At 38.8% G+C, this 272,201-nt stretch overlaps 2 protein-coding genes and 3 long non-coding RNA genes across 6 annotated transcripts; 3 read left to right on the top strand and 2 right to left on the bottom strand.

The window, feature by feature from the left end:
• Positions 1-5,099: 5,099 nt before the first annotated feature.
• PTPRB (protein tyrosine phosphatase receptor type B) lies at positions 5,100-63,176 on the bottom strand. Of its 2 annotated transcripts, XM_068190204.1 has the most exons (34): positions 63,065-63,176; positions 61,400-61,789; positions 52,091-52,329; positions 46,713-46,989; positions 39,751-40,029; positions 39,127-39,384; positions 38,108-38,371; positions 35,377-35,646; positions 33,356-33,616; positions 30,932-31,198; positions 29,364-29,627; positions 28,115-28,378; positions 26,904-27,167; positions 25,992-26,255; positions 24,802-25,071; positions 23,909-24,172; positions 22,814-23,077; positions 22,161-22,442; positions 20,704-20,982; positions 18,661-18,810; positions 17,199-17,442; positions 15,917-16,023; positions 15,306-15,405; positions 13,755-13,838; positions 13,634-13,651; positions 13,448-13,529; positions 12,908-12,998; positions 11,679-11,755; positions 10,736-10,870; positions 9,546-9,668; positions 9,179-9,342; positions 8,661-8,796; positions 6,146-6,266; positions 5,100-5,418 (listed from the first exon to the last, which is right to left on the bottom strand). In XM_068190204.1, the coding sequence occupies exons 1-34, from the start codon at positions 63,117-63,119 to the stop codon at positions 5,396-5,398; spliced, it is 6,630 nt and encodes a 2,209-aa protein (XP_068046305.1). In that variant the 5' UTR covers positions 63,120-63,176; the 3' UTR covers positions 5,100-5,395. The 2 variants fall into 2 exon arrangements, with proteins under 2 accessions (XP_068046305.1, XP_068046304.1); XM_068190203.1 differs by lacking the exons at positions 5,100-5,418; positions 6,146-6,266; positions 8,661-8,796; ... (4 more) ...; positions 12,908-12,998; positions 25,992-26,255 and having other exon boundaries at positions 13,479-13,651.
• Positions 63,177-63,865: 689 nt separating this feature from the next.
• On the bottom strand, positions 63,866-201,803 carry PTPRR (protein tyrosine phosphatase receptor type R). The gene is made up of 14 exons (XM_068190205.1): positions 201,449-201,803; positions 187,123-187,424; positions 131,793-131,906; positions 128,482-128,637; positions 120,777-120,887; positions 116,461-116,723; positions 93,301-93,487; positions 87,833-87,917; positions 82,001-82,080; positions 79,762-79,899; positions 73,501-73,611; positions 72,219-72,376; positions 70,096-70,209; positions 63,866-65,081 (listed from the first exon to the last, which is right to left on the bottom strand). The coding sequence occupies exons 1-14, from the start codon at positions 201,510-201,512 to the stop codon at positions 64,988-64,990; spliced, it is 1,977 nt and encodes a 658-aa protein (XP_068046306.1). The 5' UTR covers positions 201,513-201,803; the 3' UTR covers positions 63,866-64,987.
• Positions 65,078-66,393, top strand: LOC137474006 (uncharacterized). Its single transcript, XR_010999098.1, has 2 exons — positions 65,078-65,608; positions 65,733-66,393. It is a non-coding gene; the product is annotated as an uncharacterized lncRNA (long non-coding RNA).
• A 297-nt stretch (positions 201,804-202,100) lies between the features above and the next one.
• On the top strand, positions 202,101-207,497 carry LOC137474007 (uncharacterized). The gene is made up of 2 exons (XR_010999099.1): positions 202,101-202,327; positions 206,089-207,497. It is a non-coding gene; the product is annotated as an uncharacterized lncRNA (long non-coding RNA).
• Positions 207,498-216,498: 9,001 nt separating this feature from the next.
• Positions 216,499-217,636, top strand: LOC137474990 (uncharacterized). The gene is made up of 3 exons (XR_010999611.1): positions 216,499-216,605; positions 217,175-217,293; positions 217,404-217,636. It is a non-coding gene; the product is annotated as an uncharacterized lncRNA (long non-coding RNA).
• The last annotated feature ends 54,565 nt before the right edge of the window (positions 217,637-272,201 follow it).

Here is a 272,201-nt window from a genome sequence, read left to right on the forward strand (position 1 = left end):
CTACATTGGTTTCAGGACAGAGCACAATTCAGAGATAAACTTTTATATCACAAAGAAAAAATCTCACAACTGCCTCTGCCTTCGCTGCACATCCCCTCAGCAAACAGTTCACAGTACAAGTCAATAAATCATCCCTTCTTTTAAGCAAACTTGTCTTAAACACTTCTGATGACCAATAAGGAGTAACTGAGAGAGAGCATTAGCAGTAAACACCAAGCACCCCTGCCAAGCACCCTGACCCCACAAGAATGGTTATGCTAATGGTTTTTAAGACCTGTGGAGAGCAGAAGGAGAAGAAACACATTTGTTAAAAAGCATGGCTCAGATCCTCGAGGGGCAGGCAGTGATGGAGGTGCAGTGTGGTACTAATTGGTACAACTGCCTGGAAAAATGTCTCTAAACAGGCACTCAAGTTCGAGACCCACTGGGGTTTCAAATATCCACTGTGTAACCAAGACAGTATCTGGCTTATTAAAGGAGGGCACGAAACCAGGGAGGAGAAGAGAACAACGGTACCTTTCCACATGGGCACTAATCGGGCCAGCGGGCAAAAAGAGGCCAGAGCCTCTTTTTTCCCCAGCAGGCTGAGGCTTCTGATGAATGTAATGTTCTCTGAAGACTGTCTCAAACTGACTTATGACCTTTTCTCTGAGCAGCAGGACAACAAAATCCATAATGAAAAGGCAGTCAAACAGAAGACAAGAATGTGATTTTTTTCAAATGAATATTTTATTAATGAAGTATTTATAAAAATGTGTAAAATACACTCAAATATATTTGATTTGTTGACTGTAGCTAAAAATATAAAAATATACTTAAATGCATAAATTAAATTGACAATAGTAGCACAGTTCTGTGTTCACCCAGTGTTTGTTAGGAAAACAATTATAAGTAATTATATTGCATATGAGCATGGAATAAGAACTGAAAATGTTTTTCAGACACTTTACTCCAGGCACTGGCAAAGAATTTATGGCTAGCCACATTTCAAAACTGTGGGGTTTTCACTATAGTGTACTGCCCTGCTCTAGAGCAATATATAACTTCCTAATGTTACTTCCTAATGCTACTTACAGTATTTCTCTAGCTTTCAAATAAACCAAGAAACAACTAAACTGTCATGGATATTAGACTACCAGCATTTCTGGCACTGTATATGTCCCAATTCCACAGTTTTTTCTCAATTAGCTAGTCCCTAGTCTCCAGTATTTCCTGCTAGCCTTTAAAAGAAAAAAATCCCAGTTTGAACCAGCCGTTGATCTGTGAGGTCACTGATAACAAACCAGTTTGCTTTGGCCATAGAGGTGCTACCAACAGGTCAAGAGTTTGATTTTGTCAGTGTGAGGGAGACAGTTGAGGGCACGGGGTCTACAGGAAGTTGCCCAAGTGCTCACCTGGGGTGAGCACGCATTTCAATTGAAAGTTCCGGCATCCTGGGATTATAGGTCCCAGAGCTCACAGCTCCAGAGCCCAGATATCTGTGACAGGGCCATGAAGGAGTGGTGGTCAGTCTATATTGCATTTTATTTACACAAACTGTACGTCTGAAGTACTGAAAGAAGTCCGAATAAATGTTAGGCACCTGCCAAGGTACTCCTTGGACATGAAGCTGTGGCTGTGGTAGGCTGTATCTCTGAGTGTCAGATGCATTTCTTGGAGAGAGATGCTGATAGAGTGATTTGATGGCTATTGTTCTCATCCCTCTAGTCCATATATTAAATCCCAGGCTGAGGAGCACAGCTAAGTGCTCATGTACTCCTATCTGTCTAGTGTTTAGCTTTGTGCTTTCAAAGTCAAAGTGTAAATAACCATATAAAATACATAATATAAACTTAAAGCTCACACATTTTCTTTTCTCTGTTCTACAACTGGAAGGAAATTCATAGCATATTATGGCACAAAATAATATTTCTGGCATTTTAGGCATTATTTATTGCTAAATAACTATAGCAGCAAAGAAAAATGTATAAAGTTGCACTTTTTGACATCTTCACAGTATGCCTATTTCTCTCACCCACTTTTGTGTTCCATTAGTAACAAAAAATATCATTTATTAACTCCAGCTATGTAAAATCTATTTTTCCCCTACAATCGCTAGTGGATCTTGTAATTTTATTGCACAGATTAAAAAATATTTATTACAATTTTTTCATTATTAAATAACTTTCAATACAAAAATTTGAATTAACCTAAAAGCCCAACCCTGCAAGTGCTTCAGAAGTGGAATGGTATTTTCTTCAGGCAAGCATTCCAGTTGACTTTCATGAAAATACTCAGGTAGCTTTGTGGACAATGCAGAAGATTCAAAGGATGGGCTCTAAATGTGCAAATCTTAGCTTATGGATCAGCAACAACACTAGCCTTGCTTTCTAACATTATTATTGGGAAACATCAAGAAGGGAATTCTGAATATCATCAAGGACATTCAAAAGATGTCTTTTTCCTTAAGAGCTTTGTTCAGCACACAAGCTCTCTCAAATGTATTGTTGTTACATTAACAATTTCCCATCAGCCCTGTCATTCAGCTTAGAGGCACAGTAAATATAACTACTTATACTGATAAGTAGGCGTTGTATATTAACAAAATGCTACACATATACTTTTTTTTACTTTTTCTCAGTGGATTTACACTGGTTTCATATGAGCAGAATTGGCTGGAGAGCAGAACCAGAGCAATAATGTGTGTATACAATCTCATGTGTGATCTACTTGGGCAGAAATGTAAAGCTGCTCAAGAGCATTGTGCCAGAGTGTTTAAGGTTATCTGTCATGTTATGAAGTGATGAGGAGGAAGAGGCTTATGAACTGTATCTATTATTAGCTGAGAGAAAAGATGAAACTAGCTGTCTCTTATAACATCACTTTGGGTACACCTGTATGAACTCTGTAGCTGCAGACAAGGGAGCTGAGAATGATAAAATAATCTGCAGAATGATGTGTGTCTTTCTGAAAATGATGAACAACACGCATACAGAGCATGCAATCAGACTTTTGCCCTCAGATCATATAGTATTGAGTGAGCTCCATTTCCCTCGGCATTAAAAATGACACGGTGATATAGAGTGTGAGGTAATTTATAGTGTACACTTGGTGTGTGTTAACAGTGTAATTGTACTGCTGGTAACTAACATGCTGATCTTCGTTCCTTGGCTACCCCTGCAAAAAAGAAAGGACCAAATGCAGTGCATGTAACACAACAGCAGTTTTCACAATGCCTTAAGTGCAGAAGTTATAAGCCTGATCAACAGTCGATCTAAAGCTGTCATTGTTTGTCCTTGCTTGCTAACCTAGCCATCTAGCAAAGGAAATAGAGAAAAGAAAGCATCTGCAGAAAATGTTCACATTTCTTTTTGGTTTTGCTTAGACTCTCCTTTGTGAAAATGTCTTCCACTCTAAAACTAGTTCCCTTCTTCTTTGGTTTCCATTAAGGGTGGTGAATTTTAAGGTTTGTGTGGTGCCAAAGAGCCTGTGCAGGAGGGAATGAGCAGTATTTTCATTCAGAAATACCTAAAAAGAATAACCAAATTTACATATTCTGAGCAGCTGTGAAAGCTGATTTGAAGGGTGGATTCTGAGGTATGTGAGGGTATTTGGTCAAGAAAGGATGAGATTTCAGATGGAGTAGGAAGAGTGATTATCAGGCTGTTACCTTCTCTAGGAAAACTAGAATAACATGGATATGCACAGTCCTGCTGTCGCACTGGAGTTCCTCAGTTAGGCACTCAGTCTGTCAGTTTGCTAGTTACTTATTCTCAGAAGACCTTCAGAAATATTTCTTTTTCTCCAAAACGGAAGTGGAATTCAGGCACTTGTCTTCAGCAATAAGCTGTTTTCTCTATGAAAAGTATGGGTAGATATATGAAAGAAGAACTATGAAGCCCTTCCTTCTTTTCATGGTGGAACTAAACTGTGTACTACCTCTTCACTGTTTGAGGAGCATTTTATAAAGATAAGTAATAGCTCAACAGAGTGTTTAGACCCTTGAATGAGATGCCTCTTTGCAGAGGAGAGAGAGGCTGTGCATAATCCGCTTGGCTCGGCAGGATACCCAGTAAGTGCTCTTTGCCTGTACTGCTTGCTGTCATTTTATTGATACAAAATTAAATTGATATGTTTTGAATTTTAAACATGTTTTCAGTAATGAGCCTCTGCCTGGGGGCATGGGGGTTGGAACTAGATGATCTTTAATGTCTCTTCCAACCCAAAACATTAGATGATTCAATGATCAGGACAGCCCTGCTAGCCTATATTCCTTGATGAGCCTTTGTCCATTCCAACTGCCCCTGTGGCAGTGACATCAGGTAACATTCCACTGGAGAATTCTTTCTATGTAGACATGCTGGGGCCAAGCTGTCCCTTTGTAAAAGCAAGTGGCATGTGAAGGATACCAACACTTGGGGCAAAGTGCAGCTTTACTCCAGGTGAGTATACTGTGGGATACATACCTTTATATGTCTTTGTTTCAATATGTTTGCAATCTCTCCACTTTTTTAAGAGAGTACAGCATGGTACATGCTGTCATGGTACAGCACTGTTTCTGATGAGCTATGAAGCTGCCAGACTTCACATCCTCACAGGTCTGTTAACACAAATGTCTGAGGAGTGTCTTTGAACACCTTTCTTAATTAAAATTTTACACATGTGAAAGTGCATAGACACAAGTTGTGTTCTGATTCTGCTCTCTTAAACCAGTGTAAAGAAATCAGGATGTGACCTGTCTCCCCTCAAAGTATTTGGTCAGAGAAAGGTCTGCTAGACTTCACTGCAGTGTATGTTGTTTGATATTTTTCTACTATGTCACACTAGACTGAAACAGTTGCTTCTAGTGAGGTGAACCCTGTTTTGCTCAGTTGTTTATGAGTTCTGTAAAAGGTACGCCACTGTGATATGGGTTACTCCCATTTTTGTCAGATGAAAAGCGGTAAGTTGAAAGTGTAGAATAGCATTGTAATTCCTATACAGGACTACTGTTCCCTTGCTTAATTGTAGCTTATTTCATCTCACAAACACTGAAATATTTTTTAGAAAGGAAGTTCTCTGTATAGGACATTTTCCGTGTCATGCCAATAGCGCCCCAAACGCAGCAGTCCTGTTAGCCATACAATTTAAAATAGTTTATGTAGAACAGTTTATAAAAACTGTGATAAGAAAAAATAATATTATCTGAAGCATAATATTAATATAAACAATATAGAAAAAATACATATTTACATAACGCCAAAATACAATTATATACATTAATATCTATTACATTTAAATTATATATCTTTAAAAAAATCACCAGACCAATAAATTATACACAGTGTCAACCAAAAGGTCTGGCACCTTTCTGGTGCATGAAATACATACATAAAAAAAACAAATGTGTTCACAAAAGCAGGTATCTCTAACATTCTTAGTGCCTTGAATAAACAGCATCTGAAAGCAAGGAAAAATGAGATTAGAAAAAGTAAATCAACACAGATTCAGCAGTGCTCTGAGAGGTAGCTGTGTGGCAGCAGCACTGGCTGGTGATAGATGTGACAGCTAAAGTTCAGATCCTACCTCTGCTTGGACTCTCAATGTGTGAAACCTGGATATTTCAGTTCATGGTGTCCTCCAAGCCTGTTCTACCTGTATATGACAACTCCAATTTCTACAGGCTAGATCAAGAAAATTATTTTGATTTCTTATGATATAATCCTAATTCCTAATGTCCAAAATTTGTGGAATTACTGAGATCCTTCTGTCTTGACCCTAAAAACTTCTACATCCCTTAAGAATCAGCACTACCAAGGCACAAGGTGACCACTGCTTACAGCTTCTCCATACTGGTCCTCTGGCCATGGGCCCAGGAAGTGAAGGGCAGTGCTAGTGCCAGGTTTGCTACTAATGCCACTCTCATCAGCAAGGGACTGGATGTAGGCTAGGAAAAGGAGCCTACAAGAATAGGGAGTCTGAGGAGAAAGAAAGAGCACAGCCTAGGGCACTGCTAAGGGAGAAAATAAAGACACAACTGCAAGAATGAGAAGAGCAGAGGGAACAAATGAAGGTCCAGAAAGTAAAGAAATATCAATAGTTCAAGACAGCAAAATTCCCCCTCAATTATACTGTCAGTGAGCTACTACATTTGACACATTTTACAATTTGATAAACTTGCAGTTACCTCTGTGATACTCTGGATTCACATTTTCATATATTGGAAATAAGGGATTTTCTTGTTCACTGCGAAGTTTTCTGGCTCTTAGCACGTCTCTCACACATTGATGCAGATACACATATTGACACTGCAAAAGATTTGTTTTTAAGACACTGAGGAATTTTGTAATTTAATTTTCTGTACTGCAAAAAATCGTTACAAGCCAACTCCCTCAAAAAATCAAGGGTGGTGTTAAAAATGAAAATATCATTCTAAAATTAATCTCCTTTTCACACTAGTAATATAGTAAACTTTTGTGATCACCTCTCTTTAGAAATAATATCAGTAAAACATAAATGAACACAGTATGTTTTGACAGATCATGCCATTAGTGAAAGCTGTAGCAACTGCAAAGTGCAATTTCACATGGTGCTGTGTTGGATAGATACTGCTTCTGAATGCTTTGGAATAAGGTATATGTAGAAGAATTAATATGCACAGGGAAGCATGTAGGAAAGACAAACAATTTCCTGATATTTCTTTTTGTTCTGAAAATAAATATTTTCCACAGAATTTTATAATAACATATAAATATTTCAGACAACTGTGAGAAACCTAAAGCTCTGAAAAAATCAGAAAAATCTCTGAAAAAACTATTTTTTTCAGATCCAGCATAAGTTCTAAGATTGTTTCTGATTATATAGCAAATGACAGCCTTTTCATAGAATGGAGCTAAGATGACATTCACAACCAAAGTAAGGAGGGTCAGCATGTTATTGACTGTTGATTACTCACCAAACTATCTTGACAGAACAGATTGTTCAACTTTCATGCTTTGCTACTCTTTGTGTTTTATGGCATAGGTCATAATAGTCTTTTGATTAGTGTAACATGGTACCCAAAAGTCAGGCCAAGCATCTTTATATATCAAGGTGTACCTTTTAATCATTATCTCAAATACATAATTTCTTCAATAAGTACATGTATTTTCTCCCCTCACATCTTTGGCCATTGCTCTGTGTCTTTCTCTCAGTGCTCTGGCTCTGGGAAAGTGAGGAGATCTGCCTTTATGCACATGCAACTGCTCTCTCTGCGGAGCAGAACCCTGCACCCCACCCACCAACATGATGGAAAGTTGGCCGAGCAGAGAGACTTTGTTTGGCAAAGACATTTTTCAGCTGGAATAGTTACAGCTGCTGTAGCATGCTGCCTTTTGAGCTGATGCACAGAGTTTTCCCTTGCCTGTCTCCACCTCCAGTCTCTTGATTTAAACAATGTTGAACCAAGTCTGAAGCAGAGGTATTGTTTTATTGCTACTGTTTTTCTGTGACTGAATATTGTCAAGTATGATGGTACTGTGGCTTTTTACTTTTGTGTGGATCTGGCTGCCTTTTGACTTAGATGTCATGTCAAGCTCATGCCAAAAGGCAGGTTTTGTTTCACACAACTTTAGTTGTTTGTAAGTCAAATTTAGGCTCTTGAGGTAGTTGCCTCTTTTTTCCAGCTAAGAAAAAAGAGCCATCCTCCTGAGATATCTGTCTGCCTTTGCAGACTATGGATGATGGGAATGTAGGAGGATCTGTCTTTGAAGATGCAGAGACTAGGCTGGGAACCTGTCTCCCCTCCAACAGAAGGTCTTCTGTAATTAAGATATTTCCAGGAGCCCCTTAGTTTTGTGCTCCCAGCTGGGCCTCTCTTTATACCCATATGAGACTTTTATATCTATCAGAAAACGCTGTCACTGACATATCGGTTTCCAAATTGCAGCAAAGAGGTCCATTAGTATCAAGCTACAGGCAGACGCATCAAACTTCTTCTCATTCTTCTATTAACGGTTCACAGGGAAAATGTACAGACTAACTCCACAAAACGCCTTTATTAAATCAGCTCCTAAATGTTTAGCTCCTATCAGTATAACATTATTTTCTTGCCATTTAAAAGCACAGAAAGAAATACAAAACTTTTATTTTACAAATGTACTTGCTTTTCCATAGTATGTTAGGAGAATGCCAATCAACTTTCCAAAATCATTGTAATGAATATGACAGAGCAGCTCAATAAAACATAAACTTCAAAGGCACAAGGTCACAGTGGCCAGAGTTTTAAAATTGCATATATCTAATTTTCTCTGTCCTGCATTCCTCTTTCCCATTATGTCAACCTATCTGTCTGGTTTAGGCTTGTCTTCCAAACCTATCCCTGAAGGACCTATCTTCACTTAAAGCTCATTTACTGGACTCCACAGCGAAGCAACTGTGAGCTGTTAAGTGCCTGATGCATAATGCTGCTAGGGTGATTATAGGCCAGGGCAAAAAAAAGGAGAAATCTACAGGAAGCATAACTGCAACTTTTTATGGCTTGGACCCTCTCTAAGAGAGCCAATGGAAAAAAACCTGGACTGGAAGTTCTCACAGAGCTAAAATACATCTAGCTCATATTTCACAGTGGAGAAAATGCAAAGTGCTTTGAGAGCCTTTAAGATGAGACTGATTATTACATACTGTAGCTGTTGTTGCTGCATAGCAGGCTATCCAAACCTTACCTCTGTCTGAACCATGTGAACGCGGTGAAGCCTTAGATCATGGACTGCTGCATAAATGTCAACAATGTCCTTTGAATCCAGCTGTTGCAGGATTCGGTCCAGTGCAATAAATGTGCCAGTCCTGCCAACACCAGCACTGGAAAAAAAAAAAACCAACCCAAGAGATTTAAAAGCAACAACAACAGCAGCACATGGGCAATTTAAGAATGCAAAAGCAAAGAATATAAAAGCTGATGAGTGGTGGCAGCTGCTGACACTTTCATTCTCTGCAGCAGCACCACAGAGACCACTGTGGTTAGTGGTTCCCTAAGGATAATTTTCAAGCCATCTCCAGGGTGAGGTTGTGGGTGAATACATGTGCCTTGGGAATACTGCTCTGATGTATCTGGAATCTTAAGACCATCACCTATCTCTCAGATTCTGCAGCTGCCCATAGTCTAACAGGGATGAAGATTTGGGATTTTCCCAAGGGTAGGCACAAGGGCTCTGTGCCACTGACCTTTTGCTGCTGCACATACCTGCAGTGTACAATACTTGGTCCTGTGTCTGGGGTCCTGTTGATATAATCTCTTACAGTTCTGACAAACTGAATCAGGGACTGGGTAGTCTCTGGCACACCATGATCTGGCCATACAGTGTAGTGGAAGTGACGAATGAGTCTTGTTGAGTCAAGCTGCTCTTCCTGTTGGGATTCAAAAGTGTGGGTTATCAGGACAAGAGAGAACGGGACACATAGAACAGGTACCTTCAGAGAAAATGCTATAGCTTCCACCAGAGGGGGGGTCAAGCATGATGCAATTGTGGTACAGCAAAATAAACCTTCCTAATTTAGCCTTGCAAGTGTTTTAAGCCAATTAATCAGGAAAGAAAAAAATGCAAACATACACTGCAGATTTTAAACTCTCGTATTGTCCACTCTGGGAGCACTGATTCAGACAACATCTCAACAATCAGGTCTCCATAGTACAAGGAATCCTGGTCATGGGGCCAGTATTGATCACACTTTACCTGCAGGGACACAAGGAAAGACAGATTTAGTGGTCAAAACAGCTACAAACAATGCCACCATCCTGCATTGGCAGAAGCAGATTTCAGACCTCTTGTGCCTGAGGATGAATGAAGAAAGGCAGCAGCGGAATTCAGAGAGAAATGCCACTCTGCCATATCAACAAACAGGGTCTGGCATGGGAATGGGTTAGCATAGGGATGGGAAGTGAAAGTTCCCATAATTCATTTGTGATGTGGGGAATTAGAAGTACTTCATTGATGCCTTCTTATAGGGCATTTTTTCTGTGCCAACTCTTCTCGAATCTCTGCTTGGATGAGAGCTATGCCTCCAGTGCCCCTTGCTCACCTCTTGCTGAGACATGGCAGTAGGGTCCCACTTGGAACCAGTGAGAGGCAGAAGGACACAGATCCTATTCTGTGTCAGCTTTCACCCCCTCGTCAGGAAAAAATGGTAAGCTGAGAGGAAGTGACCCTATATGTGCCACTTGAGGATCACTACTTCAAATTTGTTTAATCTTCTTACAGATCTAGTCACTGTCTTACAAAGGGACAGGACGTGGTCATACCTGGGGAGGTATGCTACACCTGCACTTAGGAAGAGTGTTAAGTGCATGAGTGGTCTCTTTGCTAACTACATCAGGGCTTAAATATCAGAGATAATGTGATGTATTTACTGATCAAAATTTGTTCACCAGAGCTTATATTTAAAGCAGAAGTTGATCAGAGTTGATGTGATAAACAGGCACTTTTTTTTTGGTGGGTGTTCTTCTGCATGCTGAAGAGAATTGTCTAGTGAACAAAGTCCTGGATTAGAGACCAGAATCACTCTGTTCCTTATCCTAGCCTTGACGTGCTGCATGAGGATACACAGTCTGTGTATCCTCACTTCACAGCCTTAATCTGTCTCCAGTCTTTATATTATACCTTTTCTTTCATGGTGTGTGTCTCCTTGACTGGGTTCTTTTTGGCTTTAGTGTGATGCAAGTAAGAAGCAAGTGAGTTTTAACAGATGTTAAAGCAGACATTTGACACACAATTAAAAGAGACAAAGAAGAGTCACTACTTACCCGGCCCTTCTCAACACACTGGGTTACCATGACAATATTGTGAACATTTTGCTCCCATGCCATCTTCCAGAAGTCATCTTTGGTTCCAGGTAAAGGGCCCTGAGTTGCTATGTATTCCCTGCGGAAATTATTGCCCTGCAAATAAAGAGAACTCCATTAGTTTCCAAAAAGGCAGAAAAAAAATCTTCTAACAAATGAACAAGCCTTGGGGTTGCAGACAGGGCTCTGCAGCAACCCTTGGTGGGACAATAGTTTTGAAAGCTAAATTGTTGCCTTGGACCTGAAAGCAAATGACTCATTGGAATAGAGAGAAGGAAGAGACTGTGGCAGTTTATCTAAATACTGTTCCTTTTGTGACAGTCAAAGCTTTCCATTGTTCTTTTACATTTGGCACACTCTCAAGCAATTTTAAAACTGCTAGAGGTTTTTGTTTTATTTATCATTTTTAATAAACTACCTGAGTTCTGGTTTGAAATCTGGATTGCTAAAGCCACTGCTATTATCAATCATAACTCTTTGGCAAAGAGCATTATTTTAATTTCAGCCAGTTTTATCACCCTGCAAGGAGCCAATGCTGTCAGGATGAGCTACAGCTCCACAGTGAGGATGCCACCTGCAGTGATAGCTACAGTTGTTGTGGACACTGTATAAAATCAGCAACCTATAAAAATATGTCCTTGGCCAATTAGACTTGCTATCTTATATAACTATAGCAATGCAAGAAAGTGTCCTTAAGTGCTGGGTAAATCACTCACAGTTAACTTAATGGTAGTCAGACACAGTCTTTCAGCACACCCACAAAATGAGTTCTTAGTTTTTTAGCTCAAGTGAATCAAGGAAGGGGGAGGGGAGCCTTAACCATCCAGCTTTATATTCAGTTTTAGATGAAGGAAAAATTACCACTGGAAGGAGGACTGTAAAACACCACCCATGAGTCACTTACTGGTATGTAGCTTGCATTAATGTAGTCTGAGCAAGGGTCATCATCCACATTGGAAAGCTTCACTCTTGATGTATCATCTAGCAAGAAATTGATTACAAGAGGCTTAGGGCTAGGTCTTGATTTTCAGTCCCTCTCAGCACTTACAGAAATGCGTTTCTGAAAGGACTGCCAGCACTATTACAAGATTTTATATGAAGAGTTAATTTATAAGGAATAACTGCTGGTTTTACTGCCTCTTTAATCTGTGAGTGCTGTGGAGTGTTCCAGAGACTAGGAGACAGATGGGTAAGAAGGATGCAGTAAATATACTGAATTCTCTCTGCTGAACTGTGTAGGATTTGTTACGACAACAAAAGGGCCAAAATAGCATCCTCTTTTGATCCTAGCAGAAGTATGCTGTACTGGAAAGCAGTGCCCATCTCTGCCCTTCAAAGAACAGTTGCACTTCAGTGATATTATGAACTAATGCTGAACAGGCCAAACATCTTCTGTAGGTGAAGGGCCCGCTGTACAGAAACACACAGTGCCTGAGCTGCCAGGACACTGCTTTGTGAGACAATGCCATGTTGGATCTCAGTCAGGTGTCATTGCTGGCATGAGTAGGCAGGACACAGAAGAGGCTGTGCTGCCAGCACACGCCACATCCATTAGTGGGGATGTGGAGCAGTGAGTTATGTGGTGTTCCTCCTCAATGTTCTACCTCCAAAATGACAGGCAGGAGATTAAAGGAGGAACCTCTCAATGACAGACAGGTCTTGCCTGAGAAGAACAGGGTTAACTTGACACATATGCCTTACCATGCAGAATCACACTAGCTCTACATTGTATATATAGTAGGTTTGCTGTGTACTCTGAAGAACAAAGATTTGGCAAGGTCGTCAAAGAGCACTGAGTGGATGATACCCCGTATGTAAAAAACTCTACTGTTATTTCTACTATCCTTGTTATCAGCAGTGACTGAATGCCCCTAATAGCTGGAGCTTTTTCTCCCTGGACTGAATGCTAGTCATTACACCTCTAGTGTGAAATTAAATTACTGGTCTCTGTGAAGCCATTCAGGGCCATGCATCATCTGCCTCCTAGCACAAGAACCTCAGCTGGCAGAGATATTTCATCTCGGACAGAAAGGAGGGAAGGGATTGGCTGCACTCTTTTCCACTAGGCTTGCTGAAAAAAAGTGAAAAATAGCTGGTGTGATGTAATATTACACAACCAAAGCCAAAACTCACAGGGCAATATATTATTGTATCGATTTTTCCCTCTGTTCTCTGGCAGAAGTGCTATGTCACATGTCTGGTTTCGACCCACATCTTTCAAGTCCTGCAAAAAAGGAATAGGAATAAAATGTGAGGTGAAAATAATTAAAGGACAAGACAACACAGAGGGAAATAGTGCCCATCAGCTCTCAAAGGCCATGGACAGAAAACAGGTGCTTTTTTATAAAAAAAACCCTGAAATTACATAGGTAATCATACTGTTTTAAAGCAAGTGCATGGCTGCCCTCCACACTTTATCACACAGATGTGCCATACAAACAAATGCTCCTAATCTCAGCCAAACAAGTACCAGGGAGAGGCTGCCAACCAGAAGATGCCAAATGAAGAGTTGGTTTCTGCACATAGACAAGTGGAGTTCAAATTAAATGCTCCACCTTTTTGGATTTGTGAGAATAAGACAAACAAATGCAGGCCTTTCTAATATATTAATCAGTTGATTCAGTCAGCCCACCCCTTCACAAGGCAAGTCCTTTGCCTAGGTTAGGATCCCACCTCATACTCCTTGGACAGAAGGTAGTTGGAGTCTGCTTGAAGTTTGGTGAAGTGTGCTTCAAAGTGGCTGACTTTGATCGGACTGAAATATTCAACAGGAGGAAGAAAATCACAGGATGAATCACGGTCATAATTTATCCAGTTGGTTACCAAGAAGTTTTTTAGGTATTAATTTTTTCTTTTTACCTGGAAGTTTTCCGGTACCTGGAAATTATTTCAAAAGAAAAAGAAACACTTCATCAGTAAGTGATCAGATGGGTCTGTTCAACCATAATGCTATGTTAAAAAACCAAACTTTTTACATTACCCTTTTTGCCCCAAGTTCAAATGGACTGACAGTGGCCTGTCTCTGCGAATGTTCAGCCTTGCTGTAGGTCTCTCATGGCCATTGCTGGAACAAAAAGGAAGGTATTCTGTTATATCATTAAGTTTTGAAACTGGTAAGAGTTGGCACTAAGTTATACTTTCTTAAATTTTTTTTTTCCAGTTTACTGTTTTCCAGTGGGTTTTGATTTTGGCTCTGATCCTGTGACATTGCTCTTAGCCGAGGCTCACAGTTTTGCTGTATTTTAGCTTGGCAATAGTGATGTGGAGTGTATGTATGGCACAGGTAGTAAGACATTTTTCTTGTTCTGAAACACAAGCAGCCCAATCCATCACTAAGGAGGGTGTCCTGTGCTAAGATGGACCCTAAATCTGTTGATTCTCTACATGTAGAGGAACACAGAGATAGATTTTCAGAGCTGTAAAACGTCTACGGCTTCCAGCACACCCACTCTGCAGACCAGGTCTGTAGCAGATGCCCACATTTGTGGCAGGAGTAAGTGGCATAACCACAGCAGGCTTTGGGAAAGCCACAGAAGTGGTACTTACTCCACACAGTTAGTGTTGCCTTTAATCTTTTTGCTGCCATCTCCTCCATCAAGACACCTCCCTTAGAGAACACTTTTTCTTTATGTCTGATGTGGGAAAACCATACCAGTATTACTGCCATCCTGCTGGGTAGATAACTTACAACAAGAAACCACATTCTATAATGAAGTTTATCTATTTTGGCTAAAACTATGACTAATCAGAAAACAGGGTTTTTCAATCTGAAATTCTGGCGTATGAAAAGCAAATTCAAAAACATATCAACTTAATTTTGTATCAGTAAAAGAACTGCATTTCAGACTTGCAGTGTTTCTCATGCACTGGAAATGTTGAGGGTTTTTTTCTAATTTCAGAAACTAAAAACAATTTCACATCTCTCAGTCATGCCAAATAGTTTAAGTGGATAAAGATTTTTTCTGTCGACATATACTATTTAATTTTTAAAAAAGATTCAAGTTCACCATTTAAGATTCATCTGTAATGTGAAATATACAACTATAACTGACAAAAGATGAGAAGCAAAGTTTGAGCTAATCTTTTGGACACTGAGCTAATGCTACATCTCAGTATTTTTGAAGTTAAATGATAAAGTCTAAATGAATGGCTTCCCATCTACAATGCAGATGCAATTAAGCTGAAACACTTCATTTTTTGACAAAAGATATTTTTCCCAGAAGATAAAAGTTTGAATGATAAAGCATTTGTTATTCAGAACTATTCAGACTCCTACTGCAAACTAAAAGTTACAAGGATCCTCTATGACATAATTCTGACACCATTTGAATTAAATATAAATAGATTTCTTAATAAGCAAGTCATTAATTGTATACTGTGTGTACAGAATTTGGGGGGACATAGATTTTATATGTTGAACAGTTCAGTGCATCCATCCAATTTTTAGCTATGCCTAATCAATTGTATTACTTAAATGAATATAATTTGACACAACTTCAATAACAGAGACTGACAAAAAGAGTCAGCTTACCCAACTTTTTGTCTGCAGACAAATAAAGCAGTAACAGCCATCAACATCACAATCAGAAACAAGCCAGCACTCACACCTTCAATGACTCCAAAGAGAGGCTCTAGAAAAAAAACCAGTGTATTTATATATCTTGAGGAAAGGACCAATGCATCCGAGAATCAATAACTTTCAGGCGTTCTGTTATTATCAGCTGAAGAAAATAGCTAAATACAAGGAAATGTAAGGCATTAAAACACTTAGCCAAAATGTGGCCTTGATTTTCTGTCCTCATTTTTTCAAAACATTAAAATTAAAATTTTTCCCTCCCAACCACAGTAAAAGAAAGCAAAAACTCCATCATATGGGAGTGGTTCTCTTGCTGTTAGAAGCTTTCTTGGTGATAGCCTCACTGAGCATTTTTCCTTTTCTCTACTTTCAGCAGGTCTGTCAAGCAGTCCTCTGAATTTTCCTTTAACGGTAGATAAGCCAAGTCAGGTTCCTCTCAGAGCAGCCCTCAAGACATGCACAACAAGCTTTGTTCCACTCCTTACAAATAGATCTAGATGCCAGAGTATTCTTAGGCACAATATATAATCACATGGCACAGTCACTGATAACAGCCTGAAACTAACCTGCCTCTGTAGTGATCGGTAAGGAGAAGAAGGTGTCTGCAAAGAGCGGTTTAGGGAGTTCCTTTGGGTCTTCATTGAAAAGCTGAGTAAAAGCTCGTATGCTGATTCTAAAAAACACAGTAAAAAAAGGCTCATCAGACGTTCAGAACCAACAGCAGAAAAGTAAAAACTCATTTGCCCCTTTGAGACAACTAAAACCTTTCTACTGACCACAGATAATTCTTAATACAGACACCTGAGTTAATCAGTCTTCTACTTAATTAATAATACTGATCCCTGAGTTAAATATGGGGGAGCCCAGCTAGTACAGGTGGAGGACTCTGAGGTACCCCTGGCAGAGGTAACAGATGGGGCTCTGGCTGCTGGCACACACAGCCTGACCATGTCTAAAGGCAGCACTAGCAGAAGCTGCAGAGGAGAGAGGACTCAGAAATGTTTCTCAGAGGGGACACTTTCCCTTCACTTGGCTGGGCACGAGTGTGCTAATGGATAAATGTTATAGTCCTCTTTGTTCTCCTGGTAACGTGGGTACTTCCCAGACTGATGTTTTGGAAAATGTGCCCTAATGAGAGCAGCCTATAGTAGGCTAGCATTGTTTTATTGATGATGAAGAAGCTGAGAGGCACAGTGGGCACTCCTTGGCATGTGCCTTCTGTCCATGTGGCTTTTCAGTGAGCAGCTTACAGATCTCTTAGGACAGTATTTGCCTGTGGGAGGGGTGTCACTGAACCACACTGGAGCTCATGTTTGGTCTCACAGCCAGTGTAACTGCTGAGGCTGGTCTTGGCAACCATCCTCTTCTCCACCCTATGGATAACCTGGACCTAGCTCTGGAGCCTGAGAATGGTGCTACAGGATAAAATGGCCTCCAGGTTTTTCTAGCTTGTTCCAAAAGAACAAGTGGGGTAGTTCTGCCAGACTGAGTGAAGCATGCTTCTCTTCTTCTGTTAAGTACTCTTCTAACTGAGCCAACCGTCTTCAGTCTTTCCAAAGAAATGTTGAGCAGCAATAGGAGAGCTTCCCATCAAGTTGGGGTAAATAAATAAACCTATTCACTACACAGAGTTTTGTTCATAATTAATCATATCATTCCCATGCTAGTGAATGACTGGCTCTTACCTATGGAACAGGGGCATGGATAAAGCTTTCATAAATTTCCAGTGAAACACAAAGAACATTATACAATGTAGTTACTAATCTACTGAAGCTCAAGTGGATCAGGCACGCAGATGACACCAAGCCTAATAATGCGACGGAGCACAACTACCAGTATAAGTCTAACCTATACGCAGTTCGAGGCTTTAGAGGTCCATCGCAGAATTTCTGGCGATCTGGATCACACTTTCCTCCCAGATTTTCCATTTCTCCTCCAAGCTTAATGTCAAAGCTTTTATAGTCACTGTCAGGGTTTTCAGCACAGCTACTGGCAAAATAATTTGTCTGGTAGATGCGTATAGAGTCATTGTGTTTGTACTCCAGGTAGGAAGGTAATGGGTGCTGCTCATCAGGCTTTGGTCCTTCACTACCTACATCATGTGCAGAGAAAGACAGATGGTTTAGATGCCACAGCCATTAATGTGATGAGGTTTATTGGCTCAAGCTCTTGACAGACATGTTCTTATCCAGTTTTCTATTTCCTGGAGGCTACCTCATGAATACAAAGCTACAATGGTTAGGGTGCCTTGTTTCTCGTACCAACCTTTCCATTATTTTTTAGGCAGATTTCCTCACAAGTCCTCAGTGCAACTTTTGCTGCAATAGGCATGCACACGTCAAATATGATGACATTTTTTCCTGTGCTGTTGGTGGGAGTTTTTGTGATCCAGATTCCTGGATCCTACTACTAGATATTTCAAAAAGCAAGTAAAAAACCCATAAACTGACAATTCTACTGTATAGAGAAAAAAAATTACAGTAGGGAAATAACAGGGGCCCCCTGAATGTAAATTCACAATACTGGAAGAGACTCAGATAGGCAAAGCTATGGTAATTAGTAGTCCCTTTCTCAAAGAGCTTTATAGTTTGCCCAAACATGGCCAAAGCAGACAGTGGAAATATTATCTGTTTTTTTTTTTTCTAAGGGCTGATGGACAGAGAGATTAACAAATTTTCATAAAGGTCACAAATTATGTCCTGGTATGCCAGTGAATGAAGCCACTTCTAAAAACAAGTAATAAATTGTTGAGACATGTATCTGATTTGCCAGACACACGTCTCAACAACAGGTCAGATGTAGAAAGGGAGCATGTCCACGCATGTCACAAGGACAATTTCTGTTCTGTTTTATAGTGCTGCATGCAAAGTCATTTTCTTCAGTTAGCAAACAGCACCTGGCAGACCTGCGGCTTCTCAGCATGGCTTACTGAGACTCTCCAAAGGGGTTGCATTTCAGTGTTTGCACCTAACATTTAAACTACCTTTTGAAATCTGTGCATAGCAAGGCACAGATCTCTGTTCACTGGCAATAGCAATCAACATAAGCCTTCAACTATAAAAATTGTCTGAACATACACGACAGTGTAATCTAGAGTACTGCTTCTGTCTGAGCTCTGTAGTTGCTACAGACTCTCTGAGAATAGGACTCCCTACATTCTCCAGCTAGGGAGGAAGTATAGATACAAAACCTGTGCGAGACTCAGCCATTAGAAGAGGAGAAACTCCTTTGCTGTGCAGTGATAGGGATGTACTTCCCCATGTAAATTTTATTGGCTATAGAGAGAATAGCATTAAATCATTACACTTACCATCAGCCTCCCTCACAACCACAGTAAAGTACTTCACAGCTCCATTAGTATCACTGAACCAGCTGCAATTAAAAGTAAAGTTGATGGAGGATTTGGTAATCAGCACCTCTTTTTTGTTCACTCGTACATCTGGAGGTGGCTGAGGAGGACCTGAGTAATTAAATAAATAGAAAATAAATACAAAATAGAGAAAAAGCATTACCTATGTACTTGCTGCGAGCTAGACCTAATAAGGAAAATGCAATTTGTAATAAATCTTGGTTGCCTGGACCCAAGTCTCTGATTCTATTCTCTTTGCAATCAAAAAAGTGTCTTCACCTCCCACAGTGAAACTGCCAGAAGATGAAACAAGCCAGCAGTGTGTTCACCATAATAAGAGTGACACCTCCTCAGTATGAATTCCTGCAGAAGCCCACATGGAAATGCATTAATGTCATGTCAAGCCTATGAAAACAGAAATTGTAGCTGCTGAAAACAACACAGGTTTAAGCCAAGTATGTGGAGGGCACTTAACACACTCACTACAGAAGTTACCTATCATAAGCATCTATATTTCTTCTTTCTTTTCCAGAGGAACAGCCAGGGTTAGCCAGACACAGCATTCAACTACAGAGTACCATTTTCTATACTGACTGCAAAATTTCCATAGGAAACGTTCTCTGTATGATACAAAACCATACCTTGAACAGTGACACAGTAGAAGTAAACTGGAAAGTGAAGTACATAGGGAAGAGAGTGCAGCAAAAGTGGGGATTTTAAGGATCTACAATGCAGATTCTTTTAAAAATCTGTAGTACTGAAACTATATTGCATATATGGGAAACATATAAAAACCATAAGCAGGTGGCTAAATTTCAAAAGTTTTTAGAATGCCAAAAGAACAAAAATTCATACATTTATATGCTTTTTAACTTGACCTCTTACATCTACAAAATCTAGCTGCAGTTTTTTGTGTTCCCTTGAGGTAGGGCCTCCAGTGTTAACCAGGGTCTGGGAGAGCAGCAGTGTTCAAAACAAGTAAGTCACAATAAACAAACATTAACATAAACCAAATAAGAATAAACATGATCAGCAAACCTTCAAACAGGACTCAGTCTCACTTCTTGTGACATGAATAACTAGGTCTGGATTTGTAATATCCTTTGTGATAGAGAAAGGAGATTAAAAGGCAACTGATGGGCAAAGGAGAAGGTAGTTTGGTGACTGAACTCTAGCTTAGCTCAATAGCTCCCAAAGGAAACATAATTTTTATGATCTAGCATTTCACACAAACATGACTTTTAATAAGCAGCTACAGGGGCATCCTGGAATATAGGACTCTTGGTCATTTTTCAGTTTAGCCCTGGAACAGTGCAGGTCTCTGCATTGTGCTGTGCCACTGAATCCTGAGGTAGTGCAAAATCTGAGGCACCTCTAGAGTCAGCAGTGGCAGGCTGTTGACTGCAGTGATGCCTGGCAGTGCAGAGGTACCAGCAGATGCTACTGATACACTCCAGTCAGCAGCCTATGGGTAGAGAAACTGAAGAATCTGTTTCAAAGCACATGCTATAGAAATCTGGATCCTCCCTCAGGTAAAAGTCCTACAGGTGATTTGGTCAGGTAGCACCTCAGAAGAGTCTATAGACACCAAAAGAGAATGCAGTACTATAATCCAATATCCTTATTGATGGATATTTGTGCTGAGGATGGCTACCATCAATGAAGGGAAAAAAGCCAGATACAGAAAGCCGAGCAGTGAGCATGAAGACAGCTGATGAAGACAAGGCGTCTGATGATAAGGACAAAGTATTTATGTTTCTCAGGCTATATTTCATGAATGAGCCAAATAATTGGGTCTGGCAATGTAATGAGAGGCAATATAGTTAAAATCCTGCATTGTCTGTCACAACATGGACCAAAGGATGGCTTCAAAGTCTGCTTCGGCCACCACTCCATACACTGGCAGTTGTGGAGTTCAGAACTCCTTTTATTGTCTAAGCAACATGAGCAATTGCTTACTGCTGCTCAATGCCTGTCTTCAGGGCAACTCTGAATTCCACTTACGATCAATCATTGTGATGGTGCTGTCTTCAACCACTTCACTCGTCATGTCTGCAGAATGCACCTTGATGGACACCAGATATCGCTTGTGGGGAACAAGGGTCATAATATTAAGTAGAGATTTGTCTTTTTCTATCCTTTTAGAAAATTCCACTTCACGGGTGTCCATCTTCTTGCACTCAACACTATACCCATCAAAGTCAGAATCGGGAGGAGTCCAGGAACACGCAATGGCAGTAGAGGTTTGGGGCCGACAGTGAAGGCTTTGTATCTTGTCTGGCTCTAGAGAAATATTGAGAAGTTGAAACTCAGTGGGAAAAGGAACAGGTGTCATACACTCTCTGCTCACACTACAGCTCCTAGATTCTACATCAACCATCAGATCAGAGCAGGAGGTTGGGAGTCAGAATTCCCAGTTGTCCTGCAAATGTGTTCTGCCTGATTATTATGTAAGGCTTTCTAACTCATTTTAGCCATCTGAAATCAGATCTAGTGACATCCGCCCCATTAGCATTGTGAAACTCCAGTAATTAATTGTGAAAAGAAGGAAAAAACTCCCACTTGATGAAGTCTTAACATGAACAGCAACACCACAAAGAAATGGATTTCTAGAACATTGTTACAACTTATTTGAGGGCTCCTTGTGGTCACCTATATCAGTCAATACTGATACTGTCATCTCATGATTGGTTTCCGGGGCAGCATGTGATGTGTCCATATTACTAAAATATAACATAGAAATATGCTTCATCCATGTAATATGGGAGCACCTTTTATATCATACAACATGTAACAAAGACAGGATTTCACTCTCAGATGCCAGGCATCTACAGTTAAGTGATTAAATACAGGTGAAATTTTAATTATTATGCTCTATTAAAGAGTACATAGCTTACTAAACATAGATGTCAATTTAGAGCTGAATGCCACCCCAAATGACATGAGGATTTGCCACAAATCAGTTATTTTTACAATTTCATGATTTCATGTTACTTTTTCAATTCACCCTGTTACTGAAGTTGCTAGAGACAGCTAGAGATGAAATAGATTCACAGATATGGGCAGAAATGCAGAGCAGTGAAACACTGATTCCAGTTTCAAATCTAGTACAGCACAGTTTCTTTCATCCTTCCTGTCTTATTCAGAAACATAATTATTTCAATATACTACCATCAGAGAAGTTTGGATATTCAGCCTTATTTTACCCCTGAAACTGATTGATTCAGGCTATGCAAGCAAACAGCTTGACTCTGGATGTAAAGATTATAAATGTATGTCCATTATCAGTCTTTAAACAGCTGACCTTGGACACAGAAAGGGCTTAGAATCTAGTTGAATTCATCATTGTCATTCATGGCTCTATTAATGGAAATGACTGATTGCATAAGGAATTGGTAATATTTTACAGTTTTGTATCTTCTTCAGCTGAGTGTTAGGGTGCAATGGAAATTTTTACTTACTTGTTCTCACACTTGCAGACTGTGACTGACTGTATGTCTTCCAGCTGTCGCCACTGACAGTTCTGACACTGAACTCATAGAGTCTCCCTGGTCTCAGGCCATAGATGATGCGTACTTTAGATTTGCTGCTGCTGTAGGGATTGAATACTGTGAGGGGATCCTTTGGAAGCCACTGCACCTCAAAATCATCATAGTCTGTCCAGTCTGGAGGACCCAGCCAAGTGATTGATAAAGAAGTGTTTGCAACATCAGTAAACGACACAGTGTTAGGAGGGCTGGGTGCTATGCAGAAAGGGGGGAAAAAGGAGAGAAAAAAGATTCTTAACAAATTTTTACACAAGACAAATAAAATGAAACATGGATTATTTTCTTCATGCATCACAAAGTAGCTTGTATTATCTTGTATACACAGTCAGCTACTGCACCTGTGCTGATGATGGTGACTTTCACAGTCGTAACATATTCCTGAGCCTTTGAAAGAAAAACAGTGCTGACTGCTTTTCTTTCACATTCCATTGTTCTAATGCACTTAAGGTTATCCTTCATCTTCATACCTTCAATGACTCTTATAATAAATCCTCCCTTAGAACAAGTCTGTTGCATAGTTGTGAACTAATGAATTCAAAGAGATGGGACTAAAAAAAATCCCATACCTGTTCTTCCTTCAGCATTTGCTGTGTTGGTCAGGTCACCACTGTGAGTCACCACAACTAAAGTATACTTTCTGCCAGGAATGAGGCCCTGGAAATGCCACTCTTCCAGGTCTTTCCTTTGCTCAGTTTCTTTCTGTGTCCCATTTGGGTTGTAAAGATTCAGCTCATAGAAGTCAACATCTCCTGCTGCTGGACCCCAAGTGAACCACAGACTGTCTGTCATGTTTCGGTTGGATGCCTTGAGACCAACAACTGGGGCTGGTACTGAAAAAAGGAGGAATGAATATTACTTTATGTAGAACATCCTTTGGGTGAGAAGAAGCAAAAAGGTCAAGCAGACCTACTTGTCCTGTAATGATAATAATTTCATAAATTAGACTCCCACCACAGCTGGCTGAAAAGCAGAAAGGTTATCTCAGTAGCTTCCTTTATTATTTTGAACTGCCACTCTTACCAAAAGAGGTTGCAATGTTTATAATGGATAGTTTTGCAGATGTTAAGCAGCTTTTTCTTAGTCAGTATTTGGAAACCCATTTCTAAGGTAGCTGAAAAAGTGCACCACTGTGCAGATGTAGTCCCACAGATGGGCTCCTATATGGCGCCACAGGGGAATAAAGAAAGGTTTCACAGAATGGCAGAGCTGCTAGAGCTGCTTAGAAAACTCTGCTTCCCACATGTGGCTGAACAAAGACAGAGCTGCAGCCAGAGCTTCCCATGGGAAACAAGTTTTATTTCATTGGCAGACTGCCTATCCCATTAACCCTACTTGCTTTGCCTTTTTCCTTTTTCCACTCAGGCCAATATTGCTTTTAGGATGGGAAACAGCTATTTTTCTGCTTAAGGAGCATACACTGGGATGTCTTTCTTCTGACATGAGCTCCTGGGAACTGTTGTAGGGTTCTTCATTTTTTCTGCTGTAACTACATCATTCAGAATTTATGTTTTTATATATTTAATGCTTTTTACATATTAGAGCCGATTTTGATACTTCTAGTAGTTGCTCTAATCTAGTATGAGCATCAGACTCAGACCAGCTCACTGGTGTCCCCCATGAGCACCACACTGGAGACAAATGGTTTTCTTAGGTGTTCTTGCCTGTTCTTCCATAGACAGTTGACTCGTTAGTGAGGTCTCCACTGTGTGTAACAATCACCATTCGATACATCCTGCCTTGACGTAGGTTCTGGAACGAACACTGCTGGAGATGCTGCTCTCCTGAAATCCTGTCATGAAGCGACTTGTCTGGATTGTATAGGAAGATGTTATACGAATCAAGCTCCCCTTGAGAGGTGGTCCAGCTGAAGGACAGTCGGTCAGTGGTCTTCTCTGTGACTTTCAGATTTGTAACAGCTGCTGGAACTGAAAAGAAGGATAAATGTAAGAGTAAATATCAGAGTCTAGGCACTAAGCTGAACCTTTAATAAACTCATGGCTGTAACACATTTCAATTAAGCCACAAATAGCTAAGTAATATCAATAGCATCTGTCAGAAACAAGAGGAAAGCATTTATGAAATGCCACTGAATCTCTCCAATACAATCTTTTTATTTCTCAGAATGCCTGATTCTTTAAACTGTGCTCAAATAGAGCTGCCCTCTAGCTTCTACATGAAACTATAAATCAGTAAAGACTGCAAGCAAAACTTGGCCTTGAGTTTAGAAGTGTGTATTCACATCAAATCCTGCACCAAGAACCTTGAGATGGTGAATTAAAAACTTGATGACAATAAAGCATTCAGATATTTCCACAAAAGACAGAGGGAAGCATTCAGCATTTTGGTTTAATTTCCTTATTATGAACCATGGCCACATTATTATGATAATAAATTTCAGATTCACATGCAAAGCATGTATCAAGAAAAATGATGCATAAACATCCAGAGTCTGTACCTTACTAGAATCTTTGTAGAATTAAAATATACAGATGGTTCATGTATTTAATGATATCGGACTGAGGGAAGTATAAGTAAGTCAAGATGTTCTAATTACCTGTTCGGCCAACAGTTTCTGCACGCTTACTGAAGAGTCCACCACTGACTGTCAAAACTTGTATTTTATACTTCTTGCCAGCTAGTAAATCTTCAAATTTGTGCTGTTTGGCAGTAGCCGGCTCTGATTTGTTACTCAGGAGGATTCCTTGCTCGTTCAAGAGCAGAATGTCATATCTTTCAGCTACACCAGGAGCTTTCTGCCAGGTTACTAACAAGGAATGACTGCTGTAAGCATGATGGGCTAATAATTCCTGGACAGAGGCTGGAACTGGAAGCAACAATTAAAGGCAGGATATTACCAGTTAAATACAGACCATTCAATACATAAATCTGAATAAAGTAATTAACAGAACAGAACTCTATATATTTTCAGGTTCACTTGTGGGAAAATAAATGTCTGTGCATATGTTTATGCAAACAACTAATTCCTAAACATAAATACAAACAGATGAAGTTACAGAGATCATGAATATCTGAACTAGGGATGGAGAAGCAATATATATATATATATATATATATATATATATATATATATATATATATATAGGCTACCATGAAAAGATGGAGAAGGAGAGTGAAATGAACTGACTGAAACAGTTAAAAAAGGAAAATGAAAAATAAAGGAGGGGTAAATTGGTGCAAAACAGTAGTCCAGAACAGAAAATGTTAGCCAGCAGCTGCTGTACAAAAGTCAAGGCCATAGATAACAAATGCAGGTGTTAAAGAGAGAGGATACATTAAAAACAAGGCATTGCATAGTTTGTATGTTCTGACACCCTGGATACTGGAGCAATATGCTGTCTAACAAGCCTTGACCATGCAATAGGCTCTGCTAGAACACAATACTTGCCTACATTCAGTGGATGTATGTGTCAGATGGGTACAGGAATAGGAAATGAGAGGGATGGAACTGCATTCATCCTATGAAGGAGGACACTGGGCTGGACTAGAATTCCACGCACATTCACCCAGGTAAAGCTACTGAAATGACACATCTCACTGGTATTAACAGAACCATGCCAACATCATGACTCATGCTTTGAAATAAAAACACCCCATGAGTGTGAATGTCCCCATGCCCTATGGTACATCCATAAACAATATGGTACATTATTAAACAATATTAAACAAGGATCAGTCTCTGGGAAGATAAAATGCAACTTTCTTGTTGTCTCAAGAAAAACATACTTGTTCTCCCAAAAGCTGCTAAGCTGTTGTGCAAGGTGCCACTGTTAGATTGCACCACCACCCGGTACTGCTCCCCAGCTTCCAACTTGTGAAACATGTGCTCAGAGATGTGTTTGGAGACACTCTGAGAATCAAGCTGATGGTTTTGTTGAAATATAGTCACTGTGTAGGAATCAACATCTCCACCTCCAGGGGTCCAGCTCACTTTCAGACTGTTTGTCATGCCATTAGGTGACACGTGAATGTTTCGGACCTTGCTTGGAACTGGAAAAAAACAGGGAACAAAAAGGCACCTGCTCACAAATTTCCTGTTTGACTCGGGCTTCCTAATTTCTACCTATTTTATGGCCACAGAAAAATGATTCAAAAGAGAAAGATCATTTACAGGTACAAGTAATGTCATTTGTGGGTAAACACAAGTAAAGTTGTAAACATTTGTGTGGGATTATTAGAAACACAATTCTATGTGTAACCTCCCTCTTGTCCATATGATGCCTTAAAAACACCTCAAAAAATGAAAGCTTTTTAGGTATCCTCAGTTAGTTAGCCATTTTTCCATTAATATCTCAATCGTTCACTTCAGGTAGGTAAACAGAGGTGTAAAATAGGTAAGTGACTTAACTAGAGACTCTAAGCAAACAACTGGCATACATGGGAATAACAGAAACCTAAATGCTGACATCTCAATACAATTCCCATGCAACAAACCAGATTCTCTGCCAACAATCAAGTATCAGTAAATGCTTTTATTAAGCATGGGTGTTGGCTAAGTACTAGCGTGATTTTCAATGAGATCTGCTGTCTCTGAGCCACTGTTACATGAGCTTGAATATAATCACGGCTCACTCTTGATTTTCAGTGGTTCATTCTAGAAAAGCCTAAACACATTTTAAATACCACATTATATCTTACTTGTCAGGCCTTCTATGAAAGTAGCCCGCTGTGCATCTCCACTGATGGTCAAAACAAGAATTTTGTATAGACGTCCTGGAGTCAGAGCTGTGAACCAATACTCCTCAATGGTGTTCCCAAGGAAAATGGGTGGGAAGATCTTCATATCATTGAAGAGGAGCTGAATCTCATACTTATCAACATCCCCCTCAGCCTTTGACCAAGTTACCTGCAGATCTTCTGTGCTCCTGTTACTAAGAGTCAGTTCCTTTACTGACTCTGGCACTGAAGAAGTGAGAAGAAAGATGGAAAACTTCTCAGTACTTGCTAACAGATCATAGCAAAAAGCTAGCAGCTTTTAAGTCATACTTCTGAGCTACAATTTTTCATTCAGTTCCCTTGAGAAAGCAGTAGATAGCACTGATTTGGGTAGTTTACACCCCATCTAACACTGGAAGGTCCTATTTCAGAACAGATGTTCACAATTTATCAGCATAAAAATAACAAATAAATAATAATGGAGCCTGCAGGGAGTTTATCTAGCCAACAAAAACTGAGTAAGATCTGCATGTACAACAAATACAGAGAAAAGAGGCCTGAGCTAGTGCCAAATCAAGGCAATCAATCTGTGTGATGCAGCACCACAATGCAGTTTCCAACTTGTGCCAGACAAAGGTGAGTTATTTTTGCCCCATGTTACATCTTTGTTAATAAACTGCTGAGTTTCTCAGCATGAGTCCTTAATTCACATACAGTGCTAGGTGAAATTTGCACCCAAATTCCTGCTGGCTCCCAACTAGCCACCTTTCCACTCTTGCCCCATGCTCTCCAATTCCAGTGCATGGGGTAGCTTGAATAGAGTGAGGTCTAATCTATTTTCTGTCCTATATATTTCCATGACCAAAAAAAACTGTTTAGTACATTCTGGCATAATTTAATGATAAATACTAAGCTCATGTGGAAAACTGCACAACTGTTTCTTTGGCTTTCAATGTTTCAAGATTTGCTTTCCAATTTAACAGCACAGGTTTCTCACTTTTTGCTTGTTTGTAACTTAAAACACTGGTCATAAACTAAATACTGCTTTCTGTATTTTAAATAATACACACTCAAAGAGTCAGAGTCAACATTCTATGTTAAAAATCATATGAGATTTTTGTTCCTGGGTATGATAAATAATAAAAAAAAAATACCCTGGGTTGTCTCAGAATGTTTCCAGGGTGCTTACTTACTTGTTCTGCCATAGACTCTTTCACTAGTTTCGTATTTCCCACTCCTTGTGCTGACCGTGACACTGTACTGCCTCCCTGGGACCAGACTGGTGAACACACATTCATTTTCATCCTTTGGGACACTTTTTGTTTGGATGAAATCATTATTGTTACTGATGATCACTTCATAATTATCAAAATATCCAGATGCATGTAACCAGGACACCTTCAAGTAGTCACTTCTGGCTGAATTGCTGACAGTAAGTCCCTGGACACTTGAAGGGACTGAAAGAAAAAAAAAAATGCAGAAACTTCCTGAAGTCACCAGAGTTGTGGCAGAGAGCTATATTTGTGGTAGTTACCAGAGTTTTGTGGGGAAGTTCAAAAAGACAACAATGTGGAGTTAAGCAATAAAGTAGTATCTACATTTTCCAGGCTGCTTTATATCTTATGAAAATAAAATGGCTTGCCTTTCTAATTTTTGGTCTTATGGAACTTGCTCCGTTATTGTAAGAGTAGTGAGTTCCACAGACAAACACTGATCCAAAATTTGGTTCTCGTTCTTTTGTGGCTTTTCCTTGGATTTTCACTTAGATAATGAGAAGACTAAAACTGAACTAACTTGATACTCTTTGTTATTTTAACACCCCTTACAATCTTTCTTTTGTTCTACTGGTTTACCAAGTGTAAAGTCTCAGTTTTTTCCATTTTTGAGAAAGTTTTAAAAGGTTCTCCACCATTATTGCCATCCTTTTCTGAGATTTCTCTATTCCTCTGATAATATCCCTGAAAATTGCATGACCAAAACCACAGACATGTGTGTTTCATTACCAAAACCAATTAACATGGGTGTTACTCATTATTGTGACACCTCACTAATATTTTACTAATTAGCCTATCTTTTTCTGTTCTTTCAGTGCCTGAGTAACTTTCTGAGGAGATGCTCTGCAGGATCTACTTGAAGGGCCACATAGAGGCATTAAGGGCAGGACAACACATTTGAGCCAAAACTGATACATGATTTCTGTTCACTCATAAGGACTGACATGACTTTTATTCATGCTAAAGTATTTTTGCATGAAATAAAGCAGCAACAGGGGCATAAGAATAAAACTAATAAAGCTGTAATTTTATGGTTTGACCCTCCAACCTCTACTCATTCATCCCAGTTTGGTCAGATATTGATAAATCATTGGTAATGGTTATACATTAGCCATTACCAACATAACAATGGTTATAGTGACTGTACTTGCCCAGAGCCTCTCTTTACCTGTTCGTTCCTGGCTGAGGGAATAGTTTTCATACTTTCCACTCTTTGTGGTTATCATCACATCGTAAAGCGTCCCAGGAGTAAGGCTGCTGAAGGAGCATTCACTGAATGATTTGGAAATGGTCAGAGTCTGAACAATCTTGTCATCATGAGAGAGTGTTACCAAATAACTGTCTACATCTCCAGAAGCTGGCAGCCAAGAAACACTGAGGTAGTCACTCCGACCAGAGTTATTTACTGTTACTCCAGTCACACTGGAAGGAACTGTGCAATAAAGAGGAAAAAACAAAAAAAAGCATTAATCAGCTAATTCTTATTGTTGTGAGTATCCCTATAATGCCATCCCCTGCAAAATAAGCAGTCTGGGACTCCTGAGAAGTTCTGCACTGACAGCCTCTCAGCAACATTCATCTCCTTTTTTAAATACAGTGAAGGAAATTGTCCTTGGTGGCCTGATCCCAGCACTTCTAAAATCCTAGAAGCTGAGTTATCCTCTCTACTTGCCATTCCTCAGTAACAGTAACAACTGGTGAGGCTGGTAAGAGACTGAGGCCCACAGCTGAATGTTTCATTTCCAGTGGGTTCTCTGACGCCTAGTGGACAAAACATGAATGCCACTTGTTTTTCAAGCCAGCAAGGTGAGCTCAAAGGCTCTGCATTGCCAGAACTATCATCACTCAGGTACAAAACTCAGTTGTTACAGGGGCAGAACTTAGGTATAATGAACTTCCAAATGTCCACTGGACTCTGCTGCACTGAACTTACTTATCTCAACAGAGAGGCTGGCCAACAGCTGCCAGAGTCAACCTCCCCCCCACCCAGATTTTATGAAATACACTTATATACTTTAAGCCTTTTAGTATTATTCTCCAATTTTTTCACAGGCTTGTTTTGCCTTTTCATCTGAAAATAGTGGTTTTCAAGGAGAACATTGCAGAAAATTGCAGAATGCCTGGCCTTTGCCAAATTCACATAACGGGTGAAATTGCACTATGTTGCCAAATTTTTCCTCTAAATATCTGCAGAACTAGTTATTACATTTCATGACTCTTTAAACCTAAAGAATGTGATGCAACAGTAAATCTTGTTCTGTGAAGTACAGAAGGACCTCATAATAACTAATTAGCCCTGGTGGACATTCTTTGATGCTGGATTAAAGAAAAATAATGGGTTGTGAGAAACTGAGACACAAATTCACCCCACCAACTTTAGGTAGGTTCTTGGCACACATAAGTAAGGAGCAATCATACTACACCACCACTACATAGCCAATGGAACAAGAAAGTCCCTTCCAAGGAGTGATTTGCCCAGACAGTTGTTCATTATTCTCAGGGCATATTTTTGTCTTCATTCCAGAGTGATCCTGCTGTAGAGTTCCCACTGTAGTTAGAGCAGTTAGCTCTCTAAAGCTATATTTACACAAATCTGGACAGACAGTGTGCACATATGGAGCTATATGGATGAAAATCTTGTTTTTTCTGAATTCTCTATGCAGTGGCTTAAACACAAGACCATTCTTTTAGATAAATTCAACTACCAAAAAGCATGCTGTAGTGTTTTCTTTTTACCTGTTCTTTCCTCTGCAATCGTTTGCCTTGAAGATATCCCTCCACTGACAGTGGTGACAACAACTGAATAGAGTCCTCCAGGTTTCAGGGGATAGAAGTGATATTTGTTAGTTTCACTGGGAACAGTTTCATTTTTAATGACAACATTCTCATGAATCAGTAGCACTTGGTATGAGTCTACATCTCCCAGTGCTCTTGTCCAGTTGGTGAACAAGCTGTTGGTTGATCCCTGACTTGACACAGTCAGACCTGTCACTTGGGCTGGCACTGAAAAGGAAATTGTCACTCTGTTACTGAGGGGAAACAAAATAAAACAAAACAGAATCCCCCAAAGAACACAAGTTTAGTCACACTGAGGAAGTGCATCAAAAGAACATTCCAGTTTGCAGCCAGACTCAACAGGACTAAAAATACTTTAACTGGGGACTGCTTCCTGTCTGGGATGTGGTCTATGGGAAACTAACTAAGGCACAGAAAGGTCTTTCAGCCTTTAGCACAACTTTTCTCAGTCAGATGAAAATGATTCAAGATCAGGGAACTGAAAGAGATGGCAATTTATAAATACCATTAAATAAAAGCCATCAATTTAGGAAATCATTCAGGGTTTTTGATGACTACTTCAAATACAGTCTGTGTCTTTAATTTTCCCTTTCCTCTCCCATTCCCTATCTTTCATTTCTAATAAATGGCAAACTTGTTTGAAGAATACCTCAGGCACAGTCATCTATACTCTGTCAGACCCTTTAATTTTGGGGATACCTGAGATGCATGGTTATGGTTTACCTTTTTATGTAAGAAGATCTGCAGGAAAGCAACTTTTATAGCATCAAAAGATGAATTGTTAAACATAACATTTATCTAAGCATAAGCTCATGAACTTAGCAAGACCAAGAAGGATAAAGAAATAACAAAGGAATGTAATATGTAGCGCAAATTTTACCCCAAATCCTCTTTTTAAATTAGCTTTGACAATATTTGGTCAAAGCAAGGAAATACAATTACTTCTAAAGATTTTTGTTTACATGACCAAGCACAACTGAAATAAAGAAGACTCTAACTTTATAAAATGTGAATGCACTCTTCTGCTCTTGTTTTTTTATCAGCCTTTTTGCACACATAGTACTGGTTTAGTAATCATTAACAAAAGCTAGAAAGTTAGGCACAAAGCTGAAGAAAACGCAAAGTTGACCAAAAACTCGATCAAAAATCCTTTCTGTTTTATAATGTTCTCATAACATAGTTAGCTCCAACAAGACACTAAAGTGCCACATTTCTGTGCTAAATGCTCATTTCAGTGCTCTTTGCAGGTTTCACTGGAAGCTGATCAGTCTGGGATGGAAGTAAGACCTATTTCTGTCATATTTACAGCAATATTTTTCAAGCCTAGTAAGCTGTCCTGGTGCATGGAAGATTCAGAGGTTTGGAATACTTATTAAAACCTATGTTCTAGTTAAATAATGCTTGTTCTTTATAACTCAATTTGAATGTAATATTGACACACAATCAGTGCCTGATGTGTTTTCAAGCATTGACTCATACTAGTGAAGTGGGACCTTTATGCCTGAATAGGTCCCCTAAAGGGGTATAAGTCAGATGGAAATGAAATTCCAGCTATCTAATAACATAACAGGGAAATCAAAGTATAAGCTAAACTTCTCAGGCCTTGGAAGGAGTTATAAAATTTAAATAAGGACCACCATCAGCCCTAGGCATGCTTTGATTCAGACACAAGCAACTTGTTTTTCCCTGTGCTGTGCAAGGCCAGAGCTACATTTTAAAACTTTGCTTGCACTGGAGAATGTTTAAGTCAGTGCTTAAACAGAGTAAAGCAACCTGTATGGTTTAAAACTTGCCCATGTGCACAAAATCAGCAGCCTGCAGGGGGTGAGAATGGGACCTTCCTTGTGACAGTCATCATCCTCAGTAACAAACACATATTCTGGAATCAGAAGAGCAAAAAGATTCAAAACACATATTCAAGGTCACATATGTGACCTTGTGTCTGTCAACCTTGGGATGTTCCCCCCACAGTAACATTTTCCTGTGGGGTGATGTTTCTCTTTTTCCCAGATGATGAATGCTTTGCATCAAGGAAGTGACCCTCCTGAAAATACACAATGAAAATGGTTCTTCTTATATGGAATCTTGTGCTAATGTAGATTGATTAGATATGACATAATATTTCAGAAAACTGTTTTGCCAGGAATTACACATCTATTTCCCAAAAATCTTAAATAAATACAGCAAGATAACTGACAGTCAGAAATGAGACTCAGACATGTAACTTTTTACTGAGGAAACAAACATAAGATCAAGACTTTTGAGATTAAGACACTGAGTTAATTAAGTTCACTACAAAGCAAAAAAAAAAAATTGTTAATGGTTGACAGAAGTAAAGATTAAAACAGTTTGACAAGATGATACCTGTTCTTCCTTCTACTGAAGTCCAGTTGCTTAAAGTCCCACTAATGGTAGTGATAGTAGCTGTATATTTCCTTCCAGGTATCAAGTCAGTGAAAGTGAATTCCTTAGCTTCTTTTGCAAGTCCCTTTTTTACAATAGGGAGCTCACTGACTTCCAGAGAAACCACATAGCTGTCCCACTCTGCAACAGGGGTCATCCACATGACGCTAAGTGAAGATTCATTAGCGTGCTTCACACGGAGCTGGAGAACAGGCTCTGGAGCTGGAAAAGTACACAGATATCACAACAAGAACAGGACTGTGTAGTGAGCACACATGCCCTATCTCAAGCTGTTGTAAGAAATGTGCTCTGTAAGACAGAAAAGTGTCAGCAAGAGCGTATCTGCAATCAAGAGGAGATTCTTTACCTTTCTCTAAGAAGCCATTCTTAGAAATCTAGTACTTGTGCCCCTCTTCCAGTAAAGGACTACTAGCAGCAGACTTTAGCAATGCACTATGGCTGTAATGCTTAGGTTTAAACTTACATCAGGATATATATTTTAGTGCAAATGGAAATGTAGGGAAGTCAGCGAACTTCCTCTTGAACTCTGGGTGCTGAACAGGGATATAAGACATTTGTACCATAAATCAGATCTACAACAATGTGTTTCTAACAAACAAGGATGCAAATTATAGGGTCAGAGTGACATTGATTTTGCATTGATTTATACCTAAGTCAAACTAAGAGACACTTCAAACTCACAGGGGCATAAAAGAAAGAATCCGATCAGTGACTCTCTTTGTGTGTTCGTGTGTGTGTGCGCCTGCATACCCAGCAAGCATGTCTTGCCTAATATAGTCCCTGATCTGATTTTGTCCCTGTCACATTGAAATACAACTCACTTTCCAAGTATGTGGGTTAATGTAAGAGAAAATTGAGTCACAACAGGGTCTAAAACCTATACTTCATAAGACATATTATGCACCTCACTGTGGGTCAAACACAGTCATGATACACCCACTGCTGAATATTATTAAATGGACCATGCTCTAATCACAGAATCATAGAATCACTTAGGTTGGAAAAGACCTCTAAAATCATTGGGTTCAACTATTAATCGCTTAGCTGAGGCAATTAAAAGTAACACCATAAAGTTAAATTACTTGCAACATATGTCAAAGTAAGGAAGATGAGAATGTATCTTGCTCTGATCAAGTTTGCTACAAGTCAGAGAAAGCTTCAAATTAACAAAATTAAGTCCTCAGGGAATGACAGAGATGGGTATAGTAGAAAAGGCAGGACCCAGGAAGGGTGAGGATATAGTAGAATGGCATTATCCTATCTCAAGTTAGACTTGAGTCTTGCTTGTTATTCCTACTCCAAGTCTTCCTTTCCTCTGAATTGTACTTATTCTGCATTCACTGAGCAGAAATTCTATATATAATTCTATTATATAAGAATTATTTTTTTAAATTTCAAGCAAATCAGATGTGGCTTTGACTAACACACTGCAAAAGAATTCCACTCATGTCCCTGCAGTGTATATGGATTTCCTCTGGAAACAAAGACTTGAACAGACTAACCCATTTTCTTTATGGAGCACAAAAACAAGAACTGGGATGTTAAAGGGCAGCCATAGTAAGACACACACCTTAGCCATACGGTAAATATTCTTTACACAGACTGGCAAGGAAACATATGATGAACAATACAGGAACATCTATAGTGCTTTCTTTAAGACCTTTATAGGGTGCCCTACAATCAGCTACAAAATATAGCAGTGAAATGAACATGTAACATAACACCTGTAATGAGTTGTGACAGAATTGTGATATAGTTCCCAAAGCTTTCACTAACAAAACATTTACTACTAAAGTAATCCTGAAAGCTCTCACAGAACTGCTAAAATTATTTCTGTAGTTTACAAAGGGAGCTCCTTTTTACTGTATTAATGGTGAAATTAATTTGTGGATTCCCAAGTACTCTTCCACTGTTCACAGAGCTGAACACTTTGCACTCTCATAGTACCTAGACAAGCATACCTGTTCTCCCTGTGCAACTTGTCTTGCTCTGCAAATCGCCGCTCTCCACAATGACTTCCACACTGTACTCCCTCCCTGGGATGAGGCCCGCATCACGGATGAGGTACTCGGTGGTGTCCTTCTCGAGGGTGGTGTTGAGCACCAGGGCTGAGCGGTTCCACAGGAGCAGGTGGTATCTCTCCCAGTCTCCCGCAGGGGGCACCCAGGTCACTCGCAGAGACCGCAGCCAGCCACTAGCACCTGCTTGCAGCTCCAAAACTTTCTGGGGGACTGGTGAAAGAGAAAGCGAGAAAGCAATTCTGAAGTGGGGTATTTCTGGTGAGATGTAAATGTACTGGTAAAACCTGTCTCGCAGCACACCTATTGTACATGTGCTTGGACCAGCTAGAGCAATGTGAGCTATCTTATTGCAAAGGCTGGCTTTCATTTTAAAGACAATTTTTACTCTTCCCCACACAAACCACTCACTTATTTTCCTGCTGGTTTCTGACATCAGAAATGGGCAACCCCTCTTAGGGCAGGCAAAATCTTCCCTGTACACTTCTTGGATGCATCTTGCAGTTTTCAGTCAGGTTCCCTGTTGTTTCCTGCACTTAAGCTCACTTAGAAACTGTCTATCAATTTTTCACTGCTAAGGTTGAAACTTCAATCTCTATTGGCCCAATCCTGGTATCAGCAGCAGAAATGCAAAGCCTAATGGTTTCTTTCACATAAAACAGCTTCTTCGACCTTGTATGCCCTAATTCCCCCCAGCTGTAAAAGGCACTGAGGTTAAGACAGTGGTCCATTAAAGCATCCACTCCATCCTGTCCTGTACTTCAAGGATCCTGAATTTACAAACCTAACCTTCTCCCGCCTAACCCTTTACTCCTTCAGGTCAAATTGGACCACTGAAGCTTTTCTGATTTTCATGGAATCATTACATATTAGCCAGACCAAGCAGAGACTAGAAGACAGATGCAGACCCTTAGGACAGGATACCTGTAAGCTTCATATTAAAGACATTTAGAGATCAGCATTGGAGCCCTGAGACCATCCACAAATATTAGCTGATAACTTCAAGGCTAGCATCATGTTCTTATGCTTTATCTAGCTTAATTAATATTTAATTGATCAGTATCTAGCAGAGGATTGAAACCTCTTTACCAGCATCACAAAATACTCACCAGTTTCACTTCCCAGCAGCATAGCTGGCTATCAGACCTAGAATTCCCATATGCCAGTGAATATGGGAAATGTGTTTCAATTTCTGAGTGGATAAAAGCACGCAGTGTATTGTTAAGAAGCACAGATGAACTTACATCATAGCAAATAAAGTTCAGCCTTGTCAGGCTGACTGGACATCATTACAACTTAATGGCATGAAGTTTCAGTCTCTGAGATGTCCACATTTCTTACCACAACATTTCTTGGCTGGTTCTGCCGCACCCTCTCAAAACACAGCAATGTGCATTATCTTCTTGGGCACCTGGCTCTCTCTGTGAGTTACAGAGGGACCCTAAGAGTCTAATCCCTTCAGCATCTGTAGACCTGACAGTCTGGATTTATGAATTTATCTTTACTTCACAGAGCTTCTGCTGAAGTGACTGTTTTCAAAGCTCTTGATGTCTGTGGTAAAGGAAGGAATTGCTTATGATCAGCATCCTTGGAAATAGGACTTGTAATCCCCAACTTTGAAAGCACTGGGTCTAGGTCACAAAGCTGGGGATCAGTGGTGTTGAGTGAGGGCCTGAAGTTCTCCCTTTAGATTGAAATGGTAATCTTAAAGGACTTTAATAGTAGGCTAACAAAACAAAACAGACATGCATATAAACCAGTCCAGCTTTGTACTTTCTGGACATGAAAGACGACTAGGGATCTTCCAGCCTGCACTGAGAATGGGGTATCAGCTAGGTATGTCAAGGATGTGACTTTCACATGAGATGTTTAATTGTAGACAATAAATATTTTTTAAAACAAATACTCTGCTCTCTTACACAAACATTTTCTACCCTTTGGCTCTGAGTCTACTAGAAATTTATGTATGCATTCTTCATTGAGTTAGAGATTATTTTACCAGCTAACTTTTGCTCAGGCTAGGCTGGTGCGGAAAAGATGGCACAGCCCTAGGGCCAGTAATGCTGTGGGAGAATTATGAAGGATTTTTCAGGTTTAGGACTCATACAAAAGATACCTGAAAGAAAATTATTACTTCTGAAAGAAGACAAAAAACTCATAACTCGGCTCTATCCCAGCTGCCACATGCCTTTGTTAATCCACGCTGTTTATAGTAAAGAAATCTGAGACGTAATCTTTTCCGGTTTGTAGATTTGTGTCTGGAAGAAGGAATAAGACTAGACCTTGCAAAATTACTTTAAAGACTGTTAATAATTTGACTACATGCACACTTCCCCATAATGTAACTCAGTTTATGTAGTATGCTGAGCTGAATTCAAGACAACAAAGTTGGTCAGAAGTGCAGTAGTATGCAACAGCTTTGTAACAGACTCACTCAACTATAAGGTCCAAGAAAAATTCATGACTGTTGCCTGATCACAAGATAAGCTGCAGCTGCTTTTGGCTGTCAGATTAACTGTTGCCAGAGAGTCAGCAGGGGGTACTCCTGAAACAGTATTGTGCTCTTTATCTCATTTTGCCTGGAATCCAAATAATTGTCTCTTACAATGATTTGCTACAAGGCCAGTGCCGGTAAAAATTAGTTACAATGTTCTTACTGAGGCAGAAGACTTACATGTCCTGCCAGTTGCCATCCGATCGGTGAACAGTTCACCACTGATGGTGCGGGCAGTAACCTGATAAAGACGTCCTGGAGTTAGCTTGTCAAACTGCGTCTCTGTGACTGGTGGATGCACAGTTTTGACTTCTTTAACTGATCCAAGATGAGACAGAGTGATATTATAGAAATTAAGGTTTCCTGAAGGTCTTCTCCACTTAACTTTTAAAGCATCTAAGCTGCCATCATTAGTTACCATCAAATCTAAGACTTCAGCTGGAGCTAAAAAAAGAAAATAAGAAAGAGAATAAAATACATCCATCACAAAACATGTAAGACCCACTGCCTCCCAAACTCCCATAGTTAAGTTTTGACTTTGAATAATTATATGAGATGGAGTATGAATGATTTTGCCTGAACAATGAAGTCTGGTCACAGAGCACATCACTTCCCTTCCCTAAATCACTTCCCTAAATGCCTCCCATGCAAAACCACCACATTTGATAAGATTTCTGTAGAAGAAATTGCATCTTACTCTTCCCAGAAATTAAGGAGAGCGAAGGCAGGACCCTTTTTTTCCCCTATGTAAGTGTTTTAACCATTGGACGCCATCTTATCATTATCTCTATGACCACAGAACTCCAGCCCAGAAAATGTTTCTGAAAAAAAAAAATTCTATAACTCTAGTTTTGTGAATCTTTCTTTGTGGAAAAAAAAAATTTAAAAAATCCCGACAATCCACAAAAACCCATACCAAACCAACCAACTAGGCAAAGAAAAACCGCAAACAACCCAAACAACCATTTAATTTTAAAATTCTTAACCTACTTTACACTTTTTTCCACTTCTCTTTCACACTTTTTCTACTTTCATTTTAGCCTCTAAGTTTGTTGCAGTGGTAACCTAGGGAATTAAATTAGCTTACGGTGTCTCTAACTTGAAACACAAATCACTTATTATTCTGAAATATGTCCTATAATACTATTACGTTATGGCCTTAGCTTCTTGTTTTGTTCTGATGAATTCTGAAATCATACCTGTCCTGATTGTTTGAAAACTGCTGCTCTCCAATCCTGCAGCCTGGGTTATGATAGAGAGGTTATACAGATGGCCTGCTGTAAGTCCTGAAAATGTGTAGGAGGTCAGGGAACCTTCTTGGTGAATCTCATGAACTGGTACATGATTATCCAGCAACAGCAGCCTGTAATGATCCACATGTCCAGAGCCAGAAGACCATGAAACGTGGATAGTGTCTTTCTTGACACTGACCTGAATATTTTCCACAGGAGATGGCACTGTTGGTATAAAAAGAACACTTGCTTAAGGTCTAATGGTTATCTCCTTCATTTCAGCAATTTTGAATAGATTTACTCTTGGAATATGTTGGGTTTCTTTAGGGTTACTGAAAACCCAACCCCAAATACACAATAAAAATGAGACTCTATTCTTAGCAAACAATTCCTTATGTCAGTAAGAGATTCATATTTTATTTCTACTTATAATCAATAGATACTTCATAAATATATATATATATATATTTTTATATATATATATATATAGTGATGCAGAAGAATTATACCAAATTGCTAATTTCAAAATGCAGAAGTACAGAATACTGTAAGTGGTTTTACTTAGATGAACTACAGGAAAAGAAGTCCTACCAGTGGATCCACTTATGTGAAGTTCTGGGGTAGTCTTATTTCCAGCAACGGCACTGAGGACAATGTTGTACTTATTCCCAGGAATGAGACTGGAAAATGTATTTTCTGTTTTTGAAATTCTTCCTGGTACAGAGACTTCTTGTATCTTTTTATTGTCACAATCAAGTAATACTAGGTTATACATGTCCACCTTTCCTGAGGAAGGATTCCATTGAACCTGTAAGCTTGTGAGTGTAGTTTTTTCCTTATTAATTTCCAAATGAGATGGTGGCGAGGGATCTGTAGTTAGGAAAAAAAAACCAGAAAACATAAACCATTTCTTGCTTTGGGGTTGTCTGAAATTTTATATAGCAGCACAAGAAATCTTCCAAAACTCTCCCTTTATCATCATCATGCTGCCAATACTTTTCGAAAAGTTTTTTCTTTCTATTTATAAACACAGTGCATTGAAGCCAGTCTACAAGAGAGTCTTGAAGAATTCAGAAATATTACTTTTATGTATTTGTACACACTCACAAGACATAGACATAGCAAAACACTTCCACTGTGGATGTATATTGCAAGCTTGGAAATTTGCTGGTAGTAAAACTGTAATAACTTTAACAAGAAACCGTAAACATGTAAACCCAGCAAATTATACTCAGTGTCTCAGTATAATGTAGCTTTACAGATGACAGCAACAGCTTTCATTTCCCAGCACTCACCCTAAACACTTTATCAGTTATGGCCATGAGCATTTATACAATTTTAAGGGTGATGATCTTTTGTTTTTAGTATTAGCTTCAATGACTTTAAACAGATTCTGATAGAATATGCTTCTGCTCTGTTGTAGTTCTGTTCATAAAAATTTAAAAAGACCCAAACAGTACATTGGATATACCTTAAGGAACGAATATTGGGATTACTTCTCTGAAACTCTCAACATTCATTATGTTGTTTATTAAGAAGCTCTCCAGTAAAATCACCTGTGAAATAAGATACACTCTAAAGGAAAGGCAAACTGACCAAACCTATAGAATTTGGTTGCTTTTATTCTCCAGGTGCATTTCATCACTCACAAGACTTCATGCAAACCACACAAAACGTATTACATGCTGATGTACTAAGGTATTGATATTTATGTCTTCCAATAAGGTTAAGCTAATGCTTATTAAGACGGTATCATGAAACAACCCAAAGCAGTGCAATCAAGCCTTCATCAGTTGGGACGTAAAGTTTCCCAACAATTTAGGAATAAATTTGCCTACCACAAGAGTACACTCTGTGCTACTCTTTCCTAGCATCAGACCAGGAGTGTAAGGTGCATCCAGGCTGAGAACTGTGGTCTCTATATGAACAGCACCTCAGCACACAGAAGAACAATACTATTTTTCCAATACAGTCATTGCTGCTTGGTTCCCTGAACAAAAAAGATGAAAAAGTGCCAATCACATAATTAAAAAATGCAATGTAAAGGCTAAAAGGATGAAGCTGAACCTACCCCCCACATAAAAATACGTAAGTAGGAGGGCCTTAAGAGCCCTTAAGCTGCTTTTTCTTCAAATTCTGGATGGTGTGGAAGGTTTACTCAATTCCTACAAACTCTGCTGAGAACAGAGTAGTGCTAAGTTTTGGTGGTATACTTTGTCAATCAAACCCATTAGGAATGTCAAGGAAGCATCTCCTTCCTTGGAAACATTCAAAAACTGACTGGAGATGGTCCTGGGCAACCAGATCCAAGTGGCCCTGCTTGAGCCAAGCGCTTGGACCAGATGACCTCCAGAGGTCCCCTCCAACCTCAACCTTTCAGTATTCTGAAAATACTGTGTCCCTTTGAACCTATGTCTCTGCTTAAATTCAAAGTCGTTCTTTGGACCACAGAGATGTTAGTGCTCTTCAGAAAAAGAGATGAAAATTAAACAAATTGATTTACAAAATCAGCCAATAAAACTAACTATCTTTTCTCGAACGCTTTCTTAAAGGCCAAACTAAGTCTGCTTAAATCTGAAAAAGAAGAAAGTAATATTAAAAATCAATTCAAAGACCAGGCACATCAAACTTCAGGCCAAATAGTTAAAACTTCACCCAGTTACAGCAACTGAAACATGAGGTTTTAATGAAAAGTGTCAGGAAATCTTAACAATAGGCTTGACTACCAGCTCCACCTATAATATATACTAAGCCACTAAAGACTATTATCTTGGCAAAAGTGAATAGTGGGGGTATAATCTTGTTCCTTGAAGGCAATTGTTCTAATCTGAAAGGTCAGACTTTGGAAGTCAGAAATAAATTCCAGCACTATATATGGTCAGACGCACAGCCAGCTGAAAAAGTTTTATTTGACTGACATTGAGAGAACAGTCATGATAACTATCAAGAAGTTTAACCCTCTTTCTGACTAAGTTAAAACAAAGTCGACTGTTCTTTAATCCTGCAAAAGTAATCACCATTGTCATCTGTATTATTTGCCAAATTTGACAAAAAAAGATAGCTGCATTTTTAGAAGCACTTTTACTGCACTGGGTAATCTGTCTTCTAAGGTGCACGAGCAAAGAAGAAAGTTGCGTGCCTAGAAGGTGAAGTTCAGAAATTCAGACTTTATCTAATCTATCTGCTCCAGAAAACAAAACACTCAGTGCTTTGTACATCCGCTAGAACAAAGGAACAATGAGACTGGGAAGTGCCTGGGCTGAAAGAGCCCTGGATGGAAACAAACACTTAAAAAACCATTTACATTGTTATACAAGTCTCTGTTGGCAATGATACAACACCGATATATCACAGAAATAAAATATTTTCATCAAGATATTTTTATACCATTTGACACTATACAAATTAATGTCCCCTGGTCTACAAAGGCATCTTCCAAAGACTTAATGGTCTTTGAATTCTATTGCAAGTCCATTTTCACTTTTGGGGAAGAGGACATGCTTTCTCAGCACAGCTGCTGCAGATCCAATTTATAGATATGGCCATGTCAACCTCCAGTGATATGACTCCCAGATACAGACTGTAAGCACAGAAACACACCTGCCTTATGCAGGAGAAAACAAAAACAACCGGGAGGTATGAGCCCAGGACTTAATAACAGGGAATTTCTGCCAGTCTGTTATCTTCCTACCATATTATCTATTTTTTTCCTAGCTTTCCCTCTTCCTAAAACAGTAACCTACTTCATAAGCACTTTTCTGAAGATTAAGTAAGAGGGCTGATTTCATTGTCTTTACTAAACACAAATACCCATTTCTTTGGGATGATACGCAACTTAGAGAATCTATAAAATATGGTTATTTTTTTTCTCCTTGTACTTTGTCTTTGAAATGATGATCATAACCATTACATGATTACAGATGATAGGTTTATACAGCCTACAGTTAGAGCCATGGCACGTGTTGCTCCTACAGATGGCTAATAAATCAAATGTGTCCCAAATAACTTGAAATTTACAGGAGTGAACATATGGCCTGGGTATGCTTCTGGCATTTAGAGAGTTACAAATTAGAATGAAAAAACACTCTAACAGTCTGTGTCTTGGAAGATGAAGTTCTATCTTCTTTTCATTCAAATATTTAATGGATTTTCTAACAAAAAATTATTTACCTGTAGTTCTCTCAGTACAGGAGGCTTGGATTGGGTAGTAACATAACATAGCACTGCGATATTTTTGCAGAGAAAGATTTTGAAAATGGCATTTATAAGTCTATTTTAGAAGACATAGTTGAAAGTGGGGTAATTGCCAAACTGTTTTCCATGGCTCTCTAGACCAGTATCTCTAATCTGCATTTCAATTCTGAATTGAAATCTTTAAATTTAATTGTATTTTAAGCTGTATTAATATACTACTGTTTTTAACAAGACCTAGTCATTCATTGAAATATAGTTATAGTGGTGCACAGACATTTGGAGATTTGAGAACTTAAAATGTATCTTACTTGTAACCGGGAATGACAAAAACCTACCATCTTTTGCCATACATCAGTTTTGCAATGGAAAATTTCTCTGTAGCTCAGAGCTGATAAATGGTGTTATCATCGTTTTCTCTGTTTCATATTCTACCAAAATAGCACAAATGTCCCCACTGTGTGTGTTTCCATGTCTATGTATACATGGCTTATGAAGTGCATATGTGACAGTGTTTTCCATCATTTTTGATGACCTATTTTAATTCTGCTCTACCAGATAAAATACTTGCTGTTATAAATTTACAATCTACAGATCAAAACTTCTTGAGTAAAGAGAGTCACTTTAGATAACTAGTGTGGATTCTTGTACCACTATTTCATACATCATTAGACTTTAGCTCTAGGTATCCACAAGTGAAGTAGAAGCTGCTTCTCCATGAAAAGATTCACAAGGGTGAATCTGGTGTTACTTGAGAGTTTATGGAATCTTCACAAGCTGCACAATTATTCTATCCGAATATCAAACTTGCAAACAATATAGACCATGATTTTAATGTGACATTATACAGTCAAAAGGCCAATACGGTCCTCTCCCATACTTTCACATTACCACTGCAGCTGTGGCATGCATTATTCATTGCTTTCACCGTGAGTTCCTAGTCAGAAAAGATCACACTCAAAATTTAACCAAACGTTTTGGATTTTAAGTGCTTAGCTACTCAAGTACTTTGTATAAGAAACCTGATGAAACCTAAAGTCAGAACTGGCACACAAAAATTTTTACAGGACTGAATATGAGCAAAAAGCTAGTTTCTGCACTCTAGGTATATAAACAAACCTGTAACTTTCTCACACTTTCTCATGTGTATTTATTGTATCAATATGATACAGATGTTCAAACATCGTTTTGCAAAAATAAAACACATGAGATGGGATTCCTTTCACTTCAGCCAACTACACTTCAGCTTCCTGGTCTAACCTAGCCTCCTTTGATAGCCAGTGGAGAAATCACCTTCAATGGACAGCTTAGCCCATCTTCCTTAGGAAGGGAACCTTACTGACCAAGGTCAGACTTCGTGGTTTGAGATAGCCCATGATAACTCAGTTCCACTACCATTGAACTTGGTGGAAATTTTGTTTACAATATGGCTGGAAAGACTGCTTACACTTCCATATTCACAGGACAATTTTGCAGGAATGCATGCCTATGGACATTCAGGCTTAGTAGACAGTAAGCTAAAACTACTGTCAACAAGTTACAAAGGAGCAGGTGAAAAAGAGCTTCCATGAAATTGGTTTAAAATGCTGCCCCTAGTGGAAACATAAAAGGAATAATCCTCCCTCATTCTACATTGAAAAGTTTAGTATGGACAATACAATACGTGTTGTTCACAGGCATAATTTAGAAAAATTATTTAAAAAAAAAATTTAGGGCTAATTGTGTATTTTGAACACCATGATGCAATTCATCTCAAGGAAAGCAAGGAACCACAGAATAATCTGAGTAGCTCTCTGCAGGAAACATTCATGGCTCCTCTATTCTTATTTCGTGCTTTTGACTGATCTCTGCTATCCAAAATCCAAATATAAAACTCACTTCAACTATGGCATACCAATTATCAGTATTTCAACTTAAACTTCAATCAGACTTTTCACTTCAATGTCAGCTACATAATATGACTCTAATGATCAGCTGCTTTCAATCACTTTCATCATATAGCCTTGAAAAATCTATTTAGTGATAAAAAAGTCATAAATGGCATGTACAAGCTTGTGTTAATGGTTATGCATTAATCAAAATACGCTTTAAAGTGGTTATCTTCTCACCTTCTATGCAAGTGTTCAATTATAGAACTTTACTATACAGAAATGATGGTGATTTATACCTGTCTCTCTGATAATGGTTATTTCAATTTTCACATTACAAGTCATCAATATTAAAAACAATCGGCATGATGCACAACAAATTTAAATCACTATCTGCATAGAAACTATTACTCATTTTTACTAACTGACAGGACTTGTGCTTAGTGTATAGCTATGACACCAGCAGACTTGTCAATGGATTTTTCTAAACTTGAGTTACCACAGCAAATGAATGGAGAGTATTTAGTGCATTAGTATGGCTAATGCAGGAAAATGGCTCTGACAGAAAGCAACACTTCTGAACAGGCAATTGTGAAGTACTTGGCTGCTGTAATCCTCAATACTAATATTAAGCACCTCTCTAAAAATAACACCTTAGGAGCAAATCAGAGAGGCATTTCATGATGGACTTTATTTAAGATATCTTTGTTTTGGGTCTTGAACTACTACCTCTAAGAGGCCGAACAGTATTATATTTTATCATCTTCAAAAAAGAACAAATACAGGTAGAAAGAGGCCAGTTGTGCCACTGCAGCTGTTGCCATTCAATGCTGTCCATTGCTTCACAGCTGGATTGTTCACATGCCCACACAAACACGAATGCAGAAAGGGGATTTCCTTGGCAGTCCTCTGTCAGGCTGCTGGACCATTCTTACAGCCAGTCATGGATGTGTCACCTGGAAGTGCTCTGTACACAACTGTATATCATAACACCTCACTGGTCATATCTAAGGAAAACATATATGAGGGAAGTTTCAGCCTCACTTTCTGACTTTCAGGCTCTGGTTAGACAGAATAAAAGTATGGAAATAGGCTGAAACATTAAGTTACCCTTAAAGAAGAATTACCTGCTATGAAATAGATCGTGTTTTAAACACAGTAAATAAACTGTCAGCTGAAGAACTATGAATACAATGCATTTACATGAGCACAAAGGATGTTTTGAGCTACTACTCGAAAAATCTTTTTTTTTTTTTATTTAATATCCTCACAGCACCTTCTTTTTTCAAGCCTGCTGGGTTAACTGTCGGCAGGAGTTACTTCTGGCAGTGGGCTAAAGAGAACTCAAGTGCAGGGCTGCTATGTTCAGCAAACACTGTCCACTTTCAGTAGCTGTAAATGCATCGCTCTCCTCCTCCTCTCGGAGCCGGCCGAAGCAAGGGGAGGAAAAGCCTGGCGTCCCTCCCCGCGCACCTGCCGCGCCCGCGCCCGTACCTGTCTGCAGGGAGATGTTGAGAGCCTCGCCGCCGGCCAGGGGCTCGATGCGCAGGTGGTACCAGGTCCCGGCCTCCAGGCCCCGCAGGGTGCAGCCGTAGGTGCCGTTGCCCTCGGGGGCGGGCTGGCAGCCGGCCGCCTGCCCGTCCTCCGAGCGCCCGCTCAGGCTGAAGTTGCAGGCGCGGCCCGCGGCGCCCCAGCGCAGCCGAACGCTCTGCCCGGCGACGCTCCGCTCCGTCAGGTTGGCGCTGCATCCCGCAGCCTGCCCCGGCGCGGCCTGCGGAGAGCGGGGAGAGCTCTGAGAGACCCGCCAGTACCCCCGGGCTCAGCTCCCAGTCCCGTCCCCGCGCTGTGCCGGTGCGGGGCGAACCTGCCCGTGTCCCCCAGGCTCGCCTGCGACCTGCGAGGGACGACCCTACACCGCCCCCCTCCTCCCGGCCGCTCACCTTGGTCAGGGCCAGCGCCGTCCACAGGGCGAATCCTGCTCCATAGCTCAGCATCGCCGACAGTTTTTAACGCAAAAAACCCTCGCGGGGAGGGGAAAAGAGGAAGGGACGGCGGGGTTGGGGTGGAGGGAATCCGAAGAAGTGAAGTGGCGGCGGCGGGCCCCGGGGGCCGCCGCTCCCCGCCGGGCTCCGAGCCCTGTGCCGGGCCGCCCGCCTGCTGCATGCGCTCGGGGCTGCCCCGGCCGCCGAGCCGCCTCCCTGACACCGGCGTGGGGTGGGGGGGCTGCCCGCCCGCGGCTGAGGAGGAGCGGAGGAGGCGGGGGAGGCGGCCGCCGCTTCCCACGCTGCCATTCTGACCCGGGCTGACTCTCCCGCAGCCCTTCCCGCCGACTTCCGCAATCAAGAGGCGATTTCCTCGCGTCTCGCTGCGGGGGGCGAAGCTCGGTGATTCGGGACCTGCCGCCCACCGAGCAGGCGACCGGCCCCGGGGTGCCGCCCCTCTCTCCTTAAGGATCCCACCTTCCTCTCGGCTCCTCTCCCACCCCACCTCCCTTCCTTCCTCGCTGCTTCTTCCTCATGTCGATATTCCCCTGTGTCTTGTCCTCCCCAGCGCTCCCCCCGGCGCACGGGTCCCTCCAGCGGTGCCGCTGTTGGGGGGCGGCACTCTTGTCTCACGCTGGCTGCACTTCACCTGGCGCTGCCTTGCCTTGTCTCATGGCTGCGTCGCCTCGCAATATCTTCTTGCCTCTGCCTCAACCTCGCAGCTGCCTTGTCTCATGCTGGTCTTGCCTCATTCCCACCTTGCCTGCCTTACCTCACGGCCACCTTGCCTCCTGTGGCTCTTTCTCCTCCTGCCCGCCGCTCCTCTTGGACACGTTGCCTCATGCTTTTTTCATTCCATGTCCTCCGTGCACCTCACACCTGCCACCCTTCACAGCCGTCCCACCTCCTGGCCCACCCTCCTCTTGGCCTCAGTTATCAGTAACCCACCAGTCCAGCTCCCATGCCTCAAACTGATGTTTTTAAACAACCAGACACCACCAAGGCCTCCATTCTCTCGCTGGCCATGTGGCACTGCAACCAGAGGCCTTGCATCCAGGAGAGTCCCGCAGAGCCCAGCTGAGCTCCTGCCTGGAGCAGCAGAGTCTGTGAGCAGCCAAGTCACCTCCGTTTTCTGTTTCGACTTGTGTCCTTGAAACTATTCCTTCCCACATCCTCTGAATAACTCCCAAGCTAAAATTACACATGCCATGGAAAGCAAGAAAGTCTCCCTGTTTTCAGACTGCACCAATAAAGCTGTGTGCACCTACAAGTTGGCTACTGGCAAAATGAAAACTTTCCATTTCTGTCATGCATACCCATTTCCTTCTTGCTTACATTTCAGCCTCTGAGAACTCACATGTCAGTGTGTACATGGGGAGACAGAGAAGAAGAGTAGACAGAAGCATTTTTGCACCTTCAGATATTCAAATACACAATAGCAGCCATGGAGTGGATTTCGGGGTGCATAAAAGATAAGGAAATGGACATTTACTTTCTTCAATGGGAATGATATTTTTCTGCATCTTTCTATGCTGCATTATGCATGTGGGATTTTAACTTTTTAAAGCAGTACATCAACCAAATTCAACACCATCTCTGTATCAATTTTGCCTTCTTTGAGGGAGGAAAAGGTTCTAGGTTCTACAAACATTAGTCTGCCTTTTAGGGGAGCTGCTGCTCTATGATTTTTCTGGGCACTAGCCTATCAAACAAGATACAAATATCTGAAAAACCTTAGCTGTCCTGTTCTGAAATCAAAAGTCTGAGCACTCAAGGGTGTTACCTGCACCTACAGAAAACTTCACCTGTCCCAATCGAGCTCCATGCTTGGTCCTAGGGACATGGTACTAAAAGTGTTGTGCTGTACTTTGCAAAGCTGAGGGTAGTTAATAACTTTATGATCATTACCTTAAGTGACAATAAAAATCTGTGTTGGTTATTATGCCACAGGAGAACAAAATCTCCTTTGGAAGAGATGTTTTACATACTTCAGACAGAAGGAGGAACCAAACCCCAAAGAGCTAGCACAGGGATAATCATACCATTGATAGGAAACACAAGGTGTGTTTCTTAGACTGGGACTAAAATGACATAGATGTCTTGTAATCATTTAAGGTAAGAGTTTTACAGTGTGATTTCTTCTTTAGGTGACAGTGATTTGAGCTTAACAGCATAAACCACACCAATACTTTTCCACCACTGGAGAAGTGCAAATCTGAAGGCTTATTGGGATGTTTGGATTACTTCAAAACCCTCTCTGAAAATTAAAACATTCAGGGTAACCTGCCTTTCTTGAAAAGTAGCTCATATTATTCTAAGGATTTTTGAAAACATCCATGACCGGAACTTCCAGGGAAGATATAATTTGGATATTTAGATGTAAGTTGTTTAAGTAGATGTAATAAGTAAAAGGAAAAAGAAGCATAATCAACACTGCAAACATAAAATTCAGGACAAAAAGTGGAACCTACCACAAGTAAAACTTTAAGATTTTTGGAAATAAATACCTGTTTGTCTCTTGTAGCTAGCATAAGAAAATTTATGGAGGAAAATTATATTACTGCTTCTCAGAAGTGCTCATAATTCAGAAGTTCCTACTTTATTACTCTTATTCTTGCTATCATAAAATCTTTACTTTTCTGTATTAGTAGGAAAGTACTGGTTTATTACAGGTTTTGAGACCTCCTTCTGTATGTTATCCAGCAAAAGTTGCTACATGGGTAAAGTCTGACACAGATGTCTATACCAACACTGGAATAAAACATGAGTGGTCCATCGTTCACTGGGGGCAATATATTAATATAGAATAGCCAACATAATGCAAGTAATTATTTCCAGACTGTTATTGAATAAATGGGCTTTTAGTAAATCAGCAGTAACACAGCCTTTAACACTTACTGACCTGTGTGGCAAGCCAAGAAACTAATTAAACTGAAAAAAGAACTGGAAGTAAGTTTTGGGAGTTGCCGGACGTGTCTCTAATAGCAGGCTCCAAAGTCCCTTTCAGACACTTTCCCAAGGTTTCCTGACTATTTTTTTTTTAACACCAACCTCTGTGTCTCTCTAATCAAGAGGAAATGGGCTTTGCATAGCTTTTGTCATGGATTCAAAGTGCAAGCTGCAGTTTTACTTGAAATCCATGGCAGCTCTAAACCAAACATTTTGTTCAATTGAAATGTCACTATTGTCCCCCCCCAAAATGGGTATGTGCACAGCCAAATAACAACATAGCTTTACTTCTGCAAACAAGAGGCCCTAGCCTGGGCAAATGCAGTTCATAGAAGTTATTGTCTTCCTCACAACAATATTCAGCACTTAGTCTATGTGTTTTCAAAGTATTGTGTTAAATCCAGTTAATACTTTAAACATCCCTGAAATTTGACAAAAAGTGTTTTTATTTGTGTGTCTAAATTGGTATATCTAGATTCAAATGTCCAGAGCCAGTTGGAAGCTACAAGAGAAAGCTATTACTGATTTTTTTTTCATAGATATGCTTAGACAGCTTATCATCAAAATTCTGGTTTGAAAGTTTTGACCTAAGCAGCTTGTTCAGTGCAAATGATGTGATTCAGGAGGTGAAGTGGGGTATAAACACAAGAGGCATTAGTTTCTGTGAAATGGTGCCATTTCTCTTGCTTTGGCAGGATTATGTAGTGGTGTTGGAGGCAGTTGGGGTAATACCTGTTTTTAAAAGACATTTCCATTTGGAAGGAACAAGTATTCTGCGTGGGGGGGGTATGCAAATGAACAGAGGGCATGAGCAAACAAGCTCAGCCTGCATGCACTGAGCCAGAAAGATCACATTTTAAAAGAGCTGCATCAATTGTGGAATGGGGTGCAGTGCTCCCGCTCAGTCCCTTACCCTCATCAGCATCAGAACACCGGTGTTGGGGTCCATAAACCATCAAGTTTGTGAACCCTGACACTCTGTCCACAGCCTTCCGAAACAAAATACATTTCTTAGTCTTATCTGCTTCAACACACAGTAGTAACTAAAGCATGTTTGCCTGCCCCAATACATTGAGTGTAGTGTGATCCCCTGCAAGATAAGCCACAGGGAATTTAGGGATTTTCAGTTCTAAACCACTATGTGATAACAGTGATACAGGGACCAATAATGTCCTGCATGCTTTAGTTCTAACTGCCTGTACACATTTTGCCAGTGGTGATTCCAGATTTGCTCTCACATTACTGAACTGAGTCTTGCAGAAAAGGAAGACTGGAAATTGATTTGGAGCAAATGGCTTGTCATGTGCTCCTTCTACAGCTGGGGCTGGTAGCCCTATTCACCTTCTCTGCCAGGGCAGTTTGTGGCAAGACAGAGCAGAGACCAAGTGTCTGTGTGTTTCCACTCTGCCTATCAGCTAGTAAATAAGATGCCCCTGGTCAAGGCTAGGGTTCCTTTTGAGACCAGTTAAAGCATTTGTATTTCTCTTGCTGTGATCTGTAAACAATGTATGTAATTATCTGTAAATAAGGTCATTGCATACTATAATTCTTAAGACCCTCACGTCATACAACCAACAATACCAGGGCCTGAGTCACTGAGATCAGATACCCAGGCTCCTGTGGGTCCTGCCACATCCAGGAGCTTTCCATTGCTTCTCACATATCCTGATAACTTCCCTTGTACTTCTCCCAGTGCAACATGCGCACCAGGATTGGGCTGTACAGAAGAGGCAGGATTTTTCTGCAGCTGTGCTTCTAGCAAAGGACACTGTCAGCATGAACATCAAAACAAAGCATCCCATCAGAAAAAGAACAAAGCTTAGTCTTTTAGCTAGTTTTTTCAGGTTTTGATTTGTTGTTTTTTTAAGCCCACTTGTAATAGCTATCAGGCTCCACAGAGTGGAGCAGGCTTTATAAAAATCAGTAATTCTTCTTTCTTACCTCTTCTGTAGTGCTAGAGTATTGAAGAGTGGTTGTTGGAATCCAGGCTTTCTCTGTTACTGCAGATTCCAATTCAAAGTAGAGGTTTTCAATGGGATTTTTACTGAAGTGTTCAGTCACATTTCTGATGAACATCTCTGTGCTACTTTTCAACACATTTTCAGGCCTAGAAGTTAGAGCGTTTGAAGAGGGGGATGTAGTTCTAGTACTCCACACAGAAGTGTCTGCATCTTGGAGATCTAAAACAAACAAAGGAAAATGATTAAAATCACCTCAACAATTTTATAAACAATTCATTAGCTTCAATAAACATGGGTGATACAACTTCCAAGTAGTTTAAGTGCACCTGTCAGTTCTATAAGTTTTTTGTTTTCAGTGCAAACATATTTTTGCATCAATACCAAAGCCTGCAAAACACAACCAGAAAAAAAAAAATAATGTCCCTGAACACTCATACCATTAATTTTAAATGTAGTCTGTCAGTGATTCTGAAGGGAAGAGAAAGGTTGTGTTTTGTCATTAATGGCATAAGTTTTTTCATTTGCAACTTTTTCACTTGCTTGTATCTATCAAATGGCACACAGTACCAGCTTTATATTGTCAACCCTCTCCCCTCCTTTCTAAGTGCATTGGCCAGATTCACATCTGCCTTTTGTTGGTGTAAGTTTAAAACATGGCTTTGTTCAGTATAGTTTTTCAAGAGAATTTTTTTTCTCAACATAAGTGCTCAAGTTAAGTTCCTTATGCCCACATGAGCATTTCTCTTGCTTTCTAAAATCAGTCCTATGCTGACCCCATGCTAGTCCCTGACTGCTGCCTTCCCAAGGCTCAGCTAATTATCTATAACTTAACTGAAGTATCTGTAAATATGGCAATGGGTTCGCTTTTTTAGTCACGTATACTTCAGAGAAAGCCAAAGTTGCAATTAGAGCTCAGGAAAGATTTTACTACACATTTTTCCTCCACATTTTCATGGCTCTTCCTCCCCATTGGTATGTATTTAATATCCTTTCTTTGTGGCAGTGAGGGCAGGGTTCAAGCTGTGGTGGCCTCTACATCTGGTAGCATCACATTTCAGCTAAACTATTGGAATTACTCACTGGCCCCATCTCACAAAAAGCTGCCCTGCCAGTGCTGTAACACAGCTAGTGTGTATTGGCCCGATGCCCAAGACACTTTGTCTGTCCTTGAACTGGGGTCTTCAGCATGACAGAACCTTGTTTGGCTGCTGAGCCACTGGGCTGGTTGCCATTTATAACAATTTTAGCCCACAAATCCTTTAAAAAAAAAGTAGTGACTGGGTTAAATTGCAGCAGAAGCTTTCAAATGCAATTACTTGGTGTGCAATTGTGATGTCTTAGCTGAACAATGTGTGATTACCTCTTACCCAAAGAAGCAGTGGGTGAGCTTCCACAAAATCAACATTATCAGGTTTTTCTGTATATGTGTAAATATATATGTTAACATGTTTATGTAAAAAAATTTGTAGCATTTTGATTTGCACAGAAAAGTGAGATTGTAAACCCTAGTAGGAGACATTTCCATGCAAGTGTTTACTGTGCTTGACAGCACAGTGAGTTCACCTGGTACATGGTTCTGGAACTTTTTGAAAAGTAGTGGTTTACTGGAATGGGTTGGTATCCAGAGTAGATATTTTCCTTCCTTTTATCTAATTGTGCTTCTCTGGAAATAAAAATAAAAATTCCAAGTCTCCATTAGATTTCAAAAAAAGTTGATTAAATATTTTTCCAAATCAAGGCAGTGAAAACAATACTACAGGTCTAATTCTTCTCTCACACTTGTGCAAACGGTTTCATTGAAACCTCAGGTTTTGTCCAACTCTGCACAATCATCTTCATGCTGCTGCCTCTGCATAACCCCCTCTAGAGAGCCTGAGGTGCAGAGTCTGCTGTGGTCCCATGTCACATACCTTCATGGTTCCCACCAGAAGGACAGGAACCTTGTGCTCAAGCTGTCATCAGCTGCTGCAACAAACCCATTAGCTGACAGAAGTCCAGACTTAGTCTAGATTCCATGACAGTCATTGTTTCTGGAGATCTCCTATTTATTGTGGATCTCTGAAAGTCTGTGGTAGGCAACTAGAAATCCTAGCCCTGAGGACTTGGAAAGAGGTCTATGCCTTTCGGATAGCTCTGTGATATCTCTGAGATATCTCTCTTCTACTTCAGCAGGAAGTAGAACTTACTGATAGAAAACAAAAAAAGGGTATATCTGCCATCAGCAATCTCTTAGGAAAAAAGGCCATACAGTTGGGTTTCTAAATATATATTTACACACCCAACATGTAAACACACTAAAAAAAAATTTAAAATCTTAGCTTAATTTACAGAAAAATAGCAGTGATTCCAACAGGAAAGCATTTGCATACCAGTGCAATTGTGCTTTAGGAAAGATGCTCCTCCATAAAAAGGAAGCTGGTGCTGCCAGTGACATTTATGGGACTCAGCAGTCAGGGAATAACTGGCATTCCTGGTGCAGGAGCTGAGTGGAGAGCTCAACAGTCCTGGAAGCAAAACACTTGGTCCACTTGGTCCTCAGAAAAGTTCCACCGTCCCACAAAGGTTCCATGAACAAGCATTTGGTCACTGCATCACCCAACCTTTCATGTTAATAAGCTTCAGGCTATTCTGGCTTTCCAGCTAAAGGATCTTTCCCAGAAAATACTGGTTACAGTCTGTTGCCTGTAACCTGTGGATAGAAGTGACTTGTGTACAGAACTATGCCATACCGGAACTTCAGACATATGTAGCAGTGTTTTCCATATATCCTACAGTGGACTGACTAATGGGTTTCATATCTGTTACCCATTTTAAGAAAGTCAGAATCCATGTTTATATTCTAAATAAAGCCACTGTTGTGATCCTAGCATAAGGACACTCATAGCCCTTCTTCAGCAGCAGGCACTTAAGAAAACTGGATATTATAAGGCCCATGTAGCAGGTTTCTATACAACTTCAGTTCCAAATTTTTTAACCAGAAAAAACTCACCTCCTTTCTGGACATTTGTGAAGTACACAGAAATCTCAACAGTGGTATTTTTCAGATGTGTTTAGCATTGTTCCAGCAGCCTCTTTGGAAATCAATCATAAAACTGTTCTTGGGAACAGAACAGCAGCACAGACACTGATGTTGATCACTAGTGGCTGCATGATACACAGTGTGTGAACATAATATTGCAATAATCAGTAGCACACCCAGGAGAAATGATGATGTTCTGACTAAGTGCATATTTCATCCACAGAGTGAACTGCAAACCACATCCATCTGCACAGCAGCAGGCAGCTTACAAGGAAGGGACTTCCAGACATTTGCATGTATGAATACCAAAAAGTGTTAGTTGTGCTGGTTAGTTGTCAAGTGCTGGTTAGTTGTGAAGAACTGAGAACCCTACAGTGGTGCTTTTAGCCTTAGCTGAGATGGCACAGTGCAGCTTTCTGAAATAGTTCACATTGTACTGATCTGCCTACGCTATTAGAGCACAGTTTCAGAAAACTAAGGCTGAACTGCTAGTGAAACACAATTGAATCAGATATTTAGTGTATAAGATACAAAATACTCCATAAAACTGCATCTAACTCTCTGCAAGACTTGAAACAAGAAGGGGTTGCTTTAAGATCTCTTTATGTGCAGGACAAAATGAATTATCTTTTTACCTGTCTAACTACTTGTAAATAAAAAAAAAACATAATTCAGATTCCTGTTGTATGTCGAAGTATGACAGAAAAACAAAATCCTCTGAATATCCCTTCTTTCCTATTCAATGTGACTTTTAAAACCTGAAAAATCTGTGCTGCTTGAAAATGTTTTCTTTCTTTATTTCATTGCTGTAGAAATTAGAATAATTTGTATCTTATGTCAGAGAAGTCGAATGTCTCCAAACTCCAGTCTAATCTTGAGCTGCTCTTTTACTTGCTTGTTTTTGAAATGCTGAAGTAGCCACTGAAAGGTTCTTTCAGCATCAGTGGTAGCAGAACATCCATATAACTATGATGATAACATCATTGCTGTAACAGCCCTATTTCTGACACCATGGGTAGTTCCAGCTCACCCTGAAGTGGATTTTTGGTCACTGTAAGGGGCATCTAGATTCCACTAACTCCATGGATTACACCTCTACTGAAGAGAGCTCAGATACTCAGGAATCACATAGACACAAGGAATATTTCTCTGTGTGCTCTGAGGGGTTCTGATCCCCAGAGAAACACTGCCTTTAACCTTTGCCCATGGAGAGGACTTCCCAAGACTTCGAGATAGACTAGAATCTAGAAAAGTGTGAAATTGGTAATAGAGAGTAGTATAGTATGTCACTTGTGTGAGAAATTTAGGTTTTGGGATTTTTAGTATGGTGTAGATGGGAAGCAAGATGGAGGAATTTGGGTGTAGTCCCTGTCTTCATCTACTCCATTTTCTGCAGTGTTGGTGGCACATGGTGATTGGTCAAGGAAATCACAGTGTAGAGGTAACGTGGACAGTCAAGGAATGAATTATTGGTAGATAAGGAATAATGTAAGTTTTAAGAGTTAATTAGATAAAACCACTTTAAAAGACCTTGACGCGGTACATTTCGGGGCCATTTTGTGGTGCTGTTCTAGCGCGCTGAGCCTGTAGTGGACAGTGTGCAAAACTTTAGATAACAATAAACAAGAAGCTGAAGACCAAAAAAAGTCCCGTGCGTCTCCTTCTTCCTGGCACAGAACTATTAGAGGAGGTTTTCCCCCCATTTGGGGAGCCCCCAGAAGGGCCCAACATAAATCAAACATCAATACCTAGGTCTTGGTTCAGTTGCCTAAACCTAGTGGAATCTGAACTGCCCTAGGGCATCTGAAGCATCTGCCCAGACTCTCATAACACTTATGGGAGACCTGTGTCTTTCTGGGCTGGCAGCCAGAGATCAGGTGGAATATTGTGGAGCATCTTAAATGACAAAAAGCACTTTGTTGAGATAAGTGAAATAATCCCTTCCTTCAGACACCTATATTTAAACACATGGAAGTTCAAACACACTCCAGCTTCTACATGAAGGTCCACACAAAATAAAGGGAGAGAATGTAATAATGAAAAACACCAGTATAATTGTTTGCAATTGGCATCTTTGTTAGCACTAGCAGAAGATGAAATCATAAAGCAGGACATGCCTGATTGCTCTGGGAAGCTGTGCCTATTGTTCCATTTTTTTCCCTATGAAAGTAGCTAAGCTGGTTTTGTTCGATATTCTCTGTGCTGTGGCTCATTAAGACTTTGAAAATTTACAAAATCCAAAGACCTAAGCTACCACTTCAGATTTCTCCCTTTCTTTTTAGAAAATCTAAACCCACATTTATCTTTGAGTTTCTATCAGTATGCTATTGGATTTTGTACAAGGTCTTGTAATTATGTCGAAGGATCTGACACTGATGCCTCTCTTCGTCCAGGTGGAGCTCAGCAAAAGTGGTCAGCCATGTATTTCTTCGACCAAAGAAAGAAAACTCAAGTAATTTTTGATATTTCATGGGTTCACATAGATGTTAGCAAACTCTTATACTTACAACACCCTATAAAATAACTTGGAGAGATTAAAATGAATTTCAGTGAATGCATTTTAGGAAAAATGTTTTGGGTCAACTTAAAGGTGGAAAGAAAATATTGTTTATCACTGTTCTAATTTATCCTGAAGAAATCAGTAAAAGTTATACTCACAAAAATTTACAACCAGTAGTGAACTTATGTATGGATTATTGCAGTATCTACAAACACTAAAGGTGTGGAAAGCTTAAAGCCTAAAGATATTTAATTTACATTATTTCAAAAATAGGTAAGAGTTGCTGCCTTTTCTGTGCTTCTGCCACCTTTCTTTGGTGCTTTTCCACCTTCCCAAGAGTCCCAAGAAGATGCACGTCTTCCCTCCTTATGTTCTGCAGTTGCTACTGCTGTTCCAGTGGTTCAGAGCATGCTTGGAGTGTGCACTGCTCTGGTCTCTTCTGCGCTCCATCTCAGCCACTGAAGCATCAGCAGTGGGATGTGAACTTAATTAGCAGAAGTTCTGATTATGAAGCAGCTAAACTGAAAGGGGGATAAGGGGAAGAGAGAAGCTTATGTGAGAGAAATGACCCCATACAAGAACCAAGGCTAGAAAAGGGGGAAGGAACAGCATAATCATCAGATGGCACATCAGACTTCAGCTCATACCTGGTATCTGATATTTTGTCTATTTCAGGCTGGAATCAAACAAGAGATAGAAAGATGTTCTAGTTGTTATTTGAATTCCTTGTTCAACATGTTTTATATCTTTGTAGATCCCACTATGGTTCTTCGGTGCTTGGCACACAACTGTAAGTAAACCCTCCACAAAATCAGCTACTCTTTTTGAATGTCTTGATATCCACAGCTCTAGGCTTGCCCCTACCATGTATGACATGATGGAAGAGAAATGCAATGAAGAGCATCATATTACAAAACAGTTAGTGTCACCTTCTGTATCCAGACTGCTCTACAGCCTGTGTGACAGTCTCTAGAGCTCAGTGCATAACTGCAGCATACAGCTTGGCCTTGTGCCTACTCATTTGAAGCAATTCCCAACTTAGTGAATAATCTTTGGCCAGCAGTGGTTTTGAGGTTTGCTGGTAATATTCAAGGTGCCACATAGCATTGCATCTGTTCTTAATTGGATATTTTATTGAAATTAATCTACCCAGAACAAATGAAGCTTGTAAGAATTGCTTATGCAGCTCAGGAGTGACATCAGTGATAGTCTGTCGGCATTAATGGTGGACATTTTTTCCACACGTGTTATTTACATGCAACATTCTTTGTTCTTTTCAGTCATCCTGCCTTCTACCTCTTCACCTGCCCCATCTTTTCCTCTTGCCTGTTTCCATTCCTGTTCTTTTTCCTGGTTTCTGAGCTTAGAGAAGCTCTGAACCTAACAGTGGGCTGGTGAAAAGAAGGCTTTAGCATTACAGAGATTTTTTTCTCTCTCTTCCCAGAATGTCCTCATGAATTTGGTGGGAAATGAAGTCTCACTTTCTCAAGGGATACTGATACTTTATGACCATTCTTCATGTCAGCTACTTCAGTTGGAGACTGATTCAAACATGAGTTTGTGTGAGAAGGACTGTTTACTGCTAGATTTGGAATTACCTCGGAGTGAGCAGAGATGGGTTACATTCCCAAATTGATCCTGGTTTCCACAAACAGTCATTTAGGTCAGGACTGTTACAAAACATGTAAATCCAAACACATCTCAGATGGCTGATTTGAAATCCAAATCCAAGCTCAGACTTTCCCCAGGCTCAGAAAAATCATGTTTGATATTTGAGTAAGGTCCAAAATAAAAGGTACTTGCAGTTATTGGGTTTGGAGCTTGTACTCTGTCTGGGGTGATGTTTGGGATGCAATTCAGTGAGCTAGTCCTATGCCAAAATAGAACTCTTTTTATGAGTACTGTGAAAATAGAGGGTAAATTATAGCAAAATGTGGTCTTAGTCAGGAGTAGAAAAAGTTACAGCCATTTCAGCTCCAAAGATTTTGCTCAGTTTTTACTATCTTAGATAAATATAGACCAAATATGTTATTTTAGGTGGATCCACTTCTGCTTGTACTGAAAACAGATAGATGTTCTTGTAAGACTAATTTTACACATTTAGCATTGAAGATTTTTACATGCATATGGATGCTATGACCAGAATTGGGGGCATTAGATATTGTTCTCATAGTACTTACTACTATTTGAAAAATTAATCTCTTTGCACTACTTCCACTTTATATTCTTATATTCCTAAAATTCTTAGTTAGGTATTGAGGATTATAATGTTTTATTGATTTTTCAACAGAACTTCCCAGAGCTGTCAAAAATAAGGTAAGTAACACTCTTAGAAAGGATTTACAGGCCTGTCTATGGAGAGAATTTCAGGAAAATCAAGGTAAATTCATTTAAGAACTGAGCACAGCAAACAGATGAGAGGGTGCTTTAATATCCCATGAAAATTGTCGTAGTGCTTATTGATCTTAAATTGCTTCTCCTCTTAGGATGATTAAGAAAAGTGTGTAAGGTTACTTTGTTAGGCCACACTCCATCCAGCTATTTAAAGGAAGTAACTTTACCTATGCACCTCATCTGAACTGTTCGTAGTGTCTTTGAATATGCAAGCCATACGTACCCCACAGGACTTCAAATGATTTTGCCATTTTAATTTCTAACATATATGGGAGGGCTGGGATGGCATCATGGCCACTTTTCCATTCCCTGATTCTGCAAGCTATCCTTTCATACATCCACTCAGATGAGTAGTCCTGGTCCTATGAGTAAAGTTCTGCAAGTGCAAATTTGCTGAAGAAATGATACCCTGCCTTCCAATAGCTAGGAGTTCAGAAAGAATGAGGATTTGGTTTAAACATTCTGAAAACTTGGACATATGCAACAGTTTTAAGTCATAAAAGTTATTTTTAACCCTGCAAAGGCAAGAATTAACAGTAAAAAGATGTCTGTAGGTTGTTCTTATTTACTATGAAGAATTGCTTAATAGTGCACAAGAACAATATTAACAAGTTTGCCAGGAAGGATTGACAGTGGGACATTGAAGAAAGCATTATCAAGCAGTATTCAAACCACCGTAACTTCCATTTTGCCATGGATATAGAAACGCACAACTACACAGATATACTGCTATATGTCTGTAGGTATGTGCACAGACCTTTGCATTTCAAGGTATTATTCCAAGAATTTCTGAGACTTTTGATTCAGTTCATTATTCTCAGGTTTTTGAGTGTTCTCATGTATATGGCATCTAAGAACAAAACTACACTGAGTAAACATGCAAATATGTAAGCCACGACTGTTCTAATTATGCATTTAGGTTAATCAGAGAAATAATTGTGCATGTGTTGGATTTTCAGTTGTCTTCTTGCTCTTGACAGATTGAATCTGGATTTGTATGATAAAATGAATGGGGAGGAGAACTTCTTTGCATCCACATTTTTGTAAAGTACTAGGAATCAGTATTCATAGTTTAGAAATGGAAAAAGGAAATGACACAACAATAGTGAACTGAGGTTACATATAAGCACATTGATCCAAAGATTGGGAGTAGAAAAAAGGAGAGACATCCTGAAAATATAAAGTGGATTAAAAACACCAGTTGTGAGAAAGACAGCACTCAACTCAGCTGTTCTTTAATAGTTCTCAAAATGCTTTTCAACTGTGAAAAACATTCTTCTGTATGAATAAAATATATTTTTCACATTTGAGTTAGCATAACAGAGACATTTTTATTACCAAAACTCCCAGGATATTTTCTTGAAGGAATAACTCACCTTGCTTTGAGCACAGATTTACATAAACAGGTTTTCCCGTCTCGCTGGCTTTTAGCTGCATCCATGTATGAAGGTATTTTTTACTCCGCTTGGCCATTACCTTCTGACCTTGTTTTGTGAGGAAAAGGGAGCTGTTGGCCACCTTCAGGAGCCCATCCTCGTGGCAATTCCACCTGACTGCCTGGGGACAATCGATGATGATGCTGCGAGACGACAGAGCAGAGCGTGTAGAGATGCTCAGGCACTGGGCAGACTTCACATGGAGGAGCCTGTCGTCTGCCATCCACTGCCACTTCTGGTTCAGGCTTGTCATATTGCACTTTTCCATAATGACTCCTCTCTTTTCTGAAAGACACTGCTGTTTCTGGACATGGATAATCAGAAACCCTTCTGGAAAAGGAAAATTCCAGAAAAATAAGATTGATTATACATTTACTTGACAAAAAGCAAATTCTCAATGATTTAAAATATATGAGCAAATAAATCTTTCTTCCCACTTTCTGTGCGTTGAACTTTTCATGAAACTTCCCATAAGTTGAACCTATTTAAAAAAAACCTCCAAACACAACACTCACGTGATGCATGTGCTGGTAACATAAATAATAAAAATGAAAAACCCCAAGCTATTGTGGCAAGGTTATCTTGACCTGCATTATATATAAAAATAAGAAAAAATTAAACTGGATATAAAAGAAATCCAAGAGCTATTAACTTCAAACACCAGTTCCTCATTTCCCCTGCTGGAAAGCAAACAGATCTACATGCGTTCTCAGTCTCTGTTTCAGTTTTACAACACAGATTTTAAAAATATAATTTACTGCCCAAAAGTTGCTTTAGTAAAATTCATAATGTTTCTGAGGGAAACATATAGAAGGATATTCACAAATCAATGTGTCTCTCAATGCCTGTGTTAGAGGAATGGAGGTTCTTTACTAATAGGAAGCACATCTGTTTTACTGGATTTATTCCAATATCTCTAGCTGTTAGCTTTGTGACCATTCCAATTCATTTAAGTTTAGCTCTCTGTGTCACCACACTTAAAGATCAACACCAGCTACCCAAATGAAGAAAATTACAGTGCATTAATCAAAACCCCACAAAGCTACCAATGCAAAACACATACTTGTTACAGAACGCAGAACTGGTTATTTCAAATGCAGCCTCATTGCCATATTGTGTTTAGGTTGTTCTTTGTTTTTAATCTCAGCTACTCAAACATTTCCAGCCCATCAGTTAAAAAGTGCTAAACCAAATGTGTATTTATTTCCCTCAATTGATGTTGTCATTCCCCTGTTTTTACAGACCTGGGAATTTTCTAACTAAGCATTACAGAAAGTTCTTGTCTCTGAAATTTCATAAAGTATGAATAAAAGATAGGAATCTCCTGTCTGAAGCATTTGTCCCAAAAACTGAGCTCCTGGATTGTTTATCAGGAGATCTTCTTAAGAAAAGAAGATGTATTTCTAGCAGAGAAGAATACAGTTTATTTTCCTTCAGAAAGGAATCTAAACAGAATGGGCTGTGTTGGCCCTGCCCCTCATTCCTCTGGTACGAAGCCCAGAGAAGAGATGACTTGGTTTTTGTAAGTCACCGGCTGTGCCAGAGGGCTCTGCTCAGTGGCAGAAAGAGCAATTCGGCAGAGGGGAAGTGGGGAGAGACACTTACCTGAAAATGTCAAGGCAAGACAGGTAGAAACCAGGACGTGAAATAAAGAATCCATTTTCCCTCTAGCAACTCCCCATGCTTCTCTTAAAAAAACCCACCTCAGATAAGTGAAGCGAAGGCTAGGAAGGAAATGTGCCTTCACGGGGGAAAAAGTCAGTGACGAGCACTTCCTTCTATTCAATTGTTTTGGGGGGTTTTACAGTACTTTGTCCTTTTAATATGATTCTTCAGTTTACTAGTTGGTTTATTTTGGAAAAATACAAGCAAAAGAGAAGTTTTCAAACACCTGGGAAATTAAAAGAGATTTTATTGAATCTCTTTAGACTAAAAGAAAGGGGATCATACTTTTGTGTAATTTGTTGCATGTGAACTATTACAAATCTACAGGTTATCTGGATGGTGATGACTAAGTATATTCTATATTATCCAGGGAAAAACAGTTATTTTTTGTAACTATACACAATCAAGCAACATCTCAATATATTTCTAACTCCACAAGTTCTAAAAGCGAAGTGGAGGGTGGGGAGGAAGGAGAAGAGGAGGAGGCAAAGCGCTGGCATCTGTACCAGGTCTTACAGAAACTCCCCCTGAGGAATCAAGTGATACTGGGTTTGCCTTCCCATCAGGCGGTGCACCTTGTTCCATGTCAGCTGGGGATTGCCTGTGCCCTCTGGATTGGTTCCCAATTGGTCAGAAGCCATGGTGCAGGCTGACCAAATTGTGTTGGGCTGAGCCTGTTTATAGGGGCACAAGAGTGTATGTGCATTAATTACTCTAGGCAAGAACAGACACTTCAGTTAATATTTTATATTAAGGGTAATTTATTCGTAGTATGAAGCAAAGTCAACATCACTGCATTAAAAACTCATTACACCCTGTAAACAGACCTCCCAGTGCTGTAAGCCATAATGCCAACTTCGCATATCTCTTAAAAACAAACTTTTACTGAGCAATAAAGGAAACAGTCATAGCAGCATTTTCTTTCTTGTATAACCTGTCATGGAAGAGTCCGTATCACTAAAGGCATCTATCTCTTACTGAAAGAAATAGAGCAGATAAACAACATATGCAAAAATTTCTGTATTAACAAAAGACAGACAAATATTTAAAATCCTTACCATTTAATATATGCTACAAAGTTTCTTTTAAAAGTAGAATGACTTACACAATTTACAAATACACTGGATTCAGGTCTGTAGCAGAAGCATGTTCTAAGACAACATGTTTAGGGTAAATACATATACACTGAATAACAGACATTGTGCTCTGCAACTGCTCTGTAAGACCTACAGTAAGTACACATTTAATAGTTAATAGGATGAAGAACATATATTTCCATATAAAATATTAACTGCTTTTGAATATTTTCAAAAACAAGATTTTAAAAATTTTTTATTATCTCCTTTTTTTTAATCCATAGTTGAACACTTGCAATTTTAGCAGCAAGAATATTATGTGGCCAAGGAACAAGCTCACCACATAATCAGTAATAGCACTTTACAGTACAGTTGACAGTCCATTCACAAGACAGTTTGCAAACGTCAAAGCTTTTATACACTTGTTAAATATTTCTTCTGTAGAAGTCCCAATGTCCATCTGACTGCAGCAGTAGCACATACATACATTCCATATGGCAGACATCAGCATTACAGAATTAAACCCACCTTTAGATACATACACAAAATCCATGGGTAGTTTCAGTACAGTACCTTCTTTATAAATCATTTTTGGGAAGCTCGCAATACATTCATACATAGTAAGGGTCCTGCAATCTCTGTACTTTTGCCAAACCGTCCACAATACTTTCAGAAGTTGGCCTCAAAGCCGTCTTTCCCACTGCAGTAAACTCCTTGAAGAAGCTGCTGGTAGGTAATGAAACAAATTACCTCAAGAGACTGACATTTAGTTTTACCCTCCTCGGCTTCACTGGACAGCTTCTGCAGAAAGTCTGCTTTCATACAGACTCAGTGCATGGTGCACAAATTCATACTGCTCGCTGGTCTGAACCATTCCACCTCTGGAAAGGAAAAAAAACTGCACTGAAATCTTATTTCTTAAGACTGCAACACCCTTCAGCTCCTGCCAGCCCCATGACCACCAGATGACACAAGCCCTTTCTCAGTTTTTGACTTGCAGTTTGCTTGAGTAAGTGGGAGATATCTGTCAGAGCAGAATTACTTTCTTCACAACTTATGCCATACAGCACAGGCCCAACATGAAGAATTCCCAGTTCCATCAGAGTAAGAATTAGAGAAGAAAGCATCTGGCATCTACAGCATTAAAACCTACATTTCAAATTCAGTATATTCAAAGAGAATTTTGCTCAATCCCTTGGGCAAGGAAGGCCAGATATATGGATGCCGCATTACCACTGATGGAGCAAGGAAGTATACAGAATCTGGCCTTTCATTTCTGTCCTTTACTAAAAATGTAACCTTCTGTGACCTGCAGATGGCCTGTGCAGAGAACAGCTCTTCCTGTCCTCTTTCTAACGCCTACAATGCATCCTGTCCGAACAGCCACCACCTACAAAATTTTACAGCGGTGAATCATTTCACCACCAACAATGCAAAAGAGTTTAACCAAACCATAAAAAGAACTAGTTGCAGCCAGCTTGGATTAAATGCCTACTTTTTATACATTCACCTGATAACAATAAATTTTTCAGGTCTAAGTATGAGGATCAAGTCTCACATCTCCAGTACCAGTTACAGTGTGGTAGGAAGGGGATGTCCTACAGGAGGTAGGTTTGATAGGAGTGTTATAATTTAGCTCTGAAATTAAACTAAGCCTTTCTGTCAATACTGAGGTACTTGAGGTCTCCCTTCTTATGGAGCAAGGTCTCAAGTTTACTTAATTCCACCCCTATCATCTCATTCGCCAGGGTATTCAAAGCTATCTACTCTGCTTCTAGAAACAAGCCATTGGTTCATCCTCAGTGTACCATGGAGCAGCTAGTTACCTTTGGGATAATGAAAGACTAAATGGCCTTAGTGAGAATGAAGACATTAAGATACATGTCACATCTGGCTTCAGTTAAATATTCATTGAAACATTTAAATTTGCAAGGTATTTGGATCCAGAGCACTCTTGGACCCAGATATCTTGCAGGAGCAGGTCTGAAAATCTCATGAGATCCCTAACAACGAATATAGTACTGACATACTAAGCTATTTGAAAAATGGTAAAACTTCCTCAACAAGTATTGTCCTTCAGTATTAGAGAAGGTTATCTACAACCACAAAGTCCTTTTATTTTCTTCAGTGTTTCTGGATGGCTAAATGGCTATGGCAGGAAAATCATAATTAAAATAGTATCTACTTCTTTAAGCAAGTGACCAGTGGTCTGTGTTCCTCCAATGAGCTCAGGCAAATATAGAACACCTTTTAGTGAGCCACATGCCTATTATGCTATTCCTAGGAATAAAATCACAGGACCTTTAATGGTCCCATCCAGCCCAAAATGAAGCACTCATAGCTTTGCCAACAAAGACATCCACAAATTTATAACTCTTGGCTGCCTTTTGCCTTCAGCTGCTTTCCTCTGTGCTTGTCCTCTGCCTGGAGATGCAGTGAGATACTAAAGGTGATGGGAGGGCTTTGCTCTGGTCCTCTGTGCTGCCTAGTCTCCTTCCTTCCTCCCTGCTGCTGCATCCTGCTCTGCCCACACAGCCCCTTCCCAAACAGCTTCCCTCCCTGCCTTCCTCATCAATGTTCCCCCAAGATGTTCTCTAAGGGAGTGCACTTCCCAGGTTAGATGTGCTGTGTAGAAGGGTGGGGGAAGGGAATATATCCAGGGAGAGGGACTTTGCAGAAATGGCGGGTTAAAACAATTTTGGCTGCATTAGACTGTAATGGTGATCCTTACTCCTTCCTCTTCAGTGCTGCAGCAACACACAAAACCCCCAGGAAAGTGTGTGTAAGACTGTGGGGGCTGAACCCAGCACCATGGCATCTGCCTTGTGTTTGGAATTCAGAGGTTATGATACTTCTGAACCTTGTATGGACTAACAGTCCATATCTCTGTCACCTTAAGGACATATGAGTCTTATTCAGAGGTTTAGACAACTTAGCCTTGTCTGTGCCATTATACATGGGATTTATTGAGCCATAGTACCACAAAATGGTTTGGATTGGTAGGGACCTTAAAGACCACCTAGTTCCAAACCCCTGCCATGGGCAGGGATACCTTCCCCTGTGACGAGGTTGCTCAGAGCCCCATCCAACCTGGCCTTAAACACTTCTAGGGTTGAGAAGGTAAAGAATTTCTTTCTAATATCTATTCTGAATTTACTCTTTCTAAGTTTAAAGTCATTATCTCTTGTCCAGTCATTACAGACCCTGGTAGAAAGGCTTACTCTGTATTTCCTATAAGCCCCCTTTCATACTGAAAGGCAGCAAAAACATGTCCCCATATCTTTCTCCAGGATGAACAGCCCCACCTCTCATATTTCCTTCATAGGAGAGATGTTCTGTCCCTCTGACCATTTTCATGTTCCTTCTCTGGATCCACTGTAGCAGGCCCATGCCTTTTTTGTCCTAGGGAGCCCAGAGCTGGATGTAGCTCTCCAGGTAGGGTGTCACCAGAGCAGAGCAGAGGGGCAGAATCCCCTCTGTGGACCTGCTGGCCATGCTGCTTTAGATGCAGCCCAAGATACACTTGGCTTTCTGGGCTGTAAGTGTACACTGCCAGATTATATCCAATTTTTCATCTACCAATACCCCAAGTCCTTCTTAACTTTGTTCTTATGCGAGGCTCACATTTCATACCAGGGAATTATCTGTGATCCCAAGACATTGGTTTGTGGAAATGTTTGTGTGGAAGAGCATTTCAGGAGGAAAGTTGCTTAAGGAGGGAGGTTTCCTCTCCTGTGTCCCTAGTGCCTAGAAGGGATATAGCCACAGCTACAGCACCTGTGGGTGTGCAGCCTTTGTCTGTTTTCTAGTCCGCACTGCCAGCTACTCTGTGAACTACTGGGCTCTCTGCTTCTTTGAGACTTTTTGGGCTGGTGCTTGGAAGAAACAGACCCTGGTATCCTGAGGGTTCAGGGACTGTGACCATCTTTGCTTGGGTAGCAGTGAGTGAATAAAAGGTCCTTTACCCTGCCCTCTGGCTTGCTACTAGTGCAGCGGCATGCAGTCTGCTCCAGAATGAATGTGATGCAGGGTTTGGGATTATTTTTTTTTAACCTGAGGCCATTAGTCAAAACACTTAAACAATGAATTGACGCACACTGGAAACTCTTTTCATCCTGTCTGAGGACCCAAGCGCAAAGTTATCGGATATCATTCCAAGAATGTGCCTTTAAGGTTAAGAATGTGCAAAGTTTCTCGATGTCACAGTAAGTCTTGAAGATGCCTCACACCAAATATTTCCTGTTTCTGTTGCAAAATATAAAAAATGAACTGGGAAAAAAAAGCAAGCTGAGCAGACCTGTGGGTCTGTTTTTTTACAAATTCATGCAGACCATGGCTGTATTTACATTCTGGGACAATATTTTGAGTAGATCATCAGATTTCCATTCTCTTTCCAAGTTTATCTAGGATATTAATACATAAAAGAAAGTTCATTAGGCAGATCCACTCAATAAAATTGTGTTGTCAGTCAATAATGCTAAAAATCTGGATTGTTTTTTTGTGTCTGAAATAGGGATATTAAGAGAGGCAGCTAAAACCAGAGTTTGCTTTCATTTCTCTATAATGGATTGCAAAAGTAATGATAAAAAGACTCTTTCATAATAGAAATACTAAAATGGGGAAGAACTCTTCAAACCTTTCTCAATAAGATAGGTATTCAGAAAAGAGGTTTGGAAATTTGCAGTTGGCAATTTAAAATGGAGTAAGTATTTTTCCCTCAGCTATTCCTACTTATTTTGTTGCTGAGATTTTTAGGTCAATAACTCCCCTTGGAGAATTTTACACTCCAAGTGGCTCGTGTCGCCCTGTAAAGATCATATTACAATGTCTAGTATGATGCAGCCATACGGGAGGGGAAGGCAGGGGAGATGATCCATAAACACAGTCAACTATATGGATTCTGGTCTTTCTGCACTTCACAGTTCCAGTACCTTTCAGAGGTCTTCACAACACAAAAAATTCTGTATTAAACCTCTGACCTAAGCTCCTTTTCAGCATTTGCACCCTATGTATTTTTTTCATTTAAAGAAGACATGCATGTCAGAAGAAGTTAAGATACTTGCAAGGAGATTATATGACCTATACCTACAGCAAAAGAGGAGACTCCTCTATTCTTGGTGCAATCCTGTTTATTTACATTTTACAAAATCCTGTTTTTCCAAGCAGAATAAGAAAGAAAAGTACTACCCAACCAACAGTTTCCATTGTGCACAATATCCACATCCTTTTAAAACACAAATCCCTCTTCAGCCATGGTTTCACAAAACAAAGCACTCTGCAACAATGCTGGCTTACACTGTTCCTGCTCCCAGGCTGTGAATTCAGTCAGGGAATTGATGTGACTTCAGAAAAGTCTGGAACAAATGCCTTGGTATTTTCTTAGGCTGGGTAAATTTGCCAACTCAATTCAAAAGGACCCCCAGCACAGCTGAGGAAATAACAACAGCACCAGATTTGTCTTTCTCCACTGCTCAAAGAAGCTACACACTCAGTGAGCCTGGATTTCTTCGTCAACTCAGGCTCAAAGAAAATCCCTTGTCTCCAGATTGCCTCACCTCTCTTGTGTCCCGATGGGATGATGCAGACAGCAAGCAAAAAAATTTTAGTGGGGGAAAAGAGAAGTGGCAAGTGCCCAGCAATTACATGGTTTTAGTTCCAGGGGAATTTCATTCAATGGAAGTTGCACCCAGAAAACAATATGATTCCTTATTCAGGACCTAAATACATATGTTGCCTTGATTATTCAGTTAATGTGGTCAAAAAAGTCATCAAAAGCACTGGCAGCCATTTCATGTAAAGTAACATTCAACTGTGGAAATGTTTTCAGAATCATTACAGAATCATTACAGATCATTACTAAATCATTGACCGATTTGTGGTTCTTCTGGAACTCACCGATCCACTCGTAGCTGGCAGACAATGCTCAATGCATCTACAACTCCCTCTTCCTTTAACTGCTGACAACCAATGGCTGTGGCAATAAAACATCCAGTTCTTCCTATACCAGCACTGAAAAGAAGGCAAAATTTAATAGGGAAATTAAGTTCACAGATCCAGGAATTACATGGAAAACACTAAATAGCTACAAAAATAGAAAAAAACAACGAAACTTGGAATTGCTAGAACCCACAGTTCCTGGATGCATGTCCAGCAAGGCTGACTTCTCAGCTCAGTTTCATAGAGAGAAATGAAAGTGTGCACTGTTCCAGCAGTCCAGTTGTGGGTAATTGTGAGGCTTACTTTTTTTCAGATTGCATACAAGTGCATGGTAAGAAAACCAAGCTTCATTAGCACTACAAACTGAGCATTCTCTGGCCCAGTCCAAGCAAATGATGGAGATATGTACTGAAAAGGAGGAGAAGCCAACCTAAAACCAAAATTCAGTAGGGCTTTCTGTTTAAAGTCCTCAAAGTATACAGGGGTTCTGCTAACCATACCTCTAACCTCATGAAGGCAAGGACCTAGACCTATGCTGATGAAGTTAACTCTCCTGTGATTCTGCAGGATGGTGAAGGACTTGGTGCTACAGCTCCCCAGGTTTTCTTGATGCCTGCTGGGAAACAGACAGTTTGGCTTTTTTTTTTCTTGTTTATTCTCAACAATTTTGAGAATCTCTGCCCCACTCTGTTTCTTGCTTAAGTAATGTGGAAAGCAGTGCACCTCATGGCTTTCTTGCTGAATGGCAGGAAAATTGGTGGAAAATGTTAACGCATGAATTTGGGGTCCAGGTCTTCATAGCCCTCTCATTCAGACAAAAAGGGAAGAAACTGTCTGACTGGAAAATGGAGTGTGAGATTTGTAGACTATAGTGTAGTGAACGTATAGATAGCTGAGTTGTGACTAAAGAACTATGAATTTTATCACTATGAATTTTAATCACAACTGGGATGATATCTTAATCACAATTGAGATGATATCTCTCTTAAATCATTAATAAATTCCTGCCCATGCTTACAGACCTTACTGTCATATCACTCATCTCAGAAAGACATCCCATTCTTCTGAAGAGCTTAATTACTGAAGATCTGTACTAGAAAAAGGACAATCTCAATAGCTATCCACAGATTTCTGCATTGTAGGGAAACTACAACCCCTGATAAATACAGCTGCATAAAATTGGGAAAGTTGCTTATTCATCACATTCTAGTTTTCATAAATTATGGATGGTTCAAATCTGTTTTCCATTTCTCTAAATCTCCTAAATATGGAACTGGAAAGAAGTTTTTCAAGATGAAAAGTTCTGATTTAATGTACTTCTAGGAAAAAAAAAAAAGAAGTATTATCCCAGCTGTAAGAGATGTATCATCACTGTTATGAGACAAACCAAGTAAGAAAACACTGATTTTATTTTTACTTTCTGTTTTGCTTCATCTATTTCTTTCCACCAATATAACAAATCCAGTGCTACTTCCTTTTATTTAAATTGCCACATGGGGTAATGAATCAATATAAAGCAATAAAATAGAATTAAACTAGAACTATTAGAAGGTCATTCTCTGGTACACTATAATTTGTGTGAGTAAAGCTCTATTCTTGAGTACTGAATAACACTTTGCTCTTGAATATCGAACTAACTGCTTTTGTGAAATTGTTCACAAATTCTAGTACTGATGTGTTTTGGTCTCCAAATTTGTACCTGATTCTTGCTCCTCAAAACTGACTTGCTTTGCAATATGCTTTGCCTACTGGTCACCAGGCACTGCATCTGAATTAGGTATGTAATCATGGAACAATACAAAAAACATAAGCAAATCATAAATAAGAAACAAAAGGAAAATTTTTCCAGCTGGTCTTTCAAAAGCAGAGTTCACTAGCAGAAATAAAGAACAGCTCAGAAGCGATCTGCTAACAACAAGGGAATTCTCTACAAAACTCATATCCTCAAACATGAAGTAAAAAAGTCAATTAACATGAAGAATTTTGCTTTTCCCCAAACACATACTTTAGGAGAACTATTTGATGCAATTTGCTGTAGCCTTGCTTTAGGCAGTCACTAGAGAGAAGGACTGGCTAATTACCTGCAGTGCACAATGACAGGCCCTCTGCCCAGTGATTCCACCCTGTCCTCTTCCACATCCAGCATGAGCTGCAGCAGAGGCTGAGCACTGTCGGGGGTTTTGTGGTCCGGCCAGGATGTGTACCAGTAGTGCTTCACACTGCGGGACTGACTCCCTTGCTGGAAATAACACCGAGATATTATATGAACAATTGGATTCTTTGTATTTCTTACAGTGTTATGGTAAAAAGACAGTAAAAATGCTAAGAGAGATTAAACATTTTTTTATATTAGACTTGGAGGAGGGAACTGATGTGCTTCCAGACACCCAATTATAAGAAGGGTTTGTGCACCTGAAAACTTGGCTGTTTCTCCAGCTGCTTAAGTTCTGTTCATCCGACTACTGACTTCATAAGTGTATTGTCAATTGGGAATTGTCAGATGCCTGTGTTATATCAGCAACATCTAGAGAGAATAGCTTGATGTGGGCTTCTGAATTTCTAAATTATCATGTATTTCTACCTTTTAAGGTCATTATAAGGGTCTGATACTAAAATTACAAGGGTATTGAAGTTAAAGATACATAAGAACTGCCCTTCTAAATTAACAAGATATCCCAGTTTGTTCAGTTATTCTCTCCAAAAGAGTCTGCTACCACTTACTTCAACAAGGGGCTAAATATGGGCTAGGGTAGTTTTTATTGGATGATATGATTCTGCTCACTTCTCAGTGCTGGGGCTGAAACACTAAACAAATTTTCCCAATACATTATTTATTGTAATGCTCTGTCAGGAGTAGCAGGTCAATCTGATAGCATGAGAGTGTAATATGGGGAGTTAACTCAGAAGAGGGGCATCTGTCTTATTTTGCACAATTAATGTTTAGTGAGAACCAGGAAAGCATGGAGATTTCTTTATATACTTCTTTTTAGCTTCTCAGATAGGTTATAGTTGCACTCAGCACACAACATAAGCAGCATATCTTTTTTTAGAACAATGCTATGCTAATGCTGTCATTAAGTAAAATCCCTTTACTTTGCCTTGGCAATGCTAAAAGGGCCCCAAAACAAATGCAATTCAAGAGAATGAAACTTGCACTCTTTTTTGAAGCCTTTTCTATTGCCAGAGTCATACAAAGTGTCAATACAATAAGTATTCCAGTACTTTGGTCTCAACCCTACCTTGCAGCTTCATAGCTCCTCCTGCATAAATTTAGACCCTTTAAAAAAGCCAACACTTTAACTTCATTTTACAATAAAGAAAAGAGAACATTGTGAATTATGCTTCTCAGACGCATATTATTACCTTTATTGTAAGCTGACGGACAGTGTAGTTTTTGCATTCTTGCACACTGTTAACAAGGACTTCAACCTTCCCATAGATTCCTCTTTTTTCTGGCCAATAAAGCACACATTTCTGGAAAGCAAGCATCAGTGTCATCAACAAACTGAATCCTGGAGCCATATTCATGTCTAATTTTTAGAAAGAAGGTATTTTTCTGCAAAATTCAGATGAGTTCAACTGAAGTGCTATTCATGTCAGAAGTATTCCTATTTAAGATTTTGCAGAGTTTTTATGGAATATCTTAGGCCTGGCTTTCAGGATCTGGGTTTTACAGTACAGAACAATTTGGAAAGCTGTTTTTATTCTTAAAAGCTTAGTGAAATTCAGTTATAGGAATTATTTTCCACGTTCAAAATTAAAGAGGTTTTTTTTTCTAGAAAACTCTAAAGTTCAACTTTTGAAGTTTTATCTTTCCAAATGGGATTTCCTTCTAAGCAAAAGATTCAGAATTTGTCCTCTGATCACAAGGCTTTTTATTCTATTTACTCTCCTGGGCCCTGATACAAGAAAGCATATAAATGTGTCCTTAGATTTTACTAAACTCAATTTGACTTAATGTGCATGTTAAAGTATTTTGAGGAACCTGAGTTGTTTTATTATATAACTTCCTGGAAATTAGCATTAAAAAATTCTTCAGTCTTGCTAGAGCTACACAAAATTGTATGCAAAATTCTCAATGAATCAATAGTTTTACACTATTTCAGCAATTTATCTGACAAACTTCTACTAAAAAGGAGATGAAGAAATAGTATTTACAAGGCAAATAATTTTATTTTTTCCTTGCAATAGTTTGCTTGTATTCAAGTCTTCAGTATTAGTTTCCATTAGAGTATCTCCATAGGCTATAGGAAAATTAGTATCTCTGTTGTATAAATATTCCTCTAGAAACGGATGCTTATTCCCTAAAGAATGTAAAGTGTTTGAAAGCCACATTTTCTGAAATAATGCTGCCCAACTCATTCATTAAATAAAAAGACTCCCCAACTTTTAAAGGAAACCTTCTATTTTAATATCCAATACACAGGAATAAAAACCCAACCAACCAACCAAATAAACAAACAAAAAACCCCAAACCCCAAGAGAACAGTTCTACAATAATAGGAATCCCAGAAAGACCTTGCTTGTATTTCCTCATAAACTCTTGCTGAAGCAACTGGTATACATGTAGATAGACAGTAGCCTACATTATGCAGCAAAATGAAACAATGCCTTTAATATAATTAATTTCCATAAAGCATAACTTCCAGTAAATACTGCTAAAAACGATCCAGAAAAACAGTGGAATGCAAGGCTTTACCACCAGATGTGATATTTAAGTTGCTACTCGATAACCCAATAGTGGATTGAACTGAATCACCTCAATTGTAAAAATGCTTTCCTAAAAATAGATGCTCATTACCTTAATAGTGTAAAGTGTGTGAAAGCCACATTTCCTGAAATAATGCTGGCCATTCTCACTGGTTTCGCTCAAATCCTGTCTTTTGCAGAACTACTCGAACATCCTAAATTTGCTGTCTCCCCGAAGAGATTGAGAATGGTAATAAAATACTCAGAAATTTGTATGAAAAGAGTGTTCACAAGTTCCACAGTCTACCCATGTGACACATATAGTTTCTATCATCTGCCAGATCTGCAGTTCATGCCCCTCCCTGGGAGTGTAGTTTTCAGTGCTAATATGGGAAAAAGAAAAGTCTAAATACACAATTGTGCCTCAACAATCAACAATAGTTGAGTAAACTCCTGAGACTTCTTGATAAATGTGAGCATGCAACACTCACTACAAACCCTTCAGGCACTCCAGAAGAGTGTTTTTCTTGACTCTTTCCCAGAACTGGAATTGGCAATTGTGCTGGGTGGACAATGAAATGTGGCTGTTCATTAAAATAACTTTCATTTAATAGTCAGTCTACTTTTAGTGAGATACAATGGATTATTTTTAACACTGTTGCTGTGCATCCTTTAAAAATACTGTTTGTTGCTACTTTAAAAATAGCCTTGAAAATACAGGTGGGATAAGCTGATGCAAGCACTTACAAGGAGTGGGGAATTAACATGTTTTTTAAAGTTAACTGAAAAAAGGGAAAAGATGATGGTAGGAGGGATAAAGTTATCAGATATACAGAAAATAATATACAAAATCTCAGGACCATAATAAAAAAAAAAAGTAAACTGCCTCAAGCTGTTACTTGTACATAAAAGAAAATTCTTCTCTGGTAGACACATTTTAAACCCATTCAAACATCTGATATAGCAGGTGAAGAGTCTGATGTCCAGCCTCAGGTGTGCAAGCAGTAAAAACTCACTGCACACAGTATTTATCAGAATCAACCTAACATGGCCCCTCCCTACCCCCAACTAAACATTCCCTGACAAACAGGAAGTTTATACAAGAAACACTCTCTCACATGACTTTTAATTGATTTCAGCCTTTGTCCTTCCCCCCTGCGACAGGGCTGCAGGCTTGGGCTTCCTTCCATTCCCGCTCCTGCCTCCTGGAATGCCCTATCTCATGCCATTGGATGCCAAGCTTCATGGGACAGCCCCAGAGGTAGATCTCCATAACTGAGTGCGATCTGGCCCTGCCGTGGTCTGGGGCTGGTGCCTGTGATTTATCACAGTCAATGTTTTCAACTTGCCAGAACTGTGCCTACTGCAGCCTGGTTCCCAGTTCTGCCAAATGGAGGAAGGTTGCCCCAGGTGACATGGTGTTTACTGCTTTACATTCTCTGGATTTGGACCCTGAACAAAATTAGTTTAAAAATTCTCAAATATTTGTGCAGTTGCTTTACTCCAACTCTGCATCTGGGATATTTCTCCATATAGCTAGGCCTATAAATTTACACATTAAAGGTCCCGATAACACAACAGTAAAGAATAATAACAGCAAAGCTTCAATTCCAGAATCCCTTTTTACTCCTGCCCTCTATTTACTGTCACTGCTAACTCAAGTATGAGAGGTACACTTTAAGAGGGCTTGCAGGATTTGCCTTCATATACTGAAATCCTCACAGCACCAAATCTTCCTAAGTTCTTCTAAAACCTATCTATGGTACCAATACTCAACTAATAAGTAATCTTCAAAGAGGCTTATGTGAAGTCTGTAAAAGGTAGGATTTCTGAATTCCAAAATCTACTTGGCTGTATATATATAAGGGTAGACCATATATAGACCAACCCGAAAAATGAGATATGACATGAGCTTTAAACAGTGAGTTAACAAGGTTGTTCTAGATAATTACTGACAACAGGATTTGCATTATCTGAGTAATCTGATGCATCAAGTAGCATTAGTGCTCTCTTCTTGCAGAATGCTGTACAAGATTCTTTACTTATGCTTCCCAAAATATGTTTCCTGTTTAATAGATAATGCTGCTAGTAAGTTTTGAAGGCAGAATAAATGCTTATTATTGATGTAGTACATATATCAATGATAAAAATCAGCTGATAAAAGAGAAGTCTATAGATTTCTCTATGAAATAATATATATACATGTCTGTGACGTTCTTACACCCCACGTATTTATCTAAATTCCACTGCTCAGTTGTTCTGACTAAACTCAGTAATATATGAAAATTGTATGTGCTTTGTGTGTAAAGGTTTGGAGGATTGTGTCCTAGAATATTAGTACAGAATTAGAGATTCTTAAGAGATCACCTTCAGTTAGTGATTTATCTCATTCTCTCAAAGTGGGATGGATCACCTTCTGGAGCTGACTACTGTTCTTCAGTGACCACAAAGGGTACCTAGATCACTAGATGAGATGTGGTTTTCCTCATACTAACCCCAAAATCATGGCCTAGTTTCCAAGTTTCTCACCAGTTATTCAGGCAGAAGCTCCTTTGCTGTGGACTCTCCTTGCACAGGTAGATTTTCAATTTGTTCAAACATTCTGCAGTTTTGTGGACAGTGTTTGACAAATTCTGCATGTTTCCTTTGTACAGATGAAATAAATATTTTTCTCAGCATTCTACACTCATATCTTCAGCTATCTTGTAAAAGCTCATACTTACCACAGCAAGTCTAAACCATTTTTTCATCTGATACATGGAAGTAACCCTGTAGTAACCTTTAAACATCATAATTCCACACAATTCCTATTGTTAATGCAAATTTGTTACATCAATATCTTGAACTAGGACACTAATGTCACAAATAATTTTTCTTTTGCAAAATAAAATGATTTATTGTTGAGATTAAAGTTTTTCATGTGTCTCTCATTTGAGAGCTCCTACATTATACATTAGTTCATACATTACATTACATCATAGTTCAAAAGAAGGCTGACTGGTGTTATACCAGCTGAGGAATACAGCCTATACACAAGAGTCAGGTATGGAGGTTTGTTTGTTCAGGGGTGAATGTGGATGAGTGGATAAATATGCTTGCAGATATGAAGGTACCTGTATGTCTGCATACTGCAGATATACCACCCTGAAAATGATGGAAATAAAGCAGACCACAGAAGGGAAAAAATACCAAGTGCTACTATGTTAAATAAAATCTGCTTTTGCCTTCTCTATAGAGAGCAAATATTTCAGCAGTGAAGATAATATGCTGAGCATGGCCACTAAGAGTTTGCTTTCTTTTCAATGGCAAGCCAGGTATCAGGAGGAACCTGCTGACAGTGGGAGAGCTCCTAAGGTTTCTAGACAGAACAGCTTGCACAAACAGTCTCTCTCTATATAGCCTGGGAACAACTTGAGATTCCTCACCCTTTCTGTATGGAGGAAATTACCATTGGCAGCCACAACAATGCCTATAAACACCAATGCCTAGAGCCTGCGTAACTCAGGTAAACACAGAGCTTCCTGACATGATGAAAACCACTGGGCACTTCTTTCAAGTCATTCTTCTTACACAGTGTCAGATGTGAGTGTTTAAACAGTCAGCATTTCCTCAGTGAAATACTTACTCTTTTGTTCTATTAGCCTGGTCGATTGCTATGCTTTCATGGTTAATCTTAAATGTAGGATTCTGAACACCTCTTTGAACAGTCTAGTGCAAAATGGCACCTAGTTTGGGAATAGGTCTTGGGACATTTTACAGAACCAACCTACTTTTTATATACAGTTTCCTAAAATCCCCTGGATTTTAAGTTCACGTTAGAAGTCCAAACTCATGCTGAGAAAGAGTGAAGCAACAGTCAAGGGCAGAAGAAAGAAGAGTATGTCTATTGAGTGCACATTTAAATGGACCAGTGAGTTTGAGCCCTGGGAATACACTCAGACTCTTGGTCCTTGATCACTCAGACAAGAAACTTTTCCTGAATAAACTCTATTGCTCTACCATCATGCATCTGAGTTTGAATAGCAGGGGTGTGAGTGTAGCAGGGGAAATACAGCCCTGGGCTTATGTGGCTTTGTGCTGAGATTTGATTGAGGCACCTAACTGGAGCTGGGAATCGTTACTAAGTCTGGACTCAAGAAAAAAGTCCATCTCCTTTATTTCCGACACTCTCTTGTCCACAAGCCCTGTAAAACACTTCTTTAACATTCAGACTTCCACAATAGGTTCTGTATTGGCCTTCTGCATAGGAGAATGAATTTTGTTCCTAATTTTTGGTAGTTAGAAATATGGGTGCTGGCGCTATCAAGGAAAGCCTGACAAAAATTTACATGATTACTATATAAAGATATTGAAGACATAGTTTGGAATTGATGCAAAAGCCATGAAATGCATAACAGGCTGTTAGTTGGCCATTAGGCACTAAAATACAATTGTCAAGTCTAATTGATAACAAGGTAAAGAGTATTATTTCCATTCAAAGTTCCTCTGTGGTGTTGGCATCTGGGAGCCCAAACTGTATTTCTGGGATGGTCCAGATTTGTAACATTGGGAATGTATTTAATCCCTGACATTATAGCAAAATGCAAACTTCAGCCATGTCAGGCTAATCATAACATTAACCATCTAGTCTTTATATACCAGAAAGTAAAAAGAAGTACAGAGGTGACCAACAGATAAATGAGGTGTTTCTTAAAATGTTAGGAACCCAGCAACACAGATCTAGAAAATGGAATTCTTTTTTGTAATACATAATGTCTTACAGTGGCCATGCTGTTGCACTTGATGTATTTGGATACCCCCTCATTATTTTTCACATCCCTTATTAACAGATCATTTAAGAACCAGTTATCTGCTAGCTTCCTTCTGTATCTTCTAAAGTCCCTTCTATAGTATGCAGCCATAGGAATAATTTCTCTGTTTTGCTAATTGTCATACCTCATTTTTTTCTTTCAGCTTTGTGATCATAACAATGACAGGGCTGTCTTCTTGCCAAACCATCTGCCAGAAATCATTCACGGTATTAATCATGGGCCCCTGAGTTGCAATGAAAGCCTTCTCTTTACCTCCATATCCCTAGTTCAGAAACAGACACAAAAGCATTTACTTTAAATTCATGTGCTCAATAAATACTGCAGATGAATAAAAGAGCAGAAGGGGCAAAAAAATTAATCTGAAATTAAAAAAAAATTTCAACTGAAAGAAGTTACAACTAAAAGTAGAGCAGATCAGAATTTTTTCAGTAGAACAGTTTTTTCTCTGGAAACTGATTTGATGAACTTAAATGGTTCTGTGAATACAACAATTCCTCTCAAATTTCTCTGCTTACTTGGTTTCTTTTAACTAACTCCATTCTTCAAGTTATTGGGACTTTCCTCATCCAGTGGTACTTTAATCTATAATTTAAATTGCAGCAGTGTTTTCAAACTAGTTTATATTCAATAAGCCACAGGAGAGAAAAGAAGAACTATAAAACTGATATCTACAAAGTTTCATGACAGGAAAATCTTTAAATACATGATTGCTTGTAGAGTCAAAGACTGCTATACATGTTTTCTGAGGGAGAAGTGCCTTTATGAGACTTTATAGGAAGGACAACATATATAGGGAGTATAGGGAGTTCCAAGACACATATGAGCATTCAGGAGGTCAAAGAAAGGTCAGGCAAACAGTGGAGAAGCAGAAGAGAGGGAAAGACAAGAAGAAATGGGGAAAAAAAAGATACACCTTCTTATTTTTTCTGTGAATAGGAGAAGTTATGATTTTGTGCAGTGACAGGGTGCCCAACAGTAATGCAGGAGAGAGCCTGGCTATGTCTGAAGGGAATGAGTGAATGGAAAACAGCATGAGGTGGTGTGGGAGCCTCTAGCCTTGGGTCTTCCTTTTGTGAGTTTTTCTCCATGACAGCTGCTACTCATTGCATGAACCAGTGGGATAATCCTGATCTGGCACAAACTGTCCTCCAGCCACTCACCAATCTGCCTGAACATACTTTGTCCAAGACAGGTCTGTCAGGATCCCAGCAAGCCCAATGATTTTGTATACATGGATGTGAAATTTCATTTCATTGCTGAGTTGCATTTTTTCTTCCACAGCTGCTGACAGTTTAACTGGTGTTAGTAGCAAGAGGAATCACCATATGTGAGAGTGAAGGGTGGTGGCATAGGGGAAAGAGAGACCTCAGAGGGCTCAACATATGGCCTGGCTCTTGGATATGATGTCACTGCTGTCCAAATAGAACCACTCTGCTTAGTTACGTGATAATGTCTTCATAAGAAATGCTGAAAGTACAGGATGATGCAAAGTAAGGCAGGGTAAGGGGCATGCTGCTGTGTACCTACATATTTTGTACTGTTAATTAAAGAAGCAGCATCACTGTAGAGCTCTGTGGCCAAATTTTCATTGCACTATTACCTTTATTCCAGCTGAGGGTTTGGATGATAATTCCAAAGAAAACATTTAATTTTGCAGGTAGAGGACTACACTCCTAAAATATGATTAAATTAGTTTCTTTGTAGTCTATTTAGCATATACTCTGTCATGAGTTCACGAAAGCTCTGTGTGCAGGTGCGTGTGTCTGTGTGTGTGATCAAGGACTACAGCATACCTGACACTTAGAAATACTGCTTTCCAGCAGGGTTCATGCTTGGTTATATCACTGTGTCATGTGACCAGTATAGGGAGTAAAATGTGAACGGCTGTGTTGTGGGCACTGTGAATATTTAACGTTTGTTTATGTTCCTTTTCACAAACTTGTTACAGTAGTTGTTTAATTACTTAACTGTTGATTTCAGAACTATCAACTGGATCTTTATAAAGTACTGGTATCTGTCACTGTTAAAAGGTAACCCTCTTTTATTTACTATAAGGGAGTAGGTCAATATGAAACAGTAAATACCAAACTAAACAGATAGTAATGCATGTGTTTCTTAATATTTTTTATAAATTATTCAATATTTTTTTTTATTACAACCATTTCTGTACATTCATGACTATGTGGTCTTTGTTAGAAATGGCTTATGAAACTATTTCTATCACACATACGTAGACAAAAGGATTTGGAATTATCAATGAAGATGGGTAACAATAAAATAAGTGGCACCTTGGCAAAACCAGCTATTCACACAGGAAATAAAATATTTTCTCAAAAGTACGTGAAGAGTGTGCATTTACTTACCCTAATGTAGTTAGCATTTATGTAGGTACTCAAGGAGTCAGATGGATTTTTTGGTTTCAAATACACTCTGCTTAGAGGATCTAAGAGCACAAGGAAGATGGAAATTAATAAGAAAACCCATAGTTAGAAGATTTCTAAAGAGAATCAAAGACTTTTTGAAGGAAAAAAACCCTATTGTTATTTGGGGCTGTCAAGCAGTAAAGAATTACACACCAAGTTCTTCCCTCTGCAAAGGATCATCACATGTAACTAAGGCACCCCTGTACTGCACAGTGCTGGGCTGTGCAGAACCATCTCAGTGAGCTGTGGGCACTGGAGCAACACTGTCAAACACAGGCAATGCTCAGTGAGGTCGAGTCTGCCCATGCTGCCTTCGAGCTGACCTGCTTAGACTGTCACTGAAACCTGTGTCCTGTCACTGGACAATGGCTCATAATTGCACCAAGCCCTTTGAACTTGACTGTGGTACTTTGGCCTGAAGCTGTAGTGTTCAGTGACTGCACTGGACAGTTGGATTTAAATTAAGAAAATATTCCTCTGCCTGGGATGAAATAAAATATATTATTTTATACCAATTCATGTTGACTGTAAGGGGCTAGACTAGGTTATCCATATTTTTCCCTTCAGTCCTGTTCAGTCTGACACAATTTGTGACCATTCATGTGTACTGGACTAGAGACATAATGCCAAAACAGAGGAACATTTTTCGTCACACTCTTCTTTCCTTCAGTCTTGGATGCTCTAGAATGGAGTGGGGGACAGTTCTATTGAGTAAAGAGTTGGGGGCTATTAAATCCCTCCTGGAAAGGAAGGTTTTGCTTCTTCATTTGTGATGATATGACCTCTCCCTCCCCCACCCCCCCTCCTCCATGCACTACCATTTTGGAATTAAAGCAGCATATTCTCAAGTATGCAATGAAACAGAAAGGGGGAAGCAGGCGGGGAGCAAGATGCCTATGTTTTGCCTTTCTAGCAACACACTTTGACTTCACACTTTTTCTGAAAAAAATATTCTGCTACTAACAAAATGATATAGAAATATTTGTATGCTGAAAAAATAATTTCTTCTGGCAATTTGCTTAAATACTTAGTTATAATCAGCAGGGTTTTTTGACAGTATACAGACACGTATCAGTTTGGAAATAGTCTCTGGATAGCTCCTTTGCAATCTAGGCAATGCATTTACAGATACATATATGGGCACTGAGCTAGAAAGAGATAAAAAACACTGCTTAGTGTGTAGCCCTGCTGTTTACACAAAAAATATAGAACTGATATATACACATATGCTGCAGCAAAACCTAGTATGTTCAGAGTTGCTTCTGGATTTCTTTTGTGACTTTTCATCTTCTTCCTAAGAACATGATAAAACCTTTGCAAATCAAAGGAAGAGACGGGATGATCCCAAACATACTTTATGTCCTTTTTCCACTGGAGGTCACAGGAGCACCTCAGACAGGAGCGGAGCCTTTGTAGAACCCAGGATAATGTTTTGAAAGCATGTTTCTTAAAATATGCAAATGACTGCATAAAAGTCTGCGCATGGAAGTCTTATCTTCTGTGGTTAATAGCAGTACGTGAACCCTAATTAACTTGTGTTAAAAAATCTTTGTACCAGCTTTCCTACCTTTTTTAAATTAGAGGGTTTTTTTTCCCTTAACAATATGAGGACAGGAAACCTCTCATTTCTTTTAGCACAGAGTGGTTATTAGCCATTTCCACAAATGCCTCAGGCTATATGGCCTTGAAAAAAACACCCGCTTCCTCTAGCTCACACAATGCCTCTGATTCTGGTGTTGCTTGACCCCTACCTTAAAAAACCTCTTCCAAGCAGACCCAACATCCAGTTTAGTTACCATGTCTTGAGATAAATCCCTCTGTTACTAGGAAGCAGCTAAATTGGCTTCACAATTTCTGAGACCTCCTTCCAACTCCACTCAATGAAACAAATGCTGCTTCTGAACAGGAATCTTTTATAAATTAACAGTCATGATCAGTTATGAAATAGGCAAGTGCTGTAAACTGAGCTCTGAGAAGAGGAAAACCTGAGCAATGCTAAAGATCCAGACCCACTAGGCAATCATCAGACACAAATGGAAGTCATTTGCTTCCTCTTGAATGACAAATACCTTGCACATAACAATTTTATCCTGAAGGATGGCATAGTCTTGGAGTCTGAAGCTATAGCAGGACAGATGTTGACTGCAAGGCTGAATTCATCGATGTCTATAAAACCTCTGAAAATGCACTGGTGCTGCTAAGCACTTATAATTACTAATAAAATACAATTTTAACTGAGGCAAAATGACTGCTGTTTTTTCCCAAGTATCTAGGAAGTCTGGAATAGTTCTCTCAGTAGAAGGTGCCTCTTCTAACTCCTGTTAAAGTTGTCCTGAATTTATGTTGGAGGAATAGGAGGGTGTTAAAGGGACTGTAACTTGCCTCCATGACAGTGCCTGGTGCAGGGAACAGCAGGGTTATATGGCAGCAGTGCTGGACAACCTCCTGCCATGCCATGGATACTGGAGGATCATTCACTCTGGGAACTCAATTGGAGATTTCATTACAGAGCAGAACTGGAGCAAATATGACTGTTTGTAGTCAGAACTGGGGAGTGAAAGGGAGCTCAAAAATTTCAGCATCAAGAGAATGGTTTTCCAGCATCTGTTTATATGCTTTCATAATAAAGTGCTTTGATCATATAATTTAACTTTCTCCTTGTCTTTAGTGGAATGTTAGAGCCAGTGTTAGCACAAGTTCTTCAAGCAGCAGATTGTGGACTTCTGGGTCTGACCCCCTAAGTAGTTTCTACCTTCATGTTAGTGTGAATCTGCTGTTCTGCCCGGGATGTTTTCATGCATACTTTTGAATTAAGGTTAGTCTTCAGAGAGGAATAGGGAATGGTAAACTAATGGATGTGTTGCACATACAAACATACCCACAGAATAGTGTTAAACTACTTGCTCATTTGTAAGCAAAAGTCTATGCATACTCTGAAATACCAGAGGAATTCTGCTTCTGGTTTGAGATGGAGAAGTGAGACAGGAAGTGGGAAAGATATAGGGCTGAAGAAGTAGTGGGAGATATAGGAGAACACAGTAGGAAGCTGAGGTCCTGCTGCAGGGATGTATAGTGGGGGGCTGCAGGAGACAAGGATGCAAAGGTGAAGATGTGGAGTAAGAGGATGAGGAATGAGCAGCAGGGCTGCTATTCTGCCACAGGAATGTGGCTGTGGTGAGAGACTGGGAAATTTATGTGCAGGATTGGAAACCTGCTCAGAGGTCATGAGAAATACTGTAGACTGGTGGCAGAGGGGATTCAGCTAAAAATACAGAGTAGGGTTTAACAGGAGCTATGGGTGGGGTCACAGTCAGAAGGAAGGATGGAGAAACACTGATCCTAAGGAACTGCTTAGCCACTCAACTCTGATCCCACACTGGCCCCTCAGTAGCTGGATTAGAATATTATTGTAATGCAAATAACACTTAGAGAACTTAAAGCGGCAGCCTGGTGTTTGCATAAGAGTGTTGGCTATGTTATACTGCAACTGAAACATCTGTCATAGAAATGTAACATCTCCTGTACTTTGTAGTTTTCCATACGGAATAATTTTCAATAGGCATTAGTTGTATTTCACATGCGTGTGTCTGGCTGGGTGGTATCTGCTAACATAAACCTGCCCTCATGCACCCTGTCATGGAATTATCTCTTAGAAAATGAGAATATCCACTGCAGCACAGAGGGTGGAGCTGGCAGGACTGGGCATTTTTAGGACGTGACTTGTCATCACAGGTGCCCCGATTCAGGAGACGCACCCAGTGCTGGGAATGGAAAAGATGATGCGGGTGTACAAAGCAGCGGGTGGATATCATCTGAGCAGGAAACCAGGAAAGCTGTTCTATTTAATCACTCAAATAATTTCCAAACCCTCTCAGACTGGGAGTGGGGCATGTGAATATTTATTATGAGCACGTGTCTCAATCTTCAAAATATCTTCTTTTTAAAAACCTGGTGCAAACACACAACAAACCTGCTGATTTCTGTCAAGGACGGTTACAAAGCTGCTGTGGTGCACACCAGCAGTGTGCTTGGATTGAAGATGTGCCGCGGAGCTAACGGCACATCCGGCTACCGGAGGTGAGGATACACAGGCACCCTGGTTCTCAAAGCTCAGCAGCATCGAGCATGGCCCAGCTGTTATGTCCCAATTCAAAACACATGCTACAGTGAAACTGGACTCATCGCATTTGCAAGGCATTGCTGGAGATGAACCTGATGGTGGCTGGAGCAGCCTGGACATGAGATGCTATGGAAAGAAGAACTCCTTCCAAAATTCTGCCAGTCAGGCAGAGGAGGGCTGGTGATATCTTGTCTCTGCTGCAGCTGACGGCAAAAGTCCTGCTGTCATCAAAAGGGTCAGGATTTCACCCTCTGTGTACATGCTGTTGACACGGGGCCAGACTCTTAGGGATGCTGAATTGTCAGATTGTTGGTATCTAACTTGCATTACAGTTACCTCCTGTCTTTAATTCCCTTCACTATTTCTTGACCAAACTCAGATTCACACAGCTATTGGTTACGATAGATAAACTAACTTTGAACACAGTGAAAATTTTACTGGAGACTAAAGAGAAGCAAGGACTCCACACAAGCTTCTTTCCCAGCTAAATATCACATTTCTGAGATTAATCTAGAGGCTGAAGGCCATCAGTTTTTATTAGTTTGACTGCAAGGCATTGGTGTGATAAGAACAAATTATAATGTTTTCAGGTTTGGTGAGAGAAACCTCATAATTGAAGATGTGTGAATTTGAATGACTAACATATAACATAGGCCTGCAAGGATTTTCTAGAGATGTTTAGAAAGCAAACTTCTAGTTGATAGGATAATTTTAAAAGTATTCTTCATTCCAAACCTAAGCAAGGGATTTACATTTTTCTGTGGGAACGTTCTGTAATATTTTGAATCACTAAACTTTTTCAATTTGGTGATGCCAAAAGTCATAAAAACTCAACTATTCATATCTATATTTAATGTAATGTTAAAACTTTTGCAACCTGTTTTGAAACAGAACACAAAACAAAATGTTTAATAAAAGAGAAATGGAATATCTCATTATCCACCAACAAATGTTATGAAAATAGCTGCATTTCAGAGAAACATGTATTTTGAAGGAAAACTATTCCACTGAAAAGTTTTCAATCACCTCCAATTATATCAAAGCAATTGCATATGAAAATATATACAATGAAAATACAGAACCAGTATAGCAAGGCAGTAACAAGTTAAGAGCAATGAAGAGGCAGCACTGCATCAGGAATGCAAACAGATTTCTGCAAAGACAGTTTAGTGCATGGAAAAAGAAAAAAGCAATCACCAGAGGACCTTTTAAGATAGAAGCCCACTACAAGACAAGATAGGTTACACTTGGTTTTTGTAGTCTGGGTGTTTTCAATCCCAAGTATCTTAACCCAACCAGAGGGAATTCAGTGACTGCAAGATGGTTTGGGCTATGATGAAGAGCTACTGCAAAGCAGACCTCACTGAACCCATCTGACTGAGCTGCCTTTCAGAGAAAATCAGTATAAGCCAGGTTTGCCCTTCAGCACATGGCTGGGATGCTGCCAACCTATGTACCTACTAAGGCATCCAGTGAGAGTTCTGCATTTGCCAGTCCTACAGCACTGGGCTTCTGTTATTTTTCTACATGGATTATAAACACAAGTATGAATGAGTACACAACAAGCAAATATAAAGACAGATTTTCACAGCAATACGTTCTCAAAGCAGGACTAAATGTCATAGTAGGAAACCATGGGCTAGCTCACTTACTTGGCAAAATTGTTTTATAGCGGTTTTTAGTTCCATGACTCGGGATGTCAATTTCTTTGGGATCCACAAAATTCATTGGTATTTCCTATAAAAAATAAATTAAATCAGACTGATTTTTCCAAAGGAGCCGTGCAGGAAATTATCACCAGAAGACCATCTGCTGTTACACAACTGTCTCTTAACATCAAAGTTATTAAGAAAAAAATGGTTCCCACCTCAAGCCTGTCAACACCCTTCCTTTAATAAACACAGGGAGTTGCATATTGAAGCGGTGACTTCCAAGAAACACTTCTGATGAATTATTAGAAAAAAAAGTTTTTATGGGATTAGGACCAAGGTTAAAATTCACTAAAATTCACTCCAGAAAAGTGGAGTTCAAAAGTAAAGTAATGTGGCAAAAAACCCCAATACTTTACATAATTGGGGCAGGAACTTTAAAAATAATGAAATATTAATATATGGCAAACCTTAAGAAAATTTTTTGCTAAGCCCTTATCAATGAAATTCAAAGACCTCACTTGCCTTTTATTTAAACTACTAGAATGAAACGCCTTAGTCTTTTGCATTCAGACTCAAAAGTAATAAAAATCTGAAGATATTTCTTTTGCTTCTCATTTTCATCTTTTAGTGACTGATTTACATTGCAGATGTGCAAGTAACTAATGTGACAGTTTCCTTTAAGTTTCAAAAATACGCAAATGATAAACTCCTCATAAACTTAAAATTACTGTTTTTGAAACTGTTTGTCATCATGAAAAGTAAAAATCAGCAAAATTTGCATTGAACAAAATACTTAACTTGGTTTAAGGGAGAGTAAGGACAATTTTGATTTTGAGGTCCTGAAACAATGTTTCTACAGTTGAATAAAACAGACCCTTTTAAAAAGGCAGGATGAAACAGGCAGGGGTTGGTGTGTTTTTTTTCATGATTGTGGGGGATGTTTTACCAACTAAAATAATCTGGCAAAATCACATTGAAAATGCTTCAGTTTACTCAAATCTTAATTTTTCTGATGATTTTTTTGTTTGGCCACCATTATTTAAATTGTCTTAGAGTAAGCTGGAATTCAATCTTCAGTAAATTAATACTTCTACTTAAAAGAACTAGAGACTTGGAAACATCATGCTAGCCTGGGACATTTAGCCGAAGAGACAGTGGCATATGATGTAATTGCCTCTTAGTGATACATAGGAGCATGAGGACGATCTGTTGGCTTGCATCACTGGAAAATTTACTTAAGGATTTTCCTCCAAAATTATTTGGTTTCTATTCTAGAGGTGCAGGCCTACCAAGTGCTTTGGTACAGCAGAGATGCATGGTCCCTGTCCTTCAGAGACAAGCTCTGGTCCTGCCCAGCATGACTGACCTCTGCAGGGATTTTTTTTAAAGATACAGGGATGAGGTTTCTAACAGCTTGTCAAGCAGGCACCCAACAGCAGACTTTACAGGGGTTCACCAAGCAGGGGAAGCTACACTTTCACTTTACTGCTTGAAGAGATGGCAAAGTTAAGTAAAATTTAGATGGTTCATATTGAAATGCTGTGATTCGTCTCCACTTCCCAACTTGGCTTCCGAACATCTTACTGTGTGAGGTTGCATCTGTGTTGATTTTTATTTTTCTACCTTCTCTGCCTTATGCCCATGCATTTCATGGACCTTCTTTATTCTTCCCCTCTCCCTCACTCAGTGTCTTCCTTGATCTCTTCTTGGTCTTCAGCTGGCTCCTCAAAAGAATGACTTGCTGTGTCAGGCCAGCCAAAGTGCTGCTGCTAAGACACACCTTCCTTGCAGGTACTTCATCCAATCCTTTTTCAGATCGCTGTACTGCCATCCATATGATGGCTGTCCTAAGTTCAGGATCTTCTCACTTCTAAGACTTCATTCTTACATAAACCGCATTCCCACTACCTCAGGTCAAACCATCTTACCTCTGTCCTGCGTCTAATGCTGCTTCCTCTCCAAATCTCCAATTCCTCATCCATAAAACTACAAAATGAGCTCCCATAGCCTCCTCATATTTACCTCTGACTTCCACTGCTTCCCAATGGTGACCTCTGTCTGAGATTTACCCTTGGCCCTTGGGCTCCAAATTGTTCCAACTGGCTGACCTAGAGCTTCCCTAGCTCAGTTCTGGCTTAGTACCACCAGTACATGGCCTCTGAAGGGTTTCCATGCTAAAACTATGCATCAAGTGAGAGAGAGCAAGACACTAGGCTTGTGCTTAATGGGATCTCTGTCTGTCATCTATAGAGACTGGAAAAAGATGCGTGAGGAAGAGTCCTCTGCCTGCCCAAGTGATGGTGGTCGGTGAGGGTCTTCCAGATGTGTGGCTGACTCCCTTACTAGGCCTGCTGAAATTTTTTAATAGCTCATCATTTGGCGAGTTACTGACAGATGCAAAAATGCCACCATGTTGAAAACAGAAACACATTTCTTTGGGCCAACCGGGACCATTAATAACATTAATCACTTACATCCTGTAAACACTTTCTAATCAGTGGTCTCCTCCCAGTAGTAAGTAGTTGTGAGTCCAAGGGCACAGACAGAAATCTGACAATACACCGTGGATCACAGCCACAGACAAGTCACTTATTCTGAAACTGGCTGTGAGAAAAAAGAGATTATTCCAGAAAAAAAAAAAAATCAGGATAATATGGTGATAACATTCCTGCTAACAGGGAAGCAAATAAGCCCAGCAGACTGCAAATAGCAGGAACATGTGCAAACTAGTATACAAACTCTGTAGATGTATAGGCAATATATATATATAACTATTTTATTAAACATATTTAATTAAATAATTGCAAATAATGCACAAACTGGACACATTCCCGTGCTCAGTCACTTGCATGCAATTATAGATGCATATGCATATTGTTCATGGGCTGGTTTCCCTCTCTGAGCAATACCTTCTAATATCAGCTATTCTGGCTCACATTAAGTTTTAAGTGCTATTCATACACTTGAAGAAATATGATTTGGATCTCTGAAAGCATTCAAGAAAATGTAGTAAAATTTAGGAAAATTCAGGCAGGTAGTCATTATACTCATCCCTCCTATTTTTGAGGGCCTAATTTTATAGATTTAATGATCAGGCACTTTCCCATGCAGGAATATTTTTTGACATTTGGGTGTTTTGGGAATGAATTTTATCTTCTATCACCAACTTCAGATATTCTATCCTTTGAAGAGTAGCAACCCAGGCTACTAAAGAAAACATATATGCTGGGCAAATTATGTTTCTTCCTCCTTGTAAAACAGGTATATTTTCCCAACTGAATATACCCTTTAATTAATATCTCTTTAATTGTTAATTAAAAAAAATGAAGAACTAAAAATAACCTGAAACTGTTCATGTTTTAATTTTCCACTGAAAACTTCGACCATTTCTCCACTTTTTTCACATGGAAATTTTTCATGGGAGCTAATAACTCTAGTCTCCAGAAGACTACCTTACTGTATTTCTTTAGCTAGTTAAAATGAGCTGTGTAAGCAGAATGGCTGAGGGTTATATACTGCGTTCTTTACATGCCTCAAGTTCCTACTTGAGCTGTTATCTGTAGCAAGGAACATAGCAAACAGATACTGTTCAACAGTTTCATCTTAAAACATATTTCTAAAAATGGTTTAAAAACAGAATAGACAAGTCATGACCTTTTCAATAAAATTCTGCAGAAACACTGAATGTCCAAAGCCATGTTGTGCCCCGCTGAGGGACAAATAAAATGTGACTCTGTCTCCCCAAAGCTGTGCACTACTGCTGTGTGCGATGATTCGGGTAAACAGGATTCTATGAGGTGCCAATTTGTCTGTACAAACTGTCTCTTAACATGAGGGGCTTAGGCATGATGAAGTTATTTCTTCTGACTTTCCTGCCTAAGCAGCAGAATGGCAGAGAAGCTATGGCATAACTGGTGATAAAAGTATGTTGGATGATTGTAATTTTTCTGTGTACACTCTCTGTCCACTTTATGGCAGAAGAATTGAGGGATTTACTTTTCTTAAGCAAATTACTTTTACTATAAACCTTGGATTTTAAAGTAATTGAAAGGGCTGCTCCATAGGATGCAATTATTCATAATGAAAAGCTATTTTTAGGGTAAGATGGCAAACATCATCGATTGATTCACATGCACAAATTGGAAACAAAAGGAAACCTAAGGAGTCACGTGCTCTGGCATGTTTAATTTTAATTTCTTCCAGTTTCACTGATTTAGACATCAGATTTCTAGATATACAGGTCTCTGGAGCAATTCTGGAACTCTTCTGAATAACTGCTACCTCTGGCCCTCTGTTTCCTCAGCTGCTGAAGCACAACTGCTACATCACACCTCTCCAGTTAATACATCAGTAAGTGCATCTATGGAGTCCTTTAGGATTCCTGGGTGACTACTAGCTTACTTTTATTAATTTTATTGATTTGTTATAGAATCCCTTCCACTAATGCTTCAATATCAGATAGAACTTCTAGTGATCTGCTTGAATCTATCCCTGCTATAGATGTAGGAAATTGCTTAAGTTCTTCTAGGGTCAATGCAGATGCAAATAATGAAGTCACTTCTCATCTAATGGTTCAATTTCCCCAAATCACTTTTCTACCATTTTGATCATCAAGTGATGGTGATTCTTTAGTAAGCTTCGTGCTTTTGATCTGTTTAAACATGAAGTTATGATTTTTTTTAATTCAAAACTTTTTTTGCCCTGCCTTACTTAACTTTCACATTCAAGTGGCATCAGTTTATGCTCTTTTCTATTTCCCTTGTAAAAAGTGTCTTCTTTTTTCTGACAGCTTCATTCATCTGTGTGTTTTGCAATACCAGACTTTTTCAGGTCTTCTTAATGTAATGTGTTGTAATGTGTTTTCCCTGAGTTTTTCTGCTCTTTTTTCCACCTGGCCACTTTCTTCATTTTAGATTCTTCCCTTTTTACTAATAAATACACTTGTAAAACACTTCAGAGTTCTTTGTCTTGAGTATATTAGGCTGCTGTATGGCATGCTTGTTAAAGGTATTTTGGACCTTGGGAAAAAAGTGTGGGTCCCTATCTGCTCCAAAAAATAATTTACAGTGACTAAATTTTAGTGCTGAAATTGCAAACATACATGGTGTTTACCTGGGAATAAACAAAATCTCCAATTATGACTGTTTTCATCACAGTATTTATGATCTCTTTGAAACTGTCACAGTGTTACAGTTCTGACTGTTTGCACTGTAGCTCTATTATAATACTTAGCCGATCTATGATGGGACTTCAAACCAAGGCGAATCTGTATTATCCATGGATATAACTGATTGACTTCTCTGTCTTTAGTGCACAAACATAAAACACCACCTTGAAACTCTCTAATCTGCCCTTTGGAAACAATTTGTACCTTGGCATTAAAGTGTCGCCCAACTATTTTTAACTCACAGTTTCTGTTGTGCCACTTATGTCAAAAATCCTCATTTCAAGCATGTTGTTAAACTCACCATGAATTCTGTTTGAAGTAAATGAGAACATGCAACTGTGTCTCGAAGCTGCTGCCGTGTCAGGACGCGACCAGCTGACTGCAGGTATTCCATTGCTACTTTTTCTCGTGGGGTTGGCACAGAGATGAAAGGTTCAACACTTCCCAAGCTGCTCATATCCAAAGTCAGAGAGACATTGGATCCTCGTCTGCATTAGAAAATAATTCAAATGGTTACATGAGACCTGTGTTACTGTAAATCCCATACTCATGAAGCTGATCCTGAGTTATTTATGCACCCTGACTTTCTCTATAGTTACTGATGGATTTGGGCATGCAAAGACTGCAAGACTAGTTTCACTGGAACCACTGAGCAGACGGAAAACCAAGTACATCCTACTTCTTCAATCTACGAACCAATGCTGCAAAAATGTGTGCTGGGGGCAACCATTTGAATTATTCTTAGAAGCAGAAACAGCTCCCTATATGCTACTTCATTGTTATGAATGTCAAATGCAAAAGTGGTATCTTGGTAAGGAAGAAATATTTCACAGAGAAAAGTACAGGGGATATATTTCTAACTGATACACATAACAGTGTGAAATAAATTCACAGTTATGTCAGGTGCATGTTGAAGAATTTACTGAAATTAAACATACATAATGGAGCAGGAAAATTTTATAAAAACAGCAGAAATAAGTGAAAGGCATAGTAAACATTGGGACTACCAACACAGTAGACAATGTCTCATGCTAGGTAGAAGGGGAGGGAGAGGAAATAAACCAATAAATTATCTGTGTCTGGAGAGAAGGAATGGTCACAGACTTAAAAGGAGCTATTTTGAAATGCCAGACATCTCTTGCAGGACTATAAAATTCAAAACATTTCAATTTCTACAGGAAAATAAGGTTGGATTCAGTAACAACTTTGAGCCATGAAAATACAAATAGACCACACTTGTACGGGGCTTGGTCTGAGCCCTATTCTTTTGGGGCTTTCTTAAAACAACACTTAAGACAACTGGCTTTTTTTGTATTTTCAACCCATCAATCAAATATTATCTACTTGACTCTTAACTTTAGGCATATTGATTGCAAAAAATCTATGGTCTGCAAACTGTGATGACTAAACACAAATTTATAGGCATTTATCAAAGCTTTTGTGTTTACTAAGCAGCAATTGGTCCTATAAGACTGACAGATTCAGCTCACTGAGCTGGACTACAGATGTCCAGCTCAGTTAGCATTTACCAAGCAGCTATGCACATATAGAGATATGGGAACACCAGTTTGATTCCTATTCCTGCACATTATTGGCTCTCCATTAAGGCGTGCTTACAAGGAAGTTCTTTGAACTCTTGGTTACTCTATCATGCTTGGATATACACAAACATAACATAAGATTGTCTCAAGTCTCTCCTAATAGTCATCCTGCCAGATCGGTATATAACTCTATACCTTACCCATTTGTAAAATCTCCTATGCCAATGATTAACTGTTTACTGTATGATCTCTTATCCAGCGATTCCAGTTTTTCTGCTGAAACTCTGCTTGGTTGCGTGCATTTCTCATCTGCAGGAAAACTGCTGGGAAAGTGTGACTACACACCTCTCTGAACACTGGATGTTAAGACACAACTGTCCCTTTCACAGTAATACCACATATTATTATAATACAGACATCATCTGATAGTATCTGTGAGGCAAATGCTACTAATGTTGGGGAAATGCTTTCCTCTGTAGAATCATGGAATCATTAGGGTTGGAAGAGACCTCCAAGACTGGTGAGTCCAACCTTTGAGCACCACCATGCCAATTAAACCACAGCATTAAGTGCCACGTCCAATTGTTTCTTGAACACTTACAGGGATGGTGACTCCACCACGTCCCTGGAAAGCCTGCTCCAATTCTTGACAACCCTTTCAGTGAAACAATTCTCCCTAACTTCCACCCTGAATCTCCCCTGGTGCAGCTTGAAGCCATTTCCCGCTGTCTGTTCCTAATGGCGTGGGAGAAGAGGTTGACACCCTCTCACGTTGTCGTAGAGAGCAATAAGGTCTCCTCTGAGTCTCCTTTTCTCCAGGCTTTAGATCCCTAGCTCCCTCATCAGCCTTTCAAAGGACTTGTGCTCCTTCCCCAGCACCATTGCCCGTCTCTGGACACGCTCCAGTACCTCAGTGTCCTTCTTGTAGTGCGGGGCCCAGAACTGCACAGAGGACTCAAGGTGTGGCCTTACCAGTGCTGAGTGAAGGGGGACAGTCACTGCCCTGATCCTGCTGACCACATTATTCCTGACACAGACCAGCATGCCATTGGCCTTCTTGGCCAGCTGGGCACATGCTGGATCATGTTCAGCTCAGGCTGACCAGCACCTCCATGTCCTTTTCCACTGGGCAGATTCCTAGCCACCCTAGCCTGTGGAGCTGCATGGGGTTTTTATGACCCAAGGGCAGGACCTGGCATTTCACCTTGTTGAACTTCATACATGTCAGCAGATCCTTCAGTAATTTTATTTTAAATTGAGCAATTTCTGTCATGTTAGGCTACATGAATAGAAATTACTCTAGTCACTCCCCTGTCACTTAGCAAAGCAATAATGTCCAAGAGACAAGACCACCTGGTAGAATAGGTGAATCTCACGTTGTGTCATTTTGTTCACCAGCCTATTTCAGCTTAGGTGATAGGTGGGCGGCAGCAAGAGCTTTGCTGCCCAGGCATGCAGATGCTAACAGTGAGTCAGCACCTCCAGGGATAGATGGGGACAATTTCTGTTGTCACAGGGATGTGGGTGGGGTATGATTCTGCTAATTGTGCTAGAAGGTGGGCAGAAGTGAGTAGCATCCTGAGCAAAAAATGATGGGAAAGTGGTACATGCACAGATTACCTGTAGTGCTCTGTGCCTCATGGCATAGCCTGCATGGTACTGGAGCCCCAGCCAGCAATACCAGCACTCACATCCAGATCCAGAGCTGTGATAGTCTGGGAAGTGGGCACACCAGAGTGGCTGCTCTCAGCTGGACCCTGCAGGAGGGTGCTGGCTCATATGCCTATGCCATTTCCCTGGGGACTGCGCCGGACTGTAGGGGAAAATCAGTTCTAAGCTCCACACCACTTCTCAAGGAAAACATCCTGTTAGACCTCTCTGTCACAAAACCCCTCCTCCGACCTCTTCTGACCATGACTAGCAATTTATTCCACAGAAAAAGGCCTAAAACAGGTGGCTCTGAGTACATATATTGCAAATCCAGTCTTTTGAAAACCATCCAGAAATCCACAGAAGAGCTGTGCAATGAATCCCTCCAAAGCTGCTTAGACTACTTTTGCTTGAGAAATGGGTAGCAATTTAGGTTCAGACATACTTCTGGGAGAGCCTACTGGGATTTCCTAATATAGAGGAAAAGTATTCCCATTGTCCAGTAACAAAGTACAGTGAAAATGTTAATATTTTCTTTGGCTTTTACATTGTTATAACTGACAGTCTTGGCAACAGGGCAATTTCCTTTTTAACAACAACAAAAAATATACCTGATCTAATTATAACTGTGAGTTTACAGCTTTTACCATTTATGGGGATTATTGATGAACACCCGTCTTGAGGATCTTACTTACTCTGGAAAGAACCAGTTCTTAAGTGCATATTTAATGCATTAAAAGGTACACATTTAATTAAAACTGAATATAAAGCAATCTTCTTAGAAGTTCATAGGAGGACAAACAATAGATCACAGTTCTAGAAGTAATTCTTCCATAAATATGGGTATCTCGAACCTTTTTGAAGAATTAGTCTTCAATTAATAAAATTCTTTAAATAATGTTTACATCATTAGAAATGCTGTAACCAATATTAGTATTGATCACACAGACTTCTTTACTGCCTTCTTTATGCTGAGGAACAGGGCTGAAAACAGAACATTTTGCATTGTTTTGAAAGATGAGGAAGGGCCTGAACCATCATGTGTTTGTATGTTCTAATAGAAGATGCTTATAGTCTTAGGTCCTACTCTAGACTCTTTGGATTCTCAATGCTCCTCTAATAGGTAAATTCCACATTCTCTGTTAAAGAATCGAAAGCAAGAATTCTCTTCTCTTTTACTACCTGGATGGAAAGAGGTTACCTATTGGGCTCACCTGTTTCCACCTTACTAGGAGGGACTGCACAAGGTTGGCAACAAGGAGGTACCACCTAAAACAAAACCCATTTTTGGTAATTAGCGCTTGCCTACATTAAGTTTTGAATAAGGAAATCACAATCTGACCAGTGACACTTCAAATCAGACAGTTCGTTTTACTTGGAGAAACTTTATATATATAGATATACTTATATATATGTATGTATGTATCTCCTGACTGGTATTTTTCCACTTCAAATTAGAGTAAGGGACCCATACACATGGGTTTTCCCTTATTTCTCCTGGCCAAGCTTTTTTCCCCCTTTTAAATAACTTTATATTCTTTACGTTCCCCATGTGAATAGTCTGGGCCAAATAAGGTTTTGTTATGATACACCTACCCCAACATCCTCTCGAGGTTTTGTCTTGATGGGGAAGAGTACCATGTGAGGAATCTGAGGAATTGTAAACATTTGTGACAACATTATATTAAAATTGTCAGGAGACTAATTCTTCTGAAGTTCCACCAGCTGGGACAGCCACCTCATCACTGGGTACATGAATAAGTGCAATCAGGAAACCACTTGTGTCTGTGTATTGTCTGGATTCCCAGAGTGGGGGGGGGGGGGGGGGGGGGGGGTCTTACTACATACCCACAGATCTCATTTCACTTGGATAATAGGAACAAGTCCTCTGATGAGAATTCACCAGAGTTTTTTATATAATACATTATAGAAATAGATTTTATTACAAGGCATGATAAAATAAAAATTTTAAAAAGCAATGTTTGTCTGAAAATTCTTGAAAGGAAGCTCCACCTGCCCACTTTGGAGGGCCATCAAGTTACTAAAGCCCTATTAAACATTAGTGAGGTCATTTCCACGTCTTCCCTGACCCTAAAATTAAGCCATAGATTTGATTACGAAAACCCAATTGCCCTACACGTTTTCCCAGTTGTTTATTTGAGCTGCATAATTTCTTTAAATACACATGTTTATTCAGCACTCGTGAAAAATGCAACACTCAGATTCCTGGGCCTCGGCCTCTCATTGTCTCTCTAGCAGTTTTGGAAGCAGTGGTGATGGCTGCTACCCTCTAGGAGTCATTGCCCTCTGACCCCAGAACTGAGGACACGAGGTGCTTCCTCCTGTGCCGTCACCCGGCTGAGCTGCTGTGCAGCCCAGGAGAGAGCTGGGTCAGGCGTGTGGGTGAAGAAAGCCATCAATTAGCATGAGGAACACAGCTGGATGCAGCTGCTGGGGAGAGTGTGCTTTGGGTCCTCAGATCCCGCCTGTACCGGGAACATTCCACAGGGCTACTCTCCCTGGGTTTTACTGAAGAGAAAAACACCACTATTCCCCGGTGCCTTTTGTTGCTCTGGTGCTCACAGATTAGACCTAGACATGGGTCCTGAGTCTCTCACCTTGCGGGTCCATCTGATCAGCAAATGCACTGCATGCAGGTGGGGTTTGCTCTGCTGCAATTGCACTGGGAGAGCACAACTAGGCACAGCCTTTCCAGCACTTATTCCCTTACTGCTGCCAGACTACACCTGCATATCTAGTTTTATGTTTCAGTAGAGCAATTCAAAGGGAAAAAAAGTATATTTGGAAAAAGGAATAATGGAAAAAATACAGTTCTTGGCTTTCTTTCTGCTTTTAGCAAAATAGCTAAGAGAAGACATGGTGATGTAGATGAACTAATGTAATATGTGAAACACCAGTGAAGTGTGAAAAGTACAGTAAATTAGAAAAGGATTTAGTATTGTTACTAATCCTCTATATCAATAGAAAATAAATAAAAATAGGAAACTCTGACTTCATCAAGAAAAATCAGCATTGAAAAAAGGAAAAGTAGAAAGCAGAAGTACAAAGAGGTTAAAATAATTTTTTCAAATCACTGAAGATATTGCTGTTTTCTTCCTGCCTTGGGCAAATGGTAATATGGATCATCTAATAAACAACTGGGACATTTCTTCACAAATGAAGATTTATAATATCCATTACAGACAGTCCTGAGAAGGTTAAGAGATGACTCTCATTTGAAGCAATAATTTGATAAGTTTTAAAGTAACATTCACAGTACTATTAAATAGTTGCTCCTAATGCATTAGGACAATTTATATATTTTTCCAAAATCCATATATATGATTCTTGCTCTGTACTTGCTAGCCTGAAATATATATCCACCATGTGCTGCTGATATTACTGAATATCTTGGGAAAGTAGGGGCGAATAAGAGCATGGTTACATTAAAGGGTGTGATAATCTCTTGATTTTCTTCTGAGCATCAGCGTACTATCTCAAACAAGTCTTATAAGAATACAATAAAAATCCATTATTGACCAATTTGAAATATGAAGATTAATTTTTCTTACATCTACATTCTTTCTTTGGAAATGTAGATGTCATAAATTTCAATTTTCTGTTGTACAACAGCATATATTAAAGAATATTCTGATACAAAACCCCATGAGTTCTGATAATATACAATACTCATTAATGTAATTATCCTCCCATTTACTCTTCCTTTCCACAAAGGTTAATCAGTATCATCAGTATTAGTATGAGAAAATAACGAATTAAAAATCTCTAGGTAAGTGTGTGTATGTCATCCTAACATGCAAATATTTGCACATAGTATTTATTACACATAGTATTTATTGAAGTTTCAATTTTTATACTCCCAGGTGCCCCATGAACCACTGATATACAGATGCTTGGCATACCCAAAATGAAAACTCAGCTTTCCAAATGCTTTCTGCTTTACCTGCTAACAATTCTGGGTTTCACTTGAACAAGAGCTGTGGCTTTTAGGAACCACTCTGACCTGAGGTTATTGACATTTTCAACAAATCAAACCTGTATAACACCCCAGACTGAAGTATTCAAAAATCAGAAGTTGAGATCAACCAATTAACAAGGCCAAACGAGAATTTAGTTTGCATTATGACCAGTCTAAATTGATAGAATCTGATACCTTGAAGGATCTATTCTGCTCAGTTCATGTCTGGTTATTTTTCCGCTATTTTATTATGCATAAAAGTAAAAAATTCAGGACCTTAGTTCCACCTTCAGCACTTGGGTGAGCAGTAGGTCAAAACTTGACATTCCCCACTCTCCTGCTATCCCCTGACATACCAATGCTATTTAAACCACCAGAAATTACCTACTGACTTCTTACCATGCACAGGAACAGTAAACCTCTCTTCTTCTATGGATTCCTGGCCTCACTTCCAAAACCTTATTCCTCTCACAGATAAACGTTCCTCTGGCTCGGATTTTTCCTCTCAAGAGGAGATCCTGGACAAGATAGGTATTAGCCCAATTTTCCACAAACATGCTTAACAATTAAATGGTTAGTATCACTGATATTTATATTATTTCTACGCTGCCTTGCAGATATCTGTGCCTGAGACAAATCCTGTAGCCATTGGTGTGAGCAGCCCCATCTCACCAAACCAAGGACCTAAATTACAGAGGCTAATTGGATATAACTGAAGTTACTACCTATCACCTGAAAGCCATAGATGGAATATATTTAAGCTCAGGACTCTAAGAAAGGCAACATGAAGAATGCATCTTCTTGAGAAGAATGTGTGCTACTTCTGTTCATGTTTGCTCCGTCACACAGCTCTCCTCACAGTATTCCAGTGTTGTATTCTTATTTTTCTCTATTTGTCACTCTTAACACTGATGTTTTCTGACTCTGAGGAAGGGGTCTGGAAATGATGATATTAAGACGTGTACCAACTGAAAGAAGAAGAGGGATATATGGCTGCTGTGAGGCAAGACTTCCAATTCTCTGTAGCATCCTAGCTATAAGCAATCTCCTGGCAGCATATTCCATCTCTCTCTCGGAGTCCACAGAAACAGATCTGGAGCCTCAGCTATGAAGTTTAAATAGTTTTTTCAGGACCTGGAGGCATTTTATGTTCTCTCCAAAGGGTCTGAACTTGTTCCCACAGCTATGAGTAAGAGGAGGCCAATACATCTAGCACTAAATTGCAAACAATTCTCAGGATCTACTCACAGCTCAGCAGGTCAAAATGAGCTGAGGAAACGGTTTTGACAAGTACTTCTGGATTAAGTTTGAAGCAATCAGTATCTAGTTAGGACAGGAATGGCTCAATATCCTGTAGAGGAAAACAGCTGACATGAGTATAGTTTCAACTTTCCCTCTTTTAATCAGGCTTTCTAATGTTCTGCCAATTCACTCCTGTTCTGCCCTCGATAAGGCAATGCTGCTCAGCTACGGGAACTGACTGTTCAAAAATGCAAAGCTTAAACAGCCTCCCATCTTTTCCTGTAGATTTTTTCTACAGTCAAATTGCATTTTGTCACGCAAACTTACATCTTCAATAAAATTTGAATGGCAACATAAAGCTCTGTTTCTTCATAGTCACATATATGTGTCTGTAGCATGAGTGAAAATTGAGTTAAATGTTCAGAAGTAAAAACAAATGAAGATGCTAATTTGTTGTGTTTATTTGAGCTGTTTATTCCAAGAGCTGAACAAATGTTTACCAATTAGTGGTTAATTTTGTTTACATGGTAGAGCTTTAATTGAATGAAGTCTTGTTTATTACTATTCTTATCTGCTTGCATTTAATTTCTATTTCATATGGGAGGCCTCATTGCACAAACTTACTGGATGACCTTTTCTCTCTCTGATTAATGCACATGCTAATTTAAACCAAGCTACAATAAGTATAAGCAAAAGGAGTTAAAAGAAGAGGAAAAAGGAAAAGAGAATGGGGAGTAAAAACAATTGACTGCTAGGGCTGCACATATTAAATAAATGCACAACTTAAGGAGCTCTGATAATGTGTTTATTTAGAGTAATCCAGCATGGACTGTTAAAATACCCCCACATATTTTGTCTGCTGTATATTTTGCTTAAAATTTGAGAAAAAAAGCAGTTTGCAAAGTATTTTTCTCATACTTGTATAGGTTTCCCCTCTATGCTTCTAGTTCATAAGTACCTCTGTGAGACCTTGGAGAAGCTGTAGCTATGTACCACCATTGCCAATTTAGATCTCTTATCCAAGTGCAAAGGCAGATTACTTTTCCCAGAACATGCAAGGCTCACTTCTTCACTGAGCACTACATCATCCCCAGAGGGTGCTTGTCTGCATTATGCAGAGAACAGCCTATCTAGGAAAACGGATCTAATCAGTGAGGATGGTGAGGTGCAACACTACAGCAATAGCTTCAAGGAAGTGGTTTTTTAAGACTACTTAACTGACATTTTCTGTTATTCAGTTGGTCTATAATTAAATAAATGAAAAATGGATCTTAGATTTTTCATCTTTTAGATGAAAAAAAAAAGTTGTTTTGTTTTTTTTATAGGAAGATCCTTAGGTAAGTCAATTTAGCTTCATGTATTCCATAATAATTAATCTCTTAAGCACAAATTTTACTTCCGTCCTACAACTGCTGCTCATTTAAGGAATATAATGTACAACCCTTACATCCAAACAAGTAAATATGTAATCTATTTGCACATTAATGTCCTTCAATACTGTTTTGAGACTTTGACCAAAACCAGCTGACCTGGAAAAAGACATGGGTGGTAATATTTGTAATGTAAATGGGCAGTATCTTCAGACAGTATCAGTAGGAGAAAATTATTTTTTATTGTGACTTGAAGGCTAATCAGTACAATGAGTTCTTTCCTGGTGAGTTCGCCATTTGGGAAAGACAGGAAGGAACATCTGGGAAAAGAGGCGTTTACTACACCCTGTCAACCTTAAGATAATAAAAAAGCACATTCCTTGTTTATTTGACTTGGTCCTCATTATCTTTAAACTACTGCAAGTGTCACACGGAAGACTTCTAAGCAGACAAATGAATTGTTAGTGCACTTTGAAGAAATTACTGAACAGCAGCAGTTTCTGAGGAATTCAAAACCTCCAGACCCACAACGTTGCTCAACAGAGCTGCGCCACCTATGGACGTTTCCAAAGGGAGCCGGCAGAACAGCTCCGCTTGGTCACACAGCAGAAAAAGCACCTAAGGCCACCTCTACAGAGCCCAAATCCTTGGAGCACATCCACTTTGGAACACAGTTCCATTTCCAGGGTGACTAATGAGCCTAAGCTGTACAATGAATTGACGGGATTTAAGCTCTTAGGGACAGGACCCATATATGTGCTCTTAGATCTGCCCTTTCTTTAGCTGCTTCTAAAGACTCCAGACCTGACACCTAAGCTTTGTATATAAACCTTTCTCTTTCCAGCTTTTTTTTTCTTGATCCACTGTCATAGTCTGGCTTTCCAGCCTTGCTTTCTATGGGAAGGCTTGCTCAAACAAGTATGTTAATGTGAAAAGTGCCTGCATTCCCTTTGAAAATAAAGTTTAGGAAATCCACTTATGCTTGCAATTTGAAACAGAGCAATGTTTAAATGCTTTTAAGAGAGCTGCAAATGTCTGCATGCCAAGGCGTACTTCATCTGGCACTTCAGAGGTTAGGTAGACCTTTAAAAGAGATATTGCCAAGCTGTGCAGTCCCATTTTGGGCTGAAAAGCTGAGGAGGAAATGACAGGTAAGTGATCTGGTGCTCTTTTCTACAGACCTCAGCAGATCCCTTGAAGTCCATGGCCTTGGACCGCCTGCCATCATCAGAGACATTCCTATAGGGGGCTGCATAGGCAGGACTCTAGAACAGGGAAATGCATCTGTATCTGTGCCCAGAGATGAAGGCCAGAAGCAAAGGTCTGAACAAACTAAAAATTTTGGAGTCACATAATAACAATTGCTTCAGATTCACAGTCCTCTATTAGCAAAGGATTCATGGCATTTAGAAACTTAAACAGCTTGATTTAAATTTACTTCTATGAATTTGAATAAAGGAGGGAAAAGTGAGGAACCTGACAAAAGTAGTATTCCTCTAAATGCACACTGCATTATGAAATAAAGAGAAAGGAGAGAAGTCATAACTGAAAGATAAACTGAAATCACTCCCAAGCTGACCTTCACTCCATCTATCTCAGCACAAACACTTCCAACACACAGGGCTTCATATAGCTAATGATGTAATATAGGTCAGGCTAACATACATTGAAGTAATGTAGAAATATGAACATAAATTTGGTGTACTCTGTAAAGCCAAAGGTTGACCAGTATCCTGTTTTCAATAGAAAGAGGAGGTTTAGGGAAAGAACACAAGAACAAAGCAAGCAAGAATTATTGATTACTTAATTAATACTGTTACTTATTTTCAGTATGTTCTCCATCTTCTGCCAATCTGTACTTTAGAATGTTCTGAACCAAAGGGTGCCTTCCCATCTTTTTGCCTGGTGTTTCCCTTCTGTAGTTTTTCCTTCAGACAACATTCTTAACCCACCTTATGATCTCTGCACTGACCCTGGATGATGAGCTCTGTAGCTGGGAGCCAGGCAATCATGAGCACTATACATGGGGACTAGAGGGTTATTTAAACCATCTACCTTTGTGAAAATCCTTGTGATGAAGGAGAAAAAAAATTATTTCATTATAATCTTATCAGTAAATTACAAATGTGCACTCTGTAGCTACAGGATTAACTTGAGGATTAATTACAATACCAGCTTTCTGCTTTTCACAATGCTGCCTTCTTTTGCAAACCTATTCAGTATTGTGCTCTGTGGGCCAAACTCTCTTCCCAGATACGTCTATAAATCCACTGAGACCAAACAAGCAAAACAGAGTCTGGAGTGATAACAAGCCCATGCAAATTGCATTTTTTAACCTTTGAGTACTTTTCTGCCATTGGGATTGTTTTCCTTCTCTTCTTGTAACACGGTGCTTTTAGATCCACTATCAAATCCAGGGAAAGGAACTGAAAGCCTCTGGACTATGCAGCAGTCTCCCAGGGGAATTTTTTATGACTCAGGAAGGATTTGAGACATCTCAAAAACAGGAGATGTCGCTGTCAGGGGATGGTGGGAAGCAGAAGAGTCAGCCCTGGCAGAGGGGAAAACCCAGCTGCCTCCTGCCCAGCACCAGCCCCATCTCTTGCTGGCAGCAGTTTTCCAGGGAGCTGCCATTGGTCATCCTGAAGCACTGGGACTGAATTCCCTAGAGAAACATTGTACTTAACGACATATTTTTGTGTGGGAATTATATACACTACTTCCCTTTCTGATGCCTATCGCATATTTGAGCGGTCATTTGAAGTTGCTGTGTTCTGTTTTGCTCCTGTTATCAAATCACAATATTAACATAACAAGGATAATTATAGATACCATAAATTAATAACAATACTCTCTGTTTGTTAAGCATCAAAGTACATTCTTTGACAGAGAACATAAGGAAAAGTCCTTGTCCCAAAAAGAAATATTTTTGTAGCTTCTTATAGACCCCCCTGGTTAGAGAAATAAATGGAGTGTTCAAAGGCAAGGTATTACACAAAGATAGGCACTGATTTGCAATACCATATTGGGTCACTTAACCAATTAATGGCCCACTCATCTTAGTAGGAAAATCACAAAAAGAGTTCCTGAAATGTCTTGGAAACTCAGCTAAGGTTCAAAGCCTAACCAAATGGATGCATCGGCTTGGATGTGATGGTATCAAAGCAGACAACTCTAGCAAGAGCCTGGCTGAAATGTCAGTGTTGCATGGAAGCAGCTCTGCCTCTGGGCACTATTTCTTTGGCTGAGCCATTCTCATGGTATACTTTGGGCATCCTTATCTCTGCCATGATGCTATTGCTTCTCTGTTTGCTGAGGCATGTCTGATTGCCCATATGCATTCACTACTTTGTCTGATGTCTAGAATGTAAGTCTCTTGGTGAGAGGAACATTGCATTTTTGTGTACATATGGAGTCTTGCACAGAGGGATCCTGATCTGTGACCAAGGCTCTCAGGTACTGAGAGAATGCTAAAGAGAATTTCCAGCAAGAGCTGAGAAATACTCTGTCCCATAGATTTATATGCAGTATTCCTTGAGCAAAGGTGTATGTGCACACAGGAGACATTTCTGCTAGCTAACAGTGTTAAGCTTTCTGTACATACTAGCTTTGACTATGCAAGAGATCTCTGCTGAATATCCAGAACTGGATTTTTCAAAAAAGAAGTAGTATAATTAGTCACTTCTCATAATTTTGAAGAGTTCTCCTAGCACTGCATAGAAGTAAAATTAATTATGATTGCACTCAAAGAAGAGATTCATGACCTGGACTGTTAACTGATGGCTACAAGATAAGCTGGATGTAAGCACTGCCCAGCACATGGCTTCTAACAATTCAAATAAATACTTGGATATCTTACATTGCAGTTTTGGAGGCACTTTGATTTTTTCTTTTCTTTCTTTAACTGTTTTCTTTGTCTGTTCCTCACATTTTAAATTAAAGGGAATTGAACTTTGTTCAGCTTTAGGCTGCCCTGTAAAATAAATATCATGTACAGAGATAAATGCATTCCAAAACAAGAGTAAAGGTGAATATTTTTGTTTTAACTTGAAGCATTCGTCTTTTTCAGACATTAAGGAAACCTTTCTATACAAACCTCAAATGTGAAAAATCAACCTTCCTTCTAAATATCAGAACTATGTATATCTGATATGGATGCTTCCTTCTACATTGTTTAGCAGAAACCAATACTTGTGGGTACTAGTCAAGGGCTCAGGAGATACTTCCTGCTTACAAACCAATCTCATAAAGAAGCTCATGCTTTTGTCCCTTAGCACAGCACTTCCAACCTACCATTGTGAAAAGGTGAAATATTAGGTTGCAAATGTCACAGATGGACACATCCTGCTAAGGGCTGAGACGAGATGCTCAGAGCATTCAAGTCCAGCTAATCTGCATCTCCTCACTTTCCCAGATGTCCCACTCTACTTGCACATTAGGACAGCTGGTGAAGCAGTCACAGAAACCATGCCTGGATGGTCAAGCACAGAAACAAATTAGAGGCAGAGAGGTGCTGAGGAAATCAGTCACTGGAAAGCTGCATCAGAGTTTAACTCTCTGATTTCCAAACAGCACTTAGACCCAAAGACCCAAAACTGCTGCTGAAAAATACAAGGGGATTACTCACACAACTCAAATTACTCATGTGCTCAGGGCAGCATTGGTCCCTGTAAATTCCTGGCTCAAGAAGCACTTAAATATTAACATAGATATTTTCTCTTGTGTGACTTTTCAAAAGATCAGCTGGACAAATCCCTGCAAACCCACCAAAACTGTCTACCAGATGGCAGCCACTGATTAATTTGTCTTAACTTAAGCCAAAAAGGAAGAAAATGTGATGGGTGGAGCTGTAAAGACAAGCACAATCAACATCCGACCAAATAGGGTTTCCTGTCACCTTGGGAACGACACTGATTGGCACTGTGGTTTCCTGTGTACAAGCTAAAACCAGTAGCAACTGGAGTAACAAGAATAAATGCCAGATGAGAGACCTGGGAATACAATAAAATTATTATAAAATTCCTGACTAAACCCCAGAGGACAGTAAAGGCAAAACCAAGGGTAAGCATAGACTGTATATGCTAAGCAGAGCATTCCCCTGTGTATGAGAGCAGGGGGACATGAAGCTGCATCAGAAGAATTTCTCTAAGCAAGGGTAGGTTAATTTGCCTGAATTAACCACTCCCAAAAGTGAGAGTCATGTGCTTTGGAAAGCTTATTTCTTTGCAAGGGAAGAAAAAAGGGATGTAGGACAATTGAAAACAGAGATGGAAATAGGAGTGGAAACCTACCATCCACCCACACTAATCTGAAGTAATTTCAAGATGTGCCACAGACACAGGGAAATGGACTGTGGGTGTAAGTTTGGGTACACAGTTATTTGCATTTATTTATTTAGATTACAACTCCCACTGCGATTTGCTTCAAAGAGCTCTAAACATAACCTAAACAGCTTCTCAATCAGCCAGGAGTCAAACAGTTAAAATATGGGTTTTAGAGGGTCTTTGTTAGGCTGGTGACTGAGTTCACTTCCTCTCCAGAGAAAGGGGACAATTCACATTCCTGCCCTCTTCCTACACTGCAGATAAGCAAAGACGTCTGTAATGGGTTGGACAGAACAGACATTCATGCAACTCAAAGATCTGGCACTTGCAGAAAGTTTTTAGAGTTACTGTGCACTCACAGAAATGTTCCACAAATGCAGGCTGGAGGCACAGCATTATTCTCTCTCTAGTGATGAATCCACATGCCAATACAGACCTCTACAGCATTGAGCAGGAGACTCTCAAAGCTGGATCCCATCGCATGCTCCCCATTACTTACAGTATTTTCTCCCACCTCAGTAGCCCAGGTAGCCCAAGGTCCTTGCCTTTACTCTTCATCCAGACTGCAGATGCCAGAAACCAGTGTGGCTTTCCAGCTAGTTGAGATGGCCTGAGAAGGAGGGAAGCCACAATGCAGGGCTTCAGGGAGACCCTGCACTAAAAAGACAATTACCTAAAAGGCAATAAGCAACTGCTTCAATCAGGATTGCTCCCCTTGTATCAGCTGCTACACCCACTGCACACTTCATGTGAAAGCTACATCTTGAAAAAAAAATCACAGTGCCAGGAAAACAATCCTAGGCACTGAATGACAGTGCTACATATCAATCATTGCAGCCCTGGTTTGTTTTTAGCTGTTGACAACAAGAGCACTCCAAAGCAATTTATGGTTTGGGAATGATTACAGGCACAAACCATTCCCAGGAGGAAGTCTGTATCCAGGCCCTGCTTCTCTGGAGGCAAAGAGAGCTTAGCAGTATGGACACAAACCAATCTCTGCTACACAGTCTTAGTGCTATAAGTGTATCTGGGTATATTGAATTTTTAAGTGGGTGCCCCACCCCTGGAGGTGCTCATGGTCAGGTTGGATGGGATTTTGAGCAACCTGACCAAGTGGAAGGTGACCCTGCTCTTGGCAGTGGGGCTGGAACTAGATCTCTTTTGAAGTCACTTCCAACCCAGCCCAATCCATGATTCTACGATCTTACAGACTAGAATGGAATATAGGTGCCAAATGAGAGAAATGTATTTTTAGGTCTTTCAGAAAGTATGTGTGTGGGGGTTGTAATTGTATTCTCTCATTCTTCTTAAATGTTGTGAACAAATAGTAGCAAGTAGGATTTTTACTGCACCTCAGGTTAAGGTTCTTGTCTTTGCTACATCTCTTCAGATGGACACAATATCCAGCCATCCTCAACCCAGTGTTTAGGAATATGTCTGGAGATTTATGTGCCGTGCCCAAAGTGCTCTAAGGAGTTGTTAGAAGAGAGAGATCAGAGCACAGAAACTCCTGCCTCCCACCTCAAACTCAGTTTACTGATCCCTGGTGCTTTGCAAATTCCTTCTGATAGGATATCACCATAAAACTATTCCACAGCTTGTACTTTCGTGTTGGCACATAGCTTTGCTTCAAACAATTAAACTGACATTTTCCTACAACAATCCCTACAATTTAAATTAAGAATGCAGAAAGCATATTCAGCACCACACAATAGGGAAAATTCATCCTCCAAATCTATGCAAAGCTACTTTATTTTAGCCAGGAAATCCAAGGCCCCTTCCTGTAAATATATTAAGTTCCCATGTTTGTGCAATAAACTATGAAATCTGGCATGTTTACAGTAGCCCAAGTGCAAGGTGCTACCCTCTGAGCATTACTTGAAATTATTACTCACAATGGATGGTTTTGTAAAATGATAATGGATCAGCAACACCATAACTGTATTTGCAGCAACTGTGCTCTGTGATCTGAAAATCAGAACAGAGGGAATTGTTGGAAATTGTTCTCATCTATTAGAGCAGAAATGTGGTTGAACAGTGATATCCTGAGGTGCAGCTGAGGTTATATTAATGAAGAAAAGAGCACATCAGGTTCTTTACCCTGGCTCCAATGTTTCTTATGAGGTTTTATTCAGTATACTGTATTGTTAAGATAATGATTCATTTTAATGGATACAGCCTTTCTAAAATAAGGAAAACAGGTATTAGAGTTAGTTTTTGTGGTATTTGTCATCCACAGCATTTGTCATCCAGATGGCAATTTACAGTGTACAGAAATTGCCTAAGAGGCTGAAGCTATAGTTTAATAATTTGTGTCTATGCAGAATGACTAATAAAAGAGAATATTTTTCAATATTAAGAACATTTTTTTTCCACCTCCAAACCTGAAGCCCAAATTATCAAGATTTTCTTTGTAAAGGTGTAAAATACAAGATGTTTCTGAGGAATGATGCTGAAGACAGAAAGCGAATAATAATTGCTCTTATTTGTGTGTGCAACTTTTGCTAATACATTCCCATTTAAAAATTTACCTTTTGGCACTGAATTCCATAGATTTCTATGGGTTATCTGAATCTTTTTTTTTAGATTATAAAGAAAAGACTGCCTTTCCCACTAGAATATCTCTCCTTCTCATGATACAAGGAAGTGGACAGAGATGAGCACTTAGCATTATAATGCACATTATATTAACTTTTGCTTCATTGTACTTACATGGAGCTATACTCACTGCATGTCTACTGAACAATTCTTAGAGCTGCAGAGAGACTTCTGCTGCCAGTTTACAGGGATCTTCAGGACGGTAAGAGAAATCTCACTGGGGAGAGTCTATCAACTATGGCATAAAATTTTTACAGTATGGCTCTGCTTTGTTGGGAAAAGTAGCATCACACAGAGTTCTCCCAGTCAGAGTTCATGCCAAATTTCACTCATCTGTTATGTTTGTAGAGAGCAATAATTGATTGATTCAGGTGATTGTCTCCATACTGTTCTCTATTCTGATGCCTGCTGATTTTCTGTAGAGGTTGCAGAATTGGTTGCACATTCTACTGAATGATGCATGTGAGCAGCCCTCTCCCCTCCAAGTTTTGCTCTTGCTGGCTCTTCCCTTTCACAGAGTATCTTCTATTTTCATGTGTCACAGCTGTGCCTCCATACCATTGCATAATTATTTTATTTCACATTTTAAAATGGTTTATTATTTCACTTATCTGACAGCTTTTTGCTTTATTTGTCAAACGGTTTTTCTATTATCATCTTCATTCTCTTGTGTATATTTGCAGAGAAAAAAAAATCAGCACAAGGTAAATACTATCTGTTCTGAATAAGAGTCCTGCAAATGCTTGGCATCCTGATAATGAACATGAGGAGCTCTTCCTTTTAGACAGAATAATTTTCTGATGAATATGTAATAGACTAAGAAAACACAGAGCTGTGATTTTTCCCTCTGATTATTAAAATATAATAGCCAGTGCTAGAGCTTTGTGGCTAGAATGGAATACAAATACTTGAGAATTTTTTCCAAAGCAGCTTGTTTTCAACACACAGTAGAGGAGACATTTTCCACATTTTCTTTTCTTCCATGTATCTTTGCATAGTAACTAATTTGAACAAAACATCATATTGTCGACTAGTTAGTTGAAATGCAGTTGTCTTAGTCACAAATAATACTGGAACAACACTTCACAGCTGCAGTGGCCACAGAAAATGTAAACCCCACTATAATACTGTGCTGGTGTGGCAACATTTACATTTATATCTACCATGATTGTGATTTAACAACTCACTGCTTATACTAAGAATTTTCAATGCTTGATATGTCAGAATGAAATTTAAAATAACACATTCCACTTCACCAGATTCTGCTTTTGGCTGGGACCATTCATATCAACATGAATTTTGGGCCAAGAAACAGAATAAAAGGAAACATTACTCTGCTGAAGGAAGAGTATATATTATTCATATAAACCTATAAAAACCTAAGTAGAAAAGTAAACACTGATGCAATATTCATAGATGTGCTCACAGAAGAGAAAGCAATTATTTACATCCAAAAGTCAGGCGTCGGCTCTGCGATATTGTGACAGCTCATCACAGAAGACACCCACAGGAGAACAGCAGCTCTCCTGCTCCTTTGGTCAGTAACAGAGCAACGTGGGTTGCCAGTGGAGAAGGTCTTGGCTGCAGAGGAGCAGCAGTTGTGAGCACACGAAAAGAGAGCAACTTCAAAGCATTCTGCACTGAATGATCCAGAGGATGCACAGAGGTTGTGAAGAAATAGCCTTTCACTGGCCTGCCTCAGTAATTGTAAGAAAAAGGGGCAAGTGCCTCTGCTCTGACAGCCCTGTCACCTCCACACTTTCAGTCCACCCTCTGCTCTTGACCCCACTGTTCCACCCCTTTCCAAACTACATGCTGCATGTGAGCACATATCCCTGAGCAGCATGTAGGAAAATCATAGAATCAGAGAATAGTTTCAGTTGGGAAAGACCCTTAAAAGTCATCTCGACCACTCAGTTTCCATGGATAAAGAAAGCTTCAATTAGAATAGGTTGTTTAGAGCCTCATTCAACCTGACCTCAAATGCTCAAAAACTACTTCCTCATATCTAATCTAAACCTAGCCTCCTTCAGTTTGAAGCCATTACCCCTTATCCCATAGAAACACGCCCTAAGAGAAAGTTTGCCCCCATCATTTTTATAGGCCTCCTTCCAGTATCAAAAGGCTGCAATAAGGTCTCCCCAGAGCCTTCTCTTCTCCAGCCTGAACAGCCCCAACTCTCTCAGCCTGTCCTCGCAGGAGAGGTGCTGCAGCCATCTGATAACTTCTGGCCTTCCTTGCTCCAACAGGTCAACATCCTTCTCATGCTGGGGGCCCTGAATGCAGTACTCCAGGTGGAGTCTCATGAGAGCGGACCACGGCAGAAGAATCGCCTCCTGCGGCGGCTGGGCCGGTTAATCCCGACTGTGCGAGCCCCTGCCCTGCTGCAAGAGCTGCAGGCGGGGTAAGAGTGCTGCCTGCCGGCTCTAGGTGTCACTGTCCCCGCACTCTGGCACAGCCGCATCCAGCGGGGCGCCGGGCACCGCCGCCTGTGCGTAGGCGGCACAAAAACTGCGGCATCCCACGCCTTTCATAGCGCAAATAATCTGCCGGGAAGCTGTGTCTTATAGAAATAGCTGAGTAAGAGCATTTCCAGATACACATAAAAATATGTTCATGGACTTGGCTCTAGTATTCAGAAGCACAATATGTTTTAAGAAGCTGGACAAACTCCCAGAAATAATTTTTATCCATGCACAGTAGTCCATTAACAATTTGTTTGCCTCTGCACTGGCCAATGCTATTCCAAATAAAAATGGAGAAGTTCAGAGAGCCATAGGCTGATGTGGTGCTTTGTGAGAACTCAGTTCCACTATATTTTTGCATTTAGATCATAGAATCGTAGAATAGTTTGGGATGGAAGGGACCTTTAAAGGTCACATAGTCCCATTCCTGTGCCATGGGCAGAGACAGCTTCAACTAGATCAGGTTGCTCAGAGCCCTCTCCAACCTGACCATGAATGTTTCCAGGGATGGGGCCCTAGAAACCATCAGCCACCTCCCTGGGTACACTGTGCCAGTGTTTCATTCTCATTGCAAAAAGAGGTCTTCCTTATATCTAAGCTAAATCTACGCTCCTTTAGTTTAAAATCATTATCCCTTGTCCTGTCAAGGGTATGTTTCTCAAAGCAGCACTTAGTGTGCAAAGCAAAGAGAACTTGAGAGGCAGGCACAGAATCATGGAATAGTTCTGTCTAGAAGGGATCTTTTAAGGTCATCTAATCACCCCCCCACCCCTGCAAAGAGCAGGAACATCTTCAACTGGATCAGGTTGCATTATTCAATTTTTCTGTCCCATCCTTCAGAGAGATTGTCATAAACTTCCCACCTAGATGGCTATGCACAGCTCACTATCTGCTCAAAGAGAAATCAATGAACCATGACCCAAACCAGGGACAGTTTGGTCTGGATCATTTTAGGCATTTCATGACTACGGATCACTCTTAAGGAATCAAACCAGGGAGTAGTCTGGATAGTTAGAAAATACTGCTCAGGAACCGCTGTCAAGCCATGTGACCAAAGGAATCTCCATGCTAAATTTGTCAAGGAGCCCCCATATCCGCTCTAGCCTGCCAAGAGCTTCTTCCCGTGGCAGAAACCAAAATCAGCACAGCAAAAATTATTGAAAGGGTGCCCCAAAGCTGTGCTATGAGCAGGACGGGACCTTCAGACTCGATTCACTCCAGAAGAAGGTCTGCAAGTAGACTGTTTTGAGCATGGTTTGCTGCTCCTTGCAGTGGGCAGATCCATGCTGTAAGGTCCACTTCTCCCACATGTAATGAGGATGGCGCGAAGCTGCCTAGTGCAAGGTTTTTTTGGGGCAGAAATGTGGAGAGGAGTTTTAAACTGACCACTTACCTAGTTACTAGATTATATCTGAGGCAGAATGTGTCAGTGCATTATTACTTTTTGCTTCCAACACTGCTGAATGTTAGAACACATACAAATTTGTTCATAGTAAAGATTATAGTAAATAAATAAGAAATTTGTCAGAAGACAAACTATTTCCTAAAGTTCTCTCCCTCATATCCCCAGACCTTTGTACGCTGAGTTTGAAATAAACTTAAACCACCATTTCTTAGGAGTACACTTGGACTGATAGAGTCTGTGTTAAACATGGCAAAAAAGAACTGCACAATGGGATGTTATCACAATGGATTTCACTTTTCACAACAGTCTATTACTGTTCTTTTACAGTAGAAACTGAAGTGCTCAATTCCTTCAGCTTCTTTTTCCTTAGTAATAACCTAAATGTCTGGTTTATTTGGTCAAACATCAGGTTTAGTTTTCTCTTTGTTTCTCAGCTGTCCATTTTGTCATATCTGACTCAGAACTTTGTCCTTCCCAAGGATGCAATTAGGTTTAGAAGAATTGAATGCAAAGTTCCTATCTGTGGTGGAAATTAATATCCTAAACCAATGGTTTTAACTTTCTTTGTTTGAGAAATGGAAAAGTTTCTTCTCCTTATGTACAAAAAGTTTCTTGTCCTTAGGTACAAAATCCTTCTACAAATTCCCTTCCCTCAATTCCTCTCAACTATTGCATATGCTATGTTAGGTACTAAGTATTATAAATTAGCTATGTGATTCCCATGCTTGTGGGCTTTATTTTTAGGGTCTTGTGGAATGACAGAAACTATCAAAATGTATTTACTTGCTTCCTCCATTCCTTTTTTTTTTTCTGCTGTGATATCACTACATATTTTATGACAGCTCTGCCTTTAAGCCTCTTTTACTCACAGAAGACTCAATCCCCCTCCCCGAGCTCTGTCTGTCATAAATCCATTGATAAAATCTCTGCCATTGAAATCCCCATGGCTGAAGCTGAATGAGGGTTACAGCTCAGCTGAGAGTCCTCACAGATGAGGCTCTGCTTGGTCTCCACATGGCATCTGTTCTTTCATTTATCATCTGTGCCAGGGCAGGAGAGTTCAGTTGCACAGCTGTATGCTATGTGAGCTATTCAGAGCACTGATGCTTTATGAAAGCAGCCTGCAGCCATCAGACAAGAAATTATACAGGTTTCTAACAGAGGAGAGACAGATGTCAGTGTGCATTCTCCTGTGGGAAGAATAACTAGTTTTATAAAAAGAGCACTGGCCCAGTTTTTGAAAGGTACAATGAGTGGCAGGGTTTGGTGCCCAAGTATTTCTGAGGAACTGCACACAAGAGTTGGTTTCATTACTCATCACTTCTTCCTTTTGGTAAAGCCTGTTGACTTTGCACTATATCCTGACCATCATGGAAAGCTGCATTTAAGAAAAAAATGTATCTAAAGGTGATAATGGAAACACTGTATGAGATTGCTAAATGCACTCAGTTGGTGCAAATATTTCTTCTAAGTTTTCCAGGTGCTAGGGACTCCCTGAGAAGGAGAATGTACTTTTTTAAGAATACATAACCAGCCCTTGAACTCTCTTCCACGATCTCCAGGATCAAAACAGGCAAAAATCAATGAAAAATGAAAAAAATATTTCTTTGGAGTATGGGAAAAATATAATAAGCAAAAAGAATGCTACTAATGCTGTAATCTCAGCCTAAACCTGAACATTTTCATATGACCTGAATCTTTGGTCATATGTAAAGAAAAGGAAAGGAGAGAATACCTGTGAGATAGATGTTAACACACCAAAATTCCACTTCTCAGATGTCCGTATGGCAAAGTCTCCCATTCATTGACAGAAAAGAAACATATGAAATCATGAAGCATAAACATAAAAAGCAGAATAAATCCTGAGCACACCAGGCACCATCCTACCTTTCCTGGAGTCCCACAGGTTTCATTCTGAAAGGAGATGGACTGGCACACAGGGGAGGTTTGAGCTCAGGAACACATTGACCTTGAGAGTCCACTACAACATTGATAACCTTTGGAGCCTGTTGAGGCTGGACCATGCTGTTGTTGGTCATATACTCAGTCTGAGATGTCTGCAGGGGAAGGGGTGAGAGGTGGATCTCCTGCTTCTTTTCCTTCTCTTGCCTTAGTGACAACTGGATCTTCTCCTTTAATCTGTACAGAACCTACAGAAAGAAAGAGGGCTGATCAATCTCAATTACCTGGTAAAAACGGCAAGGAAGGTATCACAAATGCTGGATAAGATTGTTATACGTGGCTTTCATTCCTAGAAGGTAAGTCACAAGTTGTGTTACACAGCATTTCCCACAACAAGATAAATATTTCCATTACATAAACTGCAGAGTGTACATGTGGGCAGTAGAGATTTTAACAGTTCTTACTGTGAGTCAGTACTTATTTGTAATACCTGCAGTAGTATTATAAAAAGAGCAAACAACACAGAATGGAAATTAGTTACAGAAGACATTGTGAGGAAAGAAATACTGATAGAGTAACTGTAGAAGAAATTTTAAGCATTTTAACACAAGAAAGACAATGGCACAAAATAAAATAGATGTTTATGACTTAGACAGATACAAGTCTCTAATTACAACACCCTCAGTTTGTTTTAGAGCAGATGTTCCTAAAAGCCCTTACTCATCTGGCATGGAGCTGATGGTTGAACAGACTAACTTTACTAGGTCACTTTGGTAACAGAAGGCTGCTATTACTCTGAAATACTACTCCAGGTAGTGATAGGCTCCAATATCCTCAGAGAAATATTAACTATTCTGAAATAAAGCTAAAGTGATGAGTGGCCAATGAAGTTACTTAACCATCTGTTCAGAAAAGTGTGCTTTATAATCACCAAGTAATTGACTTTTCAACACACTGTAATACCAGGATTATCTGTCCACATATTGCTCATTAATGTGGACATCCAGTATGTGCAACAAAAGCAGAAGTTGTACTGATCTTCCTCCATCAAACTCTACTGATGCTGCTGAACCCTGGCTTGGTGAGGGCAGGCAGGTAGCTTGTGCTCAGTAATGTCACTCCAAAGGTACCCATGTTACACCTGTTTAACACATCTTATTTCTTTGGAGGGCAATGCAAAAAACAATTTCTGAGCCATAGCTATTCAATTTTCAAAACATGCCTTACAAGCTATGAAATTTATGAGAATTTTAAATATTGTGTGTGGAGATGGAAGGCACTTACACAGTTTTTTGAAGGTGTCTGTAGATACCCTTGTACTTTCCACTTTGCTTTATCTGTTCCTGTAAAGCATTTGATTTAGATCCTTGAGTAAGACAAAACCTAGACCAGAGTATTTTTTTCTCTGCAAGTCAGAAGTTCTTTGACAGCTGTTGCCCCTGCTAGCACCACATAAAAATCTATCACTCCCTAGCTTTCCAGTGATGACTAGATTCATCTGATGGGTTTGTTTGTTCAAGGATTAGCAATAGAGGTTTAGCTAGGAACTGACCTAATGTCATTAGCAATACACATGTTAAACAAGACTTAGCTAGGTAAACCATCTGTTCATTCTGAAGGGTTTAGAATTACTAGGATAAGATCTCTTCCCCATAATTTTGCAGAAAAATAAGCCCTCTCGGGGGTACCTGTGAAGTAAGGGCACTGGTACCAGTAAAGATAAAAGAAGGACTTGAAATATTTTAACTGTCCTTTTTAACTGTGCTTTCAGCTAATTTGTTTCTGATAACCAGCAGATAAACAGCTCAGAGATTCATCGCCATGACAATGCTCACCATACCTTCTTGTATGTTTTGACATAGTTTCACTCCGTGGGGACCCAAGGAATTATGGTTTTGACTTCTAAAATGTGGACAAGTATTATTTAATATACTATTTAATAATCTATTATTAAGATCCTAGGAAAGAAAGATAGCTTGACCCTAGCAGAAACTGAAAAAAAAAAATCTAACCAACAACTTTTGATCTAAGCACTTATACTTTTCCTCAGAAAGTATTACAGGACTATAACAGTTTTAACGAAGGTAAAGTAAAAAAAACAGAAATGGCCAAAAATATAGTGACCAACCCAATCTGCCATTCTGACACACATTAAATGGGAAAAAAACCAACATGAGCTGTTTGTTAGCTTTACAGATTGCACATACCCATATATTATCAGATCCTGGCAAAATCTGAGACAGTGTCCATTTGCACAGTATAAACAGTAGCACATGCAAAGATACAGGTCGGACCTGGGAGGAACAGAAAGGGGAATGCCTGCAGAAAAGACAGCAGCATAATAGCAATTCCATCTGGAAGGAATTCAAGGAGTCTACTGGTATTGACCTCTGCCCTAACCAGATCAGCTACACCCAAACTATTTCTGACAGATGTTTGCCTAAAATCTTAATGGGTGAAAACTCCCAAGCTTCCTCAAGCAATGCAATCCAGGATCTAGTGACACATGATAGCAAAGATCTTTCTAATGAGTCAGCCAAATCACTGTGAATTTTTTTCTTCTTTTCCAGTCCCCAATGGAGAAAGTATTATCTTCTTACTTACAACAGCCTTTGAAATCTTTCCATGTTTGAGAACTATCATGTTTGTGCTTGCTCCTTTTCCCTGTCATAAATAAACCAATTTATTTCATGTCCTCTGTGTCTCTGATTACTCTTGCATCTCCTTTCTCCTATAATTTCCTGAAATTTTTCACAAATGTGGTAAAGAGACACAATAGAAAATGAGTAAGAAATGACAGCCAAATTACCATAGCAGAGCTGAATTCAGATCTTAGAGATCATATCCTCATTTATATATCCCAGGGTAAGAAGTGTATTTTTGCAACATTGACATTGCTTCTCTCCTTATCTACTTCTGTGATACTGCTGGAACCTTTCCTACAGAACTTTTGTTTTGCCGCATATTTCCTACATTGTATTGATGCAAATGATTGGAGCTCTTGTCCCTGCCAAGTAGCATTCTTGTTCTTTCCCATATTTTCTTTGGCACCTTAAGAATATTTGAAGTTCTGATACTGTCATACAGAATGCTTACAATTTCCAATATTGTTGATGCATTACAGATCATTAATGAAAATATTGTTTGGTACCAGGACAAGGACAGCCAGCATTTTTTATACTCTTCCAGTTAAATAGTCAGTTATGACCAAAATATCTCTTCTCCAAAACAGATGGTAGAGAAGAAGAGATTTCTAGAGTTATCCTCCTCTTTTTGAGTGAAATGGCATGGAGAGATGGAGACAACAAGAAAGAAATTAAATAAAGCAACAATTTCCTGTGATAAAACAAGTGCTTTTCAAATCTTAGGGAACCTTTAAAGATTAAATAACATTTTGTTATAAATTTTTGTGAACATTTGTATAGCTGAACATTTTTAATAACTTCAGATTAAACATGCTTTCCATCTTAAGCTTGTAAGTGGTTTAAGAAAATTAAATGTGTTTGAGAGCAGAATATCTTATAAGATCCCAAGATACTGTGTGTTCATAAATGCTGATAATTGTCAGAGAATTCAGTTAACACTTGTATTTGTGCACTACAGAAGTAACACACAATTTAAAGAAGGAAAACATATAAGATACAACATTGGACAAAAATGCAAAAATTACCCTACAAAAGTCAGTAGTGGTATAGTGATCTTCATCTTCTCTGTGACCATTGCACTTCTCATATTCAACATATTAGAATTGTGCCTAATGCTCAGAAACCTGGTCACTGAGCTCATACAATGTTAATGGCAAAGTTGCTCAAAATTATGATTATTCCTTCATGTACTTACTAGCTATTTCAGTTTAATATTTGTGTATTTGATACACAAATACCAACACACACTTTAACAACTGTACACTGACAACATTCTATCAGCGTGGTGTTGCTTTTACTATCGAAATAAAACTGAAATAAAGGCAGGTAAGAGGACTTCAGGGATCCTGGGACCTAAGAAGGTTGAGAAGTCATCACTCATGTTCCTACACAGTTACCCTGTAGATTTAAGAACCTGTTATTTATTTCTTCAGCTTCCTTCTAGTTACATTCTTCATTCAACTCAAAATACATCAAGAAATGTGACTCTTCAAACTTTGGTTTCCCAGCATTATGAGAATGACCAATTCTTACCTTGGACTTGAGTTTCTATTGGGCTTGAGAAAACACCCATCATGTAAAGAAGGTGTGACCCTATCCTTCAGACTAAGAAAAGCATGAAATAAAAACCAAAATAAAGGTAAAAGGGAAACTTACCATTAAACAAGTCACTAGAATGACAAAGATGCTGAGAAATATGACAACCGCATAAAATCCTTCTTTGCTCCAGATTTTGTCTGCTTCATGCTGGCCTTGCAAAACATTTTTCTTTTTAAAGCAATGAAACAGAAACAGAAAGAGAAAAAAAGTTATAGAGCGGCATGTGCAGATTAAATAGCTCTCGCTGGGCATTAATCACTCTCCTCAGCTTTGTCAGCGTTGAAATTCCAGAGCACGTGGCATGACTTTGAACGCTGCTATTGGCACCCCGTGCCCACGCCCAGTCCATGGAGCAGAGCCACCCTGCGCTCCCAGCGCTGCGTGGGGATCTACGGCCCTGCGTGGCTGCCCAGAGGATTCTCCACCAGCCATCACACACTGCCTGAAGGCAAAGCAAACAAGACCCAGCGCCTTTCCTGGAAACCACCTGTGGTCAGGTCCAAGGTCTGTGCTCCCACACGGCCTTTGGGAAGCACTGGCCTGGCCTCTTTCTTCCCAGTGCTTATCTCCAGCCCCAGCACCCACACGCCAGCCTTCCCAGTGTTTACACCTGACATGGAGCAAAGAGCAGGCGACTTGCTGGTTTGCCTTCATGAGCTGGGAAGCCCCCACACTGTCACCTCTAGATCACATGCACAAATAGGTAAAAAATATTGATTTTGCTGAAAATAATCTCATTATCTGTCTAGCTATAATTCTGATTATGCTTAATCTCATTATCTTTGGCTTCCTGCTGATAGAACATTTCTGAAACACACTAAAATTCTGTGTGTGTTTTCTGTGCACACTAAAATTTCCAGAACTCCTGCGGATTATGAAATAATAATGATTGTAAAAGCATTTATTTTTGTCTTTATTGCAGCACTGGGACTTGGTTGGACTATTAAATTAACAGAATTTTGTTATGTTTTTAAATAGAGATTTTGTAGCAGAAATAAAGTATATGTACCACTGGTCTAACTGCAATATATTATTTAGAATAAAGTATGTTGTCTGATGTTTCTGAGACCACAGTTCAGTAGACATTGCCCTTCCAATTTTCAGCTACTTGCATTTTTTTTCTTAATTGTGTCTTTTCAGTAGAGTTCTCAGACTGAGTAAAATCAACTTTCTAAAAATTCTGGTTTCCATTGTAAATGGTCAAGGTCTTTTTGTTTCTCTCTCACTGAAATTTTCTAATGGCTTTAAATAAACCACTAGTTTAAATACTGAGCTGTCTTCCCATCCCAATGTGGCCTTTTTTCCTCTCTGGGGATGTTGTGTTTATCACAGTTTATCACAGAGAAAAGAGTTCTTCCATGATGAGTGGCTGCTCAGTGGGCATGCATAACTGCAGGGATGCTCTAACACTTTTGCTTAGCCACCCATTAGCCTGCTTTTTTGCACAGTTGATGTATCAAGCCAACTTTGTCTTCCAAAAAGGCAAAGCCTCCCAAAATCAAGCCTCTTCAGCCTCGCACAAACAGAAAGGCTGGATGATGATGAATTCATGTGGGAAAGCTTCCTGAGGAGTGGGAGATCATGGCCTGAGGAAGGGAACAAGCTGACAAAAAATGCTGGGTGCTGGATCCCGATATAGTTTTCATGGTCCTCCTTTCAGCACAGGATAAGGCAATGCTTGTTTTGAAAAGAGTCAGGACAATGCAAGACAATTCAGAGATACAAATGCCACAAAATGCAAACATTTATAGATGGTAGCATGGCTAATTTACAGAGACTTGCTTGCTTGAAGAAATGCTTATGTTTAACTGGGAGTTGACAGCTTTAGAACGGATAATGAAATAAAGACGAGTTTTCTTTGGAAGTAATAGTCCTGGGGACCAGAATGGAAATCCTTCAGCAAAACTGCAGAAACCAATCTTGTAAAATTAGTATATTTGTCTCTGTGTGTGTAATTATGCATTGTTTCATGGTCTCAGCTTTAAAATGTTGCAGGTATTGACAGTTTAAAAAGGCTTATAAAGTGTCAGTTTGATGTTTAATGAGCAACTTAAAACCCAGGGATTTCAAAGAGAAGCTGTAAATCTTGCCTGCAAGATTTATATTTCTGCAAAAATTGTTCCTAGACATATTTAAACACTGCTGCTACTGTAGTGGGGTACAGCTCTCTATGCAATCTGCTACCTCAGCAAAGCAAGGTCACTCTGCTGTGCTCATGGCACAGGACTTGGGTCCCAATACTGGCTCAGAGCCCAAACCTGCAGCTGCTCCACATCCAAGACTGCTCCCATTGAGCTCCATGGGAATCCCATGGTGACAGCAGCAGCTGCAGCTGTGGCCTATTAGCTGTAAACTCAATGTTTGACCCTGAGTGGGTTACCTGATGGCTTTCCGGTGTTTCATATCTCTCTGGAGGAAATTTAGATAAAAAGCAGGAGCTAAAGGAGAATTGGCCTTGCTGACCTTCTGTAAGTGACTAAATGGGAAGGTTTAATACCTCTTTACTGAAGGGACAAATACACTAAAAAATAAATGAAGAGTTTGTAGGACTTTTAGTCACAGTGGATGAGAGACTTATATAAACTTTAATTCAATGATGTTACAAAACGTTAAAAATACTTTATAATAGACTTCATACATATAACAGACTGAAGAGAATAAAAGAAGAGAAGACTTTAAGAGAATTAATCTCTATGATGTCTGTCTAGTGCTATGTGTGTTCAGGACATGTCTGTGCCTAATTTGTCTTTCTAACAGTAATGTTCAAAGAATATTAACAAATGCTGTAAAAAGGGTAAAGAAGGGTAAACAACTTAAACTTACTTGACATACCATTTTGAAACACTTTAGTAGTACCTTCACCTACTCAAGAAAATCTCTGTCCTGTATTTAATTGGTGGAGAGCAAAATCATTGCTTAAGCTGCTCCCTAATGACAGAAGAAGCTGTGACCTGCAGCAACTGAGTCATCTCACACCCACGATAAGGAATTGCTTTTTGAAACGTCAATGCAGATCATTCAGAACTTTGTTCCTTTGTCTGGGAAAACTGATAAGAGGGAGAGCAATGGCCACGCTCACTACAAATCGCAGACGCCCAGGAAAAAAGCTAATAGGATGGCCAAATGCAAGGCAGAAACGAGAGGATTCTTGTCCTTCAGATAGTTTTTGAGGAATAGCCTTGAGGATATACTCAGACTAATTTGCAAAGATCTGCAGCTAATAAAAGTGGGGGAATATCAGAGCAGATGGAGTGGCAAGGGAATTTCAGTCGCTCAGGGAGCACCGGATCCTAGGGCAAACAGGGAGGAAGGCATAATTTCCTAGTATTTCCATTACCTAATGAGTCTCCAATAAGGCGAGTTTTTCAGGCAGAATGAGCCAGGTTAATTTAAACTGTTTCAATTCAGCATAATTCAATGTGTGGAAGAATCAAATGTATTCTTACAATGCCATTCAATCACTAACCTTACTGAAGACTGCCTGCACACAAGGGTATCTGCTGAACTGGAACAAATGTGTTTTTTCTAAACAATTTTTATAAACTTTTTTTTAAAGACATTAAAAATCCACTATGGCTTTTATGGTCTTATTTTGGGGAAAATCGTGGAGTATTTCTACAAGCAAGTAAAATAAGCAGCCAGCTTTTGATAATAACAAGAGAGACATTGACCTGAAGTCGTCAGTGTAAAATCTGTGACTGAAAGATTCTGCTCCAGTATCAGGACCTGCCAGAAAAGGTAAATTTTCAGTAGAAAACAGGTGAATTTGCAAATTGGGTCAGTTAACCTCAATTAGTCCCTTGGGCTGGAACACTAATGAGAGCATAACAAGCTAGAGTTCTGAGCTCAGAGGAAAGCTTACAGGGTGCTGGGGGTAGAACTCAAGATCAAAAAGGGTTCATGGAAGTTCACACTGAATAGCTTTGTTTTTTCTGCTATTTTAACTATGTTAGCTAAGGCACATTAGGAAAGGCTGCCAAGAAATCACTCCCACCCCCAATGGAAACATGTAGGAATGTGTGTGACCTCTCAGGCTCACAGGACACTGGATAATAGCCACTTAATCATGTCTCCCATGACAAAGTCACCCCAAAAGCTCTAGCTTAGGTACATGTGTGATGAAGTGCTGTGATTCACACTGGCAGACAGCAGGGCTCCTGTTTCTGTTGGGTGCTCTGGGTGCAGCCGTGCAGGTCTTACACTACAGCTGCCTTGCCTGATCACCAGAGCATGTCCTTGTGCTCTGCTTTGTTCCCAGGTACCTCTGTCAGTCCAGGCTGTTGTAATTTCTAAGATACTGGTTTTGATCACTTGTCCTTTACAGCAACTTATGGTTTCTGTATACTTTAAGTGCATGATTGCTTCCTTTGATTTCTTCTCTAGTATGTTATTATCCACATACTTCAAAGGCAACCTATTTGTTGAAGGAGGCTGTAATGCTACATTTTGGTATTGCATAATATTGGTATGAACTCTGGAAATTTCTCCTTCAGTGACACATTTCTAGCTGGCAGTTGGCTTAGCTCTCAAAACATAGTAACCCTTTATTTTATTTAGTGTATCTTCAGTTATTTTTGTCATTCAAAACCACTTCAATTTCTCTTCTAGTAAATTCTGAAATCCAGTAGTATTTTATTTTAATCCAAGCAATTTAAAGACATGAGGAAGCCAGGATTCCCACACCATAATAACACAGACTGCCTAAATCACTGAGTTTAGTCCTACCATCAAGAACCAATTTGGTGCTTTGTTCTGGAGAAGTCTGCTCCTGACTGTGGTACATCCCATGGAGCAGAACTCAGTCTGAAATCCCACTTCAGACACAAACTTTAGACCACAATAAAAGAGCAAATGCTACAACTACGATAAGCCACTGGAAAATCAAGGAGATATGAAAGGTATAGACATTGCCCTCAAATGGCAAGGACTCCTTTAAATTTACATGTTCCCACTGGTACACATCTCATTCTATACCAGGCAGTAAAGTACTCTCGTGGTTCCTACAGCAAAGACATATAGGGAAACTGGTCTTTCAGCAACTGCAGAATAAGAAATAATACAATTTTGAGACAGGCAATTTACTTGAAAATAGATCAAGCAGTGATCAATACATCAGTAGATGTGAAAAAGCAAATTATTCCTGTAATGAATGGAAATGTAGTTCCAGGTACTGATATCTACTGGGATTTTTGCTGTTTGTGCTACAGTATGGGCTGAGACTTTGAGCAGAGCAGTTTTCCATTTGGGTTTTCCTACATAATTTTGGTAAAATTTCTTTGGACAGGCTAATCTCCCGCAGCATTAAACCTCTGGGGATCTAGTTTACACTAAACCTTGTTAAAAAGGGTCAACCAAGCAATCTCAGGAGAGGTGTCCCACAGATGGGATGAACTGCCTGTCAAACATACCTCTTTTTGTTTACCATAGAGAGAAAGCCAGAAGATTTTCAAGCCTTAGGCAGCTCATACTGAAAATAGCTGAAAAAGGAGACAAATTCCAGCCCTAACACCTCTGTGTCCGCCTAGAAAGATGAGAGTAACGCTTCCTTTGTGCACAGATACACTGATAACGCACATACAACACTGGTTGTGAAGCATTCATACTTTGGTAGAAGAGTGTACAATTTTAGCTCATTATTTAATCAGGATTGATAGCTCAGGAGTACACACAGAGAGCATTTTACAATGGGTAAAATAATGCATCAAAGCTATGTAAGGCTTTGTATAACAATATCTTCCTTCAAAGGTTTGCCTGTTTTGTTTGGGTTCACTGTTACTTTGTTTGGAGCAATTTGTTCTTAGAGCAAGTTGAGGGAAAATAAGTAGTTGGCAGCTGACCAAGTAAAGATTGTATGTTGCTGTTTCTTAGATGTTGTTTTCTGTGTAGTCTTAAACATGTAAACTATTTATTAAGATCCATAAGGAATACCTATTAGTGTAAAGCTGCATTATTTTTCAGAATCAATGCCTTAGCTGTATAATCTGCTATAAATTAAAATATTAAAATAATATCTTGTGTTTCCAGCAGTATTAGGAGTTAGAGACTGCACAGCTTTCATTCTAATAACCCTGTTCTAAATTATTATCTACATTTTTTTCCAGGAAGAAAATTCAAATATCTGAACACTCCAGATTATTGAAATGTATCTAGCTCAAGATGAGCTCTTGAGTTCAAGGTTTGTTTTTTTTTCCAGCATCTCTTCACAGCTTGATGACATTTCTCTGTTCATATATTATTCAAATAAGTTCTTGCCCCATGTCTACCTGAAGTGTTATTTGTAACTGAAGTACTAGCAATAGATAAATGCCTCTATCCCAGCTGTCAGTCTCATGTGCTTCAGATAAAAATGAAATTCTGACCTAAAGGAAGCTTCACTCAGGTTGCTGATGGGTGATATAAAGACTTGATTTGACATTTGGAAACCACTTCTTTGCTATGTTTTGTATTAGAACAGCTAAAACTTGAGAATCTGAATTTTGATTGTGACAAGTTGCTGTAGTAGAACATGAACTGGCCTTGTTTTATATTTCTTTTTTTTTTTTTTTTTTTTTTTTTTTTTTTGTAACAAAGACATCTAGATTCTTAGAATACTTAAAGTGAGCAAAACAATTTCTAATCAGTAGAAATACAGGTAGGCATAACAGCCCAACGGCTCAAACACCAGTGTCTCAAACACAGATTTGGAAACAGGAACACAGGAACTTTTTTATCCATAGAGGGAAACATAGCTCATCAGAGTATTTAAATTTTTTCCCATTTTTTTGGACACAGACACCTCCTCTGCTAAATTGGGAGTTTCCACTGAAAATCTTGATTCTTGACAACACGACTGAAGGGGTCCGGCCCCAAACTGTATTCTGAGGGTCTTTATATGTACATAAGGGCTTCAGGTAAGACACTAAATAAAATGCAGTGTGATACGGTCATGTCCATGAGCTCATTGGTGTTTTGCCCTTAAGGCTTTTGCTTTCTTTCATTTTCTGGGCACAGTTTAAATGGTTGGCCCAGAATTAGATGTCCATCTCACTGATAATGTCTCAGACAAGCTGTGGAGATGACAATGTTATCTCTGCTTTGAAATGGATTTTTTTCTTCCAAAAAATGGAAATGGATGAAGTCATACAAATAATAACTACAAGTATTATTTTTACCCTCTTTTTGGAGCACATAAAGAAAATAAATCTCTTGCCAATGCTAAAAATAGAAAGAAGCATAGGTGTAATGTAGAGATTCAGTTTTTCAAAATCATGTCAGACAAAAGTTACATGGGTAGTAATGGTGACACTCAATATCTGCATTCCATTTATCTCTCAATTGAAATTTTTATATCTTCCTACCCTGGTTAATAGACTGCAATTCCTTATGTCCATTTCCTTTAAGGCAGTTAGTGCATGCTTAGGATCTAAACTCTGATTTCAATGGTAGCTTATCTGTGCGAGGAGGACACGGACGTTAAAGAGTAAATAGCCTAATAAAGCACTACTAAAGTAATTTAACAGAGGTAGTTGGATGGAGCTCTGAGCAATCTGGTCTAGTGAAAGGTACAACAGTCCATGGCAGAAGGATTGTAACTAGGTGATCTTTAAAATCCATTCCAAGCCAGACTATTTGAGGATTCTATGATAATTGCCTTACACTAGCAATGCTCTCTAAGCCCATACATTTTCTGCCTCATGCTTGAGAACCTCAGCTGGAATACTACCAAGGATGTAAGTGCCTAATCTGTATCAAAATAATACAGGTTAGAAAATTGATAACCAACCTCAGGGGAGACTTCTGTTATTCCAAACTGGGATAAACTCTGATGCAAAATGTTGATATTAAGGGAACGTAGTACTTCTTCAGATGGGAGCGCCTCAGAAATTCCTGGCTTCGTGTTCAGTGGGGACACAAACAGTTCCACACAGTTCTTCTTCCCCTAGGGAAAAAAATTTAAATACCAAAATCATAGGAGGGGTCTGGCATTAATCTCTGCTGTCTGTAGATTGCAACTATAATTCCAAAGACAAAAGCATGGAATATAAGGGTTCCAACCTCCTCTGTGAGCACAGCATACCTTTTGCCTGTCTCTGTAAATCCCAGCAGACTGTGGAAGAAAATGCAAATTCTATATGTGGGCATAAGTGCTTTGTCTCGAGCAATATTGACAAGGTAGACTTTTCCTGAGTCTAGTATCATTAAACAATCAATGTAACATAGTGATAGGAGGAGCCATGGGATGGGGTCAATGGCAATGTGCCAGCAGGGATTTTAGCAGATAGTTCATTTGAGCTGAGCCGAAATAGGAATGCTTAGCACAATGCTGTGATATTTGGAAATTACTTTCTAGTCCCTTTTCAACCCATGGCAGACATACCACAATAAAGTCCTCTTAGCTGACTGCAGTGCAACTGAATATGGTCCAATGATATTAAAGGACCAGGGAAGTTTTGTTAGCACTTAATGGGTAACCTGAGAATGTCCACTCCCTTATCTATTAATTCTTGCCCTGGTGTCTTTGATGCAGTCCTGGCAGCCTAAGACGTTCTTTATTAAAAATGTCAGTGATGCCCACTCAGTTTGAAGGTAGCAAAAGGAAAGAGAGTTTCTCTGTTGTGATAGACTTGAACTGCACATGAGACAGCTCTGATGTCCAAACAGGATGTGGGAACCCTGTCTCCCCAGGGCTATGACCAGCATAGCTGACACTTTGGAGTCCAGATCTGGGGGATTCCACACACATGAGGTAGGCATGGAGCTGCTCCCTGCATTGCTGCCTGGGCAGGCAAGAACCTCACCAATCTGGTTATTTGCTATTCATCATTATGAGATGGGAGGGATCAGCTCAAACTGGGATAATCCTGATTTCCCCCACCTCCTTCCCATCATGTTGAATGTGCATCATCTCTACTGAAGTGAAGAAAAGTATATCTTCTGCTATTCTTAAAATACCTTTGCATAAAATCCTCTTTGCATAAAATACTCCTTGCATTCAAAATAGAGCTGCACAGAAAGGGACTCTTTTGAACATGTTTGCTTTAAATCTGTCCTCTGTGCTCTCACATGTGCTGCTGGTCCATCTGCTCAGTAAGAATGGTAAGGACACTGGCTCCTGGTAGGAGCTGAAGAAACTAATGTGAGGCTGGGGTTGTACTCAGTCTCTGACGTGGGAAGGGGACTGCTGCTGTGTGCAGGTCACAGACATCAGGCAAGGCTTGGTGGGTATGCAGCATTCTCAGTGTTTTGTGCCTCCTCTGTTTATGAGTTTCTCTATCCCACTAAAGGACCTTTATGGGTGGAGGATGTACTGGAAGGGTTAAGGAGACACTGGAAATATAGGGTTAATATTTCCTGGCACACTGTGTGTTGTCACACATAAGAGTTTAGCAGGCTGTCTGCTCTCTCTGTGCCCATCCACATCCTGGCTTCCAGACTCCTGATCACTTCTGAGAGCCGCTCACTTGAGAGGGAGTCACCTCACCTCACTTCAGTCAGCACAGAGGGACTGGTATCTCTTAATCCATCCTAATATAATCAGGACAGGTCTCAATGCCTCTTCTACTGCAGTTTCCATCCTCTCTACTGCTTTTACAGGGAGCCTAGATCAGTAGTTTAGAAACAACACACTGAAACAAGGCAAAATGAATTTTAATGTTCTCTGCTTGCTTGCCAGCACTCTGTGTGAAAGGAACTGTCTCATGTTAGGAAGATGAAAAGTGGGAATAATGTCTCCTAAAGTGTATTTGTCTTAATTGTGAATTTTGACTGTGTGTGATTTTTAGAGCAAATAGGGGAAAAGTTTGCTTGCTTTCTTACATAGCTGAAATATTGACTCAGAGAACTTTTACAGGTATTGAAAAGACTAATTAAATAATAGTACTTACTGTATCCTGGGCTTTATGCAGGTGCAAAATGACATTATCTCTTCCCTTAAATCATAAGTGAGAGGAGAAAGAAAAAAGCAGTGGAGCCAGTGGGAAAATAAACAGCATATTTATTCTGTTTATTTACATAATATCTAAGGAGCATAGTAAGAAAGCTACTAGGTAATTCAGTATATTGAAATACACATCTCAGACTCCAAAATATTTCTCATTTAATTGTGCTTTTCTCTGCATATGTCTTTAAACCTTTCATTCTGGTCAATGCAGGGGACAAATGAAATTTAGCATCACTTGTCACGAATGAGTGAGATTCCTAAAGAACATGGAAAGGGCTGCAGTGCATTCCTATTGATCCTTCTCACTGCATTTTTTTTGTGAGATCTTTTCTGACAGAGACATTTCTTGAAGGAGTTTTATAATCCTTTTTGATGTATACAATCCTATCAAGTTTTCAAGGCGGAAAATACTTTAATGCTAAACCTGTCAGTTTTCTTCCCTAATATTCAACCTGCACGTAGAATAAAAAACCTCTTCTTCCCTCTGCAAAGTGAATCAAAGGCTAGCAATACACACATGATATTGGGTTTTCTTGCTTCATGGTACAATTGTCATAAAAAGACAAAAATGTTATTAAGTATGCATACACAAAAAATCCATACAATGGCAGTTGATTAAAAAAAGTCTTTTTTGATAGAAGCAAATTTATCACCATCTTTTGCCAGTAGGATACCGTAATCTACAAGATCATTTCTGAGGACAGATTATTATAGCAGAATAACACAGCATAAATATTAATATTGTAGATGACATTTAATTTACTAATGGAAAGTGTGGGGATAAATTGTGAAGATGCCTTTGAAAGGATGAATCACATGTATTTTTTGAGCAATATTCAACCTTTGAGAAAAAAAACCACGGATAAGGTGTGAACATGAAAAAGAACTGCATTGGAATGAAAACTAAGGGATAAGCAATCTGTTTATGAATAGGACAAAAAAGAGATTTATCTGGCTTAGCTGAGAATGGTGTATTTTCAAAGGAAAATTTAAATACTTTTGTAATGGGGATCTATTTTTCTAGTGCAGTTGAAGAAATTGAATAATAAGTACTTCTCTGTCCCATTTAATTGCACTCTTCCATGGTGACAGGAACATTAAGAGAATTTACATAAACAGGTACAGTTTAACACACACAGGCTTTTGGTACTTACAATGAGTCTGTTGATATGAACTTGCTGAGGTAACAGTCCCAGTGCTGCTGCCACTCCTTGGCGAAATATACGAAGCAATGTGATATTCAGCTTGTTTACATCCATTTGCAGTGTCTGAAAAACAAGATCAGTTCAAATGAACTCCTTGTCCAAGACATTTAATTCTAAAGATAACTGATCTCTGGGGCTTTTCACTAATTGTTGTTGGGTTTTTTTTTTTCCTGTAACAATAATCTGTATAATCTATGTGCATCACAATATAAAATAGGTCCAAAGGTACATTTCAGTACCTTAAATACTATTCATTCGCAAAGTGCCACCTTTGCCCAAGTACACTCGGAATGGGTTCTAGATGGCTTGGCTTAATTCCTTGGGCAAGTCACAGTGTTAAAGATAATACAATTACTACCTTAGAAATGAAATTTAAGCATTAAACATCAATGCATCCTTAAAGAATGAGATGTCGAGTTTGCACAAGGAAGATTCTTCTGGAATATTGTCGTAGCATATCTCGCTGAAGGTGAAGAATGAGTCAGACATAGTGAAATCATACAATTTTAATTTTGATTAGCAGTTTCTGAGATCAGAAATGAAACATTCTGAATACATTCCCCATGCTTGAATTTCCTAACGCTTCCTCATCCAAGTCAGGATGAGACAAACTGTAGAACTGAAGCATTTTCTTTCCCTTAGTTAGAATTATTGTGAAATGTAGAAGTTTCCTCAAGTTCAAATCATTTTTGTGAAGTCAGTGGAATTTTACCCAAGAAACAATTTAGGCTCAAATCTTCTGTGTCCAAGAAAACCCAGATATTGGGTCTTCACATGATGCCTGATAGACAGTACTTCCCTGTGGTACTTTGGGGTCTTCTTCTTTGCTTTCATATTCCTTCAGCAGACAATGTGTAGTGGAGAAGAGAGGAAAGATGACTATATCAGACATTCCAATGCTTCTGGCAACTTCTGACTTAGGAAGTTACTAAGTTCAGCCTGAGCCAGTTGACTCAAGATAAAAAAGATTTTTATTTTAAATTTCCTATTTAGAGCCATGGGCCAGCTTCCTGCTCTGAGGAACCAAGCAGGTATTCTTCCTTCCTAACCAGAGCTGCATAAAGAGAATTAAATACCCGTGGGTCAGATATCACACTGGGAGTATGGTTATGGTTCAGAAAGGAAGGAAACATTTATCTCAAAGAAAGCACATCACACATTTTGACTGTTGTTCTTTATCAGTATTTATAGGCTATAATGTAAAATCATAAAATATTTGCTTTCCTTTTTCACTATCAATTTGATTTTTCTGTCAGTACTAAGTGTTTTTCTTTCTTTTCCTCCCCTTTTCCCATTTTTTACACTACTGGGATTGTCAGGTCTTGATGCATGAGACCTGCTCTTACCACACACCTGAGCTTTAATTCAATTGGAAGTATTACAAGATTCTTCCACTTCAAATACCCTTTCTACCCTGGCATTTTCAAAATGTAAAATCTTCTTCTTTTTGCTTCTTCTTGAATTTGACAGACATCCTCAATGGTTACAAAACTGCTCCAACTTTATCACTGAAATAGAGAGATGTCTTGATAGGGGACATGTGGAGGTCTAATAGATGTGAGCACTTTTTCTTCTGTGCCCCAGACTGACTCATGGAACACCAGACAAGAATTGGTTTGGAGCTTTGAAGCTGTCACTACACTGAGACAGCCTGGTCTGAAGGTCTTGACTAAATGAGAAAGGGAGCTGCTCCTGAAATAGAAAGAATGTCATGAGGGTCCCTGGAGATACGTTAGGATGGCATAAAGAGTGTCCAAGCTGGTGACCCTGAGTTATGGGGCTAATAATAACTGTTGTTACTGAGCAAAATGAGCAGGCATAAAATCAAAATATATTCATTTAAACATACTTGAGCCAGGTATCATAACACATTAATAGAGATATTGTTAAATAGTGTGTTAAAACCTCACTGATAAAGACATGAAAATGAAACAGCCAGAAAAATATCTAGCTTCAGAGGAAATAGAAGACCTTAAAGAGCCTATAAAAAGGTAACAAATTCTCATAGATTTAGTATGCTGGGATTGTGGTTCATCATATCCAGGCACGGTAAAATGTGGTGAAACTCCATTATTTTCAGGAGAGTCACATTTCCGCCTGCCAGGTCTGAATTCAGTCCACTGTGCTCTTTAACAAATATTCATCCACAGCTGCAGTGTGTGTCTCTGTAACAGGTACATTGTCCTTCATGGCCCTGGGGGAAGCCTGAAGACCCCAGCTCTCTGTCAGTCTGGCATCAGCCTGCTTAAAAATCTCACCTGGACTTGCACAGAGATTTACAGGATCCTTTTAAAAAACTTCCTAAAAAATTTGCCCTTAAGCCTTATTTCAGGATCTATCTTCTGCAGCCATAAAGATTTTTTCTTTTCTTTTTTTTTGACTTTTCATCCCCAAAAAAGTCCAAGAAATATCTAAGAAAGAAGTATCTCACATTGATTATAAGAACCTTGCTTTGCTGCTTCTCCTTTTCTGCAGGGATCTGCTTCTCCTTTTCTGCTGTCAGTGTGAATCTTAGCTTCTTGGCAAATATAGCAAAAAATTAGGTAAAAGAATTACAGATCACCTCTTTCTACTTCAGACAGCGCAAGGGAGTTCATTTGACTCTTCCTGTCAAAAGGAAAGAAAGCAATCCATAATCTGTCACTTTAGGAATGGAATTTCTAACTCAATTAGTGAAAGGTAATTTACATAAATGTTTGCTGGAATCCCAAGAGCACCTACTTTAGAATGAGGAGAACATCACAAATATGCTCTGTGCTCTCTATTATCCCTTTTTTTTGGTATTGTATTCATAAAAGCATAAAGCAGAAGTGGACTAGATTGGATGTGTATCAATTCATTACACTGTGGAGAACTCTGGGCCCTTACAGCAAATGACAGGAACAGGGCAGGATTACAGTCTTTTCCCAGGTTCCTTCTGACAAGATCACAGCTAATTTATATTTATTCAGCACAGGCATTGGGTCTCCTCAATAACAACAACGTTATCAGACTGGTCTGGGATGAAGGCAACACTTGGGGGCATTATATGCTTGACTCTGGCATGTGCCTCCTGAAGGTGACTGAAATTTAAGTCTGACCTGAGGGTCTGGTGTAAAATTGCCTCTCTGCAAATTCTTAGGTACAACAATTTTTTGTTGAGAAAAGTTAGTCAGAGAAAAAAAAAATAAAAAGAAAGGAGAAAATACAGAAAAGAGAAAGGGAAAAAAAGTCTTAAATGCTACTATCAGAAAATTTTCAAAATGTTATTAATATTTAAATATTTTAATATTATTGTGCCATTCTGATGGCATGCCTAGATACCTTTTTGACTATAGTCCACAAAGGTAAGAGATTAGGATAGGAAACTGCTAATGGAGGAAGTACAAAAGCAATAATACCTGTACTTAGACAAACAGTATGATGAGTCATTATTAAGAGAATCACTCGTACAATGGAAACTTGGCAAGCTATTTACAGGTTATAATTACAAAAATGAAATCCTTGAGTTCTAATACCACCTGCAAAAAAAAAATTAAATTAACATCTGTAAAGTAATCCATCTAAATAAATAAAGCGTTAACACAGATACACAAGTTATGCCTTACTGTGTTCCTCTAGCTGCTCCTTTTGCTTTGGAAAAGAAAGGGCTGAAACATCCCAGTCAGACAGCACTAATCCTTTCCCTTTGCTCATCTGCAGTGTTTATCATGGGTGGCAACCACCTCCCCAAGGAGGTTATAATTTTGGATCAGCTGCCTCTGTTGGCAATAGCGACTTGTTGAGCCCAGAGGCGAACACCCTGGACGGCTCATTTTCCTCAGCAATTACCCACCTGGATATTGCAGCTGTGGTGACGGTTTCTAAGTTCCTCTGATCCAAGTAAAAAAGGTAGTTTGAAGTGAAGGAGTTTTCTGCTTGTAGTGGAAAAAACTTGGGAAGACAGAGTTCCAGAAAGGGAAACTCAGCACAGAAGTCCACCAAAGATCATTCACAACTGACAACCTACAGGGCCTTTTTAATAAAGATCTTCATGTTAAAGGGATAAAAAAATCTCTAACATGAAAGAGAATGTGTGACACAGAGTCTGAAACAATATTTTTAGGATATTACAATAAAAATTAATTTGCCAGGTCAGGTTCTGTTTCTCAAGAAAAATTCAGAGAAGCACCTCTTTCTTACATCTTCTTTATCATCAGTTATATCCTTTCTGCAATGAGCTTCAAATACATGATTTCATTTCTATGCATTGTTGCTCCCCACAAAAACTCCATCTGATCCTGCCACCACAGATGTTTTCTCAAACCTCCAGCTAAACTGATTATGCAGAACAAAAATAATCAAAGACAGAGAAGATTAAAGATGAAAGTATACATCTTAACAACACTTTTATGAAAAAAGATGAAAACTAAATCAACAAATTATTAATGCTAGGAATTTTACATACTTAAGGACCACTGGGTAGCGGTTCTATTTTGTGCTAAAACAAAAATAAAAATAAACACACTTATTTAGTTGAGCCAAGCAAGTGAGAGAGCCCAGAAGAGAGTTTTCTTACCTGCCTGTGCTCCAATTATTTATATATGGTTTTAAAAATTTAAAAAAAAAAGCTATAAAATGGGAGGGTTTTCTGCACTAAAGCAAATACTGCACTGTGGCCAAGCTGTGGGTCACTCTATCTGAGCACCCCAATGTGCTGCCTGCACAGCAAGTGTCTCCAGTTCATCAGTGCCACAGTGTTTCATCCTGTCACCCTCATCAGACAGCCTCAGCTGTACAACCAAAATAAGGATGAATTTATCAGGAGGGAAGTTGAAAGTGTTGCAGATTTATTTGTACAGCTTTGGTGCAGGACTACAACAATTGGCAAAAAAAGTGAAAATACATGCATTTCTTTCTTTTTCTCCCCCTAAACACATTAGATTTTTCTTCCTGTCACTGTTCAATATTTGAGATTGCAGCTGCACTGGGCATCAGGTGAGCCCCTTTGTCTGGTCCAGGTGCCTGATACACACCCACAGAAGATTTTGGCTTTCTAAAATTATGTGAGTCATGTGTCACATCAACTTCAGTGTCTCAGGCAGTCCATGAATCACATGGGAGGCAGTATATCCCTAGCCGCAATTATGCAGCTACAACAATGCATTTTGTCAAGTGCCACTCCAAAGGGACTTTGACCTAAGCCAAAGTGGCATCTGGGGTGCATTCACTCCTCTCCCATTTACCTCTCCCACTACCATATGCTTTTCTTCAAGAGGAAAGACCTGCCCTTTTATGAGGCCACATTAAACTTTGAATTATGTCTGTAAACTAAGATAAAATTCTCATGAGTATAATATCAATTATTCATAGTGATTAATTAAAGTAGCTTCATATTTCTGTGAATCAGCAGTTGTCTTCAGTGACCACTCAAACTTTCATACCTAATATATTTGTGCTAAAACACAATATGACTAGAAATATCAATCTTGGGACATTTAAATACTTCAATGTCAAGGAGCAATTATTGAATAAGGTGTAGTGAAAATCACCAGAAATAGTAGAAAAATTACAGGCATACTGTTGAGTTTATAAGAATCAGTGAAAAGCAATGAGAAACACTCTTGTCCTGGAACATGCTTCTGTTTAAGTCGTCCATTTTCTAATGAGGAGACACTGAGGCTGCAGAATATGCAAATCTCCCAAACAATCCCAAATATCATATGTAGACTGCAAAAATATAAGTACTAGTCCAAATAGTATTTGGGTGATAAGAAATGAGAGCTCTAAGTTGGTTCTGTATAAATATTAGGGGAAAAGTGATAGGAATAGGTTACTTTGATTGTTTCGAGTCCTGACCAGTCCAGGGAAATTTAGTATATTTGTATGTTGCTTTTCAAGATGTGACAATGTAAAATTTCACTCATATTTTTGCTAGGAAAAAAAACCCAACCCACATTTGTTAGGAAAAATCATTGTTTAAAGTAAGCATACTATTTCCTGGAATTATGCATTTCTCATATAGTATTAAATAGCAATTTTTGCTCTCAATCAATTTTTCATGAAAGCATATACATTTAAATATTTATGCATATTATGAACTCTGTGGAATAAATCAAAGACCAAAGTAACAAAGATGAGAAATATGGGATTAATCCAATTAGTCCAGATAGCTGTATGGCCTCCCCTCAAAGTGATTTTCAAGTGAATGTTAATTAAAATATGAGAAAGTGAAAATGTATGGATCAAAGCAGTCTATTCCACACTGCGATTAATCCACAGACTCCATCACAGGCAGTTGCAGAGGCCAAAGACTGAATATGAGGTAGGAATAGGGCTGAATGCTTGTACGGACGTTGAAAGTCACAAATGTCCCTGGAAACTGTACAGAAGACATACTACACGCCTTGTTGTACAGTTGACTATCATACTCCAACTATCAGAAACTAAGATGAACCCTAGTGCAACAACAGAAGAATGTTCTCAGTCTGCTGTTGCAAGGTTTGAGTGCTGCCCACCATCCTGGGCTAGAAACTGGGTTTCATTTGAGTTTGCATGGGTAGATACCAGCTGAAGATGATCCTATAGACTGCTGCATCACAGAGGTTGAAGACACCATACCAGCTGTTGAGGTGATGCCAGGGCACTCCACTGGCATCCACTGCTCCGACTGGCAAAACTTTCCTGGAGGTGGGTGCGTAATATGATTAAACTGGTTTGCCTCAGCTGTGTGACAGATTTACATTTCTTTTTCTAGAGAGAAGAACTAATTTCTCAAATGAGATCAGCTGATTTGGGGCTGATTTGATCAATTCTGTAGGAAGCATCAACATAAGAGTGAGAAACGTTCCATCTGTGAGGTCTGGCTCTTGGCCACAATTCCCTAAATTCCCTCACTGAGCCTACTTGCAATTGGGCAGTGAATCAGTCAGCTATAGGAAGACTTTATGACCTTCATTGATGATTGAAGTGTACAAGAACGAAATTCAGCCCATGAAGGATAAGGTTTGTTAATGCCTGTCTTCAAGAGGTGCACTTTGATCTATATCAGTACTATGTTTTGCATTAACCTCCGGGCTTGCAGTCTCTAAGAAAAGCTAAGAGCCAGCTCTTACAGTGTGGTGCCACAAGGTAATGTGGATTGACTGATCACATCTAATGAGAAGACCCAGAATAGTCTTCTTTGTTACAAAGGAAATCTCAGAAGGTATTTCATGATTTCATTCTCCTGGCTTCTGAGTTGTGTGGGTCATTCCTGTACCACAATGTGAGGTAGTCAGTGGGGCAAGTCTGAAACCATGTGTTACTATCCTCACAATGCTCATTGTACTCAGTTCCCTTTACCTCTTTCCTGTGGTGTCATTAATGCATCAATCATTGACCACATATTTGGAAATCAGAAAGAATGTACAGGTTACAAACACCAAATGCACTGCAGATTTTGAGAAACTACCATTCCATAGCCCTTACAACTCAGTAGGGGAGTAACCTTATTTAGAGCCCAGTAAAGTTAATAGGACCTGTCCTGAGTAAGAGTGTTGCAGAATCCCATTTCCTAAATGCCCATGGGATGCATGCTTGTCATTGTTGAGGGGCTGTAGGAGAGGATAAGGAAAAGTTATCTACTGTCCATGGGACACCAGTTTGATACAGTCTCACCATTAAATTATACCAATACCAGCAGGTCTCTGTATGCTGGGAGCCCTTTAGAGGGGGAAAGGAGAGGAGCAGGAAGCTGCAGTAGTTCTCTTGTTCATGGCTATTTTTAAAAAATTGACAACTATTTTAAAAAATATTAAACTGGGAGCACTTGCAATTACTGGCAATTGATTGCTAGTATGGATGAGAGGCTGAAATGTTGCTACACCTCTGGACTTAGCAAGTCCGCCTTAGTTATACTGCTTCAGTTCTAAGTCTCTAAGTGGGAATAAGAGATTTCGACTCTTCACAGGATTTTTTTATATTTTAGTAAGATGAAGGTCAGGTATGTAGAATACAACTTTTCAGCTTCTTTCACAGACAACTTTAATGTTGCCCCCAAAAGTTACTTCCTGTTTTTTTGGGGTTTTTTTTTGGTTTTTTTTGCTGCATATCTTCAAGGATTAGGATTTTCTTAATCACAAAGTATTTCAGTTTTCTTAAAATAACAATTGAAGTTCATTTCAAAGCTCTGATAGTTTTCTAGGCTTTTTCCTGCATCCATCCACCTCTCCCTGCCCTCCTCCCTTATGGCAGACAGTTGCAAAGGACAAGATGATGGAAAAGCACAAGACAATGCAGAGATTTGGAAACACAAAGAGAGCTGGGAGAGCTCAGCTGAACACTATTTCAACCTTTTTGTTCTTTGAGAAGCATGTATAATGAGCTCCATAAAATTGTCCTATCTGTCCTTATTCAATATTGGCAAAAAAATGTATTCCCTGCATTGCAAAAGAAATTCATGGTGCTATTATGTCCAGTACAACTTTTATGCACAGCATGATTGTACCAGTCCCATCCTATTTCATCATTCCAAAGCCAGCTGTAATCCTCAGAGCAAACAGATCCTTTTGAGCCTGTTCAGCACAGCACTTTAGAATATGTTTGTTTTTTTCTGTCTAGTTATTAAACTTCTACAATTATTAAATTTCTAGGTAGAGCCAGTGTAAAGTTCTAAGTGCCAGAAGGCCAGTATTGTTTCTTCTTGCTCTTTTTGTAGAACCATCATTTCAGCTATTTTTTTCTAAATAATTTTTAATTACTGAAGTCTGAATTCCCATTAAAATTTTGTATAATGGTCCTTAATACAAAAGACAATCAAAATGCCTTCTAGAAAAAAAAAATGTCAGACATAAAAGCCCACCCCAAAACCATCCTTTTCTTTTTATCTTCAGAATTTTAAATTTCATTTGTAGCAGACATGGATATAAACATATATATAAGCTTACAAACTAAAGAAGAACAAAAGTAGAAACATAAGAAAAACAGCAACTTTCACATCGTTCAGGAACTGATGTGGCCAAAAGACTCCCACTGACTTACTCTTCTTCATAACCTTTCTCTCTGCTTTGAAAATCAAAGTAAGATTTCAGTACTGCTGACATCCTGGCTTTCTCATGCATTTATTTTGAGAGACAATTTTTATTGCTAGTTTCAGATGAACACAATCTACCTGAACTCAGACATAATGAGAATATTATAAAAAGAGGCAGATGCGTTCTCTTTTTTCTCATAATCACAGTTCTCTGCAGGTCCTGGGCACAGATAGAAGAAAATTTGAAATATATCTGGAGGGAAAAAAAAAGAGAGAGTCTTAAAATACATTTGACTCAACTGGAATTGAGGTATTTACATAAATGGCTGTTCTTGTGAGATTCCTGAATAAGGCTCCTGTCTAGGGCAGGCTGGATTAATGGTCCAGCACAGCCAAGACTTTGAAAGTAAGAAGTGATTCTTAGTCATTAGCTCTTGAGAGATCAGAATCCCATTTTCAAGAAAGAAACATTCAATAACAAGGGCTGTTTGGCATGATGCAATTCATCGGTACGTTTTGGATCCGTATCAGCTTTCAGCCTTTTAGCCCAAAGAAGTCTGTTTAGACATTATCATCACCATAATCACAAATTATTGAAATAAAGCTTGTATTACTGATTTTACCCTTCCTACTTTAGCACTCCAAACCAACTTGAACCAAGGACAGACAATACAAGACAACCTTGTCATTCTGGACTTTTGTCCCTTTTACCATTTTGCACTTTAAAGTTAAGCAAAATGAAGCAAAAACACTTAAGGGACTGCATTTTTTTTTCTTAGATAAAACCTGAATTACTTTGGGTTTTATTCTGTCATGGAATCAGATGACTGATGGAATCATAACACTGAACATGTCACTTTGTCCCAAGTTTTAGCAAAACTATCACTGTAAATTCAGAAATAAGAAAACAGATGAAAAGACAATCTCATGATTTTGGCAACTGTCTCAGGAACTTTGACCTTCTGAAGATGCTAATACTGAATGTATTTAAGAAGCTTTTAGGTAAAAATTCCCTTTCCCATGATCAGCTGAGCAGACTCGATTTTCCTCTTCTGCCTAGTGCTAAAGAGAAGAGGTACAGGTGAAGGGAAAACATTAACACCAAATCTTCAAAGATTTAAGGAGAGTTTTACCTCAACAATTCCTATTAATGTTAATAACAATATTGTATTTTTGACTAGCAGGTTTCTGGCTTTGATAATACTATCCATTCACTATGAATACAGCCCTAATACAGGACAAGATTTCTGACTCAACTAGTAAAGAAAAAGTTTTCTAAAATTGCTTTCAGGCTAATTTGGGGGACTTTTCTTTAAAGGGGATTCCACTTGTGAGGTCAAAATGAGGAAATTAGGTCAAATATGAAGAAGCTGTGCTGCCCTGTACAATTGGATATTACATCTCTAAAATGACAGGGACACAGGGCCTAATTCATGGATCTTTAATCTCTCTCCTTTATACTCAGATCAGAAGACCATTCTGTGTTTTTTTTTTAAAAGCAACATATCTGTCAAAGCCAAACTCAGATGTCTAGAATAAGAAAAATGCATGTTTTTTTCCTTTTATTCCTAGAATTGATTACCCTTAAAAGAGAATATTGACAAGTATTTGCATATAGTCCTCTCATTCTCATACATACATAAAGCAAAACAATTCGTAATTCTTTCAGTGAGAAATATCAGTTAAAGATTTGGAGGTCTCTTTTTTCTCTTTCTTTTTTCTTCTCTTCTCTTCTCTTCTCTTCTCTTCTCTTCTCTTCTCTTCTCTTCTCTTCTCTTCCTTTCTCCTTTTTGCTTTTCTTTTCTATATTCTTCGTTTCTAATATTCTTCAAACATACAATAAGCAATCTCCCAAATTCCCCCAAGTGACCACAACCAATGACATTTGTGTTTGTGAGGTTCTGCTCCCCTGTATGAACGCCACAAGTGTTCCTTTATGTATACTTCCTGCCTCTTTCCTGCACCCTGGAAACCCAGGATGCTCCCAGTGGTTCTGTGGCTGCTGTTCTGCATGGGCAGGAAGAGATGCCTGTGAAGAAACACTCAACTTCTCAGATACTGAGTGTATGGCTCTGATCCAGAGCAATATCTGTTTTATACCTGTCATCTCAAAACAAAAGTCCTGCAAATGATGGCAAGAGGACTTCTATACTTCATTAAAAACCCAACAAACAGGACATCTATCTTATATCCAAGGAAAGAGACAACAATAGCATCTATGCTTGTTAGTAGAAGGCTGTATGGTTTCTTTCTTGGTTGTATACAGACAACATTTATGGCCTAACCTACCAGTGGAGTTGTGTTACTTCAACAAGTTCATAAGTTAATTGGTAAAACAAAATTAAACAAAAAGCTACAAAGCCTCAGGAAAAGTGGAAGAGCATTACTTAAATTTGTATATTCATGTTACTCTTTTTTTCACACTATCATGCAGACAAAGACAGAAATTTCATAGAAGACTATGGTTATTGTTGTCCATGTTTTATACATAATGTCTAACTGATCTTTAGCGTGTTTGGAAAAAATATCTCAATGATCTATCCTTTAAAGATCTTGTTCCCATTTGCTACGGTAAGACAGAAATCCATTTCATAAATGGTCCTAATTAGCAAAGGTTTCTGGGAAGAAAATCCACTGACATTATCCCACTGAAACTCAAGACTTCCAGACAGACACTGGCTGCACACAGCAGAACACAGATGGGCCAGGTCTGCACAGCCTTGGGTCAGTGCACAGGAGTAAACTCAATGGATCCAATCCATGTTAGATTAAACATGCACTGTATTTTCAAAGATGTAGATGTGAATTTACTGGAGATCTTTAAAGAGCTTTATTTCCTGTATTATCCTCACTTCCCACTTCCATGCTGTGTTTCTTCTTCTCACACCATGCTGGAAAATTATGTATTTTGGACAGTTTACGTGTCCCATCTTTTACTCCTTCAAAAGACAGAGATATCACAGTATTGTGCAGCAGTCTAAATGTATATATTATATCCATTCATCCCCTCTCTTGTCAGCCCTGCACAGCAGAGCCCTTATCATATAACTCAATATGTTGAGGGTGCAGTCCCACTTCACCACCCAACAGGATAGCAAGACAGAGTACCAGAGGTGTACATACAGCAATGGGCTCAGCCCCCTCTCTACCATAATTTTACTATCATGGCTTTGCATACAGCAAAGTGCCCTATATCCAGAAACCATCGTTACACTACAAAGCAGCAGAGTATCATGTTACCTCATGTGGTAACATGAAAAATGTGGTAGGTGACTGCACATGGAGTAACTGATTGCCAATGCCATTAGGGTTGGCAGGGCTCATCCTCAGCCTGCCAACTAATCCCTCTTTCACTCTTTCTTTGAGATAGAACTAAAACCAACAAACCTGCCTTACCAGTCTCATCATTATATTGTGTTTGCAGTAGTGGAGGAATGTTCATTTCACTACCGAAAACAATGTTGAAAAGAAATAATGGAGCATCAAAGGAATAACTCCATGTTGGGATGAACAAAGAAACAAGACTAACTAAACGGCTATTCCAGCTTTTCATTTCTACAATCTTTTCCCCATTAAATATAAAATTCCCAGAAAAACTTCCAGAAATTACCTGATTAAATGTGTGAAGGGGAAAGAGTAGGACCTGTGTTCAGCAAGAGCTCACTTAGCCCCACAAGGACTGATGAAATTTGTGAAGAATTCCTTGGAATGTATTTCTTCAGAGGTATTTTGGACAGTTGCTACACTGACATAACCAACCACATGGGTTTCTAATATACAGAATTTTTATTATTTGTAGAATCATCTGTTGACCATCCATATGGTGATTTTATTTCTTCCTTTACTACTGCATACATCATATTTCATGGGTTGGGTCTTTTTTGCCAAGCAGGTGCAACATAGTCCAGGATGCTGCTGTCCATCTGTTAATGGCAGAGCTGCTTCTATTTTTTCTAAACAATTTCAACAACACAGTGAAGGTTTATGTCATGCTGGGTGACAGAGAGAGCGAGAATGCATGGACAAGGAAAACTTTAGCCAAAAATAGTAATTCTCAGTTTACATTTGTAGCTCTATTCACATGGACATGTAGTTATTTTCATGGTTTTTCTAACAGGGGACTACAAATATTCATTAGGTCTGAATAACCAAAAATACACCAAGGCCAAGTGCTGCTTATCTTAGAAACGTGAAAAAGTATATAATGTCATTGCTGTAAGTAAAAAGATTTGGACACCCAACACAGAATTCTGGCCAACATGCCTCACTATCTCTTCTGGGTTTTTGGAGATACTCTTTATATTTTATGTCAGAAAATCTTAGTGTTCTAACCGTAACAATGTTTGTATTATCTAAGTTCTTTTTATGTAATACCTCCTGAGTTCATTGAGTCATAGAATATAGAATCTTAGAATAGCTTGAGTTGGAAGAGATCACAGAATCCATTAGTACAGAATCAATCCCCTGCCACAGGCAGGGACACTTCCCCCTAGGTTGCTCAGAGTCTCATCCAGCCTCTCCTTGAACATTTCCAAGGAGGGGGTATCCACAATTTCTCTGGGCAACCTGTTCCTGTGCCTCACAGAGAAGAGTTTTTATTTTGATATCTAATTTAAAGCTACTCTCTTTCAGCTTAAAGCCATTACCCTTTATCCTGTCACTACATGGCCTTGTAAAAAAAGTTTCTCTCCATCCTTTTTGTGAGCTCCCTTCAGGTACTAGAAGGTCACCCCAAAACCTTCTCTTTTCAGGCTGAACAATCCCAATTCTCTCAGCCTTCCCTCATAGGAGAGGTGCTCCATCCCTCTGATTAATTGGGTGGTTCTCTGCTAGAGTCATTCCAACAGGTTGGTGTCCTTCCTGTGCTGGGGACTCCAAAGCTGTTATTTTGTATTTAGCCATTGTGTTCTTTTCTGTCTGCAGCATGTATTGTATAAAGATTCTTCTGTTTTATTAAAAACTACTTTTACAGTTAGTTGACATAATAATATATTATATAGCTAATATGCAAAACACAAGACAAGCATTTAAATTATTTGCATAACCTGAATGAGATGGGAACTTCATCATGTCAGTTGAATGGTGTCTTTTTTTACCAAATATAATATGAAAACATATTTATGATTCATTAGTCTTTAAAATTAGACTGTAATTAGAGATTCTAAGATCTAACTTTGCACCTGTGAAGTTTTTAAATTCCATTTAAATTCTGTATTCTGTTTCTTTGTCTTCTGCACTAGCAATTCATATAGAGATTATATGGATCATAGACCAGCTCAAAATGAGAAAAAATACATTTTCAAAAATATTTTTCAAAATTCAATGAATAAATAATAATATCTTCCCATTTTGTCAGAATTCAAATACATTTAACCTTTAACTTGAACTGCCATTCTGCCATTTATGTAAGTAAAAATTCCAAATCTTCATTCAGTGACTCAATACTTTTAATTTGAATATTTTTAAGTTTATTATTAAATTTATTTTAAAGTTCAGTAAAAGAAAGTCTAATTGACAGCCACATAGGAAAACCAACAATTTTTGTTATTTAAAGACATTTTTTACAAATCTTTCATGCAAGAAAGAAGCTGCTAGTTGACAGTTTATGTCCTTAAGGAAGATGAATCTTTGGATATACGAGACTTTTAAGGTCATATCCTTAAGATATTTATGCACACCTGTTGTATTCAAACTTTAAGTACAATTGAACACATGTAGAGCTTTAATTGTTAGTACAGGATGTAGTTGTTTACTTTAGTCTGAAGAAGTATCACATCTGTTAGTAAAGAGAAGCTGCAGTGCCATTCTTGGTCCAAAGATGAAATATAGGTAAGTGATGAGAGCTGTTACTAATAGGCAATAGCAGACTGCCTTAGAAACTTGGAAAAGCAGAAAGAGAATTGGGAATACAGACTTATGTTATCAATCAGTTTCCACCCCCCACGGGAATTTTACACTCAAACATTCAAATTCCATTAGGAAAACTTGATGAAAGGCATCATTTCTCACTCATAGTGATATTTGTACTTCTGCCTTTGAGTTTTTTTTGGAACATGAGTTTGCTTGCATAAAAAGGTTGTAAATCACTGTTTCCTAAAGAGCCTTATGATGAATATGACCTTAAACTGGGGCTGCACATCTATTGCAGTGCAAATCCATTTGCAGCCTGCTTGTAATTCTGACAATAGTGACCATAGCAGTGGCAGTGCTCCCCCAGCCTAAGGCTCTTGTCTCACATATTCTGCAGAGCTGGAAAAGGCAGTCTGCCCATGACAGCTCCACCTTGTAAGAGGTTCTGCTGAGTATGGCCACAAATGAAAGAAAAAAAAAAACCTTTAGGAGAAACAGAGAAATACTTTGTGAGCTACAAAGGCTCAGGAAGCCTGTTGCCCTCCTTTCAAATCCAGAGACTGCTGACATCTGAACATTCCCCATTCATGAAAACCCAAAGTGCTTCCCCGTGCAGAAAACTGTGAAATTTGTGAAAAGACTAGAAACAGAATAATAGAAATTATGCTGCTGCAAAGAAGGATAATTCTTACTGCTTTAGATAGCCATATAAATACCATAAAGTCTACATTAAAAAAAGAAGGCTACATGAATGGTTGGTAATGCCTAAAGGAAGAAAAACTATCAATGGGTATCGAGGGCCAGCAGATTTAAGTATATATAAGGTATTTTTGTTTAATTATCAACAGGGATACACATTGAGATGGCAAAATTTTCATACTTGTAGAGAAAAGAAAGAAGGAGATTCTAGGTATCTTTTGAGGGGTAAGAAATTATGGGTGATAGTAATTTGATGTATATATTCTATCCCAGAAGTAATCATACTGGATGCTGGAAGAGCATATAGAAGGGTAAACCTACAAATATGCTGGAACAGATGATCTCTTTCAGAAAACTCTTTGTAGCAATTTTGTGCCAGTCAACATGCTTATTAGAAGTCTATTGAGTCACACAAAGTCATACAGAAATGTGATGATAACGCAGAAGCTTGGAGATAACTCAGAATCAGGGATCAGAGGGTAATTAGGTAGGTGAGACATATGGGGTAATTCAGGTGAAGTTCAGCTGAACATCATGTACTGAATATGACTAAACTCATGATAATAAAAATTTTGGGACAGCATATGTAGTTAACCTTCAAAGAAATGTATTTTTAAAAGGAGTGATTCATAAAGTGAGTCAGGGTTCATCTCCAATAAACAAATGAACAGATACTTCCAGGAAAACATGGAGGAGTTATGTGAATACAATCCCTATTTAACCTCTGAACTGACTGAATGATGTACAGCCACATCAGGGAGGTGGTAAAATTCAGTTATTGTACCTTTTATCCTGGTAATCAACAGAAAGAATTACATGCATGCTGTCATTTTCTACCACTTTTCAATTCATTAATGTCTTGCTCATGGTGGTGATCAGGAGCAGGACCATGACCATGACTGCACACATTCACAACACACAGCTTCTATGGGATGTAATGATTTTGTAATTCTCCAGCTGCTTCCAGTTCTGTAAACACTTATTGACTTTGTTTCTACTAATGAGCTGAGACTCACCCAGTGACACAAAACACCTGAGGGGCAACCTGCACAGACTGCAATTAACTCCTGGTTCCTGTTTCTGTTATTTAATTAGTAACATCAATTTTGAACACTACACATTCTGATCCCAGAACATACAGGCAATTACCAACAGCCATTAAACCCTATTTTCTAAATTATATGCCAAGGATAAATTATTTAAAAATATAAAAATAATGTAACCAAAACATTTTTTATGCTGTGTCTCTGCTAGATAAGCTTAATAGTTCCTCACATTATATGATTATTCCTACTTCTGTCTAGTATCAGTGGACCCAGGATACAATGATTTCATAAGAATTGCTCTGCTCTGCAGAAGTCGCAGAACATGTTTTCCTACACAACAATGTAAAGATGCAGAGTGTGCTCAGAAGTGAACTCAGTCCTGGAGTACCATGTACCTTTTGCTACTCTACATAGATATACACTGAAGAGAGTTCAGTGTTCAGTGGCTACTCAGGGTTTCAACGTCTCTGTTTTACTTTGGATCCTGTTTCACCCACCTGCAGCTAATGTGCTTAACCCTGAAGGGAGTATCTATGCCAGGAAAAGCTCTACTTTAAATCCTATGGTTATATAACATGGGAAGCTTGGGAACCAGGTCTATGCCTACAGGACTATACTGCCTTCTATGTCATCAAGATGAAGAAAACTAGGTTTCTCGGGTTAGCTCTAGCCATTATACCCTATAGAGGCTAGCCATTGTAAATCAGCAATTGCTCCAGGTTTCTGTTGAGCCTGAAATAAGCCATACCTGAGGAAGAAGTGGAGATGCCTTTGGCAGTGGCAGAGGCTTGATTTGGGCAAAAGCTTGAGGCTTCTGCTGAACTGAGAAGACCAGTGATGGTGAGTGAAAGGAATTGGCATTCCAAATGAACTTCAAATAGATGGAGACCTGTGATCACTGCTGCTCACACAAGCACCAAAGTGCACATCACCACTGTGATTACAACGTCTCCAAAGCAGTTGCTGGAACATGATGTAGGATTGCTTAGACTGGAGAAGAGAAGGTACAGGTGCATAAATATCTGATGGGAGGGAGCAGAGAAGAAAGACAGCTCCAAGCTCCTCTCAGTGCTGGCCAGTGACAGGACAGGGAGGCAATATGCAAATTGTGTGAGTTTGCAGATACTGACCTCAGTAGCAGAGCCCCCATCAGCTTCTGTAGTACAGGCTTCAACCCTAAACCTTGCTTCATTCTTTAGGAATAGCAGGAGAGCATATGGAAGATGCAGGAAGGCTACCTCTTTAGTTATTTTAAAAAAAAACCTTTTTTCCCCCCACAGAACTTGCTAGAGATCAAAGCACTCTTGCAGAACTGTCAGATTTAGATAAGTTTCTGAGTCTAAATATGGTTTAAACTTTACCCAGTGTTTCTGGGTGCCTTCTCACCTGCCTAGTGTTTCTTTATGGCAGGGCCATAAAGGTGCCATGCAAGTACACGGTTTCAGAGTTTTCCTGCTTGATTCTTTCAGACCAAGTCCTTTCCCTTTATAGTTCATGAAATATGAAACTGAGCCTAGACCCAGGATGCTAAAGACAATTGCCTATGCTGATGCTTGCTCTAATTCAATCATTACACTAAGTCTGCTTTGTTGCAGCAGAGTCACTATCATTTCAAGGCAGAACACAAACATTTTTTTTTCCTTCTGGAAAGGACACATTTAGGCACACAGAATTTTTAGACAAAGGATGAAGAATCATACAGGATATGGTTTGAAGAAAAGAATTCTGCACATATGATAAAAGCTATCCCCTTATTTTGGTAGCTTCATCTTACTCTTCCTTGCCCCCTCACCAGCTGTTATTTTTCTGTATGTGAAATGCATCCAAACAATTTCACACACAGAAAACCAAAAATACCTCCAAATCAAGTTAAGAATAGAGTAATTCAAACATATGACAACATGATATCAAAAAAAAAACAGTCACTTTAGTCATTCAACTGGTAAGTCACATACCACAAAGTTAGAATTTAATTAGCAGCCATTGCAGAGATTGACAAATGGCACAATGGAGTGGAAAATCTTGGCTGGGAGATGATAACAGAGCTGTAGTGTCTGATGCTGTCTATCCTCGCTCTCCACATCCACAATTTATTAGGGTAATGCTGATTACTGTGGGAAATCATGCTTTAAATGCATAGAAAATGATAAACAACTATAGGAACATCTTTGCAAAAATCATAAAATGGACTGGATAAGATGTGTATTATCTTACTCTATATAAGCTGAAGTAATGACAAAAAATATTTTTGGTTTGATGGTGGTTGATAACAGCACTCCATCATTAGAATGTATCTTTTTTATGGACTTACTATCACTTAACACCTACTGCTCAGCTGTCTTTCTGTATGAGGTACATGGAACACATACTAACAAATTAATGTCCATAACAAATGGCTTTTTTTCCTTCTGTCAGTATCATGGAGGGCAAAACACAAGGTTTGAGAGAGACAATCTTCAGAAATTAGTTTATTGAATCATAAAATATGAATTGAACAGGGAGAAGGGTTGAGACATTCTCTTTTTTAGCAGTGATACAGACCTTCCACCATTTAAATTAACATGACAGATGCAGGGTGAGGAAAAGAAAGACAAGGAAAATTATTAAGAGAGTGAGAGGTTTAATGATATAAAGTTTTGATTTAATGATATAGAAATTAAATAGAACTCCAGAGATGCCTTGTTTTTCTAAAAGTGCAAGGCGTGGGAGGAAAGTGATCTATGGCAAAAAGTTTCTGTCTCACTGTGACAGAAGCCTGTTATTCACAGAGATAACAGTGAGTACCTTTCATCTAAAAGGATGTTTAAGTACATTACAAACTGATTCACAAACTATACACAGCACTAATTATACAAAATTCTGCCATTTTACACAGAAATTCAGCTATCAGGGGTAGAAACAGAACAAATGAAGGCAGGAAATTCAAAGCACATGTTCTCTCACCTCTGTTGTCACAAACCCACCCTCTAGGTTTTCCAGTGAATTTCTCTATTTTTCTAATGGTCATGGTGAATAATGACCTGAAATAAAGGCAGGATGTTTAAGTTCTGCAAAACAGAGCTCTGCAGGCATAAAAGCTGCCCTCTTTTCTGACACATTACAAGTAAAAAATGACAAACTGTTTGCCACATCCCCCCAGTTTGCTTTCTGCCACCAAATAATGGATGCCTGCTGTTATTGATACCATGACAGCAGTTATCCTTTCTGCTCAGGTGGAAGAGACTTATATTTTGGAGGAGAGTATTTCTTTTCCAGCCCTTACTGACTGTAGGGCTGCAGAAATAGTCAGTGCTTTCATCTCTCTGACAAACTGCTTCTATGAAGCAAAGCTGTAAATTTTGACTTCCCATTGAAATGAAGATCTAAAAAAAAAAAAAAAACCAATTGATACTAACCAACATTTCCCACTTGGCATTTCACATTTGGGCACATACAGAAAAAAGTTAAGACAATGAAAATGTAGATTTGGTCAATGTTTCCACCTCTGCAGAAAGAGCATGGCAATCAGAAGTCTCCATGGGAATTACAGGATGTAATGTCTGCTACTCTGACACCCTTGTGGTTGGGGGAATCAATTGCCATCCCCAGGCCTGCAGGAGGAAGGGACCCCACAGGGTCAATTGGCACCCTTAGCAAAGGAAATCCTGATTTCTCTTTCAGAAACACTTCCATTTTCTATAAAGTACATTCAGTCAGTAAATGGTAGAGAAACATAATCTAGCCTAGTGGTTAGGATGCTACCCATGCTTGAATGCTACAGATGCTATTCTAGCAAATTGCCAATTAGCTCAGATTGGGTAAAAATTTGTCAAGGTAAGGCAATGAAAACATCCAATGCAGAAACCCAGAAAAACAGGCACTAACTTAAATATTCAATTCTAGAACACAAATCAGTTTCATATTAGAAGGACTGAACTTGTACAAAAAAAAAAAAAAAAAAAAAAAGGAAGATCTGCATTTTAAAAACTTGCTTTTGCTACAAAATTTCTACTTCATTTCAAGACAGTGATGCTAACTTGAATACTCCCTTCAGGTGAATTTAAAAGGTCTCTGAATAGGACCTGAATCTAGAATATATTGACTTCTCTGTTGTTACTTAACTCCTGCATTATTATCTCAGCAAGAAATGTCCCTTTACATTTGCATACTACTTTTATCAATTATCTTTAATTGCTTGGCTCATTTAAATTATTAGCCTGGGAAATTCTGGGGATATTGAAGAAGACTCTCTTAAAACAGTACCTGTGCTAAAAAACCCAAGGTTTCATTAGCTGTCAGTTCATTAAAACCACTTCCTGCAATTATTTAATCCCTTTTGACTTTGTTTTTAAAAATATACTTTGGACTTACAAGGTCAAGAACAATCCCCTTCAGACATGAATGAACTTCAAATCTTTCAGAATTGTCTTCTTGAGTCTTGCAAACACTACTATTTCTTTGGGAAACATGAACTGCCACATTTATCTTTTCTAGAACTGAACAGTCATTATCAATATCATTAAGTACTGCTAAAATTTTACTTTCTTGCTAATATATTGAAGTCGACATGCCCATGTTTCTGCATGTATTTTATATGCCAAAACCTATTCTTCTCTCTATCTGTTCAATAAATTCTGAGACAAGTCTACACAACATTCTTAAACTTCTCCATATAAAAAATGAGAATGACTTAAACAGAAAGAAATGGCAAATGAAAACAGAGATGATGTTGTGATGATCATTTTACCCCTACTGAAGAAAAATGAATCTTAAAAAATCTGAGGGTACAGTTCCAGAGTTATCTGCTTGCTTTCATAATGTGATGTCTAATCTGGCCTTGCCACTGGCTTTCCACACATTATCTGCCACCTGGGCTACACTAAGCTTGAAAAAAAAAAAAAAGATCCTTTCCTCCATGACTTATTAAATCTGCTCAGATCATTTGGCCCCATCTTTGGATAATAAAAATGGACAAGGAATCATTGATCAGAGCTTGCTGATATACACTGGGAAATTCTTTTTCTTCAGTCATGCTAAAGCACAGACCATCACAGTGCCCCACATGGCTTTTCTGCCTCATCTAGACTCCAAAAGCTAGTTCTAGGTCAGTGTGCAAATCACTTTCTTCCTTCATTCTAGACATCTCCATAATTAAATCCATCAGTGTTGATTTAATAAAAGGCATTAAAAGGGAGATCAGACAGTGTTCTGAAGGAAAATGTGAAAGATTTGTCAAGTATGGTAAGCTCAAACATGGGTCCCTGAGTAACTGGGTTCCTGACTCAGTTTTATTTACTTCAGTCAAAGTTCTTCACTGTGCATTTCCTCTCTGGTCCTACCCCATAGCTTTAGATATCCCTTCTTTTTCAGCTGCAAGTGCCTGTCTCAAGCTGCCACTTCTGTGGACTACTTCGTGGGCAATGTGTGGGGTTGTTTAGTGACAGCTCTAATTTAGCATTTAAATCACTTTTGCGTAGGCCTCCTGAAGTCTACTGTTTCATGAGCTAAGGAATAAGTAACAGGCTGTTGGTGAACGATGTTGTGCTACATGTCCTCATGTAGCCTAATGGGGCAGAATCAGTGCAGGGGTGATATATATAATGTAAAAAATAGTATCTAAATATAGATTTTAGAGGAATGGGGAAAGGCTTATCTTTAATACCCTTTAATAACAGTGACTTAATAAAAGCAGTGTCCCTGAGAATAAAGGGACAGTTTTACTTATAAGAGAGCAAGCAGAAACTCAGAACATCTTGCCAGATTCAATTAGAGCCCACAGAGGATGCTATTATGAAAGAGTTATATTCCAGACGAGCTCAATTTCTTCATAAACTGAGAGGTAAAAACAGAGGAGTGATTTTTCAATTAGTTTCAGAATCATTTTGGAAGCTCTCTAGAAGCAGAAAAGAACCCCTCAACTGCACTGATATAACAGTGAACCATGCTGAAATGATAAACAAGTACAAATAGGTGTCTGAAAATAGATGTACCTCTTCAGCCACTGGGCTTGTTTTGTTGCTAGTGCAATTTCTCTGAAGTCAGTGGTGCTGTACAGACATGTAATTCATTCATCATATTTTACCATCTACACTTCATTTTTCGGAAAGATCAGACATATTGTGCGTGGTGGGCATATGGTGTAGTTGCAAACCAGAAGATCTGCCCTGAAATTATTTTTGGTTATTTCCCTATTTCCTGTCACAAAATCAGAAATCTGTAACAACGAATACTTCACTGAAAGGCTATGTCTACTGCTGCAGCAATTATGCTGAAGTAGCCAGGAATATTAATTCAGTACACACACTAAAAATCCTGTTTAGCAGTTGTCATGACACTAGATGGTAGTGGCAATTCATAAAAAGTGGTTCTATCTATTGTCCTGAAATAGGAAAACACAAGACTGGCAAATGAGCAAGAACAGTCATCTAGCTCTTACTTACCACTGGAAAATAATAGAACAGTAGATTTTTTAACCCCTTCCTAGCATAAAGCAGTAAACTATCCCAACTAATTATTGAAATATGTCAGAAAAAAAAGCTTTCCATGAATCCTTCATGCATATTTTTTTAATTTTTGTATTTAAGAAGGATAATATAAAAATTCTATTAACATGACAATTAAATAAGCATACTATTGACAGCTATTCACTGGCAAAACCAGTTTCCAATAAACCAGATTGCATCATAGCACTGATCTTCTGCTTAAGTCAGGGTGTTTTAAATTTTGAGGTTGTCTTATAAACTATAAAACCCCATCCCTGTCAGAGAGAAATTTAACTATTTCCTCTCCTTATGTCCAGCTATGATGATCCCTACTCTTCCAGATTTATCCAATATTTTAACGACATCTTTGCCCTGTGCATTCCCTCTTCCATCTGCTGCTTAATTGTATTTTTCCCTTGAAACAGGGAGATAAAAGCACCTCTGTGCCAATTAGATTTGCACGCCTTTTTTGGTAAGAGAATCAGGGCTAATTGAAATACACTCTGACAGTTGGGCTGCAGCCAGTAATGTCAACACTAAGAAGGGGGTGAGGTAACAGATCACTTCTTACTGAATAGGCAGAGGCACTCTAATAATCACTCTAATAATCTAATAGTATCTCTTGCAGCATCTCATCACAGTTCTTCATAGTTTGATGAAGTAACTATTCTTTGCTAAAAATGGAAATGTATGTTAGAATGTTTATCCATATTCTTTATTTTAATAAAGAACCCTAGAAAATAAAGTATTTGCATACAAATAATCTTTCCACTGCTAGGAAAGGATCGCTCATAAAAGATCCTTGTCTTAAAAATGTTTCCTTACAACTCTTGACTTGTGCAAATTTGGAAAGTTCTTGGAAAGGCTTAAATCCCTTATAATCTCAGAAGAAACCAGGTTTAGAAATTGTTATAATATAAATCAAATAAGCTGTTGAAGGAGAGGCAGTTCAAGGCTACTGCCTCAGAGCTGGAAGATGTTGTGAAGGGTAATCAGAATCTCTGTTTCTCATCAACATGTCTTTTTGTGCTCAACATCATCATCTCAAACATGATATAATTACAGCTGAGTGCCTGATGTTTTCTTCTTCATGGGATCATCTTTCCGTTTACTGACAGCAGCCTAACCAGCAACTTCCAGAGACGTTCAGACTAGTTCATTTGTATTATCCTCTGATTTTTGAAGCTGTCAGTTCAGAAAGAGCCAGAAGGCCACAAGCAAGTCAGGAAATGGGCATCTGCCTTTAAAGGATTTTTTCTTTCTTTCTGTCGAACAACACTCTCAGGCACAGCATGAACTATGTGCCAAAGCAGAAAAGCTGATGACTTCTTCACATTCCATTTTATCCAGTATTATCAGAGATGTTCCTATTATTTATTGAAGCATCAAGTCTGCAAGAGGAGAATAACTGATCATTTGCTAACAAGTAGAGCTCATTTCATTTACTTTATTCTCTCATAGTACCTGTGCCCTTCTCATTACCACCCACATTGTCTGAAGGCTGGTGGGAGGATTGCACCAGTCAGATGGGAGATACTGACCTATATCTCATCATGAATAGACTTGCTCTGCCACAAGAGAAAAGAGAATTCATTCACTAATGCAGGAAGCATTTGCATGTGGCATTATATCATCTATAGAGAATGAACTTCATCAACACAACCAATACACAATCAAAAACCCAAGATGTTTAAAATGTTTTTAAACATCTGAGCTCCTTTTTTTAAATGAAACATTGTAATTGATTTAATTTCCCGGATATACCCTTTGTTAGAGTCTTATGGCCATCTTTAGTGTTTTACAGTAAGAAGAAAAAATTCAGAAGGTTTTATTTCTCAGAGGACTACATTTATTGGCACATTTTTTGACAGGATTTTTCATTTTTCTCCAATTATATCCAGCACATATAATAAAGACTAATATCTGTCCAATAATAATATATGTAATGTCTTATAACTTATAATGTCTTATAATAATAAGACATTATTCGGTTAACAATTAACTATTAATGGAAGTGAAGATTCAAAGTTTATTTACTCTTTTCATTTCTGCTTTTGTGCAGTCATGCTAAATTCTGTAACAAGTGAGAACAGCTCAGCTTGTGCTGGGAGGGTAAGACAACTTCTTACCAAATTTTTATGAAAAAAGTATTAAGAGAACACAGTGATAAGTGCACGACTACAATCTTCAATAGTATGACACACAACATTTGATGGAAACAACAGACAGTCTAATCATGACACAATCTGGAATGAAAACGGAAGCTTTTTTCACAGGGGTAAATAGGGAAGACTGAAGACTGGATTTCTCAAATATGTCCTCCTGTGATGTCAGCAAAGGAAGAAGTAAGCTTCCTCAGAAAAGGTCTTCTGTAGAGAAGAAAGAAGGGACAAAATGAATGACTTTTGGAAAAGGAGGATGTGGATGGACTGACTACCTCCACCCATTTACTCTCAGCTGTCAATCTGTGTGGCAGATGGAAGATCTAGAAATTTAGTATCAATCATTAGGGAAGCAGTATAAGTGAGTCACATGAATAAATCTAAAGTCAAGGAGAAATACTACTAGAAATAACCACTATTCCTTTTCCCCTCCCCCATGCCCTATGAAATGAGTAGAAAAGAGAAATGAGATGAGGCAGCAAAAAAACACATAAGATGTAATGTAACATGGAAGGGAGATGATAGAAAAGGACTAGAAAGTAGTGATCTTTAATCAACAATGAGTAACACAAAACCAACTAAACTTCTAGCACCTGATATTCAGTGAAGAAGCCAAACAAGAAATCTCACATTCCTGAAGTGACAGTTTTTTGGATGCTGTTTGTTGTGTTTGTTGGTGTTTTTTCCTTCTATTACTTCCTACCCAGCACTGCCACACACCTTCGTTCCTGCCCTACCTGCCTCACTACCAGTTCACACTTACACATAACTTCTCCTGCCTCCTCGGAACCCAGCTCTGAGACAATCCAATGAGGGTATGACCTCCTCAAACATCAGTGGAGCGATGAATTGCTAAATAAAATCCCAAAGGTGCAAGAGATCACCACACCTTGCAGGACACCTTGCAGTATTGTATGCCACTAACGCCATTAGGACATTTCCCACTGAATTCAGAGTAATGAAACAAATCCTATAAAAATGAGATTTGTAAATGCACTTTTTACAGAACTGTTTGGCCCATATCAGGGAGAAGCTACATCTCTGGCAGACTTACAGTAATTAAATTTTTCCATGACCTTTTACTCTGTCTCTTTACATTACAAATAAATGTTAACATCCAACTAATTTGGATCAGTCTGGCCTTCCTAGCCAATATTCTAGCCAATGTATTTAAAGTTTCTATGATGACACAAGCTGGTGGTTTTCTTTGTTCTGAAGCAGTCTATTTTCCAAATAATTATTCACTCTGATTCATCAGCCTGCCAATGAGATAAGCATTTACTACCTGTAACTGTTTATTTAGCTTTATTACAGGTAAAACAACCAGCAATAAGTAAACAAATATTTGCTGAGTCTCTTATGGTTACTGCATAAGAGTTCATGACCACAACCATGAAGACATATGAATTTTAAACACATAAAGGCATGTGAATGGAGATTATATATTAATAGAACTAAAATACCCATGAGGCTGTTAATTTCATTCAGAATATTCTAGGAAAGTTCTACACGTCTTCCATAAAGGTATTTGCAATACATATACAAATGGGTTTTTTTTTTAATTCAAAGAAATTATGTGTCTCCTAAGAAATATTTTCACTAGAATTTTCAGTTTTCTTTAAATTTTCTGCAAAGATTTTGTGGAAGAATAGTTTGACTCACCTTGGAGGATAGGAAGTGCATGCCAACAGTAGTAGATTTAGAGCTCGTTTAGCTACTGGCCAAAAGATTTTGCTACATTTTTGTCCTAGTTTTGGTCAAAAAGCAACCTAAAAATTTTGTCAAACTCTCTAACTTAATAAGTCATTATTATAAAAGGCTGTTTCTGGAAAATACATTGCTTTAGTAGATTCCCCTCCTATTCCCCTCTCCCCCCCCACCGCAATTACTTACAACTCTTAATATTATAGAGACATAATTCTTTATTCAGAGTGACAATTTCACGCTTCCACCAGCTTTAGGGTTGAAGAAGATTAATAATTTTATCTTCAATGACCTATTTGGAGATCTCAGTCATCAATACCTTTTATCTATGCCCAGATAAAAGGCCTTGTTTCCAGTTTTTCTGCAACTTACCAATTATATCTACAAGTGCAGAGCATTCTATTGTCCCTCACTGCCCTCAAGAAGGCTAGAAAATATCTGTATGCTTTTGAGAGGGGGTCTTTTTCTAGATCAGCTCTACTGCTTCCACTGCTGTCCTCTGAAATTATTGCAGCATGGATAACAGAGTTCAACAAGCCTAGATCAAAAGCATTCATATTTTCAGATTATTTTGTTTCGCTCCACATGATTTAATGCATGAAGGATAACATAAAGGCCTTGGGGAACACTCCTATCTCCTTGGTGCTTGTGTGATACTTGCTGTAATGGTAATGAGAGTTACATATCTGCACCCAGGGAAGAATACACCATGGTTTTTAATATGATAAACAAGAAGTAACCTAGAAATAATTCAGTTTTTACCTCAGTGCAATTCTGCAGTGCATATTTGAAGCACATACACAGCAACAGGTTTTAAAACAATCACTACTAATTGAGAATTGTGGCTGTAAAATTCTCTACCCCTAAATAATTAGGCAGTTTGAAATCAGATTTGACTGACTTGTTTTATGCAAATTAAATTTATTAATAATTTATTAATTTTTATTTTAAAGATTTGTACTGTAGCAACCATATCTAGCTATAAAAACATATACTTATGACATGGATTATACATATATCTATGTATGAATATATAATGTGCATAGCTATATATACATACATGTGTATATGGGGATGTACATGGGGCAGGACAATTAGGTGCTATTTTCTGCATGAAGACTTTGTGCTACTTTGAAGAAAACATGCTGTCAAACCATACATATGGGAAACTTCTTTGGAGAATGGTTTCAAAATGGGTGATACCACTGAATGATACCATGTTCATGTATGTATGCATACTAGAGACAGAACAAATTAAATATTGTCTGAATTGGTTTGAATGATGAAGTCTTTTCCCTAGACTGCTGGAAACTGTATTTTTATTATTCCAGCATGCCTGTTTTTCAGGCACACTGACGTTTTCTAATTATGCTCTTCCAACTTGAAGTGACTATTCTGTAAATCGGATACACTCACATGCACAGGTAAAACTAGAAAGCAACTGAATGCTTTGAAAGTATTAAATACATTGAATATAATTTATATGACAGAAAAACTCCAAAGTAGAAAATAAACTGTGGTGAGACTAGCTTTCATTCAAATTCTTTCATCCAGTTACCAAGGCAAGGTCAAGGGTTAAACAAGATAATGTGACTTCCTCTGTTTCTGAGAGAATTATTTTCTCTGAAAGATACAAGTACTTATAATTTAATCCACTTTTAAGTTCTTACCATTCTGTTAGAGAATTAGAAATAGGATCACAAGGCTAGTAACAACAAGAACAAAATCAAAAATATTAATGAGGTCTACTAATCTAAAACATAAATGTGTGCATTCTTTTAAAAAATCAAAACTGCCTTTTGACTACAAACGTTTTGCTCAAGAGACATTGACCTGAATCATTCCTGTGAAGATAACCTGCAGAGCAATACCCTAAGTACACAACCTGCCAGTGCATATTCCTCAGTGGCCACACACCAGTCTGTAACTTCACAATGCTGCCCTTTCACTTGTGAAACCTCACCCTTGCACTGCCCTTCTTCACCATCATATTGTTAGATGATGTAGAGTTGACAACACAGTTGGTAGATACAATTAATAGTTATTGGGAAAGGTAGAAACCTCCAGAGCTGCTGAGAGACTTAAAGCTTCACTGGTTTCTCCATAACAGACTCAGCAAGATAAGCTACACTTTAAAGTGTGTTTTCTTGTAGGATGCTTCTTTCTTTCATACAAGACAGCATACAAAGTCTAATATTTCTAAGTTTCATAAACATGAGAATATTTTCTTACCAATGGAGATTTAATTTTTAGTCCTGAACAATGCATCACCTACATCCAATATCATTATGTCAAACAGGAGGCAATGCACAACAATGTAAACCACATACAGAATCTCAAGGTTGGAAGACACCTTCAAGATCATCAAGCCTAACACAGCCCTAACGCCTTAAATAAACCATGGCACCAAGTGCCATATCCAGTCTTATTTTAAACACATTCAGGGATGGTGACTCCACCACCTCCCCAGGCAGATCATTCCAGTACTTTACCACTCTTTCCATACCAAACTTTTTCCTAATATCCAACCTATATTTCCCTTGGCACAGCTTAAGACTGTGTCCTCTCATGAAATGAAACCTGGAAATTCCTTTTGCCCAGCTGATTCAGCTGATAATCAATAGACTGTTGGCACTGGTGTTTGTAACCTCTCAGAACTGCAACTTGATCCTTGGCAGTTTGGGGGTGCTTCTGAGATCACTGCAAAGAGAACAGCTTGTAAACTTTTCCAAATCATGACTGTAATTCACAGGAGCAAAAGAGCTGTCAGCCCCAGAAGGACTGAATGACATATTCTGCCTGAAAGTTTAACCACTGGAAAATAACATAGTCTTATTTTTTATCACAGAAAGTAACATTTGAATGTTCTTAATATGAAATTTATAAGTAACACCCACCCAACAAACACATTGGCAAATTTGACATTATTCCAGGTGGAATTCCTACATCAATTCCATTTTGGAAAACAAAAAAGTATGTTACATCTTTTTTCCCCTCTAAGTCCTTTATCCCCAATCCAAGTTTTTTGCCATCTACTGGAATAGAATAAATTATTTCCAGCTTTGCTATTTATTTTCATTTCCTTTCCAGTTTTCCTATTTTTTGTGTGTGTGCTATTTTTTTGTCACTGCTTATTTAACTTATCCAACATCAAGTTTTTAAGAATTACAGAATGTAAAATGAAAAAAAAAAGATGAATAAAGAACAACCATGAAAAAAGCAAGGTACAATTAACTTAATGAAAAACAAAACAGTAAAAAAGAAAAATAAGAAGATACGTAAAACTGGAAGGGGTGTTGAAAACTAAGAAAAATTAATTTTGATCTTAATAATTTTTTAAATTTTCTATAGATTATGCAGTGTTGGAGAAAAATACAAGAAAGAATTTCCATTTAGTTTTCCTTTAATTAGGAAAAAAAATTGAAAAAGAAAAATGGAAATATGTACAGGAATTTAAAAATATGCCCCATTACCTTTAGAACTAATATCCTTTGCAAGAGAATTATTATAATTTACTACCACTATGGCTTACAGAGTTTCTACAGGTTAGGATGACTACCTGCAGTGTTAACCACCAACCTCTGCAAAATACTGAAAAACATGTAATAACACAAATAGAGCCTTACCAATCATCCATTTCTCACAGCCTTCTCTTTCCAAATAAAATGTATTGGATGATGCAAGTTTTCTGAAATCAAGGTACTAAGAATGAGGAGAAGGATTTCCCTGCTTGTGTAGGGCTACAAAAAATAAACTTTGATCTACCTGATCTGCCTTGTTTGCTGAAGTAGGATTCAGTGCTGAACAGTTTGTCATTTAACAGTTCACAATGAGCACCACACATTAATCCTGACTTTTAAGTTTTGATTTCAGAACTAAAAATTTGTTAAAATAGATGGAAACCTGTAATTTCTTGCACTGCTTTTGCCTTACCTGCCACATCTGCAAATTAGGCCTTTCACTCAAACAAACCCCAAAACATATTTATAGACTGATTCACAGTTTTACTGATAGTTTCACTAAAATGATTTTTTTGCATTGTCATAGAAGTAAATGTAGATTTGTTTCTACTAGATACATATCCCCCTATCACATCATGTCAGATTGTTTATGATTATATAAATGCCATGGGGGTTTTTGTAAGAGATGGATTAGTAAGAAATAAGTAATTTAGAAGATAAAGACAGATTGAAACAAGTGAATGTGTAACCTGTGACATAATACCAATAATCCTGTATTTTGATTTTTCGTGTTTTCATTATTACAGTTTTAAGGAGATATCCCATGTATAATGAATGTATATTTGCAGCCATCTTGGTATGTGTCAAAATCAAATAATACTCTACATTAAAGGAGGGGAAACCAAGGCATAGACATGCACAAAACCTGTGCTGGAGCTGATGACTAAACCAAGATCACTGTGGACAGTGATTGGTCTAAATCCTAGTCCAGAGGTCTGGGGCAGAACTCTGTTCACTTACACTTAGCCCACTTTCATACCCAAGACAATACAAGACTTATCATACCCTTTCCCCTCCTTCTAGTAATTTGGAGATTAGGGAGGTAATTCAAAGTTAAAAAGATATGGGTCAAATATTCTCCATTTTAAAAGGAGACTTCAAACCAGATTTCCCAGGAATGAGTGTTGTCTAAAAAGCCTGAGGTCATTCTAGGACTTCCAGCATTCTCCCTCTACCCTATTGAAGCCAGTTAAGTGTAGAGAAGTTCAGACTTTTGAGACAAGAGATAAAGAACAAAAGTGACCATGACTCTGGAATTTAGTGACTGCTTTAGGCACAGGAGGATGCATGTCCTATCTTCTGTTCTCTGATTTTTATCTAGCAAATATTTAATCATACCAGTATTTGGTAATTTTTACTTAGCTACCAACAAATAGTAATTATTTTAGAAAATTACAACCAAACACATTAAAAAGTACTCATTTTCATTTAAAAGCAAAAAAAAATCTCTCACTGAGTACCTCATTTCATTTTATGCTGAAGTTCCTAAAGAGAATTTCATTCCATCTTTTAATTTCAGAGAATTAAGAATTAATTTAACTCTTGCTCATGATATTAATAAACATATACCACTTAGCGTATATATAATGCACCAAATTTGACACACTGTTTATGACAGAGGCCTCATTTTGTCAACTATTTTATGATCTTGCATTTCAGAGGATATTTGCTGGGCACCATTCACACTTGGGCTAAGGAACCAGAATAAAAGTGTTTTATGACCACATGGTCCCTTCCTGTTCATCAAATGTCTACAGATGCCACCTCCTAAGTCATGGCATTTTGAGGTGCAGTGTAGAGAAATCCAAATACCTTCCTGAAGCTTACAAGTTGACCACGGTTATGGCTACTATGTGATGATGGCACACTGTTTCCAACACCTGATATGGCTCATTTACAGCCAGTTCTTCATTATATATATCGTATATCTATACATATATATATATATATATATATATATCTCCTTATTTGCATCTCTAGTTTCCAAGAGGGCTATGTGATCAACACAGAAATCAGATGCTCACGAGAATGCTCTTTATAGAGGCTGAAAATATGGAAATGTTATGGAAAAAGAGTGTGGGAAATGTCTAAGAGTGTGGTAGTTACTTAAAGATGAGTGCACCTTAGCATATTTGTGGCTGTGGTCAGAAAAAAAGTGTGTTGGGGAGCTGCCTTGCTCCAAAGGCAGAAGATTACAGCACAGAGCTTCGACCCTCTCCAAAGACCATTCTCCTCCCAGCCTACTCCCCAGGCTGAATCAAACAATCAGTTTGACATGGCCATGTTTATCCAGATAAACTACTATTCTTCCTCTCTTACCTGCCACCCTCTTTGGAAATACCTCTGTCACAGGTATTCCACCTCTACTATTCTAGCAAGAGAAGTACAATCAAAAGGAAAAGGTTAAAATTGAAGTACGTGGGAGTTAAGCTTGAATGAGTGTTACAAGATCAGACAGATGCACTTTTGTTGTATTTGACATTATTATGTGATATGGCAAGTCATAGAAAGAAAGCAATTAAAGAATCAGGAACATTTTGTTCATTTATGCTACTCTGCTGAAGGAAAGTTTTTTCCTGGATCTTTGCCTTTGTGAATATATTACATCTATCCTGGACTGCAATCCAAATGCTTAGAGAAATAACTAATATGCTAAGTTAGGAGAATTGCCTTTTTCCTTGTGTAAACAACCTTCAAGCACTGTTTTGTAGAACTTATGCACAAATGCTCTAAAATACCAGAGTACCATTTAATAGACTTAATATTGTTTGTCATTGATGGAGCCAAGCCAAATGTAAACAGATTAGTTCTCTGAAAATCTTTCAGGAGTTAGGTTTGTCCTCAAAAAAAAAAAAAAAAAAAAAAGGATATCATGAGTGCTATAAACCCTCATGGGAAGAAACAAAGGACAAGATGTGAAACAAAGTATAGTTGCATTCTGGGCCGCTCTAGTGGTCTGAGTCTCAGTCACAAAGGTCTCAGGCAGAGTCAGTGTCACACTGACTAACAGCAAGAACTTTAACTATCAGAAAAGTATTCTGGAACCACAGATGTAAACCTGACAGCTATTCAAAACAAAAAATGTAGCTGTCCATGCTCACTGAAATCTGAAAGCTTCAAGATGACATACTCATGGTCATATTAATAAGACTCAAGATGACAAGGTATAACCAGACAGGACTCATTCAGTCCCTTCTACATTCCCCATGCATTTGCTGTGCTGCAATAGTGCCCTGCTGGATGGTAGCTGTCATTCTCCTACATCCTGAGATCTCAGTCCTCTCCAGGCAGAAATCTTCACTGAACTTGACCCTTTTCTTATCAAAGTAGAAATGAACACAGTGTGATGTCCTGTGAAGCAATTTATCTAAGGCATGTTCAGTTTGAGAAAGTGACCATAGATTCCTTTGCCCATAGGGATCTTTGGTTCCCTTCTTTCAGTGAGACAGGCAAATAGATGCCAAACATTTCAACAGATCCCCACAGACACATAGATCTGGGTACAACCCAGAACAGAAACACTGCAAGCTCAAGGAGCACACAGGTATTTTTCACATACCTTCCAAGGAAATAGAAAAACATCATCCACACCAAGGGAATAGGAAAACATACAGTCATGGAAGTACACTAAGCATGAAAAAAAGAATTAATAGTTTAAATATTATCTAATATCTTTTTTCCATTTTACTAATATCTTACAGATAATACTTCAGAGCTGCTGAATTGTTTCACATTTCTTCTAGCCATGGTTTGACTTTAAAATAGTACACAAAATAGTATTGAGCAAATACATATATATGTACATACACACACACACACACACACACACACACACATATATATAGACAGGTGTTACTGTCAGTAAACACAATTCATAGAAGTCACAGTAGGAGGATTTTGACTTCTCTAAGAAGGAAATTTTTATTTAAAAAGGCCATCACTGATAAAACTTATCCATATTTGTATGAAATATACTTTATAGAAGTTCAGCACAAGTATTGTAATATTTAATGACTATCACTGTAGAAATAATCAGTGCTACATTGTCTGTAAACTGAAATTTATGTCATTAAAAGCACAAGATGTAATGAGCAGTCAGGAGTCATTCTATTGCAGCATTAACAACATATTTCTAAAACAGAGCTAAGTCACACCTTGGTTATTATACCTTTGCCTATTTTATACCATTCATTCTGGTTTCAAGCACAAAATCTATTTAATAATTACAAGTACTTATATAATCAGACTTCATTACTGCCTTTACAGTAGGGGGTGTGTATTCCTACATTCAAATTAATAAAGCTGTGCAAGAAATTGTCTCTATTTCTTTTTCAGCCAGTGCTTTCCTGAACACATGCAAGCAGTTTAGTAAGTACAATATTTCATGAGATTAAAGAGCTAGAGATAATCCAGGAAACTGCAAAAAAAAAAAAAAAAAAGATTAAGTTATAGTTAGCCCAGTGGAAGAGAATTTAGCTCACTCTGTTGGGCTGAAATGCATGTAAAAGCTTTTACTTTCACTAAATCTTATTCCTGAAACCTTCTTTAAATTAATATCATAGTATATCACAAACTGAAAATACGTTAATAAAAATAAATATATCTAGGATGGAAAAAATGCATTTAAACAATAAATTACATTTCGATTGGCCTATGGATATGGTAATCAGAGTAGCATTTTCTAATACTCAGATTTGGAATAATCTTTCATGCCTTGTTTACCAGGCTATTGCAGTAGACACTTTTTATTGTTCTTTTGTTTGACAGCAGTTCATCAGAGACAATAATGCCTCACAGAAACAGAAAACTTTGCAACCAGGAAATCAAAAGAAAATTCTTTAAATTCCATGCAATACACCATCTTGACATACATGTACACAAATATACATAAATATGAGATATATTTTCAATTAATAAATATGAAGTGTTAGTTGATGTCTTAATACAGGGAAGGCAAACTCTTGGCACATCCACCAAGACAAGGATGCATGCTTCTTTCAGAAGTGCCTTGTTTTCTCCAAATTCATTAGAATTTTGTTCTATGACACTCCCTTCCTGCCTCCTTGGTTCGTACTGATTTTGCTTTACTTTGTAAAGCTTACAGTGCTTAGGCACCAGACAGCAGACCTCTTCTTAAGACAGAATTCCTACTGATTAATCAGTCGTCAGAGCCTGACATGGTTGATGCTTTAAAGATTCTTATGAAGGAGTTTTGCCTGTTATAGCAAAAACTATAGCCCACCCCTCCTAAAGATGCCTTTGGACTGTGAGTTAAGCTGTCTAGATAAGATAAAGGAGACACTATCATTCAATCATCTCAGGTTTAGGGAGAACTCAACAAGGCTGAGGGAGAGAATGCATCCACAAGAAAGCCAAACCCAGCAGAAAGTCGTCCCTGGCTGGGTTTGGGGTGGGGAGGCCATAGCCCACAGAGGCCAGGTTTGCACAGGCTTTCCCCCAAGCCCCAACAAAGCAGGGAGGAGGAGAGTTTTGGCTGTGTGGTGTAACCTCTGCTCAGAGGCAGTGAACACCCATCCTTCCTTATACAAGCCCACCCAGCTGTGAAACCCCCAACCCTGGGAAGGCCACATCCATGGGACATTCATGTGAGAGGCAGCGGAGGGGTGTGAGAATCCATCAAAGATCCACTTGAGGGAGGTACCTGGGCATTCCCACCTGGCCTGGACATACCTTAATCCATTGGATTCTATGTTTTTCAAGGGGACCCTCATCACCAAGAAGAGCAGATGGAGAGGATCATCAGGATGCTGGTGGGATCCATGGAGAGGTGATATTTTCTTTTATCTGTCTCTGTCACTCTCTTTCTGTCCCCTGCACTTGTTTTCTCTTCCTTCCTCTCTCTCTCTCTGTGTCTCTGTCACATTTACTGTTAAATAAAACCCTTACTTGGCATATGGTCTCACACCTTAATTTGCGCAGAGCCATTTCTCGTAATTGTAAGAACTGGACCATAACATCAGTCTATGTATCTAGTATGACAGCTCACATAACTGCTCACTGATCAGGGAAGTCACATGCATATAATAAAAAAAGGAATCACAAACACATTGAAAAACAAAGAAATTGTATTATTTGCTCTATGATCATTATCAGAAGGTGCTATTAAGAGGCAATACAAATTTACACATTTTGATAAGGAAGTTTTAGGTACCATTTTTTTTAAAGAAATACCCACAAATACATTTATGCACATTCAACAGAAATCTTAAAGGCTATGCATCTTGTAAAACTTTCTAACTACAATTGAAAAGCACAAGATTAGTTATAGGACCATCAATAAAATTAAACATTCTAATCAAGTAATATGTTGCCAAACTCAGAAACATCTGGTGGGTCACAATTACAACTATAAAATAATAATTTTGTAAAATTAAATCTCTATAATTTGAGTTAACTTAAAACAGAGAAAACGAAAGGAAGACTTGGACACAGGTTCCACCAGCAATGTTTGATGCCTCTCTGTCCAAGCATTTCTCCCCATGTAGATCCGACAAAATGAATGTCTGGGGTGGGAACTCTCAGTCATGCCAGGGCCTTGCTCCCAGCATGGATTCAGATGCCCTTCTGGCAGTTTAGTTATGCCAGGGAGAAAGCAGACAAGTTGTCCTTACCATGCTGTGGCTTCACTAAAAATTCAAGTTGTGTCTTCAAATTGGCCACGATGCTTTAGTGCACACGCATTAGGAGACCTGCCCAGGCCCCACCGTGGGTATGGTCAGGTATATGGTTATTTACAAATTTGAGGGCAGCAGCCTAAGAGCCTAAGTCCCCACTAGTGAAGGGATGCCTCACAGTCCTGCTGTAGTCACTAAACATGCATGGACAGCTGGTATCCAAGCATTTGGCTGGAACATGCTGCACAGCAAGCCAAGGGAGCAGCTGACAGGAATGAAACACACTGCATGGATACAGGTGCCATGACCAAAGTCTGCTCCAATAGCTACCAAAGTTAAAAGAAATTTCTGCAAAAGCCACAACCCTTCAACTCACTAGTTCTTCAGTTCTAGTTACTTAAAGTCTTTTATTGATAGGCACATAGATGAAAGCATATTGCTTGGTAATATTTATATGACTAATGTATTTAAATGTATAAATGTATATAAATGACAAAAATAAAAGATCAATAGTTATTACTTTTACCATGCAATGAATGATAAAGTTAGACTGTTTTCCAAGAGAAGAAAAGCACACAAAACTGAGTGGCAAGTAGAAACTTCACTGTGAATTCCTGTAATTTATTTTCATAACTACAGCTCTCAAATACTGCAAATAAAATTTCCAGTTATTCATGGTCTTATTATACACGGTTAACAGAGACTTGGGAAATGCATACACTATGTGTAAATTGCCTTTAATAAAAGCAATTAAATAGCTGAATGAATATTAGGTCCATTACCACCAATGAGTACAGAGACATCTGGTGGACAGTATTGTTGCTTGATGTATTTTCACTAGACATTTTTCCTCCAAAACTCTACAGAGTATAAATTCAACCTATTCAATGCCTACATTTAAGAAATACTGCATACTTTTATGTTGCTAAGTGACCTTTGATGTGTACACCTTACAATAAATTAATCTTAAGCTAATATTTAGTTTAGCTGAGATAATTTTTTTTTGTCTTTGAGCAAACGTCATTTTAGCTTTGTTTAGCCACAATTCATGTGGCAAACATTACCCTTTTCAAAGTGAAAATATATTTTTTCTGTAACATTTTGTCAAAAGCAGGAAAATTTTATCTTGGACTTCAAGGTATATTTTGGTCATGTGTTTAAATAGGATTTTTTAGAAATCAGTTATACCATAATTTAATTCCAGGTCTGTAAGTACTTGACTGTAAGTGCTTCACAATAATCCCTACAGCAACTGGAATCCAGAAGTCCATGCAACACTGCAATAGCAAAGCAACACTATACCAAAAGCAGAAATCCTCTATAGTTGTTTTATTCCAGCTTAACACAAGCAAATAAGAAAACAGGTGCACTCACTGTGAACCAAGGCAGTTATTTGCCATAAACAAAATAAATTAAAACCCCCCAAAAAACTCAACTACAAAACCACAAACAAACCAACACGAAAACCAAAACAACACCAGACCAAAAAAACCTAATTAAAATCAAAGTTGAGAACACCTGCCATATTGTCTTAGTATAGGGTGAGAAAATGGACATTACAGTTCAAGAAAATTTCCAATACCCACAGCATTGTCAGAGATCTAGTAACAGAACATCTCTGGGCAAAAAGAAGCATTCAAGGTAAAGAGCAAGACAATCAAGGGAACTGTATTGGTTTAAGAAAAATTTAGGAGGAAATGTGTTGAAAGGGTGTTTTTTTAAACAAAGACTAAGTTTTAATAGAATCAATTTAAATAGGTTTTTTAAAATAATTTTTTGACATGTATTACTGGGAGAAGAGAGAGAAGTATGGGCTACAAAATATGTAAAAATTGAGAGGAAAACAGTAAAGTGGTTTTGAGGCTACAAGACTAAAGGAAGGACCAAAATACAAAAGCAAAAAGAAAGACAGAAGTAGAGGGTGATTAAGAAGCAAAGTCAAGCCAAAACCCTGGTAATAGCCTGAGGAAAGGGACCACACTTATGGAAGTTAAAAGAGTAGAGCATGAGAAGAATGAGAATGTGTGAGAAAAAGGGATGAGTTCACAGGCAGAAGTGTGCAGAAGGCAATAAGGCGTTCCAAGGAGGAAAGAAGAGCTAAACTTCCAATGGCTTTATGGGGGCATAACCAAGGAAGATGTGCTATGTAAAGCATTTTTCGAAGCTTGAATCTATTATGAAATATTTTGGATAAGATTAGATATTTGCCCTATCATAGCCTGAAACGCAAATGCATTAAAAAAAAAAGACAATAGAAGTGTTGGCTGAGGAAAGGATATGACTTGCACACAGCAGTGAGAGAGAGAGTAGATGAAGGAACAGAATAATTGGGGACTAGTTGAATGGATGGTGAGACAAATGTTTTAAGTAGGCACTACAGACTAGATAGTATGGGGACAAGAACTCCAGCAAACTTATTACAGGAATGAAAGAGAAGGGTAAAAAGGGATAGAGAATACTGCATGGGAAGCACCAAAGGGTCGGCTAAAACAGAAAAGAATTAAATAAAAAAGGATATATGAAAAATGCAGCAATGTTCTGAACCATTGCTTTTGAATACATTACATGCCTGATTAACTAGAAATATACAAGAAAAATACAAGTTTTATGCTGGGCAACACAATGCAGTTTCAAGCAGTTAGGACTCTTATTCTCCTAAGTTTCATATCAATTCACATCAAGAGTATTAAGTTGCAAGTCCCAGAAGAAAATATCATTCATGAAAGAATGAACGATGCAGAAGTAATGCAATGCAAGTTTGGCTGAAATGATTGTCTAGTTGACAATGAAATGACTCCTGAATATACATTCAATTTTTAAAAGACAGGGAATAACAGAGTGTACAAAATTCAAAACTGTAAAGTTTTATTCATTCCCTTCTGTTTATGTAATTTATCTGGTGTTGCCTCTGAAAAACAACTTCTGCCTTTCCACTTCACCAGAGAAAGCATATGGACTGCATGTGGTCTTGCCACCCTGTAACAAAAACACATGTCTGAATTTTTACTTTATAGTGTTTCCTTAATTTTGTTTTTTCTCTGGCAAGGGTGCAGAAACTCCTTACTATCAATATCTTGCATGAGCAACTCAGTATAAACTTATCAGGATAATCTGTGTTGAGACTCATGCTGATACACTGCCTCCTGATTTTGTACAGACTTAGCAAAAGGACAGCTAAGAATAGCTTCTTTCTCCTGTTTCTGTCCCCAGAATATCTTGTCAGATTTTTAGTTTTATACTGCGAGAGATAATATATTGCTGATAATCTCACTAAGGGACAACATACTGAAGACCTTAAGAAGACTGATTTACTTCAGAATAAGCAACAGATATGTGGTAGAGTTTTATATTGCATGTGGCAGACCCCAGCTCAGGCTCCTGATCTGTATATGCTTCAGGATGAAGAGTTAGTGCTTTGTCCTCATATGCCACATGATAAATGGAACGACTAGACTTCCAGACAAACCTTTTTCCAACAACACTACAGATTCCACTCAGCTGAACTAATTAAATAAAATCTAATCTGGAAAGAAGAGCAAAACATTTCAGTGTCTAAAAGAGACTTGACCTCGCAACTCCCATATATTGAAGGCAAGACCAATCTCAAATGCACTGAAAATACCCCTTCCATAAATCTATCTCATCTACATCCTACAATGTAAATAAAAGACACCAAATAACCTGACTTGGATGATTTAACCAATTTCCCCCATGACTCTCAGCTCCAACCAGGATGTGACAAAAGAGGTGCTGGAACCTGAGCACCCATTCTAGTCTTGGGCATTGGGATTTTTGTAATACGTGACTTTCATTTCCTCCTTACCTCCCAGTTAAAGGGTTTAAATAGCTTCATTTTATCCCAGTGAGGTTTTTTTTTTTTTAACCTCAAAATTCTCTAAAAAGGGAATTAATTCTCAACCTCTGCCTTAAGTTTTTTGATTCAGAAGACTTCATTCATTTCAGTGGTTCTTGATCAGCAGCTCATACAGCTCAATTGCTACAAGGAATGCGTTATCCACTCTATTACTAATGAGCTGTTAGAGACCTGTTTCACAGTTGATGTGATATGAAAGTGAAGGTATTTTTGTCTTGCAACACCATCAAAGTAATTTTGAAAAAAATTATAGAAAAGGGCAAGAAAAAGAAAGAGTCAGCCAGCATCCAGGCAGAATAAGATTTAGGAAAGCAAAGATGTAGTGTCTATGTTAAAGTAGACAAGCCAAGAAAATAAATTGCTATGTACTGGAGCCAAAGATTATAGCAAATTCCTTTCTATTACACTGAAGAAACTACAATAGTAGTAACGTGGCCAAAAGAGCAAAGATCAATAGCAGAAGACCATTGGATGGCAAGGGTTATAAAAACATTATGACAAAGAAAAGCTAGAAGCATTTGCCAAATTTTGCTTGACAAAGGCTAGGATCACTGGGACTGGCAACACATAAGACATTAATGAGGCCACAGTAATTTAACAGTCCTTTTAAGCATCAGAAATAACCTTCTGAAACACTTAATTTCTTCAGTGATTGATCAGAAAATAAGAATATGCACTGGATAGGGCTGTGTTCATAACAGAGGACTGGACAAGTGGCAGCCCATGAGTCAAACAGGGCATGCAAGGAAATTCTGACTAACCCCTGGAACATCCTGCTGCTTTATGCTAAACCAATTTTACAACCCACTAAAAGATAATGGTAGAAAGCAAAAGTGAATTTGATGTGGGCCAAGAAAAAGCATTGAGAAACATTGAACAAACTTGGCTGGCCCGCCAAATAAACTGGTGGCATTGCAGAAGAAGAAAGATCAGTTACATGAGAACGAGAAAGGGCTTGACTGTGTCATGGACAGTTGGGAACATTCAAGTCTGGCCCGGAAACACAGTCAGTGTTCAAGTTGTCCTTGGTCACCAGTTTAATAGCTCATGACTACGGAGACATCAAAGTTGCCCTTAGGTATTAGTAGCTCAGAGTCAGAGGGATACAATAACTCGGTATTGATACTGATGTTCCTCACGCTCTGCAATACATTCCTCAGCACTGGAACTCTAAGGGATTTTTTTGTTAGAGATGGCCTGCTCTGCATATTTGTGCTACACCTTAGATAGCAAGCCCTGAAGGATGTGAGCTAACTCTGTGCCCGGGACATCTGCTTCATGTGCCTCGCTCTCTACCCCCACCTGACAGGAGGCTGTAGCCAGGTGGGGGTCGGTCTCTTCTCCCAGGCAACCAGCAACAGGACAAGAGGACACAGTCTTAAGCTGCACCAGGGTAAGGTTAGGCTGGACATTAGGCAAAAGTTCACAGAAAGACTGACTGGGCACTGGAATGTGCTGTCCAGGGAGGTGGTGGACTCACTGTCCCTGGAGATTTTTAAGAAAAGACTGGACTCAGTGTCATGGGCTGGTTGACAAGGTGATGTCATAGGTTGGACTCGATGACCTCAGAGCTCCTTTCCAACCTAGTTAATTCGGTGATTCTGTGATCGTCTTAATATATTCTATCATAGTTTTACATGACATTAAAAGAGTTTTTTTCATTATCTACAACATTCTTTAGTCCTTTACTTTGAATAAAGAAAAACTGAATATAAAAACATCCTACTTGTAACACATGAACAGAAATAAATATGGCACTTGAAAATAAATTGCCTATTTCTACTTTTTCTTAGCATATTTATCACCACAACAAAGATGTACTATTCTAACTATATAATATTATTGTCAGACTGAGTCTTGTATATTTTTAGAACCAATAGTGTAAATTCATTTCCAGGTTAAAATTTTTCCTGAAGTATTTTATTAAAACAACCCTCATCATTTTGCCATAGGTGTACCTCTTTGGCAGAAAAAGTTTATAGCTCAAGTGTCACATTAATTTCAGCATTTATAAAATGCTCTCATTTTGTAATGCAAAACATTTATTATGGCTAACTTTGTAATGAAATTAGATCACTATTAAAGATTATAAAATGAGTTTAAATTATTATGTTTAAATACAAGAAGAGTGAAAAAAGCCCCACAAAAAGGTATTTTCTTAAGTATTCCCTTGTTCCTACTGACATGAAGGTCTGGGCATAGAATGAACTGCCTAAAAAAGGTCCTCAGAATCTCTGCCTTTGAAAGAGGAAACAGGCTCACTGACAGTCACTGTAAATAACAGACCACCTTACTTTTGTAACTGTACCATACAGCCATTTGAAGCATTTGGAATTTTCTGAGAAATTCAATAGTTAATTCTATAAACACAGTAGTATTCCATCATGCTTGCTGAGCAAGTTAAAGTAGAACACAACTTGCATTGACCAGAGGAAAAGAGTAATTAAAATAGAAAAAAAACCCCAAACATGACTAAAGTAGCACTGTTCTGCAAGTATTTTTAATGGATCAGGCCCTCAGCCTTCTAAAATTAATTAATGCTTTAATGAAAGTTGTCTGTTATCTGACTAGCAAATCTAGTTTTTCTAATATCCAGCTACCCTGTATTTCAATTAAGACTCAAAGAGCCAAGAACTGATGAAGAGGATATCATAAATGATTTATGGATGTCCTACTTTTGTGTATGGTACATTAATTATTCTGCTTAATGCATCCATATGGTTTTCTAATTCATTCATTACCAAAAACCTCACATTACAGTTATTTCATTAAAGTTTATATCTATTTTCAGGCAGATTCTTACAAAGTATATTTAAAAATTAAAGCCACAATCAGATTTTTTATTCAGTTTATGAATTTCAAATAATATATCTATTCAATCATTGCCGTATTTTCTATTTCTAGAGGAGTCAGTTGATGTTGTTTTGTTGGTTTTTTTAATTAATATATTGATCAGCATTCTAGAGATTTCTTGCTATTTCATTATTTGAGTGGTCTTTTACGCATGCAGTTTATCTTTCCCTCTTTGCCCAACTCCAGCCATTTGTGCCCAAACACAAATGAATACAGCATGCTAGAGGGGTGTTCCTACAGCTATTAGCCACCTTCCCTTCCCCCACAACAGCCCTCCTTTAACAGAGATTCTACCAAGGTCAGAAATTAAGCATATATCAGAGTAGGCAAGGGAGAAAGGGGAGAGGTCTTTAACTAATGTAGCTACAGTTTAAACAGAAAGGAGTGGTTTTAATTTTCAAGTTAATTCCTATTGCAGGTACACACTTTTATTGTAGCTAATGAGGCAGAGCCATAGCATCCTGTAACCCCATTTCAGAGAAAGTCTGTGAGAAAGGTTTTGGGGACAATGTCTGCTTATTTTTCATCATCAGCTTAAAACAAGGAATATAATTTCTACACTGTTGCAGTTTTACTTGGCCTAAAGAATAGAAAGGCTCTAAGAGTGCAGTATTTAAGGTCATTCTTCCACTCACTCAAAACATTTATGTTTTAAAGAACTGACAGCTCAGAAGACTGCACCACTATAAGACTGTGTTACAGTACCAGAAAAGAAACTGTTATAACATGAAATTACTTTTCTACATGAAATTGAAATATCATATACATTTGTAAAGAATAGCCTCCAGAGCTGCATTCTTAATTAGACAACATACCATGTGTTGCACTAAGAAAGCATACCAACAACAATTTGGCTAAACAAAGCAGAAAGCTGTAATTGGTGCCAGAACAACACAGGACCACAAAAGAAGTGACCCTTACTTCCCTGAGTGTGTTTTTGAAAAGAAAATAAGATTACTGGTACAATTAGTACCAGCAAAAAGATAACATTTATTCAAACACAGAATCACACACAGAATTATTAGGATGGAAGAGAACTTCAAGATCATCAAGTCCAACCCAGCCCTAACACCTCAACTAGATCATGGCACTGAGTGCTATACCCAGTCTTTTTTTAAACACATCCAGGGACGGTGATTCCACTACCTCCCCAGGCAGACAGTTCTAGTACTTTATCACCCTTTCTGTAAAAAACTTTTTCCCAATTCCAACCTATATTTCCCTTGGCACAGCTTGAGACTGTGTCCTCTCGCTCCGTCAGTTGCTGCCTGAAGAAAGAGACCAACCCCCACCTGACTACAGCCACTGCTCAGGAAGTTGTAGAGAGTGATAAGGTCACCCCTGAGTCTTTTTCTGCAGGCTAAACACCCCCAGCTCCTTCAGTTGTTCCCCATAGGGCTTGTGTTCCAAGCCACTCCCTACTCTCATTGCCCTCTGCTGGACACACTCAAGGTACTTCTGAAAGTACCAACAGAAAAATAGGCAAAAAAATGAAATTCAATTCAATCAGTGACATTGCAGAAATTTAGTTTAGCATATTTTAAATGTAAAAAAATCATTTACATTGTCATTGATTTCTAAGCTACAGTTTATTAACAATCACTATTCCCAAGGAGAACATGTGATCTCAGCCAAATTTGTATGAAGCAGACGTTCCATTATTATTCTCCAACAGCTAAAAAAGGTTGAAATGTAAATCTGTTACAATTCATGTTTAAATAAACATTGACATAACATATGCAGTCAACCACCTTTCTACGCTATTAAACACTATTGTTTTAGCAGTCTTGATATATAGCAGTCTTGATACATACCCCTGACACTCTTCATGATGCATCTATCCTATAACAATTTAAAGCACTGTATCCACTAAAGGTATTTTCCACCAGTTTATTGTGGTGCAGAGAAAAGTAAGAATTAGCTCCATTACAAAATTTTCAGTCATGGCTGACCTTCAAAGGAAGGATAGTGAAACACCACTTAAATGCTTTCAGCAACAAGACAAAAGACAGATGAGAATTTGTACCTCTCTGCTTACTTCCCTGGACTATTCCCCTTTCCATGAGCCAGATTGATATTGAGGTGACTGAAAAAACATCATTCACCCGAGAGCTATGCTATCACATTTAAACCCCAGTATCATCTGAACCTGTGGATTTAATTCCAGAATCCATTATTTATTCTTTTTGTAAAAAGATGCCAAAGTGCAGAAATACTAGATCTAGGAAGCATTTTAAAAAGTAAATTCAGATTATCATCTTCACCTCCAAAATATTGCTTGGCTGATTCAAATATTGTTTGGCTTATTCAAAAATTTAAAACTGTGTTTTAAAATATCACATATTAATGTCATGATGATAGAAAAATAATGTTTTTTTTTTTTATTTTTCATAAGCAGTTTTTAGAAGGCTTCATATTTAAGGGAATATAACAGGAATATATAACAGGAACACATTATGAAACATCTATTAAGGAACTTTATAGAAGCTGTCACTTTTTCTAACAACAAAGTCAGAAGTGAAGAACCAGAAGGATTATTCCAGAGGCTGAACTGCCAGATCCAAAAAAACATTGACTGATAAGGAAACATATGCTGTCTTGCTGTCTTTTATCAGAGTGCCCTTTATCTGCCTTTTAAATGTATCTGTAGGGGACTTGGTTTTCACAAAAACAGGTTCTCTGAGGGTGCTAAAAGAATTTTTAAGTGCTTCTGGATTCTTTATTCCTGAACATTATCAACACAATGCATAGATTTATTGTGGGAAGTAGTCACTGATTTTCTGTTCATGGGTCTCATGATCCCAATAGGGCCATCTAGCTTATTTATGATTTTGAACATAAAGCATGTGTGATTCTAGTGATGGCACCTGTAACTCTGCATGCCAGGAAACTTTCCCTTTCCTTAGTCCAATTTAGGCAGTAATAGGTTTCCACTCACTTGTAAGAGGAAAAGAGAACACTGCTAGAGGTAGAGCAACCTCCTGAACTTCTGAAGTACAAGCCTGTCTGTACTGTTCTAGGTAATGAAGTCAGTGCAATTCCAACCAGTGAGGAGTCCTCTGAACTCAAACGCCAAAACAACCAAAGTGCAGTTTGGACACTGTCTTAAAAAAGCCAAAGACTTTCCACTATTGTCTAAATCTCTGTGTCTTTTCTTCTGGAATTCAATACAGCATGGCACAGAAACAGTATAGAAGCCTTCCTCAATCAGAGGAATAAATGGGGCCATGTAAGAAACAAGGGGGCAGATGTCTTGGGGAGCTTTGTCGTTTGTTTGCAAGGGGTGGGGTCCATCTTTTGGAGACCAAATCAAAACATATACAAGACATTTGTACTGGATCAGCCCAAGAACAACACTTCTCTGAATTTTCAGTTACTTTAAACAATGTCATTTGGGTCAAACAAATAATTTCATCTGTGAGTATGAGGAAAGTGACGCCCTCTACCCCTTAGCTCTGTAACTAGATCATGTGAAATGAGAACAAGCTAAAATTCAGTTTTCTCCCCTACCTCCTTTAGAGCAAGGCTTTGAGCCAGGTCTCCCACACCTGGGTATGCAGCTTAAATAACACCAAAGATCTTTTGCAACTGTATCTGAATTTAATTTCATGGAAATGCTTAAAAAATTTTAAAATTATCAATTAATAAAGATTTTTCCTAGAGGACAAAATTCATATATCTGAAGAATGGGATAACATAAGCAGATTCTGTTCTGCTACACACAGGTATTTAATTTATAGTTGGGATTGGCCAGTAACGTGAATTCACAGTTGAAAGAAATATGGAACAGCTGGCACCTCCTTTAGAGATAAATGGCCCAAGGCTAACTGTCAATGAAACTTTAGGCTTTAGCTTAAAAACATAAAACGTGCCTGCTCCTGAAATCCTGTTTTTCCTGTTTTCATTTAAACAGTGCAGTTTATGAAAAAAAATTAATTACTTCAAGAAACATCTTCACTAAAAATGCAGGAAAAGGAACTTTGTGACTGAAGAGGATATGGACAATTTGTGAAAGATACGACCAGCTTTCGTGCAATTGTAACATCCCACTGAATGTTACAAAAGCAACCCCAAAGTTGTCATCAGTAAGTTAATCAATCAAAGCACTAGGTTGCTGAATATCCTACTACCATTCTTTTAACATTTTGCAAATCAGATGAAAAAAAGTGCCTTAAGGAGTTGCATGTTACAACCAACCTAATGCAATCATTCCTGTCTTCCACAAAGACTGACAGCAAACACAATACCATGCTAATGGTTCAGTATGCAATTATCCCTGCTGAAGTGCACAGAAAGAAGCAGTAAGCAAATGCGGCCAACTAATGCAGACTCTCTAGATTTCTTCATGCAAACAAAATCCAGAATGACAGAACTGCAGGCTACTAGGTCTATTTGCAGGGCTTGCTGCAGATATGTTATGTCGAGTATAATAACTTAAGGAGTAATGGGGAGCATCAATCTCTTACTAGAAGGTGGATTTGAGTCTAGAAGCCGAATACTGTGAAGACCTGATATTTGGGGTCACAATGTAAAATGTAAAAAGACACAACGGTGATTAGAACTATCACGCTAAGTGTATTGACTGATACTGCCTACTCTTGAAATGTGTGACTAACATTTAGAGCTTGTTAACAATTCAGCACTGTAATTATAATAAGATCTTAAAATTTCACTAACAGCATGGCACTCGTCCTCTGCTATTCCAAGCATTGCACAAATACATGACCTGGAAATGGAGATGGATACAGTTGATACTTGAATTGGTTCTAAGATCCTACCCCTCAGAAAGCTCCTTTGAGAAGTCACTGCAGAGACATAATTTTCTATTTATGCCTCCTTGTCCTGGGCTAGTGCCAACCCCTTTCTTAGGCCAGCAATAACAGATGTTCAGTGACAAAACATGACATTTGACTTTTCGTTATATTTCATAGATAGTTAGCTTGGATGTTTGCCCCAGCACTGTTTGATTGACCTGTCATTTATGGACTACTTATGTTCTCCTTGCTTGTATTTTTTGCCTTATTTTCAATCAATTTTTTAGCTTAATATACTTTCAAAAGTATTTTGACCATCTCTTCACAAGGTCTACAGAGGGAGTGAGCTTAGGGTACTCTTACCAGCCAGGAGGAGTAAAATATAAAGAGCCCTCTGAGTTGCAGCACCAAACTGTGTATGATCTTTCCACACACACAGGAAAATGGGTTTTTTTTTGAGTCAGAATTTGACAGACTTGAGGTTGAGACCCCAGGGTCAGGCACAGTATTCAAAAAAGCAGCTCCTTAGTCACTTCTATGATTGCAATATAGCATAATTACATCAAGAAATACATAGAACTACATATACATACATCCCAGCGAAAATCAGGGCATTGCTGTACAGGGTCTGATGGGATGATAAGCATACCATTTTGAATAACGTGTAAATTGACCGTAGTAAAATATATCATGCAACACATGATGCAAAGCATCAAATCACTTGCTTCAGAAACTGTGCCTCTTCTTTTTTAAGAACATCCCCAATCCTTTTCCCTTCTCTAGGTCCCAAAGAAAATGACTTTTATTCTGTGGTCTCCTGAAAGTAATCCTAAATTTCTGTCTAGTGGATCATGCTTAGCTATCGACACTTCTCACAGACTTCTATGCATATTTATCAGACCGAGACTATAAAATTTCAAGATACCTTTACTAATTGTTCAACATGGCCTTACTGGGCCACTTAACTGGGTGGATGCTGAGCCAACAGAGGCTGACACAAGGATTTGAGAGATGGAAGGGCTCCTAACAAAGAGAACTGAAGAAAGGAAGAGATTTCATCTTATATATTCAGCATCAGGAAAAAGAATAATAAGAGATTCTGGAAAAACAGTCAGTCAAGTGGACAGCTGGGGGAAAAGTGAAAAAAGCTATAAGTGAAAAAACATTATCAGAGCATTTTCTTGTCTTGCAAGGGATTCTCAGAAGGTCATTTACCTTCTGGCATGCAGAAAGATGGCACACAACTTGGTGCTGTGACTAAGACTCTCTCTATCCTACTCCTCTCATTCAGTAAGACTCAGTGACTTAGGCTTGAGAAAGAAGACATCTTGTATTTACCAAATTGGCAGTGAGAAGAAATATCTATTTTTAATTTAAAGAAAAGTAAAAAATAAATTCCACAAAACTGTGGAAATTCCATAGTGCTCTTCTTTCATCAAGGGAAATCTACATTAAATGTCTTCACAAAAGAGGCAGCTATAGGGAAAACATTTTTTGGACTGAAAATAATTGTAAACATTGGATGCCCCCACCTTTTTATCAGAATATTTTCATAGAGTTCTTCTTATGGTCCCCCAACAAAACCAGTCAGTGGTGAGAATTGGAATGCTCAGAAGAAAGGATATATGCTAGTTTGGCTCCCATCATTTTGCTGGTCTTTTCAAGGAAGAAGGAAGTGGATGTCTTGTGTGCTCCTTAAGGAACTTAGAGACAACAATTCACGTGGAAGCTATGACTTCATAAAGAGTACAAAGAATTATAAAAATAGACATTTCCAGCAGAAAAGAGGTGTGGGAAGATGAAATAAAATTTAGTAACAAATAATTTAGACGAATTCTGGGCTTTGATGCTAGAAATTAAACCTGACACATCAGGATATGGGGAATTAAAGGAGAAATAAACTTATACGTCTAAGGCCATGTCATCAAGTGAGCAAAAGATGCATCTTTTCTGAGTATGTAGTATGAAGCAAGTTATATAAGAGAATACAGCAGTACTTGTAGGATGAATCTGACATAAGTGTAAAAGCAGTTCTGCTGTGGTTTCACAGCCACATGGTTTTCAGCTACCCAAACCCACCCAGAAGAAGCCCACTTACTTGAACTGTGCCTAGATTTGGAAAGGATTTCCACATTATTTCAACATAAAATGTGTTGTTTAAGCTGGGATCAGCTCCAGATTAAGATGTCACTAAATGTACATGTCTGTGTGTGAGTATGAGTATATATAAATAGGTAGTCAGTGTGCAGTTGGTGCCTAAGCACCCACTATCATCAATATGAATCTTGTCACTACAGCCATTTGGAATTAGGGAACTCACCCTGAAGCAGATATCAAGGCTGTATTGTACTAGGAGATTAAATGCATCTGGTACTATTCTCTGGCTGTGAGAAAACTGATGTGGAAATGGTCCATGTCAGTAGAAATCTCCAGATCAGGAAGATCACATCTAGTCTGCCTATTGCATATGGTCTCTGATTACTATATTAACTCCCTAGTAATCCAGAAAGTGCTTAGAAACATGCTAAATATCTTAATGGAACCAGCTTGAATACCTACTGGTTCCCACATGAATACCTACTTATAGATATATATGTTGTTGTGCTTTATTCTTCCACTGAATCCTCTCTTAAAGTTGTAGCACCTGAAGTTCTTCCTTGTGCTCTTCAGCATGCTTGATAGTAAATAGTTCAAATATTGGAGACAAAATAGATGCGATGGTATGGGAAAGCTATAGCTCTGAGGGATACAGCCTTACACAAAATGCCATGGAAAAGGCAAAGAAAAGCTCTATGTGGCTGTCTGTGAATCATAAGTCCCATTGACATTAGCTGAAGGAAACTAATTAAATCAATTCAGTTATGTAACACTCACGTAAATCAAACAAAAATTAAGAGATGAGCTGAATTTTAGGCTACGAAACAGTGCTGTGGAATTTCTAAGCAACAGAAAAAGAAACAGATTTCATGTTTATATAAGAAGGTGTATAGTAAGAGTGAGGTGTGAAAGGGAAAATTTTGATATATTGAGCAAGTTTATTACCTTTACATTCCTGAAACACTTCATAGGATGCAAATGAAAAAAGCATCAGAGTACCTTGGTCCAATCTTGATAGAATACACTTGTGTACCTGAGGGAGGTTTTGCATAGACCAAACTACATCAGGTTACAAGGGATGATGCTTTAGTATATCCATGAGGTGATAATTTAGACCTAGTCTGACCTGTAACCTTTACTACAAGTCCTTCTGCTTTTCTCTCAAGTTCAGCCATAACTCTATACATGTTTGTATGTGTTTTGGGTTTTTTTAAGCCTATTAGACAATATTTTCTATCATAAGTGATTATCCACATTCTGTTCCCACTTTCCATGCACTGTCTTGACCTTTGTGGTTCTTACATTCAGAATTGGAAAGACTTGGAAAAAACACAAATAAACATTGTGAGAACCTGTTCACTGCACTACTAATTCTCTAATACCTTCAAAGAGTATATGGTTTCTGAAAAGCAAAATAAAAGCTTACAAATAGAAAACTCAAGTATTACAAAAAATTATGTAACTCTGTATGTTATCCAAGCAATTTTCAGATGACTTAGTCTCACATCATCTAGAGAGACAGCTAAACAAAACATATGGGTAAGCACTAAGGCATTTATAGAACAGTCAAAATGTCTCTAAGAGCTCTGAATTGTCCTCACTTCCTTCAATAAACAAGGTGAACTGAACACACACACCCACCTACCCACACTCACACCCCCACACACCCCCCAACAACAGGAACTTAATATCAGGTAATGTGATTGCCTTTAATTATATAAATATTCCTCCCAGAAAATAAATACCTTCTCTTCCTCACTTAGGCAAACAAGCACTACACTATCCCCAGTTTCAGTAAAATTATTTCTTAACGTGTTCTTTATTGTTAGAGTCACAAAACATCACTATTTGACGCAATACCTGCAGAATTCTTGGCTTCATAGCACTCTGCTGTGCATTGGCAACATTTTCCTTGTCAGATGGTTTAGTCCTTAGGACAAAATGTAATCTTGTAATAGTTCTGCATTAGGCATCCATTCACCCTACCTTTCCACCTTAATCATGAAGAAAATGGACCTTAAGTCACTGAAATTAGCTTGAATTCAGTTTCCTCTCTTCTGCAGAGTCAACACAGCATAGATTTATTTAAAAAAAAAAAGTTGCTGGCGTTCATACTAAATCACAATGTGCACCAGTCATGTAACTGGATTACAGGAAGCACTAACAGTAGCAACTGCTCTTTCAAGTTGAGCAACGAATAACATTGCTAAAGGCTGGAACAAAAAGGGTCAGCCAGGGCAAAACAACAAACATTGACACTTGCTCTATATATTAAAAACCAGAAAGCAGCAACAGGCAGTAAGTGCTAATTCGAAACAAAGAGGGAGGGATACACATGCAATTCAAAACAAACCATCTTCCCTCGGTAATTACATTAACACTACAATCTACTTGTGGTGACATTCAAGAGGGAGAAACGGTATGTTGAAATACAGAAACCTGGAAAGAGCAGAGCTGTGCTTGGATGATGGCAACCACCCTGCTGAGGGACAGCTGCCCTTTTAAAGAAGGCATCTTCAAAATTCTGATGGTAAGATTAGTCCAATGCACTGTCTGACTCACAGCACTTTGGCTTCAAACATACACTTCCCCAAAGGCTTTTTCTGAAAGGATGACATTAGAAACAAACCAAAACCACTGTCCTTCAGCACATTCAGAGACAGCTGAAGAACCTAAGCAATGAACAGCTTACATGTCATGATTAGCTCATGCTGTTATATCTCCCTTAAAGCACATATGGTTCTTAGCCAGAACAGAAGGCTTCAGAGCAGCAGCTCCATCCTAGAAATGCAGTAGCAAAGCCTCAGACCAAAGTCACTTAATGAGAACTTAATATAGATTTAATGGACCTTTTTTTAATGTGAATTTATCTGCCAATTGAAAATCTGCCTCATTTAGCTTTTCATGCAGGCACAGAGCCATCAGCTAAAATCAGGGTAGCCCTAGAATATTTTGCAGGATTCTTCCATTACTAGATACTTCCATTCCATTTTGCACAAAACTGTGCAAAACCCTACTAAAATAACAATTCATAGGTAACAGTGTCATCTAATGAAAAAAAGCAAGGCCATGCCTATTCTGAGTTCCTTGTACTAACAGAAAGGTTTCAGCTTAAGCAGAAGTGAAATAATGCTTGCACTGGAAAGAAGAGAGCAGGTACCTTCACTACAGAGTTGGCCCTGCTGGCTTAGGCTAGCTTTGAGGATAGATATATCCAGCTAGCTTGGCATCTCCTTCCCTTGATCAATAGCATTCAGTATTGGGACTCTGCAGCTGGCCTGTCCCCAGTAAAGCAAGACTGACAGTCCCTTATTTTGCTCTGATATGAATACTTCCACATAGCTAGTTCACTAACAATGCTAGCCATCTAAACTCAGATGAGGAGGTCTTGTTTGTATGGGATGCAACAAGTCCAGAGCACAGCTTTTTGAGCCTAGTTCCCTGACAGTACTTTTTATCTGCTAAAACTAATAATGGGCAAACAAAACTACTACTGTCTTTTTTTTTTTTTTTTACCCTGATTATTCTTTTCATTGTCACTACTCTATTGCATTTGGTGCATATATGAGGGCAGATCTCTAGAGTACCATACAGGGAACTCGTATGGGATTCTGAAACACTTGGTGTGCTAACATGCTCTTATGGTCTGTGCTCTTTTTTCCTTGTTTGTAAAGTCCAGTCTCGTTTAATCTCTCATTTTCCTCTGAAATGAGCAATTTACAGATTTCACTTTAATCTTTATTAGTTCACTCTGATGAGTGCACAAGCCATTATAAATGGCTCTTCTTCCCTCCAGAATCAGGAGGATTTGGAGGGATCAGGATCTTCCCCTCCAAAATCCAGGAATCAAGGAGAGCTGCCTATGCATGGGGGTGAGGAAAGCAGTGTCTGTGCAGAACACATACAGACTGTACTGTACACCCCACCAAGGACAGCTCTCCTGCCAGCAGGCTGCTCCACTGGCACGAAAGGTGAGGATGCAGAAGAGCAGCATCAGTATATGGTTAAAATGACATGCCCTTCGCTGCAGGAGCACTGCCATCACCATCTTCAGAATGGGAAAGGTCACACACAGAGTTAACTGACAGTGGAGGGTCCCCAATCCATATGTCCCAGAAGACATGCATACACCAACAAAAACAAAGTTCTTATTCTTTGCAAGAAACAGGATTTTTTCAAACAGCTAAGTAAGCATAATGGTGGATTTACCAGAGGAACAGAAGTGAATGAAACCTTTATGTCACCCTTCAAAATCTCACTGCCTCTGTAGAACAGTTCCCTGAAGTACACTTTCTTGTGACCTGTGCAGAATAAGTTTAAAGCCTACCCAGTAAAAACTGTGCAAACATCAGTCAAGACAAAAGGATCAACAGCATCTGAGGCAAAGGTAAGGTCTTTACCTAGAGAGGCTACATTCTGCACTGGTTCACCAGATTGTTAATCGAAGTGTGATTATATGAATGGAAAATCCACCAAAGTGAAGAAATTCAAGACACATGGTCATTATTTAGATTTAGATAATCAGTCAGGCTACCCAAAGTTGCAATCCATCTTTATTTAAATACAGGCATATTTATTCTAAAAAATAAAAATTTATTCTAAAAATTTCTTCTAAAAAAAAACCCCTCCAAAACCCAGAAAAAGTCACTTACCACAATAATCACATTTGTTGTAGGAATGGGAAGATTCTCCACTTCCAAATCTTGACCAGTCATTGCTAAGAGATTGAGGGATGGGTCATAAACAGACCTGGGGAAGGCTGATTTAACAATTATTGCAGGGTGCAATTTGCTGATTTTTGTGTGGGAAGAACGGAAATTTTGTTTGGAATCCTTATAGCTGTCTGTATCCAAACTTTTCTCCACACTCTCCACATGGTGATAAATAAACACAGGTTTTCCACTCTTTCGCTGATGAATTGCCAAAAAGTGATCACTGTCTCCGGAAAAGCAGCCTGTAGAAAGAGAAGAGTAAGTTTAGAATGTCTCTCTTGGCTATTCTGTAGATGGCACTGGAAATTCAAAGAGATCCTTGCGTTCTGAGAAATTTGGAAAAATATTTTTGGAATACAAGAATTCACTTAAAATCTTACAATATGTTTTCTATAGCAATAGATTAACAGGACTACAGAGTCTATTAAGTATGTGAAATGTATCACATTCTTAAGCTCATTTTCACAAGGGCTTTAAAAATGTTATTTATATTTCCAGCCATGGCTACATTAAAAAAAAATATATATATAAAAGCAGAACACATGCTGAGCCAAGTTGATATCAACTTCAACTGGAAAACTTATGCAGCCAACTTACTGATGCATTTTATCACCCAGTAATATCAAAGACAACAAAAGCAGTGATCATCTGTTATAAATGGGCACATGAGGAGAAAAGGTAAAGAACCTGATCAAAAATCAGATTTAAACATGTGAGAAAATTCGGATGAGTCCATAACCCCAATTCTGCATTCCTTGTTTAGCTGCTGGTATCAGGAGACCTTTTAGCCCCTTATGCCAACTGTTGTTATGACCCAAATTTCGCTCAAGGATTGCCTGGCTAGACAGTGGAGCATCTGGCTCTCTGCAGAGGAGATACTGGTGAGTGGCCATACCTTGCATACCTTGGTGCTGGGCACAAAGAACTCTCTTAGATCAGGGAACTGGAGACAGGGGACTCGAGCACTGCTAATGAGGAGTTAGAGAAAGTTGGGCTTGTTCAGCCTCAAGAAGAGATGGCTGAGAGGGGACCTCATCAATGTCTATCAGTATCTGAAGGTAGGGTGTAAGGAGGGTGAATCCAGGCTCTTTTCAGTGATGCCCAGCAATAGGAGAAGAGGCAGTGGGCAGAAACTGAAGCCCTGGAAGTTCCACCTGAATATGAGGAAGAACATCTTTACTGTGTGAGTGACTGAGCACTTGAACAAATTGCCCAGAGAGGTTGTGGAGTGTCCCTCACTGGAGACACTCAAGATCAATCTGGATGAAATCTGAAAGTGTTTTCAGATGACTCTGCTTAAGCAGGGAGGTTGGACCATATGGGAAGGGACCCACTGTCCCTTCCAACCATACCCATTCTGTGATTCTGTAATTACATGGGTTTAACTAATTATGTGTTAGTAAAAAAAAATTATCTTTTGAAAGACAAAATACTTCCTGATGATGTCTTTATAAGAGGAACTAAGACTAAATTTGTATTTGGTTTTCTGTTTTGTTTCTTTCTTTTTTTTTTTTTTTCAGGGATGAAAAATAGTGAATCTTCAGTGCCTTTATGCTGAACAGAATAGCTACAGTTCAACTCCCAGTCTGGAAGGCAGTCTATCTGACCAGAAAAATAGGCAAGGATCAGCTGCCTCACAGATAAAAAGTAACTGAAGTTGCATTAGTCACCTCCAGAAAAAAACTCTAAGAAACCCAGTGTGGTAGAAAAGGGACTTTGTGTTCTGAGAGAAGTGAACCCAGAGAGCTCACACTGATCAGCCTGGAATTTCTTCTTCAGATGCTGCTGGAGTTAATGACAATGTTAAATTTGAGAGCTGATTTTTAGTTAAAAAAATATAAAATCAATCTTATTTTAATTCCCATAATGAGCTATTAAGACCAGCTTAGTACCAAGAACATTTTAATTCATGGTGAACAAGAAATCAATTCAATTCTATTCAAACTGAATTTTTCCTCTGATTTTTTTTTTTTTTTGCTCCTGTAAGCAAATCAAAATAATCAGCCATTTGCACAGCTCTACCCAGTGCCCTTAGGAAGTTTCAGTGTAGGTAATTACATTCTGTTGACCTAATTTCCTCATGAAATTTCAGGCAGGGAAATCAAGGACAATACCTTATCTGTGCTATAGTATTGCTTTGCATCATTGAGTAATGCATTCTCTGGAATAAGTGCGTCCCTGTCAGTAGGCAGTGAAGCAATTTATAACATACATTAACAGAAAATCAATAAAAAAAAGACAGAACACAGATCCTCTATTATAAAATAAAATGCTAAATCTAAGACTACTACGCTTTCAAATGGCTGAAACAAACACAACCTCCTAGATGACCACTGAGGTCACATGTTTTCAGCTCTTGTCAGGTTTTGACTGGGAAGATGTCTGAAAGCAGGAAGATAAAAAAAGAGAAACTGCAGATTATAGTCTTAAAGACAGCTGAATTTCAAAACTTGTTAAACTTGCTGGGTTCTCATTAAGCATTGTGGGTGTTGGCTTCATTGATAAAATCCTGAGGGCTGGTCTTAACTAGCAATTTAAAGAGCTGTGTCAGTGACAGAATAAAAATAAGGAGGCATCAGCACTTCTCATTGTCACCTACTTCTGACAGTCATCTCTTTGTGGTATTTATTTTCATGTCTCCACAGAAAACTAATATTTCAATACTGATCATAAATAAGACAAAAGAATGTATCCACCAACACATTTGGTGAGTCTTCTTTGCTTCCTTCATTCCTGCTCCTTTGTTTCTGAGGGTATCAAACCAACTGTGATTCTCCTTGAATTCTTCGTATTGCATTTTCTACCCACTTCAATATTCCAACTTTCCCTCTTATTTCAATATTTTCACTGAATGAAGCAGAAAAAATTACAATTAATTACCAGCTTAAATTCTTCCCTGAATATTTTTGATTGAAAAAACAGTTAAAGGAACTACAGAAAAAGATCATTTGTCCTTGAATCTCAATACTTTTTAATGGCAGAATCACCATTTGCTTCTAAATGCCAGACTTGCTTCCATGAGAATGCTAAATATCACATCAGTAACACCAGTCCCTGCATTGGTCCAAACAAGGTCCATTGCAGTAGATTTTCAAGATGGACAATAAAATATACTGTTTAACCTGTAGTAATCAGAAATTAAAAGTGTAATTACATAACATTACACTTTATACTCACACATTTTTTTCATCAGATAAGCACTCATATGTTCAAATATGTTCCAAGAAAATTAGTACACTGAATTTGTTTATCTGAGAAGCCCACATAGCCGCAGTATCTTAAGTAGGTTACAAACAACCACAGTGCCCCATGTGAAAAATTTCACTAAACTTAGATGGCTGTGTATAAAGCCCTAACTACTAGCAGACTTTGGTTCCCAGACTGCCATGGATGCCTCAGGTGACCCTCACAAACGGGCCACCTTTGATACTACCGGGGAACCTAAACTTCCTCTCAATCTGATGAAGTGATAATTTATTCCTTCTTGACCCTCCAGACTTCAGCTCCAAACACAAGCAGTTAGGCACTAACCAGACATTTGGAGAATTAAGTGGTTAAAAATACCAGCACTTCTGCTACATAACACCTTCAAATATTTCCACTCTCCAACCCTCAAGGGAGAGAAGACTGTGATTCCTATATCAAACTCTCTACTTCTATAAAAAAAGAATATGCTTTTCTGCAGACACCAGGGAAACTGTCAGAAGCTATGAAGAACTGATTTTGGTACCTTTTAAACTTCAGATATTCCAATATACACAGAAAATCAGTAAATATGGTTTAGGAAAAGGCTCTAAAAATATAATTTGTAGATGTTTCTCTTCAATAAGCTTAGCAAATTTTATCCACAATTATGTTCTGATATTCTCTTCACACTACCCTGTTTGAACTCTACTTCAGGATGTAGAGTTATTTATGACTCATTTGAAATATTCCCTCACTTGAAATATAGTGCCGTTATTATCCATTAACAATAATAATTTTATTCCTTCTCCTAAAATTGTCTCCCCTCAAGTGTATTTACAAAGAATTATGGTTAATTCTGCCTCAGCACGGAGAACAGACTAGATGCTAAATTGTGATTCCATGCTATTTCTTCTATTCAAAAAAATGCTGAGTCCTCACCTATCTCTCAGTTAAATGTAGCTATCTCCATGTCAAGGGAAATTTTATTTGTTCCAAAGTGAACAATAATCAATGGTTAATTTCAAACCCACATCAGAACTTCTCTGAGCAGCAGGTTTGTTTTGCTCCTAGAAAAACAACCAGTCCTTTCTTCATGCAGATCACCTCAAGTAATAACCATTCCATCTTCCCTTAGTTACAGAAGCTGCACTGTGATTCTCTACTGATCTGAACTGTTCATTCCACCCTCCAGTTCTTCTGTCTGTACAATGTAGTGACTGGTCACTACTCTTTAAGAGATTTCAGCTCCTGATGAATATTGCTCTTTCTTCCTCTGCTCTTTACCTATAGGTTAACTTTTCCTTCCTTGAAACTCCTCGGTGTTGCTGCTTTTCCTTAGATTTTTTTTTTTAACATGCTTCCATGTTTATCCACTGTAAGACCCTTCTTTAATTTGGCAACTCCTGTACAACAGTATTCTCTTTCCAGATATTCTCAGATTTAGTTGCATTTCCAGTTCCTGGAGCTGTGCTTCTAGAACCTCTACCAAGTGTAACACTACATCTATTAAAGTGCAACAAGAAGCTCCAGGGTGATGTAGAATGCATACTTTCTAAATCTGAACATCTTCACTACTTGTACTAGTTTCAGTATTTCTATCATTGCCACCATTTGCCATCATCCTGAAAGGAAAATTGTACATGAAATCTCCTGTTCTGCAGAATCCAGCTGTTCTGCTTAATAGTTCAACATATGAGTTCACATGATCTTCTTAGTTGTCTGCATAAACATACAAGATAAAACTATTTGTGTCATAAACTAAAAAGAGAAAAAATAATCTAATCTACAGAAGACTGATGGAGAATGGGACAGTAGAATTCCATATCAAATACACACACCATCCCAGTATATGGGAAGCACAAAATTTCCTCATGAAAACAGATGGGTAAATCACAAGAATGCTAGATAGCACATGCTTCTGAGCCTGTCTCACACTACAAAGTTGCATTATATATGCAGAAATGAAAGCCTATAATAAATAGTAAATCTGATGTGCTGGATGTTGTGGGCACTTTTGACTGTTCCAGTTGGCCTCTGCTTGATAGAGGAAAACCTAAGATTTCTTGACTCTCTAAATAGTTTCAAACAATTGACATATTATCTCAAAGCAACCTGTCAGAAAATTATTAGACTCCTAATTCCCAAATATCTTCACTTTTGCTAGAACAGACAGATACAAAACTTAAGATAGTCAAGATCCATTAATCAGTCAGTAACACAGCAGTATGGTTTTTATCTTCTTAAAACATAAAAATATCAGAGCTTTACAGATATTTTATCTTGCATCCTTGTTAAGGAAATGATTACTTGACTCCCTACTCACCCCATTCTCAGTCAGACAAGTTTTCCTTGCCAGCTTGGCCCCAAGCTTCCCATAGCAGAGTCTCAGACCTCTGGTTCCTTTAATTAATTTTACCATGATACAAGAACACAAAAGCCACTCAAACTGGGTGCCTCCCCTTAACATCCTCTACAGCCGGAAACTAGAAATTTATCTGATTGGGAAAGGAAAAGTCCCAGTAGGACATAGCATAAACCTGACAGGGCCACAATAAAGGTGTCTAAAGTAATAATGTGTGTCTGGAAAAACAACTTGAGGTAATTTCGTAAGTCTTGTTATTTATCTTAATCTGAACAAATTTGGTAACAAGTTATGCTCCTGAACAGTCACATTTTTCTATGAGATACATACTGCATATTTGCTACTTGTAAGCAGTGCAGCCACCCCAAATCCACTGACAAAAGTGTTATGCTGTATCTGACTAGTAAGCAAAATGCACAAATGAATATAGACACCTAGTGCATTTATTTTAAACACACAAGAGTACTTAATACTCTAGCACTATAATAACACTGAAGTCTTTTTATAGTTAAAAAACTCGGTATATTACACAGCTTGAGGTTTTTTTGCTAAAAGCTGGAAATTGAAGGGGAAAAAAAATAAAATGCAGACTCATTTCATAAGGGAACAACATGCTGAAACCTGATGGATTACTTTCAAAGATAAATTTAATTTGTATGCAATTTGAGTTACAGTACTTAATGCTGTTGCCAATTTCTCATTTTCAGTAACAAAAATACTTACCAAATTTTGGTAATTAAATTTTGTACCCTGAGCTCCCCATGCTTTTTTCCTTTCTGTTTGGCTCACCACTCTGAAAGAAGCTCTTTGTCCAATACAAACTTCCTTCAAACCTATAAATCAGCCCCAGACTGGACAGGCTTGGCTTTATCATATCTTGCACTGTGGTTTATTATCTTTTGAGCAGCTACCCTAGTCACTGTAAGTTGCAGGTCAATGTACTTATGCAGACCAATGATCAGTCCTCTCCAATAACACCAAAGTTCTTACAGCTGGGAGATTTATTCCCTGCCTCTTTTTAGAACATCGAGATAGAAACAGACTCCCGTTCAGAGCAGAGTTTGTAGCTCTCTCTTGTCTATACAAGGGCCAAGGAGGTGTTGGCCCACAGAAAGGAGAAAAAAAAAATGCTTAAATGCCAAAATGCTTATTATCATGCTGGTCATTTATGAGCATGGTGCTAACTCTCAGGAGTTACACCAGCAATGATACTAAGGGGAATGCTAACTGTTAGTAATTCTAGACATAGGCACCAACACTGCTGTAGGTTTAGAAGACTTCTGTCTGTTCTGGACAGAACAGAAAGTTCTGAAAGTTGTCTCTTTTAGTGCATGCAACAAGACCTTCCTTTGGCTTTGCCTTCAAAAGACACAAAATCTCTTGCTTTATCCATATTTCATCTACATTACCAAGGGAAAAGAAAAAAAAAAAAGCTAAGAAAATACCCAAGCAAACCAACAAACATATTAAAAGGAGTCAACATATCTAGTGGAAAATATAAAGGTTTTAAAAGATGTTGAAAACAAAAATGAAAACAAAAGCTGTCTGGAGGCAATATGCTTTGCATCTGTACCATCTAGCTAACAATATATCTTACTGTCAGCAAAATAGTACATCAATCAAATCTAAATCTCATCTGGATAAAGTTATGCACTTTTAGCCAGACATAAACTGCTGTTGAACTTTAGCATGGTACACCAAAAATTATTGCCAATAAAATGCAGTTAAAACAGTGGCTAAAATATGACTTGAACATTAGCTGGGCAACAGAACATACTTTCATAAGTGCTTTTGTGAGGTACACCAGGGAGACCTGAAAATGAAAAAATACAAATCCACTTGCTGCTTTGGTAATACATGAAGTTTTGAATTGACAAAACAATTAACTTAGGAAAATACTTTGCATAAGTAACAGACGGACTTGTAGGCTATGACTGTTCCCATCGTTCAGAGACTTATGCCAAAACACAAGCCTTCACACCACTGCTTTTTCTTTAGCCAAAACATGTTAGAGCAATACAAATGAAGCTATTCTTTCCTCAAAGTAGGCTGCTAGACCTAATGATCAGGCATGCTGCTGTATAGCTTCTCACAGCCTCCTTCAGGTGCATGAATTCCTCCGTTACTTTCAAAGCCTTGTTTATAAACAAAGATGAAGCACACCCTATACATGAAAGTGAAGCCGAGAGTTTATTGTTAGCATAGTGAAAATCTTAACAAACTAATTCAAGAACTGTTGTTAGTCTAGATCTAACTTTTATAGAAAAACAAGGAAGACAGAAAAAGTCACAATTGTAGGAACAGTACAATTAAATTGTCTATCCCTTTCCCTGGTATTACTCTAACTCCATGCTTCTTTGGGTCCTCAGGTCAATTGTTCACCACTGGTGTTAGTGATGGGCATTGTTATGAGGAGTTGTCAGCACCTGGAATCCTTCATCAGGAGGGATATGATGTTAATACTGATGGATTTTTCTTCCTCCTCTCTTCCTCCTTCCTCTTATGAAGCTACATATACCTGTATTTTCTAACATGCATTTATACTTCCTCTTTCTTCAGCTGGTCTGCAGCTCCAGGTTATATTTGAACTTACTATAAACAGTGCCACATATGTATGTTAGATACAATCTCTTTGTTTTGTTCATTAATGCCTAAAATCAGTTTCTCAAGCTCTAGGTCTACATTTTTACCTTTTACCTTTTACCTTTATCTAGCATGGAGTATTCAGTGCCAAGATTGTGCCCCATCTCTTATCATCCCACACCCGCACTCCTCTAATGAAACATCCCTCTACTCTTCAAGCCTCTGCTGTTCTACCAAGCCTTTGTTACTGCTCCTGTGTGTACACTATAGTTGTACCACACAAAAAAAAAAAAAATAGATTAAAACAGATACAAATGTTTGCTTCAGTAGAAAAACTGCTGTCAGAGCTAACCAAAGTAAAACAGGCAGGTCAAGGAAAGTTTGGACAGAGTATGTGTCCTGAACAAGTGTGCTTGAGATTGGTCAAAAAATCACCAGCAAAGGTATGAGCAAAAGTCAGATTTAATACTAAATATGTCAAATCCTAATCATGAGGCCTTGCAAAATCAGGACAAAACTTACAGCTTTGTTACTAGCAATAGTTACATCTCATTACGGGACTACTAGGTCACATTCCTTCATAGGAAGGGTTCTGTGCTTGCCTAGCTAGGTCCAGTAACCAAAGGCCAGGCCTTTTCCAGCAGAGGAACAGTACCCATGATGAGTCAAAATTCAGAGCACATAAACTACACCAGGGCTAAGCAAAAACAGGATAGGACAATTGCGAACATTCAGAAAAATATTTTGCTTTGCCCCTAAAAACAATGTTCAGAACTTCTGACAAAAAATTCAGACAAAATCAAGTAGTAGAAATGTATGTATATATGTGAGCAGGTATATAAATGATTCTTTATGCATGTATTTGTATCTGTGGGAGCAATAAAGTGCATGCACACGTGCATGTGTGGTGAGGGTGGAGCAGCAGCACCAAGGGAGGGTGGGAGTACACACAAGAGAGGGAGGGAGGGAGGGAGGGAGAGAGATGATTGCAAGGATTTTTTTCCCTTTCTAATAAGCAATCTGCTGAAAATAGACACAACTGGAAATTTATTTTTGCTAAATTTGTTCTTTTCTGTAGGAAAAAAAATGCCCTGGCCAAAAATATCCACAGCTACAGTGAATCAGGATTAAGCATATGAGTGGTATCTTTTTCAAAAAGACACTTTGCAACTCATTTCATGGGCTTGTTGGCTGATAACGTCAATACTGAAACTAGACACCATAGACCATTGATTTCACTAGGTCTACTCATGTGAATTAAGAGATGAGATACTGGTCCCAAAGGCACTTAAGTATTCTGCCATACTTATGCCTTGGCACTAATGTACCACACAGATTCCTGTTAGATTTTTTTTTTTCCAGAAGGTGCAAGAAACTGATGCAATGATTTTCTAATTTTGTGATTACTGTGATTTTTCCAATGAAGGTTGCAGATAAATTCTGCTCTGCATAAGATGGATGTAAATACATAGTATTTCAAGGAAATAAATTGTATCTCCATGAAAATCTATAGCTGTTGTGAAGCAAATTCAACTCCAGTCCTAAAGTTTTGGCTTTCTTTTATAGCAGTATTGTTCTAAAAAATTCCACTAAGGATTTCTGAGCAGATCTTATTAACTTCTCCAAGTATTTATTCCGAAGCCATGCTGAAAATCCTACAGCACAATGACTGTGCTTTATGGAGTAAAAGCCCTATGCTTCCATGTAATTCCCCACAGCAATCCTCATAACATCCCTGTGGAGGGGGGGCCACCACAAAATAGAGCCACACAGCTACATCATTAGCCTCCTCCTAGAGAGACATAGTCCCCCAAGAGCCCAGTTCATGGACTTTCAGCAACTCTCCTACTTTGCTCTCCACAGAAGCTCAAACAAGCCTTCACTGTCTAAGACGTTTCAGTCTTCTTTATAATACAACAAATGGAATTAGTCAGAGATTCCAAGACCACAAACCTCAATAATTTCCTAATGGATGTACTCAACATAAATCTCTCATGCAAGATGATGTCTTTTAAAATTATGAATAGCAAGAATTTCCACATGGAAAAATATGATGAGTCTCTTTTCCAACTAAATACTTCCTCAAAAATATGAAGTCAGATACTGAATTATAAAACTGTTTTTCCCCCAACAGAACCTTTGAAGAGACAGATGACTACCCTCTGATTATCCATGAGTCCTACTTATAAGAGACAGAAAAGGCTCTTCTAGTAAAAACACCCACTCATAGCCAGCAATGTGTTTTTAAAGGCAATTATAAGAACCAGCTTCATTTAGATTATGTTAGTGTAATGAAGCAGCACCCTTATTCATTTTTTAAATCAATAGCTCCTTCACTTTCACTCTAAATGTATTTGGAACCTAGAATTATTCATTCATTAGTATGAGGTTACTGAAATGGATCTAATGGCAGATGTGTTTTGTGCAGATCTCTCCTCGACCCTAAAAGTAGTCTCCAGATTCTTTTACTTTTGTGACAGAGCTTGTGCATTTTATAGAAAATAGGTCTGCCCAACATCTAAGTAGAAACTGCAGTGCACTCGCTCAATTTCCAACCAGGGGAATATCACACAGTGCATGTTTGACCAGGAAAGCTGAACTCAGCAGAACTTAGTAAGGCTATCCTGTGAGCTGTGTGAGAACCAGTCCAGCATATTTATAACATACATTTCTACCTAGCAAATTCTACTCAAAGAAGTATTGGTTTGTGGTCAAAGAAACTTCAATTTTGATGTAAGCAATCCTTCTGTTACTACAGCATTGCCCAAAAAAGATAAAATGTGATTCCTCTGAGGGGCTGGAAAAATGGATCCATCAAGAGGTCAAGACAAGTATCTACACATTTCCTCTCTGAAAAGGCTAGCAGGAAAGTACTGGCTCATATTGATTTAAGGCTGGCAATGCATGTCTTCACTGATGGAGAATAATAAAATGAGGTAATAGAAGCTCTTAGCAAGCTAGTGTAAGGCCTTTCTCAAGAAACCCCGACACAGATGACCTGACCAAATAATTAGTTGTTAACTTCTTGCTTTTGCAGGACCAGGATTTGTTTATTCTAAAATCAAATTCTGTAAAAATGCTCTCTTTAAGAGAGATTTCTAATGCAGGGCAGGTGATGAGTTAACACCATGATTGTTAACTGTGTAACTTTTTTCCAGTCAGGTTGGTTTTCCTACTCTGTTTCACAGAATCACAGATTTACTGGTTTTCCCCACAAATCTCCAGTAACTGGATACTTAATTCACCATATATTTTAATTTTATTAACAAAATTTGCTAAAAAAGAAAATGAGGTGAAAGAGGTAACTAATTGAGTAATGTGCATTACTCAAATGGCTCTCTAATTACAAGTTAGTCAAATGCATCACTTTGTGTTTTTCCTGCTACCTGCCATTCTTTTACAAGGAGACAGTGCCTCCTAGTCACCTTGGGATACACTAGGTTTTTATTGCAAGAACATGTGTATTAGATCATACATACTAAAAGAGAGTATAACCTACGCTGTCATGCACTCTCTCATGCAATGCATAATCTAAGTGGAAGGTTCATGCTGACCTGTAATCACTCGCTACAAATTTAGGTCTTCCTGCAACAGCAAGCTCTATATCGGTTGATTGCTTCACCTGCTGCACTCAGCAGAAGGGCCTAATTCTGTTTTCAGAGATGCACACACAGGTGTCTTATTTTAGGTAGCAATATACGCATATACCAACAGCACAATCATATTTAATTTTCTGATAACATGACTCATGCTATATTGGAATCGGTATCTAAGTCAACTCAGTAAAATGGTACCTTACTGAGCACATGAAAATCTCTGATCACATTTTTGACAAGACCATTTCCTTTTTTCGTAGAAAATTTTACTACAAGGGTAGTAGAACTGTAGTTCCAAAGGAAACTAGATCTGCTATATGAGCACTACTTAAACACATTAACTCTTTATGCTACAGCATTACCTGAAGTAAATGTAGACTTATGACTTCTCTAAAATCTATTACCACCAACTGATATCAAGGGAGATTTTCCTAATACACACTGATGGTGTCTTCAGCATTCTCTAGAAACATGTCTCATAGAAATTCAGCCTCAGAACAAAAAGGCAAGGAGTTTCCAACATATTACATAAAGACTGACATTTGGTATATAATTTGTGACATAGCAAGCAGAATGCATCTTGTGATTTCACATGAACCAAAGCTTCAAAATCACCGTAAATAATTCAAAAGTGTAGGCTATACATAAAAGATGTCCACAGTGGTAGCCTGTGTAAGACCAAATTTTCTAATTGTATCAAATGAAACAGAGATATCTTGGGATGTTAAGCTTCCTTTGTTATTTCACTGTTGTGCCATCTTCAATGACTTCCAACAAGAGCAAGTTGTATGCACAGGAAGCATACAGCCTCGGGAAGCACAGCTCTTGTGCTCAGTGTAAACTGTGCCCAACCATGCAAAGGTTGAATTCAGCTCCTGCACATCCTCCCCCTCGTCTTCTCTGAAATAATAATTTTCCATGATTACTCAGGCAAAAGAGTAGCACCATATAAACATCTATTATCCTCTCTTTTTCTTAGGATTAGAGACATTTGCATAATGAAGACCAAGATCTCTTTGCAAGAATTCCCAGTAACTTAATGAAACAAGCAGAGCTTAGTAAGGAAAGTGAACATCTTACTGGCAGAATATATACCCAGTTTCCATTAGCAGGATAGAAAAAGGAAGCAAAACAAAACTAATGTAAATTCCATTGTTAATAGAGGATATGCTGAGATTAGATGGCATGTTATGTCAAACAGAGGCTATACTCTAATTTTGTACAGATGGTCAATTTAATACATGTTGTAAAAGAACAATTTAAAAGCAGCTTAAGGCTTTTATTAAAACAGATCACGAAATGCTCCCATCTTTCAGTCAATAATCTCTGGCACATATGAATATAAGGCAAAACAGCATGAGCATCCTAACTATAGATTTACAGGAAAGAGGCTCCAAAATTTTATGAAGTGTAGCCTAATATTACAGGGCAATAAAATACCAATAACTGAGACAGAGTTATTTCTCCTGACAACTGTAAAAAAAAAAAAAAAAAAAAAAAAAAAGCAGTTATTTTCATAATGGATCTTATTTGGGACATTCATACAGTTCTTCTATATTAAGAGACATGAAGTTCAATTGTTCCTTTCAATGATTCTGCAGTAAGACAATGCAAATTTGTTGCATCTTAAAATCTCAACTAAAAACAACATTCCCAGGACCAAAAGAATTAGTACCTGTGCATTTAATTGTAGTTCCTAATTAAACTTCATAGAACTTGCAAGCATTTACTACTTCAGAAGTGGCTAAGCTTGTCATAATGACAAAACAAAGAAACTCTTCAACTTTAATAATTGAGAACCTAATTCTATTATACAGTTACCCCAGAATTCATTTCCTTCCCTAGATAATATATGCTGAAGTCTGCACAGGATAAACGGAGGCTCTGAACGATGAGCAGTTTTTCACGGCTTAAAGGAAGCCTGAGATTTATGCCAGAAATATAAGCTCTGACTACTGGAATGAAACTGGCAGTGGAACTTCACGTACATACTAGGGTGCTCATCGCTCACTGCATTTCTGAATGAGGCACACATTTTGCCAGCAAAGCAGAGAGAGGATTTATTAGCACCGCTAACAGCCGAAATGCCTGCTGCTGTCGCAGCTGAAATTTCCCTTTCTAAAACCACTGCTGCCCCGAGCACACACAGGTAGCGACGCCTCCTCACCAGTATGTAAAAATAAATAAATAAATAAAATAAGAAGAAGGAACGTAGGGAGTCCTGATTTTCCCTCGCTGTCGTAGCTCCCGGCCAGGTCCTCGCGATCCGGGGCCGAAGCGCGGCCGCTCCGCGGGGCGCGCAGCACGGGGCTCGCCCGCCCGCCCGGGGCCGCCGCTGTCCGCGGTGCTGACGGGCGCTCCCGCCGCCTCGGGCGGGGGCTGGCAGGCTCCGGACCGGGCAGCCGCCGCCGGACCGGGCAGCCGCCGCCGGAACGGGCAGCCGCCGCCTCCCGCCACAACAGGTGCGCCGCCGGGCGCAAGCGGGTCCCCACCGCCGTCCCGCCCGCCTCGCCGTCCGGCCGCGGCCGCCCCCGCTCACCTGCGGCGCGGAGGTGGAGCAGGAGGCAGAGCGCCCGGAGGCAGGCGGCCGCCCGCCGCCGCATGGTGCGAGCCGAGGGCAGCCGAGCGCGGAGAACCGAGGGGAGCCGAGGGGAGCCGAGGGCAGCCGAGCGCAGAGAGCCGAGGGGAGCCGAGGGCAGCCGGGCAGCGCCGCACACCGCGTCCCGCTCCCCCCGCCCCCGGCAGTGAGCATGCCTGGGAGCGCGCTGCGCATGCGCAACGCCGCGCGGGCGCGCGGGCGGGCGGCCGTCACCTGCCTTCGCTCCCGGCGCGGGGTGAGGCGAGGGGCGAGCACGGGCGGCGGGATGCGCGGGATGCGCGGGATGCGCGGGATGCGGCGGCGTCTGACATCGGGAGATGGGGGCGCCCAATAGCCGCGGGGGACCGCAAGGTCCAATAGGAGAAGCAAAAAGAGAGATAGCCAGTTCCAGCGGCATGTTCGGGGGGGAGGCGAGAATGGGCGGTGGGGGGTGATTTCCTCCTCGGCTTCCAGCTGGAGCAGCATTCGGGGCTGCTGCTGCAGCGGAACGGTGGAGAATGCCTCTCCCCAATCTTGCAGCGCCGAGGAAGCGATCTCAGGAGTTTGGGCATGTCTGGCTGGACTTCGACGATGCTTGAGGTACAGGAATCGTCCTCCTCAGTGTGTTGTGAAATACGTGTTGTAAAATAAGCAGTTTGCAAAAACTGCATTGTGAAAAATCACGGCTGATACATAAATAAAGGAAGAACCACTGAACTCCAGGCAGTGGTTCAGACCAGGCTGATGCAACACCTCCTCAAGAGACACTTCGGGAATTCGATTGCACGAGTATCAGAGAGCAATGCAAAGAGACCAAACATGAAGCTGCCCTGTAACAACGTCATTTTCTAAAGTTGAGTTTAATTGATCAAAAGATTTTCTGGAGAGCAACCATGAGAGCCAGTGGCAGATGTGTCACCCAGCAAGTGATCCATCTACAGGAGCCTGTTACTGGATATGGTGAGCAATGTACATGCATGGTCAGGTCTGCAACTGAAGTGATGTGCCCAACGTAAAAAATGGCAAAGGAAATTGACAGAGCTTGCTTGGCTCTAACTGGCTTTGAATGAGCCTTGTGCAGAAATTTTCTTCATACAGAGATGGGAAGGACTGTGCAGGCCCTGATACCTAGATGCAGTTGCATGTGTGACTGTGCATATGCAAACGAGCTTCCTTTGCCAGCCCGCACATGGCTGTTCACGCACGTATAGGCAGTCAGGTTGTTCTCTTGACAGCAATATAAGTGAGAAAAGGCTTGGGTTGGAAGACAGCACTCAGTCTTGAGCTCTGCCAGAAACGGGGAATTAATATGATCAAGGGGATTTTTGAACAAGGAGTGGTATTGGTATTTTAGCCCTGTCATTTCAGTCATATCTTTTATAAGTATTGTGCCTCAGATGTCCTGCTAAGCCATGAGATTTCTACTGCTTCCTCTACTGTGATGATAATTTGCTGTGGGTATATACAAATTACAGCATATCCTGTTTCACTTTAATCCTTTTAGTCCTGACTAGAAGAGGTGAAAACTGAAATAAGTAAAATAAGTAAGTCTTATCTGTATGGTGCACCACACTTGTGCCTCAGAGGTACACATGTAGCAAAACCAAGTAGAGGACTATATTTGCTTCCCTCAGTGAGTTGTACAATACCAATTACAATTTAGCCAACTCCTAGGAAGAGATTAAAGAAAAATTTACTTTCAGTCCTCTGATGTTTTGTAGTTTTTTGTCCACAAGTCCTCACCCTTGTGTGTTCTAGGTAAGGTCAAATATGTCAAGAGGATAACTTCACTGAAGCTAATGGTATTGATTTTTCCCTATGTGGTTACAGATGAGGCAATGTGGTTTGAGTGCTGTAGCAATATCTACTCACCTCACTTGCAGAGCCCTAAGGCACAAAGACCAGATGACTCACCACCACTCTGTTAAGGAAATTAGTTTCTACTGGGGAAATGTCTCAAGATACTGTTTTGAGCCCACATCCAAGAAAACATTTAAACTCCATAAACATAAAACATCCAACTAATGCATAAGCTGAATTCAATGGGAAGCTAAGACTAGAGTAAACAATTTGCTGAATTTCGTATCAATGCATCCTTTTTAAAATACAGTCTTGTAACTGCAAAATTGAAGCATTACTATGGAGTGGGAAGTTGTTACACAGAAAGTAAGCTAAAACATGTTGCATCAGTTTGAATTCTCTAGTTACACTGATTTTAAAATTTATTTCCACATGTAGAACACGATATGAACAGAGTGGAGATCATTAGTGAATGACTTAGTTAAAGTGTATTAAGTGTAGAGCTGAATTAAATGTTTGGCTGAATATTACCAATAATTCTAAGTGAGGTAAATGGTGTGGGATATGGCTAATTCTTTCCAGTATTTTTTCCATAGTACCTTCATCTCTGATATGACATGTTGAACATGCTGCTGAGAAATCACACTTAATGTTGGTTACAATTAAAAGAGACTGGTCTAAGTGTTAGAGTTCTTGCTGTTTTCCTCCTATCACATCAGCTAGACCATCTTCCTTGTCTGGGAGTCATTTTGCACTAGGCTTTCATCGACAAATTGCTTTGAGAGGAAGCTAAAACAATGAAAGCCAAATTCAAAACTGATCTTTAGTTTAAGAAGCAGCAATATGCAGAGAATATATCTGAAGGAGAGAGAATCACACTTTTGTCTGATGTGAATAATAAGGATCCTCATATCTCTTGTCCCTTGACAAGCTTCAGTAAAAAAACTGAAGCAGTTTTTTTTTAATAAATGAAAACAGGTTGAAGAAGGAGGAGGAGGGGTGAAGAGGAGGTTATATGCATAGATCAAAGGATTCTTTTGAGATATTAATGCAAATCAGAAAAATAACTACTTTTTGGTGGCTGCATGTGTGAATGTACAGCAATCTCAGCAGAGGAAAGCTCATGGCATGTACAATTAGGTCTCACACTAATTGATGTTGCCAGGATGGGAATAGGGCTTCTTTTTATGCAATGCAGAAAGGTAACTGCTACAGGAAATGTGTCCCAGGAGATTGCCAGTGGGCAAAGTCATAATTGCACCAATGCAAATGTATCATATTCCCTAATGAGTGCTGTCAGTATAGGATTACAGCCTTCTAAAGTGGTCTGAGACCCTCCAGTGTATTTTTGGCATAATCTCTAATACAGACATGCAAAACTGACATTGACTCAGCTGCGAGTACAAAAACTTTGATAGCAAGGAGGAGGGGGGAAGAGAGGATGCAAAGATATTTTAGTCTCTGAGCTACTAATTTGTGACTACATCTGTAGAACTGAAACTTCAAGACCATTATTCAGAATTTTGCAGGACCATATTATAATTTTTATATAACTTTTTTTAAAAATTTAGTTAAGATGTTGACTATAGCTCAGATGGAAACAATTCAGTCCTGTTTGATGGGGCTGTTGGGAAAGAATCAAATGGATTCAGGCATACCTGACTAAAATCTACCTGTTAAAGACACAAGGCAGACAGCTCTTAATCTGCAGCATGAGCAGCTAAGTACTAAATGAAACCTGTAAGGGGCTGGTATAGTCCTAACCAGTACTGAGTATCTAACAAATACATGAGTACTTGCAAATGGATTTAGCCATGGCTCTCTGGCCACGTCCATTCAAAGCAAGTATGTAGAACAGGCCAGGTACCATGTCATCATTTTCTCAGATTTCAAGTTTTTCTCTCTTAAGCTTTTCCTACCATAGGGTAGTAAAGTTATCATCCTTCAAAATTTTACAAGGGGCATCAGGATTTATAAAGTCAGGTGCTTTAAATTACAACACAGCCAGAAAACGATAAAATGAAGTTTCAGATTATCCTTAAAAGACCTTTAGTCAAGACTAGGAATATCTCTCTTGAAATATTCTTATTTGTATAGTCAGTTATTTTATGTCAGAGTAATTTGATATGATATGGCTTTCTCATTAAATACTGGTAAAATACCCACATATGTGCCTGTGTGTACACTAATATGCGTTTAACTACGGAAGGCAAGTTACCCTTGGTTACTAATAACTACGTAGTATGTCTCTAAATGATGCGGTAACTAAAGTAAATTGCACAGTACTATTTATATGCTAAATGTAAACTTCTCAACATAGAAGTAACCAAATTTGTGTAAAGATAAGTGAATCAAAACATGAACAACTCTGATCAAACCCATGGATGTCAGCTTTAGGTTAAAGTCAGGTTCAGATAAGATGAGGGTATCTGAGCATTTGACTGTTTTCAATATTAGCCTTGGATGGTTTACTTTGATGTTCTATTTCAAGAAGAGTAGCATGCCTTGAAATCAGTCAAAATCTTATTAATTGAATATGCAACTTTTTGCAAAGCTCTCTTTCCTATCCTAGCTCAAGACCAAACTGCTAGTCATCTCTCTCGGACTGATTTAACATTCAGTTAAATCAACTTTTTGCAAAGTTCTCTTTCCTATCCTAGCTCAAGACCAAACTGCTAGTCATCTCTCTCGGACTGATTTAACATTCAGTTAAATCAAAAAGGTTTTACTGGTTTTTTATTTGCCTGATTTGGTTGCCTGTTGGCTTTTCACACAATGTTTCTAGAATATATTTGCAGCAGGAGAAGAGGTTTCAATGCATCAGAAACTGCAGCACCTTCAACTGGAAGACAAGAACATGAACAGGAAACTGTCATCTGTCAGTATCTAATTGACATTCATGGAACATTAAGGGACAGGAGTCATAGCATTTGTCCTCAGCAAATAACAAGTAAACATCTTGTATAATTAATATTCAGCCTAACACTGTTCAGAGATTCAGTGGGTAGAAGAATTTTTTCATTAATTATTTTTCTTTAGGGTATAATTTGATTAATTTTTTGTTAGGCACATGACGTACTGTAATTGTAAGATCAAAGTAATTGCTCTAGCTGGAAAGTTTAGATAATTGGTAGGACCCTGTTATCTGTTCATGTCCAGTGAAGTTATACATGTCTTTGCTAAGGGAGAAGGTACAAGGTAACCCCAAGATTTCTCAAGTTGGGTCTGATTAAATCTCTGGATAAATTCTATCTATCTTTGGATATTTTTTAAAAGGTTGGTAGTTGTTTTAAAGTATCAGATTTTCACCTTTCTACTCACACAGTTCCTTATACTCAGACAACCCCCTGAAGTTCACGGGTGCCTTAAAAACAGTCTTTTTCAGTGGCCAGTCAAAATCTTGGAATGAAATTCCACAGGGATTAAGAGCCATTTTAGAGCAAAGCTAATTTACTTTCATTCCAAGTCTAAGACATATTTTTTCAACCTTCCTTTCTCCAAGATAAGCCCACCGAATAATGCACATAATATTTGTTCTAAAATCTCTTTCAAACAATTTCCCTCTGGAACAGAAGGTGGGTAAATGAGTAATATCAGGAAGATGCTAGCTATGTTGCTTAATATGATTCTGGAAGAAAGACCAGTCTCACATCAGTGAATTGGTATAAGCTGAACAGTGTGGGTTTATGAACCTGAAGCATACGCCTTAATCTTTAATGAAGTCACATATTTTCTTATTAAAAATGCTGTTTCTTGGGTGGTGGTTTGTTGCTTTGGGGTTTTGGGGGATTTGGGGGCGTGGGGGAGGGGTTTGTCTGCTTTTTTAGAACTATAAACCGGAAAGCAGCAGCCTGTAATAAATTAATATCTCACTTCACTAATACATATAAAATATGTATAACATAATACTGAAATAATGTTTACAGTTAAATGTGCTTTTGAAGAGAGCAATAAAGGAATCATCAAAGGGATAAAATCTAGTGTGCACATGTTTAAAAAATTAATTATTTATAGCAAAACATGGTTCAAGTTTCCTTCTACAGTTTTGGAAGTATTTTTATGAATTATGAGGACTATATGACAATTTCCTAGCAAGCCTAGATACCCAATTGCACATAGTTTTGTTGAGAGTTGGAAGTGTTATGATTCAGAAATAAAACACAATTTCTTCTTTAAGTAAGAGAGCACAAATAAAAATTTCAGAACATCTGCAATTTCTAAGTGTCTTAAGATTTCCTGGCATCCTCCACTAGAGAGTGCTTTTCTTCTCCAGCTTCTCCTAAGGCCTATAATTTATAAAAACTTTATATTAAGTTTTCCATGTTTCTTTTAAAGGGTTTGTCTAATTTTATTGCAACAAACTTTACCTAATAATGCCAAGTGAAATGATACTGTCTCTAATGTATCCAAGTTTTCAATGGAATGTAAGAACCATTCTGATGTCATCATGTATCTATTTTTGTTTCTGTAAAATGTTGATCCAAATTTGACAAAATTGTAAGAACTAAAATTTTGGCTGTGTGTTCTTGAGGGTTTCTGGAGGCAGTGACTGCTATTTGTTTTCAATTGGAAGCAAAATTCTCTCAAAATTTCATCTGTCTTGAATACTATTCCATTCTAGTTGCTCACTGGAATGCTCATGGGCCATTCCATCAGATCAAAAGTGTATAATTTATTGCAAAAGTAGGAGGGCTTCCTTGGAACTTCTGTTCTTAGCAGCAGGGAGTCATGTGTCAGGATGGAATACAGGGAACTTCCTCTTCTACCTATTCCTGTTTAAAAGGGAAGCTCAAAAGGAAATACTGAAACAGGTATGAGTGAAAAGGAAAATACTAGTAACATGAGACAGAACAGGCATTAATACCCTGATTCAGTCTGACTGCAAAAGGAAAAACTGAAGTACAGCAGTCAAAGGGGGAAAACATGGGACTAGACAAAAAATGGTCAGGGAAACAGGAGAAGATGGCAATAAAAGAATGAGGGTCTGTGGACAGTAAAGTAAGCATTCTAGTTTGGAAAAAAATGCCAAATACTTTGTGGGTTGAAAAAAATATGTTCAATTTGCTGAGCAGCAAATAATTTAATTCAAACCAAGAAGTAAATGAAACTCCCCTCTGCAATTTATAATCTGGAGAAATAAAAATGAGAGGCCAACATTTAGTAATTGTTTCTCTTAATGCTACTTCGGGGACTCCAGTCCTACTCTCCCAGGCACATGGAGTCCCTCACCAGCACCTAGGGGACATAATGATTACAGGCAAGGAAAATAATTGTGCTTATTAACCATGACTTTTTAATTGATAAAAAGAGGAAAAGACAAATTAAAAACAGAGCACAAACAAAAGGAGTGGCTATTTCATTTTAATTGTTTTATTTATCATTTTATGGAAAGGATTTAGTGAAGACTGCATCACTGTGTGTGGTCTAACCATATGGAGAATATCTACTTCTTCTGAGCGGGAACAAGTCTTTTCTTAACAAAGATAGCTTCTAGGTGGATCAGCAGTTCCAGCTAAGGATTGATCAGGTCTGTCTAATGTATCACAGACAATCTAACCTGTAGAGTTATAGATGATCAATGGACAGAAACTTTAAGTCTTACAAAATCTGAAAAGTGGTTCTATAAAAAAAAAGTTATTTGGGTAGTTGTCTGTCTTGGTTTCAGTCAGGTTAATTTGTCCACAGTTGCTCTGAAGAAGCATACCTGGAACTGTGTGGGCAATTCTAGGCAGTTATTCTATACCATCTTATGTCATTGCTGGGGGGCAGAAATTAGGGCCTTTAGCTTCCAAGAAGTGAGTGTGGCTTGCAGTCAGGGAAAAGCATGGTGTACAGAGGCCATGTCTGCCATGGAAATCACCCTCTCTTTGAACACTTTTGTTATTAGTATTGTTGCTGTTACTGTTTGTTTTCCTATCTCATGGCTGTTTCCATTAAATTGTTATCTCAACACATAATCTCTGCCTTTTGCCTCCCACTGGAGGGAGGGGAGGGGGGTGGCTTGTGGTTTTCTTTTTAGTGGGAGTACAAAATTGGAGAGTGCCATTCCTAAAACACGACCTTGTCAAAAATAATAATCACATAGATATATCTCACTAGTCCTATGGATATAAAAAAATAAGTCTCTCTAATGTTCTCAGTTCCCCTTAATATTGAAATTTAAATAGTAAATCAATATCCTGGTAGGTAATTTAAAATAGGTATATCAGCGGATAAGAAATTGTCTGGATTGTCAACTCAAGGAGCTGTGTCAATGGTTCAATATCCAAATGGAGATCAGTGACAAGTGGCATTCCTGGCGGTTTGGTTTTGGAATTTGTGCTGTTTAATGTCATCAGTGGTGACATGGACAGTGGGATTGAGTACACCTTCAGTAGGGTTGCTGGCAACACTGAGCTGCGTGGTGTGGTCACTATGCTGGAGGGATGGGATGCCATCTAGAGGGACCTTGACAGGACTGAGCGCCTGTGGGACTGTGCAAATTTTGTGAAGTTCAACAAGGCCAAGTGCAAAGCACTGCACCTGGATCAGGGCAATTCCAAGCATAAATACAGGCTGGGTAGAAAATGAATTGACAGTGACCCTGAGGCAAATGACTTGAAGGTTCTGTTGATAAGAAGCCCAGTGCAGCCCAGAAAGCCAGCCATATCCTGGGCTGCAACAAAAGAAGTGTGGTCATCAGGTCAGGGCAGGCGATTCTTCCCCTCTACTCTGCTCCAGTGGGACTCTACACTCTGAGACCCCTACCTGGAGTACTATATCCTGCTCAGGAGAATATGGATCAGTTGGAGCAAGTCTAGAGGAAGGCTACAAAGATGATATTGGGGCTGGAGCACCTCTTCTATGAGCACATGTTAAGAGACCTGAGGCTGTTCAGCCTCGAGAACAGAAGAATCGAAGGAGAATTTAGAGCCGCCTTTTAGTACCTAACAGGGGCTACAAGAGAGCCAAAGCGGGACTTTTTACTAGGGCAAGCAGTGATAGGACAAGGGGGAATGGCTTCGGACTGAAAAAAAAAATAGGTTTAGGTTAGATATGAAGAAAGTGTTTGCTGTCCATATAGTGAGGCACTGGAACAGGTTGCCCAGAGAAGTTGTGGTGGCCCCATCCCTGGAGATATTCCAGGCCTGTTTGGATGAGACTCTGAGCAACCTGGTCTAGTCAAAGGTGTCTCCTGCCCATGGTAGCAGGGTTGTACCAAATGGATCTTTTTCTAAAAAATCAATTTTGATCCCTTTGTCTTACAAACATGACTATGGCTGGGCCCCCATATCCTGGCTGCCACACAGTCTGACTACAGTGTCATGTTTCCAGTGATGTATAACAGCTCATTCCCTCCTTATAGCAAACTCTTCATCAGATTTCTGCAGAAAAACCCTTCTTCCAAGAGGAACCAGGCAAGACTTGAGAGCCAGTGTCTGTGTTGGTGACAGTGTGGTTATGACAGTTGGCAGTCCTCTTCTAAGTAGTCCTGTTGTGCCTATCCAATAAGATGTGGATTCCTTGAGATGTCCACATACTGTGCTTTTCCTTGAGATAAAACAAGAAGAACACAATGAGGTAGCGTTCAGATTCCATTATTGACATTTGAGATATTTGCACAAGTTTTCCTCAAATGTGTGCGCTCTTCCAGCATTTGTTGCGAGGAAAAAAAAAAAAAAAAAGAAAAGAAAAAACCCAGCACTGTAAATGCCGTGACACAGAAAATGGTGAAAAAATCATGTTGCAGTGGGAATTTCAACTATTCAAGTAGCGTATGATAAGACATTTATGTAAAATAAACTTCTCATTCTCCAGCTTTAGAAACTACATAGCAGATAAGGTAAAGATTTAATTACCTTTAGTTTTCCACCAGTCTAGGCCTTATCCTTTTTTGAGTTTCTTCAAATGTTGGCGGGTGAATATATGGGATTTAATAATCTAGATGTAAAAGGATTGTGCCTTTTTAAAGTAGCATAGTTACAGAAAACCTGTTTCTTAGATTGCTTTAAGAAAAACTGCTGAATCTGACCCAGTATCCTTCATAATACTAATAAAATATATGTTATTTATGTATAAAATGGATGTTTACAGACTGGACAGGTAGGATTGGATATAATGGTCATTTATCACACAGGTGAAAGATCACCTCTCTTGATGCTAATGAAGTGCTGAAAACTTCCAGTTTGGTGTATGGGTACCTCAAAACAATTTGTAAACCCCAAGATCATAGTGTGATTCACTGCAATCTGAGATTTTTTCTTTCTCAGTGACATTTCCAGTTCATTTTGATTCCCTTTCCTCTGTCCACAGGTCCTTGGAGTATCATCCCTCTCCTCACTTATTCACAGTGCTACAATGTAAAATGAATGGAATTTTCAGCTCCAAAAGCATTTTATTTCAAAGCTCTAACATCTTTGTTCCTTCGTGGATGTGTCCACACACTATCATAGTCCTGGGCTGAACCCCAGGATAGGAGTGCAGGCTTTACCTCATGGATGAATTCACACTAGTGTCTGGGGAAGTCCACCTGGCTACAAGTGGAAGTGAGTATGGCTGCTTGCCCTGAGTTCTCCAGGAGGAGAAGGCAGCTATGAACTCTGCTGGGAGCTTCCCAGGAGTCCAGAAACAGAAAATCTACCAGGAAAGTGCTGAACTAATGAACCACTCACACTTTGTGGTTTCTGGCTGATACAGATCCTGACCATTGACTGACAGCTTGATGCTTGTTGCCTAGGCAATTCTGCTACCACAGTAATTCCTCTCCTGCAACAAATCTGTCCAAGGCCACATACCTACACTTTCCTTGCCATGCTTAAGTCTCCACTTCAAAGTCACCCCACTCCCTCACCATGCTGTGTCACAGCTACTTTGCTGTTTATCTTCATTAGACCTTGCCAGAGATGAGCAACACGTGCAAGTTCCGATTCCAGGAACCGTGAAGTTGAAATAGTAGAAAAAGAAGCTAAATCCAAGTAGAAGGCTCAGTCCTGAAGACCCCGGGAATGCTCAGTTTCAGTCAGGATGCTCACTAGGTGTCACTGTTCTCCAGAAATAAACGTGTGAGGACTTTTTTCTGCCTGCAGATATACTAGGTCTTTAGCCATGTGCAGCAACTCATATTTTCAGAAACTGAGCTCCTCTAAAAAACTTCCATAGTTCAGCAAAAGGTTCTCCAAACTCCTTACTTCCCTTGCACTGTCTGATTTTCCACTCACTAATCTCAGAGTAAACAAGGAACAACTTCTCTTAAATTTGAATAGTGGTCCTGGTTCCTGGCAATAGAGGAATCCTGACATTTTTCAGTCTTTTACCTAACCTTACTTTATAATGTATGACTTTAGAAATGGAGTGATCTCAAAATGAGCAATGCAGCCTTTTATACTGCATGGCTGCTTGTGTTCTTAACATTTTTTTCACTCTGCAGATAAAGAAAATATTTTTGATGACACTTTTCTCCAAGTACTTAATTATGGGCACTCAATTTCCTATATCTAAATTATAAGTTCATTTTCTTAGGCTTTTTATATGATGTTTAGAGAGTAGCTGTGTCACCTGCTGTGGTTCTGAAAGGAAGCAAAATTCACATGCTTCTGGAAGGACCTTTTCTTTTTCCTGTGAGTAGATCTGCAGCTCAGAGGAAGCAGGTTTTCTTTACCTGAGGACATAAAGTTACATGATTAAACTTTGCCAGTGTGAGTGCCCCTAGACATACTGGAGTGTGTTGTATCCATGTATTTTAAATAAGGAATTATGCTATGAGCAAGAAAAGTAGGAAGAGGAGCCAGATGAGTTACTAGTGAGGTAATCATCTGTGAAGAGGATAATGTGGTGAATAACTCTGTGTTAAACTAGGTTCTTAGGAAAATATTTCAGAACATTGTATGTTTGCAAGCAGGCAACAGCATGGAGTCACTAATAATTGCCAGATTTGGCACTCCTTTCTTCACATTTGCTAAATCAATAAACATTGCAGAAAAAGGGCCAACCCACCAGTCACCCAAGTGTGTCCAGAACATCATTACTGCATAACAGCATGTTTCAGCGTGGGGGGTCAGGCTGCTGACTTGAAGCAGTTAGCTTAGGTGCTCCAACTCGCCTCATGCAGAGCCTACTGCTCTCTAGTGACTCCTTTATTTTCTATATAGAGAAACTGGGCTGTGAATCGTCCCAAGAGTGCAGTTCAACAGCATTTTAAGCGGATCTAAATCAGTGGTGTGGCAAATCCCACCTCCACCTCCAGCTGTACATTCCTGCTCTTTCTCTCTTGTGTCTGGTAGGTGGTGAATTGGCTCTGTAAAAAAATCAATACAGAAGAAAAAATCAGAGTAGTTTTCCACCTTGGATAAGCTCCCTGAAGAGATGTGGTGTTTGACCACATTGTTAGTGAAGGGGTAACCTGATAATGTGCCACGAGGATGTCAGAAGAAGACCCAAGTCATTGTGGCTTGGGTTTGCTCACACTGCTGGGGTCCCTCTCTCTTAAGGAGATGCTTGAATCAGTCTGTGCCAAGCCATGGGAGCTCCACTCTCACTCACAGAATCATAGAATGGTTCATGTTGAAAGGAACCTTAAAGATCATCTAGTTCCAGCCCCCCTGCCGTGGTCAGGAACACCTTGCACTTGACCAGGTTACTTAAAGCCCCCTCCAACCTGGCCTTGCAGACTCCTCTCCTTGTAGTCCTTGTCCCAAACACACCTCCTGAAAAGTAAAGCTTCCAGGGCAGATTCTGGCTCCTGGCTCTAATGAGGTAACAAGTCTTCCTTCAGCACAGCATGGAAAGGGTTTCTGTCAATGAAGAGAGGGTGGGAGGGGGTGGAGGGGACTCTCATGTTCCCTTGTGAGAAAAACATTGAAGAACAGCTAAAGGAAGACTAAAAGAGCAGTGATGCATTTTTCTGAGTTGCTACAGCTTTCTCAGGGGCATCTTGGCTTCCATTTTGGTTACAAACTGGGAAGATTGTAAGTGGTTTGGAGTTATCTTCCTTTTTTAAGCCCCACATCTAACCAAGTACAGCTTGCACAGATCAAGGGACCTCTCTCTACGTATTTTAAATTATGCAAAGCAATTAGTCTTCATTAACAGCTTGTCTAATTTAATTTCAAAAGATCAAATAGTTTCCCTGTTAGATGACCAAAGTGAAAAATAAAACCCAAAAAAAAAAAAAAAAAAAAAAAAGCAAATTAAAAAAAACCCTTCAAACTTGTATGTGACTGCCAAGTGTATATATCAACTAAACTCTGGGGTCATTGCTAATTACCAGTGCTGATTACAATAGCTTGTCATCTGCTCACATTTTATCCACAAAATTCGTATCACTCTTGACACCAAATCAGAACATTTCATGGATGGTCTTTTGCACTACAAAGTACCAAGTACTATGGGAGATGGATTCTTTATTTCCCTAGAAGCAACTAGGAAAAGGACAGAAATCAAAGCCTTTCAACTAGCCCATAGCATCAAGAGTCTTACATGAATTGAAATTCCTGACATGGAATTTCTCAAAGAAATTCAGAGATTTCATTGAAATTCCTTAGGATGAAGCTAATTAAGCCATCTTTAAATAAACCAGTAGCTGTCAGATTTGGATTGGTGGGTGCCTTCACCAACCACCTCTAGGTTTTGTCTGTGGCATACTTGTTTCTAAGATCACATATTCACAGTAGCAATAATTGATAGGCTACAAACAAACAATTCTCTACTCTTCTTATCCATGTCTGGGAGCTTATGCTACTTAAGATATTCAGTCTAGGACTGTGAGTCTCCTTGGTTACCCTTCATTGCTATGAGAATGAAGAGAGAGAGAAATAAATGCTAAATTCAGAGGTTTTGAAGGCCCGCAAGCATTTGCCAGAGACTTATAAAACTCTGTGGTCTGTGATGGAGGTATTTATCCTTGCCTGCATTTAAGAAGGATAAAAATCAAATAAATGCTGGCAGTTTTTTTTCAAGTAATCCATTTCTGGTTTCCCTGCTCCGATATCACTGTATTCATATAAAACTATATCTAATGAAATGGAAAGCACTCAATAAATAGGCATAAGGAGGGGTGGAAGACAATATAGTTTCTGACTGTGGTTCACATTCAAAGGAAATGGATGGTCTTTCTTTATTATCCTACTCTTACTTATTCTTAGAGAGCTGGAAACTTTCTCATATTCAGGGGGCTGGAGAGTGCAGGAAATTGATAGAAATGTAAATTTGGGTCAGAGATTTGCCAGAGCTCATAAGACTGGAGCAAAGAATCAGGAGAAAAGGAAGACAGAAAACCGGGTGGTCTTGAAATGCCGGTTGGGATGTGAAGGTCATGATCTAAATCCCTTTGGTTTTCATTCCCATCAGGGATTTGATCCAAATTCTTCCATTTCTCTAGATAGTGCCCTGACCAAGGATATCTTTCCTCTCCTTTGCTGAAATAGGTTCTTTCTGTAAAAATACTGCACTTTCATGAGTGCATCTCTCCAGGCCCTCAATTGCAAACAGAATATTTGATGGGGTTTTTAAAATTCTTTTCAGTTCAACATAATAAAATACATAAATTGTGTGATTATTGCAATTATGTTCCTTACCAGAGTTTCCTGTCTGTTCTTAGACTGCCTTTAGTCAGAATTTTGTACACCTTGCTATTTCAAAATTTTTTTTTTTTTTTTACGAAAAGTTAAGGACTTAGTTGCTGTGTGAATAAGTATCTGTTCAGCAGCCAAAGAGTTCCTGCTTGTTTTCAGCTTGTCATCTAAGGTGCAGTTCAGAAAGTCGAGAGGTTGTTACTGGCAGAACATTGACAAAATATTGCTTCAGACATCTCATGAAAAACATTTTAGAAAAAAATCCAGAGAGCACTGAATTTGTGAGAACTGTAGATACAAGGCCTTTAAGCCTTCATGGTCTTCTTGCATTCAGATGACGACATGCATAAGCGGTGTTTTTTCCTACTAGTTCTTGAGAAACAATCTAGCTATGGAGCTTGACCCATGAAACACAAAGAAAAAAGCTACCAGCTCTTCTGAAGGAGGTCATATCAGCATGTGGGGCGAGGGGGAAGAGAGATAATTTTTTGGACAACCAGGTAAGCCAAATGGCATGTACAGAGTTTGGTCATCCTAAGTTTCCTCTGCTATGAATGCATGAAAACAGGTACTGCTAAATGACCCTTCTGGCCATAGCTGGACTACATTAAATGTCAAAGGAGCTTCTTATTCTCCTGGTCTGACTATAGAGAGAGCTTGAAACAACCATTTTCCTCACTTGGATTCTCTGTCAGATGAGAATTGACACCACATTAGCTGCCCTTCAATAATTGTAAAACAATAAGATCAAAGGGAGTATTTTCTTCTCTGTAAGTATTGAAGCAAAGTGAGATTTAATAACGCCAGGGTCACTCAAGGAGTCTGTGACTGAGACAGAAATTTAGGCAATGCAAAGCCTATTTCAGCAGTTTAAATATAAAGCGATTTTACCTTTCCCTGTAAAGCTTTCTTGATCTGTTCTGTTTTATTTTTATATCACTTAAATGGAAGATTTTGAAAGTAGACTAATTTATTAGATCTTATCTGAAAAGAATAAGTTTGACAGACCTAATTAATTTCTGAATATCAGTTTTGGTGTTTCTTATGCATTTACCATCTTAAAATCATGGTAGTACTTCACAATAGAAAAAAGATTTCCTTTTTTTCCCAGTAAATCAATGCAGATGATTGCTGAATATGTTCCATTGGAATTTCCATTTTATTATAAAAATATTCATACTTTGGTCTTGTGGGAGGAGAAGGTTGTGACTGAAAGATGATTTGCTTGGCAAACCGTAAAACTCTCCATACTGAAATTTTTCCTTCTTCAAGCCCAGATGCTTTTAAGACTTTACAGTGCTGTCTCACAAATATGAAAAGGCACATTCTCTCCCTACAGGCTCCTTGTGCTTCTCATCCATTGATCTAAGTAGCCCTGTTCTTGACTCCAGACTGAAGGCTTCCTTTGACAGTGATTGATGGCCACCCTCTCACAGGAAGAATGACTAACTCCGACCTGTGAGTATTGGAGGCGCTACGGAATATATCTGCTTTGCTATTTATTTTGGGAGGCGGATGTGTGCCCACATTTTTATTCTTGGAAAAAACATTCTGACATTTTCTGGCAGGTGTGAATGCTGTAACATACCAGCAGGCAGAAAAAACCCTAAAATGACAGCTTCTAGGTTCTCTGATGGAAACAAACTGACTGTTACTAATGTGAAAATTGTACACCCTCACCAGATTTCATATGAATCGTATCACTTGGAAAGCCAAATTTTGATCCTAAGGGTCCCCTGGCAGCCCGAAAGATATGAATATTTTTTAAATGGTGCCTACTTGCTCTTCAAAACCAAATCCAAACCAGAAGACAACTGCATAATGAATTATGTAAATGTTTAACCTCAACCTGATTGTGGCCAACTAGTTTTGCCAATAGTCTGAAAAGATTATCCCTAATGTGTAAGTAACAGCATGCAGAACCTTTCTGAAACCTCTTTCAGCTGTTATCTCATCAAAAGTGCATTGGTGTAGCCAGCCTGATGTGAAGAGACAATTTCTATTTAGTTAAAGATCAGCAAAAATTAGTCTTAATTTTACATTGCTTTATTCCAACACTTTCCTAGAAATTTACATAAGAACTTTTGAAATAAATATGTAAGAAAACCTGTTACAATAATAGTTCCTTCCACATTATTTAATAGGAGATGTCTTGACTGTGCTTAGAAACTAACAGTATATATATATATATATATATATATATATATATATATAAACATCAGTGATGGGACATATCCTTTTTACCCTAAATCCCACATATGCATAATTCTAGATTATAAATAGTAACTATTTTGATTGTCATTGGTCCATTGAGAGATCATCTCAAATTTTGAACTAAATGAAATCTTGGTATAGCACAAATCTTCTGGTGTCAACCAGGACAACATACAAGAAGTAAGGAAATATAGGAGTCAAAATGGGAAAATTATAATAAATTACACTACATAGGACACAATAAAAAGAGTTCTGGATGTATTACAAGAAAGTCTTAGATAAATTAAAAATTTCCCCTAATGATATGCGCTGTAGTTATATCTACTTCTCTGCTACTCAAAGAACATTTAGGTTGTGAAAAATTGCAGCTTAAAAATTAATCTGTCCCATATGAGTCCAGCAATATAAGTCAATAGTTACCCATTTTGGACAAGTACACACAGAACAATTTGTCCAAGAAAATGTCTATTAAATCATTTTAGTGCTTTAACACTACCACAAGAACAGAGTCCTGAGAAGCCAAGGTTGAGGTGTCTGACTGAATGCATAAAAGACTGTCACTAACTTATTTCAGTGCTTCAGAAGTCACTTCACTGCCCTGTGCCACAGTTCCCATTTCTGTAATCGTCATGCCTTTTCACTGTGATAGTCTTCAAGACCTGAGTTATAGCTTTTATCAAACAAATATTTGAGGTTTAGTTTGGAGACTGGTGAAGTCCTGTTTATATAGCATTTCTGGAACAATACCATTTCCTGAATGTGTTGCTATTCATATGTGACTGAATAAGAAATAATCAAATGTGAATAACTATGGCTGAGAACAAATGGGCTCATCTCTGCACAGATGCCTTGTTCTTAAGCAAATTGTTCATATGCACAAATGTCTGAGAGCACAACTGAGCTGAAAAATATTTAGCATTTGAATGAATGTAGGACTGCCAAACCACAGTGTCAGACCACCAACATTCATGGCATTGGTATAAAATCCAAATATTAAGAAATACTGCATTTTTTGTTTCTTTTTATTGGTCTTCTGGTGTTTGAGCCTGACATGATCTTTTTTTTTTCCATCTTTCCTCAACAACTAGAGCTATTAATAAATGGAATTTCTATCCTTAATGCAAAAAACCCCATTAAATTATTAAAAAGTGTTTTGGAATATAATATCTAAAGAAAAAATAAAAGTAGGTATTAAAACACAGGCATATTTCATTCTGATAACATTGAATTACTTAAATAATTTGAAGTCCAGATGAACTTTTTCAACTTTACTAAAACAGGAAAGTGGAAATTATTTTCTCTAAGCAATAATCATTAATCCTTGATGATGATGATGATGATGTATTTTTCAGGAGCAAAACATATGGGTAAATATTTTCCTATCTGTGTGCATGAGATTTTAAGGTTGATTTTTACAAGTAAAACCAACATTTTCACTTTCATGATAGCAGTCTGTTTAAATCAGAAGAATTTTCCATATCGGTGAGATCTGTAGCATTGCTGAACCTTCATATAACCCTCCATTACTGCACTTCAGTATTCCTCTAAGAGAACAGTTGCCATGGGCTCAGGTGTAGATATGCAGTGGAGAAGAGCAATACATTGTCCTCTTTCCTATTGCCATCATTTACACTAGTGATGGGCACTGTCTCCCACATCATAGGCTATGTCTACAGGCACTGCAGCACCTGTCATTTAGGTCTGTGCTGGTTCTTGTTGGGAGAATTGTGCAGCCAGATTTAGGAGATCACAGCACATTTTTCCGTCAGGTCACTGGCTCGATTACATGATATTGAGCAATTTTCTGCACTGCCTCTGCAACAGTCAGCCACCTTAATAAGTCGTCCTTTAGTTTTCAAAGCTCCTGGGATGACTTCTTTCATAACAGCAGCAAATGTGTGAAACTGTCTTCTCATCAACACTGTGAATCAGTGCTGCCTATGGAGCGAATAGAGGGAAACATCTACATCTAATTAGAAGGATTGAACTACAGGAGTTATAAGGGCCTAGACTGTCTTGCTTTGCTGTGTTACCCCTCACTTGCATAGGGATCCAAATGTGATGCCTTGGAGATTGGAAAGTTTGAGTTACTCTTTGTTCTCTTTTATGCAAAATCCATGTTACAGTAAGGTAAGGTAAGGTAAGGTAAGGTATGGTATGGTATGGTATGGTATGGTATGGTATGGTATGGTATGGTATGTAGTAAATCAGACGTGGGGGCCATCTGCATGCATCCTGCTAAGCCTCCATTCTCCCAAAACAAGTGGAAATAATACTCCTATCCTTTCTTAAGAGTGAACATGCATGAGTACATGTACTCTGTCTATATTCTGTATGTGCTGGAGTGGTACTCTGTTCTTAGAGTTTTTTGTCAAAGGAAGACACCCAGCTTGAAACACAAACAGATGTGTGGCTAACACTGAAGACAGAGCTCAAGCAGTTTTCCCCAGGAACAAGTTATGCCTCTAGCAGTTCTTATTGAATACTGTAAAGCAAACATTTATACTGGCTTTTCTTTTGCATCTACATGGGCTGTGTGTTCTCCATGTGCACTACAGTCAGTTAATCTGAATGGAACAAAAACATTTGTTTTTCCTCACATTTCTCTATGTACCAAGTCCTTCCAAATAAATATTCAGCTGAAAACTCTTGTGCTATTAAGGAAAACAAATAAATCAAATTAATGAATTGATTAGAATGCCAGAAAGATCCATCATTTCTGTGTTCTAAGAATATCCCACAAACAATTAAATGTTCGTGAAACAGAGGCAAGACTGATAAAATGATGAGTCTCTCTGGCGCCAGCAAAGGGACTGGCTGAAAGCCAGCAACAGATTTAGCATTTCAAGCCCTACAGAAAGCATAAGTGACCCCAGAATGGATAAACTGAGGAAGAGCTTTCCTTAGCAGTTTACCATGCTTAATATTCCTTTCATGTTTGGCTTCTTTGCCTGGCTCAAACTTGCAGATTAATAACCAGATGTATTTTGTGGGTCTTTACAACCCAGCAAAAATTAACCAGACATTTCAATTTTGATTGAATGATTTTTGGCTTTTGAGTCAGTGTTCCTTGAACTTATGAAAAATGATAAGGTGATGGAGAGCAGAACATTTCCCAGCACATCAGTGGAAATGATACTGGGCACTGTAGAATTTATTTTTTATGCCATCATTACCATTCCCTCCCTTGGGTCCCAAAAATGGGCCATTCCACAATGAAGCAGAAGGCAGAAATGAGCTTCTGCCTTCACTGCCTGCTCCAAGTTGTGCCGTGGTTTGGCCTGTGGTCAAAGGATAAAGAAACACAGGAGATTTTCAAGGCAGAATGGATAAAAAAATTATCTAGCTTTTGAGATGTACAACCCCCACTAAACCAATTTGATGTATTTTAAACTAGATTTCCAGGCTTAAACTTTCTGGTAATGTAAATTATAGTAAGCAATAGGATTGAAGAAGTTGGTTTTTTTTTCCTTTAAGGAATTTTTAATTGCCCTCTGCTAGCAATGGTACTGTCATTAATGATAGCTGAAGTGAGCCAAGATTATTATACTGCTGTAAAAAGGAAAAAAAATACCCAAAGAGGCTGAGAAAATTGCTTTTCACCCCTAGTAAACAGGCATCACTTGTAAATATCTCCAGACTGGTATCAAAAAAATCTTGAATGTAGGATGTAAGCAAAACTGAATATTTTTAATATATACAATGCATTAATTACACACCTGTCAATTTTAATTTAAAAAGAAAAATCTGTGTTCCAGTTACTGAACTGAAACTTTAATCTCATTTGAAATGCTCTAGCCTTAGAGATTAAACTGTTTCTTCTACCTTTTGACTTCCTTCCTAATTTCTTTTATTTAAATGGACCCATCTCCCTCTTTCTCTGCCTTTTGCTCAAGAGGGATGCCCTCTGAGTAATGGGCAGAGCAGAGCTTTTGCTGATGCACCCATGTGAGTTGGAAATGGAGATGAAACCCTAGCACAGGATGCCACTGCAGTTTCCTTCTGTAATTCCATGAGGAAAGGAGAAGAGTAAAATATCTAGGTTTGCTGAAAGAATTGCATAACTGCTGTAGTAGAAAAGTGCAGAATAATGTCACCCTTTAATTGCATCCTTTAATTTTATGTGACTGGGGCAGCCATCACAAAAGGCATTAGAGCTGTGGACTGTTCAGTTCAAGCAGAGGGAGTTGCAAGCAACCTGCGACTCTGTGGCTACTACATACCCACTCTCCCTGTAAGTACAGCTGGTCCTGCAGATCACAACTGAGTGACTAACACTTCTATGGAGTCCTGTTCTTGCAATTAAATTCTCTTGTCTTGAGAATCCTGCCCCTTCTCCTTTCAAATACAGTGTAAACTCAGGGATAACTCTGCTGCTTCACTCACTGATAACCAGCACATAAGAACAAGCACACAAGTGCATAGGAGTTCTCCCATGCTGCAGAAGGTTGCTGTATGTGATGGGACTACTTCATAATAAAATGCCTTGAAACAGTGTCTGACAAACAGAAATTATATTTTGTAATGTCCGAGTTTCTTATAAATCACATCAAATGTGTTTCAGGCACTTCACCTTCAGTCTACCATGAACCCTAATGTTCAGACACGAATCAGGATTCTTGTGAGGTTCCTACAGCAGAGATCATGTGCCCTTTCCCTGAGGGACATACCTCCTCAATGTGAATGAGGAAATCCATGTATTCTGGGCATTCCAAATAAAATAATTCATAATTGTGTTTGTGTATATTCTATCTGAAAACAATGGCTGCATCACAATCAGCACTTTTCTTGTTTGGTACACCCTGTTGTCTGACAAGGTAGAACAGAGATATTTTGGATCTTTGGAGTTAAGACCCAGTGTTTTTTTTCTCTGAAAGTGGGATAAATCTTACAATTCCATCAACACTTCCCTTTTTTTTTTTTTTTTTTTTTTGACTATCAGTGTAGTTTACTTGGAATGATTATTGAAAACCTGGTTTTGGACATTTTGTGTTTACAAGTGTGTGACCAATTTGTGCAGTTTTTTATCTTAGCACATAGAAAGGCATCTGAAACACAGATAAAATTCAGCAAACATAAATTGCTGTACACCTGAGCATTTGACTCCTCAAAAAGAAAAAAAAAAATGTTTTTAGCTTCAGAGATGAAAGATACATCCTATATGCTGCAACTTGCAGGACTACCATCCTGTGGCTCAGGTAATACCTGCTTGTAAATACTGGTTATAATTCTTAGAGTCATATGCAGTTAGTGTAAATGATCACTCATTGTGGAGACTTTTAAAGTAAGCTCTGTTGTTTTATTACATCTGCCTGGAATTTATGAACTATGTTAGCTTTAGTTTACATTAAAGCAAAAAGAAGAGGATCAATTTAAGCTGCTCACTGCAGGTAGCACCTTGGTTAGTGTGACATACTGTAATAGCTGAAAGAAAACAGAGTTTTGGAGATGATGTGGTGTCCTCAGGAGTTCTAAAAGAATGGATAAAGCTTCCAGTGTTGCACTGAGTGAGGCAAATCCATAAATAATGTGTGAGATTTTTCATGACATAATACTGTAAGGTAGGACCTGTGATACTTCCAGTCACCTGCAGCCTGCTGCTGCATATACTGTACTTGTTTTTCCTTACTGCCCACAAAAGTGGAGATATTTTTCATGCAATATTTAACAAGTGGTAGTGTTTTCACAAGAGAGTTGTACTTACTATAAAAACAAAATATAGTAATGCTGCACACCCTCAAATTTTAAAAAACCTAAAACATAATACTGACTAACAGAATTGGTGCTGCTTTTTTTTTTTTTTTTTAATCAAGAGGGAAATATTGTTTGCAGTTACATTTCTTCAAGGTTATTTAAGTATTTGAGTATTCTGTTTATTGTACTGATTATGACTTGCTTTGCCAAACCCAACAAATTTTAAGTCACTGCTTTGAAAGCCTAACATTCCTTCTGTTGGACATGTGTTTTTTCTAGCATATGGATGCAATATTTCATATTCCACTTCATACTTCTTGTTAAAACTCCAGTTCTTCTGCAAATCTTGGTTCTTTTGCCTTCTATCTGTTCTGCTATATCAAATCTGGCCAATTTATGACATGCCCAAGGCTGTCATAATAGTCTGTTCTAAATCCTCCTGTTAAACCTATATTCAGATCTGGTGAGATTTTCTACATTTTCAAGAACTTAGCTATGTGTGTATCAACTCCTTTCAAAAAGGGCTAGCATTAAAAAAGAAGTTACACTGGGGCTTTTCTGCCTAAATCTAGTAGGTACCATCAGTATGAAATGTGATGTCTTCCAGATGTTTTGATTTTTTTTGCGATTGTTGAGCCAATTCTATGACATCCCAAATGATAAAATCCAGAAATTCATATTCTGAATACTTCCTTGTGGCATTACTTAAGGGCCTGCTCCTACAACATATTGAGCATGTCATGAAAGGTCATAAATGCCCTGAAATCCCACTGAACTCAGAACTTTAGAATTAAATTTTGAAACTGTATAAGATCTTTGAGCTTTAAGAAGTTAAACTCTGGAACACTGGTAATTGAGGATACTCTGGTTTAGAGACATATGTTACACATAGTCACAACAGTTGAGGAAATCAGTATATTTAGAACAGGAAATCCCTTTATTACACATGCCAATTAGATCAAAATTCTCACTGAGAAAAAACATAGCTAGTTTAAGAAACATTGGTTTCCAATGGTCTTGATTCTTGAGCAAAAGCATCTGCTAAGAATACTAATCATAGTAGAAAGAACATGCTAATTAAAAATGCATTTGACATCCAAAAGTTAAAACACAAAGTCAGATTCTGAGGGTTTTTTTAAATCACTTGGAAGAAAAAGGCATTTTATCCCTTACATGATGTCCTGATTCAAAACCAAAAGCCCATATAATTCTTTACCTTGACATGGACACACACTTTTTTTTCTCAATAAAAGCATAAATGAGTTGTGTGTATTAACCTAATAAATTAAATGAACTCATTGTGCAGTGGCAGTTGCTCTCACTTCCTTTTTTGCCTGTGTAGCTTTAACATATAAGGTGTAATTTTCTTACCAACTGTCCAAATTGCTGCCTCCATGTGTATCACTTAATGCTATACATTTTTGTGACACAAATTTGAGTAGGAATAAATGCTTCTGCCATTCTCAGAGACTGATTTTCTCAAGTGATCCACCAGAAACTTGCTTTCCACTCTTTGGTCCTGAGATAACTCCATAGCAAATTTAGTAACTTTCTGACAGTTCACCCTGAATTATTTAGCAAGTGTTTATACAGAGCAGAATGTGGCAGATTTTTACTCTTTAAACTCTTGTGTGTTTGATCCATCTTATCATTTGCAATTTCTCAGGTGACTGTAAAATCATCAGGGCAATCCACCTGTGAATTTCTACCCCTGTATATTCTTCTCTTAGATGTGCATCATAAATATTTCAGCATTTATTTAAATGATGGCTGATGCTCAACATTCTGAGTTTACCCTGTTGATAATTCCCTCAGTCTTCATCCATGTAAAATACAAACAAAAAGTATGGTTGTATTCAGTCTTTAGCTACCTCCCAGTTTTCCCGCATGTATTTTATGTAACCTCATTCTTTTCTGAATTTCTAGAAATTAATACATTTCACTATTGGCTACTTCATTATACAAGCCTGTCAAGGTTTTCTTTAATTGCTACCTTACTATGATTAAATATTATTCTGCACTATAAACCTTTCAAAAAAGTAGGAGTAAAAAAAGAGATTTTATTAGTTTTTGAGATTCACAAGAACATAAGACTTACTCTGGCAATTTCCATCCTAAAACTATGGGAGACTACATATACTTAATGCATCCAAAGCTTTAACCATAAATGGCTAGCTCTTTGAATTTGAGATAAAGTTTTGCATTTCAGAAGTGTTTCACATTGCATTTTCTAGCGTTTAAAATAATTTTCAAAACTACAGGCGATCTGTGGTACTTCAGTTTTATCCCTGAGTTTCTTTCTCCATGGCTTCCAAGCACGAATACGTGTCAACCTGTTTGTACACTCTCTCCTTGCTGCATTTTGGCAAGCTGGCAAATAGATAAAAATTTTAAGTGGTTTCCATCATCCAACATTTGCATAGTTAGCAAAAGGAGGAAAAAATACTTTCCCAGAAGTATTATAACATTTTACGTTCAGATCTTTACATTATCTGAGGTTTTTAAATGTAACATATTACCACAACATGAAATTACTTTTGACATTAGCTTTGGACTGACTATCCACAGAAAAGCAGGAAAGAAAGATGCATCACTATTTTTTACCAGAACAAAATTAATCTACTCAAATGCCTGAAGCAGGCAAGCTGGGGATGTATTGTCTTACACTGGTAGAGTGACCTTGTGCTATTGACAAAATAGTAGGAGCTCCTTCATAGCATGAAATTGCTGTAAAATTAACAAACAATATAACAAGATGAGAAGTATTACTCCTAAAAAGGCAAAACCTCTAAACATTGATCCTGACCATCCTTCTGATAGGAGCAGAGCAGGTCAGCCATGCTGCTAACAGATGTGAGAAATATGATCTGCTTCCTACTAGAGAATGGACTATGCGGGACTTCGTCTGTTTTCATTTCTTCTGAGGGTATGGGAAGGCTTCTCTGGCAACTCAATGAGAAATAGCCCTATGGTTTTTGTCTGCTAAATTATGGCTGCCTCCCTTTGGGTTGCAATTTTTATATGTAAAATGCTACATTTATTTAAATACTTGCTAGCATGTCAAAAGAAGTATAAAATTTGAAACAAATATTTTTTTCTTAAATTAAAGACATGCAACTTTTGTGTTTGCTATGGATCCTTCTTTTGGGTTGACAGGATCCACTTTCACCTATTAGTATTTTCTTTTCAGAGACTCTGTGTCCCACTTCTAAAACAGTGACCTGCAAGATTTTGATAGACAGTGGTTATGTTTATGAAGCACTATGAGAGGGATGCCTCCAGGAAGTTGAAGGACTGCATAGTAGGATTGATTAGTGTGTTTTCCAGAAAAAGTCAAGAAGAAGAAAGGAAAACAAAGGTCAGAGACCTTTACTTTTGACATTACCTGTTGTTTTCATAAGTAATGCGGTTTTTTTCCCTACACTCAAATTTAAGAGGCAGCATTCAGTATTCATAGTCACATTCCTGAGTTTGCCTATGTTGTTCACTATTCATGGTCTATTTGTGGCTCTTCCTAAATACTTTGACCTTTCCAAACATAGCTAATATGACATGGCTGCCAGTGCTGTGAAGGAGTTACTGGACTCTCTGGTGGATTGACTTCTCTGACCACTGCTTACAGAAGCTATAACCCAGCAAGTCAAACACAGATTCAGTGAGCAGCCTCACTTGACTAAAAAATGGCATAGTGCTGTCTAGGTTGCTGTAAAATAGTCACTTGGGGCACATGTAGAAGAGCCTTATTCACCTACAGACTAAACAGGACATCCTTAAGGATCCAAATGAGCGCAAGACACCTATGTTTTGGCAACTGATTCTTTAAATATGTGCTCTCTCCTCTTCTGAAAATGTTGCAGTAAGAAATTAAAAAGTATTTTCTCAAAGATTTTAAACATCTAGCTTCTACTTATTAAGAAAAGATGACATCTACTCAAATACTAAAGAAGGTGAACATAACTTTAGGCAAAGCCTTTGGACTGGATCTCTAACTCTTACAGACCAAGAGATGACTCTCCACTATATATTAATAGATTGCATGGACAGTCTAGAGGGGTAGATAGGCTTTGAAATACACAATGCCCTTTTGAAAAGACACTTTTGAACTTGTTTCACTGAAGCAATAAACTACTTGGCAGGGTTTTGGCAGCCAAGGACCACAGCTAAATGTTGAGCCTCTATCACTTATCCAACCCTTGAAAAGACTTCCCACTTCTGGAAAACAAGCTTGCTCTGCTTGCATTTCCAATTTATGTCCAGCCTTGCTGGACTCTGCTGGGTGGCTTCTTCAATGCCTCCACCGTTTTTAGCACATCCATTCTTGGAAAGCTTTGGTAACTTGGGCACAGCAACAACTTGGGCTGATTCAACTCTCACAAGTCTCTCTTGTCCACATGGTTCAACACATGAAGTAATGCTGATGTGTAGGCGAGTCCAGTGTAGGGAGGCTCAAGCTGGACCTGTGTGAACCAGTTCAGGGCTGGAAAATATTGCACTGCCTAGGTTTATTTGTGCCAGGGTTCTGTAACACCCAGATTATCCTGGGAAACAGAGGGCTGATGTCAGTGATGTTATATTGACTTAAACCAGATGAAAACCTAGTTCTTCATGTGTGATTGCAGAATGAAAATATGGAATAAAGTTTCAGAGGAGATTAAATGAATCTAGAGTCTAACCTCACTTTAGAAATTTTGCCAGCCCCATTTATTTGATAGAGTACATTTTATAATAACCAGAACATCTCTTATTCTTTTCCTAAAGAACATTTCATGGCAAAGAGAGTTTTATGGAACAGAGAAAGGAGAAGAGACAGAACATTCATGAGGTCTGTCATAGATTTCACTGTTGCCCTCTAAGTTACAGGGAAAGGGTTCAGGTAATACCGTGGCTGACAGCAACATTTCTAAAATAAGATTTATTCTATACTTCAGTGGAGGAAAGGAGTTAGAGGTACAGATAACAGAAGTGCTAAACTTAGAAATCAAAAAACCAGTACAACAATCATCTTTCACAAATAATTACATGCTCTTGAAACCTTGGATTGATCACAACACTGATGGGTCTCTTATGTAGCTAGTGTGCAATGCTCCAAATAACAACACTACTGCTGTGATCTGCACCAGTGTCTTCATTGTCATTGATGCTTTCCTCTACTGCAGACTAGGGTTCTACTGCCATACCATTCCTTAAAAGTTATTTGTCCCTATCTCCTCTTCTGGATGCTTTCATTACCCAAGAATAAATCCCAAACCCTTATTCCTATCCAGTAAGATCACATTCATTGTTCTGCTTACTAAAAAAAGTGTTGGTGGGAAAAAAGATTTGTCTGCAATGTTCCTGTTTCCAATGAGAATGTAATTTAATTTATTTGGAAACAAACTAAATTAAAGAAAATAGTATGTGATGAGAAGCTTAAATTATAATGAAAAGTAAAAAGGGAAATTCCAACCCCCCCCCCCACCCCTTTTTTTTAGAAAAGCAGCTCCAGACCAGAGCTGCATTTATCTCACGTAATCAGCAATGCCTGTGTCAAAGCTGGACTTGTTTTGTCACCAGTGGGAAAAATAACAACCAAACTCAATGCAGAAATATAGGCTGGAAGTTCTCTCCAGGAAATGACTATCTAGTTCAGGATTGGCAGCAGCACTAGTGCTGCCTTTGTCTTGAAAAAATCCCAGGAATGGAAGGCTAGGTTGGATGGGACTTTGAGAAACCCATACTAGTGGCAGGTGTCCCTGCCCTTATCAGGGGATTGGAATTTGATGATCTTTAAGGCATCTTCTAATACAAACTCTTCCACAATTCTATGATTCTATGGAGATTCAACAACCTTTCTAGGAAGATTGTTTCCAGAAAATGTTGCCTGTGTGGGTTTATGGAATTAGGTAGCTCCTCCAACCTGTTTTAAGTGATCACTGCAGAATGAAGGAATTGCACCTCAGACTGGGAGCCTTACAGGAATTTTGTCAGATGTGGGTGATCAACATTTGATGTTTGGCAGGACAAAGTCTATTTCAGGCATACTGTAGCACATTGTCTGTGAATAAGACTCAGCTTTCCTCATTTTACATATTGAAAAGTTGGAGTGTTGAGTTTAAGACCATCACACAGATTCCCTCCTTGATCAGTGGATAAATGTTTCCAAACAGTAATTCATCCCATCCTAAAGCAGATGTTTCTGAGGTGGAATGAGCTTCCTTCAGGAGATTTTCCCTTTTTTTCAGCTATGGTGGGAGAGTAGGTGAACAATTTTGACAATAGATATACACTCCAGATTGCAGATATATGGGTGTTTTCAAATCAGATAGTCTAAAATTTAGGAATGAAAACTTCTCTTCCACCTACAGATATATATACACACATATATAAATCTCCAGCAAACATCTCCAACAAATTCTGGTTATAGTATCATAAAAATCATTGCATTTTAACAATACTTTTCATCCACAGAAAGAAATCTTGTGCTAAAATACTGCTCAGACCTCAATTTTCCAAAAATATCTCTCTAAAGAGACAATAATAGAAATTGAATTCTTTGAGGTTTAATTTATATTTTCTACTTTTTCCATTTGTGGGAAAATACCAAAGGCATAAAAGGTTTTCTCTATAATTATTTAGGATGATGCACACATTTTTGAAGGAATTATATTTCAGTGTGTGTAGACTGTGTAGCTAAAATAATCCAGTGTTCAGTGAAACATAAACAATGCATGCTGAGATTCACAATTTTGTCTATATATAAACATATAATTTAACATTTTAACATTTAAAAATTCAATCAGAGAAAGCAAATGTTTTCTCACAGCCTATGTCACTCAACTGGGAATAATCTAGTTAAAGAAAGTGTATTTAATATAGCTAGCGAAGATTTTTTAAAAGGGTCACCAAGCAAAACGACAATTTATTACTTTTTAAAATTAGAATGTTACCATCCTCTTCATCTTAACTGCCCCATGACTGAATGGTGCAACTGCTATTTGCGGCCTCTGTCTCTTTTAGTGAAGATAATGCAAAATATTTTAGGTAAAACGGGACCAGTTCATGACTTCAAGGGTTGGAGTGGGGGAGAGAGAGAATTTCGAAAGTTTCAAAAATGATGCTGGTAAAACAAGCAACAGCAGCATAGCTGTGACATATCTGTTGTGGACTGGAAATACTGTACAGTGTCTAACTGATAATGCTGTTTTAAGAAAGAAGCTCCCAACAGCATATATTTTATGACTATAGTCCTACTTAGTGTTCCTTTCCCTTTATGCCCAACATTTGTTCACATAAAATGAAGATGACTAGATCAAACATCATTTAAAAGATTTTAAATTCTTCCTAAATATTTCTTCTGCCAATTGAGTACTATTTTTTTTCCAGCTAACACGGACAAATAGACTGTGTGTAACCCCGGTCTTGGCTGACAGTATGTACCCTTGGATTAATGACTGTTGATGGAAACAGGACATGCAGCAGCATCCCTATCTCAAACCATAAAGATCTGCTACTCAGTGGAATGAGCAACAGAGTAAAACATTATTCATTTTAAAGGGATGTAGTGTTTTGGATGCTTATTTGTGGTGAGCTGTTGCCTGTATATGGTGTGACAAGCTCAGTCACTGACCACAGGACAGATATGTGGTATATTCAAAACTACTTTGTAGAGAGATATTAAGTCCCCTGGGCCTCTCCTTAAGCACAGTGGTAGAATCCAAGTCACTGGGGTTTGGCAAGTTGAACTCTTGGTTCAGACAGGTCTTCAGTGAACCCTTCATCTTTATCCTAGGCCTCTTCAATTTATTTGGCCTGTAAATTAGTACTAAAGATTTATCAGCCAGCCCTGCTGACCATGCACTGGCATAGAAAACCCTCAAAATATTATATTGTTATATCCCTTTATTTGCATTATTAAATAAATATATATCTTCTGTTTTCCTGGTCTGCTTAAGTATATATTTTTCTCTATTTTCTATGACCAGAATAAACATCATAACTGCAGTCTCAATCTTTTAGCTCTGAACAAGATATTAAAACAAGGAGAGCATTACTGTCTCTGCTGCCACTTTTATCTCCTCCCTGCTAAACTTTCCTGGGGGTTTACCAGAAACCTATCAAACAATACCACAATAACCACCCCTGAGCATAGTAAAAACCAAAGGGCTGGCTGAAAAACAGTAATTCCATCTCATGAAACATGTTGAGGTTCCAAAGCCTGTTCTAACAGGAACAAAACCACTACCTTCTTTTAAATTAGGAGGAAGGAAAGAAATCTAACCCAGGAGACAAGCTGGAATATGATCTATAATCTACAGATTGGTTACTTGCCTTAGGCCAAAAAAGAGCCAAACTTGATGCTCAGCAAGGAACCAGGCAGTGAAGAAGTTTATTTTAAGCTTCCCTTCTTCCAGGTAGATGCTTTTCTCTCTCTCTCTCCTGAACCTGAGAAATTTTCAGAGAATACCAATATGTTTTACAAAACATTTTGGTTTTAATGAAATCACTGTCACGGAAGAAAAGCGCTAATTGAAGCTTTGAAGCAAATACAACTGCAGACAGCAGAATAAACTGCCCCTCTGAGCTTTGGCCTCCTATTCTGCATGTGGTTGCCCATGTCAAAAGCAGTCATAGAGGGTTACTGGTTTCAGTCAGACAGGCATCAACATTTCAGGGCACACAGACTATCTGGGGCTTTTACAAGAATAAGTACTTTGGGATGCCAGCTCAGCCCTCTGCCTTACCTTATTTCAGATTTATGGTCAGCAAACCTGGCCATAAATGAGGCCTCTTTCAGCCAGGCAAGTATTCACACCTGATGTCTCAGTACTAAATACAGCTACACTTCCAGGCTTTAATTTACTTTTGACCTCAGCTACACAGGAGTTCCCAGCACTACAAATCATTGGCCTTTTTGACAAAGGCAGGCTTAGTATTTTCACGTTGTGTATCTCTGGCTTTTCCTTTTAAAAAGCTCTGGTAAAATGGGATGACAACTGAAATTTTTAGAAGGTGAAGAAGAAAGTGAGAATATGGGATTCGAATTACTCCACCACAAAACTTCATCATGCTGATAGAAATATAAAATTTACCTATCATTAGCGGATTTCCTAAGGGAGGCATTGTTCTCAGGTTCATTCAGTCTTCTTCATTTCCTTTCCTAGAGTGTTCAAACCAGTTATAACCTAATCTGATATTAAGATAAAGATTTCAAAAGATACAAGAATATGTTGCCAGATGTAGGAAAAAAAGATCATTGTGTTGTGACTGGTGATAGTCAATATGAATTCCCCAGTGCATAATAAAGTATAAGCTTTTTTCATGTAACTTATTGAAACATTTTGTCAGCTGTAAGAGTACAGTGATTGGAAATTGGGCTTTCACAACTCTGATAATTAAAAAACTGTGTAGAATTTGGGAAACAGATTAGATCAAGAAGCCATGCAGGTAAAGTGCTGCTACACTGAGAGTTTGCAGACTGTCTGCATAAGAATCTTTGATTAAATATAAATTCTTTAGCAGTAACACTTAAAACACTCAAAGTTTGCATGAGGCATACACCCAAGAAAGTAGTGACAGCACTGAACTGCTTTGAGCTTTATTTTGGCCTAATCACCCAATTTATAAGACAATATTTCTAAAAAGAAGAAAAATCTATGTGGTATTATTTATGTATATATTTATGCCAGGTAAGCTGTGTGATTTCACTTTCTTTATATCTGAGAGACTACATCTCCTGGAATGCAGGATAGTCCACCACCTTACCAGTCCTCCTGGCTGCAGTGCAAGGCCAGAAGACAGCTCAGCTGGGGTAATGAGCCATGGTCAGGAGAAGTGGTAAGTCACATTACTTTTCTCCTAATCCATTGTCTTATTTCAACTGATGTCCTCTAGTTTTGATCAACACTCTCCATACCATTCAATTTGAACATGTTTTATCAAGCAAAAGTTCACATTTTTCTCTTGCACTTTTCATCAATAATGTAATTCAACACCAACTCCTGATTTTCCTCTAAAATAATTCCAGCAGCAAACATAAAATCTACCATGTAAATCAGATTCCTTAGTTTGGACTCTGAAATAAAATAAAATAAAATAAAAATCAGGATCTTGAGAAGTAATTTTTCAAATCCAAATAATAATAATACAGAAATGGGGTACAAGAAATAGAAAATACAGTAGAGTGTCTTGTTAAAATCCTCTGTTTTGTTTTTCTATAGTTTTGAACAACAATATTTGTCAGCAGAAATCTGTGAATAGATGTAGTTAATCCAAACTGTACTTTTAATTGGTCTGCTAAATACCTTGTGCTTTTATAAATAAGGAAGTTAAAAAGCGCTCATAATGCTTTATCTTTTGCAAAGACTGACTACAATTTATGCACATTTAATTTTTATTTAGTATTTAGCCTTTTTTTCCTCATTCTCTTATGAGAATTACATCCTCACATGCTTTTAACAATTTTTAAATTATATCACATTCTAACATGAAATCAAAGTAAATTCCTGACCATTATAGTTGTAAACACAGAATTTTCATGACCTGATGCATATTGTGTATTTGATTTCAGTATGTAAGCAAAACTTCTTTGTTTTGCTTACATACTAAAATTTGTTTTTTGGTCACCTTAATATACCTAGATAAAGAAGTAGCCATTATGCAAGAGTAGGTGTACTATGACTCAGCCTAAAGATGATTTGAATCTCTTTGTGTTCATAGTTTATCTAAAAAGCATATTTTGTTACTTTTTTGATTTTTTGTTTGTTTTTGAAATGTCCTCCTGCTGTCTATGTTATGCAATAGATTAGTTGCTAATACAAATGAGTTTCATTCAGCCAAGAAGGTAGTGAGGTAGTGGCTGTCGACCTTTCATTGAAGGTTTTAGTTCCAGTCAACTCAGACTAAGCAGATTAAAGGGGTACATTGCTCAGTGTTGATGAAAGATGGGAAAAGGTCATAGTAATCTCTTCTTTCCTCTTTGCACTTGATAGGTCTTCAAATACCAAGAAATACAGCAACAGGACATCACAAACTCAGCTCCCTCCTAAACAGCCTTCATCATCTATAACCAGGTTATGTCCACGCTCCCACATTGAGAAGTAGCTCCCTTGTTTAGTGCACAGTATTAGTGCATCAGTCCTGCTTTGTAGGAGTGTGCAGTGGTGAGGTGAACTTTCCAAACTCCAACTGAATCTTTTCAAGCATGAGGAACCCATGTTTTTCTCAGTTGCCAGGCCTAGCACATCCTTGTGCATACTTGGGGAACACCACCAGTACAGCTGTGTTGGCTGCCAGCCATCAGCTGCCTAATTCACAGGAGAGGGTTGATGAACTCTCTTGGATTCTATTTAAACATGACTTTAATTCCAGTAAAGTCAGTGGTGCTTATACATATACAGAAAGCTAAGCATGTGTTGGAAAAACAAAGATGGTTACAGGAGAAGAACTTAATCTTTTCTACTGCCTTCTGCTTTGGCTCCTCAACATTCAACCAGGAGGTTCCAACAATAGCTTCAGAATTTTTGGCCAACCATCCATTCCTCTCTTGGAGAAAGTTCACATTTATTTTGTGTTCATTGCCAAATCAGAGTAGTCAAATTTGAAATGGCAAAATACTACATGAAATGGAATTTCCTTTTTCTGCCCAGTTCTAATAACAACTTAGAGTTGAGTTTAAGTAAAAGATAATTATATTTTTATTAAACTAAGTAAAATTTGTTAGCAACACTAAAGAGTCAGACTAGAAATTGTGTTGCTCCATGCTGCCCAAATGAGTAATAAAATGCTATTATTTCTCTTTCAAAGTGCTGTGATTACTTTTTTTCCACTCATTTACGTGGTCTCCTATAATATGTTCCCTGAATGTGCGCAGCAGGGTCATTCTGCTGAAATTCTTGCTAAGAGATTCAATGAAAATTCACACTTATCTATAACATAAATATTTCTCTCATTCATTGCTAAAAGTACAGTATTTAGTGCTCTTCTCTGATGAAAGTAAAGAGACCTTGTGACATGAGGAGCATATGTGGTTGCTGTTGGAAATGTGTTGTCAGTTGAACTTTCCACCCTGATTAAGGAAATATATTTATGAATGGAGGCAGTAGAATAATATAACCACATTGCATTTCTCATCTTAACTGATTAGGTAAGTGGTCTTCAAGACCAATTACAGAAAAAATGAATATATGTACATTGCTATCAGGCTGTTCTTGATCAGAATAATTTATTATAAGGTAATATCCACTACTGATCCTCATCTTTCATACCTTTCAGAATGAGGTAGAGTAGCTTGTGGACTGTAGCTTAATTCAACCCATCCTTTAGGTTGTATATGAAGAGTCTTTAAATTAAGAAAAAGATTCTTCAGATTACAGGATTTTTTGTGGTGGATGTTTAATCCTCCTTTTGAAGGGAGGGGAGAGAAGAAAGCGGGAATATTGCACAACATCACTTTCCTGCAACTCAGGCCTTTTCCCTGTCTTCTTCAGCCCCACTGCTGCAAGATACTTTCCACCCCCAGAGCTGAACTGTAGTTAACCCTGTGGGACAGCACAAACCATCTCCTACTGAAAGTACTGTTATCATCTTTCTTTGTCATCATCTTCAGCGAAAAATAAACAAACAACCCCCCCCCCCAAAAAAAAACCAATCAACCAGAAATAACAAGACCTGTTGTTATTCTATATATTCTATATTCTCATTTTGCCTGATTTTCACCTGTATGAAGCAGGTTGCTCAGCTCTGTCATGTTTCTGGTATTTCTTGGTGTGCATAAGCAGTTACTCTCTCTGACAGCACTGCTTAACTATTCATAAGTTTAAATGTTTCCCCCTTTTCTTTCCATAAATGCCTTTCCTAAAGGCATTTCCTAACTTTAAAATCTATTTAAAAGTTTCAGTTGGTCACGTGCAATTGTCCTTCTAATGATTTTTTGCATTGACTTTTGGTACATTTGCATTGAGTTATACATACAAATGCACACCTTTTGTATTTTATTGTATTTTATTTTAGTTATTAAGAAACCTCAACAAAATGAAATAAAAATGGAACATCTATACTGGAGAACAACAGCAGCTGTATGCTACAGATTGGCAAGACCCTGATCTCTCTTGTGACACTTAGTACTCTACAGAAATCTTTGCTTTAAGAGCAGCACGATCTCGTATTAAGTTTTTGCTTAATTTGTTGTGCAGGATTATCCCCCATTCCCATTTCACCACTCTCAGCACACCCTTGTGTGTCCTGCCTTTACGCAAGCATTGGTGTTGTCACAGGTCTTTATTTTCAATCCCCCCCATATGAAGCAGAGATCAAGCTGCTGGCTGGGAAAACACAGGAATGACACAGTACTTGGTCAGATGGATCTGTGGGAATGAATGGAAAAGACCAGTTATGTCACCTGCCAGACTTTAGCTCCCACAGCTGGAACATCCTATTCAGCTAGGTTTTTTTCCTTTCAGGGCATATGTGCAGCTAGCAAAGGGTGAAAGCTAGTAGCCAGTTTTCTGACAGAGTGGATTTTACTTGGAAAATGCTGATTCATCCAAAATACAGCTTTGTACAGTGTGTGCCAGATTCAATGAAACAGTGATTGGGAAAGTGTTTTCTGCCCAAGAATGAAATTTCTTCTCTTAACTACAGACAGAGGCCCTCCCTTGAGTAGCCAAAAATCTAGCTCTGAGAGTTATCTCCTAAAATATGGGACGTCTGGGGCTAAAACCCTTGCTCCAGCCCAGGTTCTACACACCAAGCATGAAGATTTGCAGGTCCAAAAGCCAGGAAATTATATGATGTCTGAAATGCAAACATCTACTTTTCTATAGCTTGTCATCATAGCCTACTGTAGAAATTTTTTTCACTCAAAAGGGCCTAATAATGACTTTCGCTTGATAATTTATGTAAATTTTAATTTGCCATAACTACACATGCACTTGGTTAATTTGGATTAATAGTTTATATATTGAAACTATGTATTGACGCTACAATGCTAGAATGTGCTTCCTTGTTCAACACTGGAATGCAGTGTTAAATATGAGAATATTTATAAATAACTGGCATAAAAGAAACTACATTAGGCTACTCAAGCACTGCTCTGTTTGTTTGCTTTAGGGTCTTTAAAGGGATGTAAAACACACTTTGATAGAAAATAAAATCTGAAACCCCACTGTACTTCAATAACCCCACAGACATATCAAACACAGCCATTTCTGCTAAATGACTCCATGGCTCCTGTGCCTTCCGAGTTTGTCAAAAAGTCTCTGGAGGATATTTTTGTGGGATTATAGCCCAGAATTACAGGCTCTAGGAAGGAAAACCTCTCTCTTGGTACGTCACTCCAGCAGTAGTCCCAGCCCTGTGCTCTCACAGAAATTGTACCACAGTGTGAGTAAAAGGAAGAGAGACTGGGAGCTCTTGATCTGAAGTCCCAAGGGGCAGCCTGCAAAAGCTTTTTGCTGCAAGTCTGGGGTTTGTTGCATCTATTGTACACTGAATTCATTGTATTGAGTTGTGGATAAACTTTCTTCTCTGTCTAGCAACTTCATGCACAAGAGATAAAAACAACATCATTTCTGTTACCTTGTGTTTGCCCATGAGCCTCACTCATCCTGAGGTAGATTGGACCATGTCTCTCAGTCAGTTCAGAAGAAAATAGACATATTTGCAGAATATGAACCTTTGATGAGAATGGAGCAATCTGAATGGCTAAGTCTTGTGTAGATGTTTTACTTCAGTCTTGGTGGTTTCCACTTAGGCACTACTACGAAAGAGAAGATAAAATCTGTCTCAGCCATAGAGCTAATGAGGTTTAGATGTAAAACTGCACAGCAGTAATGATCTGTGTTTGTGTTTAGAAGACTTCACCCATTACAAGGCTGCAAGTCCCTCAGGAGTGGAGATCTTCAGTAGTACAGAAATGCACAGCAGTATCAAGCAGTTCAGATGGAAGAGGTTTTCAGGCTGAGGTTGGAGCAGTAGTTTAGACTGAAGATATATTAACCCTCCAGAAAGTTTGGTTGCAGAGGTGTAGCCAAGCGCCAGCTTCACAAAGGAACCTGAGTGGCAGCAGCTTTATCACCTGGCTTGACCTTTCTGTGTCCTGTCTCTGAAATGCAGTAAGGTGGTTCTTACAGATCTCCTGCGAGAGCTAGCTTCCTCAGAGCAGACTTAACACAGAAAAATGGCTTTCTAACTTTACTCTAAAATACCTGGTTCTAGACTGCCAGGTTTGTGTACAGACAAGATAAAACACATCTGAGGATTAAGGGAATTGCTAACAAATTATTCCTGCTATCCTACTATAAACTAAATCTCATAACTATACGAGTAGGACTAGGCTTCTGAACTCACCAGAGGAAGGAAGAATAGGAGATTAATCCCTGGAGCTCATTCAAGCTAAGGTCCCAATTCTGCAACCAAGCTTCCTAGTGCTAGTAGGGTTTCTGCTTGCACTTCTGTTAGCAAATGGGGACTTAGTTATACACTTCTGTTAGAATGAAACAGAATTTGACAGTGCAAACTTTTCCTTATGCTAGAAACCTAAAAATGTGTGCCAAATATGCAAGATAAAAGAATATAATAGAACTGTCACAGTATAAAAATAGTTTACAGAAAGCATACATTTTTATAACTACATATTTTTCCAGTTGTTCCCACCCAATCCATCTTTCTTCAAATAATCGTCATTAATCAAATACAAATATAGGCCCCGTGGGTCTAACGCAGACTTAAAGCTAAGCACATGTGTAAGTGTTTGTTGCTCTGGAGTCTTGGTTTTCACTGTTATATTGAAAAACATTCTACAATAGGTTTTTTCCTTCCACATTCCCTTCCTTCCACCCAACAAATCAAATCACAGAGGAAGAGATCTAATTATTTTGAAAAATGTTTTCATTTCATGAAATATAGTCTCACTCTCTCCCCCAACCCCAAAAAAAAGCCATAAAAAAAATCTGCTTTTTCCATTGTCCACAGTACCTGCAGTCAAGTCTTGCTGTAAATCTTGCAGGTGAACAGCGGCTTCAGTCCCATGCAGTGCAGCAATGGTTACAGAGAAAACAAGTTCACAAAGCATCGGCTCACACAAGTCAGAGAAGGCAGAAGCAAAAATTCAGGTGCACCAGAGGTGCAGCAGCCTTCTGACAAACAGCAAGTGCGTGGATTTGAGCTTAGAAAAAAGAGTCAATCTGTACTCTCATATGTCAAAACGTACCCCAGGCATCTGCTATTGCTGGAAAAAAGCTCATTGATTTCAGACATGGGTAGGTGTCTGTGCTTTTGCACAACTCAGTATACAAATGGCTTTATTCCTAAAGAAGTTTTCAGATTTATGTATGTTCATATATTTAGATCTATACACATACTCTGGTTCTGTATATACATACATAAGCATACATTCACATGGATACATAGAGGAAAATTATTTCTCAAACCACAACTACAAAGGAACAAACAAAAAGCCCAAAGCCTGATAACCCTTGGCAATCCAACAAACGCAATCTAAGAAAGCAGAAAGAAGCAACAGAGCAGAATGTGGCCTCCCCCACCCATCATGAGAAGTCTGGAGTATACCATTACCAAGGTCCTAGGCTGTAGTAGCATCCTCAAACACAGCTTTTTGTGAAAGCCTCATTTCTGCAACAGGCTCCAGCATTTCAAATTCCTCCTCTCCATGAAACAGCCTTTGGATATACAAAATCAACCAGCCCTTGTTATTTTTCTTTCCACCTCTAACATCCTGTGGCATGTATTTTGTTCCCTGCTGTGCCATGACTTACTGTAGCAGGAAGATCTGCCACTTCTTAATATCCTTGGGATAAACCTTTCAGGGAACTGCATTTTGGACATTCTGTTTGTACTGAAGTAGGCTTTTAACACTTTGGGGGAAACAAGACACGTTCAATCACACCATTGAAGAAGGATTTGTGCAGGGAGCATTTCGGCATAGAGTAAACCCTCCACCTTTCCTTTTAGGGATGTAACATCAGATTGAGATCGGGGATACAGATTTCCAGACAAATAACAAGTGAGTTTGCAGGTTCATGTGATCTGTTTTCCACACACCTTGTGCAAACCTCAAACATCACTGGAATGGAAGATTAATTACTCGGGTTCTGTGAGAGCAAGGAGCAAGGCCCCCCATAAGGAAAAATTGCATAGAGGCTAAGGGTCAAGGTACGCTTCAAATGTTCCCAGTTATCTATTTTACTATGAACAAAAGACAAGAGCAGAAAAGGATTTCTTAATTCCACTCTTCTTCCCCTTTCTTGTAGTAAGGGGATTTGCTTAATTCTTTACAGCTGACCCAGCCCTTCCTTTCTGACAGTCTTTGTGCAGAGTTTACAGCATGCAGCTGTGGTCCTTCTGCTCAGGCCAGGAGTGTTAACCCTTCCCCTGACAATCCTTGAACTGGTTATTATATACAGTTTATCACATGAATCTGATTTGAGACACTGCCAGATGTTTTTTATTTAGGTGAAAGCAGACCTAGAATAATAGTCAAAAACACAAACACCACAGGGTGATTTTCTAAACTACTAATTTGTGACCAGAAGTTGGAAGGAAGAAATATGTTGGCATGAAGAAGAGGCATGGATGAGAACTGTATGTTCTTTCGGCCCTTTGCCTTCCTCCACCTGAAGAACTTTCAAACTGCAGTCAAGAGCTTTTCCTTCCTCTAACTGTCTTGTTTTGGGCCTTGGGTGAGTTTGTTGTGGTTTGTTTGTTGCAGTTTTTCGTGTTGGGGTTTTTTGTTGATTTTTTTTTTTAATTAGTTGTTCTGAAATACAAACCTTTTTCAGGAAATTTTGAGCTTAACGTACAGTGAGCCAGAAAAAGAGAGCCAACCTCCTGCTGGCACTTCTGCATCTGAAACAGGACAAAATTGACACCTGTAAACACCGACATTCTGGAAAACAAATCCGATACATTTTGAGTATGAGTAGGAAGCTGGCAATGTAGGAAAACTTACCAAAAAAAAAAAAAAAACCTGAGAGAAGTGTTTAAAAACAAATAAATAATAAGTATGTTAAATTTGTATCACCATATTTCAGGTCATGGAAAGAACCTGGTTGCCCCTGCTTATCCTTTCCCTCATAACAGCTGCAGAGATATTAACGCTAATGCCTGAAGTAGCCTAGTGAAACTGTTGGATTTATACTGGTATGCATCAAATCAACATGACAATTTCTGTTAGGGTTTTGCAGCCAATAGGCCTGGGTGAAAAAGCCCAACACACTTCCTTCTCTGCATCTTAGTAGAGCATTCCTTTCTATGCTGGCATCCTTATACTCCCTTACATACTGTCCTTCAGGTATGTTCTTTTTTGGGTTAGTTTATAATGTGCTCAAGGACTGAGTTTTAGATGATAATGTGCTATAATAGATCCATGATACCAATACAAAAATATATATTACAGCAGTGTTTGGAAAGAGAAGGTGAATAAAAAAGGCCCCAGACGTTAGCATATATTAGTTCAAGCAGAAGAAAATTGGACTTAATTTAGTTCTTCCACTTTAATATATCATAAAGGTATATAAAAGGAATGCTTGTAAAGCAAAAACAGTTTGCAAGGGAAAAAAAACCCAACAAAATAGGAACAAACCTGCAGCACTCTGCACGCTCATATGGTGAATATATTTTTGTCTCAGATCTCTAACCTTGGTAGTTAGTGTTTGGTTTGGCTTTTTATAAATTTTCTGTATTATTGTACCTAATTTGTTATTTTTAATAGAAAACTCAAGCAAGTCTGGGTTGTAGGAGGTTTTCCCATTGTAGCAAACAACAGAAACAGCATCACAATAATTTTGGGCCTGTCATCTTAAATTTATGCTGGTAATTTTAAAATACACAGTCTTTTGTAAATAAACTCATATACTTCTAGAGGTTTTCAGAGTCTGAGCTTTTGTGGGTCATAACACAAAAACAGTCTTTCCCCTGAACCTGTTTTTCTCTATCAGGTTATTGGCTTTTCATCTAGCTATTTACTGAAAAAGTAACCAGAATCCTCCAAGCCTCTCACTGGAGACCACTTTCCCAACTCAGTTGAATGGTAGTTATATCTGTGAAACTGAAGCTTCTGTTAGGATAGAGGCTTTGGTTTGTTTCTTAAAAGATGGGATTATACTGGAAAATAGTGTTAGACTAAAGAAATAGCACTGGTGGTATAATTTGGCAGAAAAATAAAGGCCATCCAAACAAAAGATTTTGCATTTCTGGAAATATAATTTTAGTTTTGTGCCAACACACTCTGGATGGAGCAAAAATATGATTTACACCTTTCTAAAACCTTGAACCCACTGCCAGATGTATGTAAGAAAAGTCAGAATCCTAAGGAGTAAATTTCTTGGTCTGACATTTCCAATGAGTAACTTTGATAAATAAAACTTAATTTTTACATCTGCCATAGATTCTGTGGTATGATTAATAGCTTGAACATTGTGGCCAGTAGCCAATGCATGTATGTGATTACAGCAATCTTAAATATAGTACATTTTGAATAAATATGCCAAATAAAGAGTAGAAAAAACACTCTGTGCATGCTTGGAAAAAATCTTGTCACAGTGTCAAACATTAAATCCTTATGAAAGTTAAATACCACAGGCATCATTAGGTATAATCACAGAAGCATGGGGTACCACTGGCATCAGCTCAGCTTTGAGAGCTCAGTCATAGAAACCCCATTTCTGTTCATCTTGTTTTCCACATTTAGTTTGTGCTAATTTGCTAAATATTGAAGTGGGAAAAAAAAAAGGAAGGGAAACCACCTGAACATCCCTGCTTTGCCTGAAGTACCGTATTAAGCTGCTTGTCTTTCAGTTACCTAAAAAAAATAGTTTTTAATTAAAGAACTATACTCTGCTAACTCAGATTCAGATTTTGTGATCAGCAGGTTTTCCTCTGCACTTCAAGGGTGTCAGAGACTGAAATGGTTCATACCTTAAACATTGTTATGAAGGAGTTTGCCTTATACAGCAAAAACTGTATAAAGAGTCTGTGGCTACCAAAACTCACCCCTCCTGAAGATGCCTTTGGACTGTGAGTTAAGCTGTCTAGATAAGATAAAGGAGACACTATCATTCAATCATCTCAGGTCTAGGGAGAACTCAACAAGGCTGAGGGAGAGAATGCATCCACAAGAAAGCCAAACCCAGCAGAAAGTCGTCCCTGGCTGGGTTTGGGGTGGGGAGGCCATAGCCCACAGAGGCCAGGTTTGCACAGGCTTTCCCCCAAGCCCCAACAAAGCAGGGAGGAGGAGAGTTTTGGCTGTGTGGTGTAACCTCTGCTCAGAGGCAGTGAACACCCATCCTTCCTTATACAAGCCCACCCAGCTGTGAAACCCCCAACCCTGGGAAGGCCACATCCATGGGACATTCATGTGAGAGGCAGCGGAGGGGTGTGAGAATCCATCAAAGATCCACTTGAGGGAGGTACCTGGGCATTCCCACCTGGCCTGGACATACCTTAATCCATTGGATTCTATGTTTTTCAAGGGGACCCTCATCACCAAGAAGAGCAGATGGAGAGGATCATCAGGATGCTGGTGGGATCCATGGAGAGGGGACATTTTCTTTTATCTGTCTTTGTCACTCTCTTTCTGTCCTCCCCCACCTCTTTTCTCTTTCTCTCTCTCTCAATCTCTCAAACACATACATTTAATGTGAAATAAAATCCATACTGCTGAGTTTGTCATATGGTCTCATTTGCACCTTAATTCAGGCAGAAGCATTTCTCATAATTTTAAGAACCAGACCATAACAAAGGGGCATCATGTTCTCATGTGCGCTGGCAGGAGGATCATAGAGATCATTAAACTCCCCTGTGCTTGCACCACTCATTTAATGGAATTTTTGCCAGGGAGCATTCACTGGCATTTCAAAAGAAATATAGGTTATCCTCTAAATCTGTATATCTGCAGGACAAAGAATGTTTATTCCTTCTCTCTCCTTACCTTCATGCCATGGCCTGTCCTGCTTTTGCAGATGGTTTTTCCTTAAGCGCTTCCACCCTGACTCTTCTCTGTAGAGCAAAACTCTGCACCAGGGCATTGGTTTTAGGTAGACACAAAAGCTATATAAAGCCTTGGAATTTCAGAGCTTAACTAAGGCTTGTTCAAGCCAATCAGTAATTTTAGCCATGTGGTCTTAGAAATTTTTTCCATTAAAATTATTGAGCACCAGATTTCAAGTGCCTGAATTCTGTAGGTCTCTCCTTTCTCTAAAAATTGGAAAGTAGTGTTGAACTCATTTTATTTAGAATACTTTATCTATATTTAGTAGAAATTTTAGACACCAAGTTCCCAATTCTGACAAACACTTCAGGGCAGAAAACATCATCTATGTAATGGAAGCATAATTGCAAACTTTTCAGGGAAAGGAGAAAGCAGTGCCTTTATAATTAAAGGTTGTTCTCTCCCTACCAGTGAATGGGTGAGGCTCACTTGCTATAATTACATTCCTTACCTAATTATGTTCTTTAACAATAATCACACCTAAAAAGAGGGCTTGCTCTGCTCTAAGCAGTGAATTTAGAGCCAACAATTGTATTACATAGTATTGACATCCAGTGGAGAGTTAGAATAATTACAGGCCTGAAGATAACCAAGTGCTACTCTCTGGTTTAAATCCTGAGTTCAGCTTGAACAGAGCAGTCTACTTGCCTTAATCTATCAATACTATCTTCTTATAAAATCTTCTATCTTCTTCTTCATCTTAGTGTGTTCTCTTTGTTAAGAAAAAATAGAATAATATTACACAAAGTCTCCTCTTTCTCTGTGAAGAGATTTTCTTCTGAATAGAATTTTTTTCCACTTGTATGTGCTAGTTCAGGCTCCAGTGAATTATTGAACATCTTGTCCTGGTGTAACTGCTCAAAAGTGCAGAAGTGTCCTGCAGCAGCAGATTTTGGGAAGTTGTATGTTCTCTCCCAGTGTGTGCTTCAGAGAAATAAAATTAAGAAAAACCAACTATATGAAGAAGCTATATTCTCTAAAGGTGTTGGGGGTTTCCACAGGCTCCTGCAACTCCAAGGCCTATGAGTACCTCAGTCTTGGTCAATACCTTGTGGAATTCATAATAAAATGGGATTGCTGAGAAGGAAACCTCTGGCTCAGATGCTCAGGTACCCTCAAGGGTAAGGGTGTGCTCCCTTACACTGTCCATGTGACTCCATCATTAGCAGCTCTCCCCAAGGACGACTTGAATAAGGCTGTGTTCACCCCAAAGCTCAAGACATTCAGTGAGATTTTCTTTTCAAAGACTTGATAATACATGCGAAGCATGGAGCTATTGTGCTTATGAGACTACTGCTATCAGGAGCACCTACCTCACACAAAAGGGTCTTATAGCAGGACTTCGTCAAAGAAAAGCTACCTGCAAAGAAGACTAGAGAGCTACTTCTGCTCTGCTGTAGGGATACTATCTGAGCTGATAGGTACAGGTCCAGGTAGACCATGGAGGTGCATGAGAAAGGCTGCTCACAGCTATGTCAAGCTGCTGGGCAGTGCTAGCAGGTAGCATAGGCAGCATTTTTCAAATAGGCGAGGAAAGTAATCAAAAGGTCATTTCAAAATGCTGTGAATCTTGTGTGATGTATGTAATACATACAAGAGAGACTCTGAATGAATCACCAAGACCTGAAGTGCAGCTTGCCTTGGAAGATCCTCACTGGGGGAGTCTTTGAAAATAAACTAAGAGAATACTTCTTCATAACATGCTGATATGGCCCAAGCCCACTATTCTTTGAAATAGGCCAAGTCTGCGAGATCCTTTGCGCAACAGAGAGTGCAATGTGTATCTATATAGGTGAGTGGGAAAGGTCACTCTTTTTGTGAAATTCAAGTAACACCACCAGATATTTTCACTTGTAATGGTGTACATGCTGCTGTTTAGTTCTCATGCAGTCATCTGGTGGGTTAGATCATGGCTTTCAGTTAATCATTTGCTTTGTTCCAAGATTTTGCAAATGAATTGCCTGCATAATTTAATTCTTCCATATGCTCTTTTCCTCAACATTTCTTGTTGTAGCACTAATTGGTCCCTACTTTTAATTATGTCTACATTTTCTGCAAGATAATAGAATTCAACTGACTCTAATATATTCATTATTTGTTACATAATTGCTGTTTCTTTTCCCTGTTTGTCTTGTAACTGTTCTGACTGCTATTGACTGCTCCCAGTTAGTTGATTTCCCTGGGACACTTTGAAGTGCACATGATAGGAAATGTACTAAAAAGACCTGTGTTAATAGAATTTCAGGTCTCTGATTAATTTGTTACATTTTGAAAGGAAAATTACTGCAAATTTCAGTATTTGTAAAACATGTCAGTAAAAATTCATATAAGAGACTTTTTAAAAACAGATATTTGAGAAAGAATAAAAAGCCACAAAGAATTTTTTTTTAATTTCTGAAACCAAATATAACTGTTATAAAGTATGTACAAAATGCCAGCTAATTTTTGTGAAATACACACTAGTTAACTAGCAGAAACATACTGAGGTCTGACCACCACAAGAGGTCTGTATCGCTCATTGCAGACCCAGGCTGTAGTGCTGTTCACCAGAATGAATTGTCCTACGTGCTCTGCTTATTTTTCTAATCCTTCCTTCTCCATCAGCCCTGCAGTGTGCCAGAGGTTCTGACTGAGGGCTTCTCAGTGGAAGAGACAATAACTGTTCGCATTATGAGAAATTTTATCTCAGCCAGCATGTGCACTGATATTGCAGCAGCATGGCTGAAGAACAAGAGACATTGTCTGCTTCCTTACTTTGGAGAGCTGCTAGATATTAACAGCACTGCAGTATTAAAAAACCCTACATCCAGTTTTGAGATGTTTCAAATAGGAGAGGCCATATTCAGCTCTTTATCTCAAGCCACTGAAGAAATATATGCATTTTGTTTTGCTTTTGCTTTTTTAATAGCAAAATCATTCTATTGTCCTTGCAGTTAAATATATATCCAAGACAAAAAAATCCGCTTGAGTCTATACAATATTTTTTTTCAAAATGCACAGATTGCCAGAGTGAGATCTACCTCTTTGCTTTAAAGCCTGTGCTTGTACAACCATTGGGACTGCATGCTTAGGAATGGGTGGTCTATTCTGTAACCAATATTTATGTATTTCTTAACCTTTGGCAGTTGTCAGAGATTTGGATGTATATGACAATATAATCTAAGTAAACCTAGGAACTCACCCATTTGTCACTATTGTAGACAATCATTATTATATTAATAACTTACTGCTTTGAGTCAAATGTGAGAGCTGTAAGGAATCACAGGACTTCACTTGGTGAAGACAAAGTGTCACAAAATAACTTCCCAATTCTATGTACATAAATTTCACAGTGGATCCCTATGGCAAATAAGAGACTTGTTCACAAAAGCTAAATTCTAAAATATCTCGCAGTCATTCAGAAGTTCAGTTTAACCCTAGACACTGGGTAAGTGTTGTATAATTTCTGGTTATAGTCCCTCTCTTATGTCTATTCATCTTCTTTTCAATTCTTATGAGGGTAAGTTAACTCCTGAGCACAATTCCCCTTGGATTCCTCAGAGCTAGAGAGAGTTTGTTCACAATGCTGCAGAGAGAGGTTTTGTTCACTGTAGTTCCTTATTCCCTTGAAACTGAAGTCCTCTGGCCTCTGAGGTCTTAGACCTCAGAATTTTAAAGCACTTCACCAAAAGAAGGAATTGAAGATTGTATCCTTGACCTCTCTTAGTCTTATCATAAATCCTGATGTTTGATAAATGCTTAGCCTATTTTTTTCCTTCATGAGTCATACATTTAAAGTACCAGAAAAAATATTATTCTATTCCACTGCTCTCTTGCCAGACTGTTAGAAGTTTTCAGAGTGTCTATGAAATATATGAGGCACCACCTCTACACACAGAGGATTTGAGATACTGTCAGATAGCCTATCTGATACAGCTAAAATAATCAAAAGTCATTTGATCAGGCTTCACTTAGAGCCCATACAGGCAATGCAGCTTTTTCTCTGGGGACTTCTCTTAAAGAACAGATGAAATTATATCCATAAACACAGGAAATTATCTGTAAGTCCTCCCAGCATGAAAATACCGCCTTATCCTACCTGTCACTTTCTGTCTCTGGTCTCTTGCTGCTAAAAGAAGTTCTTTCAGTATTAACTATGTTTTTCAGGATAAAATCTCTTGGCTGGGTCTATTCTAATAAAGAAACAGGCAGGGCATGCCTCACACCCTGGTTCACAGCTGTGATGAGACAAGCAGCACACTCCTGCCTGTTTCTGGCCAGTGCCTATTAGTGCTGCCCCAGGTGATGCTCCAGCCTGGTGCCTGCCAGGGACCTGTCCTGCAAAGTTGCCTGTCATTTCTGTTTTGAGAGAGCATGGCGTTCAGGTCTGTGGACAGCATCAATGCCATGTCCTTAGTACAGAGAGTGATCTCTCGCTGCCTTTGGTTGGTAGCATAGGCACTGCCTTTCAGTCAACACCAAAGTATTTATTAAAAGTTACACAAGAATGTATTATATTCTTCAGATGGGTGCACAGTCTGAATAAGTGGGACACTACAATACCAGCTTCACCTTTTTTTTTTTTTATTAACAGAAAGCATGGAAGATTGTTTTCAGTGGAATTGATTACAGCACTCAAATTTACTTATCCTAAGCTCCTGAGTTTAGATGAGGTGACCCACTCCCAACATGTACCAATTTCTCTGCATGCAGAGGGGAAATGGCTTCATTTTTGACACCAAGCTCGACACAGCTAGAATAGGATCTCTGGAGTTTGAAGCTCCCTTTTGTTGAAGTAAGGAAGGAAATCCCAGCATTGATGTTGGTATAAATCTTTTGCAGCAGTTTAGCGATGGCACAACTGTTCACTCAGTGGGCCAAGACTTGATGGTATTGTGATCTTGTTCTGCTTACTTGCTCAAAGCAGCCTACTAATTTATTAGAATGAGTGGAGTGAGGAAAAGTCTCCTTACACACCCTGCTAGAGGTTGTTCAGAACAAAGAGACTTTTGTACTTTTCATATGTCAGCCACCTTGTTAAAATTCTCTTCAAGAACTGCAACTATTACTAATTAAACTTCCTTACCATCAAAGTAGCTACATAAATCAGCCACACAATAAAGGTTCTATGAAAAATACTTTATCAAGCCTTCTGAGCACACTTTAAAGCAGTGCAACTGAAGAATAACAGATCAACAACTTTTTTTTTCCTCTAGTCAAATACTAAGCTGAAAGCAACTTACATTTTATACCTATAGCTTTGATTCAACCAACAGTCTTGAATTACATAAGTATATGCAAAGCCTCAACATCAGTATTATTTATCTCTAAAAATCATGCCTTGCTTTCAAATCTCACTCTCAGATGAGTATGGTAGAAAGAACCTGCAATGCTAGTGTTGTATTAGGTGATATTTTTTTGTTCATATTATTTTTTAACATTTCTATTTGTTGTTATAGACCTCTTTCTTCCATTCTCTTGGCTATTATTTTTATTCACAGTTCCTGAAGATCAATACTATATGAGTTTTCCATAACACCCATTCCTGCAGAGTTTTGAATTCATAACTACTTAGAACTGATATACTATTTAAATTAACATTAACTTTGGCTCTGACTCTTCTGTGGTTGGCCTGTGGCTCTCTTAGTCTTGAGCAACATCACTGTCCTAATGTAGATTCCCACTGCATGTCTCTCTTTCTCCCTGTCCTGAGCTATTGCATATTGCTCATGCCTGTCTCTCATGAAAAGTGGGTATAAATTAAATTAATTAAATTCTGTTGAAAAACAGAATAGTTTAAATACGCCCACAAGTGTTTTACTTACCTCTACTTAAGAGCCGACTACTAGAATGAGCAAATGAAGACAACTGGGTTTTGGGTTTCTTTTCATTCTGATTAATGCACTTTCTCATTTGACAGAGATCAAGGCAGCTGGATCTGGTTTCTTGTCTGCAAGACACATAAAGTATCTTAGTCTTCTCTGTTACCTATTCTCTGTGGTGCCAGTGTCTGTATCTTCTGAGGATTCCCATATGCATAGTGGTACAGTGACAAAAGCAATACTGTCTTGATTTAAGGCATCTAGACAAGTACCATTTAAACTAACAAAGAAGCATCTATTCCCAGCTTGACTCTGGATAAGAAAGTAGAGGTTGAGAAACTCTCTAGTGAGAAAATTCTTTGAAGGTCTACACTCTGGCATAATATTACTGAAGAAAAGCTTAGACTCTGTGAACTACATGTCAACATTGTTGCTGATTTCCGTCAGCCCAGAGCTGCTTCCAGTGTCTTCAATAGAACAAAGGATTTGGGACTTGGGAGACTTTTTTTTTAATAATAAAAATGGAATTTTGGTTGCCTCTTCTGAACAGAGAGAGTCATACCAGCAGGTGAAAAGGAAGTCAGAGCTGTTTAGTAAATGGAAAAATTATACACAGAAAAGGGGAGGCTGTTTCACAGCTTTCAGAGATGTGCTAGATCTTTCTTGATGTACACACAGGCTATGGAAAAGTAACCTTCTTCTTCCTGCCTTTGGATGCCATAGGTGTGTTTTGGCAAGAGAAGCACTGAATAGCACAGTATACTAGCTGATAGAACTGACGAAATCAACACCAATAATTTCTGGAAAGCAGACAGACTTGTGGGATGACAGATATAACAGGGATTGCAATGATACTGATTTGATCTCCACCCATCCGGCCTCTGTAACTATAAAATAAACCAAAGGAGAAAACCAAAGCAAATTGGCTGCGAGAGCTGTGGGATTTCTTCTTTAGACCAGTGCCAGCTAACAGACCCCCACAAGAAAACAAAAGAAATTGTTTATAGTTTTAGAAATATTTTCCATTTTTGAAGTTACTTACAAATGAATTTCTTAAAAGGAGAAAAAAAGACAGAGAGGAACAGATTAGGCAAGCTAAACTTAAAGTAAAAATACGAGCAAAACCTCCAGCTATAGTGAGATGAAAAAAATATTCCCAGAAATGTAATAGATTGTAACTTCAGATTGTTCTCTTGCAATATTTTCTGTAACAAGCCCATTGCCAAATCCATAGCATTTTCACCATCTAGCTGTGCTTTGCAGCCCTTCGGGCAAATTTGAACACACGTTTGAGGGACAGAGTAGCACCTACATCTCAATTTTCCCCCGGAAGCATGCTCTGACATTCCACCCAGTTAACCGGTACTGGGCTGATGAAGTTTTAAAGAGGCAGTTCTTTGGCAAGGCCCAAATAATTCTAGCTAATCTGAGACCCCAAATAGACAGACCTGATTTACAGATGTCTTAAAGGCAACAACAGCTTTGTAGCAAATACAGAGTCTCAAGTCTCTCCATCTTCCTGCTTGTTGAACTTTCAGTAGCCCGTTCCCCTCTGAAGTTTCACACTTGAGGTACAAATGCCCCCTTTTGCCCCTTGAGCAATGACCAGAAGTAACACCACTGACTGATGGTCCTATCCACTACTACTGTCTAAGGCCCCACACATCTCTTGAGAAATTCCTCCAGTTCTGTCATGCGGGTGACTCAAAATGTAGCAGAAGGAATATTTAAATTAAAGGAGCATCTGAGCTCATGGAGCCTCCTTTTGCTTGCGCCACACAATTGGTTGGCTCCTGTGTTTCCGAAGATGTGGGTTCTGCTGCAGCCTTTTACACACTCGAGGAAGTCATGTCTCTCTCTCCTTGTGAATTATCAAAGATATGTAAGCCCTCAATAGCACTGAAATCAACCAAAATATTCAAAAGATAGGGAACAAACAATGCCCAATGAGCAAGATTATGAACCTTGTTCCTTCAAAAAATTGGCTAAAAATGTTTCCCTTTGAATTAATTGAAAAATACATTAAATGAAGGACTTCATTCTCATTGCTGCATTTTGTTCATTTGTACATCCATAGGCTGCAGGTTAGTGCACTACCCCACCTGGGTAGTGTACCCCACAGGCAATCACAAGTGATTTCAAGCTGTAGGCATCCAAGGGGCTGAAAGCCCCCTTCCTGCTGTGCAGCATGTGCTGAGCCTGGCACAATGTGAGACCTGCTGCCGCCACTGCCCACACCCTGCTTCTAAAATGTTCTTGCAGTTTCTCAGATTTCTCTTCAATAGATCTGATTTTTTACACCCCAAGGAAAAGAGAATGATCAAGGGAATCATGTTTCTTTGAAAAGAGATGTGATTAGTCACTCAGAGAGGAAAAAACTCTCATCAGGACTCATTCTGTGCAGAGAAAGAGACTGGGCTGCATGCCAGACCGCTATTAATTCTACCTGGAAACAGATTAAATCCTAGGTCACTGTTCTGGATATGGAAACCTTTTGCTTCTTCCATGTTTTCAGCAGGGCTCTGGAGCTTTTGGCAGTGTTTTGAGCATTGTGCTCTATAAAGCAGTGTTAAATACTGCACATTTATAGTCAGGAAACACCTCAAAATCCCCTAATGTCAATTAGCTACTTCCTCTGCAAAGTTGTAAGCAGATGCACTAGAGCAGTTCTACAGGAATATATTTGCTAACAGGTGCACCATTAGGAAGGAAAGAAGGTTGTTTATATTAATGGGAAGGAAGTCCCCATCAAAATTGCTCATCCAGTGTTTTCTGGCTGCTTCTGGCCCTGCTGTTGCCTCTCACTTTTCACCCACATGTGTTGGGTAATTAGGGGTTCAAACGATGCATGCAGGGCCTCTGCTTCTAGTGACTCATAGCTTCAGGGATTATCAACGATTACTAAAAGGCTTATGATTCCCTTAGGTGTGCATAACACATTGGTCTTCATAGGTGCTATAAGATTAAAATTACAGGGACTCCTGACAGTAATGATAAATTGCACCAAGACAGGTCTTCCAGTGGTATAAAATGGGGCAACTTCACTGAAGGCAGCAGAGCTTTGCCAAACTAACCATGCTGATGAACTAGCCCATTGCAAAAAACTGCTGCACAACGTTTTCTTTCCTTTCCACTACAATAATACTGTTTCTTTCTCACTGTTCACCTCTCAACAAAGAGAGGGCCCGTTACAGTTCTATCCCCTAGTTTTAGATCACCAAGCTCATAGATTTACACAAACCTAAGTCAGAATCCCCAGCTATATTGACTTCGACTCATTTTTTAGTGAGATCTGTTTTGGCATGGGACCAACAACTACGCATTTGCAATCAACCCTTACATTTTAGTACACAAAGTCCATTGAAATCATAGATTATGTTCTTATGCTAAAAAACATTCCTATTTCTGCCATCAATGGGTAATAAAGCACTCAAACTGTTGGAGATCCATTATAAACACTACACCTGAAAAAACAAACCCTGGGTGAAAACCAGTGTTTGCAAGGATCTCTTTCTGAACTTGAGGTAAATTGGTGTGAAAAAATGCAGCTTGCCTTGAGAAATGCACTGACACAATCCTCTGCTCTTCTGAGGAAGAGAGGGACATTCTGCCTTGGTCTCATTTCACAGAGGCAGTGAACTAAAACAAATGAAAATGCTTGTACTGGCTTCAAGTTACTTGTTGGAGATATCTATACACAAATTGCTATGCAAGCAATTTGAAGGTTCATTTAGAATCAGAGAATGAGTTCATCTGCCAGCTCAGATGATCCAAAAGCCCTTTAGAGTGCCATGGGTGCACAGAACAATTGCACAGGCCATAATTTGATCCTGTTACACTTTTGTGCTGCATTAAACATACTTCAGATCAGCATGGATGCTCTTCTGTTGAAGATTACTTGGCCTTTTCCCTTTAGGGACAACAAATATATGCTTGATACAGCTTGTATTATATTTATTTATTTATTTATATATATATATATATATATATATATGATATAGCTTGCCTCATTTGAAGTATCCTAACACATTGTATACTTAATGAGAAAAGACACAGTGTGTCAGAACCATGCCACATGAGGGCTTTCCTTCAAGGGAAAACATTTGGCCCTCGTATTTTCCATGGACATTTTGCAAATTTCCCATTAACTTAGGAGACTAGGTCTCATTTAAAAACTGACTCACAGTAGATCTACACCATGCAAGAACACACAGTACACGAAACCAGTACTCAAGCTAAGGTGCAGAAACATGTGTGAACACCAGCCCTAGTCTCTGGCATGCTGCAGCCAGGTCAACAGGGCGCATCTGAGCTGAAATGCTCTGCCCTCAGCTGGGGTACAGCACAGATGAGATGCCTAGACTCCAGCTGGTGCTGAAATGATGTGCTTTCTGCTGTGTCAAGTGTCTGCTCATCATTCTGTATGGCATGACACAAGTGTAATCTTAGGTTTCTGAATTTCAGGGAAGAGGTCCTAGAATCACTGTCATGCTTTTGGAAATGTTATTTTTCTGCCTTAATCAGTCAAGCTCTACTACTGCTTCAGCAACAGACATAGGGACTGAGTAAAGGAAGGAATATGGAATTTAGCCCAGAGCCCTTTTAAATGCACTTCTACGTGTAATTTAATAGCTGTATTATAAACGTTAATGTTAGTATAAAAATCTGGGGAATTTCAGGCTCAAACCGGGTTAACTTTTTTCTTTTACCTTCTTTCCTCTTGAGAAGCTTGTTTTCTTTTTATTGCATTCCAATAACGAGGGACCATTTCACACAGGTACATCTGTAACATGTTACAGGCAGCATAGAATATTAAAAAAACCTGTGCTACTGCTAGTGAAAATAATAAGGGAGGTAAAACTTTTCTCAGGCTGAGAGGAAAAAGGTGCCTATAGCAGGAACTCCATTAGCAAACTCTATTACTGAAGGGACTGCACTGAATGCTGAAGTCATTTCTAATTTAAAGTCCCGTTTCAAACGGCAACTCTAATACTCAAAGAGGGGAGCCAGGCTACAGTGAAGTGGTGGTGGTTGTGGTGGCCAGGTAGTTCACATGAGGTTGTGTTTAGATATGGATCAGCGGTTTAAAACAAAATGGCAAGTTAAGATAATAAAACTGAGGAGACTATAAAGCAGAGAGAGAGGAAATTTATACATTAACCTACTTACTTCATAAAGAGGGGCAAACCTGTCTACCCTAATCCTCTGAATCGACACAAGTGTGAAAGTTCACCTCCAGTGTTACTGAGTTCACGCTCAGCAAAGGATCAGCTGTAAAATAGATTGCAAAGCCAGGAGAGAGAGAACAGTTCCATTGAGAAATGGAACAGTGAAAGGAAAAAAATGAGCAGAAGGAACAAAAAAGGGGAACAGGAAGGGTAGCTGAGTAAGAGAAGCCAGAGAAATAGAGAGGAAGAGCCAAATGGAAAAATAAACAAATAGTTTATTCTTTGGTTAAGGCTTAGGAATTCCTGCTCCACAGAAAAAATACCATTTCCAGATTTGATTTATTTTTTATTTCATATTGGAAGGAAAAGTCAGAAATACAAAAGAAATGCATAATGAAATATATACTGGGGTTCTGGCCACCCACCTGCTTACCAGACTGGCTCCCAGCACAAATTCTGACAGATTCAATGCATTCCACCAAAATGTCACTGTCCATTGGACAGTGGCTCTGCTGGAAATCCTCTGTCCAGCTATACATCCTGTCACTGCTTTTTTAAGCTGTAGAGATACCCAAGGAGACCTTGGCTTCAAGAATAATAACACAATATGGTATGCTAGTGCACATAATTTTTCAGTTTAGATTTCAAAAGGGAAGCTACTAATGTGCAGTGGGTTTTTCCAAGGACAGAAAAAGAAAATCTGTTTTATTGTTGTATCTCTACTGGTGGAGGAAGAGGGAGGGAAATGTGGAGGAAAAGGACAAGACAGACTCATGTTCATGGAAATAATTTGTCTATGTAAGTGAGAGGAAATTCACTGAATTTATTCTTTGGCTCCACAAAAGACTTATAGCTCCATATTTGGTTCTCCCAACCCCAGCTATCCTAGACATTGTTATATTAATTGTAAGTTTGGTAACAACTTACTATTACCAATTTATTGTAAGTTTGATGAACAATTACTAGTTCTTTGATGGTGGACTCAAGTCTCAGATAATGCACACTCTTGTAACTGGCTCCTACTTCATGTTCCTCCCCCATGAAACTGGTACCTGACATGTTGGGAGAGCCACAAAATTTTCCCTGTTTTTGATCCAAGGCAAAGTCATGTCTCTCTATGACCCCTTGCACCCTCATGGTGCAGCTCTGGAAGGTTCTTCATGGCTGCAGACTGTGACCAGGTTATTAAAGTTCCATTGTTTCTCCAGGGACAATCAGGGTATGGATTTGACCTAGCTAGGATGGAAGAGAAGTAGTGGATGTGGACAGAGGTGGGGATGGAACAAATCTAAAGGAAGGGATGGGATATCATCCAGAAAACAAGCTGGCTTTACAGAGGGGACATGCATGGACAGTAGGAGACCAGGCACAAGGAGGTCTGGAAATACCAGACTCCAGGATGGTTTGCAGATGAGGAGGAGTGAAAGGGGCTAGAGACCTGCAGATTGAAAAGTGCTGGAGGGGTGGGGTTGAAAAGGTGAGCAGAAGAGCACTGGTTGAGAAGCAGTGGGAACTTGTGGTGGGCAGGACTGAGAAATAATATGGGGCAGTTTACCACCACCCACCATCTCACCATGTAAGACTCTTTGTTCTTTTTTCTTTGTTTCATTCCTTTTGTGTTTAATTTTCTGGTAATTAAATGTCAAATCCAGCTGGTCGGCTTGATCTTAAATCTGCCAAATTTGCTACTCAGGCCTGAGGTGTCTTAGGGTAGGGGAAAGGCTGTGGCCCAATACTGTAACCTGGACGCCATATTCAGAATCTGTGCCCTTATCATGTGGCTCATCAAAGTATATGTGCCTCCTCATGTAACTCCATGCAGATGTGGCTGGCCTTGGAGAAATTTTTACTGGGGTATGTGAAACTCGGGGGAAAAAAGGTATCTAGCTACAAAGAGGGTCACATTACTTTGACTTGGGAACCTATATGTCTACATCTCTGCCTCTGAAAACAATCCAGGATCTGGATATTTGGCAGATGCATCAGAGAAAAATATGTGACTCCATCATACATCATTAGTGGGTTAGTTTATCTAAGGTAAGGGACATAATACTGGCTAAGAGGGCCTTTCCATCCTGTATCAGTTCTTTGAAACAGATTTGAAAGCAATTCAGGTTTTAATTCAGACTCAGTGTTCATTTCCAATAAATTTATTTTCAGTGTCCTTTGTATTTATGCTTCTTTCAGCCTGTTTTCCTTCCATTTGGCAATCTGCATATGCAAGTCTAGCTGTTAGTTTTTGGACCTGGTTGCTGCAATTGGAACTGGCTGAGGTCTTAAATTATGTTTGAGAGTTTGATCTCACTTGAATAAAATCATAGAGTGCTTTCCATTAAATTTAACATGAACAACAGAGAAATCAGAAATGAGGAATATTTTGCTTCTTAAAAATATCCAGGAAGTTCCACAGCTCAGAACTTCAGTAGATGTGTACAGACAGGATACAAAGATGGGATATAAAGTTGATTTATCAAAATCCAGGTTTTTCAAATTAAATTAGTAGATATATTACCATCAATGGGACAAATTCTACACTTTAACACATATTCCTCCTGGCAAGTCTATTGCACTCAAATTTTGTACTGTGTATTAGAACAAACTACAGTTTGTTAGGTTTTGTCTTCTTATAATTCCCTTTCTCACAGTTCTAAAACTTTTCAGGTGCCATCTCCAAAACAAGCATTTTTGCACAGATAATGGATGTGTTCTGGGAAAATTGCCTTTCTGTACTAACAGAATATGTCAGAGACGTCCTAAGAGACATGCTAGTGAAATGCTGTTTTGTAGCATCCTGCTGATTTGCACAAAAAATAAAACCCCAAACCTTGGCTGATTCCCTTTGGATTTTTTGACCTTCAGCTGTGAAATCCCTGGAGGCAAAGACCCTCTCCTTATAACTGTATGGAAACTCGTTAGCCCAAAAGAAATGCTACTATGAGCAAAGGACAATTTTGAAACTTTGTGAAGCTGCAAATGTTAGGTGGCAAAACCTCTCCCTGTGGTGATGTGTGCTTTCTCACACAAATGGTCCCCCCAAAAGTTGCCTGGACTCCTGCTAAGAATAAATGTGTACCGTTGCAAATAAAAGCTGTGATTAAGGCCTTAAAGCTTTACTGTTAGCTAGCCAGAAAATAATTAATTTGTACTTGATTTTTCATTAACTCCTTTTTAGCTGTTTAAGGGAATCTTCCCAGGGCTTTTTCTAGCTGTAGTAACCCTAAGATCTTTATCTTCCATGTGCTTTTCTTCTATATGAATGGAAAAAATTAAACCACATGAAACTGGGCAGTGCACCAGAAAACATTTATGAAATTTCTGGTGAAGTGTTTTGGCATAACTACATAACAATAACATGCTATTTTCATTAACTTGAACAAACAAACCCAATAGATTATTAAAAACCAAAACGAAGAAGAAAGTACAGATGCGGTGTAACTTTACAAGTTGACAATGCAGAGGACAGATTTACCAGCTTATTTACTGCTTCTCTTGACAAAGGAGAAGAGCTAACCCAAAAGCCATAGGCAGGATCTACAGCAAAGAATGTGGGGGAAATGCCAGATGATCTAGGTCTCACTGGTGACAGTAAACCAGCAAGATTCACAGCACTGTTCAGGATACAGCATTTGCAATCTTTTAACTGTCATCTAGTTAAGCTTAATGACCATAAAGGTAGTGAATGCTCAGCAGAGCACTGAGTGCTTCCAAAGAGATAGGAATGTATTCCTCATTTATGCTCCTGCATGCACGGACTAATAATTGGTCTAGAAACATTCTTCTCTCATTTATTTCAGAAATGACATGTTTGCTTAATAACTTAAGAAGTATTTTGGTGTCATGCAGCACCCAAGACCATATGCTCTGTGCAGCATTTGGAGAAACTCACTTGAGTGACTGATCAATCCAAACATCCTCCACTGCTGAGCCGAATTTGAGTCATGTAGCTGGTGTCACACAAATCACTGCCATATGAACAATCCTTCTCAAACATAAGCAAGCTAGCTTGGACAGTAGAAGTAGTTAAGCCCAATTAATATTGCAGTTCAGGCAGACTATTTTATTGTACTTCGAAAGATAAATTTATCTTCAGGGAAACACTGCAGGCTGATTTATTTTACAAAGACCTCTGTGCTGTGTTGTCTGTGCTTGGTAACACAAAGCTTTCTCAGGCCATCTCTTTGCAGGAACACACTGTGGGACATCATAGAAATATCCTAAATGTACATGCTTTCCTGGAGAAAGGACACAGCAAACAGGAGGTAGAAGAAAGAAGAATGGAGGAAGAAGCATCAGTGCCAGACAGCTCTGGCCAAAAGTCACAACAGGAGAGGAACTAGAAAGAAGGATAACTAGGAGTTCAAAACTGTTTAGATGAAGGCTAATGGGCCAATTAAATGACAATCAAACTGTTCAGAGATGAATGCCTCACAGTCATGGATAAGGGGAGAAAAGAAACCCTGAAGGTTACAGCTCATCTGCTGTTATGTAAGGGGCAATGTACCCACCTCAACCCTCCCAGTAAATCCTTCTCAGAGTTTTGAAAGACATTTATTTATGCTTGTTCAGAGCATTAAGTCTCATGAGACAATTTTAAAAGTCTTACAGAGTTCTTCTAAAAGTCCAACAGCTATTTCAAATATGAAAGAACAAAGGGTAGGCTGGGATTCAGGGATCTCACAGAGTAAGAAAGCATTCACAGTGAAGGAAGAGCAAGTGGGCTGTGTTTCCTACATTAAAGCAGATTAGTTGTGAAAGAGTGAAGGGTTTTGTGCATTTTTTATTTCTTCTCTTCTGAACTTGTACATCTGTTAGGCGTTTGTGTACTAGTTTATAAGTAGTGGTGCTATTTAAGCTGGTAAGACATACAAATACCTCAAAGGGAACGAGTATGTTAACATATACTGCTGTTATGAAACTGGGATTTTCTGTGCTAGGCTGAAGAATTACCATCTTTGTGGCATTTCCATAATTCAGAATTAATATAAATGTTGAAAATATTGTTTTATTTCTCGTACAATAGAGATTTTTTTTCTTTTAAATAGAGATGGTGTTAAGCTTACCATTGTGCTTCATCCCACTGGTTCCTCCTGAGTGAAGTCTTATATCTTGTGGAATACCCTGATTTAATCCAATTCCAAGGAATAATTTGCCATTCTTATGCTTGGAGGTATTTTGGAAGAGGTTTTTGTTTTTCTTTTAAATGCAGTCCTGCTGTTCCAGTTCGCGTTTTATTTTCCCTATCTGCCCTTTAACTAATTACTGTGCTGCAGAGCCTGGTGATGCTTGACAAGGAGCTGAAGTGAGCTGACTATCATGAAGGAAAAAAGGCTGACAACAGCAGACAATGTAAAAAATGGTAATGCATGAGGGTGAGAGGCAGAAAAAAACCATGAGCAAACTGAATCAAGTCCAGCACAGTGGGTCCTCTGCCCTCTCCTTTCTAACCCAAAGTGCATTCACTTTGCTCAGTGACCTTTAAGAAAGTCTTGCAATATTGTGAAAGAACAAAACCTGTCCCTTAAAACAGAGGTGTGCCTTAGTCTGTTGAGTAGAGCTCTTGGACTCTGAACCCCATCTGTACAAGCAGGATCCCTCTGCAGGGCCACGGTATCCCCTGCAATCCCACTAGGATACCACATGGACTGTGGCCATCCATGCCCTTACAGCTTTCATGCTCCACTCAGGGTACAGCTGACTGGGACCTCTGCCTTGGGTTTATGTATTGCTCTTCACCCCAGACCCTGGCACAGCATCCTGATGCTCAGCTCATTGGGGTACTTGTCCCAAAAAGAATTAGAAAACCTTTCCACAAGGGTGAGATTCAGAGGCAGGTGTAGGTAGGCCTGCCCTTGCACTGTGCTGTCTGTGGTGGTCTCCCATCCCAAAGGAAGAGCCTGCCTGGTTATAGAGATGTGCAGAGAGGCTCATCCTCCCCTCATCTCTCAGCATTCATTTTATCACCAACTCAAGACTTCCAAAGGAAAGCCCTGAGCTCCTGCCTTCCTCATTAATGGGAAAATACAGACACTTCTGGAGAGAGATTTAGCTTACCTGAGGTTGGGATGGATCTGAGCTGAGCTGTTGCCAAAGCTCCTAAAGCCATGGTTTTCCTTCAGCCTTTGCTCCCAACAACTGGCAGGGAACAGGCAGCAGGGACCACTGGCCACAGGGTAATTGGCCCCTGCCAAACGAGTTGGAAAAAAGTGAGAGATTTTGTGATGGAAATTTTTCTGCTTCCCAGCCATTCCCCAAAAAATTCAGGCCATCCATGTGGAAAGTTTTGTCTGTGAGCAGTCAGTGAAGAAATATGTCATTGAGTAAGTTCTGATCTGGCTTTATTTGCAGATGTTGTCCTGAAATGCAGCTTTTTTTTGAAAATTAATGGGAATACAGACTTATAAGTCTGATGTGGCCAGTGGGAGTGAAGAACTTAACTGTCTGAGCTTGCCTTTATGACTTGGAGCTGTAACTTCGATAAGGTATTGTGACCCCCTTTTTTCTATCTGTCTGCTTCTACCATCCCCCATTTCCATCTGTGGACTAACAGATTTCTGGAAGTGAGAGATGCTCATCCTAACCAAAAAAGAGACATCAGACAGAAACTGGATTGATACTGAGAAGGGGAGGTTTATTTTTTAGAAGATGCTTGTGCTTGTCACAGTGGAATTAAGAAATCTTATTCCTCTCACTTGATATATGGCATATTCCTACTCCTCCACATCTGTCCGGATACATGCCTAAGCAGCGCACTTTCAAAGTGTCCTTAAGAGTGGCTCATCTTTTTTTCATGAGCTACAGGATGATAAAGTCTCTGTAATAATCATTTATTGTTTCCAATTTCCATCTGTATCCGGGTGTAATGTTCACAGATTCAAAAAGCTGGAACAGGCAGGTATTGGCTAAGTAGCCCACCTGGCTCCACTTATCCCCCTTTCAAATTAGAGGCAATGTAACCCAAAACCTCTATCTTCTGCTTTTTAACATTTCACACAAACTCATTTGGGAAATTTATTGTGACTTTAAAAAGATCTGACTTTTTTATTTGGTGCGTCACACTGCAGGAACAGTACAGTACCTGTTAACCAGATGGTACAGGAATAACTTGCCAAAAGGTACCAGATTTCTTATTTAGAGTCTGCTGTGGAACATGCATATCAGATTCAGGTGATATTGATGAAAAAAATAATGTTGCAAAAGTTACGAGCCATTATTCCATACAGAAATGGCATTTTTTCCCTTTTACAAGCACTCTCGAGTTAAATAAGCTTTGAACTTTCAGATCTTTCTGTTTGCGGGGGTTTGCTTATAACAGTCATGTAGCCAATATGACGACAAGTTTGGAACAAGCCCAGGTATTTTTAATCAGTGAGACCCTGCTGCAATGTATGAAACAGATTTAAACTGCTTTTGCCTTTACATGAGCAAAATTTTCTCTAACTTAATATAAAATCAATGTAACCAACTGACCAAATTCCCAGAAAATTTACTGCTCCTCAGCAGGCTTGGCTGCATTATAATTTTAATTGTCAATCCTAATATGATCTCTCAAGGGTTTTATGAAAACCAATTTAGTTTTAGAGATTGTAAATGGTGTGGTGGCTCTGTCAGCATGAGCACTATCAAACTGCTTTACTATCATATCAAAATTAATATCCAGTTTTCTTTCTTGTTGGTATTAAATCAGACCAGATGTTTGCTCTGAGTTTGTAAACCCCTGGTAACAGTGACAAACAGGATGAAAGTCATAGGGGAAAACAAGGCCAGCGCCGGCACTTGGAGCCAGTTGGTTCCCACCCACCCCACTTTGCTCCCCACTGTGCTCGAATAAGCCATCCCTCCCATGGGGTTGTTTGCTTGATCGTTCAGTTGTTTGTTTGTTTGGAGGGAACTGGGTTAGAGTAGCTCAACTTCAAATGAAAAACACATCCTAATCTAGTGGGACCTGCATTGGAAACTATGTATCAGAGCATCCTGGCCCTTTTTGAGTGCTGATCTGCACTAAAGCCTGGCTGCTGGACCTGTGCTTCAGTTAGGAGTTTCCAGACTTGCTTACAAAGTCATGCCAGCAGAGCCTTAGCTGTTTCCAAGGATCTGCATGGAAACAGCTTGTTTTGGTCATTTTGTGTAGTTCTTTTGAGGAACGCTCTCTACTTTTCTACTTTCTTTGTACGTGCCATGAGATCCTTCCAGGCCCAGGCAGCACCAGGGCTCACCATGTCCTCACCCACTCTGACCTTTCTCCCCTTCCCATTCATGGTGGCAATCCCAAGTGACATGATTGAATGCATGGAATCATGTCTTCTGATTGCAGGGTCACACTGAACCCAGGCTATAAGGAGGTTTCCTGCCATGGCCACAGGGTCGATAAGAAAAGATAACAAAGGTGCAGGGAAATTTGAAACCAGGAGCTTCCTCATAAGGTAGATCTGCTCCAATAGGTTTGATTCTCTTTCATGTCCTTCTCTCTCAAATAATCCAGCACAACACTTCATGTACCAGTATGTGAATATCTCCACACTAGTGGCTCCATTTTTTGCTTCCCTTCTCCTACGGAAGACCTTTGGCATTCAGACCCCCAGTTCAGTATCACCAACAGGGACATGACTCCCTGTTGGTGATACTGAGTCCCTCAAAGCCTCCTTCCATTGGAACTTAAGCCCTTCATGGGGCTTACCACATGGGCTGACCAACCACTCTCAGGTCCTTTCCTTCTCTCACCAGCTCCACAAAAATCTTGCCTGTTGGTCTTCAGCAACATTCACCTCCTGAGTGAATTCACCACTGAGGAAGCAGCCTGTTGTAGGTGAAGCACACACATGAATTACTGTGAGATTTTTAGGGCTACCATAACACATACAGAATGAGATGAATGCATAAACCTACCCAATATCTCAGTTACTAAAAAGGTTGACTCTAGCGATGGCAGAGGTATGAAAAATAACAGCAAAACTTAGCATAGCAGGAGGAAGTATGCAGCACTCCTGATCACAGCTACCATTAAGGTCTGTGTAGGATGTTCTCACTATGAAACATGGAAAATTGTAATTCCTATGATTTTCCTGTTCATTTCAATAAGGACAAAAGCATATCTCTAACTGTGAATTTATAGTGTTTTGCAAGTTTAAGAAAGGCCACTTGAAACATGACCAAAGAAAAAACAAAAATGAAAAGAGTGCTTTTCTAACTTAAAATAATATTGACAGAATTTTCTTGGATTTTTGCATTATTTTGAATAGGCTTTCAAAGCAGAACAGTCAAAATATTATTAATGAGATGTAAAATGTCTCATATGCTAACTTTCTTCACATTTCTAATTTAAAAATGAGGGGGAAAAAAGAAACCATTTCAACAACATAAATTTAGCCTAAGTGCATTTTTATTTTTTCAGAAAAATGGGTCATTGGCATAACCTGTGAACATTTCTTGGTTTGCCATGGTTTGATGAAAATTAGACATATTACATTAAACTCGTGATGAATATGCAAAATCATTTGAAACAGAAAGGAAAAAAAACATCTGAGTGGGCTTTATGCAACAAGATTTAAACTATACACAACTTCAGTCAGAAAACTTGGAAGGCAGCTTAATTTCTTTGAGCTATGAGACACAAGGGCAAAGCCCTCAGCACAAGTAAATTGCTATTGCTCCACCAAACACATTGAAGCCATGCTAATGGCAAAGGAATCATGCTGATTGACATCAGATGAGGATTTGGCCTTGTTTTGTCTCCTGGGCAAATGAGATTTTTGGTGTTAAAGAGAGCATTATTACTCCACAAATGACACAGTACTGTTGCCCTAAACACTGACTTGCTTTTATAATCTGTTGATTCCCAAAGATTCCTTAATCTAAATCAGGGTAAATAGAACAAAACAGTTTTCTGTTTTCTAAGGTTTTAATGTGGTGCTCTTTGTTGCTACTCTGAGCTTGCACAAATTCACTGTATCTGCTTGAACATTGACTCCTGTTTGCAAGTGTTGTCTTGCAAACAGCCTGATACTCTTCAATTTTTGTTAGAAAAAATAGATATATTTTTCAGAAGCTTGTTGGTTTAGCAATTTAAGTGTTTATAGCTAACAAGTACCATCCTCTGCAGAATTCTGCAGTTTCAGCATAGAATAACCAGGTAGTTTAAAATAACAGCATGGTTTAAAAATCTGTAAAAGCATGTTGTTATCTTATTAGTTCACTGTTGTTCTGCAAATCTACATCCTCTGCTACCACCTCACCTGCTCCCCCAGAGTCCCTAACTCTTAGTTCTGCTCTCTAACATTTACAAAATCATACAGAAAAGTTAAAATGATAAAGTAGAAACTGACTGTGAAGGCTTATTTTCCATGTACTGTGCTAATCCATATTCTAGTGGAATGGACATTTCTTGGCAGGCAAATGCTAAACTTCAAAGTGTAGCTCAGGTGCTGAGCTGTGTCTTGTGCTTGAGAGCAGGTGCTGACACGGAAGCTGCTGTAACCCATATCCCTAGTCATGCCTTGCATGTTTTTCGTGCATCTGGGCCTTCATAACTGTACAAATTCTTGCTAGAATTTGTCGCATGCTAGGCTATGTGTGACCCCCTAGCTCTGCAAAATGTGTAGCCATACATTGGCCAGAGCAATAAGACACGTGTGGCATACAAAATATAAGCCAAACATACTCCCTGGAGAGACAATTGAAGGTAGTATCCTGGGGCCACAATTTTTGTGTGTTCTGAAGTTCTAATGCCTGAGAACTGTCCCTAGCATGTGGACAAGCCTCAGAACAACCCATGAACCTTATTTAAGGTAGTGGTTGCTGCCTTGCTTTCTACTATCACCCCTGTTTCGGACTGCCCAGCATTTTCCGTACTAATATAACTTTGCTCCCAGGTTCATGATGGAGCCTTGGAAGAGGAAGTGTAACTGAACTGCACTTTGCAGCCTTAAAACATTTTAGTTTTAAGATGTAACTAGATGTAACACAGGACAGAGAATACACATGCTATCATCAAGCATCAGTGGGACCCCAAGCAGAAGTCTAGAAGACACAAATTGCATTGCTAGGTGACTGAATCCCCCTTAATTTTCCAATCTTAATTCAATAAACAGATCCACTGAAATTCAGAACAGATAACTTCTATATTTACTCTTTATGTAGATTTTAGCATGTTTGTGATGTGATGGTCAGGATCTGTAATATGCAGTATATGAAGTTTGCTACCCTGTGAAGTACTCTCTAAATATTCAGTCTAGTGGCTTGCATTTCTTGGGAAAATGCCAATATTTATTTCTGTTTTCATCTCTTTGTGCACATTTTTAATTTCTGCCTACACAGTTCCAGACTTTCTAATACATTTATATTCCAGTATAACTCAAAGTGATAGCCATCAGACAACAGGCATAAATTCATATCATGAATCTACAAGAACAGAAGGTTTATTCTAACTTTCTCACCTATCATTTCAAGCTTCAGGAATGGCTGCCATATGACCAGAAATACCTCAAGTATCCCTCTTGGAAGATATAAAATCCACACCACCTGCAAACAGAATTCTCCACACCAGTAAGAAGTTCATGGCAGTTGTTCCTTTTACATAATATTGTTGTGGTTATTGTAGTTAAAGCCTCACATTATTAGAATTGACTTGCATTATTAACATCAACTTATGGTCACTAACATCCAAAGAAAATTAGTCTTTCAAGAATATTTGAAGCAGAGCCAATTTCAGCTTGAAAAAACTGCTCTTGAAGTCTTTTGTCCACAGCTTTCCTCATCTGTAGCACATCTCTTATGTTAAAGCCACAGGCAATTCTTTTTCTCAGATGGTTTGTGTATTTCTTTGTGTATATGTTTTAAAAATTATGTTTTAACAAGTTCATCACAATGCACTCTAGAATGGCCTCTTTATTCTATTGATTTAAATCCCTTTTCCCCTGGCTGAAAGACTGAAGAATGAGAATATGAGGAATATGAGAAAGGTAATACCAGAAAGTTCCCCATGTCACTGTAACAGTCCATGTGTAGAATGAGAGCAGAATCTTAAATCACAGGCAGAAGGTAATCCATCATAATTGTGCTACAGAGTATTAAGCATATCAGAGATAGTGCATCTGGATATTTTATTCCTTGAGCACAGTACCCAAACCCATATCTGACAGACAATTTCCTGTATTTAATGTGATGGACCCTTACACAATCTGGAATGTCTTTTAGAGCAGAGGACCATATTGAAATCCAACCATTATAAAACAAGTCCTTCTAGCCTTCCTCTTTCAGCACACTCTGTTGTGTTCAGTAGTCTGTAATTTCTCATTTGTGCTGACAAACATCCCAGTCCATGATCAGTTGGCAAGAGGCTGCAGGAATCCATCACACTTCCAGTCAGGTTGGGTTGTAAACTTGTCACTCCTATTGCACTCCAGCTCATGTAATACACATTCTGGTTCCCTGAATTCCTCTCCCAGTTGCAATTAAGTGTGTTATAAAATCATGGAATGAAAAAAATAATAATATCATTTAGGTTGGAAAATATCTCTAAGATCATTGAGTCCAGTGAAAAACCCATACTGCCAAGTTCACCACTAAACATCATCCTTGAGCTTACCCATCTTTTAAATATCTTCAGGGATGATGACTCAGCCACTTCCCTGGAAAGACTTGTTGCTTGACAACCCTTTCCAATGGCTGATAGGCTAAAATTTTATTTGAAAGGTCACTAAGTCCATTTTCAAGCATATTAGGAAATTTCTCATTCAGACCTTCAATATTGAAGGTGACTAAAATTCACAGTGAATGTTTCCTAGTATCCAACCTAAATGGCCCTTGACACAACCTGAGGCCATGCCCTCTTATCCCAAACTACCTCAGCTTTTTGTCTCACCTGCACCTTTCAGCTGCTGTTCTTATCATTCACTTTCATTTCTGATTTTCTGAACCTTGTTTCCACATGATCCTTACTCTTCACCCCATCCGTTTGACTGTCTATAAACATGTTCAGAAGTGCAATAGCCAGGATACCAAGGCAGTGTGCTCCCAACTCCATTCCTACAGCAATGGGAGAAGTGATTGTAATTCCCTTCTGACACATCAATGCAGTGCTGGTATATTTCTTTGGTATATCCATTTCTATTCCTGTTCACACCATTTACTATACATCTTCTAGTAACCAGCTTCCTCAGTCACTGGCTGTTCTTGAAAGAGTCTATTTTGATCCTATTCCAAAGGATCTCAACGGTCTTTACAGTAGACACTCATCCAAGCAGGAAACAGAAGTAAATAATGGAGGCCCCAATGGACATGACACATTCATTTCCATGGCTCCACTTCCTAATATTTGTTATTCTTAATACACTTCTAATCAATGATAGAGATAATAAGCTTTGATAAAGCTACGTTATCAATGGTTTTGACGGAAAACCACTGATGAAAAATTTTTTTGGACAAAATTAAGTACATTCTAAAAGATAGTTTTCTTAACAGAGACAGTAGAAAGTACATTTAAATTCTTTCTCTTCCCCAACAAATCAAATCTGCAAAAGATCCTCCCTGGTCTGCATTAACTGTAATAGTAAAGAACTTAATGTCAGGTTGAATAATGATAGACTCAATATTTCAGAGAGTTGCTGTTACTTTAACTCATTAGTATCATGAAATGGGGTTTAGGAAACTTTTGTATTAAAGTGAAGGAATATATTCAGCTGAAACTTTAGCAAGAAAATGCAATACAGGAGTGAAATAGTCAATATTCATATATCAGCTGATCTGACAAATCTTTTAGATAACAAACAACATAAAACCAGTTTGAAATAGTTTAAAAACACATTATGTTCACTTAATAGCAGATGTGAAACAGTAGACTGACACTTTGGACCTTTTACTGCAACCCCTGTAAACCACTAATTCATCTTCTTACGTTACCAAGGTCACAGACTTTCAGTGTAAAGGGCTGGTGCACTGAAATGACTTAAAATTGTTTTATAAAATTGTCTGAGAGTGCCCTTGTGTTTGTCCACAGTTTTTGTCTGGTTGTTTTAACCAGTTTCTTTTTGAGTGTGTAAGTCCATTAGCACAGCTTATTTTAATTTTCATTAAAAAATAGGGCAAACAGTCTTTTCCAGTCTTTCATAGGTTAATGCAGATGAAGAAACTGGAGTCTCTCTAATGACTTACATTAGCTGAATTTGAGATCCTCACAGGTTAGGAAAGAAGAGTATTATATGTCTCTTATCCCTCTTAATGCACAAGAACCTCATTTGCCTCTTATTCCTCCATACCTTTTCTATGTCTCTGTTTCCTGTCTTTATAGAGTTCTGGACTGCTCAAGCAAATGTTATAAAGTCTAGGAGTGAGTGGAGACTTGTATTTCTCTACAAAGAGAAAAAAAAAAAAAAGTAAGTGGATTTGAGACAGAAAGGAAGAGGAATGATTTTCCCATTCCTCCCCAGTGTCCAAGTTCAAATAGATAAAGGATTCAGCCTTATCAAGTGTTGAATGACATCACCCTTTTATCTCCCTAAGAAACCCAAGCAGGTTGAGCATTTTGCAAAAGACACCAAGGGGTCAGCTTTCAGCTCAAAAAAGAAATACTTGAAAAGAACAAAAGGGAATTTAATCCAAATCACTGCACAAAAAAAAAAAAAAAAAAGAGTCTTTTAGTGAAAGGATGAGAATATGATGGGGGTGGGGAGAAAATGTACCACTTTACTTGATATTAAGAATAATCAAATTGCCATGGATGAAGCCAAAAGAGATCCAAGCCTCCCTTTGGTCCCTGAATGAAGTCCTAATGTAACATTCCCCCATATCAGCACATCCCATTTCCCTCCTGGAGGAAAATGTCCAGGCAGATTCTCCAGCCTGAATCTTTGCAGGGGTAGGTTTTGATTCTGGCCTGGAGTGATATTAGGTGTTTGTTCTCTAACTAACCTCCCCAGACAACCCAAAGTCAAACATCCCCTCAGCTGAGGAGGGCTGAATCCAGTCTAAATCAGCTGAGTTTCTCCCATGCCTGAAAACCTTGGGCTAAGCAGTTAGGACAGATCTTATAGCAGAGCCAAAAAACTGGCTTTTAAATTTGTGGTTTCAATCCTATTTCAAAACTTAAACTGATAACCCTCCATCTTAATTTAAAAATAAACCCTGCTGCCTCACTTAATCATGTCTCCAAAAATACTTTGGCTAGATCCACGGTGTCCTGGTATCCTTTCCATAGGGAAAGTCAGCTGTTTCACCTCCTTGGTTTCATCCTCCAGGCATGCCCAGAGGCCATACAACTACCACAGCTGTCTCTTGGTGTACCCTTTGGCTATCAGCTATGTTCTGATGAGCCCCAGCTTCTCTGAGGCCTGGATAGTCAGACAGATTTGGGACAGACTTGGCACAGATTTAAAAACAGGTTGAATTGGCTTTCAATGTGGCATCCAGGACCAAAGGTGGATTGGGGCCAAATTCTCCTCATGCTGAGTTGAGTGCAGCAAATTCTTGGATCTTGATAATATTTAATTTTTTCCTTCTTTCAAGTTGACCTGTTCTGTTTTGCTTCATTCTTCTTCCATTTTTTAAAAATCATATTTCTTTTTCTTTATCTGACTCTGTCTTCCTTATTTTTTGTTTCCAATAACAAGCTTAATAATATTCCCTTCATTGTTTCTGACATTGCTTTACTTACTCATATTTTGCCATAAATTATAACTTTTTCCTTTTTGGGCTGCATTTCCCCACAAATTCAATCCTTTCTGAGAAAAGCATGTTCCCCCCTCCCCCAAATCCCTTAAATGATGCAACAAATTCTTCTTTGGAGAAATTCTGGGCCAGGTGTGATGCCTTATCTGCTGCCATTAAATAGGTGTTTGGTTTTGACATGATAAACTACCAGTGTGTTTTAAATAGACTTGGTTTTAAGGTGGAATTTAGGTCCACTGTCAACGGCAGGGACACATTGTCTTTCTTCTTACCACTCCTTATTTATACCATTTAAGACTATAATGATAAATGCTTTTTCTCCCTTTGATATTTTGAAGAACTAAGGTCTTGGACATGTGTCTTCCCTCTGTATGTTTGATTTTATTGGGTAACACTGATATGAACATTAGCTTGCATGAGATGGTTGTGAAAAACCAAAAATAACCTACCCCAACACCCCACAAAAGAAAACCCTTACAGTTTTATTGTTCTGTCAAGGATTTATTGTCAAATTCCATTTCAGCAATTCCAGACATCAGTATTAAAAAGTGTTTGTAGGCTCAGAAAAGTGTCCCATTGCTATTTTGAGTCAACAGCCAACTATAAATGTTCTTAGATAAGAATACAGAGGGGACTTCATGAAAGAATGGTGCTGGGATCTCTGTTTCAACATTGTGCACACCAGATGAGTCTTATCCTACCAGCCTAGAGAGTAAGCAGGGCTCATTTCCCAGCAGGCTGGATTATGACAGAGCAAAAATGTCAATGAATCAATGAATTATCAGTGCACATTCATGGAATATTATACTAATGCTCTTTCCTGACTGATCAGTGCTTCTAATGTTTTCA

The sequence above is a fragment of the Anomalospiza imberbis genome, chromosome 5 (assembly GCF_031753505.1).
Source record: "Anomalospiza imberbis isolate Cuckoo-Finch-1a 21T00152 chromosome 5, ASM3175350v1, whole genome shotgun sequence".
Taxonomy (NCBI): Eukaryota; Metazoa; Chordata; class Aves; order Passeriformes; family Viduidae; genus Anomalospiza; species Anomalospiza imberbis.

Bases quoted from the DNA above. Each gene is read 5' to 3' on its own strand.
- PTPRB (XM_068190204.1), bottom strand. From the start codon at position 63,119: ATGGATTCTTTATTTCACGTCCTGGTTTCTACCTGTCTTGCCTTGACA. The intron at 61,790-63,064 runs GTAAGTGTCTCT...TTCCTTTTCCAG, and splicing joins TCTTGCCTTGACATTTTCAG to AAGGGTTTCTGATTATCCAT. The intron at 35,647-38,107 runs GTAAGTCTTCTG...CTCTTTCACCAG, and splicing joins GATGGCAACTGGCAGGACAT to TCCCCCAGAAAGTTTTGGAG.
- PTPRR (XM_068190205.1), bottom strand. From the start codon at position 201,512: ATGCGGCGGCGGGCGGCCGCCTGCCTCCGGGCGCTCTGCCTCCTGCTC. The intron at 187,425-201,448 runs GTGAGCGGGGGC...CTCTTTCTACAG, and splicing joins GCTCCACCTCCGCGCCGCAG to GCTGCTTTTCCGGAGACAGT. The intron at 72,377-73,500 runs GTAATAATATGC...TGTTATTTCCAG, and splicing joins TCCGTCAGCTTACAATAAAG to CAAGGGAGTCAGTCCCGCAG.